The following is a 287479-nucleotide window of genomic DNA, read 5'->3' as shown; positions in this document are numbered from 1 at the left end:
CGGAGCCAACCTTGGGAACTTGCTTCTCCATGGAGTGGGGCTCTGGGGAGTGGGTGGGAAGAAGAGGGCGCCCACATCCATGGGGCCCCTTCTCTGGGCCAGTCGCATCACCAAGGCAGTTATGCTCCCGTTCACAGACAATTACAGATCATTATGAATGAACATCTGAAGAATCACAGTCAGGGTGCAAAGTACTATGGAAACACAGAGGGCCGGGAAGATGCCGAAGTGTGTGTGTGATCAAAGTAAATGTTGGATCCTTTGGCCTGTGAATCCCGACCATCCCTTCCCCCAGGGGAGGCATCCTCCCCAAAGTGGGAGGGTTCTGTGAAAGGGGAAGGAGAGGGGCCCTAGAACCAGGACCTGAGGCTTCTCAGAGAAGAAGTTTTCTAATGCCCCAGCCACGTTTCAAGGTGTCAGTGTGACAAACATCTTCTCCAGCTGCTCGCCCAAAAGAAACAAAAAGTAACGCCTGCTTTGTGGAAAGGAAGTGAAGGACTTCCCTGAGCACCTGCAGAGGGACTTGTGGGAAGCAGAGGAAAAGGGTAACCAAAAGGCCCAGCCTGTGCGGCTCAGTGGTTGTCGCCGACCTCTGAATCAGAAGGTCACAGTTGGATTCCCAGTCAGGGCACATGCCTGGGGTTGAGGCTCGATCTCCAGTGGAGGGTGTGCAGGAGACAGCTGATCAATGGCTCTCTCTCATTTTTGATGTTTCGCTCTCTCGCTTCCTCTCCCTTCATCTCTGAAATCAATTAAAAAATTATGTTAAAAAACAAAAATAACCAAAAGATCCATCCCCGCCCCCCACCCTCAGGACACCACGTCCAGAGGCTGCAGAATCTGGGGAAGCAGCCAGTCTGGCCCAAGGGCCTTCGCTCAGGGCTGCTGAGCTGGCAGTGGGCGAAGGGCCTGGAGGCTCTACTTGGCGCTCACCCTGGCTGCCCAGGACCAGGGGTGGCGAGGGGCTTCCGTCCGCTCTGGTCAGGAGGACGCTGTCTCTGCTGTGGGTTGAAAAGTCAGTGGAGACAGCACAGACTAAACATCTCATAATTGGAACAGCGTGAATCTGGGCGCGGATCCCTGTGAGGGCCTGAGTCTGTTCCATTTTAATATCATCCCTTGGAGTGCTAGCTCCTGGTCACGCTGTCATTCTGCACTTCAGAGGGAGGAGGCCAGCCCTGGTGAAGCAGCAGGAGTCAGGGCTGAGGACAAGAGGGACCTGCATCTTCCGTGGGTCCCTCACCCAGGGCCAGCCCCAGGGCTCAGGGGAATAATAGTCCTGGACGAGCTGCCAGCCCAGCGGGAGAGGCTTAATATTATCTTAAATAACACCGCGTCTGTGCAAAACAGAGCCCTTCGGAGCCTTCGCTGCAGACTCCTGACTGCGGGCAAGTGAGTGGCTCCAGACCTTCGCTGGCTGTGCTCGCTCTCGTGTGAGCATTCCCGGGACTGCCGAGGAGGTCCGCCGAAGGGGCAAGGAAGGCTTCCCCTGGAGATGGTAAGGCTTGTGCAGCATCTCACAGGGTGAATGGGCGTTTATCGGGAACGGAAGGGCAGCAAGAGCATTGCAGTCACGGGGGAGCAGCCTGGTGAAGGACGGACTATTGGAGGGACACTGAGGAACCTGGAGGGGCTGGACTGTTTGCAGGGGGAAGAGGGCTGTGCCTGGAGATGAGGCGGGAAGGGAAGGCCGGGGTCAGTGTGTGAAGTGCTTTGAAGACCATGCTGAGAGTTCATAGTCTATTCCAAGGGCTCCAGAGAGCCTTTGCAGGATCTTGAACAAGGGAGTTCCATGGCCAGATGTGCATTTTGGAGAAACCACTCAGGGCAGGTGGAGGATTTGGCCTGGAGTCAGGAAGACCAGATCTGTAGAACTGAGAGTGCCTTGAATCAGAACAGTGGCTGCAGGAGGAGATGGGATGGGACCCAAAGCCACCCGGATAAAAGAGTTCATTTCCAGACCTAGCTACTTTGATTCAGTGGATAGAGTGTCAGACCACAGAATGAAGGGTCCCAGGTTCGATTCCGGTCAAGGGCACATACCTTGGTTGCAGGCTCGATCCCTGGCCCTGGTTGGGGAGTGTGCAGGAGGCAACCAATTGATGTGTCCTTCTCATATGGATACTTGTTTTTGTTTCTTCTTTTTATATATATTGATATATATATATTATTGATTTTGTACAGAGAGGAAGGGAGAGAGATAGAGAGCTAGAAACGTCGATGAGAGAGAAACATCGACCAGCTGCCTCTTGCACACCCCCTACTGGGAATGTGCCCGCAACCAACGTACATGCCCTTGACTGTAATCGAACCCGGGACCTTTCAGTCCGCAGACCAACCCAAACCGGCTTAGGCCTTATTTGCATTCTTAAGTAGGCCATAGCATGCCTGGATTAACATATCTAGTCCTGCCCCTGCTGACACATGGGCTGATATGAAGGCCAACCTGATTACACTTTCCGCCATCTAGAAAATGTGTATCCTAGATGCGGCTCTGCCAATCGTCTTGGTCTCAATTAAAAGCTGGCAACAATTAAAAGAAATGCCCAGGTGCCTTCCCAGGCTGCCCTCTACGTCTCACCCTTTTTTGTTTTCTCTCTGTGTGTCTCTCCCCCTCCTTTCCACTCTCTCTAAAAAAATCAATGCACCCGGCTGGCATGGCTCAGTGGTTGAGTGTTGACCTATGAACCAAGAGGTTGTGGTTCTATTCCTGGTCAGGGCAGGTGCTAGGGTTGCGGGCTCAATCCCTGGTAGGGGGGCATGCAAGAGGCAGCCAATCAATGATTCCTCATCATGGATGTTTCTATCTCTCTCTGCCCCCCTTCCTCTCTGAGATCAATAAAAGTATAGATTTTATATATATATATATATATATATATATATATATATACACACACACACACACACACACACACACATATATATATGTGTGTGTGTATATATATATATATATATATATATATATATATATATATAAATATTTTTGGGTGAGGAGTAAAAAAAAAAAAAAAAAAGTTTCATTTCCATCATTATTTGAACTGGCTATGGCCTGTGACTAAATTCTGGCCAATCCCTGCCCCTTAGGGATTTTCAGGATTCTGGGTACAGATGGAAGTGGTGGGTTTGACCTCTGGGGAAAAAAAATCTCCCTAAAGGGAGGAGCATGTGACTTCGCTCTCTGCCAAGCTTTTGCCTGAAATTCAAGCATGATGGTAGTCATCTTGGATCATGAGGAAGAATTGCAAGGACACAGATTCTCGTAAACTTTACAGGATTGCCATACCAGCCCTGGCCTGCTTTCACCCAAAATTATTTGATGTGTGGGGGGATATCAACTTCTCTCTTGCTTAAGTCACTGATATTTTGGAGTTTTCTGTTAACCTATGCGTTGTTCCACATGTCACCTTATAAAGGTGAGAACGTGAGTCCCACAGTTCCATAAGCGTTCATTAAAAAAGCAAAACAAAAGAAGCTGCATTCTTCCATGGTTTATCCTGGGCAGTGAGTCATATTGCGTTTCCTGGGAAGAACTGGGGCTCTCCCATCCCCTCTCCGTTCCAGGCTGGACTGAGAGGCCACTGCTAAGGATACAGATGTCGTGGCCCAGCTGGGCTGGACCTGCCTCCCCAGCCGCCTCCCTCCCTTCCCGGCTCCCCTCTTCCCCGGGGGAGCACAGGAAGGAAACCGTGCTGGGGGCGAGGGGCGCAGAGGGAGCCAGATTAGTTTCTCTTATGGGTGGATTCCCAGGGGTGGAGGAGACAGAAAGTCTAGCGGAGCTTCGGCAGACAGACGGCGGACCTCCCGCTGGCCCCTCGGGCCTCGGGCTCTCCTATGAGTCAAAGAGCACTTGGCTGCTTCTCCAGAGATCCTCCTCTGCCTCCAGCTCCCCTCCTTCGGAGAACCGCGGCCTCACGTCTGCAGCCCAGGAGACCCTCCGGGGCAGGACGGGCTCCCGCCTAGGGGGTGAGGGGGTGAGGGAGGCGGGCCTGGGGTGGGATTGGAGGTGCATTCGGGTCTGGAAGCTGACATCTGCAGTTTCACTCTCTCACCTTCCAGCTCTAGCTTTTTTAAATTTTATTTATTTATTTATTTTTTTATCAGGGAAGCTTTGGGAAGTCCAATTGTCCCAAATGGTGAATCAAGTACTCCTGGGCCGTGAAGACATCATGGCTCCTGAGTCCCTTCCATATCTTCCTATCTGTGATGTCCCCAGAGCCTGCATTTACTGCCTGCAAGATCCCCAGGTAACTCTCTTCTCTGTTGTGGCTGAGAACGCTCAGGGGGAGAAGGTCGCAAGGCCTACCCAGGGTCATTCAGCTGGTTTTCCCACGATATGCTGAGCAAGTGCTTGATGGTGCTCTAGAGCCACCCTCAGGTAGGAGGAGGCAACATCCGCTGGTGCAGGAAACCTGTCCTCCATCCCAGCCAGCCCAGGCCCTTGGAGGCAGGTCCTGGAGGAAGGGCTTCGGAGGAGCCACCTGGGAGTCCGGTCCCTTGAGACCGGATTCACCCTCCCCCGGGGGTCCCTCTCTTCCTCATTCCCATGCTCCCACCCCAGCGGTCGCGGTGGGGACTCAGGGGAAGGAAGAACAAAGGAGACACAAGCACCCAGGGAACAGGAACAGACCACTGTCCAGAGCCTGAGACGCCTGCCCTCCAGGATCAAGAGCTTCGTTTCAGGCCCACACCTGCCTCCCCGGAGGCAGCTCAGGTGCCAGCCCCGCTACCGGGCGGCTCCTTTGACATTTTGCAGCCTCTTCCTGGCCCAGGTCCACAGAACACTGCCCCCAAGCCCCGGCCTGGCCAGGCCTTTCAGCGGAAGGACACCCTTTTCAGAACTGGTCTCAGCAGGCCACTCCTTCCAGTTAGACCCGCCTCTGGCATGTGGGGGACGGCCGAGCAGTATAAACCCAGCCACTTCGATTTAATTAGGCAACATACGCCAAAATACAAATTAGCATGAAAAAAAATAAGATAAAAATTGAAAGATGAGACAGGACACAGGCTTTATTGGAGGAGAAGACCCCCGCTGGGCTGCCTTGCAAAGGGAGAAAGTGCGTGTGTGCCAGGGTGAAGGCGCCTTCTGAGGGGAGGGGAGGAAAGGGACAGGGCTTAGGGCACTCAGCACACGCTGATTGGTGGTGTGCTGAGTGCCCTATAAGGCACATAATTAGGCACCTAGGGACTGAGGAATCGGGGGCTTAGGGTGTTTGGCAGGTGCTGATTGGTGGTTCAATGTACAGTCCATATAAGGTGCCTGGTTAGGTGCTCAGGAACATCCGTGCTGCGGGTGTTTACATCATTCTCAGTCCATCAGTTGCGGGAAGGGAGGATCTATCAAAAATCACCCAGTTTTGCCGAAACCACTTTGGCTCAGTGGATAGAGCTTTGGCCTGCAGACTGAAAGGTCCCAGGTTCGATTCTGGTCAAGGGCATGTACCTTGGTTGCGGCACATCCCCAGTGGGGGGTGTGCAGGAGACAGCTGGTCGGTGCTTCTCTCTTATCGATGTTTCTAACTCTATATCCCTCTCCCTTCCTCTCTGTAAAAAGTCAATAAAATATTTTTAAAAATCACCCAGTTTCTGTAGTTATAACGCAGTCACAGGAGTGTAAAATGCAGCATCGGGAACAGAGTCAATAATCTTGTCATAACCCTGGTGCCAGGTGGGGACTGAAAATACCGGGGGAACACTTTGTAAAGTATGTGATTGTCTAAACACTGTGCTGCACGCCTGAAACTAATACAAAATAATACTGAATGTAAACTGTAATTGAAACATTAAAATGGTCACCTTTTATTATCCAGGAAAAGAAAAACTTAATATTTTGTTATCTATCCTTTTAATTTCTTTTTATGCATGCATTTTTTTCCATTAAAAATGGCGTCCTATTGTTTTGTAGCATGCTTTTCTTCATGCTATCATATTTGGGTCATGCCTTGTCATATGAACTCTGGACATTCTACAGCCTTGCTGCTGCAAGTGTGGTCCAGGGACCAGCAGCATCGGCTCCCTGAAAGCTCGTTGGACACTCAACATTTTAGGCCTCACTGACCTGTTGAGTCAAAATCTTCATTTTACCAAGACCCCATCCACCCCACCCCCACCAGGCCCACCCATGGCCCCAGGTCCAGGTGATTCTTATGTGCCTTCCAGTTTGAGGGTGCTGGTATATGGCTCCAGTTTTCATGGCTGTGCTCTTAGGGAATACTGACCTAAATCTGGCTAAATTTAGTGTCTAAATTTTTCTTTTCAAATCCCCCTATCATTGGGCTTTTAGGTTGTAGCTAATGTTTTCTCCATTATTAGCAAGGCTGCGACGAGCACCTTCACACACACGTGTTGCTGTTGTCCCTTAAGTTCCTAGAAGTACGGTTTCTGGGTCAGAGGCTTTTTTATTTTATTTTTTTTTTTTTATTGATTTTTTTACAGAGAGGAAGAGAGAAGGATAGAGAACTAGAAACATCAATGAGAGAGAATCATTGATCAGCTGCCTCTTGCATACCCCCTACGGGGCATGTGCCCGCAACAAAGATACATGCCCTTGACGGGAATCGAATCTGGGACCTTTCAGTCCACAGACCGACGCTCTACCACTGAGCCAAACCGGCTTCGGCTGGGTCAGAGGCTTTTGATGCTCAATGTCAAGTTGCCCTCCAGGAAGGCTGCTTTGGTTTCCACTCCGCCCTGTAACGTCCCCAGGCCTCCGTTAGGTGTCTTTACATCTTCGCTGCTGGAGCTACGACAGTCATATCTCAGGAGCCGCTGGATGTGTCCTTAGCGCCTAGGTAATGGAGCGCACGTTTCTCCACGTTAGTACTGGCCGTTTGCATTTCTGCTGGCTGTGTGTCTGCCGGGGCCTTTTCTGCCCTGAGCCCACCGACACAGTGAGAGATGCCGCCCGAGAGGCCTGCAGAGCGGCAGCCGGAGCCCAGTCCTGATGCAGGAGCCCAGCGTCCTCCACACTCACACCGCCGCCGCCGCCTGCCTGAGGGCACAGTGGGCGGGGGTCCAACTCAGACTCAGCCTGTCAACCTCCTGCTGTGTCCGGTGCGGGCTGGGTGCTGGTGGCCACCCAGGATGGTGTTCTCAGGCCTCGCCAGGCACCCTGCCCATCTCCAGGCAGGCAGGCAGGCCGGCCAGGTGTGCAGAGGGGAGTGGGGGGAGCTGGCGGTGAGGACAATTCAGGGAAGTGACCCTGCCCAGGCGCAGAGCTCCTGCGCCAGCGAGCATTGTGAGCCACCCACTGGCCACCGCGGCCGAGGCCGCTGAGGCCGCTGACGGTGGTGGCAGGAAGCGGTGCTTACTCATCCCAGCCGCACGTGGCTGTGTTTGCTGCCTCCCTCCTCCCAGCCTTCCTCCCAGGCCTGTGTGCCGGCAGCTGGGGGAAGCGGGGCCTGGGGAGGAAGCGGCCGGACCACCCCGCATCCCCTGCGAGGCTGCACCTGTGCCGGCCGGCTCTGCCACCTGTTGCCTGCCCGGGCACGAGGCCCGCGGAGGCCTTGGCAGCAGTCACAGGGAGGTAACATGCTGCTGAGGGACCCTGTCCCAGGCAGACTGGCTCAGAGTGAGGTTGGGGCTGGGACTCGGTGTGGGACTCTGCTTTGACATCTCCTGAAGGCACCGCTCCCTCCCCACAGCCACTGGGGTGTCTATGTCATTATCTCCCTCCAACAAACAAGGAGATCAAAGCTCAAAATAAGAGTGCTTTCAGCCCAACCCAGTGATTTTGCGTTTTCAAAACGCTGTCGAACACTCTGCACATGTTAACTTACTCACATCCCGAGAGCAGTGGGCGCAGCAGTAGATCCATCTTCAGAGGAAACGGAGCCACCGAGGGGCGAGAGCCTCACGCTCCAGCTTGCACAGCCTGTGAGGGCCAGGCTGCCTGTCTGACTTCCAAGCCCACATCTTTTTTTCTTTCTTTTTTCCCCCTAATTAATAAATCTTTATTGTCCTGATTGGTTTGGCTCAGTGGATGGAGTGTCGGCCTGAAGATTCAAGGGTCCCAGGTTTGATTCCCGTCAAGGGCATGTACCTTGGTTGCGGGCACATCCCCAGTGGGAGGTGTGCAAGAGGCAGCTGATCAAAGTTTCTCTCATTGATGTTTCTAACCCTCTCTCCCTCTCCCTTCCTCTCTGTAAAAAATCAATAAGATATATTTAAAAAAATAAATCTTATTGTTCAGATTATTACAATTGTTCCTCTTTCCTTCTCCCCCCCCCCATATCTCCCCTCCACCTGGTTCCCACCCCACCCTCTGCCCTTATCCCCCCAGTTTGTCCTCATCCATAGGTGTACGATTTTTGTCCAGTCTCTTCCCGCATCTCTACCCCCACCCGCCACCCCCGAGAATTGTCACATCTTTCACCCACCTGCCTCGCCGCCCACCAGGGGGCCCTTCCAGAGCCCAGGCCTGACTGCGAGCAGCAGTGGGGAAAGTAGAAGGGCCAGCTCCCTGCCCTCATGGGATTGTCTCCGTGCTGGCCTGTCCCACAGGAGCCCCTAAGCTGTCCCTGATGAGGCCCAGCTCAGGGGGAGTCCTCTGACCTCAGGCCTCTGTCTTGCCATTCTCTTCTGTGTCTCCTGTGCCCCCACCAGGTTTCCTTGGGGACAGTCTCCATGCTGTGTCCTCCGGCTGCCTCGCCTGTCTTTGATGCCCTGACCCTGGGTATCTTTGGCTCTTCCCGCTGGTAGGCTAAGAGAGAATTTGCATGAAACGTGGCAAACCAGTTGGGCACCCAGTTACCATGGGCAGGGAATAGTGTCTGCTGACTGGGAGCTAATGAGTAGAGGACATAGCCGAGGGGAAGGGAGGGAAGAGCTGGTCCAGGGGTTGGGGGTCAGTGGGGCTGGTGTCTGGAGGACGAGAGCTGCCTGTTCCCCAGAACAAGGGGGGTACAGCAGCCCTGAGCCCCACGCTCAGCCTCCTTTCATCTCCTACAGTGGTAGCGGTGGCCTAGGCTGCCTCCAGGGCTGAGCAGCTGTTGCTGCTGATGCAAGCTGCTGGCTTCAGGGAGATGGGAGGGCTGGGAGGTAGGAGGGAGGAGGGAGGAGGGAGCTGTTCTCAGAGCGAGGGTCTCTGGGTAAGCCTGTTGAGGAGCTTTCAAGTCTACAAGAGGTGACCCCAGGTTCTTAACCAGATTAATTTCTCTCTTTTTTTAATAATTAATTTATTTACTGATTACGGTATCACATATTTGTCCTCAATCCCCCATTCCAATCCCTCACCCCCCACCTTCTCATGCCCCCACCCCCCTTATTGTCCTTGACCACTGGTTAGGCTCATATGTGTGCACATAAGTCCTTTGGTTGATCTCTCCCTTTTGTCCCCACCCTCCCTTTGAGGTCCAACAGTCTGACCCCATCGCTCCTTATCTGTTCTTGTTCATCAGTCTATGTTGTTCATCGTTTCCCCTAGATGAGTGAGATCATGTCCTACTGGAAATACTCTTATAAGAATCAAAAGTGAGACAAGGCATATGAATCAGTCTGCAGTGAGCTTCTTTCTGGGACACCAGTTCTTTGGAGACCCGATTTCCACGTCTAACAGCTCCTCGTGTGTACATGTCAGCATCGACCAGATTAATTTCTGTCCCAAGCGAAGCTCCCGGCCAGGCTCCGGGCTTCTGGTCATCAGGGTGGAGCCCAGCTACCAGCTGTGATGGCAACCGGGCCTCCTCGGGGGCCCGCCGAAAGGCTGGGAGCCCGGGCAGGGGCTCAGAAGCGCGGCCATTCGCAAGCCAATGGAGGTTCCGAGGGGAACCCTACAGGGTAGGGCCCAGAAGGGGGCCTGACTTTGGCCCAGTCACTTCCTCCACGTCCTTGCCTCTTCCCAGCAGTGTCTCCTGGGTCTGGCCTAACTAAGTTGGGCTGCAGCCAGGCCTGGCTAGCCTCCAGGTGGATTTGGGACAGACAGCTGGGATGTGGTGTTTCCCGCTCTAGAGAGATGGAGGCTGAGAGGGGGCCAAGGTGGGGCCGGAGCCTGGAGCGCTGAGCCCCTCGGCTGTGGACCTGGGCGGGAGAGCGGGGTCACAGGTGGGTGGGGGCTGTCTTGAAGGCTGGGTCAGGGGATGTGTCGGAGGATCAGAACCTGGTGGTCCCCATTTTTTATCCCGGTGCCCCTGAGACCTGAGTGAATCCCTCTGGAAGGTCTGTTGGCCCCAACACCCCTCTGTCCTCAGCCAGGGCTCTCACCCACTCAGGGGAGCCGTTCCTCTCCTCGCTGGGGTCAGGTCAGCCTGCTTCTGGGAGCAGCAGGCGCTGTTCACTTGCCGTTTTCTGCGTGTCCCAGGAGACTTGGTCATAGCTGCCCGGACTCCTGTTTCCGGCGTAAACACTGTGTTCAGCTCCTCAAGACAACCTGTGCTTGGCTCGATGGCGCACTCCTGAAAATAATACAGCCCACCGAAACCGGTTTGGCTCAGTGGATAGAGCGTCGGCCTGCGGACTGAAAGGTCCCGGGTTCGATTCCAGTCAAGGGCATGTACATTGGTTGCAGGCACATCCCCAGTGGGGGATGTGCAGGAGGCAGCTGATCGATGATCCTCTCTCATCGATGTTTCTAATTCTCTATCCCTCTCTCTTCCTCTGTAAAATAATCAATAAAATATATTTAACAAAAAAAAAAAAGAAAAGAAAGAAAAAGAAAATAACACAGTCCTCTTCCCCCCTCCCCTACCCCCTCCCCACCTGCCAGGTCCTTCTTCCTGCCCTTCCCTGTCTGGGCAGCTCCTGTCCATCCTTCGAGGCCCCCGTCCGAGCGAAGTGTCCCAGGCAGCCTGGCCACTTCCCGCTCTGTGCGCCCTTAGCCCCGAGCACTGAGGTTATGAGCCGCCCGGAGTTCTTCTCCTGCTCAGACGCTGTCCGTGGCTCCCGTTCCAAAAAGGCCTTTCGCGCTTTTCGGCTTCATCCTTCCTGTCCGAGGCTGTGCCCGAGAACCCTCCACCCAGGTCACGTGGCCCCTAGTGTTCCCCCAAGCGTGGCCTGACCGGCCCCTCACAACCTCCCTGCTCAGGCCACCTCCTCTTCCCGGAAACTGCTGCCACACCCTCCCCTACGGGGCCCTCCCACTGTGAAGGCCTGGCTCTCCCGTCCCGTGGAAGGCTGACGCTCCCGAAAGACACGAGAGAATCTCCCCTGGGGACCAGGCTTCCTCTTCACAAGAGCCGTCGGGATTATTACAATTGTGACATTTCTCCGGGGGGGGGGGGGGGGGGGGGGGTGGGGGGGGGTTGAGGGGTGCGGGAAGAGACTGGACAAAAAGCATACACCTATGGATGAGGACACTGTTGCGGGGTGGGGGGGGGAGGTAAGGGCAGAGGGTGAGGTGGGAACAGGGTGGAGAGGAGCTATGGGGGGGGAAAGAAGAACAATTGTAATAATCCGAACAATAAAGATTTATTAATTGGGGGGGGGAGGGAAGAGCCGAAACCGGTTTGGCTCAATGGATAGAGCGTTGGCTTGGGGACTGAAAGGTCCCGGGTTCGATTCCGGTCAAGGGCATGTACCTTTGTTGTGGGCATATCCCCAGTAGAGGGTGTGCAAGAAGCAGCTGATCGATGACTCTCTCTCATCGATGTTTCTAACTATCTTTCCCTTCCTCTCTGTACAAAATCAATAAAATATATATATATTTTTTAAATTGGGGGGGGGGGGGGAAGAAAGATGTGAGCTTGGAAGTCAGCCAGTGGCGTGTGAACAACTCCCATCACATATTCCATTATTTAAACCAGGCCCCAGCTGACCGCCTCCCGCTCATGTCCCTTGTGAGGGCAGACAAAGTGTGTCATGGTGTGCGGATGAACATATATGTGTCCATAGGAAGATACAAACAAGCATGTGCATGGGGAGTTACGTGTGTGTTTGGACCTGTGTGGGGATGCATGAAACTGGGTGTGTGCACGTGTGTGCATGAGCCTGTGCGTGTGAACGTGTGCCTGTGAGCCAAAGCGTGTGCGCAGTGTGAACGTGTATGAGTGCTGGGTGTGTTGAAGGTGTGTGTGTATGAGCAGGTGGGTGGGCGTGTCCTCGTGTGCCTCCTTCTGCCCAGCCAGGGGCAAGGGGGAGGCCAAGTCCAGTCTGCCTCCCACGTACTCCCAGTCTCCGGAGGAGCGAGGAGGGGCTGCATCCAGAGATAAATGAAGCATTGCTGTGAGGTTGCCAGGCCGTGGCCGTGAGCAGCCGTGAGTGGCAGCCATAGTGACCTGCCCCCTGGGCTCCAGCCTTCAGCACCCCCTGCCCCACTGAGCTGGCAGCCAGGACTGGGAGGGCGCAGCAACCACAGCCCCATCCCCTGGGCCTGTGACCTCCTGCATATATTAGGTCTTAACAGCGGGGATGGTGACAGGGCCGGGCGTGCAGGGAATACCAGGGCTGTGGCCTCCTTTCCTCCGGGGAGCGAACTTGGGAGGAACAAAGCGGCAGGTGAATGCTGAGGGAGGCCATCTAGGTGGACTCACTTTAGCTGGAAGAAGGAGGTACCGGTTTCAAGTACAGCAAGCACCTTCAGGCTAGACTTCAGGAGGGAGAGTCCTCATGGACAAAGGCCACCAAATCTCCGTCGGCACGGATCCCAGCCAAGGGCAGGATCCATATCCGCCCGCAGGGCCGGTGGAGGGGCCGCAGCAGCAGGCCGGCCTGGGTGACCGTGAGAAGCCCCCCCACTGTCCTGGCTCCCTGCTCGAGGCCCTGGGAGGGCCCAGCGGGCGGCCGGGGAGGGAGTTAGGCAGGCGCACGTCTGTGCACCCGCCCAGGATCCTGCCCTCCACGCCTCCCTGGGGAAGCCACTTATCCTCCGTTTCCTGCTGCCCTCCTCTCACCTCCGAGCGAGCGGCTGCCCCCGCCTTGCCCCCAGAGTGGCTTCCTCCCTCCCTCCCTGCGGCTCCTGCATTCAGGAAAAAGGCCACAAATCTCCCAGAAGACCAGCCCCAAAGGCCCTGCCCGGCCCCGCCCGGGCCCTGGAGGGCAGCCCCGGCCTCCCACCCACAGGAGAGGTGCTGGAGGCCCAGACAGGAGCGGCGCCCGGGGAGGGCTGGGAACCGCAGGTTCAGGGCCGGTCCCTCACCGGGGTGGTCCTCGGGGAGCTGAGGCTCACCTCATGTGAGGGTGGGCCCTGCCAGGGGGTCCGAGGAGCCCTGGGCCCACCACCTCAGTGCTGCGGTGCCCCTTCGTGAGGGACTTTGGGACCCTGCCTTGCCTTCCCCAGTGGCTTCCTCCTGCTCCCTCGTGAGGGGCCGCGGGGGAGGACATGCAGAGGTGTTTGGGGTGAATCTGCAGAGCGGGTGGCTGCCCCTCCACACCATGGGTTCCCCCTCCTCCTCCTGCAGCTCCTGTGCCTTCCCTGGGAGGTCTGACCCGGGCGAACCCAGGGACGAGAGGAGGCCATTAATCACCGTTATTTATTATTTCTTACGTAACGGGTGTTATGAAACATGGGACCTCGTACCAGGCACGACTGGGAGTATGAGGAGGATGGCCCCTGCCCGTGAGAGCTGCCCACGGGAGGCCCCGCAGACCCACCTGGGAAGGGGTGGGGGGCGCAGGCCAGACTGGGCTCTGGCTGACGTGGGGCTGGTCTGAGGGTAGCTGCCCCCTTCTACCTCTGGGAACCCCCGGTCGGAAGGGAGCTGGGTTTGGGGGCCCCTGGCTCCAGGGTGGCCGGGTCACAGCTGGAGTTGTCACAATATTGACCTAGGAGGAGATAACATCCAAAGCACTAGCAGCCCCGGCGACAAGGAGGGGGATGTCATCGGAAAAGATCCCTGGCCCCCAGGGGGATCAAACTAAATGGGACTTTAATAGGTTTCTTCCAGCTCAGATTTCACGGGTAATTGGAAGCAGGTCCGGAGCTTGAGAGCGGAGGGGGCTGGCCCCAGTGGCCTGCCAGGGCCCGAGGCGTGGCAGGGGGGTGCCGCCTCCATGCCATCCCACACATCCCACGGGGATGGGGACGGCTGGGTTCCCTCACGCTGCTTTGGAAGCGCTGCTGCTTTAACCCCTTCGGGGAAAGAAGGTGAATTAACGAGGGGAGAAAACTCCGGGTCAGAGTTAGCTTACAGGGGAAATGAGAAGCAAGTGCTGAGCCAGTCATGCACTAGGAATTCATTCCTTCATTCATTCATTCATTCAACAGCTCTATATTAACAGTTAAAGCTGGCAACAACCCTTTAAGATAGGACCCTAACTTTTTTTTTTTTTAATTACAAGGAAAGATGCATTCTTACTGAAGTAAAATCCAAGCAATATCAAAGAATAGTAAGTAAAAAGTGACATTATCTTTTTCCACACTCATTACTCTGTTCCTCCCTCACCCATGCCCCAGGGGTAACATCTGTCTCACATTGATTGGCCCTCCTTCCAGCCCATTGCAATGCATTCTGTACTGCATCTACAGTTTTCATTCAGCAATACTTCTTTTTTTTAAAAATTTTCTTTATTGATTAAGGTATCACATATTTGTCCTCATCCCCCCATTCCCATCCCTCACCCCTCCCCATTCATCCCCCCACCCCGCTGTTGTCCTTGACCACTGGTTAGGCTCATATGTATGCACACAAGTCCTTTGGTTGATCTCTCTCAGCAATACTTCTTTAGTATCCTCCCAAGGCAGTGAGCAGAGTGGCTATTCCTCACTTCCATTTTATTTTATTTATTTATTTTTTATATATTTTATTGATTTTAGAGAGGAAGGGAGAGAGAGAGAGATAGAAACATCAATGATGAGAGAGAATCATTGACTGGCTGCCTCCTGCATGCCCCTCACTGGGGATGGAACCCACAACCCAGGAATGTGCCCTTGGCTGGAATCGAACCTGGGACCCTTCAGTCCGCAGGCTGATGCTCTATCCACTGAGCCAAACCAGCTAGGGCTCCTCACTTCCAGTTTAAACATGAAAATAACTGAGATTCAGACAGGTTTGATGGCTGTCCCAGGCCTGTTCCCCCTGACACAGCGGCCCGAGTGGATAAGATGGTGCAGGGGAGGCTGGGAAAATGCTGAGGAAGCGTTGAGATGGGCGAGAGGGGTGAAGAATGAGAAGGAAGCAGCAGGCTGGGGAGGGGGGGCGGGCTCTGCTTGGGGTGCAGCGGTGCCCCTCCTCCAGGGGCCCCGGAACCCACACTGTATTCACGCTCAGGGCCCCCGGCCTGAGCTGCACAGGGCTGGATTTTCAAACCAAGCCCTGTGAGAGGGAGGGAGGGGTTGCATTTCATCTCCCATTGCGCCTGAGGCTCACACATTCCTGTCCTCGGTTGTCCTCCCCCTAGCCTCCAGGGACGTTTTTTGCCTACACCTTTGTGGGTGCTGGCCACTTTCCCTGCCTGATAACGCTGACAAATGCTGACACATGGCCCGTGTTCGCTCTCTCCGGTTATCATCATACACTCCCCGCAGCCTCTAGCTACCTGGCCTGCACCATGTCCACCAGCTGAAAGCGACACCCCTTACGCAGTCAAAGCTCTGAGTAGCCAGGACCAGATCCTACTCCCAGAGGGTTTGGGGAACCCCCCTCGAGGAGGTGATGGAGGGGTCAGGCAGGTGGGGGGCGGCCCAGCCTGTGCCTCAGCCTGCAGTGTAAACAAGACCAGGTTCTGAAAAGGTCATGACCCAGGAGCCTCCCCACCAGACACCTATCCTTCCTCCTCCCTGCCTGGGACCACCAAGGGAGGGGACCCAGGCAACGGAGAGAGCATCGAGGATGGGCAGGGAAGAAAATATCCCACGTCCCTTCTGAGCGGGCACACACATGTGTGCACACATGCTAACGCGGAAAGGGAGAAACCGGCCAAGGGCAGCACTGCTGCCCCTCAGAGGTGGCTTAAGGGATGCCACACACAGGGGCATGGGCGGGGGAGGGCAGGCTTTGCAGAGCTGCCCATTCTTTTTTCTTTCTTTTTTTTAAAATATATTTTTATTGATTTTTTTACAGAGAGGAAGGGAGAGAGATAGAGAGCTAGAAACGTCGATGAGAGAGAAACATCGACCAGCTGCCTCTTGCACACCTCCTACCAGGGATGTGCCCGCAACCAATGCACATGCCCTTGACCGGGATTGAACCCGGGACCTTTCAGTCTGAAGGCCGACGCTCTATCCACTGAGCCAAACCGGTTTCCTGAGCTGCCCATTCTTGAGAGCGTTTGGAAAATCGCTCCCACAAGGACCTTCCATACGGTGAGGGGGATCACAGAGTCTCCCACAGGCACTCGGGCCAATTGGGGAAGAGAAGAACGATCTTTGCCAACTTCCCTGTGCCAGGCACCAGGCTGGGCCTGGGACTACACAGGGCACCTGCAAGGCTCTGCTTGTACCAACCACCGTTGGGCATGTGGGAAGGAGGGTCCCTACCACCAACACATGGACCAGTCCCTGCGCCTGGGGCTGGCTGAGCAGTCCCCGAGGGGCAGCAGGGTGCTCTTTGGCCAAGCTGAGGCCACACCTGGCGAGAAGATCCTCGCTCACCACAGCTAGCGCCCAGCTGACTAGGGGCCTGGGAAGGCCTGGGTCCCCTCCCTGCCCCCACCGCACCCACACAGTCCTAGCCTTGGCTGGGGCCCCAGAGAGGAAACCACTAAGGATGACCGAGTGCCAATTCACAAACTAATCCAATCACCGCAAGCAGTTACAGCACTGGGGTTCCCCAGCGGCCCCCTCTCCTGTTCTTTTTTTTTTTTTTTTTCTTAATATATTTTATTGCTTTTTTACAGAGAGGAAGGGGGAGGGACAGAAAGTTAGAAACATTGACAAAGAGAGAAACATCGATCAGCTGTCTCCTGTACACTCCCTCCCCTACCCGGGATGTGCCCGCAACCAAGGTACATGCCCCTGATCAGAATCGAACCTGGGACCTTTCAGTCCGCAGGCCGGCGCTCTATCCACTGAGCAAAACTGGCTAGGGCCCCCCTCCCCTGTTCTGCAGGCCCTGGTGGCTGCGGTGGGCAGGCTGGGCCCCTGTCTGGCTGTGAGGCCAGTGACAGCGCCTAAAACACCACGGTGGCGGTGACAAACGTCTGCCCATCGGGCTCCTTCCCGGGGAGTCCAGGAGGGACTGACCCCTGACGGCTCTCCTCCGAGAAGCGGGAGAGCGAAACTGGATCCCAGCAGCACGCCGGTGGCCACTGGCCAGGGCAACGCCCGGCTCCTCTTGCTGCCTGCGGGTCTCTGAGCGCTCACCCTGCTCCTCCTGCCCGGGTGGAGGGCCCACCAGACAGGCCCTGGGACCGCGCATCCCCTGAGCCCCGATGCCCTTGCTCCCTCCCCGCCCTCGCTGCTGCCTGCACAGCGAGCCCGGGGAGGCGGTGCTCCCTGGCAGCCAGAATAAATTAGGTGCCCGGACATTGAGGTCTGCTCGGCATTTCCTGTGTTGGCTTTGGCTGGTGAGGCCAGGCCAGTGGGCCGCCCTCTTGACCCCAACAGAGTCAAACAGGCACGTCCCAGACTCTGGAGCCCACTGACTTCTGCTCCCTGCCCCACAGGGAATCCTGTTCTGGAAAAAAAAAGCTCACCCCTCCCTGCCCGGGTTCCCACTGAGCCGCCTTCCTTTGCCTTGTAGGGTGCTCCGACTGCCTGAGGCCTGGCCAGCCCCACTCTCCCCCTCATCCTGGCTTCTCAGTGCCTGTTCCTCACGCTCCGGGATGGAGCCCACGGAATCTGCAGACCTCTGAGCCTCAGGGCCTCCCCATGTGCACCCCTCGGCCTGCAGGCCCTGCAGCTGGGGGTTAGCGGCGGAGCTCCCAACTCCTCTGACCTCCTGCTCCCTTCTGGCTGGGGAATAGCGTCTCCAGCCCAAGGCCTGTCCTTTGCCTGGACCCCAAGGAGGCTGCACTGGGTGGCAGTGCCCGGCTTCAGCCTGGGGACCCACAGGAGCTCCGGTGCCCGACCCTGGAAGGGCCTGCCTCACCTGCAGCTGCAGCATTGCTGGCTCTGCTTCCTCGGCCCGTGTTTTCTTTGGCTTTGGGCCTCTGCGACACCGGATTGTCCAAAACAAAAACGACTTCGTGATACTTAGTTTCCGAAAGAGCGGAGTCTACAACACAATCGGGCTCTTTGTGTGCGGCTGCCCCCTCCCTGGTTGCTTCCAGCCCTGCCCCCGCCGGGCCCCTCTGGGGCACGGAGCACGCCTCATTCCCAGTGGCCAGGGGTCTCTAGCCCAAGGTTCGACAAGAGCCAAATCCCACCCCCACAGACCATCTCTGGTCCACGGGTCTGTCTCTCTTCCCCAGCCTCAGGGCTCCGGCAGAGCCCCTGAGAGAAGCAGCAGGAAATGAGAGTAGCCCACCCACCCGGGCACAGCAGCCTCGGGGCAGGTGAGCCTGGCTGGGTACCCTGATCCGGCTTGTGGAGGTCTCTACCTTTCTCCAGGGAAAGAGAAGGCATCACACAAGCCCCGGGCTCCTCAGGGCCAGGGCGTGGCGAAGGCAGGAAGAGGCTCCATATTGCTTACATGCTCCTGGGCAGAGCAATAGGTATAATTTTTCTAGAAAGTTTGGGGTGATATTGATCGAGACCGAGGAGCATTGATCACCTTGATGAACAGTTCCACTTTAGGTACTCTTCCTTCGGGAATAATCTGAAATGCCAGAGGCCAGGCAGGCCTGCAACAGGGCCCATAAAAATTTCTGTAGTGACATTTATAATTGCAAACAAACAAAATAAGAAAGCACCTTCGTATCTGAAGGCAGGGGACTGGTTACGTGTATTATGCTACATCCACTCACCCACGGAAGTCAAGAGTAAGCTAAAAATTATGTTTAGAAAAAAAAATTTTTTTAATGATATGGAAGCATCCTAGTAAAAAGAAATCACACTATCTAACTGCTGCCATCATATTATTTTAATTATGTGAAAAAATAGTTTATGAATGGATAAACAACATGTGATATATACACAGTATATGTAATGGAATATTACTCGGCCTTCAAAAGGAAAGAATTCTGACATATACTACAATGTGGATGCACTTTGAGGACATTGCACCAAGTGGAATTGTTGTAGTGTACCCCCATCTTACAAAGGACAACTCAGGAAGTCGAATTGTGGAGTCATTTATTAAAAGCCGGAGGCATGCGAGAGGCTAAAGCGCTCCAAGCCTCACAGCCCCGAACAGCTTGGCACATCTGGCTTGTATTGGCAGGATATTACAAAGGTATCGATTACATCTTTGGGTCTGGAATGAGGAACCTGTTTCATGAGCAAGTTAGTTGTCTAAGGAATCTAGGAATCACTGAATCGACAGAAACACATTAGCTAGGACCACGGGGGCAATTTAGAATACTTGTGCTTTGCAGATTCCGGGACCACTGAGTCAACCGAAACTCGTTATCTGTAGATACTGAGGCAATTTAGGGTATGTTCTGATTCTGGGACCACTGAGTCAACCAAAACTCGTTATCTGTAGCTACTGAGACAATTCACGATAACTGAGCTGTCCTGATTCCCACAAGAATGTGTTTCGATGACCAGTGAGATCACAATCAACGGGCTAGTCAAACCATCATCAATGGAGTATTGGGACAGCACACATAAGTTCAGAAAATCAAAATAACTTTCTATTGTTTTAGCAAACAAATAAGTACAGAACCTAAAGAGCGGTTTCTACCTGAGATGACTGCTCCCATACTTCAAAGTAAGCCAGAGAGAAAAGGGCAGATACTGTATGATTCCACTTACATGAAGCCCTGGAATAGTCAAATTCAGAGAGATAGGGGGTAGGACGGTGATTGCCAGGGGCTGGGGGAAACGGTGGGTTAGTGTTTAGTTGGTACAGAATTTTAGTTTAGGAAGATGAATAGGTCAGGAGATGGTGATGGTTGCACACAGTGGGAATGGACTGAAGGCCACTGAACTGTACACTTACAAATGGTTAAAACGGCCCTGGCCAGTGTGGCTCAGAAGGTCGGAGCAGCACCCCAACCACTCAAATGGTGGCAGGTTCCATTCCCAGTCAGGGCACATACCCAGGCTGAGGGTTCCTCTCCAGTCAGGATGCGTGCAGGAGGCAGCCAACCGGTGTTTCTCACATCAACATTTCTCTCTCTCCCTTCCTCTCTCTTTCTAAAAGTCAATAAAAGCATATTTTGAAAAATAAAAGTAAAAGCAAAAAAATGGTTAAAAGGGTAGACTTGTGCTGTGTATATTTTAACTCAAAAAAGAAAGTGATCTGCCAAAACTGGTTTGGCTCAGTGGATAGAGCGTCAGCCTGCAGACGGAAAGGTCCCAGGTTCGATTCCAGCAAGGGCACATACTTTGGTTGCGGGCACATCCCCAGCAGGAGGTGTGCAGGAGGCAGCTGAATTGATGTTTCTCTCTCATCAACGTTTCTAACTCTCTATTCCTCTCCCTTCCTCTCTGTTAAAAAAAAAAAAAAAATCAATAAAATATATTAAAAAAAAAAAAAAAGAAAGAAAAAGAAAACAATCATTGGGAAAAACATCAAAACGTTTGTAATGAATACTCTTGATTAAAAGGGATTACGGATGATCTTTTTCGTTTCCAACGTTTTGCCCCCGGTAAATGAGATTTTCTTTTGTTTTGTTTGCTGTTTGTTTTAAGGAAGCTCGATCCAGAATCTCCCAGATGTGTGCGAGGAGGGGCGGGAGGTTCTGTCCAGCTGCAGTCAGAAACGGAGGAGCTAAGCCTGCTGGGGGAGGGCCGGCTCGGAGAACGCTCGGGGTCTCCCCTGAGCTGTCGCTCTCCTACCCGCTGGCCTCTCTCTCTCCCTTCACTCCCTGCTTCAGGCCTGGCTCGAGGGGCCATCTCCCAGGAACGGGACAGTCACCCGCTTGACGGGGCTGCCTCCGTCCTAGTGGGAATCCGGCTCTGGGCTTTCTCAGACAGTCAGTAGTCAGTGCCCAAGACGCCTTCCTGCTGCTGCTCCGCCCCAGCCCAGCTGCAAAAACAACAGCCCATACCCAGAGCCCTGTGATCGCAGCCGGAGGGGAGCCTCAGTGCGCAGTGGAGTGGAGCTGGGGCCTGCCAGCCCTCACGGAACTGAGAACAGGGGTGCTCTCGAGAGGTTTGAAGGCTGCCTTCTGTTCCCCTGGGGGAACCTGGCTTCAAAGTGTTCCGGAAAGGCCTGGGGGACCGAGGACCGACTTTGCCAGTGGCCTCCCTGACTCCCTGGGGACTTGGGAGTGTGGAGGCGGGAGGGTGCGGGGTAGGGAGGGTGGGAGAGAATCCAAACCACTTGGGAACCTGCTGAGCCAAGCCGTGGGCAGGAGGCGGTACCACCGTGGCTCCCAGGCAGGCCAGAGCCACGGCTTTCCCACGGAGTGTGACTGGTCATCCACCCCAGAGTAGGGCCTGTGAGCCCTGGGAACATTGTGCAGTCTTCCCTTCGGAGGGTAGGGGCTGACAGGAGCGATCCAGAACCCAGCAGGGCTCCTTCCTGTCCACCCCCAGCACCATCAGGTGTGTGTCGGGCGTCCTAGCAAGGCAGGCACAGCTCTCAGAAGCCTGCCACCCTGCTTTCTCAGCACCAGCCGTAGTCTCACCCGGCGCTTCCTTACTCATGTGACAGGGTTCGGCCACAGAGCCAAGATCCTGAATGTCTCAGCCTGGAGGAAGCCTGGCTTCTGTTTGACCTCTGAAGGCCATTCCTCCCATTCTGACATGAAGGGTGTGGACAGTGTGGAACTCAGAGGCACTGTGGACATCTCTGGAGACAGACATACCTGGGCTGGAACCTAAGCACTACCCCACTAGCTATATAGGTGGGCATGTCGCTTAACGTCTCCGATTCAGAGCTTCCTCCACAGTAACAAAGAAGTTAGCATGAGGCCTGTGGAGCATATAAGACCCAAGAAATCATTTGGCCTGGCCCTGCCAAGGCATTGGGGGTGAGTTAATTAAGTGTTTGACCAAATAGAGCAGGCTAATTTTTTTAAAATTTATTTTATTGATTTTATACAGAGAGGAATTGAGAGGGATAGAGAGTTAGAAATGTCAATGAGAGAGAAACATCGACCAGCTGTCTCCTGCACACCCCCCCCCCCACTGGGGATGTGCCCGCAATCAAGGTACGTGCCCTTGACCGGAATCGAACCCGGGACCTTTCAGTCCGCAGACCAACGCTCTACCACTGAGCCAAACCGGTTTCGGCAAGCAGGCTAATTTTTAAGTTGATAATTTTGTAAGGCCCTCGAATGATGTTATAAATATCCAAATGGCCCTTGGCAGAAAAAGCCTCCCACCCCTGGTTTAGATGTGTGTGCCTACTATTGGAGGACGCTATGATTCTTATTACCCAAGCCCCCCAAATTAGCTGAGATTGGAAAGACCTTTCTGATGGCAGGTTTTTTTTGTTTGTTTGTTTGTTTTAAATATATTTTTATTGATTTTGTACAGAGAGGAAGGGAGAGAGATAGAGAGTTAGAAATATCAATGAGAGAGAGTCATCGACCAGCTGCCTCTTGCACACCCCCTACTGGGGATGTGCCCGCAACCAAGGTACATGCCCTTGACCGGAATCGAACCCGGGACCCTGCAGTCCCCAAGCCGACGCTCTATCCATTGAGCCAAACCGGTCTTGGCTCTGATCGCAGTTCTCACCTCCCCTCCACTTGCTACCAGTATATTATGCACCATGCAGAGGGCATGCCGGAGCCTCCTGCCTGCCGCCCCACTCTGGTCAGGAACCAGCTCGTGAAACTACACTCTGAAGTTAGACAGTGACTGTTGTTAGGGATGTTCCTGGCCACAGGCATCAAACCGGAGACAGAAACGATGTCAGCGAAGGAGGAAGCCAGAAGGGAGAGGGGGAGCCGTGGGCTTTGGGAGCCGCCAGCAGCCTCTGTCTGCAGGTTAGTCGCTGTGTCACTTTCCCACCGAGTGGCGCAAAGCCTGTCAGGGCACTAGGCTTCCTTATCTGGCCATCCCATCACACAAGGTCTGGGGCTGTTCTGAATGCTCTCAGGTAGTAACAGTGACTGATTCAGTCTTAAAGGAGAGGAGAGGAGAGGAGAGGAGAGGAGAGGAGAGGAGAGGAGAGGAGAGGAGAGGAGAGGAGAGGAGAGGAGAGGAGAGAGAGAGAGAGAGAGAGAGAGAGAGAGAGAGAGAGAGAGAGAGAGAGAGATGAGAGAGAGGAGTTATGGAAATAAAAGCTGGTGTTATTTTTCTCTGGACCATGTAGTCTTCAAAATTACAACCAGGTCCTTATTAACTACACTCAAATCACCTTTTATGGGGATTTAAATAAATGCTCTCAATTATGTAATGAATCCAGACCTATTGCTTTAAAGATCGCTGGTAGTACAATGTCTCTAACTGTTTGAGAACACTGCTACTCTCAGATGTCACTATTATTATCATCTCCACTCACAGACAAGCATGGAGGGGTAGGGTTGAGATTGGAACTGAGATCCATATGACCTCCAAGCCCAAGCTTCTCAATAGTTTAACTCTCAACTACACGGCTACCATAGCCAAGAGCATAACTGGCCGATGGGCCTTAGTCTCCACTTTTTTTTTTTTTCTTTTCAGAATCACAGGCCATTTGTTTTGTGCTTGGCTAATTCTCACTGAGGGTGGACCTATCAATTGTGGAATGATGGATCACTTAATTGGAACCACTCAACTTCATGAGGCTAATTAGTGACCAAAAGGAATAAGGATAGGAAAGTCTTTAACTAAAAGCAAAATAAAAGCAAAAAAGTATAAGGGATGAGTTTCCCATAGTGCAAGGGCTGTTTTCTTTTCTTTTTAAAGTATGTATGTTTTGACAGCCAACTGGCTTGGAGATGAATGCTTCCCAGCGATACCAACAATAAGCAAGACTTAACAACAAGACTACACACACAGCCCACAAAGGGCTACACCAAGACTGTCCACTGCAGGTAACTGGGAAGGCTGTGCTACTGGGCTCTACCAGAACACCTAGCACACAAAGCTATTCCATCAAATCAGGGAAACAACTAAAATGCAGACAAGAAAAAGGACACAAAGGAAGGAGATGGAGGAAAAGAAAAGATTGGACATTGAGTTCAAAACTACAGTTATAAGGTTATTCAACAATATCCTAAAAAAGGCCAATAAAATAAATGAGACCTATGAGGATATGAAAAGGGAGCAACTAGAAATAATAAGGGATCAACAAGAAATGAAGAAAACATTGTCTGAAATAAAAAATATTATACAAAGTCCTAAAAACAGACTGGAAGATGGTAAGAATCAAGACAAAGATTTAGAACACAAAGAGCCAGAGGACACTCCTCTGCAGAAGGGAGAAGATAAGAGAATCCAGAAAGTTGAAGATAGTGTAAGAAACCTCTGGGACAATTTCAAGCGAACCAACATCAGAATTACGGGGATTCCAGAAGAGAGAGAGCAAGATGCCGAAAGAGTACTAGAAGAAATAGTGACAGAAAACTTCCCCCGCCTGGGGAAAGAAATAGACTTACAAGTCCAGGAAGCCCGAAGAACCCCAAACAAAAGGAATCCAAGGAGGACCACACCAAGACATATCATAATTAAAATTCCAAGAGCAAAAGACAAAGAGAGAATATTAAAAGCAGCAAGAGAAAAGCAGGTAGTGACCTATAAAGGAGCACCCATAAGATTGTCAGCTGATTTCTCAACAGAAACCATGCAGGCCAGATGGGAATGGCAAGAAATATTCAAGGTGATGAATAACAAGAACCTACAGCCAAAAATAATCTACCCAGCAAAGCTATCACTCAGAATCAAAGGACAGATAAAGAGCTTCACAAATAAAAAAAAGCTAAAAGAGTTCATCACCACCAAACCAGAATTATATGAATTGCTGAAGGAGGTTATTTAGGAAGAGGAAGAAGATAAAGATAAAAATTATGATCAACAAATACGTAGCTATCAACAAGTGAATCTAAAAACCAAGGGAATTTAAAATCTGATGAACAATATTAACTGGTGAATATAATAGAATCAGAGGTATGGAAGGGGAGTGGACTGACGATTCTCAGGGAAAAGGGGAGTGGGGGTGCGGGAAGAGACTGAACAAAAACTGTGCACCTATGGATGAGGAAAATGGGGGATGGGGAAAGGACAGAGGGTGGGGTGGGAACCTGGTGAAGGGGAGCAATTGAGGGGGGGAAGAGGATCACATTTGTAATAATCTGAACAATAAAGATTTATTTTAAAAAAATAAATAAAGTATGTATGTTTTTTATTGATTTCAGAGAGGGAAAGGGAGAAACATCAATGATGGAAGAGAATCATTGATTGGCTGTTTCCTGCATGCCCCCCAGCAACCCGGGCATATGCCCTGACCAGGAATTGAACAGTGACTGCCTGGTTCATAGGTCAAGGCTCAACTACTAAGCCATACTAGCTGGGCCAGAAGCTGTTTTCTAATACGTAATATGGTGCTCTAAATAGTTGTTACATATTAAATATGTTTATCTATAAAGAGCATATGTTAATCTGCAATCTTAATAACAAACAATGGGGCAGTATTTTTTTTTTTTAATCACATGCCCTGAACCATTACCTATGTCTGTCATCAGAATTTTCCTCCAAATTCCTAGCAACTATGTTCAAGTGGCAGGGAATCTCAAGAACAGAGGCAGATTCCACAAAAATATAAATCCACGTATAGACCAAGGTTAGCTTGTAGTCTAGCAGCATCAATAAAATAATAATGGACTCCTACCTTGGCTGAAAATAGGGTTGGACTCACAGGAAGACAAAAAATAAGCTTAAGTCAAGGCTCCAGAAACTCAAAAAGTTAAGCCAAAAGAGAATTTGCTGAGAAGTCCGAAGGTAGTTCTATCTTCAGTCCTGGCTTGGATCTAAGGGCTTAGATCAGCTCATTTCAAATAATCAATTTATTTGCTCTTTCTCTCACTCTAAAACTTGGCTCCGCTTGCTTCTGTTTCTCCTAGGGGAGTTGCCTGATTTCCTTCTGCAGACAAACCTTCTCCATGAGGCAGGGAAGCCGGCCACTGAGTCCCAAGTCGGCCTCCTTATAGCAGATAACCTCAAAGAGAGAAACCTGCTTTCTTCTGGGGTTCATATAGCAAATCCCCAGGAAGGACTGAATGGCTTTGCACAGCCAATCAGCTTAGAGGTGGTGTGACTGGCCAAACCTGAGCAGTGTGCCATCCCTGTGGCCAGGGCTACTTGGGCATCGGGAGGCTCTGGGATTGACAGTCCCACCTGAATGTCATGAGATGAGGAGGGGCAGTTCCCAAAGGAAAGGGAGTGATCAAGGCAGACAAAAACAACAGGTGTCCACCACAATAGCACTTGTTCTCAGGTTGCGTAGAGACATGACTTATCCACCAAAACAATCAGAGAAGGATCAAAACAGTCGTGCACTCACATGCCCAAAGTGTTAAGTCAAAGCCCTTCAGGAAAAGGAAGTGATCCGGTGGCCTTAAAGGAGATTCTTTAGAACAGGGGGAGAAAGACACAAATATTTTCATCGGCGTTCCTTCCTCCAGTTGAGATTTATCATCATAATCACCTCATTCTCCTAATTAAGTTTGGAAACTATGATTTGATCATTATGCATTTAGGACACATTGGGAAAATCAACAAAATCATGCTCCAGGTTGAGAGAAGCAAGGACCTGATGCAAAATTTATTTTTCTTCTTTTTCTTACAAATAACTTTATTTTTATTTTTTTCTGATAAAAAATGGGACATGTTGATTGTAGAAATTTCGGAAATCACAGAACAGCACACAAGTAAAAATAACTCTTGTATTTGTTAGGATCCAGTATGAATGCAAGTGATTGAAACCCCAAGGAAACAAGGGCTTAAAGAGGACTTATGTTTATTTTGCTTGCAGCTGCATGAAGTCCAAAGGTCCAGGCTAGTTTGGGAGTTCTGCTCCACGGAGGCCTGAGAAGGACGAGTTCTACTTCCAGCTCCTTACTCTGCTGCCCCTGCAGTGTGGACTGTATGCTCATCAGCTAAGCTGGCAGAGCAAAGAGAAAGGGATAAAAAGGCCAAGAACTCATGCCAGTTCTCAGAATCAGCAACACGCTTCCACCCCATCCCATTGGTAAGAACATAGACATGTGACCACCTCTACCTGCTAGGAAGCCTGGAAAATGTCTTTCTTCTGAGTGGCTATATGCCCAGTTTAAACTCTGTTATTATAGAAGAATTAATTTTGAGGCAATTAGAGATCTCTAAAAACTCTTTAATCACTCTACCTAGAGATAGAAATATATGTAAATACAGTATATAGATATAGTTATGGTATACCATGTCTGTGTGTGTGATATATATGTATAAGCACATGTGAGCATATGTACATATATATTTATATATAAAATATAAATGAAGCTGAAGTTCCACCAAATATATTATTTTTGCATCCTACTTCGAAAAATTGCAGACTTTAAACAGTCTCTTTTATTGCCTATTTTAGCACTGAGTCATTTAACAATTATAGCTAGAGTAATATAATGCAATACTTTATTTTTTAAAATATGTTTTATTGATTTTTTACAGAGAGGAAGGGAGAGGGATAGAGAATTAGAAACATCGATGAGAGAGAAACTTTTATCAGCTGTTTCCTGCACACACACACACACACACACACACACACACACACACCCCTCCCCGGGGATATGCCCGCAACCAAGGCACATGCCTTGACTGTAATCGAACCTGGGACCTTTCAGTCCGCAGGCCGATGCTCTATCCACTGAACCAAACCGGTTAGGGCACTTTATAATTTCTAATAGATGTTTTTATTTTATAAATCCTGGTTTATGATGTTTTTGTTTAGCTATTTATTTTGAAATGATTGTAGATTAACAGGAGGTTGAAAGGAATATACACCAAAGTCCTATGCTCCCTTCCCTCTGCCTCTTTCAATGATAACATCTTACACAACTATAGTACAATATCAAAACCAAAGATAATGACATTGGTACAACTGTACTATCTTTGTGTCACTACTTTATACTGACACCCATCACACGCCACCACAGTCCCTAAACCCTGACAACCACTAATCTATCTTTATCTCTGTAATTATGCTGTTCCATAAATGTCACTTAATGGAATTATGCAGCGTGTATACTTTGAGAGTGGTATTTCTCACTCAGCATAATTGCCTTGATGTTCACCTAAGTTCACAGCTGCAATAACTCTAGGCATCACATCCAAGAAGACCAGAGATAGAAGAGACTAAATAGTCTTCTCTGTTTTTTCTTTGTTCTTTTTTAGCATATATTTTATTGAGAGAGGAAGGGAGAGGGAAAGAGATAGAAACATCAATAAGATATAGATCAACTGCCTCCTGCATGCCCCCTATCAGGAGTCAAGCATGTAACCCAAGCATATGGCCTGACAGTGACCTCTTGGTACATGGGCTGGTGTTCAACCACTGAACCACACCGGCCAGGCTCTGAACAGGAAACTTCTCCAAAAAGTCCCAAATGAACCACAGTCATATCCCACTAACTAGAAAATGAGTGAAAGTATGGAACCAGGATTTACCATAAAGCTAAAACCACTTACCCTCTGAGTAATACACTAAACAAAATCAGTTCTTTTACTAAGGAAGAAAGAAACAGGTATTGGGTGAGCTATAAGAACGTCTACCATATATCACATAAGAAAGATGGGCAAACCATGTATACTAGGAACTCATAAGAGAAGAAATACAAATGGTAACTAAACATGAAAAAATGTTTATCATGATTAATAATTAATGAGAAATGCAAATTAAAACTAAAAAATTTCTCTGTCAATTTGGCAATGATAAAAATAATGATAATCACTTACAATGGCAAAAAGTATATAAGATGCATAGGAATAACTCTTTTTTCTTAATATATATATTTTATTGATTTTTTACAGAGAGGAAGAGAGAGGGATAGAGAGTTAGAAACATCGATGAAAGAGAATCATCAATCAGCTGCCTCTTGCACACCCCCTGCTGGGGATGGGCCCGCAACCAAGGTACATGCCCTTGACCGGAATCAAACCCGGGACCTTTCAGTCCTCAGACTGACGCTCTATCCACTGAGCCAAACCGGTTTCGGCTAGGAATAACTCTTAAACAAGATGTGCAAGATCTACATAAAGGAAATTATAAAAGTTGCTGAGCTACCCTGGCTGGTGTGCTCTGAGATGGTTAGAGTGTCTGCCCTAGCACCAAAGAGTCTTGGGTTCAATTCCCAGTCAAGGGCACATACTTGGGTTACAGGTTTGATCCTTGGCCTCAGTTGGGGCGGGTGCCTGTAGAGGCAATCAATTGATGTGTCTCTCATATTGATTTAGTCAGGGCACATGATAGGGTTGCAGGCTTGATCCTCAGCAAAGGGTATGCTGGAGACAGCCAATCAATAATTCTCTCTCACTCCCTCTCTCTTCCACTCTGAAATATATATAAATCACTGGAGAAAGAATGAAAAAAAGAAAAGACAATTGGATTCCCACCTCTCACCCTACATAGAAAGTAATTCCAAATTATGTGTAAAGGCAAATTTTAAAATATTTAGATTATCTTTATGGTTTTGTATTAGAAAAGGATTTTTTAAAATAAAACACAAAACACATCTTATATACTAAAGAGGTGATATGCAAATTGACCCTCGCATCCTTGCACAAGATGGCCACCCTCACGTGGTCAAAGATAGCCGCCACAAGATGGCCTTCAGCAGAGTGTAGTTGTGGGCAATCAGGTCAGCAGGGGAAGGTAGTTGAGGGGGGGGGGGACTAGGCCGGCAGGAGTGGGCATTTGTGGACAATCGGGCCGGCAGGGGAGCAGTTAGGTGTTGATTAGGCTGGCAGGGGAATGGTTAAGGGGTGATAACACTGGCAGGCAGAAGTAGTTAGGGGCAATCAGGCAGGCAGGCAGGCAAGCAGTTGGGAGCCAGCAGTCCTAGATTATGAGAGGGATGTCCAGCAGTTGGACCGGAATCGAACCTGGACCCTTCAGTCCGCAGGCTGACACTCTATCCACTGAGCTAAACTGGTCAGGGCTCATTGTGATGGAGCCCTGCCATGGTTGCTGGCACATGTCCAGTAGGAAGTGTGCAGGAGGCAACTGATCAATGTTTCTCTTCCATTGATGTTTCTAACTTTATCCCTCTCCCTTCCTCTCTGTAAAAAAAAAAATCAACAAAATATATATATTTTAAAAAGATCACAATGCGACAGTCTTTTATATCCACACTAGCAGCCCTCCACAGGAATCAGAGTGCCAGTAGCTCTTTGCTGCCCTCCTGTAGCTCCCCTCCTGCCCCCATCCCCCCTGTCCCCCTCTCCCCTTCTCCCCTCATAGCTTACTGCCACCGCTCGTCCACCCTCCTGCAGACCCATGATCTGGCTGTTACGCCTATTCCTCTCTTATTATATAGGATGACTCTCCAAAACTAAAATAGTTGATAATACTAAGTGTTGGTAAGGATGTAAATCTGGAACTCTTTAAGTCCTGCCAGAGAGCGAGCATATATTAATTTAACCACTTTGGAAGACTAGCACTATTCGTAAAGGTGAACATTCACATAGTTATGACTCACCTGTTCCACTGGTACATGAGCTTACAGTCACCCATCCCCCAAAAAGATTGGAAACAACCCAAGCATCTGTTGAAGGAAAATGAATACATAAATTGTGGTATAATCACATCACACAACTGAATATTATGCAGCTGTAAAAATGAGAGAACTACAGATACATGTAACAATATGGATAAATTTCAGGAATGTCATAGTGAAAAATTGTAAAAAAAAAAATTACAACTTGTAAAAGACTCAAAACAAGAAAAACGAATGTTATTTATAGATTGTAAATAGATAATAATTTTTTAAAGCAAAAGAACATCAATTAAAATTTAGTTAAGTATTTATCCTTGGGTATGGGAGAAGGCAGGAAAATGAGTTAAAAGAAGAGCACACAGCCGAAACCGGTTTGGCTCAGTAGATAGAGTGTCAGCCTGCGGACTGAAAAGTCCCAGGTTTCATTCCCGTCAAGGGCATGTACCTTGGTTGCAGGCACATCACCAGTAAGGGGTGTGCAGGAGACAGCTGATCATGTTTCTCTCTCATCAGTGTTTCTAACTCCATCTCTTTCCCTTCCTCTATGTAAAAATCAATAAAATATATATTTTTAAAAAAGAGCACACATTGATGTGACGGAATTGGCAGTATTTTTTGGGGGGGGGGGTGTTTTTCACATATATTTTCAGGGATGGAAAAAAGTAGGCTTACAATTGTAATACAAATAAATAATATAATAATTAATAAACCGTTACATGTGCTCACAACTGTAAATCTACTTCTGCCAACCCCTGTATTTACTTAAGTTGTGGTAAAATACACATAACATAAAGCTAACCATTTAAGCTTTTTTAAAGTGTGCAGTTCAGTGGCATTTACATTGTTGTGTGATGTAAGGGCACATCCATTATCCAACATCCACCTCTAGAACTCTTCTCAGCTTGTAAAACTGAAACTTCATGCCCACTAAAAACTAATTCACCCCTCCCTCCAACCCCTGACAACCACCATTCTTTTTTCTGTGTCTAGAAATTTGAGAATTTTAGTTTGTAAGATGAGAGATGGGACATGGGTATTCATTTTATTGTTATGCTTCATAACTTCCATATATATTTCACACACACACACACACACACACACACACACATATAATAGTATGTGTCTTATTTTTTTAATGGCTCTGAAAAAATAAAGAACAATATCCAAAATTGGCCAGAACACGGTAGGTGCTAGCAAGCATGTAAATTGATGCAATTTTTAAGACATTTAAAACTCAACATGCAGTAATATTAACATATATTTTATGGCTTTTGGGGGATGTTGTGTTTTCAATTTCTGTTTCTGATTATTCATTGCTAGTATAGAGAAATATAATTGATTTTTATGTGTTAGCCTTGTATTCTTGCTAAATTCACTTATTAGTTCTAGGAGTTGTTTATTTTTGTTATTGATTCTTCGGGATTTTCTATGTAGGTGATTATGTCTTCTGGGAGCAAGAGTAGTTTTCTTTTTCTTTTTTCCACTCTGTATATTTTTAAATTTTTCCTTTCCTTATTACAATGGCTAGGACTTTAAGAATGCTGTTAAATAGGAATGGTGAGAGTAGACATTCTTGCCTTGTTCCTGATCTTAGGGAGAGAGCAGTCTTTTACATAAATTATGCTGTCAGGTGTAGAATTTTGTATAATAGATGCCTTTTATCAAGTTGAAGATGTTCCGTTCTATTTCAAGTTTTGTGAGAGATCTTTTCTTCTTAAATGGCTGTTTAATTTTGTCAAATATTTTTGCATCAATTGAGATGATCATGTGGCTTAACTTTTTAGATTGTTCATATCGTTTACTAAATGGATTGCTTTTCAAATATTGAAACAGCTTTGCATTCTAGATTTAAATTTTCCTTGGCAATTATGTATTAGTCTTTTCATGTATTGCTGGACTTCATTTGCTAATAATTTGTTGCAGGTTTTGCATCTGCTGTTCATGAGGGATACTCTGGTTTTCTTGATCTATCATCTGATTTCAGTATTGATGTATCTTTTTGGAAGGCAATTTGTCCATTGTAACAAGTCTTAAAAATGCTATGTTCCCAAGGATTCCACTTCTAAGAATTTATCATAAGGAAATAGTCAGATGGCCCTAGATTTAAATATCAATGCATTTCCTTACCAGCTGCTTCGATTCAGTGGCTCTGTTTTCTAACCTGTAAAACAAGAATAAGAGGACATACCTCACAGAGTTGCATTAGATGGGGCAATTCACACACACTTCCCAACATCTGCAAGCTTTTAGTAAATGATGGTTCTTGGCATTCTATTATACTATACTGTCCAGCCTCTGTAGTCTGTCCAAATGGAAGGGTATCATTTTTGCTCCCATATTGGCTCCCACTTTGAATCTCCTTATTTTGGTGGGTATGGATCTCCTCATTTCTGATCCCTGTCTTATATTAGGTGTGCTAGGCGTTAGGAATGCAAAGGCAAAAAAGATACGATCCCTGCCCTGGAAGCTGAATCTATTAGAGAGGCACAGGCGCAAACTCGGCTTTATAAAGGGGGGTCTGCCCATGGGCAGGGGGCCCCGGACGCGCATTCTGAGCATCTGTATCGGAAATTGGGGCAGCCACCGGAGCTGGGGATCAGGAAAGAAGGCCGCAGGCTGTTCCTACAGCAACAGGACAGGCCAAGCTCTGGTGATTCTCGAATCACCTCTGTAGCGTCCGAGGGTCCGGCAAAGGCCAGCGCGCTCCTCTGGTCCAGAGGCTTGCAGAGCCTCTGCGGTGACTAAACTGGAGCTCCGCGCCTCTGATTGGCCCAGACCGCTAGGGGCGTGGCCTGACGTGAACGCCACTGGCGTTTTCCTCGCGGAGCGGAAGCCGACCTGGTGCGTCCCGGAAGTGCAAACTCGGAGGTCGTGCAGGTGGGGATTCCGCCGTCTCGGCGGCGGCTTCTTTCAAGATGCCAGGCGCCGCGGACAAGGCCTCGGAGCTGTCCGAGAGGATTGAGAGTTTCGTGGAGGCCCTGAAGCGGGGCGGCGGGCGGCGCAGCTCTGAGGACATGGCTCGGGAGACGCTGGGGCTGCTGCGCCGGATCATCATGGACCACCGCTGGAGCAACGCAGGTGAGGCAGGCCTAGCGCCACGGCGTCCCTCCCCACTCCCCGTTCCCCATTCCTGGCAGAGAGTCGCCCAGGCCTCCCGGAGCACTCGCTCCGCTCACCCCTTTCTGTCTTGGACTTCAGGAGAGCTGATGGAGCTCATCCGCAGAGAAGGCCGGAGGATGACGGCCGCGCAGCCCTCCGAGACCACCGTGGGCAACATGGTGCGGAGAGTGCTCAGGATCATCCGGGAGGAGTACGGCAGGTCAGGCCCCCGCCCTGGGCTCCGGTTCGGATCCAGTGACGCTGTTGGCACGAGCCCCTCGGAGCCTTTCTTGGAACCGAACAGGTCTAGTTGCACACCACAGCGCCTTCTCACCGCCTCCTGTGGTCTTGTTGCCTCTGTAGACTCCACGGACGCAGCGACGAGAGCGACCAGCAGGAGTCCCTACACAAACTGTTGACATCCGGAGGCCTAAGCGAGGACTTCACCATTCCTTACTCCCAACTCCAGTCCAACATCATTGAGGCAATTAATGAGCTCCTTGTGGAACTGGGTAAGCGTCCTGATCCTTAGGTGGGCGGGACAGGTTGCAGAAAAATGAGGGGACAACAGAAGACCCTCGGGGTTGTTCGTTGGCAGAGATAGGCAATAGCTAGTACTCTGGTTTCCAGGGGTTTCCCCTCCATCCTGATGAGGGAGGGTTGGAACAGGTGGTAGGACATTCCACATTTCCTTACAGACCAAACCTTTGTAGATTGCAAAGCCACTGTGACAGAGACTCCACTAGGACAGGGCTTTCCTTTCTTTCTTTAAAAAAAAAAAAAAAAAAAAAAAAAAGTTTTGTTGTTAATCCTCACCTAAGGATATTTTCCCCATTGATTTTAGACAAAGTGGAAGGGAGAGGGAGAGACAGAGTGAAAAACATCGAGATGAGAGAGAGACATCGATTGGTTGGTTGCCTCCTGCATGGGGCACAAGCCTGCAACTGAGGTGCATGCCCTTCACTGGAATCGAACCCACAACCCTTCAGTCCTCACACCACTGCTCTAACCACTGAGAGAAACCAGCCAGGATGCTTTATTTTCATTTAAAGAAGATGAACTCTCTAAAACTAGTAGATCCTTCTTCATTAAACTTCCTTTTGATTTTAATACCCACTCATACCACCTCCATTCCCCTTGTCTTTGTGAACCAGGAGACAGACCTTTATTGCAATCAGAGTTCTTCAGGGGAGGAAGAAGCTGGGTCTGTCTGTGCACTGAGCTGCTACTTCCAAATTCCTTCCTTATTTTTCTTCTGTGGCTTCCCTCTTAGGTGGAGGTGTGGCCACCTTTGGGATGATTTTTTTTTTTTTTTTTTAAGGGGAAGTACTGTTTACCCCATTCTCAGCACTATAGGGTTTCCCAGAATGGATCATTTCTTGCCTGAAGTCATTGTCTTCAAAATCATTTGTAAGGGAGCTGGTGTCGTGCCAGGGCAGGGCGCTAAGTTGTTGATAGAGGGGGGACTGCTGAAAGGAGGGCAGGCTGAGAACTTGGGAGACGGAAGATCTCAGAGGAGCAGGGTTTTTAAGAAAATGTGACATTTCATATTATTAAGTTTGTAAACCCCGTGTTACCAGCATCAGCTAGGAGGGCAGTCTGTGTGATGAGCACTCGTCCGTCCCCTTTGGTGCTCTGTCATGCCTGTCTATGTTGTGGCATGACGGTTTCCTATTTTCTTGTAAAACTGGCTGTTCTTGCAGAAGGGACAACGGAGAACATCGCAGCCCAGGCTCTGGAGCACATCCACTCTAATGAGGTGATCATGACCATTGGCTACTCCCGAACAGTGGAGGCCTTCCTCCAAGAGGCTGCGCGGAAGAGGAAGTTCCATGTCATTGTGGCCGAGTGTGCTCCTTTCTGTCAGGTAGGGGGACGTCTGGAGGGGCTAAGAAAAATGAAAACTGAGGAGAGAATACCAGAGTGATAGATAGGATCCATGCTAACTTTGAATTGATAAGCAAGACATTGAGAAGATCATAAAAGATTAAGGAAATTTTCAAGTTCATTCTGTGAACATTCTTAAACATTCGTTTAAGAAAGTTGGGTGAACTGCTGGGTCCATCAAAAGATAAACATAGGTTTTTTTAAGAATTAAAATAGGGTAAATTAACTTGAGGATGACTAAGTCTTGATCTAATGTCACTCAATCCCTAGGTAAATAATAGGTTTCAAGAAAGGAAATCTATAAGGAGGCAGAATGTTGTAAAATAATGAGCCAGGAGCTCTCATCAGCAATGCCTGATTATGCAAGCAAGTAGTATTTCCAGTTTTGGCACTGCTGTGGAGCATTAAACATTTATTAGCTTTCTCTGGGCTTCCTTGCAGCTTACCAAAGAATACCTACTACAGGCACAAAAATGAATTAGTTATATGTTGGAAATTGTGTGTTGGATATGCTCAGTATTACAAAACTCCCCAGATCCAGTTTCATTTGAGAGGTCTTTCACTCTCTCTCACTCTGTTTCAGCATCAATCAGCCTCTCTCTCCTTCTGCAGGGTCACGAAATGGCAGTCAATTTGTCTAAAGCAGGTATTGAGACAACTGTCATGACTGATGCCGCCATTTTTGCTGTGATGTCAAGAGTCAATAAGGTGGGTATGTTTGGAGTTATGTTATGTTGAATTTATAAAGATTATACCTCTAAAATACTGATTTTTAATATCCATGGGAAGAGATTTTTAGCACCTTTTAAATAAAAAATATTTTAAAATATTTTTTTAATTGATTTTATTTATTTCAGAGAGGAAGGGAGAGGGAGAGAGAGATAAAAACGTCAGTGATGAGAGAGAATCGTTGACTGGCTGCCTCCTGCACACTCCACATTTGGGACTGAGCCCGCAACTTGGGCACGAGTCCTGACTGGGAATCGAACCGTGATTTTCTGGATCATAAGTCAACACTCCACCACTGAGCCATGGCATTGAAAGTACATACTTCAACTCTATTAACTGAATTATTTTCCCTTTGTCTATATCATTGGTCCTCATTTGGAATAACCTCTTTTTGGTTAAAACATTGAAAGAATGAAGTGAGCCGAAACCGGTTTAGCTCAGTGGATAGAGCGTCGACCTGCAAACTGAAAGATCCCAGGTTCGATTCCGGTCAGGGGCAGCTGATCAATGATTCTCTCTCATCGATCTTTCTAACTCTCTATCCCTCTCCCATTCTGTAAAAAATCAATAAAATATATTTTTTTTTAAAAAGAGAATGAAGTGGGACTACTCTACTCTGAGCAGGTCAGCTACTATGGATCCAGTAGAGGGCTCCCCCCTTATGCTCAGAGAACTTGGCAGTGGTAGATGGAAAATGAGAAAAGCTCCTCACTTCTCAGGAAGTATGGCATATTGGTTTTTAGAGACAAGACTAAAAGATACTGCAGTTTCCCGTTCTGTACTTTGTTCACTTTTCCTTGATAATCCACTTTTAAGCTTAAAACTGTGGTCCAAAGCCTAGAATCCTTTTCTTTCTATTCTATGTGACCCCTCAGGAGGCCAAGACTCAGGCCTGAGCAGTTAGGCTGTTGTGCCCAATGGCCCTGTTAAGGCTTTATCCCTGGGAGGGCTCACATTTTTTATTTTACTTTATTTAATAATTCTTTATTGTTGAAAGTATTACATATGTTTCCCCCCCCACCCCACTGACCTCCTCCAGCCTACCTCCCCCTCCCCAAACCAGGCCCTCACCTCTCCATTGTCTGTGTCCATGGGCCATGTATATATGCATACAAGGTCCTTGGTTGATTACCTCCCACCCACCCACCCTCCCCTTCTGTCTCATTTTTCTTCCTTTTCCTGTCTCAAAGGTGATCATTGGCACGAAGACCATCCTGGCAAATGGTGCCCTGAGAGCGGTAACAGGAACTCATACTCTAGCATTGGCAGCAAAACACCATTCCACCCCACTCATCGTCTGTGCCCCTATGTTCAAGCTTTCCCCACAGGTATGTCTGTCTGCCTTTAACAGAGATAAGGAAGTCAAAGGGTAGGCTTGATCTCTGGGCCTTCAACCTACTCTAGGACTTTTCTTATCTGCATTCGCTCAATGGATTAGATCCAGTGGAGGCTGGAAAAAGCCACACGAGTCTTGATCCAGGAAAAACAGTCGATATTTATAACCTGTCAGCTTTGAGAAGTCAAAATTGGAAGGTCAGGACGATACTTGGTTGGGGAAGGCCCACTGTTTACATTGCCACCACTCCTCATCACCCTGCCCACTTCTCAGAATGCCAAGCAAGTTAAAAGTAGGAACATACAATTTGTTTTATTTGTCATAGTTCCAGGGACTGTCCTCTGAAGCCTGAATATGAGTTACTAACTGAAGAGTCATTTCATTAGTGATAAAACTATTTGCTTTGAAAATGTCAATCTATTTATAGGTCTCTATTTTTAATTGAGGTATAATTCATATAACATGTGATTAACCATTTTAAAATGTTCAGTAGCATTTACTACATTCACAGCATTGTGCATCTACCACTCTGTAGTTTTAAAACAACTTCTACATCCTAGGAAAACACTTTGTACCCATTACTAAGTAATCATTCCCTTTTCTCCCCTGGCCTCATCTCCTAGTAATCACTAATCTGTTTTCTGTCTCTGTGGGGTTGCCTGTTTTGTTTGTATGGTGTTTGTTTGTTTTAAAATGTGTTTTTATTGATTTGAGAGAGAGAGGAACAGAGAGAGATCAGAACATTGATGAGAGAGAAACATCCATTGGCCGCTTCCTGTATAACCCCTACTGGGGATCAAGTCCCAAACCCATTGAACCTGTGACCTTTTGGTTGCATAGGTTGACTCTCAACTACCGAGCCAGGCCTATTTTGGATATTTTATATGAAAGGAATACAATAGGGGCCCTTTTGCTTAGCATAATGTTTTCTAAGTTCATCTGAGTTATAGCACAGTACTTGGTTTCTTTTTATGACTGAATAATATTCCAGTGTATGGATTTACCACAATTTATCTGTTCATCTCTTGATTGGCATTTGGTTATTTCTACCTTTTGGCTTTTGTGAATAAGTTGCTATTAGCATATGTGTACAGGTTTCTGTGTGAACATATGTTTTTTTTATTCCTCTTAGGTACATACCTGGAAATAGAATTGCTGTGTCTTTTAAAAAAAAAAAAAATTATTTTTTCTTTTCCAGTTTCCCAATGAAGAAGATTCATTTCATAAGTTTGTGGCTCCTGAAGAAGTTCTGCCCTTCACAGAAGGTAAAAAAGTGTGTGTGTGTGTGTGTGTGTGTGTGTGTGTGTGTTTATTTGGAATTTTGGTTTTGGTTTCGGTGGTCAGTGGTCAGTGGAATTTAATGCTACCAGGTTGTGCTTTTTATCATACTTATTGTAGGCACTGTTCTCTTCAGCACCTTAGAGTGCCTGGAGACCTGATCTAGTTTAGGTTCCTTTTGTTTTGAAGCTAATCTCTTTTAGGTGAGTTACTGGGGCTATGGTGGGTTGATCACCCAGCATTGACTGGGGTTGGCTTTGCATGTTGTTTTGAGACACAGGCAGCAACCCTTGGGAAATGTACTTGTTTTCAGTTGCTGTCCAAAGTCATTTTGGTGATGTGGCTGCCAAAGGAAGCTGGCTCTGAAATGTTCTGACTTCTACAACCTGCCTATAACTCGGATACCCTTTGTGTTGGTCCTTTATCTGACTTCTGAGGCAGCAGCTGTGTTCAGTGAGCCTCATCAAGTTAACATGGCCTTACACACCCTCTGGGAGCAAAGCATAGTATGTAGGGTGCTAATTCTTAGAAGTTGAATAACTTCATCCATTTATTTAAATATTCATTCTTTCAGAAATATTTACATCTATTGAGCACCAACTATATAGGGACATGACAATGAACAATACAGATAGGCCCTGCTCCCACAGGGCTTACGTTCTCTTACAGCAGATGGACAATGAAATCTCATGTCATGGGATGTTTTCGAGAAAAAAACTAATGATAAGAGATAGAAAGTGGCTAGGAGACTACCTTAGATTGAAGAAGTGTCTTAATGAGATGACATTTCAGCTGAGTTCTAAATGTGTAGAGCCCCACCTGAAGGTCAAGGGGAGAGTTTTCTAGGCATTGGTGCAAAGGGACTGAGTTAGGTACATGTTTAGCCATTTGGGGGAAAAGTGGCCATATGGCTGGAGAGGAATGAACAAGAGGTAGACTGGTATGATTTGTAATTAGTGTAGAGTGGTGGGATCTGGAAGATTGCAATCCTAAGTTTGAATTCTATTCTAAGGGCCAAAGAAAAGCATTGGATAATTTTAAACAGGGATTATGATCTGAAGTCATCTGTTCTGGTTTGCATTTGTCGCAGCTTCCCTTCCTTGAGGTAGCAAGTATGCCTGCATTATTGAGCCTAGAATCTATATGCTACTAAACCACTAGAGCAGGATCCTCAATTTTATCTTTCTAACCTGTGATTGCCTTTCAGGGGACATTCTGGAGAAAGTCAGCGTCCATTGCCCTGTGTTTGACTATGTTCCCCCAGAGCTCATTACCCTCTTTATCTCCAACATTGGTGGGAACGCACCTTCCTACATCTACCGCCTGATGAGTGAACTGTACCATCCTGATGATCATGTCCTATGACACCACCCGTCCTAAGCAGAAACTGCTTAGGCGAACACAATGGAGACTTCAGTGCCACTACTGAAATGTGTTTTCCTTGTAATGGGGGAGTGAGCTGGAGTCAACCTAAAACACCTGGATACCATTGCGTACCTTTTTAGTCACCCCCTAACAGGGATGCATATCCAGGGGTGAGTGAGTGTGTGTGTGTGTGAGTGTGTGTGTGTGTGTGTGTGTGTGTGTGTGTGTGTGTGTTTGCTGGTCTTAACAGAGCAGCAGGGGTTAACCTATTGTTTCTGGAGCTTCTTAGTGACCTGGGGTGTGTGTTTCAGGAACTTAAACTTTCTGGTTCAGTGGTGTGTTAAACATAACACTGAACAGCTTGCTGCTGGGATACAGGTTTTTGCTCAGAATGGCTACCACACCTTTTCGTAGGCTGTGCCAATAAAAGCTGCTTGAAGGTTCCTGGCTCGGTTTATTTATTGTTCTGCTCTGATTGAACTGCCTGAAACAGCAGCAGCAGCAGACAGAGCCTTTTCGTGTTTCCATAGAGGGCTGTAATTAGGAACAGCCTAAAACAGAGAAGTACAAATGAAGTACTTACAGTTTCCTTTATAATTTACTGGAAATGGTCCCAAACAACTTGTTAGTAATCTAAGAGTGTGGTTCCAAAACCTCTCTGATCATTAGAACCATCTGGGAGCTTAAAAAAACAAACATTCTTGGGCTCCGTCCCAGACCCACTACATCTGATCTCCAGGGTGGCACCTGGGAATCTGTTTAAAGCTCCCTGGAAAAGGACACCCTCGTGTACTGTTAATAGGATTGTAAACTGATACAGTCTTTTCTAGGGCAGTTTTGAATCTGTACTTCTGGAATTATTTGTACAAGCGCACAAAGGTATAGACGAGACTGTTTTAGCAGCTGTAGTATCACAGCTTAAGGGTTCAGCAGTAACATTTTGTATTCAGTTAGTTAAAAGCAAGAAAGGTTTTAAAATAATGAGTACCATGGAAGATTATGTATCCACTGCATTAGAGGTTTCAAAGGGTGACTTGCGGGCAGTGTCTGGATTGAAGACATTTTGGCTGTTCACCCAGTATTTAATTTTGAATTAGTTTTCAATACTTAAATACCTGGAGATTGCACATTAAACAAATTTAATTTCTTGCTTCTTTTGAGAACTCAAAAGGTCTGGCGATTCTGAATCCACATTCCCAAGAGGCAGCAGTTGGCTAGAGTTGGGTAGCTTCTCATTTCATTAGATGGAAAACCTCCAGTTTTCTGCAGTTTCCTCCCTGCTCCATTTAACTTATTTATGTTATCTGCCTAACCCCCGTAAGGCATTTGATATATGAGCCTTGTGTTAATGAATGGCATATATTTGTAAGAAAGTCCATTTTATATTGTTAAAAACAAGATGGGAAACAAAGCAAGCTGCAGAGCCACATGCTTAATATGATCCTTCATTAAAACAAAACATGTAGCCCTAACCAGTTTGGTTCAGTGGACAGAACGTTGGCCTGCGGACTGAAGGGTCCCAGGTTCGATTCCGGTCAAGGGCATGTACCTGGGTTGAGGGCACATCCCCAGTAGGGGCTGTGCAGGAGGCAGCTGATGGATGTTTCTCATTTGATGTTTCTAACTCTATACCTCCCTCTTCCTCTGTAAAAAAATCAATAAAATATATTTTTTTAAAAACAAAACATGTATTTGCATAGGATAAAAGTCATAGTAGTAACACCAAACATTGGCAAGCAGGAAGATATCTAGTTTTCTTTAGTATGCTTATATTGTATATTGTTTCCATATTTTATGTGTACTACTTTAGTAATTACATCTTTTTTAAAAGTCCAAGGCAGATTTGAGTGTGCAGGGAAATCCCTGGAACGCTTGTCTCAGAGGCTGGCCTCCTGCCTCTAGGCGGTAGGGTGGAAAGAGCAGCCAGAGTCTGCGTGTTTAACAAGCACCCCATGGGACTGACAGGGGATTTGATAACCACATTTGAGTAAACACTCGCCAGAAGCACTCTACTTTTTTGATATCTACTTAGCTCTTTGCCTTGGGGCACTTGCGTTCCCTGAGGGAGGGGAAAAAAGCAAGACCTGGAGAGTCAGTCTAAAAAACTGACCTAAAAGTGCTATGATTCACAGGAGCCTGACTCACTCAGGCCTCAGTCTATCAATTATTTCTCACAGCATCTAAGACCCCAGCTTTCTCAGTGAAGTGGTTTATAGCTGCCAATTAGGAGCAATCGTGTCCTCTGAAAGCACTAATTCTAACAGCAATTCACTTGGATATAATTGTGTGGTCTAGAGTAAGAGCAGCAGTGAGTCAAGGAACTTAAATGTTTCTGGCTCCAAAAATGCTTTATGATACTTGTTCTTTGTGCATCTTAGTCTCCGGTTAAAATTAGCACCAACATCCTTCTCAGGCATGACTGGGATGGATGAAGGTTACAAGGGTAGATCATAACTGCATAAATGCATATTCTTTAGACTTCAAGTAAATCCCACAAAGCTATTTATATGTCTCATTTTTTTCTCTTTTCCGCTCTCCCTCTTCCTATTTGAGGAAGAATAAATATTAGAAAGGGAGAATCTGATCTGAACAGGAAGAAATGTTTCATATCGACTTACTACCTGTCAGCCCTTGTGCCCACCTTACTCCCCACCTTCGCAGTAAGAACCCAGAAATTCATTAAAAAACAAAAACAAAACTGTTTTAGCTTAGAGAGAAATAATAGAAAAGATGCCAAGCATGTGAAAGGTTTCCTGACTATGCTAAATAAACCAAGTTAGATAACTTACTCAATACAGTTTGTAAAGACACTTTTTCCCACGGTTTGTATCTTCCAATTTGGGCGGAGGGCAGGAAAGGCACAATTCTTGGAACTCAAATAAGGAACAGAAATTCCTAATTTAGCCTCAAAAGAGAAGTCTCTGAAAAAATACTCTACCAAGAAAAACTCAAGTGTAAAGTGATACCTCAAAGAAATAAATGCCAGTACCCATAGGATCATAAGTTTCACAGATGTGCTTCAAACCCATTTCTCAAACAATCTGCTGCATCAATGTGTGGTTAACAAAGGCTGCTAGTCACACCGTTTCGTCGTTGAGCTGTGTGGCTCTATAATACCACATATGTGAAACTCGGTACAGCAGAATTGCATTGCCTTTATAAAGATGGGGCCAGATGGTGGTGTAATTATTGTAAAGGCCCATATTATCCACCTGTCCTCACAAAAACTCCCTCTGCAGACATGCACCTAGTTCACATAAAGGAGCTATTTTGAAATGTGCCTTGGAAGTGTTTTATACCTGGCCTGCTTTACTTTGAATTATTCTTTCATTCACCAAACAGCTGTTCCAGGGTATTGTGTAATGGCTAAGCAATTATTATTAATAAAGAGCTATAGTGTTACACTTGTCTTCACGCCACTCACAGTGCAGGGCAGCATTTGAGCCTAACCACACTTGAAATGATGGTTACTTAATGTTTATTAAACTAAAGGTCCAGTGCATGAAATTCTGGCACTGGAGGGAAGGGGGGGGGTCCCTCAGTCCAGCCTGTGCCCTCTCGCAGTCCAGGAGCCCTCAGGGGATGTCTGACTGATGGCTTAGGCCCACTTCTCTCCCTGCCCCCCCAGTGGGGAGCAGGCCTAAGTTGTCAGTTGGACATGAAGGCAGGAGAGGCTCCCACCACCCCCACCACTGTGCTTGCCAGCTGTGAGCTCAGCTTCTGGCTGAGTGGCGCTCCCTGTGGGAGCGCACTGACCACCAGGGGGCAACTCCTGCATTGAGCATCTGCCCACTGGTGGTCACTGTGCATCATAGCAACTGGTAGTTCTGCAGTTTGATTGATTTGCATATTAGCCTTTTATTATATAGAGGATACTGTATGGAAGAGAAGGATCCTTTCAGTAGTGGTTTTTGTTTTTGTTCAGGCATGTTACATTTCGAATCAAGACCTGCCTAGAAAAAAACTTGATAAGATTCCTGAAATTCATAATCTATGTTAAATTCTGCAGTTTACTACTACAATACAAAAGAAAGGTGATGAGCTACCTTGAATAATGATAAACTAGTAATAGTAGCTAACTCCACACCACTTTTTTGTGGGACTATCATTCCTCGCTTTTGAAGGGAATGAGAGCACTTGTTTAGTCAGGCTAGTTGTGTGGGCAGAGCCAGGCCAAACCCAGCTTCTTCAGACTGCTACGTGAGTCACTAGCTTCCTGCTCCATAGATTCCAAAATGTAAGACACTCAGATTCCCATGGGCTTTGATGGGGTCGCCTGAACTTTATCAAATGTTTCTGAGTGCTCTTTGACAAATGGGCACGCGTTGAAAATGCCCAAGGGTTTGAAAAATACCAAGCCATAGGATCACACCCCCCCCCCCCACTTTCTTTATACCCTCCACAATTTCTGATGCAATATATTTAGGAGGGACTCAGGAGTTCCTGAAAGATGAAGAAAGAAGAGTTTATTTGGTACACATTATCCAGATTTGTGGTTTCCCAGACTTGTGTTCCTCTCTTCTGAGCTCATCTTTTTGCCATCTCACTGTGAATGAGCAGCTTCAGCTCAGGGAGGGTGGAAATAGGACATACAGCGGCAAACATGCCAGTCAGTTCTCATTGCTAACCTGCTTTTGTAAAGAGTTTTGATGGAATGGGGTGGGACTACAGGTGGGAGCAGGGAGAAAGTTCTTTGTGCCAGGAAATGCCATTCCCTTCTCTCAGATGTGCTGTTACCGGTGAAGCGTCCGCTGAGCTTGGCTGTCAGTGCTCTCTAGGAACTGACTGGCTCCATCTGTTCTCATTTGGCATGACTTCCTCAGCCCCCTACACATTGCTAGAACTTGGCCCCCTCCTTGGCCCCGTTCTGGTTGACTGGTTTGTTTCACTCTGTTAGACTCAGATCCCAGCTGTTCTTTGTTCTGACCCTCTGCCTTGCTCGGAAGTCTGATTGCTGAGGCCTCTCTCCATTGCCAACTGCTGGTGGAGTCCCAGATGCTCAGCTACATTCAGGACCTTGCCCTAGCCTTCTCCTCAGCCTCTCCCCTTCCTTTCAGCCTACACACTAAGCTTTCTGAGACCTCTCCTATCGCTCGCTTTAGCCTCAATTCTGACAGATTCTTATCTTAGTAATAAAGATACAGTTGGTAACTCGGTGACCTCTAAACCTAGAAGTTACCATATTCTATCGTCGTTTCCTTGCCTTTCTCCCTGACTACAGTAATAGTTATATATGTTTCTTAGTTATGTACCTTTATTTCTCAATAAAATTTGAGGGTATTACCAAAAAAAGGAACTCTCAAGAACAACTTCACTGCCCATCTCATCTCTCGGTTTTACTCTGAAGTTAATGATGCCTCCACCAACCAGAATCTAATAAAAATGAACTATTAAATTTTAAACTGATAAATCACTAATACATTAAAAATACATAGAGCAGCATATGGAGGTCATAATGGGAAGGAGTGTATAATGTAAAGCCACACAGACCTGGGTCTGAATTCCGGCTCTCTTAGGTAGGTCCTCAGCAAACTAGTTAACATCTCTGAGCCTTAGTAGTCTCCCTGTAAAAAAGATACTCACTTCCTAAGAGGATTGTTGTAAGGACCGAAATAATGTATACATGGTAGCTATTCTTGTTATTGGAGCTAGAAAACTTAGATACCGCTCTCAGCTTTACTTATTAGCTATGTGATCTTAGATAAATCACTTAATATTTTTCAGCTTTACCCTCCTCTGTAAAATGGGGAGAATAATACACCTTATCTCGGGTTTCCAGGAAATTCAAGTAAGATAGGAAAGATATATAAAAGTTATTTTGCAAACACTAAAAATGATGAAAAAGATGTTGCAATGAGAATTTTCATTTTTTGTATTTCCTGACCAGCCTGCTCAAATTGGTCTTTGTATCCATGGAATAATTCCATTGATAAATTGGAAAATTTAAATGTATTATGGCACCTGAGCTAAAAACAAACCAGAACAGAACCCTAATAAGTAATAATCAAAGTAATGTTAGATATTTTTGGCTAATAGGTTGGTTTTATGCTGATGCATGCTACTGAGTTTATAAATTATTAAAATAGGATAATTATCTCTTATATTGATTGATCCAAGCTAGCTAGAAAAATTGGTTACATAATTATGGAGAACTTTTTCAAATCCTCTCTTAATTTCCCATTAACAGTGGTTTGAGATTATAGCAAAACTTTTTGAAATGTATCCCATCATCATTATATAAAAGGTATTGTAACATTTTTTTAAATCCCACACATTGGTCTCATCTGAAAAGATTTTAAAACTCCCAGGACAGTTGGCCTCCGTGTAGCTCTGGAGAGTGGAGACAGAGGTCCAGAGGCCAGGGCACCCCCGCTGGGCCTGGAGGCAGAGCCCCTGACGGCCTTGCAAAGCCCCCTGAAAGCACCCTCCTTCCTGCGGTCCTCTCCCAGCTATGAAACCGTCTATGGTATTTAGAAGAAGAAAGACCATTTCTAGACAGTGGTGCCTATTCTTCGGAGTTCCAACTATGTAATTCTACAAGGATCCCCTTGAAAACCAGCGAAGGCTTTCCATGAGCCTTCTCTGAGGCACACACTAATGAATGCAATACTTCATCGCTCCTGCAAGATTCACTGCAGGGCTATTGGCAAACAGACTTTTCTTCCATGAGCACTAGTTTGTTTCCTGTATTTAAAAAGGAGGAAAATAATTCCACAGATACAAAGGCCAATTTGAGCAGGCTGGTCAGGAAATAAAAAAGTGGAAATTTTCATTGCATCATCTTTTTCATCGTATAACATCCCAGTTGCAATAAACATTGCCAGCTGTTTGCTTTGCCTTTTCCCCTGCTACAGGACGTTAGCCTATTGAGTCTTATTAACCAGAAATCAAGTCATCTAAATAGGTGGGGGAAATACAAGTTAAAAGTGGCTTGACAAGCATTTGCAGAAAAATCCCAAATGAAATTATGAGGCAATTACCGTATTTTTCGGACCATAAGACGCACCGGACCATAAGACGCACCAGTTTTTAGAGAAGGGAAATGAAGAAAAAAAGATTCTGAAACAAATAGTGTCCTAAAATATTTTATGTGCATTAAAACCCAACATCACAGTCATAAACACATGTAATCAACCCTGTAAAGAAAACAGCAGCATTTAGAACCATTTTAGAGCCGGGCAAGCACACAGAGACCACACAGAGCCGGGCAAGTAAAAAAACTTTTTTTTTTTTAAGTATATGTGTAGGCTATATTTGGACCATAAGACGCAGGGACTTTTTCCCCCCACTTCTGGGGGGGAAAAAGTGCGTCTTATGGTCCGAAAAATACGGTAGATACACATATTGTAATAAAACCAAGATATAATTTGAAAGGGACCAAAAGAACCCTGACTCCTGAAAAAATGTAGAGAACACACCTGGTTAGGCTGAAAGAGTAAATGCTGTTTTCTGATATGAAAATTGCTTTCACATAGAGATACTTTATAAAGTACAAAAACTTTTTTAAAAAACAAGCTCATAGTACTTTCATCATTTTACTACTCTGGAATATGAACAACATTACACTGAATTTTTTAAAGTGACAATAAAACAAAAAATGAAGAAAAGAACTTTAATTTCTCTATTCTATCCTTGTTCTTATTTCTCTTATCAATAGTTTTTATCCCTAAAATAATGTAACTATAGGTCTGGTGGAAGACTGCAGAGAGCGGTTTTATTGAGGGTAGAGAAACTCTTTAAGTTCGAGGTTTAGAATGTAAAGCAGCAGCAGAGGGACGTGAAGGGAGGTGAAAGCTACCAGCATGGCCCTGGGCAGTCTAGGGGGGTGGACTTGATTCCTGGGAGTTCAGCATTAGGTAAGTTAACATCAATGCAAATTATGAAGCTGGAAAAAATTGCAAAACAAACTAAAACCCACATCCCAAGAAAACCATAAACCAACCAACCAATCAGAAAATAATTAAATTTTATCCATAAATAAGTTACAAAAAGTAAGTATTATAGGGCATCCTCCTGTGTCCATGGATGCAAACGAATGAAGTGTCTTTAGGCTTGAATTCCATCCGACTACTCAACTAGAGGGATCATTGGCTCAAGGAAGACTGACAGGTTGCTCGGTGCACTGGGCTGCTCTGGTCAAGACTGCTGGTACCTGCTGGTTATGCTCTCTGCTCAGAGGCATATCGTTAGCATCCCTTTTGGATCTTTATAGATCAGTAATTGTGTTCTCATAGTGGCTCACAAGGAGGCATGGATACCTGCAGGCTTTGCCTTGTATCACATCCTTCTTTTCCAAAGAGACGCCAGGCCTGGGCCATTTTGCGAAGTTTGGCAAGATTGGGTTTAATCTATGGAAAGAAAGTAAGTAATTCCAATTACCAGTAGGAAAAGCCAAGTGGCATATAAGTATTTCCTAATTATCACTATTCAAATTTGTTTAGATTCCAATTTCTGGGTTCAGAGAGAGTATAGATTTTCTAAGATAAGTGGGACTGAAAACTTTAAGTCTAGTTCCCCATCTCTTCAAGACAAAACTTTTTTTCTTTTTGTTCACTGTCATGTAAAGCAAAAAGGGTGTGTGTGTTTGTAATAGGTTTTTATTCATTTCCGAGAGGAGAGGAGAGGGAAAGAGAAATAGAAACATCGATGATGAGAGAACCATGGACTGGCTGCCTCCTGCACGCCCCCTCCTGGGGATCAAGCCCACACCTGGGCATGTGCCCTGACCAAGAATCGAATTGTGGCCTCCTGGTTCCATAGGCTGACACTCAGCTACTGAGCCACACTGGCCAGGTACAAAAGAAGTCTTTAACAGAGTAAAATCTGCTGGATTAGAAAACATCAATACCTGAAAACCCCATACAAGAAGTGATTTTATAACCCTTAGGAAAGGGAAGCAAAAGAAAAGATTTAGGCCCTGGATAAGTGGCTCAGTTGGTTGGAGGGTCATCCCCCATATGCCAAAAGGTTTCAAATCCAATTCCCAGTCAGGGCATATACCTAGGTTGTGAATTCGGTAGGGCAGTTAGGGGTGACCAGGCCGGCACCCCTGGTGCATACAGGAGGTAACTGATGGATGTCTCTCTCTCATCAATGTCTCTCTCTCTCTCCCTCTCCATTCCTCTCTCTAAAATCAATAAAAACATATACTCATGTGAGGATTTAAAAACAGTCTATCTAATAAAAGAGTAATATGCTAGTTGAATGTGACACCAACACATAAGATGGCCACCCCCATGGGACACAAGATGTTTGGCAGGGGAGGGCAGTGGTGGGCAATTAGGCCTGCAGGGGAGAGCATTTGGAGGGACCAGGCCTGCAAGAAAAGGCAATTGGGAGGGACCAAGCCTGCAGGGGAGGTCAATTGGGCAGGACCAGCCGAAGCCAGTTTGGCTCAGTGGAGAGCACTGGTTCAATTCCGGGCAAGGGCATGTATGTTGGTTGCGGGCACATCCCCGATAGGGGGTGTGCAAGAGGCAGCTGGTCAATGTTTCTCTCATCGACGTTTCTAGCTCTCTATCTCTCTCCCTTCCTCTCTGTAAAAAATCAATAAAATATATTTAAAAAAAAACACACAAAAAACATTGGGCAGGACCAGGCCTGCAGGGGAGGACAGTTGGGGAACCAGGCCTACAGGAGAGGGCTGTTGGGGGTGACCAGGCTTGCAGGGGAGGGCAGTTGGGGGAAACCAGGCTGGCAAGGTAGGGCAGTTAGGGGTGACCAGGCCGGCAAGGGAAGGCAATTGGGGGCCACCAGGCCAGCAGGGGAGGGCAGTTGGGGGAAACCAGGCTGGCAAGGTAGGGCTATTAGGGGTGACCAGGCCGGCAAGGGAAGGCAATTGGGGGCCACCAGGCCAGCAGGGGAAGGCAGTTAGGGGCGACCAGGCCTGCAGGGGAGGGCAGTTAGGGGTGACCAGGCCGGCTGGGGAAGGCAGTTAGGGGCGACCAGGCCTGCAGGGGAGGGCAGTTAGGGGTGACCAGGCCGGCTGGGGAAGGCAGTTAGGGGTGACCAGGCCTGCAAGGGAGGGCAGTTAGGGGTGACCAGGCCTGCAAGGGAGGGCAGTTAGGGGTGACCAGCCCGCAAGGGAGGGCAGTTAGGGGTGATAAGGCTGGCAGGGGAAGGGAGTTGGGGGGACCAGGCCTGCAGGGGAGGTTAGTGGGTGGGACCAGGCCAGCAGGGGAGGACAGGGGCGACCAGGTTGGCCTAGTCACAGGCAGTCAGATATCCCTCAAGAGGTCCCAGATTAGAGAGGGTGCAGGCTAGGCTAAGGGACAAACCCACACCCACTCCTCGCCCCCCAACCCATGAATTTCATGCACCAGGCCTCCAGTATAAGTAATATTTTGGAAAGCAGCAACATGGATATTACTATTATACTTTCATGTTCTGTTTCATTTAAGATTGTAACAAGAACAGGAAAAGTAATTTAATCACTGTGCCTTTATTGTATTATCGACATCATTGTTCTTGGGCTGCTGAGTAATCAGGGCCGAAGCTTGATGTGGAAATCTCCTAAGCTTGCTTCCCCCGGCCTGATAATGCCCAAATCATAACTCTAGAGGTCTTTGGAGGTAGCTACCATTTCCAGCAAGTGCCACCAAGCAACTGGCTGTTTAGGTTCCATTTGCCAGCAGTGAATTTGCTGTTTCTACCAACTTTCTGTAACCCCAGAATTTCTGCATCCTATCAAATCTAGAGCCAATAGGCAACAGATGTTTAGAATACACCAGTCTGTACATGTGGTAAACTTAAAAAATACAAAGGCATCGTGTGTATAATCTGACAGTTCCGCCTAAGCTCCATTTTGAATTTGAGCTAGAAGCTGAAATTCAAAATAAACTTCCAATGTGTAATTTTCAGAAATCTCCTGTTTTGGGAAGGATTAAGACATTACATTTGGATAATAGCATCTGAAAAAGGAAAAGCAGATAAACTCTGCTTCCTCTTCTGTTAGTCATCACTGTACCTGTTTTTCCTGCTCCAAGTGGTCTATGTCAGCCAACGGCAGCATAGAAGGTCTCCCATGAGCACACTGGAACGGCAGCTGGCACCAGGACAGCGCTTCAATAAGGCGATAGCTCTCCTCTAAGCTCAGGCCATCATTAAACTTAATGGCCCCTAAACGAAAGACAGAAACAAGAAGGTTACGGTGTATATTGTGGGAAACCAACGCTGACCCTGGGTCAGAGCCAAGTCTCTGGGGAAAGTAAAATGTTTGAGGCTCTCTCATGGGGCTTTAATGCTGCTTGAAACTCAGGCTTCAGGACTGGCCTCCCTCTCAGCTTTTCCTATGAAGCCTTTGTCTTTCTAAGCCCTGTAGGAGGCATTCCTTAACAGGTTAAGGTTTTGCTTTCAGAGTTTTTCTCAAAGAGGCAAGAGCAATATTTTTGCCTACTTCTTATATGTTTATGAAGTCAAGGTCATCCTTTGTCCATAGCCAGTGTAGCACCAAGATCTCTGATTGTTTTCTACAATGTCCATTTCATTTGCTTATTTTTTTTTCTATTTCCATAATAATCTTAATCTAAATGCATATTGTCAGAACTGCCTTTACGCATACATTAACTTAATCAATGAATACTTGTAAGCATATACTTTGTATTAGGAGCTATGCTAGGCAGTGAATGCGAAAAGGATCTTCACCCTCATAAAGTTTATGATTTAATGGGTCTAAAAGGTGAGATAAACATTAAATAAGTAATCACACAATAACTTAAATGATAAAATACATATTTATATATAAATATATAAAATACATTTTACATTATAGACTTAAATTATAAGTTTTGTAAAATGTAGAGTATGAAAGAAATGTAATAGGAAAACCCAGTTTAGGAGATCAGGGAAGGCTTCCCTGGCAAATGACACTTAATCTGAGACCTTAGGTTTAGAAAGACAAGAAGGAACTGAAAGGCATTTCAGACGGAGGAAAGGGCAAATGCAGAGGTGCAGAAACATAAGAATGAGGCCAAGGAAGAGGCTAGAATGTAAAGGGCAAGATGGAAAGTGAGAGGAAACAAGAGGCAGAGGCCCGATCGTGAAGCCCCCAGCAAGCCTGGGTGAGGAGTAAAATGTTTATCCTAACAGCAATGAATAATCTTAACAGCTTTTAGTTAGAAGAATGACATGCTCACAGGGACGTTTCAAAAAGATTCCTCTGGGTGCTGAGGGAAAAGTAGCTTGAAGCAGAGACAGAATGGATGTGGGGAGACTAAGTAAGAGGATTCAAGTGGCAAGAATGAGGGAGGTAGCAGTGGAGACAGATGATATCAGACAGTTTTAAGATACATTCTGAAGGCAGAGATGGTGAAATTTGGTGATGGTGCACATTTGTGGAGTAAAGACAGGATAAAAGGAGGTTAGGATATTTATAGGAGACAAATTCCTGAGTGACTAGTTACTTAGCGAAAAAAGACAGGAAGTGAAGAGAAGGTTGATGGGAGAGAGATCAGAGGAGGGTGTCAGTTAACTGGAGATCCCTTTGTGGTCAATGACAGTTGCAGGGGATTCTGTAGCTGTCAGGACCCCTAAGGTAAGTTCCTCCGAATCTACCTTCTATATCTATATGTATATATAAAAGGCTAATATGCAAAGTGTCCTCTCAGGAGTTTGCCTGGGAGTTTGATCGCTTGCTATGCTGTGCACTAGGGGCGGTACGGAACGAAGGAAGGCCCAAGCGGGCAGCCGGGGAAGGCAGGCCCTGGTCAACAGATGGAAGGCCCTGAACGGCCCTGATCGCCAGCCAGGCCTGGGGACCCTACCCATGCATGAATTTTGTGCACCAGGCCTCTAGTTTTATCATATTTCCCTACATATGATATTATTATCATAGAACCCTTGATTATTCTAATGCCTTCTGTATAAAATCTAAAGGTTTTGTTGTGACCTTCTAGACTTCTTTCTTACCAGTTTAATTTATTGGTACTCTTTGCTGTGCCTCTGGTCTGCATAGACTGTTTCCTCCCCCTGCAGTAAACTTTCCCTTCTATCCTGTGAATCCATGTCCCTCAGTTCATTCAAAACTTGACTCAAAATATATCTTCTCTAGGAGTTACTCTTCCACTCATATAATTCAATCTGCATTACGGTAAAATCTATGTGTTGGTATTTCCCTTTGCAAACATAGTTTTCTAGTGTTCAGTTTGAGTGTGTTCAGTTTCTTAACCTGAATTGTGCCCACCCAGAGGGGTAGTAAATGTACCTTCCAATTCTTTCATACGTGTTGTACCCCCACCAGTGCTCAGCATGCAGAGGTGCTGTCGCTGTTTGTTGAGTCTTACCATGGCAGGCTTGAGATGCCAACACCTTCTGGACCGTCAGTGGCAGTGTCCCTTGGATGCCTCCTGTGGTCTGGATTAGCTAATGCATAAACACAGGCTTTATTAATGGGAAAGGAAATGGGACAGTGGTGTCTTTTGTGTGGTGCCCTTGTGTGAAACCCCAAAGAAGAGAAAAGTTTACCTCCACTTGTTCTCGAATAAATTCCTACAAAGCAACAAGGAAAACAGGCATTAATCTACTGTTACATTATACTTGCCCTTGGATAGTTTATAAAACATTCCAATTTTCTTCTTTAAAATATGCTTCCTGAAGGAGAGTTCCAGCAATACAGCACGTAGGTGCAAACAATTTATTTATTGTAAGGCATTTTAAATATGAAATAAAAGACAACTGACTAGAACTCTTATTAAATAAAGAATATATTAGCTACTGAAAGTTCCTCCAGAGACAGCTCATCGACTCATGAGATTATGTAACTGGTGAGAGTAGCCTTGATGATTCAACTGTTTCTGCATAGTAGGGAGGCATCTCACTAAGAGGCTGTCTGTTTGTATTCATAATCTCAACCAGAACAAGTGTAATATTACACAGGAACTGAATAAATATACAAGAATTATCAACACAACTGTGCACTCAGTATATATAACACTTGCTTAGATATTGTAAACATAAGTAGTCATGTTCGTTCCCATGGGCTTTTTTTTTCTTTCTTTTTTTTACAATTCCCCTCAGATCAAAAAGCATATTTTCTGAGGAATCTTGTTGAGAAGTTTCTCCTCACTAATATATCTCTGCCCAAGGGCAGCCTTTTTTAACAGTTATATCCCTGAAGATGTTAATATTTATAAAAGGTCTTTAAAGAAATTTAAATCAGACACTAGTTCACCCTACCACTTTGTTTAACTTCTGGAAGTAACTGTTTTGAGATTGGTACATATAATTATTTCATTATAAGAAAACACGGGATTTCTTTACTCCTAGAAATGGCAATGTATAAATTAGCTTCCTAAGATTACAACATGGTAGATTTTCTTTTTAGACCAGACTCAGAAAATTCTCTCCCCATTCCATATACACTCTAGTCTAAAATGCTTATAAATGAGCAAAGATATAAACAGCTAGGTTGTGTATACTATACATTTTTTTTAAAAGCCACCCATTTTTCCAAACAAATCTGAACAGAAAGATATCTCATAATATCTGACCCGCTAACAAGGCTTAGTGTGGATACAGATAAAACCTAACTTTTTTGCTATTCTCTCTTGTGCCTGTATATCTGGGGCTTGTAAAACAACAATTTGTAAGCCTGGTGAGGGGAAGATAGATCTTACTGTCTGTTTATTTCATATTTTAATCATTCAATTAATGCTAGATAATTTAAATATTAAAATGGCTCATTCATCAGGCTAGAGGATAGAACGTATACGAAGATGTATTGGTGATCGTTCAACTGCTAGGGTCCAAGTAGCTACCTTTTCTTTAAGATACCAAAACGATTCCAGCTTCTTCCAGCATCAACAGAATCTCTCCTGATCAGCCTGACTTAACATAATCAAGATTTTCTGAAACCATAAGGTTTGTTTCAATCAGAAATAAACTCCTTACCCAATAGTCTTTGAAGTCACTTTATGAAAAGTTTTTATTGTAATTTTCTGGTTAAATACTTAGAGATTGAATAACAAAAGATTCTAACAGATCCTATCTTTTGGATTTAAGACAATTTGGAGGAGGAGCCTTGGAAAAATAAGCTATGTTGGGAGAAAAGAGCAATGCTGAAAACAAAGCAAAAGTTGTCTGATCAAAGGGCGGTTTTGGAAAGGGTAAAATCAACATAATCCAAAAGCTCTCTTCTGTATGCTGCCAAAGTTCCTGAAAGAGTAGTATAGTTAGTTCCACTCCCCCTCCTTCACTCCCTCACCCATAGCAATCTGTCTTCGGTCTCACCCAACTCCCAGGAAATGATTCCACAAGGTAACCAATGTCCTCATGACTGCCAAATCCAACTTGCTATTGTTAACCATTTCCTTCTTGCTTAAAACTTTCCTTGGCTTTTTCCCAATTTTCCTCCTCCCTGGCTGACCAAATACATTTGATGATCCTTTACAGTTTCTTCTTTTGGGCAGCAGCTTTCCAGACCTTTGCTAAAACATTTGCTGAATGTTCAGCTCTTTGCTCTTTTCTTCATACTTCCTCTGGACAATCTCACTTCCTTTAGACCCTTTACCAGCTTCTGATATTATATAATAAAAGGCTAATATGCAAATTGTCCCCTTGACCAGGAGTTCGACCAGCAGGCAGACCAGCCAACCACCCATGTCCCCTCCCCTTGGCCAGCCTGGCCAGATCCCACCCATGCACAAATTCATTATATCTGTACACACACACACACACACACACACACACACACACACATACTGAGTGGCCAGATCAGATTATTATACATTCAGAGATCATAATAATCTGGCCACTCAGTATATATATACTGTTAACTTCCAAATAGGAATGGGTAGCCAGATTTCTTTTCCAAGTGCTAGGTCTGCAGGTCTGCCTATCTACTGGACATCCCCATTTGAAGACATTCAGTGTATCTACTAGTAAACCTACCCTTAGACCACACATGTCAAACACAAGGCCTGCAGGCCAAATCCGGCCCGCCAGGCCTTGCAATGTGGCCCGCACCGCGCTGTCATCACTGCACTCCACTGCGTTCCATCACAATGACGCGCGGTGACATAGGAGGCTTGTGATCTCTCCAGCCGCCTCGCTGGCCGCTGTACTTGCTATCTATTACGCATGCACATAGATAACAAGTCACGCAAGATTCAGGAGGCGTGACCTATAGTCTGGCATCCGATGTGGTTGTGAGGGTGGCAGAGCAGAGGAGAGAGTGAGTGTGCGGGCATAAAAAATACACAGCAGAAGCTGCCAGTTCCTGGCATAAAGTGCAGGCATAAAAATCGCAACAGAATCTGCTATCTGTACCCAGCCAGGCATTTATTGACTGACTTTTTTTTTCTCCACTCCATCTGCCAAATCAAGCTATCCCTGTGCAGTTTTCAACTTTTTCCTTCTAACACAGATTTCCAATAAACTACATCTTTTACTGCCAATATTGATCCCAAAATGTCCAGGAAAAGAAAAGTTGACGGTGAAGGCAGACAATTTAATGACAAATGGGAAAATGAATACATGTTTGTGCTTAGAGAGGGCAAACCAGTGTGTATATTGTGTTATGAGACAGTGTCGGTGATGAAAGAGTACAATATACGTCGTCATTTTGACACCAAACATAATGTTAAGTATGGCAAATATACTTTGGAAGAAAAGCATAAAATTGTTAAAGAACTAAAAGGCAAACTACAATCACAGCAGCAAATGTTTACAAAGGCTACAGCGAAAAATGATGCTACAGTGAAAGCAAGCTTTATAGTGGCTGAAGAAATTGCCCGTACTTCAAGGTGTTTTTCAGAGGGTGCCTTTTTGAAGCAATGCATGCTAAAAGTGTGTGAGCAAGTATGCCCAGACCAGATACAGAGTTTTCAAAATGTCAGTTTGTCAAGAAACACCATTGCAGATAGAGTTCAAGAACTTTCAGGAAATCTATCATCACAGCTGGCCGAACAGGCATGCAGTTATCTCGCTTTTTCACTTGCTATTGATGAAAGCACAGACAACACTGATACAGCGCAGCTGTCCATCTTTATACGTGCTACGAAGACCGACCTCTCTGTCACTGAGGAACTTTTGGATGTAGCTGCCATGCATGGGACGACGACTGGTAGAGATATATTTGAGGCTGTGGAGAAATCTATAAATAATTTTAAATTACCCTGGGAAAAGTTGGTGGGGCTAACTACCGATGGCGCACCTTCAATGTGCGGAGAAAAGAAAGGCTTGGTTGGACTAATGAAGGAAAGAATGCAAAAAAGTCACTGTCACACACCCTTGATTACTTATCATTGCATTATCCACCAAGAGGCTATGTGTGGAAAAGTTCTGGACATGAATGACATAATGACCACAGTCATTAAAACTATTAACTTTATACGGGCACGTGGCCTGAATCATCGCCAGTTCCAGCAGTTTTTACAGGAGGTGGGTGCAGAGCATGGAGACGTGCCATACCACACAGAAGTAAGATGGCTGAGCAAGAGTGCAGTCCTCAAAAGATTTTTTGAGCTCAGAGAACAAATTGCTCTTTTCATGGAAAGTAAAGGAAAGCCCTTGCCTGAACTGTCGGATCCCGCCTGGCTATGTGATTTTGCTATGATGTGTGACATATGCGAGCATCTCGCCCAACTGAATCTGAAGCTGCAGGGACGCAAACAAGTCATCACGAAGATGTCTGACATGATCACAGCATTCCAGCGTAAACTTCAACTATGGAAATCCCAACTGGAACAGGACAATCTTGCCCACTCTCCCGTTTGTTTGAGTATCTCAACCACTATTTCTGATACTTTTCCTTGCAGTCGGCTGGCTACCAAAGTTAGCCGTTTACTAAGTGAATTTGAGCGGCGCTTCTCTGACTTTAGAACACAGCACTCAGGCTTTGACATCTTTGCCAATCCTTTTACAGTTGATGTCAACAATGTGCCCCATCACCTTCAGATGGAGATAATCGAGCTTCAGTCTGACAGTGGCCTGAAATCAAGGTTTCAGGATGTTGAAATTGAGGACTTCTACCCTCTACTGCCCCCTGACTCAATGCCAGAGCTCCGACTTCATGCTGCCCGTATTCTATCCATGTTCGGGAGCACCTATCTTTGTGAACAGATGTTTTCAATAATGAATCTGAACAAAAACAAGCACAGATCACGCATTACCGATGACAACCTCCATGCTGTTTTGCGGGTTGCTACAGCCCAAGAAATAAAACCGAACATTGACTCATTGATCCGGGGAAAACGGTGTCAGACATCTAGCCAGAAAACAAAACAATGAGCATTTTAGGTACATTCCAATATTACTGTTTTGCTTGATACCAATATTACTGTTTTGCTTGATAGCATGTGAGTTGGTTAACAGCACTGTTAAGGAAAAGATTGTTCCACTCATTTTAAATTCACATTTCTGGTTAACATTGTCAGTTTATGACTGTTCAGTAAACTATTCAGCCCGCGATTTAGGCTGGATTTTAGATTTTGGCCCCTTCTCTGATTGAGTTCGACACCCCTACCTTAGACTCTAACTCCCTAGGTGCACTAGTATTCCTCCTCCTCTATTTCCTTTTTCTGGCAATGGCACCACCCTCCTTCCAGTCATCTGAGTTAGAACCCTCAGAATCATTACTTATCTGTTCTTTTCTATTCTACTAGAGGCCTGGTGCACAGCATTCAGGCTCCGAAGGGGTCCCTAGCCCAGCGTGCACCCTCTCGCAGTCCGGGAGCCCTTGGGGGATGTCCTTAGCACTGTCTGAAGGCGGGAGATGCTCCTATCCCCACTGCTGTGCTCACCAGCCGTGAGCCTGGCTTCTGGCTGAGCGGCACTCCCCGCTGTGGGAGTGCACTGACCACCAGGGAACAGCTCCTGCATTGAGCATCTACCCCTGGTGGTCAGTGCGCATCATAGTGACTGGTCATTCTGCTGTTTGGTTGATTTGCATATTAGGGTTTTATTATATAGGATTGCTTACTAGGTCCTCTGGATTCTACCTTCCAAATTATGTTCCTCCTCTGAATTATCACTGATTAATGCAATCCTCATCCTCTCCTATTTGAACCAGTGCAATAACTTCTCAGCTGCTCTGCCTACCTCAAATCTTTTCAATATCAACCTATCTCACAATTTATCCACTAAGTATATCTTCTAATTTTTATTTTTATATATTTAATAAAGTAATTCAGATGTCTAGAAAAAAAATGGTACACTAAGTTAATGTGGATTTGCATGCACTCCAAATAGAAAGCGCTAGAGATAAAGGAGTAAAAAACCATAATGAGCTGAAACTGGTTTGGCTTAGTGGATAGAGCATCAGTCTGCGGACTAAAGGTTCCCAAGTTCGATTCCGGTCAAGGGCATGTACCTTGGTTGCAGGCACATCCCCAGAAGGAGGCATGCAAGAGGCAGCTGATGGATGTTTCTCTCTCATCAATGCTTCTAACTCTCCCTTACTCTCTGTAAAAAGTCAATAAAATATATTTTTTTAAGAAGAAAGAAAGAGCTGAAACCGGTTTGGCTCAGTGGTAGAGCATTGGTCTGTGGACTGAAAGGTCCCAGGTTCGATTCTGGTCAAGGGCATGTACATTGGTTGCTGGCACATCCCCGGTAGGGGGTGTGCAAGAGGCAGCTGGTCGATGTTTCGCTCTCATTGATGTTTCTAGCTCTCTGTCTCTCTCCCTTCCTCTCTGTAAAAAGTCAATAAAATATATTTTTTTAAAAAGAAAGAAAGAAACCATAATGAATAAAATGGGATACCATGAAAAAAAACCCTGATAGATTTAAGAACCAAAATTTTGGAAATAAGAAAGTGATTGAAATTTTAAAAAACTCAGTGGACAAGTTAAACATCTAATTAGATAGTAGGTGAAAAGAAAATTTAGTTCACTAGAAGATGAGGAAATTTCCCAGAATACATCAAAGAAAAATAAAACAATGGTAAGTATGAAAGAAAAGTTAAAAGACATGAAAAAGAGAAAGATAAGGTCAAGTAGACATCTCACAGGACTTCTCAGAGACAAGAAATGAGGGAGAAGCAGTGTTTGAAATGATAATAAGTGTACATTTTCCATAGTGAAGAAGTATGATGAATTTCAAGAAGGAAATGAAAATAAATTCATACAAAGATAAATCATAGGGAAAGTGCAGAATACCAAAAACAAAATCTTAAAGTAAACCAGAGAGAAAATCAAATTACCTACAAAATAATAATTAGATTGACAATGGTCTTTAATAGCAAAATAGAATGTCAAAAGTAATTGAATATTGTATTTATTTGAATTTGGAGCTAAGACTGGTTTTTGTTTTTTGTTTTTGTTTTGTTTTAAATATATTTTATTGATTTTTTACAAAGAGGAAGGGAGAGGGTGAGAGAGTTAGAAACGTCAATGAGAGAGAAACATCGACCAGCTGCCTCTTGCACACCCCTACTGGGGATGTGCCCGCAACCAATGTACATGCCCTTGACCAGAATCGAACCTGGGACCTTTCAGGCAGACTGACGCTCTACCACTGAGCCAAACCGGTTTCGGCTGGTTTTTGTTTTTAATTAAGTATTTTATTTCTTTAATATTTAATGTTGAGATTAGTGGCCTCTGTGTAAATTATGCTCCTGAAGGAATAAATCATTCCCTCAGTAATCTAGACATTAATCTCCTTGTCATCACACAAAAAAAGTAATGGAATATTTTCAAAATGCTGAAGGATAACTGACAATATGGAATTCTGTTTTTAGCTAGACGATCATACAAGTGTGAAGGCAAAATAAAGTTGTTTTCAAAGACAGATTATCATTAATGGACTCTTAAAAGAACTTTTAAGAGATTTACTTCAGTAAAAAAAAAATTAACACAAAGTAGGATGCAAAAAGTAACAGTGACCAAAGACTGTTAAGCATTTTGGTTAGTCTGAATCTGTGGTCAACAAACTGCGGCTCGCCAGCCACATGCGGCTCTTTGGCCCCTTGAGTGTGGCTCTTCCACAAAATACCACGGCCTGGGCGAGTCTGTTTTGAAGAGGTGGCGTTAGAAGAAGTTTAAGTTTAAAAATTTTGGCTCTCAGAAGATATTTGGCTCTGTTGACTAATGAGTTTGCCAACCACACTGATCTAAATAAATATTGACTTTAAAATTAATGACTACCAGGGAGATTAAAAATAAGGTAAAATTAAAATAGGCAACAACAACATGGAAAATGGGAGAGGAGTGATGGTTGATTTTTTGTGTGGTTTAGGAAGAAAAAGGAGAAAAAAATTTCATCTAAACCTTATTCAATATGCAAATCTAACTTCTAAGCCAATGGGAGAGGAGGGGAAGAAATGAAGAAAATGCTAATAGAAAACAGAAAAGGAGGAAAAAAAGGCAATAAAGTCAAAGTAAATTATGCTTTTTTAAAAGAGATAAAGAAACATAAGTAAGAAGTAATGGTCCTCTTCAACCCCCACAATGCTACATCCCAGCAGCAGCTTTCCAGACCTTTACCAAACATATACGTGTAGCCATATTAAAATGCTGTGATAACGTATCTCACTCTTCTTCTTGGCTGTCCATAGCATAAAGTGCAAATTACTGAGCAGAATATGCTATCCCTTTATGATTTGGTCTATCTAGTCTCATTTGGTCCACCACTACCCCATATATATCTTAACTGAACCATTTATATTGGTAGTTCCCTGTACACAGAATCTGCATCACATCTCTAATATCTGTTCCTTTGTTCAGAGTGCCCTTCTCCCCTCTTCCGTATTTGGCAAGCTCCTGCTGTTTTGCAAGACATTTCCTTTTTATTTTATTTTTACTTATACATTTTTTATTTATTGACGCTAGAGAGAAGGTGGCGGGGGGGCGGGGGGGGAGAGACAAATGAGAAACATCCACTTGTTCAATTTATTTATGCATTCATTCTTGTATGTACCCTGACAGGGGATCAAATCTGCAACCTTGGCATATGAGATGACACTCTAATCAACTGAACTACCTGAGCAGGGCCCATAGCACTTATAAAGATATTTTTTAAAATTGATTTTTAGAGAGACAGGAAGGGAGGGGAGGGAGAGAAACATTGATATGATAGAGAAATATTGATCATCTGCCTCCCATATGTCCTCCCCATCCACATTGGGAATCGAGTTGCAACCTGGACATGTGCCCTGAATAGGAATAGAACCGGCAACCTTTTGGTGCACAGGATGATACTCAACTAAGTGAGCCACATCAGCCAGGGCCATACTTTGGAACATACTTCTGCCCAAATGTCATTGTTATAATTACTTAAATGTCCTTCTTCCTCACCTTGAGCTAATTCGTCTTTCGCTCTCTAGTACCTGGCACTCAGCAGCATTTCATAAATGCTTACTGAATAACACATGAAAATCGTTTCTAAACAAAATAGGTTACTATCACTTTAGCAATTTAACATCTGCAACTCTGCCTTACCTCCACAATACTCTTGGTCACCGTAGATCTTCCTCTTCGAAGTTCATTGGCTTCTCTTTCTACAAAACAGAGTGGTACTTTTCCTACAAGGACCAGAGAATCACTGGTGTCTGGAAATATAATTCCAAGGCCCAGATCTTCCAGATTTTTGTGGTAACACCTAAAGAGACAATCTCAACTGTAAAATCATTCATATTTCACTACTGGTTCCAAATACCTGATATTTTCTCAAACTTTTTAAGTTCTACTGTTTTCTCACATTTATGAGTATTTGTTTAGAATTTTATTATTTCATTTTTGAATTACAGTAACTTTCTTTTTTCACCCTCTTTTCTATTGAGAGAATCAACTTAGTACTAAGTCTTGTTCCTAAGTTTTTATTCTTCACTGAGCAATCGCTAACTTCTCACGCTGGCACTTGAAGGAGTTTGGCACAAATAAAAGGGCTGAGAGTGTTTGGAATCAGCATTAAAGCAGAGAGGTTATGAATAGCCCCAGGAGCTGAGAAGTCTTGACTAACGGGAGGTAAATAAATGGATCTGTCTCTAATATAAATTATGACCCAGGGGAAAAGATTTTATGGCAGTGGCATATTCGCAAAGCTGAAATAAATTCAGAGACAATTCTCTTTCATTTCCAATAATCGGTGCCACCCCAAAAGTGGGAAAACTTCCTATCTTTTGATTCACTTTATGATTTGCCCCTTCTTTGTAGCCCAGTGTTTTACTTTCTTCCCAGTATGATTATAATGAAAACTAAGACTCTAGAATGCACCAAAGCAAAGCAGAATGGAAGCAATTACTGCAGTAACTTTGCTTTCAGAAACAGCACAGCATAAACACTGACTGTTCCAAGAAATGGTAAGATTATTCTAGGCCAACTGCTGGAAAAATTTATCAGGAAATTCTATCCTATACTCAACAGCTGGGATATAGTGGAAAGAACAGCATTTGGAGTCAGAAAACCTGCATCTGAGAGCCTACTCTCCAGGAATATTGCATTGTTCATTTGAATGTAAGATTTAAGTCTTATAGTTCTTATTTTTTAATCATTGCTATGACCTTGAATACGTCATGTAACCTCTCTTAGTTTCAGGTGACTCATGTGAAAAAATGAACAATAGCTATGCTTACACCAGAATTGTTGTGAATATTTACACTATCAACATCCTATCCTCATGGTGGTACTAACCATAAGAGTCTCCTTTGTTCCTCTGTCACTGTTATCTCTAGTGGAGGACTTACAGTGGAAGACAGTAATTTTTTCCGACCAGAGCCTTGTGGATGTTGCTTCTCATAGGAATCTATTGGGAGAAAGATGAACAGGTTAAGAATACAAAGTGAAGTCTTCTAGATTCAGATAAAAATGAACATGGTAAGGTACATCCATGTAATTACTACCATGCATAGAACTAAGTTCAATGTAGTTTTAGGCTTTGAATTTCCATTATTAAAATAAAACTAGTAAATACTCAGCTGTTATTTCATCTTAGCAGTATTTTAAAAAATAAGAACTATAAGACTTAAATCTTACATTCAAATGAACAATGCAGTATTCCTGGAGATAGTCAATCCACAGAGGTGAATAATGTGGTTACTGAGGAAATAAAATGGGTTTACTACACAGTATGGCTCAAGAAGGCGTCCCCATTTATTCAGAAGGGTTTCCCAGTCTCTGAAGAGACAGTCAACAGTACTGTTCTCAAATGGTCCAGGGCCTATAGCAAGTAAATTTTTCCAACAATTGGTTCTTTATAAGAAAAACCAAACATGGAATAAAATATCTCCCTAGTTCTCACTTAACTCTTTGACATTAGGTTTTTTATTGACCACAGGAGTAAAGATTTCCTGATATTTTACCTGTTGGGGAACACACTACTTCATGATGAGAAAAAATGGGAGGAAAGATTTAAAAGCACATACTGCTTTTGGAAGGACACATAACAAATGAATGGTACTAGAAGCCTCTGGGGGGAGAAACTAGGTGGGATGAGGGACAAAGGTAGAAAGAAGACTTTAGTAGATTCCCGGCTGTGCCTTTCAGACTGGAACCTATTTGTTTATACTTCCTATTCAAACACAAAATTTAAAATGAAAACGACTGGGCCTTCTGAGGTAGTGGTGGTCTCTGCCTGGTGACCTGTAAAGAAGGTTTATCATGGTCATATGGGCATGTGGAGGGACATATATCTGTGCTGGATGACATGAAGTAGTAGCCTAATCCTTAGACACCCAATCATTAAGGATGATGATAAATATATAGCAAATGTATCTTTAACGAACAAAAAAATTTTAAATATTTTTATTGATTTCAGAGAGGAAGGGAGAGGAAGAAATAGAAACATCAGTGATGACAGAGAACCATTGATTGGCTGCCTCCTACATGCTCCACACTAGGGATTGAGCCCACAACCCAGGCATGTGCCCCAACGGAATCAAACTGTGACCTCCTGCTTGATAGGTTGATGCTCAACTACTGAGTCACGTTGGCTGGGCAGCAAATGTATCTGACAGTGTAAGATCTACATGTTTGAATTAGTAAAGTGAACTATTACATCCTTTCAGTAATAAAAGAAGACAAACTAGAAGACTTCAGCTAAATTTTGTTTTTGTTAATGCTCATCTGAATATATTTTTCTTTTCTTTTTTTCTGAGAGAGAGAGAGAGAGAGAGACAGAGAGAGAGAGAGGAACACATTATGTGAGAGACATACATTAATTGAGTGGTTGCCTCCTGCACATGTCCCCCTCCTCGCCCGGGATTGAACCTGCAAAGGAGGTACATGCCCTTGACCAGAATTGAACCTTGAGCCTTGAGTTCACAGGCTGATGCTCGGGCTCAGCTTAACTTTTTAAACATACAATTCATTTTCCTTACAACAATCACAGTTTGAAAAACTCCTTCAGTCATACTAATTTTGCTGGAGTCTCAAACCTGTTCTAATCCCAAACATATTCTTACCAATAATAAGCTGCTCCAGACGGACACGCTCATGGGCAGCATGCTGATCCACCAAGACTAGCAAATTTCCACCTAGAAGATTATCAAGGATTACTGAAGCTTCAAATTATCAGATCAACGTTAAAATAATCATGTTGTGTTGAGGGAGAAAAAAAATTCACACTACTTAACAGATGAGCATAATAGAAACATACTTTGTAGTAACACCTTATTTCCTAAAAATAAATGAAATTATGGGGAATAACTACAACAAAAATTTTTTAAAATATATATTTAAAAAAATTATTTCAGAGAGGAAAGAAGAGGGTGAGAGAGATAGAAACATCAATGATGAGAGAGAATCATTGATCGGCTGGTTCCTTCACGCCCCACACTGGGGATCAAGCCTGCAACCTGGGCATGTGCCCTGACCAGGAATCAAACCGAGACCTCCTGGTTCACAGGTCAATGCTCAACCACTGAACCACATAGCCATGCTAACCCTATATTTTAAGCTTTAAATAAGTGATTTTGCTTTATTAATTCAAATTTGATAAATGAAGGATCATTAAACAATAAATTATTATGATCAGCTGACCTTAATTTGCAAGCTACCCTGGAACCCATGAAGAATATAATTCTAGCCGAAACTGGTTTGGCTCAATGGATAGAGCGTCGGCTTGGGGACTGAAGGGTCCCGGGTTCGATTCCGGTCAAGGGCATGTACCTTGGTTGCGGGCATATCCCAGTAAGGGGTGTGCAAGAGGCAGCTGATCGATGACTCTCTCATCGATGTTTCTGGCTCTCTATCTCTCTCCCTTCCTCTCTGTACAAAATCAATAAAATATATTTTAAAAAATTAAAAAAAAACCCAACTTTCTAAAAAAAAAAAAAAAAGAATATAATTCTACTACACTTTAGATCAAAGGTCAGAAATTTTTTCTATGAAGGACCAGGGAGTAAATATTTTAGGCTTTTGGGACATTTTAGGCTTTTCTGTCACAACTACTCAAATTTTCATTTGAACCAAAGCAGCCATAGATAATACGTGAATATTGTAGCTGTGTTCCCATAAAACTTTGTTGGCCAACACTCTATCTACTCAGCCAAACCAGTTTGGGCTGTATAATTTTTATGTATCAAGAAATATTCTTGGCCGAAACCGGTTTGGCTCAGTGGATAGAGCATCGGCCTGCAGACTGAAAGGTCCCAGGTTCAATTCCAGGTAAGGGCATGTACGTTGGTTGCAAGCACATCCCTGGTAGGGGGTGTGCAAGAGGCAGCTGATGGATGATTCTCTCTCATTGATGTTTCTAACTCTCTATCCCTCTCTCTTCCTCTCTGTAAAAAAATCAATAAAATATATATTTTTTTAAAGAAAAGAAATATTGTCTTTTTTCCAACTACTTAATAATCTAAAAACCATTCTTAACGACCTGGCTGTACAAAAACAGGTGATGGCTAGATCTGGTCCACCAGCCACAGTTTGTCCTGATTTAGAATCAGGCTTCTCAAATTTTGATGGGCATATGAATCACCTAGGGATCTTATTAAAATACAGATTCTGATTCAGTAAGTTAGGGGGGCGGGCACAAGCTTCTGCAATTCTAATGAACTCCCAGGTGATGACGGTATTTACAGACTTGGAGTAGCAAGGCTTTCAGGCGTCTTCAAACTACGGCCCGCGGGCCACATGCAGCCCGCAGAGGAGTCTGATCCGGCCCGCCAGGTTTTTTGGGCAGTGAGCGCAGCCGAGGTGTTACAGTAGGAATTAGTAGTTCATATAGTCCGGCCCTCCAGCTCTCTGAGGGACCGTGATCTGGCCCCCACTTTAAAAAGTTTGAGGACCCCTGCTAGGCGCTCAAGTGCAAGAGAGGAGGCAGAATGTCCTGACCTCAAAGCCAAAACTAATCTTTTTCTCATTGATAAGACCACTGATTTTCACTTACTAGTATAAAACTATACTAGTAGCCCTGAGCATGAATCCATGTGCTAGTAGCTCTCTGCAGGGCCTGCCCAGAGGCTCTCCGTGGCTCAGAGGCCCATCCATGGCTGGACATGGAACACTTGCCTCGTTGCCACAGCAACAACACAAGTGTTTTGCACCCAGGCCTGGCCAGAATGCTTGCCTCGTTGCCACAGCGACAAAGCAAGCATTCCACCAGGCTGCTCATGCTGCCCGTACCCCTGAGACTGGGGGACTCTGGTAGGGTTGAGAGGACTGGGTGCCTCCATCTTGTGGCTATGCGCACCACCATCTTTGTGATGGAGTGATAGTTAATTTGCATATTACCCTTTTATTAGATAGGATCTTTTTTAGCTTGTAATTTTTTTTCATAATCCTCACCTGAGGATATTCTTCCGTTGATTTTTAGAGAGAGGGAAAGGCAGAGAGAAATATCAATGTGAGAGAAACACATCAATTGGTTGCCTCCTGCACACACCCCAACCAAGACCTGGGCCAGGGAGGAGCCTGCAACTGAGGTACATGCCCTTGACCAGAATCAAACTTAGGATCCTTCAGTCCACAGGCTGATGCTCTATCCATTGAGCCAAACTGGCTAGGGCTTAGCTTATGTTTTAAAACTTTTGGCCAAAGGGTTGAGGTTTATTGTTATGTATTATATTGAAATAAAAGTTCTCTTGAATTTGATCAAAACAGATAATGCTTCTTCCCCCTGATTTAGTTCCTAGATTGAACTAAAGATTTAAAAATTGTTTCTATGATGCTATTAAATTCATGGCATGAGAACTTAAAACATAAAGAAAAAAAAATTTTTTTTCTGACAGCATGTTCAAACACGGGAACAGGCCCCAAAAAGTTTAATTGTAAATTCCTTTGAGGATAGGAGGAGTTGCAGCTGGTTGTGATGAATACTGAACATCCTGTATTAGGCAAGACAATGGAAAAAATAAATTGTGAGGGAGTGCCCTCAAATTTTAAAACTAGAGCCAATGTGAATTACCAAGAGCCAGTGACCCCAAAAAATCAATCCTGTACCTGACTCTGGGTGAATGGTTTATAGTCTATTCCAGAGGCCCAATGCATGAATGTTCGTGCAAGAAAGGGCCTTCCTTCCCTTGGCTGCTGGCACCACCTTCACTCCAGCCAGAGTCGCTTTTCCACCTTCCCATGCTGCCCAGAGGGCCGGAGCGGCTCGGACAGTGGGAACGCCCTGCGTATGCAAATTAACTTGCCATCTTTTTTGTTAATTTGCATACTCACTCCTGATTGGCTGGTGGGCTTGCAAAGATATAGTCAATTTGCATCTTACTCTTTTATTAGTGTAAATAGCGTTCACAACCATTTTTATTCCTTGAATGAAGCAGAATATATGAAGGTAATTTACTAATGCTGGAAGCTGTATTTTTAATATTCCAACACAATAAAATACAAGTTGCATATGGGCAAGGATTTCTGTCTGTATATATTTCCAGCAGGTGTAACAGCAGTCAGGTACATAATAGGCACTCAATATTTATTTACAGAATAAATGAATGAATCTTTATTCTTTAGGGTATCATAACTGAAAAACTACTGTAGATGGAAATGTTCAATTAAAATGGCAATATATGACAATTTCACTATAATTTAAAACAATAACATATTTTTTCATTACAAAAATATGGGCAGATATTAAAATATCAGTTATAGGAGTATGTACTTTCAGTATTCATGAGCAACAGTAAACACGTTTTAAAAATATATATTTTTATTAATTTCAGAGAGGAAGAGAGGGAGAGATAGAAATATCAGTAATGAGAAAGAATCATTGATTGGCTGCCTCCTGCATGCCCCCTATTGGGGATTGAGCCCACAACCCAGGAATGTGCCCTTAACTGGAATTGAACCCAGAACCCTTCAGTCCACAAGCCAATGCTCTACCAATGAGCCAAACCAGCTAGGACAAAACATTTTGATTTAGGAAAATATATTATGTAGCCCAGCCAGTGTAGCTCAGTGGTTGAACATTGACCTTTGAACCAGGAGATCATGGTTCAATTCCCTGGGCTGTAGGCTCAATCCACAGTAGGGGCGTGCAGGAGGCAGCTGATCAATGATTTTTTTTTTCTCTCATCATTGATGTTTCTATTTCTATCTCCCTCTCCCTTCCTCTCTGAAATCAATAAAAATATTAAAAAAGAAAAGAGAAAAAAGCCGCCTGGCATGGCTCAGTGGTTGGGTGTTGAACCAGGAAGTCACGATTTGATTCCTGGTCAGGGCACATGCCTGGGTTGCAGGCTTGATCCCCAGTGTGAGATGTGCAGCCAATCAATGATTCTCTCTTATCATTGATGTTTCTATCTCTCTCTCCCCTTCCTCTCTGAAATCAATAAAAATATATTTAAGGAAAAAGCATTTTCTCATCCTTACCCCCTTCAGTCCCTTTTCCATGTCACAGATAGCACTGGCCACAAACCCACCTCCTAGCCCCCACCGCCGCCACCAGCTCTGTGAGCCCAGTCGCGGTGGTGGTGGTGGTGGGGGACACTGGGTGGCCTGAAGGTTTCCAGAGAAGGCAGCAGGGAGTGAGGAGGAGGAGCCTGCGGCAAGGAGACGATGACTGCTGCCCAGTTCTTGCCCATCCTCCTGGGGTTCACAGTGGGAGCAACAGCTCATCTTGGTCAGTGGAGCAGCTCTCCCATTGTGATAGCACACTGACCACCAAGGGAAGCTCCTGCACTGAGCATCTACCTCCCGGTGGCCAGTGCACATCATAGCATGACCGGTCATTCTGGTCATTCCGTTCAGTCCCTGGGCTTTTATTATATAGGATTTCTGTATTATCTGCTTCTTCTGCATGTTTCCCCCCACAATGTATCCCTAGGGCCTAATACGGTTCTGGACATACAAAAGCACTCAATATTTTTGAATGAGTTACTAGGACTTACAAACTATTATTGTTTTATTAAAGCAGGTCACCAGGAGATTGTATTTAACTTTTTATAAACCTAGTATAGTTCATTATATAAACTTTCTTTTTTAAAAAAACAAAAACGTTTATGTTGATTTTTAGAGAGATAGAAATATCAGTGAGAAAGAAACATTTGCCAAAACCGGTTTGGCTCAGTGGATAGAGCGTCGGCCTGCGGACTGGAAGGTCCCGGGTTCAATTCCAGTCAAGGGCATGTACCTTGGCTGCGAGCACATCCCCGGTAGGGGATGTGCAAGAGGCAGCTGGTTGATGTTTCTCTCTCATCGATGTTTCTGGCTCTGTATCCCTCTTCCTTCCTCTCTGTAAAAATCAATAATATATATATATATATATATATATTTTTTTTTTTTTAAAAGAGAGATAGAGAGAGAGAAAGAGACATTAATCCGCTGCCTCCTACTAGGGATCAAGCCCACAACTCAGGTGTGTGCTCTTAATGCATGAGTTAACGCCCAACCACTGAACCACACAGATCAGGCTAAATTTTCCATTATTATAACGGGAATACATTAAAACATTATTTAGTCTAGCTGGTTTGGCTCAGTGGATAGAGCATAGGCCTGCAAACCAAAGGTTCAATTCTGGTCAAGGGCACGTACTTTGGTTGCAGACTCCTCCCTGGCCCAGGCATTGGTCAGGACGTGTGCAGAAGGTAACCAATCGATGTGTTTCTCTCATATCGATATTTCTGTCTTTCTCTCTTCCACTCTTACAAAAAATCAATGGAAAAATAGCCTCGGGTGAGGATTGAAAAAACAAAAATCATTATTTGAAAGTCAAACAATACAAAATATTTTAAAGAGTAAAACATGAAATTCCCCCTTTCCCCACTCCCATTCTCACTCCCAAAGTAACTACTGTTTAATAATTTAACATATAGTTTATATATGTATGTCTTATATATGGATGTGTGTGTTTATAAAACTAAATGGGTTTTAAAACTATCAGAGGGAAAAAAATATCATTCAACAATATTAATTTAGATTTGTTTTCCCTAATCTTTCCAAGTCATTGCAATGATATTGTGTGTGTGTGTGTGTGTGTTATACAAATAAACTAACCATAAAAGGCTAACCTCCATTCTTACCTGCCTCACCCATCTCATCAGTCTTAGTGCTCATTAAACAGGCAATAAATTTGTTATCCACTTGCTGAAGAACCTGCCATACATTGAAATAAATGGTACAACGATAAATAAAAATAAAGGCTTCTTTGTATAGAAAGAGACAAAACTGTACTTAGAGTAGTTTGCATTATAACTTTCATATCTAAGACTGAGCTAGGTGCTGATGAACCTGAGGGAGTGACCAGGAAGGATAATAGAATGGGAAGTAGAGTGATCAGAACACAGAAGGGAACCCAGACTGAGGCATCTAAGAGGGATACGCTACAAAACTCTTTAGCATTCGACCTGAAATGTTCCCAACAGAATGACTCTTCTTAGTGGGTAATATAACCAGAGAATCATTAATATGACCAGAGACTGCTAACAAATAGAGCTATAATAAATTTAAAAATAAATATACAAAAGCAAAGAAAAGCATTTTAAAAGAGCTAGTCTATTAAAGCAGTAAGTGAAAAAGCCACTTGTGGCTTTAGGCCTCGATGGCTCCTTTCTGTCTAGGTACTGACAAGGCTCCCCGCACAATGCCTAATCTATACCCCTACCCCAGGGCTGATTTCTGGATCAAGTGTTTGCTCTGGTACCAGGTCAAACATGCCAGATTAGGAGTTTACCTAGATTTGTCTACCTCCTAATTTGTTCCCTGAAAACAAGGAGACAGAGAGTAGTGTAGAGGGAGGGCAATCTAGAGATGAGACAAGAGGCTCCTCTTATTAATGGAACTCCTCATACTATGGAGGGTTGTTTAAAAAGGGACATTGTTGCACATTTAAGGATAATGTCTCTGCAGTACTTAGTTGACTTATAAATTATTGTCAAAACATAAAGTCTATATAAACCATGACACTGTGAAGCTGAAATCATCATTCTTCCCTCCAAACTTGCTCACACTACTAAGGACATCTTTTTCTTTGTAATTAATTTTAGTCCTTTTCTTTTTCTTCTAATGATAAAGTTCCAGGACTAGTAAGATTAAAAAACAACAACACATGTGCTTTGACCCGGGTGGTCTACATCATTAAATATATCCAATTTCACAAGAGTTCGTCTCACTTAGAGCTTATATACTAGTAAAAATAATGAGATTTCAAAGTCAACCTTTTACCTGCATGGAATGAATCATGTCTTTGGTGAAACGGTAAGGAAACAAGATGTTGTGAATTTTAACTGCTAGGCTTTCAGCCTGACCACTGCTTACATCGACAGCGACCTAGAAGGACACAGCACAATGTTATTTAAATTTAAATATTTTTATGTCTGTAGAACTGTTTGACCAAAGATCTCAAAGTGCCTTAAAAACATTCATTTTTCATAGAGTTTACTAGAGGTGGGTTGAATTCAGAGAACTTATAGGAATTCAAAGGACTCTATGATCAAAATTACTGACAAAAAGCAACATTTCAGAATAATAATTTGCCTAGGCTCCATAATCAAGTCCTTAATGATATTTTCATTGAAGAATCAATAGTTAAGTGCTCATGTATTCCACACCCTCATTATACACACAAAGTACATTCTGTGATAACACACTGAAGGGAGAACATACATGATGAACTGTTCCTCCAGTAAAAGAGTCACTACTTTATTTAATGATAAATAAATTATCACCATCCTAAATACTCTGCCATAGCTACAAGGCAGGGTTTTTAAGAGTGGTAAACACTTTCACTACTCCCACACTGATCATATATATTTAATCCAAGCTTAAAGCTGAGTCCCCCAAATGTTATTAATTCTGATTCCTCCTTTTACTTTAATTTCCAAATATGTTACTTGGACGCATACCCACTTTCCAGTCATAATTTCAAGTTAGTACTGTCAGTCATAACCATACTCAACTTAAATAAAATTCTAAGGGGTTCACTGGGGAGAGCGGCTGGACATCTGTAATGCTTTTAACAATAAAGATAATTTTAAAAAAATGAAATTCTAATTTTAAAATAACAAGCAGAGAAAAACTGCGCAGACCCACCTCTGGATAACGGGCAAATACTGGATTGTCCCATTCTGAGAACAAAGACTGAAGCGATCCGCTACCTACAGCATCATCCACAGTATCTACTGCAAAGGGGACAGGAACACTTGGTGTCAAGAGCCTCAGGGGAAAAGGTGAAGGACATCTCATATATGGTGTGATGCAGTCTCAAGACCAAAGATCAGACACATTGCTCCAACATGCTATCGTACAACGGTTCAGTGTTTGCTGTACCTCTAAATTGTTTTTGAACAATTACTTTTTAAACTACTGTTGATGACTGTATCTTCTGGCATTATAGCTTTTTCTCCAAAATATTTTCAAGAGCTATTTCAGAATACAAGTCCAGAAGAAACTGGTTCAAATTAGTAGCCTCGCTCTCTTTAGTAAAAGAAATATATAGCCGAAACCGGTTTGGCTCAGTGGACAGAGCGTCAGTCTGAGGACTGGAAGGTCCCAGGTTCGATTCCGGTCAAGGGCATGTACATTGGCTGTGGGCACATCCCTGGTAGAGGGCGTACAGGAGGCAGCTGGTCGATGTTTCTCTCTCATCGATGTTTCTAGCTCTCTATCCCTCTCACTTCCTCTCTGTGAAAAATCAATAAAATATATTAAAAAAAGAAAAAGAAATATATACCTTATCTATTTTTAGAAACAAAGAAAATAATAAATGTCTGTAGCTTTTTTACAAAAATACACTGATGGCCAGATTATTATGATCTTTGAACACATAATAATCTGGCCACTCAGTGGATATTCTATATAATAAAAGGCTAATATGCAAATTGTCCCTTCGACCAGGAGTTTGTCCAGCAGGAAGGCCGACCAATAGCCCATGTCCCCTCCTCCTGGCCAGACTGGATTCTGAATTCATGCACCGGGCCTCTAATACACACACACACACACACACACACACACACACACACACACACTGAGTGGCCAGTCATTATGTGTTCAGAGATTATAATACTCTGGCCACGTAGTGTAACAGTTTTGCTTATATAAAACTATCACAATATGGAGCACAACTTCAATAATAAATGTCTGTAGCTTTTCCTGTATCCAATATTTAAAAATAAACAATTTCTCAGTCACAAGATACCATAGATTGCATTATTATCCAGTATTGACCTCAAGTCTGGAAAAGTAATTTCTGATCTACATGCATGCACCGAATTACTTAGTTTTGCTGTTAAATGGGACCATGGGACATTCCTGGTTTCAGTAAGGCACAGCTGACACTGATTATAACACAACCCTGCTTTTTTTTTTAAAGTTAGGTGGTACATTATATACTAGGTGTTCCAGCAATCTTTTCTTGCCCCTACCTCTGTTATTCTGTCTCATCACAGTCCTCTCTTCCCGAGCTCTAGGAAGGAAGGGAAGAACAAGGTCGCTTCTAAAAGGATGACACCTGTACTGAGATCCTAAATGTAAAAAAGAAACACCTAGACATTTGAACTCAAAGAATAAACTATTAAAAATTAAGATACATAGAATCTCTTTCTGCGCAAACTAAATCAAGACATAAAGAGGCAGACTACTAAACACCAGATTGAGAGTCAAAAGTTCCTTAATGAATTTAGTAATCTACCTGACTGCTTAGAACCATTATCCATCTATACTAGACAGAATGAGGGCCTAAAATAAATGACTGATTCTCAGTGGGGGCAGTTTTGCATGGGGACAAGGGCAATATCTTAAGACAGTTTTGGTTGTCACTCCTTGGGTGAGGGGTACCACTGGCATCTAGCAGATAGAGGCTAGGAATGTTGCTAATATCCTATACAATATGTCAGACGAAGAATTATCTAGTCCAAAATGTCAACAGTGCCACAGTTGAGAAACACTGTATTAAACATATAGTGGTACTTAGCCGAGACCGGTTTGGCTCAATGGATAGGGCGTCAGCTTGGGGACTGAAGAGACCCGGGTTCGATTCCGGTCAAGGGCATGTACCTTGGTTGCTGGCACATGTTTCTAGCTTTCTATCTCTCTCCCTTCCTCTCTGTACAAAATCAATAAAATATATTTTTTTTAAAAATAAACATATAGTGGTACTTAATTATCATCCTTCACTACTGAGTACAATCTTCACAAGTCCCCAATTTATGTCTCTTATCCCAAAACATGTATCTATTATAACATTTATCTCATCTAATTATATTTAGACAGCTATCTTCTCTAATAGACTGTGAATTCCTAGAAGCAAAGTCGGTTAATCTACAATGTGGCAGGGCCTTGCACTGTGTGAATAATCAATAAATGAATGGATAAATTAATGAAAATTTCTTAATTTTATCTCCAAAGCCCAGTAAAATCTGGCTCCAAATCTACCTTCCTTTCTAAAGGATGATCAGATTTGTGTTTTAGAAACAATGCTGAATTTGACAGTTTTGGCTCAGTGGATAGAGCGTCGACCTGCAGACTGAAAGGTCCTGGGTTCGATTCGGGACAAGGGCATGTACCTTGGTTGAGGGCACATCCCCAGTAGGGAGTGTGCAAGAGGCAGCTGATGGATGATTCTCTCTCATCGATGTTTCTAACTCTCTATCCCTCTCTCTTCCTCTCTGTAAAAAATCAGTAAAATACGTTTAGAAAAAAACTATTATTTCAAAAAGATAAATCTGTTGGACAAATATGGGAGAGAGATAAATTAAGAATGATAAAAATTAAAGTGGGAACTGAAAGTTGCAGAGTTAAAAAAACATTAAAGAGAAATACTGCCAGGGCTTGGAGAGTTAACATAACTTCTTTAAATTACTTTTATATATCCTCTCTTCTGTACTATTAAATTTACCTCTTAACAATTCATCTTATGTTTTTATGTATGGTTCGACAATGTTCTAATCTCCTTATATATATCTCAGCCATTTCCAGAAATGGAGAGTACTTTGGAGCTATCTTTTAATGGAACTCATTTCTGTATCCAAAATACTTTAATTTTCATTATGAAATTCTGGGTCAACATGACCCTCAAAAGTTCATTACGAGACTTGCTAATCCAGAAAGTTAATAGGCTGAAATGTTTTTTTAAACATCTAGATTTATTTAACAGGAGCAGATGCTTATGTTGAGTATGGCCGCCTACCAAGATTTCTGCCTTTGTTTAGCAACAGGCATCTCAGTTTAATGTAATCCAGTTATTTTTTTATTACTATATCAGAAGCAGTTATATTTCAGGAAGATGAGGTGCCAGTTCCTTAGATTTACCTCTGATAAACACTCAGTATAAATCGGGACATAAAACTACATAGATTGAAAAACACATGTGTCTTTAAGAGCAACCTGATAGTCTCAGGAGAATATTGAAAGAAAGGAGTTTTCTCCTATTTAATACTTTGAAAGTTACTACAGTGGTTATTTTTTTCACAATTTAAAAAAAAAAACCATTGAAAAATAAAGGTCTAACTTAATCTTAAATCAGAGCCACCTGTTAGAGTTATTAATCCTAAAGATAAATTATAATTTGCAATTGCATTCATATAATTACGTTCTTTTACAACATTCAATACTTTTAATTTGGATGCACACTTAATGTTTATCCCCCTGATGCAAAACCAAGAGTATCGCCAGATGGGAATCAGCTTTACTATCTCCCAACATCTGGCTCTAAACACACTGTTAAAACGACATCACTTTTAATGTTGACTTAGACCCGAGAACTCAGAGTCCTAGTCTAGGCGCTGATGTAGCCCTGTGGTATGATCTAAAGCCTGATAATAGCTACTTACACAATAAACAGGTCAAGCGGATTAACACATGCATTATAATGGAGTACATTTGAAAAGTATATTTATGAAAGTACATATTTAACCTAGATTTCAGAAAATTTATGGTCAAGTCCTATTTTCTAAAACAAAAAACAAACAAACAAAAAACTCCACCAAAACCAGTAACAAAAACATGTATACTACTGTACTGAACCATAATTTTACTTGAAAACCTAGGATGATTACAGGATCATTCTGGCTGTTTACCTGGGAGCTGCAGAGAGCAGCACTGGCATTGCAGGTGCCTTTAAATTTCTAGAAAGTTGAGTTTGGAAGAGAAGGGAAAGCAAACTAGAGAAGCACAGTGGACCTTCTCTACTAATAATACCATTTAATTAAAAACTGTCTCACAGCCGGGACCGGTTTGGCTCAGTGGATAGAGCGTCGGCCTGCGAACTGAAAGGTCCCAGGTTCGATTCCGGTCAAGGGCATGTACCTTGGTTTCGGGCACATCCCCAGTGGGGAGTGTGCAGGAGGCAGCTGGTCGGTGTTTCTTTCTCATCGACGTTTCTAACTCTCTGTCCCTCTCAATTCCTCTCTGTAAAAAAATCAATAAAATATACATATTTTAAAACTGTCTCACCCTCTTACACATATACATACCCATAGATACATATATGTACACTTCCATTCTATAAGGCTTTCATTGTATTTCTAGGTTTAAATAGTATTGGACCAAGAGAATCTTCATATACCATAAAACATGTTTTATAATTAAAGTTTAAAATGTTCCATCTGCTGAGACAACCTTCAAAAGCATTTCATGCCATGAACACTATATTATACTTACCATTCTCAAGTATGACATCCACAGCCACAGTTGTCAGGTCCTTAGTACAGGCAGCCCGAATGTCCTCAGTAGGAGCAATGAATGTGCTAAGTCCAGTTATTTTGTTTATGTAAACCATTCTTCCCAGGGCTACATCAAAATGCTGTTGCCAATCCAAAGAACGTGTGTTTGACTCTTCATTTTCAGAACAAGACGCTATAGATTCCTCACTCTGAAAACAAGTTCCATTTGGGTTGGCTGTGGAATCGTCTTTGTGACTCATTAACATTCTACTGGGAGAGTTAGGACTTCCCATCTGTTGTGGTGAAACTGTAAGAACATCTAAATCTTTACTAAGTGCAGAGCTATTAGACTGTATTACCAAGCTTGTTACTGGTATCACCGAGCTCTCTGTTGTATCGTTAGAATATGCTTCACTGTCTTTATTGAAGGAATTATCCTGTGTGATAGAGTCTGGCATTGGGATGATGATACTCTCTGTGTTTTTATACTCATTTTTAAATAACATACAAGAATCTAGGGCTAACCCACTGCATAAGTCACTGTCTTTTCTACTGGAATCTGATTGTGGATGTTCAAAAAAATTACTCATCTCCATTATTTGAGTCTCTCTTTCAGAACCTTTCATTTTGGATAATTTAGAGGCTAGTGATTCAGGTGATTTCTCAATATCCAAAGGTTTCCTGTTCAAATGACATAGATCCTTTAGGGTTACAGGACTTTCTCTTGAGCAAGGCATCTGTTGTTCTAAACAGTCTTCTTCCTTAGAAAATGGAAAGTTTTCCGAATAAAGGATGTGACTTATAGGTTGACAACTACTATTTGAATCATGAGGTTTCATAGTAGTGATTTTACACATATCAGAGTTGTCTCCATGGTTTTTGTCTCTACATGAAATGTCAGGTTCAACTTGAGGACTGAGATTGGTAGTGATTTCAAAATTATTATTTGCCTCCACTTCTGTATTCAGAGGATTTGTAACCTTCCCATACTGTCTTTTAAACTTCTCTAAAGATCCTAGTTGTGAATTTAAGCTTAGCTTCTTAGGAGCTACGGGTCTGGATAAACCAATCAACTTATCTTTTTTCTTACTATCATTTGAAACATGCCTACACCAAGAGAAAGAAGATGTGTCAAGTAATAAGCCACCTGTGTGTGACTTTCTATTACCATCCTGCAAAATAGCAAAATTTTTGTAAGTTGGTAAAGGTTTGTTCTCTAGCCTAGAACTTATATTTGTTCTGCACAATTTTTTGTTGGACAATTGAGCAAATTCTGTACTTAAAGTGCTAGTTAAATCTGGAGTCTCAACTGAATGGTGTGTTCTACTTCCAAGTGTTTCTTTGGCACTCACAGGACCAGGTCGAACACAATTTTTAAATAAATGTTCTGTTTCAGTTTGCTCATTTTGTACCACATGAGTTATAAAGCCAGTGGAACATAATTTAATTTGTCCATAACTAAAAACATTTCTTCCACAATTACTAGGTTCTTTTTTTCTTTTCTCTTCCTCCCCCTGAGCACCACGTGCTCTCAGTAATGTTGTCTCAGAAGGCAGAGGTTGGCAGCCCGTCTCAGTAGCACCTTTAAATGTCTCTAGTTGAGTCTGAATTCTATTATTTTTCAGAATGTCAGCAGCCATGTCATTAACAGTAGCACTTGCTTTCTGTATTTCTAGATCTCCGCTCTCCTCAAAGTGATCTAATGTCTGAAAAGGGCTTGCAGGCATTTCTGAACTGGTTCCACATGGATTTTCTAAAGAGTTAAGTTCCAGGCAAGATTTTTTATGTTTCTCATTTTCTCCTGATTCTGATGCTTCAGGTCTCTCTTGTTCTAAGACCCTTGATTCTGAGCAAGAGCTATCTTTGTTTTGTAAAGTTGACTCTGTCATTTTGCTAGAACCTGGACCATCAGATTCATAAGTATACAGAAATGAATCATTTGTCTTTTTTCGGATAGCTTCTGAATTCCTAGAATTTGGTATATTTATGCTTTCTGTAGCTTTTCTTTTTACAGCTTTTGATTGCAAATTAAACATTTCATAGGAATCCAAAATATTATTACATGCTTCTTGGAAACTGACTTTGTCACACTTCTCATCAGAAGACACATGCTTCTGAAAAGTAGCACTAAATAAAGTAAAATCATTATCTTCACTAAATTCCTTGATGTCTTCACCTGACAATTCCACAAATAATTTTTCTTTCTTTAAGAACATCTTCATTCCTTCTTGAATGCAAACCAAAACAGTATCCCAGTTCTGAAACTCAATCAGAGTTTTTGCTGGCTCCATACACACATCATATTCACAGAATTGGCACTGTATATTGATTACATATATCCCATGGAGCTCTGGGTGAGACCGGTGCCGAGGACTTGAATTCATTTGCCTACTGGCAGAGCCACTCTTTGGCTTGCATATAATACTTTCTTTCCTTAATAAAAAGTCAATGAGTTTATGCAACTTCGTCCTTAAAACTAGCCTTTTGTTCACAAACAAAAACTGCATATTCTTATTGTAATGGGCGTCAGAGCTGATATAGCCACTAAGTTCAAACTCCTTATATTTAAAATTTATTTCTCTTAACTTTTGGGACTTACCTAGTCCATAAATTTGACAAAATCGGGAACATATGTCTTTGGTTTTAGGGAGCTGAAGCACCATAGAACCAGAAACATCATTTCTCAAAGAGAAAGAAATGGAAGGGTGCATGAGTGAGAGAGCTTCTATCCTCTGCCTAACCTGCCCAAACTCCAGTCTAGGATCCATGCATTTCCTCCTTACAGGTAACTGATAAAATAGGTTATATACCGTCACTGTGGTCCCAGCACTTGGTCTGGTCAAGTCAGCTTCTAAGGCACTCAGGGCTTTTCCATTCTGAAACAGTTTCACAAAGGTTTTCATTGCCCCGCTTTTCTTGGATGAGATTTCCACAGCACTGGCCATGTCAGCTATACTGGCCAAGGCCTCCCCTCGGAAACCATAAAACCTTGGGTTCTCCAAGTCCCGTACGGAGCTGCATTTACTAGTGAAATAACGGTTTCCTACCTTGTCCACGTCATCCCTCCCCATCCCAAACCCGTTGTCGATCACTTGGATTTGGAAGGTTTCCATGTTCAGCCTCGTAGCCACACATTTTGCTTCAGCGTCAATACTGTTGAGGGCAAGCTCCTCCACACACTGGCCCAAGGAGCAGACAGCCAAACCAGAACGCAATTTGGCTTGCACTTCCGCTGACAAGCACTTGATCATGGCAGGTAGAAAGCTGGTGAGAATGCCAGACAAGGGTTTCCTTTTGTGACTGTAAATAAATTGCCTTTGGGAGAAAAATAAAAACAAAAACATACACAGATGAAAGCTTCAGGGTTACGCGGCATTACCCATTTTCCTGAGGCATTATAAAAAATGCCATTTGATGTAAATGAAATTTCTTATTAAACCACATTATAAAACAAAACAAAACAAAACAAATGACAGCTCTGACCTCTAGGCAGATCACACAGCTCAGGTTTGATGCAATGGACTTAAATTAACATCCAAAGCAGCTCTGATAATTTCATAATTTTCACTGACCCCGTCTAAATCCCACATGCCCCAAAGTGAAATCATAATCACATTTGAAGTTGACCTATGAAGATAGTGTTCAAAATTCTAATCACTTTACCAAAAACAGATGCCCAAATTCCACTAACATTAGCTAGAAATTATTCACACACAAAAGTCCAAGCAAGTTTCATAACATTTATACATTACACAATAACCATGACTTTTAGAAAAAACTCATAATAAAGTACTAACGACACTGTAATAAGAAGGTGAAAGAACAGGAGGAAATAAAGACAAATTACTGTATGAAGAAAAGATGGGATTAAGATATTATTATTAATAATAATTACTATTTTATTATTATTATTATTATTATTATTATAGTTAAGTATAGGTGACCTCAAGGGAAAGAGACTGGAAATGGGAAAGGATAAGGCAGGAAAATTCTTTTTCATTATAAGCCTTTACAATGGCTACAAACTACCTCGGAAATAACAATGATGGTAGGGGGCTGTCTAACCTGGGTTTTTTAAATTTCTCCCAGTAAAAAAAGAAAAATTTAAGATTATGGTGCAATTAAAGGTCCTGGTTCTTCTCTATAGGTAAGAGCGCAGCATAGTCTAGACCTCTCTCAGGTGGAAGGGCTGGATTTTCAAACCCAGGGAAAATCCGACCTGGAAGTGCAGCTCTGATTATTTCTATGGCAACGCAAAGCTCTGAGGGGCGGGACCGCGGCCGCAGGCCCCTCCCTCCAGGCTCAGCCTCCGCCCGGCCCCTCCCTCCAGGCTCAGCCTCCGCCCGGCCCCGCCCCGACCCCGCCCCTGACTAAGCTCAGGCGGCCCCGGTGTGCGCGCTGCGGCGAAGGGGGGCCGGAGGCAGGGGCCTCCGGAAGCCCCGGCGCAGCCGGCTCCGAGCGCTTGCCCGCGGGGACGTCACGGCCCTCCTGGTGCTAGAAGAGCTCCCGGAACCATCCTTTCGTCGCGTGCTTTCCCCAAGTCATCTCAAATCACCCTTTACCAACTCGAGATACCAACCGCCTCGGATGCCGGCTGTGCGCGCATTGGCTCGCGAGGCTCGTGCACGTGCGAGCCGGGAGCATGCGCTTCGGAGATTCGCCGAGAAGTCCCTGCCTCCAGACACTTCAGTGCGCACGCGCACGCTTTGAGTCTTCCCCCTCCTCTCCTCCCCGCACCAGGCCTTTTCACACTGGTGCTCCCGAATTCCCAATCCTTATCCCCTTTTAGCATGGCATGAAACACCGTTTCTAGTCATTTTTACTTTTGTTCTTGTTTCCTCTTTCCCGTTTCTCCTTTGCACGCCCTACCATTTGATTCAATGTATTATTTGCTCACTGTCTTCTCTCCCTAGAATGAAAGCCATGTGAAGGTAAGGATTTTGTCTGTTTACTGCTGTATCCCCATGGCCAAGAACAGTGTCTGACCTATGTTAGGGACTCAATGAAGGAATAAATCCACAGCCTTGAGTCTTTTCAAATGAAAGCGTTTAAGAGCTGGGGAGACTGAGAAACTAACTCAGTTCTCTTAATTTACGGACCAGAACACCTAGACTCCCTGCATTGCCTTTTTTGGGTGTTTTCCTAATACACCACAGCTTCAGAATGAGAGCGGAACTCTTAAGAACACGGTGAAAATAGGTGTTTTGGGCATCATTACCAGTATTTACTCTCATTTTCACTGAAACCTTATACATTTAAAAAATATATTTTATTGTTTTTTTTAGAGAGAGAAAGGTAAAGGGAGTGAAACTTTAATGAAGAGAATCACAGATAGGCTGCCTGCTGTAAGCCCCCTACTGAGGATCAAGCCTAGGACTGGGCATGTGCCCTGACAGGGAATCAAACCGGTGACTTCATGGGTTGATGCTCCACCACTGAGCCACTCTGGCTGGATAAAACCTTATATTTTTAAAACTTGTAATTTGTGACAAATTTGTCAAGCCCAGGAAGCATTCTATGTATACCAAACCAATCAGGAGATTTTCCAGGGCTAATGAAGCAAAATCCTGAGTATTGCTTATATCAGTTTGTCACAATAAACCACCACAGACTGGGTGGCTTAAACTACAGATATTTATTTTGTCACAGTTCTGGAGGCTAGAAGTCTGTGATCAAACTGTGAGACATGTTGATTTCTTCTGTGGACTCTATATTTGTCTTTTTTTAAAAAATATATTTTATTGATTTTGTACAGAGAGGAAGGGAGAGAGATAGTTAGAAACATCGATGAGAGAGAGTCATCGATCAGCTGCCTCTTGCACACCCTGTACTGGGGATATGCCCGCAACCAAGGTACATGCCCTTGACCGGAATCGAACCCGGGACCCTTCACTCCTCAAGCCGACGCCCTATCCATTGAGCCAAACCGGTCCCGGCATATATTTGTCTTGTTGATGGCTGATTTCTCCCTCTGTCTTCACATGTCCTTTATTCTGTGCATGCACATGTCTGTGTCCAAATTTCCTCTTATAAGGATAGTAGAGGCCTAGTGCATGAAATTCGTGCATGAGGAGGGTGTGTCCCTCAGCCCAGCCTGCACCCTCTCTAATCTGGGACCCTGTGAAGGATGTCCAACTACAGGAATTGGGCCTAAACAGGCAATTGGACATCCCTCTCACAGTGTAGGACTGCTGGCTCCCAACTGCTCGCCTGCCTGCCTTCCTGATTGCCCCTAACTGCTTCTGCCTGCCAGCCTGATAACACTGTAACCACTCCCCTGCCAGCCTGTTTGCCCCTAACTGCCCTCCCCTGCAGGCCTGGTCAACCAAAAATGCCCTCCCTTGTAGGCCTGGTCCCTCCCAATTGCCCTCCCTGCTGGCCATCTTGTGTCCACATGGGGGCAGGATTTTTGACCACATGGGACAGCCATCTTGTGTGTTGGAATGATGGTCAATCTGCATACCACTCTTTTATTAGATAGGATAGAGGTCTGGTGCATGGGTGGGGGCCAGCTGGTTTTCCCTGAAGGGTGTCCTGGATCAGGGTGGGGTTCCCTTGGGTCATGGGGTGGCCTGGGCGAGAGGCCTAAGGTGGTTTGCAGGCCGGCCATGCCCCCTGGAAACTCAAGCAGAAACCCTGGTATCTGGGTTTATCTTCTACAATTGAAACTTTGTAGCCTGGAGCAGAGCCAAGCCTCCTGCTTGTTCAGTGGCTGCTGCCATTTCTGTTGGAATTTATCTTTCATAATTGAAACTTTGTATCCTTGAATGGAGGCCTGGGCCTGCCAGGGTGTGTGGAAAGCTTGGCTTCCTCCATCACCAGGGAAACCCAAGCCTCACTACTGCTCCCTCCATAGCTGTAGCCATCTTGGTTGGGTTAATTTGCATACTTGCTCTGATTGGCTGTGGGTATAGTGGAGTGATGGTTAATTTGCATATTGTTCTTTTATTAGATAGGATAATAGATTAGGGCCCACCCTAATGACTTCATTTAATCTTAATTACCTCTGAAAAAACCCTATCTCCAAATACATTCACATTCTGAGGTACTAGGTGTTAACACTTCAACATAAGAATTGGGAGGAGGCACATAATTTAGCCTCCTGATTTTTGTGAATTCCTTACCCAGGGAAAAGGAATAACAGAAACTTGAGAAAATTAAAAGTAATTAGTCCAAAACATCATTTGAGCAGCTAACAAGATGAACTTGTGGGATTTGTTCTTATTAGGTGTGCAACTTCCTGAAGAAAACTTCATGGAAACCATTCAAAGAAATGATTCAAAGTAACTGCTTTTTCTTTCAGACCTCTTTAAATTACCTCAAAATATCTTTCCACAGATGTTTACTGAGTAAATACCTTATTTTGCCCAAAATAAATTTTGCCCTACAGATGGTTCTAATGTGTTTTTATTAGAATTGTGTACAGTTGTAATCATTCCTTCCATCATACATATTATATACAGTCACATTCAGGTATCTGAAACTAAAATAACTTACAAATTCTAATATTACTCAGAATAATTTTATCTCTATTAACAATAAAAGCAAAACCTCTGAGTTTCTCGTGGAAAATTTGAATTCAGGGCATTATTTTATAATTTGGAAATCTGAGTAATCCAACTTTAAGATGACTTTCTCATTATGGAAGTTTACTCTGTCGATGTGCGATTTGGGACTTCCTTCTGTCTCAAGCCATTCCTGCATACGACGTACTTTAGAGATGGGACCTTGCAGTTGTCCTTGCACTGTGCCCTGGTCTGTGTTCTTGACCCAGCCTACCAATCCCAGCCTTTTACTCTCAGCCTAAGGGGAAGAAAAAAACAAGAAAGAGAAATCCAGTGAGATTAAACAAAACAAAGTAAGACTACAATCTTTGCCAGAATCTTGGTCTAAAATCAAGCCACTGAAACTAATTTGATATTGTCCAGAACAGTCAAAACAGATCAAGAAGAAGAATCTCATTGCTGATTTTAATATGAAATGTTGGCCACTTCATTTCTTTCTTCTACCCTATAAAACCAAGCCAGCAGAATTTTTCACTATGTAATAAATGACGTAAGATAAAATCAGATGCTTCCAAAATGACTCCCTAAGGCTAATTATTGTTAGGATGCTGGGCTGTATTTATCTTATACATTTTCCCTTCTAATCAAGAATCTATTTGGTATATTAAACAGAAAAAGCATAAAGTTGCCTAAACCAGTTTGGCTCAGTGGTAGAGCGTCAGTCTGCGGACTGAAGGGTCCCAGGTTCGATTCCGGTCAAGGGCATATACATTGGTTGCGGGCACATCCCTGGTAGGGGGTGTGCGGGAGGCAGCTGGTCGATGTATCTCTCTCATCGATGTTTCTAGCTCTCTGTCCCTCTCCCTTCCTCTCTGTGAAAAATCAATAAAATATATTAAAAAAAAAAAAAAAAGAAAGAAAAAGCATAAAGTTATCTGATCCTTCTCTTTGTCTTTAATCAGGACCACATCTAAACAAATCCAGATGAGTAAGTGTCCATTATATCTTTAAAGATCACTAGAGAGCATTTCACAATTTCCTGGGCAACTCATTCCATTGTTCTCCCTGTAGAGAAACTGTCTAACCCACTTTTTAAAATATATATATATATATATATAAAATTGATTTTTTACATAGAGGAAGCAGGAGGAATGAGAGAGAAACATCGATTAGCTGCCTCCTGCATACTCCCTACTGGGGATGTGCCCTCAACCAAGGTACATGCCCTTGACCGGAATTGAACCTGGGCTTCTTTCAGTCCGCAGACCGACACTCTATCCACTGAGCCAAACCAGTTCCAGCTAACCCACTGTCTTTATGTTGCATCCAAAGCCCACCTTCTATCATCCTCCTAGAGAAGAAAAGGCAACTGGTTATCAGCCTCTGAAAACCAAAGTTTCATGAGATTATATAACTATTAGGTTTTGCACTTTCTTTTCTTCTTTCTAAATTGAATAAGCTTATGAAGACCATCTAATCATTATACAATAGTTGCTCTTTTCTTACCCTTTCTAGTGTTTTTCCCTTAAAGTCATTAAACTGTAGAGTCGTTGACTATTTGGAAAGGTGCCAGTGCTTAGAGGTAGATTTATTTTAGTAAAATTTCCAAGCTAAGGATATTATAAAAGTTATTGTTAAAGTAATACATCTAAATAGAAGGAATTGGATTACAAAAGAAAATGGAGTTAATATGATTGTATGCCCAAATGCCAGAGTAATGACCTAGTAAATGTGGGAAATTGCTGGAGTTAGCCAAAGATAATGTTATGCACAGCAAAACCATGTTTGATGAGGAACTGAAGTAGCCAATAAATCATATGTTCAAAGTAAAGATATAATGCATAATGAACAAAATAGATTGCAGTCAAATAAATAGCAATTTAAGGGATATAGAAGAATGTGACACTTGGAATGTGACACTTGGAAAGTTCTACAGTCTTTTTTTTTTAAATATATTTTATTGATTTTTTTACAGAGAGGAAGGGAGAGGGATAAAGAGCTAGAAACATCGATGAGAGAGAAACATGGACCAGCTGCCTCCTGCACACCCCCTACCAAGAATGTGCCTGCAACCAAGGTACATGCCCTTGACCGGAATCGAACCTGGGACCCCTTGGCTGCAGACTGACACTCTATCCACTGAGCCAAACTGGTCTCAGCAGTTCTACAGTCTTAACTCATTATCTTTGGGGCTGGAGATACCCTGGGTAGGCAATAGCCTGATAACCCCTACAGAAGACAGAAGGGAAATTGAGATTGCATTTCTGTCTGCATGTTAAGGGAAGATTAATGACCGTAAGGCAGAGGTAGAAGCTGTCAGTAGTTTGCTCATCCCTTCAATTACTCCCTAGTACTCCAGTAGGAATACCAGACTCCATGTTCAGGGTTACTGTTACTTACCCTGGAATGGATTAAGTATTTTCATTAGAAAAGCTTCAGCTAGAAAAGGTGATTCTTCTTTAAAGACAAAATGAGTACAATTGAGAGAATGGGGAAAGGTTGAAGGAGTAAGAGAGGTCTAAAGAAAATGCAGCAGCTACAGAAGATGCTATTACACCTATAATAATATGCAAATTGACCAAATGGCCAAACAGTGGCTCTTGCAAGAATTCTGTGCATAGGGCCTCTAGTAAATTACATAAATCTCATGCGTTCATCTAAATGCCATCTCCTTTATTAACGTTAGCTTTCCTATAAGAATTGTGATTGGTTTGATGATGCTGAAACAGAACTGGGGAAGCCTTCTAACCCCCTTTGGAAGAGAGCAGCTCGTTAATATGTGCCTAGTTAGAAAGTACCACTGTTAGAAAAATTAGAATAACAGCAGATTGCCCTAGCCGGAAAACTGCGACTTGCAAGCCACATGCGGCTCTTTGGCCCCTAGACTATGCTCTGCCACAAAATACCACTATTTTTGAAGAAGTGGATTAGAAGAAGTTTAAAAAATTTGGCTCTCAAAAAAAATTTCAGTTGTCGTACTGTTGATATTTGACTCGGTTGACTAATGAGTTTGCCAACCACTGGCCTAGCTGGTTTGGCTGTGGGCCTGCAGACCCAAGGGTCCCGGGTTCAATTCTGGTCAAGGGCAGGTACCTGGGTGGGTTGCAGGCTCCTGGTTGGGGTGCATACAGGAGACAACCATAGATGTGCTTCTCTCACATTGATATTTCTCTCTGTCCCTCTCTCTCCCATTCTGTCTAAAAATCAGTGGGGAAATGTCCTCGGTTGAGGATTAAAAAATAACAACAGCAGATAAATCTGCCATCTGTATTGTATTATATTTTGCCCACTGCAAAGCATGCTCATCCCTCGGCTCTACAAACCCCCTTTGACGTGGGGCTGCTAAACAGCCGGCTGCTCCCACCGCACTTGGCCAGGAACGCACCCAGGCACATCCCGGATCCCGCGGACCACCTACCTGAGTGTACTTGCGGAAGAACACCCCTTGCACCTTCCCAAAAACCTCATAATCCATTGATATCAGTGTGTCCCCTTCTGCCATGTTCATGCTCAACCCTGTGGGGCATCAGAAGAACAGAGAAGCAGACAGGGCTCAATATCCTATACCAGAACCCCCAATCCGGGGCGGCGACCCTCCCGGACCTAAGGTCCCCCAGCTTCAGGGTATGTAAGAGGATACGCGAAAGCGAGGGCGAGCGAAGGAACAGGAAGGCACCTGGGCAAGGGAGTTGGGGTCGCAGCTGCCCACGGAGGCCTCTCGGGGGACAATTACCTTCGTGTCCCATTCCCTCCCCACACCGTCCCGCTCCCTCCCCATCCCTCCTCCCCATCCCGCCCGCTTCCCACGGACCTCGCTTCCACACGCCGCAGAATCCTCTTCCACTAACATCTAAGGCTAACGGGGCTGAGGGGCACCCCCGGCCTGGGCTCACCCCCTCGGCCCTCCCGCCCGGAGGCCGGCCCGGTATCGGCAACCACCGACCACCACGCCAACGGCTCCCCGCGCCGCTAACCGCCGCTCCGGAAGCTCAGAACGCAGCTCTTCCTTCGCATCCCGTCACGTCTGATGACCAATCAGGGACGGCGCGCTCGGCCCAGAGCCCGCCCAGAGGGTGGGACTTGGGGACCGGTTGTCAGGGACAGCTCTGTAGCCTTGGGCTGGGAGGATTTGTCCTGAGGGGGGCCTTTTTTTTTTTTTTTTTTTAATATATTTTATTATTTTTTACAGAGAGGAAGAGAGAGGGATAGAGAGTTAGAAACATCGATGAGAGAGAATCATTGATCAGCCGCCTCTTGCACATCCCCTACCGGGGATGTGCCCGCAACCAAGACACATGCCCTTGACTGGAATCCAACCCGGGACCTTTCAGTCCGCAGGCCGATGCTCTCTCCACTGAGCCAAACCGGTTTCGGCAGGAGTGACATTTTAATGTAATTCTCCCGGCTTTTCAGAAAACGGCTACTGTCAACACTAGGTATTAAAGATTATGTAAATTATAATAAAGTTCCCAACAGCAATGGTTGCTTCAAAAGGAGCGCTCTCCAGGGTGTCCAGCTCAGATTCCGTAGACCTCACCTTCACCCTTTCTCTTTTTTAAAAAAATTATTTTTAAAATCTTTATTGTTGAAAGTATTACATATGTCCCCCACCCCCGCCATTGACTCCTTCTAGCCCTCCCCCACCCCACCCAAAAACCTCATAATCCCCCACCCCAGGCCTTCACCACCCTATGTCTGTGCCCATGGATTGTGCATACATGCAGACAAGTTCTTTGGTTGATCTCTTCCCACCTGCATCCGTTTTCTCGTGGGGAGAAATACGAAGAAACACAAGATAAATTCATTCATTAAACATTTACTGAGAGCCTCTGTGTGTCAGGCACAGTCTTAGGCAGTGGTTGACATACTCCAGTGAACAAAAAGGATTCCTGGAGGAGCTTACGTTCTGGAGATGGAGACGGACGATCAACATTAAACATCACGAATAAATTGAAGAGGACACTTGCAACCTTTCTGCCTGGACTTTTTCTTTCAGTTCTCAGTGTTAAGTTCTGCCTAAGCCTGGATCCGGGAGGAGGGGAGATAAATGTATGGAGGTCCTATGGTGGTTATGTCATACTGAAAACTGCTGACCAGAGTCTGTCTTTGGGTTGTTTGTGTACATAACATCTCGTCATGACACGAAACTCCATGTGTGAGTATGCGGTGTTGGCAGATTTGGCAAGGAGAGACAGACTTGCCTTGGAAGTCGTGGGTATCAATCATTTCATTAGTTCCCCACTACAAAGTGAGGCTCTGAATCCTGGAGGGTCACATAACCTCAGTGCTAGCATTGGGGAGGGAAATGGAATTGAATGTTATGCTTGGTAATATTTGAAAATAATGCTAAAGAGTACCTGGCTGATGTTTCTTTAAGACTCATTTAAAAGGCTAGTTTCTCTAGAATTAAAAACCAATTGAGTGTCTGCTATGTATAGGACACTGTTGAATATACCAAGATAAATGATATAGCCCTGGCTGGTTTGGCTCAGTGGATACAGCATAAGCCTATGGAATGAAGGGTCCTGGGTTCCATTCCGGTCAGAGGCGCATGCCTGGGTTTTGGGCTCGATCCTCAGTGGTGGGGTGTGCAGGAGGCAACCGATCAATGATTCTCTTTCATCATTGATGTTTCTATCTCTTCCTCTCCCTTCTTCTCTGAAATCAATAAAAATATATTTTAAAAAAGATAAATGATATAAAATCATTGTCCTCAAAGAATTTTGAAATTCAGTGTAAGGAACAAATATGCATACAAATAATGACAATGCAGTGCACAACATGCTAATTCAGTTCCATGGACATCCATCAAGAGCTTGTCAGGAGCCCGCCCTGTGCTAGAACAAGAACAAAAAAAATATCACGAGAGCACAAAGGAGCAAAGAGATTCGTTCTGACAAAGAGGAGTGGGAAAACATTCTTGGAGGAAACAGCATATTATCCAACCACAACCAGTAAGTGGTGGAGCTGGGATTTACTTCTAAGGAGTCTAAGTATACTCCCATACATGCTATGCTTTACTGCTTCCCAGGATGTGGAGTGGAGGCTAGGAAGTACCACTGAGGTAAGATAGTGCAGGTAGTCAGGTGTGACTATGCTAGGGTTTCTCAGTCCTAGCTGCACATTAAGCCTTCAGGAGAAGACTCAGCGGGTGGGAGTGTTGTCCCATACACCAAAATGGTTGTGGGTTCAGTTCTTGATCAGGGCAAATAACTAGGTTGTGGGTTCGGCCCCGTGTGGGAGGCAACCTTTCAATGTTTCTCTTACATCAATGTTTCTCTCTCTCTAAAAATCAATAAACATATCCTCAAATGAGGACTTAAAAAAAAAAAACAACTTTAGCTGAAACCGGTTTGGCTCAGTGGATAGAGCTTCAGACTGCAGACTGAAAAGTCCCTGGTTCAATTCCGGTCAAGGGCATGTACCTTGGTTGCAGGCACATCCCCAGTAGGAGGTGTGCAAGAGGCAGCTGATGGATGATTTTCTCTCATCAATGTTTCTAGCTCTCTATCCCTCTCTCTTCCTCTCTGTAGAAAATCTTTAAAATATATATTTTTAAAAGTTTTAGGGAGAGCTTTTTAAAATGCTAATACCCCGGTCTCCTTCCCAGAAATTGCTTCCCAGGTAGTACGAAAGCACAGCCAGCGTGGAAACCCATGGGACTATCCTCTGGGGAGGCAGGGCTTGAAAGGCAGGCTGGAGGTTGAAATGCCAGGTTAAAATTACGCATCCCAACTTTATTCCATAGGCAAAGCAGAAGCCTCTGGGTAGGAAAATGATAGGATCAGGCATATTTAGGATAATATTCTGACAGCAGCACGAATGATGGGCTTGAAGATAAGAATTGCAGTTAGGACATGATGCTTACCGCCCCAAAAAGAAGTGAGGGAGAACTGGTCACGGGCAGTAGAAATGTAAGGAAGAGTCATGTGGGAGACATTGCAAGCAAATTCAGCAGAGCCTCCTGTCCAGTTAGAGGGAAGGGATGACAAGGAGGGAAGAGGAGAAGGTGACTGATGCTCTCCATATGAGAGGGAACACCGGAGGAGTGGGTTGAGGGAGTGAGGAGATGACCATGAGTTTGTTTTCTGTCATCTTCAGTTCGAGATTTCTGAGGCACTAAATGGGGAGTTGGAAATTTGAGTCTGTAACTAAGGAGAGAGATCATTTAACAGAGGTGATACCTGAAATTTCAGCATCTGGTTGAAACCACGAAGGAAGAGAATGTCTGGACCTGCATTTATGTCTGAGAAATAAGAGGGCTTTGGAGAACATCTAAACTTGGGGGGCAGGGGAGGAAAAGACAAATGCCAGAAGAAGGCAGGCGGAAGAAGACAGAGCAAGAACATGAAAGAAGAAAACAAGAAGGCACAGGAGCAAGTGAGAAGAGAGTCCCAGGGAGTGAAAAGTCAATAATATCAAGTAAGTAGGCTGAAGAAGTAGCAGCTTTTGTCTTTGGTCATTGGATGGTCACTGGTAGCCTAGCAGTTAAATAAAGTGGAAAAAGTGGAAGCCACACCACAACAGACTGGACCATGAGGGGGAGATGAGAGAGAAGGGGCAGCAAATGTAAAGTTTTCTACGAAGAAGTTGTGGAGAAGAGGAGAAATGAGCGGGGCCGTACATAAAAGGCAGCAGGTCAAGGGAAATAAGGTTTGTTTTGCAGGGGAAATAAAGCATACAGGGATGGGCAAAAGTAGGCTTACAGTTGTAATACAAAGTAATAGTACAATATTTAATAAATAATAATACAAGAACAAACTGTTTCGTGTACTTGCCACTGTAAACCTTGGCAAGGTTTTGTTATTTTGAAACCAAATTGAAAGAGTATGTGGCTAGATACCACTTGAAGTTAACACGATGGACTCCATTCCTAAAGGGACTAATTCAAGAAAACTCATGGAAAGAGAAAGGTTCTTCACCCCCAGGAACAAGAAAGAAAGATGTCAAGTTGGAGAGAGGCACGCTAGGAAGTGGTGCCAGACTGGAAGGGAGCTACTTGAGCTGATGACAGGCAGGCCTGTGTGCTCAGATAATTGGAACCTTAAGAAGAGTGGAAAGTATCTGGGACTGCATATAGAGAAGGCAGGAGAGTCAGCGAGGGAAGAAAACAAAGAATTAAAAAAAAAAAAATGTCCTTGTAATCTGTAAAAGCTGTAAGATGACCTGTTAAAGGAGTAACACCGCGGGCTGCTGTCTGTGCTATTTTCCATGTACGTGAATCTTTTAAGCCGTCACAGAAAAAAAGCTGCCTGTTGCCAAGCAGCTCACACAGATGACCTGAAGCAAATAAAGTCTCCTGAGGCAAATAAACTCTCCTGATGTTAACAAGTCTCCGAGTATCACCGAGTGTTGAAACCAGGTTTAGACGGATGCTTTTTGATCTGGTAGTTAACTTTATGATCATTACGTGTGGTTGAGTCATTCTTGGGCCCTAAGAAGAGACTGCCAGAGGTACCACGGGAGAGTAAAACACTACATCAAAATAATGAGATCGGAGGGGAAAAAAGGAGGGCTCCGCTTCATCCCCACCCGCAGCCTCCGCCGCAACCCCAGCCTGGACCGCAGCAGCCCGGCCGCCGGGGGGCAGCTGGATAAAAAACAGGCCAAAAAGGCAGTGGGAGCTCTGTGGACACATTCCAAGTCCAGGAAAAACGCGAATGGATTGCTTTTAAATGAGAATGAAAATTTCTTTTTAATGGTGGTACTGTGGAAAACCCCAAGTAAAGAACTGAGGGTCAGATTGTCCTTGCCTCATGGTATTCGGTCAGATTTAGCAGATGTCTTGTTTATTTACTAAGGACGAACCCAAGGTAACTCCTGAAAAGACGGAACGATTTTATAAGAAGCTTCTAAAAAAGCATGGAATAAAAACCATTTCTCAGATTATCCCCCTCCGAACTTTAAAAAACGGAGTATAAAGTCTATGAGGCCAAGCTCCGCCTCCTGGGTAGTTTCAACTTGTTCCTTTCTGATGCAAGAATCCGACGGCTCTTACCCTCACACCTTGGAAGACATTTCTATAAGAGAAAGTTCCAATACCTGTAATTCTTAAAGCCAAGAATCTTTCCAAAGAGATCAACACATCAATAGGTGGGACTGTCTTAAACATCTCTAAAAGTGGTTCTTGCAGCACTATCCGCGTTGGTCACACTGGAATGCAGGTTCAGCACCTCATCGAAAACATTGTTGCTGTCATGGAAAAGCTTTCACAGAAATTGCCAGAGAAGTGGGAGAGTGTGACACTCTTGTACGTGAAAACTGAGAGATCAGTTGCCCTTCCTATCTTTTCTTCATTTGTCAGCAGTTGGGATGAAGCTAAAGGAGTGAACATTTCTAGTCTGAAGAAACAAGAAGCAAAGAAATTACAAAAACAAAAAGAACATAAAAAGAAACAAAAGGAAAAGAAACAGAAAGCCTTCGAAACAGGGCAGAAAGTCTACATCAGCCCTACCTACAGAGGATATGGCCCCAAAAACTTGTGGTTCTCCAGTGAAGGGCCTTGGACCCCAGAAGAAAGAGACCCCTCAGCCTGAGAAGAAAGAGACCTGCAAAACAAAAGCCCAAAATACAGTGCCAGTTGAATCTGAAGAAAAAATTCCATTCCTGGTCCCAATAGGAGAAACTCCTGCCAAAGGAAAAGTAGAGGTGCAAAAACAGGCCACAGGAGAGAAGTCTCCAGTAAAGAGTCCGGGTTCCAACCCACCTCGTGGGAAGAAGAGAAAGGCCTGTCCAGCTTTGGAGATGCCGAAAGCACCAGAGCCCAGGACCCCAGGTAAAGGCCCAGGGAAGAAGCCCCGAGTCAAAGAGGAAGTGGAAAAGCAAAGAAACTCTCCTTTGGGGGAAAAAGACCCAAAACAGATGCCCAAAAAGCCAGAGGCCAAATTCTTCACTACAGCTAATAAATCTGCAAAAAAAGCTTCTCGTACCCCCCCAAAATTGGGCCAAAAACGCAAAGTGCCCCAGTCAACCTAAAGTCAGTGACTTGCCCAGGAGGAAACATCGGAGCTGCCTGGAAAGCTTTTGAAAAATACCCAGGTCCTGACCCCTGTCACAGCCTTCTCCAAGAGTGAGACCTGGCCTTAAAACCTTCTGAGTGACTCTGATGTATCGTGTGTGTAAGAACCAGTAGTTTAAATCCATTAAAATTTTTTTTATGTATTACCTAATATAATAGAAATTACAGTGCTTTTATTAAAGTGTAACACTTGAAAAAAAAAAATAATGAGATTGGCCGGAGAAAACTACCCCAGAGAGACACTGCGTAGCGAAGCCAAACTGCTAAAATCTGATCGCAAAGTCTAACCTGTGGCCCGGGAAAAGCACAGAGACGGTGCCAGCCTCACCTGGGCCGGACCCCGCAGCCGCTGGGGGCTCCCGGCAGCCGCTCCGCTAAGGGGCGGACCTCGGGCCGCGGCGCAGGGTGGAGGGCAGAGCTGGGGGCTCCCGCTTCGGCCGGGGAAGGGCCCGCCCCGGGTCTGGCGTCACTGCTCTCAGACAAATACCAGTTTGTGTGTGTGTTTTGCGAAGTCCCAGAAAAAGCCTCTCCCGTCCCTCCCCTATCCCCCAAGGGCACGGAGGAGCAGAGTTGGCGGGACACTGGGTTCAAGGGACAGTCAAACCGACCAGCAACACCTCCCAGGCCGCTCCCCGTCGTGTTGACTGCGCCTGTGCGCGATCCCCCTCCCTTTTCCCCTCCCCCTCCTCCTCCCCCTTCCTCTTCCCCTGCCCCGTCCCCTCCCCACGGCGGCCGCGGCCGGAGGCGGGGCTGCACGCGCACGCGCTGCGTCTCCAGGCAACGGGGTCACAGCGGCGGGCGGAGGGCGCCTGCGCGGGGCGGTGAGTGGGGGCTGGCGCCGGGAGTGCTCCGGAGCGGAGTGGTCTCCGAGCGCCTCAGGTAGGCGGGAGGGCGGGGAGGCCCGGGGTCAGCGCCTCGCCCTCCCCAGGGCCGGATGGACACACTGAAGGCTGGTCTCCAAAGCGGGGTCCCCAATGGGACGCCCCGGCTGACCCCCAAGGACAGAATGGGACTTCCGTCACAGACCTAAAACCCGCGGCGGTCGGGTCAGGTGCCCCCCCGCCCCCCTTTTCAGGTTACTCACCTCCCTCCGCTGGGGCTCGCTGGGGAGGGGTGACAGCCGGGCACCTGCCGCCGCCCCGAGCGGCTGCCCTGCAGGAGGGAAGCCCTGTGTGCCAGCCTCCTACCTCCGGGCCTTCTCACCTGTAAAGTGATGGGGCTGGACCTGTAGTCTTTTTTATTTATTTATTTTTTAATTTATTGAGTTTTTACAGAGGAATAGAGAGTTAGAAACATCGATAAGCCGCCTCCTGCACCCCCCCTCCCCCCCGGGGATGTGCCCACAACCAAGGTACATGCCCTTGACCGGAATCGAACCTGGGACCTTTCTGAGCCAAACCGGTTTTGGCTGCACTTGTAGTCTTAAGGTCCCTAAATGACAGTCATGGAACTGAGCCAACTCCTCAGTTTATGGCGGAAAAATTGGAGCTCGCAAGGGGAAGTGGCTTGTCCCGTGTTACAGAGCTAAAACCCGACTTCCAATCCAATGGCTTTGTACCCATACGGAGAACACTGTGTGTGCCAGGAGCATCCCTGTGCACAGCAGAGGCTGGTACTGGGATAGGGGAAGGGTAGGCGGCAGGAACATCTGTATCACATTCATTTTCCTACCTCGAGGACCTAGTAAGCATTCCCAGGACAAAATAAGTCCTCACCAATGCTTACTAAAGGAAAACTCTAGCAGACCCAGCACCATTGTCCCTAAAAAGCTTAAAGGAAAACGTGGGAAGGATACAAATAGAAATAGTTTGCTTCAATGACCAAGGTGAACCTCAGAAAGAAGCTTCTCACCTGTGTCTGCTTTAAATCTCCTCTAGGCTTCAATCCAGACCCCGAATGGCTGATCTCCACTTGCCACCACCTCTGCCTGTGGGTGTGATGCTCCCGCACAATAAAAGGAAAGCTCCCGGGCTCCGCTCCAGTAAGCAAGACCCCTACGAGAAAGGCGACTCTCCCCAGCTGACCTCAGCGGGGCACCTGAGGGATAATTCCCAGGAGAAGCTCTTGAGCAACCAAGAGCTGACGCTGAGTCATCTCTATACGCACAACACACGGAACCCCGGTGAGAAAGCTGGCAGCTCCTTCTATCCCCACCGTGCTGGACTCAGCCAGCAAGACCCAAAAAGCCACCTCCAGAGCCAGGCAAAGGATTTGTTTTACTCCTCAGGCCCTCAGGCCCGGTATCCCAAAGCGAGCAACCACGAGTTCATCCCCTTTACGAAGAAGCGAGTCGGAGTGGACCGGGCGTACCCCCTGAAACCCGTGTTCCACCGGAAGTCTCATAGCACAGGCGAGACCGGCCTGGATGGGGACCAACACGTCTCGCCGAGACCCCCCGTGCCCAGGGAGTTCCCGTACAGCGGCTTTGGTTTGAGGAACTGGGCCAGTTCATCTGTGGTTGGTACTGTGGTTGCCGGGCAGGAGGAGAGGCCTGTGGCAAACCCCACCCGGACTGAGTGGATGCAGATCCAAAGACTAGAAGCTGCGGGGGAGAATTGGGAGGAGGAGATCCGAAGGAAAGAGACCCTCCTGCGGGAAAAGCTGAAGAAGACAGAGGAAGAGCTCAGGAGGATCCAGAAGGAAAAAGAACAGTCTGAGGACAATGAAAGAAGAGAGTTCCAGAGACTGGCCCTCTCCAGGAGGAGACTGAAAGGTTATAGCAGCACCCCCTACAGACCCGTCTTCTCCCCCGAGTATGGCTCTCAGGAGGTCTTCAGTGGAGAGGATGAAACGTGGGGAGGGTCCCAAGAAAACTGTAGTCCGTTCCACTTCTCTGGTTATGGGCTACAGAAGCTCAAAAGGGAAAGGCTAGTGGCAAGCAATCACAAAACCCGAGGCCAAGCCTCAGGGCAGGTGAAGGAGAAGTTTTCTCAGCCTACGGAAGCGCCAGGCGGTGTTTGGCCTGTGTCCACCAGCAATGCTAACCTGTCGAGGGCACCACACTCCGCAGGGTCCAGCCGTTCCACTGAAGAGCCAGAGCTGGGCAAATGCAGCCACTGTGGACGCAAGTTCCTCTTGCTCCGGCTGGAGAGACACTCCAACGTCTGCAGCAGGATGCAGGGTTCCAAGAGGAAAGTGTTTGACTCCTCTAGGGCCCGGGCCAAGGGCACAGAGCTGGAGCAGTACTTGAACTGGAAGGGACCAGCCTCAGTCAAGGTAACAAGGACCTTATGGATTTGACCTTGAGTGGGGAATCATTGTAAGGGCCCGTTATATCCCCATATGGTCTGTGTTTGTTTTTTTTAAGAAAAAATTTAATTGTTATAAAGGGAGAAAATGAGAGCTAACATTTATGGGTTATTACTGTGAACAGGAGTTTCATACGACCCTCACCACAAACGTGAGGACTTAATCTCTTATCGATTCAAAAATCAAGTCTCAGAGAGGTCACCTTGCCTGAGATCACAAACAGCTTTAAGTGGCAGAGTCAGAATATAAAACTCGGTTGGAATGACTCCAAAATCTAGTCATTTGTTGTTGTTAATCCTCACCCCCGGATATCTAGAGAAAATTTATCACTTTCATGTAATTTATCACTCTTTTATTATAAAATGTGGTAAACATTTACTTTTAGAAAATTTAAAAGAAAAAAAAAAACCTATTCTGCATTTCACTACCTTGAGAGAATTCCTTTCACTTTGCAATATTGCCACCTTCCAAGATTAGAATCTGTTACTACTCCTGTACTTTTTCAAGTCTAGCTCAGTTTTTACATACCTTCTAAGATACATGAAACACAATTACGTTTGGAATTCTTCTCTCCATTTAGAGTATAAACACTTTAAAAAGTAAATGAGTATTTTTGGCTAACATTTCTAGCTGCAGAAAACCTAGGCTGTAAAAAGTGAGGATTGGGACATTCCATGACAAGCTTAGGGCCACTTCAGTGGCACATTTGGGCCATTAGATCTGGAGGGGATTGCCCCGTGAATGAATACCACCCTGTCAAGGTGATGCCATTCATTTTGTAAATGAGTGTTTCTCAGAGTCTGGCATGCTGTCAGACGTTTTTTATTTTAGTAGTTTTAGTATTTGTTAAAAATTACAACATTATTATGCCCTTGATTTCTAAGAATCTTGAATTTAAAGAAAAATGTTAATAGGGGGATAAAGTGAATGTGGTATGCATCACTTTATAATCAACGTTTGTGAAAGTCTAGACCACATGATCTCAAAGCCTCTTCCAGCTCTAATATTCTAGCAGCACGTGAGAATCATTCTGTTTTCATTTTTTAAATTAATTTCTTTTAGAGAGAAAGAGGAAGGGATGAAGGGAGGAAAGGAGGGAAGAAGAGAGAGACACAGAGAGAGAGACATTGATTTGTTGTTCCATTTATTTATGCATCCATTGGTTGATTCTTGTATGTGTCCTGACCCAAGATCAAACCTGCAGTCTTGGTGTATAGAGACAGTGCTCTAACCAACTGCCAGGGCATTACTACAGTATAGTGGTTTATTTCTGGCCAGAACGTAAAAGAATCTCGTGTTTCTTAAGTTCCTAAATACAGTAGCAGTGAAGCAAAAGATTTGGGTGTCTGAGATCAGATACCCTTGCATTGTGGAAACTAGTTTGGGGGAATATGTTGCATTGAGGACAACAAGGCAGAAGCGATCTGTTTTAAGATGCATCCCCTCCTTGGAATATCCTGTCTTATTCCCAAAGTTTGTGCCCTTAGAAGCTGAGTAGTTTCTCTCTCTCTCTTTCTCTCTCTCAACATATTTTATTGATTTTTTACAGAGAGGAAGGGAGAGGGATAGAGAGCCAGAAACATCAATGAGAGAGAAACATCGACCAGCTGCCTCCTGCACACCCCCTACAGTGGATGGGCCCGCAACCAATGTACATGCCCTTGACCGGATTTGAACGCAGGACCCTTCAGTCCACAGACTGACTCCCTATCCACTGAGCCAAACCGGTTTTGGTGGCTGTGTCTCCCTCTCATTCTTCTAGTGCAGTGGTCGGCAAACTCATTAGTCAACAGAGTCAAGTATCAACAGTACAATGATTGAATTTCTTTTGAGAGCCAAGTTTTTTAAACTTAAACTTCTTTTAATGTCACTTCAAAATAGAATCACCCAGGCTGTAGTATTTTGTGGAAGAGCCACACTCAAGGGGCCAAAGAGCCGCATGTGGCTCGGAGAGCCTCAGTTTGCCAACCACGGTTCTAGTGTATTCAGAAGAACAAGTGATTTTTCGTATATCATTTAATATTCATGTAACTTTCAGTATACTCATACCTCTTTTTTTGAAAAAATATATATTTTATTGATTTTTCACAGAGAGGAAGAGAGGGAGAGAGTTAGAAACATAGATGAGAGAGAATCATCGATCAGCTGCCTCTTGCACACCCCCTACTGGGGATGTGCCCGCAACCAAGGTACATGCCCTTGACCGGAATCGAACCCGGGCCTTTCAGTCCGCAGGCCAATGCTCTATCCACTGAACTAAACCGGTTTTGGCACTCATACCTCTTGTCTCCCCACTGGACCATAAGCATTTGAGCATAGAATGCCACATTTTGGTACTTTGTGATTGTGCTAATTGAATAAAATGTCAAAACAACGAAGAATATAAGTATCATATAGTGACAAACTTTTCTAATTCAGTTCCTGGACACCACCTCCAACACAGGTTCTCTTGCCTTCTTGACTATTTCAATAAGACTCTCCTGATGAAGCCTTCCTTTTCCTTTGATAACAACTCTTCCTAGTATTCATCATTAATGATGTTCATCACTTGCCTTCTTTTTAAGAGTGGTTTTATTTTAGTCTAAATATTTGAATACATTTTTATAACCATGAGTACTGCCATTGTGGTGAAATTACAATTTTGTGTTAAACCAGTGGTCAGCTTTCACATTATAATAACCACATATATTTTGTTCACTGATGAGTGAACAAATTCTGTCCTGCCCACATGCACCTGGTGTTAATAATTGACTCATGCTGAAACCGGTTTGGCTCCGTGGATGGAGCGTCAGCCTTCGGACTGAAAGGTCCCTGGTTTGATTCCAGTCAAGAGCATGTACCTTGGTTGCGGCTGATTGATGTTTCTCTCTCATCGATGTTTCTGGCTCTCTATCCTTCTCCCTTCCTCTCTGTAAAAAAATTAATAAAATATATTAAAAAATAATTGACTCATGTTTTCAAATGTACTTTATCTCTCTATATTTTTTTTTAAATGATTCAAATACAAGCAAATACACACACTCCAGAAGCAGCAACAAAGCAGATACCAGGAAAACATTTTTTTAATGAAAAACTATAGTATCAACAAAGGAGTATTAGAAGAAATTGTGTCCATAAAACAGAAGAATATATACACTGTGAAAAAGGAACAAAGAGCCAGAAAGGCCTGGCAGGTGTGGCTCAGTTGGCTGCTTCTGGAGTGTGTGTATTTGCTTGTATTTACTTTTTTTGGTCTCGTGTTCAAGCTTACTCAAATATCTGGTAATACTTGTCTGTCCATTCATATTTAAGCTTAATTGGGCTTGTTGAGTAAGGACCTTCATATTAGGGCTATCAAATAGCCTTTTAATTGCCGTCTCCCAGAGCCAGCGTCTGTGGCTTTTCTCTCGCCTTCTTGGCGCAGCCAGAGACCCCTTCAGTCTCCTAAGAAGGTGCCGTGGTTTGGCACCCTGGGAGCCACGTGAGGGAAGGAGCTGACAGTTCTGCAGTCCATCATGTGCACTTGTACTTGCTCCCTGTTTTCAGCCACAAGATTAACCCTTTCCCCCCTGTGTCTGGATTTCGTGAATCTGACACCTGTCGGGTTCAATTTCTCCGGAGAATAAACTCCTGTTCTCCTGTGAGGGTGTGGATGTCCCGGGTGGGATAGCAGCCCTGGGTCCTGGCACTTTCCAGCCCTGAGGCTCTCCAGGTCTCTGCTGGGGATCATGGCTTGCTTCTCCGTACTCATCCCCCTTTGTAGGCCCTCCGGATAAGTGCCTGCAAGTCAGGATTAACACCCTGTTTCCTTATGGTCATTCTGGTAGAGACTTAGGAGATGAGATAAATGCCAAGTTGAATGACCGGTCTGCCTTCTACTTATAGGCTGAAGCTCCACGGAAGAGCAACTGGAGACAGAAGCATGAATCTTTCATCCGCACCCTACGCCAGGCTCGCGAGGTCCAGCGGGTAATTGCCAAAGGTGGAAACCCCTCCGACCTGCCTCCCATCCTGCCTGCAGAAAATCCCGACTATATCCAGTGTCCGCACTGCAGCCGTCACTTTGCTCCTAAGGTGGCTGAGCGGCACATTCCCAAGTGTAAGACCATCAAGAACCGTCCTCTGCCTCCGAGGAAGCATTCCAGTTGAGGACACCTCCTCAATAGTTCCAGAAAGCTCTGTTTCTCTTGAGCGGTACGTCGGAGTAGAATGATTTGATGCAAAGCAGGAAGAACTAGAATTTTTACACCTCCCAGATCTGCCTGCAGAGCTGAAACCAGGGAGGAGAAACCCACTGCTAAGCAGCAGGAGACAGAAGGAAGCCTCAGCCTCCCACCGATTACCACCTCAGGCTGGTGTGCCTTATGTTATTGCCCTAAGAACTGGTGGGTGAAGACAGTTAAGAGTAGCAAGCAGCCTACATTAAAGCTGTCTTCTCACAAGCTGCCTTGTGGTTTGTGCTAGCTAAGTGCCTGCCTCTGTCTCTGGCGCCCGCTAACTCTTCTCGTTCTTGCGAGAAGTTGGCTCATTCGGATGAGTTTGGTGTCAGAGGATCAAGGTCGCCCAGATGATATCTCATAAAAAGTGATACGATTTCGCTGTAAGGCAAATGGAAGTCTATCCTGGACCTCCCTGGTGCATGGTCCTGGCTAAAAACCAATACAGAGTATGTAAGGTTAGAGTGCCAACACATCCTAAACCCTCCCTTTGGTGTTCTGTGTCATAAAGGGAACCTCATCTTCATCTCTCACAGGTAGGGATGGGGGAAAACACACTATATGTCCCTGTCATCGTTCTTTTCTAATGTCAAGGGGAAGAAACTTCAGTGTCAGCTATTGCCTGCTTTCAAACCAGGTTGGTAAATTGGATGGATGGCATTTCAAATGAAACAGCAAAATGTACCATCAAAGCAAGCTGTATATTGCTATGCACATGTCCTCGCTGACTATACCACAGGTAACTTCTTCTTTAGAAAGCAAACTTTGAAGGGTACCAGATCTCTTTCATTTTCTCTGTGCAGAGTCATGCCTACTGCAAGTAACCTTTATAATTAGACCCCCCAATAAATGGGTTTGTGGGATTTAACATCAAACAAATAATTAGTCCTCAACTTGCCAAGTGGGAGCAGTGATGAGATATATCTGACAGGGTAGGGTCAGACCTGGAATAATACCAGTAGCATCATTGTCCTGAGAGCATTTACTCAAATTATTAGTTTAAAACACTGGGAAAAAGTCACCCAACCTGACCCGGGCACAGAGGACAGGCACACCACAAAACCGTATTTTACTCAGCAACCAATGCCACTCACTCCTGTGTCATTTCCACTGCAGCTTCTGAGTGGCTGGGCTATCAGATCAAACCCCTTTGAAATGTGAGTTTAAGACTCTAGCTGTGAAGCTATAGGACACTAGGCTGAAAAAAAAAATTACATATTTTAAAAACAGCATATATTGATTTGATTTATGCTTTTTAACTGTTGCAAAGAAAAAAGTATCACATAACAGGGCTTTCAGTTGGCCACTTACAGAAGCCTCACATACTCACTGGGTATTTAATCCAACACAGACATTCCCCAGGCAAGTTTAACGAGGTCCACTTTGTTTCATACTTGATGGTAAAAACAATAGATGGCAAAAATGAGCTGTGGCCAACATTACTAAGAGGTGGCCTGTGGACTGCTTTGCCCCCCAGTTTATTTGGCAGGCACAGCACTGAAAACATAGCCTAGCACTGAAAAACTGGGATGTGGAGCATCTCTTACGTAACGAGGTTCTGGAAACACCAGGCCAGCCACCCTGCATCGCACTAACTGAATGAAGTTCAGAACCAGTTGCTCCTTGAGAGGGGGAGAGCATTCAGATCACCACAGCCCGTTATGTGCTTCATCTGCCTGGCCCCAAGGCACTGGGCTGGGGATCCCTGCGTGATGTTATTAAGGTCACAGATCAGGGCCCTCCGGGAGAATAAATGTCTGTGTGTGTAGGGGGCAGGGTGCTTTCTAAGACACAGGAAGCAGTTATTCACTATGTTGCCAGAGAAATAAAACAATAGTCAATGTCTTAATGTTCCCTTCAATTGCAACATGCTTAGGCCTTGATTATAGCAGTCTTTTAAATTTCGCCTGATCTGATCTTTGGGATGAGGTTGGAAACCTTTCTCTAAGTCTCTTCCTGGGTAGCAGAGGATGATGCGTGGAGAAATAAATGCTGCTTGTTAGTCTATGCATTATACTACTTCGTCCAAGAACCTTGAGTCCATGTGTTATAAAGTCCAAAAGGCTAAGCAGTGGGAAAAATCACAGTAACTCGCTGTGGGCAGACATGCTAACGTAGTGCTTAACAGCTGTGTATTTAAGGCAGCACAGTACCTTTTGGCCGGCATTTTCTTTTTGTCATCAACTTGTCACTCTTCACAGCTGCACAGGAGGTAGCTGAGATGTGATACAGTGTTCTTCTCTCTAATGTTATGATTCTGTGAGGTTTAGTGATCAGTATGTTTATTTCCAGTTAGTTATCGAAGCAATAAATGATTTTTGGCTTTGCAGCATGAAGGAATATATTTTGTAGCCCTGACTACAGCCCACTCTGCCCTGACACTATCATGAATAATACTTCTTTATAGGCCCAGGGATACTTTTTTGAAAAAAATTATTTACATCTTTGCTCCAGAGTTGGTCTATTATGAATGTTTCCAAATATATGGCAAACCAAATGAAGTGTAAGTTTAAGGTTGCTTTCACTCTAGGGAAATGCTCAGCCAAGAGAAGTTGTAACTTGGCTGTGCTATGCCAAGGCGACCAAAATACAGTACACCCTCTTATGTTTTATAAACACGAACTGGCATTATCACTTGAAAAAGCCCACTGTGATCGGGGAGGCAAGTACAAGAAGTGATCCCTCCTCTTCTAATAGCTTGTTTTATTCTCCCTCTGCACTTTAAGCACTGTATTTCATAAGTTTGTTTTTTTTGGGGGGGGTAGGGGGAGAAAGGAGCTGTAGCAGCAGAAATGATTCTGTTAGCGAGAAAAAGAAATTGGAAAGAGATTATTTCGGTGCAAATGTCCCTTGCATTGTTTGTTACAGACCACTGAATTAAAAAATTCACAAAGGTCTGGAACCTGAGTGTTTTATCCCCAGTGACAAGGTCCATGCACAGACTTACTAAGACATAGCACTGATTGAGAGTTTAAATGTTTATTCAAAATAGAAATGCCAAACCACTCCACCCTCAACCTTTCAAACATCTGGCCAACAATAAGCAAGTTCTTCAGCAACAATGTCGGAGCAGAGGAATAACTCAGGTTATACTGTAACTCAAAAGCAATACTACGGAAAACTTAAAACACCTAGCACTGTATAGAAAGCAAAGTAGAGAATTACAGAAAACCATTCAAAGACATTTCCGCTACCTCACTTCACTTTTTATCTAAGCATGGCTGCCACCTTTGAACTGGTTTCTGTTTGCATAGCTGCTTGGTGGGGAAAATAACACGGCTGTCCCAGGCACCATTTTGGAAAAGTGCAAATTGTTTCTAAGGCACAGAATTTAGATTCTCAGCCAGATTCATAGCAAACCTAGGTTTCCCAAGGGAACATGCTAGAGAAAATGACCACAGCATTCCACTGCTAGAGGGTAACTCCCCTCCGGAACAAGGACAGGGTCTCACCCTTCCTTCAGTGCTCACATCCATCACCCAGTCTCAGCAACGTCCCATGTTCCTCAGATCCACAGCAGAAGCAACACTCATGATCAACACCCAAACTGACCCGCCTCTCAGGCCTGCTGAGATGGTAAGCATGAGGGACACAAGAATGTGAAAGGCCAGTCAGTCCTTTAAAAAAATCGAAATTGCATTTACATGATGAACCAAAACCCATTATTAGGGTGTATAGGAAACCCCCAAGTCCCTAGAATTTGTAGCTTAATCCAGGGTTGGCCCCTTCCCTTATTTTAAGAAAAGGCTTCAGTGATTACATTAGTACCATTGTACTAGGCTTCCCAGAATTGAGAAAACAATGGGAACATCAAACCAAAGGAGATCCCATTGGACAGAGTCGCCCATCCCCAGCTATGGAGTTCTCCCCGGAACATCAGCCTTTACATCAGTTTCAGGGAAATGACAACATTTCCATTGCACAGATCCTTCCAAAATATTAAAAACATCAGACATTTATGATTTGGTCTAGGGAAAGGGAAATAAAACTGGAGCCGTTTCTAGGAAGGTAGGATGTGAAACTCAAGGCAGCTCCGGAACCTTCCACAAGGCTGGGTGAGATACCACGCTCACTCTCTTAAGTAAAACCATCGAAGGCTCTAGGACACTTTCTTTGGGAAAGCCAGCTTGCTCCGGTCTAATAGAATAGGGCATGACTACGGGATTAGAAGGGAGCTCAGCCACATTCCTTTCCCTTGGCAGGTTCTACCTGTTCTGTTAGGCTTCAGGGACTACCAGGTTCGGGGCTGGCTTTGGGCCACTCTAGCAGAAAAACTGATACAGATTCACTGATATGGCGTCATAAACACCAAAGGGGGAAAATACTGACATACAGAAAGGGAGTGGATGGGACTGCTGATGTCAAGATCAGAACCATAAGAGCCATGAAGGCAGAGGCGTGAGAGGCCGCCTGGGCAGAAGCCTGTCACTGTAGGCCCTCTCAAACATGCAAGCAGAGGCAGCTAAAGGACTTCCTCTCCCTCACGGTTTTCTCTTAAGGCCATTCCTGCTGCCCGACTGGCTTAATTCTCTACAAGCCACCTCATCTCTCAGAGGCTTCTTCCAAAGCTAGGAAAGCCCACCCTGCACTGGCCACAGCTGGACACTCCAGCTGTGTGATGAGGAGGGACCGGCACTTCTTTTTCTACTCCTCACCAATCTCAGAGGAAAAGCAATTGAAGCCCATTTTTCCTCCTAAAGCACTGAGCTGCACGATGTAACTGAACTTTCTAAAAACTGGCCCTAGAGACTGACTCCACCAGTCTTTCCTGGACGCAGAACTCCTGAGAGGGCTCAGAGCACACCACTTCTCTCCAGAGGACCCCGGGAGGGCCCACCTGGTTCCAGCCCACTCCAGCTTCACACTTTTCCCTCCTCCACCCAGAGGTGCAATGCCTGGTGTTGAATTCCCAAGGCAGCTTCCAATTTATGGTGAAAATGATAAGTGGGATATAAGCTGCTACCAGCAAATTAAGGTGAGCATTGTGTCTCCTCTTCAAAGGTGGGATCACCAGATGAGGTACAGAGCTGCTGTTGCTATGGCAGTCACTGAGGACCAAGCCAGGGCATGGGGCCCTTCCATTCTCCAAAACAAAACCACTCCTAGATCCTATCTATAGGCAATGCCACTCTCCAAGTGTACGTGGAAAGTGCTTCAGAGCCTCCGCCTTGCACTCCTTGTCTGCAAGTGAACAAAGCCAGGAAAGCGCGCTCTGCATTCAGTAAGTGTGCTGTGAAGTTCTTTGGATCCCAGTTTCCTGGAGGTTATATAGGTTCAGGAGACTAGAGGCTGGGTCGACAGGAATCTGTTCCCAGGAGGCACCAGGAATCTGAATCTAAGTCAGGCTTTGGATCCATTTCCATCTCTTCTTTTGCTGTCTGAGTTCCTTTGGATTGCATCCCCATCTGTCCAGATAAAACACAGTTCCACATTAACACTACTGCTACCTAACATGGCAGTTCAGGGCTAGATTTTCAATGTCAAACTCTAGGGATTTGTGGCCATTAAAAAAAAAATGCATGCAGCATTACCTGTGAGGGATTTTTATTAAAAATGTTTAACTTAAGCTCTGGTTGGTGTGGCTCAGTTGGTTAAGCATCGTCTTGCATACTGAAAGGTTGTGGATTTGAGGAGGCAACCAATGAATATTCTCTCTCACACTCAATGTTTCTCTCTCTCTCTATCAGTAAGCATATCCTCGGGTGAGGATTTTAAAAAAATGTTTAACAAATTTAACTGAGCCTTGCATCTAACTTTCAGTTTACAGAAATGACAGAATGAAAAAAAGAACAAGTTAAGCAATGCCCCCACAAAAAACAAACAAAAACAAAACAAAAAAAACAAAAAGACAAATCCAGAAATGTGGTGCATTCTGTTAACAGCTGACCCTGTTCTTCAAGTCAATGCCATGGGGGGAAAAGTGATGGTGGTGAAAGGAATTCTCTAGATTAAGAGAAATAAGAGACATAACAATGTGATATGGGGGTTTTGTCTGGATTCTGATCTGATAAAAACAGTTAAGGATATTTCTGTGGGAAAACTGGGAAAATCCAAGTATCAACTGGATACTGGATAAGAACTGAGATTATTAGTGTTAATTTTGTTAAGTGTGATAATGGTATTGTGGTTATCCAGGAGAATGAATGTCTTTATTTTTGGATACATGTAAGAAAGAATTTAGGCTATGTCATAACTTTTATAATTTACTTAAAAATGATTTATCAAAATAAAAATAAATACATACACTTTAAATACACACAGATATATACCCACACATATTATAAATACACACACACACAAAACACACACACACACACACACACACACACACACACACACAAAACCCAAAAAACTAATATGGCAACATGTTAACTATTGTTGGATCTAGATGGCAGATGTATGGGTGTTCATTGAACTGTTATATTTAACATTTTCATAATAAGGAGGAAAACAAAAAACAAAGACCAACAAAAAACATTGGAAGTTAGGTAATAAAAAAATCATTCAATCCAGGTGCTTGAACCAGGCCCAGGGCTTCTGGAATTAGTTCAAAAAGTTACATCATTAAAAGGAAAGCATTTATAAAAGAGTAAGTACATGTTGGTCCTTGGAATTTTGTTTCTGTGATTCTTCAAAAACAGAATCTGAAATTGAATTATTCTTTTAATGCTTTCACCTGCTGCCCTCCTTCCAATTTCTTGTTCAGCTTCTGTAGTTGGGTAAAAATCTGGCGGTTTTCTTGCTGGAGCTTCTGTTGTTCAGCCAGACACTTTAACACCAGACCCTGCAGTCTCTCCACCTCTACCTGCAGAGTGCTGCAGGCACAGGGAGGAGGAATCAGCGGTGTTCCCTTCCCAGCACATGTTCCTGCAGGATTCAGCCGAGGTGGCTAAAGAGTGGAGAGAGAGAGGTCACAGTAGGTTCTGCCTACATGCCACAGTTCCCCAATCGAAATTTCCTCTAAGTGCTACCAGATTTTACTTTTAAAATAAAAAGATAAGGCCTGGCTGGTGTGGCTCAGTGACTGAACATCGACCCGTGAACCAGGAGGTCACAGTTCGATTCCTGCTGGGGCACATGCCCATGTTTCTGGCTCGATCACCAGAGGGGGGTGTGAAAGAAGCAGCTGACCAATGATTCTCATCATTGGTGTTTTTATCTTTCTCTCCCCCTCTTCTCTTTCTCTCTCTAAAATCAAAAGATATTTAAAAATATATATAATAAAACACATACACATGAAGTCCATGCAAGAGAAACAGAAAATAGCCAGGATAACAAGAGCACCTGGCCCTAACATAATAGGGCAAGAAAACTCTGCCTCGGTCTCCATTATGCTAAGGTAAAAAACCAATCTATTTTGGATGACTTCATGAAAACATTTCAAATTGTACTGATATCTTCCCATTCAAAATGCTGAAATGGGGCCCAGGTCAGTGTGGCTCAGTGGTTGGAGCATCGTGCCACACAGAAAAGGGTGCTGTTTTGATTCCCATTCAGGGACATACCCAGGTTGTGGGTTCAATCTCTAGTCAGGGTGAATATGGGAGGCAACCAATCTATATTTCTCTTTCACATTTTCTTTTTCTAAAATATCCTTGGGTGAGGATAAAAAATAAACAAAATGCTGAGGTGGGGAAGCATAATTTACTTTGAAACAAGTCTTTCCAATCGCTGAGGAAACTATGACCCAAAGGGTCAATATGCATGAAATGTAGCGGATCACACATTGGAAGAGATGTGAGAGGTGTTCAGTAAAAGGATTCCTAAAACAACTAACGGAGGAATTTAAAGGTTTACCTTGAAGTTTCAAAGGTTGCATTATTTCTTCTGGGGAGCTTTTCAATTTTGCTAGTCTGAACTTTTTTTCCTTCTTCTATTATATACTGTTTATAGCAGGGGTTAGCAGAAGACAGTCCATAGGCCAAAGCAGGACTACTGCCTGTTTTTGTAAAGTTTTATTGGGATACAAGCATACTCATTCATTGTGTATTATCTATGGCTGCTAATGTCAGAGTGGCAGAGCTGCTAAAGAGACTGTATGGCCACAAAGCTTTAAATAATTACAATGCGGCCCAAAATGTTTGATGACCCCTGGTTTACAGTTTTATTTAGGTATTTACCACAATTTGATATACATGACATGTGTTGGACCTAAGCATTATTTCTTACTTATATAGGGTTGGGCAAAAATAGGCTTACAGTTGTTTGTACAAAAAATAATACAATAATTACTAAATAATACAAGAACATACTCTGTGCTTCACGTACTCACAACAAAAAATCTACTTTTGCCCCACCTTGTATTTAGAGCCTCCAACCCACCCTGCCAGTATTGTGAAAAACTGGATTTGAATTGTGTAATTTCAACGTTGGTACTTTTGAGGTAGAAAGAGAGTTCTCTGCTATAGAAAAGTGTTTGCCTGTCAGCGATGTGCAAGAGTGAATATTTTTCCAAGACAATTCAGTTTACTCTTTAGTAGAGGCGTTAAGCACTACCAAATAGACAGCATAATGAATTGATACAGAGCAGCCAGAGACCAAAGAAACCAGAGGAGGAGACAGCGAGGCCAAGAGAACTGGGCAGAGCTTGCAGCCACCGTATCTAGTTGAGATTGAAAGGCAAAAAGCTCCGTTACCCAGGCACCTACTGGGGGCTTGTGTTCTGAAGGCGCCTCAGAGGCCACTTTGAGTCCTTGCAGCTCTTCATAAGGCAGGGTATCTTTCTCAGATTCTGGAAAAACTGCACTTAGGGGAGATGGGCTTTCAGGCATGGGGATGAATTCTGCATTTTCCAGCTCCTATGGATAGAGAGAGAATCTCATCAGTTGTGTTTGAGCCATTTACTTCAAATTTCCTTCTTGCTATAAGCTTTACTCTATTGTGACATCAGCACCCTCTAGTGGGTCAGGACACTTGTGGTTATGACATAGCTCTCCCTACCTGTCCACAACCTGTCAGCCCTTCCTCAGAGGAGTTCCAGTGATAGGAATTTAACTTCGTGAACAGAGTCTTCAGTGCCAGACATGCTTCCCCAACACACTTATTCTATGTAGGCGAGTCAGTGACTTGGGAAGCTCTAAGGTGATGTTAGCGAGGCCAACTGCCAGGCTTCTAAAGGCTGAGGCAGATGCCTCAGGTAGTACAGTGTACTCTTCCTCCATTTAGACTCCTTGTACAGCTATCAAGTTTGGTTATCAAGTTATTATACAGGGAGCTATAAATATATAGATTTGATCTTTTTGGTAAAAAAATTTAAAATTTCACAAACTATAAATGTTCACTGTAGAAAATGAGAAAATATATATGGGCAAAGGGGGATGATAAAAATCACCAGCAATTCCATCACTCGTAGATAACCTCTGTTAAAATAATTAGTATAGTCTTCACAGTAGACATTCTTCTATACATTACATATTTGCTAAAAGAATGGGATCATACTGCATAGGTGTTATTCTATCCTCTTTTGCATAGCTATACGCTATAACCAACTTTCCAAATAAATAAATTTACTTCAACATTTTTACTGTCTGTACTTCAACTTTCATAATCCATTTCTCTATTGTAAGCATTCCAATTGCCCCAAACCACAGTACAAAATCATAAGCTTAATCTTTGCACATATGGATTACAAAAACTACCTGTATTAATTTACATTCATTTAAGTAATACAGGTATGAGAACATTTGCATTTGTTCTTGTCAGGAAGAAAAAAAGGATTTAAGATTTGGTGATTCTGTTCCAGGTGGAAATGAGGAACCCAGGTGCCTGCTGCAAAACACTCGAATAAGACATGGGAAACTGAAAGATTCTGACAACGTCTTTTCAGTCCCTGCAAAGGATCTGATATTTTATTTAAGGTACCTCTACCACAGGAATTACCTTTCGAAGCCAGCCAGGACAGGAGCTGCTGGCCCCACTACTGATCCCCATGGCCTCCGTGGGACTGACTAAACCTTCCATTCCTCGGTCTGCTTCCATTGTTCCTCGGAAGCCTCCACTTGGATCGGGAGTTTCAGATTCCTGCTGACTGTCCTCCTCTTCTCCCCCACCGCCGCCGCCTCCTCCTCCCGGGCTACAGCTCTGAGCCACTGACAGACACACAGCACAGAAATAGACAACTTTGCTAAGCAGCAAGAAAGATTCACCACCTTATAGTCCCACTGACTTAGGAGGAGGTTACTAGACTTGCATGAAGTAGACTAGTAACAGTGTAGGTAAAGTATTTGGGACTAAATTTTTTAGTTTTTACACAAGGTATTGTATATCAGTATCTTCATAACGATAATTTATTTCTTTCCAAACTTTCTTACTCCTAGTTCATAGCAGATGATCAATGTTCTAAACCATAACTGAACAATCACCCCAAGCACAGCTCATCAAATCTAGCATCCACGCTTTAAAAAGATACATCCAGACTCCAGCATCCTCCACAAAGGTTCATCTTATATACAAAGCTCTTTCACATTTGAGCCAAAAACATCTTAAAGTTGCCAGATAAACTCACCACCAACTCCCTTTTTGGAGAAATATCTGAATGAAGAAGTCTTCAACCATTACAGTCATTAAATTCTTTGATAACTATTTGTAAAAATTTAAAAAAGATGATGGCTGGTTCTTTCATATCATGAAGCATATTCCAAGTTAACTTAATGAAGCCCAGCTGATGTGTGTCAAGAAATGAAACTGAATTTTACTATGGGCCAAAGAAAAATATAATTGAAAAAGTAAATTTTGCCAAAACTAAAAAAAGATAATTTGCATGGTCTATTCCAAAGTTAAATGTAAAGGACTGTTTGACTATAACTATATTGACCAGTGCAGTCCTACTAAACTAGTAGAACTATAGATGCCAAAATAATTCTGAAGCTTGTTTTTTGTTTTAAATTGTTTTTAAAAGTTACATTACATGCCAAAACCGGTTTGGCTCAGTGGTAGAGCGTCGGTCTGTGGACTGAAAGGTCCCAGCTTCAATTCCGGTCAAGGGCATGTACATTGGTTGCGGGCACATCCCCGGTAGGGGGTGTGCAAGAGTCAGCTGGTCGATTTTTCTCTCTCATCGACGTTTCTAGCTCTCTATCTCTTTCCCTTCCTCTCTGTAAAAAATCAATAAAATATATTAAAAAATAATAAAAAAATAAAATAAAAGTTACGTTACATCTGAGATATACAGAAGATGATTTTTAAATTATAAGTTTTGATGCCTAATAAAAAACACATGAATCTACTACTTGAAGAACTAGAATTATACTTTACAATATGGTAGCCAAATAATATGGATATTTAAACAGAATTAAATATTCAGTTCCTCATTCAGTCTCCATTTTCCAAGGGCCCAATAGCCACACGTGGCTAGTGGCTGTTACACTGGCAGCAACATACAGAACACAGTTACTGCTGCAGAAAGAGCCAGTGCTGAATCAGAACATTACCTACATCACTGGGCCTGGTTGTGAAGGCCTTCCTTCTCTCGCCTCTTATCCAGATGTAAGCACTTTTTAATTTTGTATTTATCATTTCTTCTTTGAAAAACAACTTTATCACGTATGTATGTATCCTTAAGCAGTAAGTTATTTATTTTGCTGGTTTTTGAACTTTATATAAGACAAGTAGTCTGCTGTAACTTGCTTTTTACATTATGGAAATATTTGTAGATGTTCACTTTCACTCTTATATAAAATGCTGCCGAAACTGGTTTAGCTCAGTGGATAGAGCGTTGGCCTGAGGACTGAAAGGTCCCGGGTTTGATTCTGGTTAAGGGCATGTACCTTGGTTGCTGGCACATACCCAGTAGGGGGTGTGCAAGAGGCAGCTGATATTTCTCTCTCATAGAAGCTTCTAACTCTCTATCCCTCTCTCTTCTTCTCTGTAAAAATCAATAAAATATATTTTAAAAAATAAATTAAAAAAATAAAATGCTATTGGATGACAACAACACATTCAACTAACAACTATTTACTGGGCACTTTCCATTTGCCAGGCATTCTTCTAGGCAATGTAGATACAATTAATGAATAAAAATAGAGAAAAATCCCTAGCCGGTTTAGTTCAGGGAATAGAGTGTCAGCCTGGGGACTGAAGGGTCCCAGGATTGATTCTGGTCAAGGGCACATGCCCGGATTGTGGCTCGATCCCTAGTAGGGGGCACGCATAAGGCAGCCAATCAATGATTCTCTCTCATCACTGATATTTCTCTCTCTTCCTCTCTGGGAAAAAAGACAAAACCCCCCGCCATTATGTAGTTTACATTTTCTAGTCAATGGACTTGTGCTTTTAATCAAGTTTTTCCTTTAAATACTGTTCCAGCAAACAAAACTCCAACAAAACAGCTGTGCTCTGCAAAAAGATATTGTGACAAGTAGTAATATGCACAAATAGATGTTGAGCCATGAATTACTAAAGGAGTCTAATAAGAGGTATAATGTATGTGTGTGTGTGTGTGTGTGTGTGTGTGTGTGTGTATGTGTGTCTGTAAACTAAAGTGCAACAATTCTAGATCAGATTTTCAACTACTACTTTTTTAAAGGATTATCTACTTCTATTCTGGATTTTTTACCTGTTTGATTCACAAAATATCAGAACTCAGATTCTGAGATATCCAAGACTACAGGTACACTAGCAAATGGAAAACCAGAAAGAAACAGATCCAGTTTCCTGGCATGATCCCAAATAACACAGCACTAAGAACAAAGAAGCCAAAGGAAAACGACAGAGCTTTAAGCTAGTTTTCCTAACCACCTGGAAATCTAGCCAACTTTTCATTTTGAGGGCCTGTTTTGAAGAACTATTTCTATAGAGTAGAATACCCCTAGAAATACCAGGAAATGCAGGGTAGACAGAATCTGTTGCCCCTAAGCATCGTCAGGAAAAAGACAATACATAAGTCACATTACAATATTGGGCAAGCCACATAATTACTTCCATATGTGTGGGGGCCTCTTCCTCTGACCACAATGTAAAAGTCGTAACTTACTGTGAAACCCACCAAAATATAATCCTCCCTCTTGATCACTGTATTCCCGTTTCCAAAAGATCATTTCCTTTTCTGGGAGAGAATGTATGGATTCCAACCCAAAGTTCCACCTCTCACAAAACTACTGGTACCTAAGACATTGCTACTTACCAGTTCCAATGGATAAACCACTGCTATTGGAACGGATGGTCTTAGAATTCAATACTTTCTCTGAGGAGAAAAATTCAGTAGTTAAGCATTATATACAGCTATAGGCAGGAAAAAGTGAGAAGGACTAGGATAGGGAGTTGATCTAGGAGATAACTGCTATCCCTCACTCCAGATAAAATTAATTACTGTTTTAGATATTAATAATATAAACAAAGCACCACTAGCTACTCTAACTATATTCACTATATAAAGTAGCAATTCTCCTTAACGTTCTTTGGAATCATCTGGGAAGCTTTAGAGGTTCGGTTTAATTGGACAGGGATTTCTAAAAGCTCCTCAGGAGACTCTGATGTGCAGCCAAGGTAGTGAACCACTGATCTGAAAGAATGAACTTGTAAATCTCATGGCAGGCCTTCATATAATTTGGTTCATAACAAAGTACTCTTTCTGCAGAAAGCAGTGATGATTTAGTTTCTTTTTAAAGGTGCACTAAATGTTTCTCACAATAGCATTAATACACAACAAATGCATTAGTAGAGAACTAGAATAACAAATTCAATTAACAAATTCAATGGCAAGGGAGGCAGAGGACAAAGTTAAAAAGCGCCCGGCTAGTGTGGCTCAGAGGCTGAGTGCCAACCTATGAATCAGGAGGTGAGGGCTCAATTTTCGGTCAGGGCACACGCACGGTTACGGGCTTTATCCCCAGTGCAGGGCGTATAGGAGGCAGCTGATCGATGATTCTCTCTCATCAATGATGTTTCTCTCTCTCCCTCTTCCTCTCTGAAAGCAATAAAAAAAATTATTTTTAAAATAGTCAAGAGGTGGCAAATGTTAAAGCTCAGGAAGTGACAATGTTCTGTTTCTACCACTAGGCATGGCATCACTGACATTGTAAGACGTATGGAAGTAGCCTCTTTTCTTCAGGACACTTCTGTTTCCAAGAATGTAGCCACCGCCGAAACTGGTGTGGCTCAATGGATAGAGTGTTGGCTTGGGGACTGAAAGGTCCCGTGTTCAATTCCAGTCAAGGGCATGTACCTTGGTTGCGGGCATATCCCCAGTAGGGGGTGTGCAAGAGGCTGCTGATCAATGATTCTCTCTCATCAATGTTTCTAACTCTCTATCTCTCTCCCTTCCTCTCTGTACAAAATCAATAAAATATATTTTTAAAAAAAATGTAGCCACCAGTATGTTAGGTGTAGATCTATCCCCTGTCAAAGCCACCTCAACCCTCACATGTGAAACCCTTACCAACAATGAGAATGGTGTGCCAGCCACGGCAAGATAGATCTGGGACATGATGCAGAGATCCAAAAATAGGCCGAGGCCAGGAGGTACAGATATCAGAGCCATGAGGTCTCTCTGTAGGGGTCATTGCCAGGCGACCATTTCCACCATTGCCCCAGGCAAAAATGTGATTATCTAGAAAAAAAACATACATTAAACATCAGATAGCTTACTAGAATGCTGGCGTCCCAAATCTGGGTTTCCCACCTCTATGCCCTAGAGCTAGAAAGTTTCCCACTCTGTACAAAATAAGGGAAAGCTGTTTACCCCCTATATAAGCCTAAACAATTCCTATATTCCCCAGGTGAAAATGACTACCATTCTTACATACTGCCATCCAGTCATTTATTCATTCTACTCATTCAACAACTGTTTTTGATCATTCAAATATTTACTGGGCATCTACTTCATGAAAGGCACTGCTTGAGGTGCTGGGGACAGAGCAGTGAATAAAACAGTCGCTGCCCTCTGCAAGTGACAGACTAGTGGGGGAAGACTGAAAAATAGTAAAATAGTGGAAATAAAAAAGGGAGGTATTATTACTTTGGACTAAATGCCCAGTGCACGGGTTCATGAACCAGTGGGGTCCCTTGGCCTGGCCTGCGGGGACTGGGCTAAAACTGGCTCTCTGACATCCCCCAAGGGGTCCCAGATTGTGAGAGGGCGGTTCTCGGGTGATGCATCCCAGAATCGGGCTCCCTCCTCTCTGGTTCCAGGGCATCAGCTGCCAAATCACCACAGCTCAGTAGCTCCTGTGTAGCTCCTGTGTTGAATGTCTGGCCCCTGCTGGTCAGTGCACGTCATAGCTACAGTCGGAGTGTCTGGCCCCTGGTGGTCACTGTGCACCATAGCTATTGGTCAGATGGTCATTTAGGCATATATATATATAAGAGAGAGAGAGAGAGAGAGAGAGAGAGAGAGAGAGAGAGGGAGGGAGAGACTGACTGACTAGAGGTCCAGTGCACGTAATTTGTGCACTTGTGGGGGTCCCCTCAGCCCTGCTTGCACTTGGGTGATGTCCGACTGACAAGGAGTGGGCCTAAGCCTTCAGTCAAACATTCTTAGAGGCTCCTGCGATGGCTGCTGTGCTTGCCAGCTATGAGCCTGGCTTCTGGCACACTGACCACCAGGGGGCAGCTCCTGCATTAAGCATCTGCCCCCTGGTAGTCAGTGCGTATCACAGCGACCAGTTTTTCCACAGTTAGGTCGATTTGCATATTAGCCTTTTATTATATAGGATAGGATAGTCAGAGAAATACTTGTTGATCTTTGGCAGAGACCTGATTGAAGAAAGAGAGAGCCATGTGGCTATCTAGGGGAAGAGCTTTCCAGGTAGGAAACAGTAAGGGCAAAAGTCCTGTAAGCAACATGAGCACCTCAAACAAGAAACAAGAAAGACCCTGCAGCTGGAACAAAGTAAGAGGGGAAGGTAAGTCAGAGAAGAGATCAGACGATGGCTGGGGTCCTGGACATGTAGGACCTATGTAGGCCATTGTAATGACTTTAATTTTTATTAATCAAGATAGGAAACTATTAGAGCTTCTGAATAGTAGGTATTTGAAAAAATCCCTCAGGCTACCATAAGAAGAAACAACTATAAGGGACCAAGGATGGAAGCAGGGAGACCAGTTGTAGTGAAGCTGCTGAGAAGTGGTTGGACATAATCAGAAGATAATTAGTAGGTTTGCTGATGATGAGATATGGGGTGTAGGGTGGAGCTGCCATTTACTGAGACAGGAAGGCTGCAGGTGAAACAGGTTTGTACAGAAAATAAGAAGTTTGATTTTGAATATAGTAAGTTTGTTTGAGATGCCTGTAACTTCTTATCCAAATCAGGACAGTTTTGAATTAAAAGGGGGTATGATTAATGATTAAGCCAGGACAATGAATCAGGACTGACAAAGGAAAACTAGGCTATAAAGCCCCCCTATCTTTAAATATCTAAGAGGCTGTTGAGTGAGTGTGGAGAGAAGGGGTGTTCATAAAAAGCTATTGGCATATAGGGAGGATTTAAGATAATGAGCTCACTTAGGGAGTAAAGGAAGGCAGTGGGGAGACAGAAGGACTGAGCCCCAGGCACTCCAGGGCTTAGGAGTTGGATACTGCCACGCCACCTGACCTACCTGCCTGAACTACTCTGTTTATATGGGTATCTCTCCTCCCTTCCTCGAATGTGAGTTCCTAAAGGACAGGGCCTTCCTGAGACACACTTCTCTATTCCAGAGCCTAAAAGAGGACTTGGAGCATAGCAGGCACTGAGTTTGTTTGCTGTGTGAATGAGGCAAGCAATACATTTTAGAATAGTACAGGGACTTTGGTCAAGAGGTAATATGCCTAGCCACAGAATCCAATTTATTCCCTCATTCTGAAGTTTAACTCATGAAATACACAGATCTACTGAAGAAACATTGAGGCCCTGTGTACTTGCTGCACTAAATTTAATCCTGAGAGACATCCTGACTGTCATTTAGTTTGACTAAACTGTTTGTTTCCTAAAATCCCTTGTTTTAGGACAAGCAGAGAAGGTTCATATGCCACTATGATAGCTGGTTCACTTAATATGGTGATAACAGATAACTAATCTGACACTATCCCTGGATCCTTTATGTATATACACCAGGTAGTCTAGAAGAAAACAAAGACACCGCAGAGCATGAACAACACACACACACACACACACACACACAGCTGAAATGAGCGAAAAAACAAAAAGATGCAATGTGACTTATTTACCAATCTCCAGAAAGAAGTAGCTACAGAAATTAAAAAAGTTCAAAAGGTACTACAGGAAGTCAGAAAAAAGAGAAGAAAAAGAAAGCAGAAGAAAACGGGAAGGAAATGAAGACTAGCAGAAGTGGCAGTACGAAAGAGAAGTAGTGATAACAGCAAGAGTATGCTGCAGAGAAGAAACAGCTATGAGAGGAAGGAAGAAAATTCAGAGAGACTAGCTCAGAAAACTGAGACACACAGTATACAGTCCTTCAGGACATCACTGCAGTGGCAGCTGACCCCAATGTTAAGGAGTTAGGTCAAATTATGTGGTTCTCTTCTCCAGTCCCCTAGCCAACATTTATTGAAACCCATATGGTGCTGAACAGGAATATATAACTATTTAATAATTCTTGAAACATTCTATCAAATTTGTTAAAGTAAAAAAAGCAGGTGCTTAGAATATTAACCTGACATTATCTAGAAATCTGATCTTTTAAAACAATCACTATGTTGAATACATGAAAACTTAATGACGCTCCACATGCACAACAACTGGCCACTAATTCAACACAAATTAAAAGGTTAACATATGATCCAATTTCACAAATAATTAGTTCACCTCTTTCCCAACCAAAAACTGAAGCCTTGCATGGAAGGATGTGTCCAGACTCACCGTCAGTGGCAGCAATGGTAAACTCATCACCGCAGGAGACCCTGATCACCTGCTTCCCACCGAGGGGTCCCCCCAACAGGTTGATTCCTAGACGCTTTTTATAATTCCCAACACCCAGCTGTCCACACTTGTTGCAGCCAAAGGTCAGCAGCCGGCCTCGCTCTGGGAGAGAAGCAAAAATAAATAACCAGGCACAAATAGGCCAATGGAACAGAGGGAAAAAGCAGCCAATACAGAGTTCCACAGACTAGCGTCTGGCTGTTCAGAGTGCATACACAAATCCAAAGCTAGCCACACGATCCTGGACCTGGGGAGCTATGGTATATAGAACTATGACCAAGTAGAGCCAGGAAGTGACTCAATATTCTATTTTCTCTCTAATATTGTATTTAAAATGTAGAAAAAGAGTAATACCTAACTTAGAAAATTTACAGAGGGTAGTTGTCTACAGTATAAGTGTGACATTTTCATTAAGGTATGTATTGATTATGCACTTATAATTACCAAAAAATATCTACTTGAAGGCCTTAGTTTATTAATGAGAATATACTGGGTGCGAGTGGAAAATCAGGAGAATGTATATATTGTTTATAAAAGCTTACACTTGATAGCCTGAGTAAGGCCTATGTGTAGTTGTAAATCAACTCACCATCAATAGCAGCTGTGTGAGTCTTGCCTGGGGCAATTGTTCGGATCTTATAAAAGGACAACTGTTTGGCCAATGTAAAGGAGGTTGTGTAGGGAACTTCATGGTATGCCTGAAACAAGATAAAACAAAAGTGGAGACTCATGAGGTAAAAAATGGAAGGGTAACAGGTTGAAAATGTCAGGATGACCAAAAGGCCTTTCAGGCAAATTGTGGGAAAACGCACAATTTCATCATACTACTCAGAACAGTGGACAATTTAAAATTTATGAATTACTTATTTCTGGAATTTTCCACTTAATATTTTTGGACTGTGGCGGACTGTGGGTAACTAAAACCTGAGAAAGCAAAACAGTGGATAAAGGGGAACTACTGTAATGGTAATTTTGAATATGCCTTTTCAAACCACAGAGACATCCTCCCTAGACTTGCCCTGAATTTGAGAATCACTACTTCAGAGACTGCTTTAAAAATTCTTATCTTTTCCATTGAGTCAGAAAACTTTTGTCTTATATTTGATTCTTCAGAAAAATGGTAAAAATTCATCATACTAACACAAAGAGGAGACTACAACTTAGCATCAGTGGTGAATTTCATGACATCCTTGAAGGAGGTGAACGGTAATTATATGTAATAAGCCTGTACAGGATCGGTGATTTGGGAGCAATAAATCTAAAAACTCAAGATGTGGCACATGGAAATATGATTCTTTTCATAATGTTAATTTTCTTATGCCTATTTCAGTGATAAGACAGAACCTGAATTCCATCACTTGATTCTTTGTAATCAATTGATTTATTGAGATGTAACAAACTATAAAATGTTACACAGCTGTATATGTTTTCCTGTATGCATACAAATGTAAAACTATCATCCTGATCAAGATATAGACCATTCCTATCACCTTATAGTCTCTCTTCCATCCTTTCTGTTAATACCCATTATCCTCCTCCAAGAAGTAACCACTATTTTAGCTTCTGCCATCATAAGTTAATTTACCTGTTCTTAAACTTCATATAATTGGAATTATATAGTATGCACTCTTTTGTGGCTGGCTTCTTTTGCCAAACATGTCTGTGAGATCCTCACGTTATTCCTAAGTCAAATTCCATGGTCACTAACCAATAATAGCATTCCCAAAGAGATTCTGACAATGTGGCTAGGACACTAACGGAGATACTCACTTCATGGTTGATAATACCAGACATACACTGATTCAGACCCAATTTATTGAATTCATTGAGTCCACAGGCCAGCACTTTGCCTGACTGGGTCAGAAGAAATGTCCCATCACAGCCACATTGAACAGCAACAATAATCAAGGCCTTCGGAACCTCCACCTGCAATGAAAAAAAAAAAAAAATCCCTCAAATGTAACTTGTATTAGGAAAAAATCCCTGAGATCCTTTCAAAACAATGTCCTACATTTAACAGAATGACTATAGGAAAGTAGACTGCTCTAAGCTCTTCAGATCTGCACAGCAGCTTAGAGACTACTGTTTTCAGGTTTTTTAATAAAGTAAAAGGCAGTTCCAGGTCAGCTAAACAGACAGCCCCTGTCAAAGCTGGTTTTCAGAACAGTCCTACTTAGGAAAACTTCTCAGAAAAGTTGGGAAAGGAGCAGCTTCACTCATTGCTGATGGTGCCCGCTGAGACAGAAGGCTCAGGACAGTCATAAAAGAAACTCAGCAGCCCTGTGGGGTCCCAGGCTGGTCATGGTTTAAGTGAGGAGATAGAGTACTGAGGTACCAGCCAGGACTTCCGAATGCTCACATCCCTCTGCAGCTAACCAGACAGAGGTAGGGGAGACTCATGACGGATGTCTTTGAAACCTGAAAACTCAAACCTCAAAGTTCCGACTACAGCCTTTTCAGAAGAGGAACAACTGATAACCCCACTGAGAACGGCCCCACAAATACATGTTAAATTTTTACATGTAAATAAACACATGCAGTGAATGGGATAGTGGATTACAGCCAACCTTTTCGAGTGGGCAAGCCTGTGCCTTAGGGTGGGTGTGAGAGGTGACTATGCTCTTCCCTTAGCTGGTTTCAGCTCCTGTGCCAGCTCTTAAAAGTGCCAGCTCTTGCAGTGATGGGAGTAATTAGATACTATGTTTTATACAATGTGACCCCTAAATACAAAAACTATTTCAACTGGTGTTCAACTGGGGAAATAAATAGGAGGGAGAAGGACTGTGTTGGACTAAAAGATAGTATGTTGTTTTCCAATATCTTTCCAAGGAATTTTCCAAGGTGTATTTAGCTCGATGTGACTTTTTCACTGTACAAGCTAATTTTAGCTCTCATCCTGAGTAAGATGTGACTCCACAGTGTCTACAGAGGCTGTATCCTCTTTGTTAATTTTTTATGATTTAGTCAGATGACAAGACCACATAGTGCTAAATCTGGAATCCTGGATTGTCAGTGTCCTAGATAGGAAATATTTCAGAAATGAACACCTTGATATGAGGAGTCAGAGAAAGAGGACACATTCCTGCAGTCTGTGTGACCTAAATAGGCTTTAGGAAGCAGCTGCTTCTGATTTTACCTTTTGTGGTGTATAATAATCCTCTTCTGAATCCAAACCCAGTCGTCCTGAGACACACGTAAAAAAGAAAATCATTAAAATGAGGGCCTCCTCCAATGGACAAAGACAAGGGGGTGGTGAGGGCCTGGGGCGGGCTAAAGGGGTCAATGGGGGAAAAAGGGGACATCTATAATACTTTCAACAATAAAGAATTATTTTAAAAAATGAGGACCTCCTTCCCAATGAATATATTCCGTAAGATTTTCCTTTACTGAATTAACACTTCTCAAGTAGAGGCTACAAGATGTGTTTAGATGCACACAAGCCTGAAAGCAGGTTGTGTGACTGGGAATAAGTGGACAGAGACAGGGCTACACCTACCATATTCACCACAGCCCCAAGAATAGACTTCTTTGTTTCGTGTCAAAACCACCACATGATTATCTCCACAGGAGACCTGCTCCACTGGATTGTTCAGGAAGAAGTCCAGCGGTATGGGCTCTAGTACTTCGGGGCCAAAAACCTTATCCATTCCCATGCAGCCATAATAATCAGATCCAAAGGCATAGAGCTGACCCTCATCTGTAAAAGGAAGGAAAGCACAACCTATCAAAAGAATGACTTATTTTGTCCAATCAGAAAGCTGGGCAGGACTGAAATGAAGACTATCCCAGCCAATGAGCTCACATGAGATGATTACATCAGAGAAGTCTGAAGGCTAGGCTATGTAAGTCTAAAGTTGTTTGTATTTATAGGATCACTTGTGCTGTTACAATAACAGTTTTAACAAGTGGTAGTATCCTCATGTTAAAGACTGACATTTTTTACTGGAATCATCTCTATTTTATAGAGAAAAAGAGAGGTACTAACAAATCATAAAGTGAGTATTGACAAGACCAAAATTTAATTTTAGCTCTTAATTCTTGATTTAGTGTTATCCACACCTGACTAGGTGGTGAAGTTATTTTTCTTCATACCTGGGACATTCCATATCCTACCTCTTCTCTGTTACCCACCTGCCTTCTCCTGGCTCATCAACCCTCTAATATTATAGTAAATTGAGCACGTTGTTATTAATGTGTATATCTGCTCACTGTCTTTGGTTTTGTGAATATTGTCTTTTGTTATAAAATCTCAACTGAAACTGCACAGTATAATACCCCATATTAAATACACCCGGTTGCTTTCTGCTGGTGGCTTACCTGTCACACAGACAGTGAAATCATCACCACATGACACCTGATGAATAGCTTTGCCTTGCAACTTTTCCACATGCTTGGGCTGTCGGTAGGAAGCTTTGTCTCCATGGCCAAGCTGACCGTGGAGTTTAGTGCCCCCTTGCATGTTCTGTTAAATAAAGAGGTCTTGTGAAGTTTTAACCTTTTATGCCAAAAAGCTAATCTTCAATATAACTTTTTGTAAAGAAAAACAACAGGGAAAATATCAACTGGAAATTTAGAAAAAAAAAAAAAAAAAAAAAAAGGATAAGGAGATTAAACTGTTATTTATTTACTTATGAGATTAAAACTTTTAATCGTAGGTAGTAAAAAACCCCTGCCAGCAGGTAAAGACTTAAAAGTATTCAAACAGCCAAAACCAGTTTGGCTCAGTGGATAGAGCGTCAGCCTGCAGACTCAAAGGTCCCAGGTTCGATTCCAGTCAAGGGCATGTACCTTGGTTGCAGGCTCATCCCCAGTAGGGGGGTGTGCAAGAAGCAGCTGATCAATGACTCTCTCTCATCGATGTTTCTAACTCCCTCCCTTCCTCTCTGTAAAAAATCAATAAACTATATTAAAAAAAAAAAAAAGTATTCAAACTGATATCCACCAGGTCTTAAAAGGACACAGTTCCAATTTTGCCTTTTTCTTTTAATTCTAAGGTGAACTATATATTTAACTAGAGGCCCAGTGCATGACATTTGTGCACTGGGAGGACAGTGGAGTGCCACTCAGCCCAGCCTGCACCCTCTTGCAGTCTGGGACCCCTCAGGGGATATCTCCCTGTGGGCCAAAGCTGGCAGTCGGACATCCCCTGAAGGGTCCTAAGCACTGCCATGGAGGCAGGAGTCCAGCTTCTGGCTGAGTGGTGCTTCCCCTGTGGGAGAGCACTAACCATTAGGGGCTGTTCCTGTGTTGAGCATCTGCCCCCTGGTGGCCAGTGCGCATCACAGCAATCAGTCGTTCCACTGTTCAGTGGATTTGCATATTAGGGTTTTATTATATAGAATTATGGGTGATGATAAAAATTATTTTATATAGTCTAATTTACTTTCTACTGGAATACATCCTCTTAGATATTCTCACTAGAAGTTTTACAAATTTTGGTCACAGTTTCCTTGAAATATATAGAGTTCTAAAGAATTTGACTACATCAAAGAGGCTGCTATACAGCACAGAGAATAGTCCTAAATGACTTTCCAATATTTTAATAGAGATAAGTAATTCTTTTCATCAATAACTCAACTCAATTCTTATATACATTTTAAAAAATATATATATATATTTTATTTTGTGGAGAGAGGAAGGAAGAGAGACAGAGAGAAACATCGAGGAGAGAGAGTCATCTATCAGCTGCCTCTTGCACACCCCCTACTGGGGATATGTCCACAACCAAGGTACATGCCTTTGACCGGAATCGAACCCCGGACCCTTCAGTCCCCAAGCCTACACTCTATCCATTGAGCCAAACCGGTTTTGGCTCTTATATAATTTTTTAATTTTTATATTTTTAGAGAGAAAGGGAGAGGGAGAGAGAGAAAAAGCAATGTGAGAGTTAAACACTGATCAGCTGCCTCCTGCATGCTCCCTACCAGGGATTGAGCCTGCAACCCAGGCATGTGCTGTGATGGAGAATTGAACTGGCAACCTTTTGCTGCCCAACCAACAAGCTAGGGAAAGTCTTTATATAACTGTTTTTTAAGGCACTAATTTCACTCTACTTTTGGCAGCGCACACAGGGTCTAGTTCTTTCAGGGATAGTGTTTTATGAAATAACAAGTTACCACTCAAAAAGAGATGCCATATCATTCATTCTATCAATCAACAGTTGAGTTTCTCTACTATTTCACCCACTTAAAGCCTGTCCTCCTAAAGACTACAAAAAATTACTAGAAAAAAATGACTTCCCTCAGGAAAAGGAGAAAGAGTGAAAACCAAGGACCTAAGACAAGATCAGGTAAAGAAAGAGCAGTCTAAAACAAACCTGAGAAGGCATAGCTGAAGAGACAGGAGGAAAGCTAAGGGGACATGCTCTCATGGGAGCCAAGGGAAGAGAAAGCTTCAAGAATAGAGTGGTCAACTTCACTATCACATCCTGCTGGAGATCAAGCAAGATAAGGACTTGCTTATAAAAAGCATCTGTTTTATTTTCACAATTTATAAGTCACTTTGTTAAGAGTAGTTTCAATCAAATGACAGAGATGAAAGTTGCATTGTTGGTGAATGAGGAACAAGTGGGAGATAAAGAAATAGCAATACATGTGATCTGATCAAGAAGGTGAGAGCCAAAACCGGTTTGGCTCAGTGGATAGAGCGTCAGCCTGCGGACTGAAAGGTCCTGGGTTCGATTCCGGTCAAGGGCATGTACCTTGGTTGCGGGTACATCCCCAGTAGGGGGTGTGCAAGAGGCAGGTGATCGATGATTCTCTCTCATCAATGTTTCTAGCTCTCTGTCCCTCTCACTTCCTCTCTGTAAAAAATCAATAAAATATATTTAAAAAAAAAAAAAAAGGTAATAGAGAGGATGGAACCTAGAGGGGAACAAAGGAAAATCCTACTCTAGATATACCTAGCCATCTTCAATCACTGATGGAAGTCTTGGGATTTTCCTGCCATGGCACACTGCTGCATTTGTTTACAAAGCTATTTCACAGATATTAGTTGCTCTGAATCTCATCGTAATAGAACAGGGTAATTAAGTGATTTTCTTAAACTAGAGTCCAGTTTCCTAAGTCCAAACCTAGAGCTCTTAAAAAAACAATTTACTAGAGACCTAATATGTACTAGGCTTTGGACATACATCAGTGAATTTTAAAAATACAAAATCGATGTTCTTTATATTCCATCAGCCCATGCTACTACTCCTGCAGCGCATGTTCAACTTAGACATCTGGGTCTGGTAAACAATTATGCTTACATCACTGTTTTAAAGTACTTAGCGTTCACTTACCACCCAGGTGTACAGTTCCTTCTCCACTGTGACCACAGCAAAGTGGGTGTTCCCTGCACACACCTGCCGAGCACTACAGCCACTCCTGATGACATCCAGTTTTTGGGGAGAGGATTTTCCACCACCCCAAACATAGACTTCACTGGTTCGAGATGTTACCACAGCAATGGGTGCTTCAGACACAGTGCTTGACCTGCCAACAACCCCCAGAACAAAGACACATTTAACATAAAAACTGTATCATAGAAAAATGCTTCCAGTCTGTTCCCTGAGAAGAACTGCCAATTATGGTATGAGAAAGTATGTTCTTTCTTGACAACCCATTTTAACCTTCAGTCATTGCAGGCTTTGCAATTCCTGCCTCAGGGCTTCAGCACAGCTCAGCCAGATCAGATTCCAGTCTGATCCAGAACACCTACACTTTTCAACTTTTCAACATTCATCATGGTAATGATGTCCACTTTAGCATGAGGGTGAAATTATAGCTTTCCTCTTCTCAGAAAGAACTATCTGACATTTAAGCAGATGTTGGCTTCTGAAAGGAGGCCAAAGGCTAATTACCGGGATCAAACAATGCACAGACCCAACAAAGAAAGACACCCTGGTGATAATTCAAGATATATTACTTTTCAAGAGTCTCTTGAACATTTACCTTGGTCTTTTTGTAGGTGCATTAAGCAGTGTGACTTTTTCTTCCATCTCTCTACCAAAAGAAAGGAAAATATACATGAGCAAAATAATATAATCCTATGTTGTACCAGTGTCTCTTTAATATATTTCACAGATTTGATTCTCTATAAACTGTATGTGTCCTATAACATTACAGTACTTTTAGGAAAGAGCCCGAAACAACTCAGTTATATAGGCGTGGCTTTAGACAATTCATTAAATACAAGGGGCCGGCAGTTTGTTTTCTATCTCTGAGAAATGTTCCAGGCTGGAAGAGAGAACCTTGAGCCTATGATGCACATTTTTAAGTACCTACCAACATCTCCATCTAGTCTGCCTACTGACTCCCCAAGTTCAACATCGCTAAATCTCAGCTCATTACCTCTCTCCCATACAACTTTTCTTTCTGACTTTCCTATTTCTAAAACTTCCAACCCCATTCTCCTAATCAACAAGTTCTATAGATTCTACCTATACAATGTCCTCTATACTCACCCCTTTGTCCCAGTCTCACCACCTTAATTCTAGGCATCTTTACTTCCCACCTGGACTATGATTGCACTTTCTGATTGGTCTCACCATAGTTCCAATCCACTTTACCCAGCCCTATACTTATGTAACACTGACATCACTATTGTTAAGCAACTCTTAGGCTGCCTCTCATCACATGAACTGTCCTCTCATACACATCCAATACTTCTGTTCTATATCTTGAATTAAGCACAAATTCCTTTGTCTGGCACTCAAAATTTTTTACCTACCTTTCCAGCCCTCCTTCCCTCTATTTACTGCCCATGTTTTAGCCCAGGGTTTTCATTCTGCCTAAATTGATTATAACTGAATTCTTGGGATGGTCTTAGGCATCAATATTTTTTGAAAGCTTCTGCAATGTTGCTCTTGAGAACCCTGTGACTATAACCAGCACTAATCTAGCCAGATAGGACTTGAGGTTTCCTGAATACTTCCCACAACTTTCTGTGGGTGTGCTTCATCTGGAAAGCTCTTTGTCTTACATTTTTCCATCAAAGTACAAAGTTTTATAGAATATATGTATGTAAATCTACAATTATCTCAATAAAAATTGCAATTAAAAATTATAAATAGAAATATTTAAATAAGAGATTACAATAGTGATTATACTATTGAGAAATAAATCAGATAAAAAAAATTAAATGTCAATCAGCCCCAAAGAGTGACATCCCTGAATATATACAGAACATAAATGTCAGGCCACACTGCTGTACCTAGAGTATCACATATAATTCTAGGCACGAAAACACTGCTTTGGAAAAGAAGCAGAAAAGATTAATTAAAGAACCTAACAGAAATAAAGGTACTAACCAAACAGAAAAGCTTGTGGAATTAGGTATATACTTAATGTATCTAAAGGGTAAGCTTAAAAAAGAGCATGGTAAATGCCTGGATATTGGGAAGATATAGAAACAAAGAACTGGTAGGGGAGAAAAAGGGGTAGTAAGGCAAAATAGTATAATAGGATGAAATACAGACTAGAACATTTAAGGAGGATAAAGAACACCTTTTCCTTTAGGTAAGGGTTTGAAGCCTCCCTGTAGGAGGTGAGGGATAAAGGCCCTCTTTCCTACCTCAAGAGCCCTCTAATAGAATAAATCTCAGCAAACAACCTGTTAGGAATCAATCAAGCTGGACTTTTAGGAAATGGGAACAAGGTATCCTCCAACTCTAACCTACTATCTAAAGGAATGTACTTAAAAAAACACACACAAAAAAAACGGACTGGTCCAAATCCACGCTCCTATCCAACAATTATTGAGCACCTGTGCCAGGCCTTCTTTTAATCCTTACCCTACCTAAAACTAAGGAACAGAAATGTTAAATAACTTGACAAATATAATGACAGAACTCAGATACAAACCTAAGGATGTCTTCCCTTAATTACTAAAACTCTAATGCCTAACTCTAGATTAAAACTCATAGATGAGGGTGGGAGGTCTTAGGGTCTATCAGTATAAATTTAAAAGAAAATAGCACAGGCTTAGGAGGTAAAGTCAGGAGCTACCCCCAAACAATGAAGGCAGAGATGTTAGTAAAAACTAGCACCAGAGCGGCTAAGTCAGGAAACACCTCCCCTTTGTGGTACTCTGATCAGATCGATAACAGTCAACCACCTACGGAAGACAACAGAGGGACTTTTTTGTACTTTACCTCCTACGTTTCCTGAGAAGGGGGCGATCTAGCAGTTCATCTGCAGTGGGTCTCTGCTCAGGATCCTAAAAAATACAAATGGAGCTAGTTTCAATATAAAGGCAATGGGCAAAATGGGATCTAAAGAGGCTTTTCATTTCCTTTTAGAAGGCTATTGGTTAATTATTCAAAGACCACAGTATATTATTCTTTGGTTTTAAAAAACATAATTTCCTATGTCACACTCCATGCTTAATGTTTATTTTATTAACATCAACACTGGTACATGAGTGAAAATGTAACTTTCTCACTTAAATTTCAATATATACAGAATGTAAGACTCTTGTGGAGTGCTTGTTACAAATAAAGATTTCTGGGCTTTATCCATAGAGATTCTGATCCAGTTGGTCTGGGGTGGGGCCCATGAATCTTCATAATTTGCTTGTAAATGCTCCCAACCATGTCTGTGGTTCATGAACAATACTTGGAATAATACTGACTCAGAGGATCACTGAAAGACAAACTGTGAGATTCTAGAACTATATATATTCTGTACATTAGAAGCTCTAAATTACCTCTGACTATACTTTTTAAAAAAATATATTTTATTGATTTTTTACAGAGAGGAAGAGAGAGGGATAGAGAGTTAGAAATATCGATGAGAATCACCGATCAGCTGCCTCTTGCACACCCCCTACTGGGGATGTGCCCGCAACCAAGGTACATGCAATTGACTGGAATCAAACCTGGGACCTTTTAGTCAAACCGGTTTCAGCCTGACTATACTTTTATAAAATCAAGTTACAAAAATCTTGATCATAAAAAATGGATCACTACCTTGGCCATGTTGCTCAGTTGGTTAGAGCATTGTTCCATACACCAAAAGGTTGTGGGTTCAATCCCTGGTTGGGGCACGTATAAGCAACTAACTGATCGGTGTTCCTCTCTCACATTGATGTTCCCCTCTTCCCTCCCCCCCTTCTCAAAAACATATCCTCAGGTGAGGATTAAAAAAAATAAAAGAAGCATAAGGAAATCCCTTTTTTAAAAAAAGGAGGAGTACAAGTTTACAAAGTAATAAAGAACAAAGCAGAACAAAATATGAATTTGTTGGCTGAAGCACACAACTATCAGTAATCTCCCATGCTTATCCTTCTGGGCCTATCTACAAATACATCTTACTGGGAAAGAAGATGTGGTTTTGTGCAGGTTCACCTATGTCTGTGGGTAGCAAACTGTGGCTCGAGAGCCACATGCAGCTCTCAAGCCATGCTTTGCCGCTCTGTTGACTAATGAGTTTGCTGACCACTGCATAAGGCATTACCCTTACCCAGAAGTTTTGACTTCATGTTAAAGACGTTAGTACATTACTAAAATGTTTTTTAAGTGTTTTTCCCTAAGGCAGTGGTCGGCAAACTCATTAGTCAACAGAGTAGAAAACCGAGGCTTGCGAGCCGCATGTGCCTCGCAAGCCGCAGTTTGCCGACCACTGACCTATGTCACATCTCAAACACTAAAGCTGGACAATACTGGGCCCTCAAAAATTCTATGGAGGGTGGGCAAAAGAGAAAATGGGGAGACATCTGTAATACTATCAAACACTAAAGCTGGGAGGAAAAACACTAAGCTGAAATCATTATGTAAGTCCCACTTACCTGGTCAAGGCATGCATGGACCATTTGGATCAGTTCCAAAGAGTACTGACTAGAATCAACTTCCATGGCCCGGATTCCTTGTACAATCTTCACACACAAGTTGAGTGGATTCTATAAGAAAATGATAACTGCATTGTTCTTGGTTTTATAAAGATGGCATTATAAAATACCATTAGGGACTCTGTGATGTCTGTGCTATTATTTAATAGTTTTGCATTAGGTCTGACTTATTTTTTTTAATTTTTAAAAAAAATATATTTTATTGATTTTGTACAGAGAGGAAAGGAGAGAGACAGAGAGTTAGAAACATCAATGAGAGAGAGTCATCGATCAGCTGCCTCTTGCACACCCCCTACTGGGGATATGCCCGCAACCAAGGTACATGCCCTTGACCGGAATCGAACCTGGGACCCTTCAGTCCCCAAGCCGACGCTCTATCCATTGAGCCAAACCGGTCTCGGCGGGTCTGACTTATTTTTATAACTATTACTATGCATCAACAAGAAATGGTTAGGGATGCACTACTGCTATCAGATGGAATGAAGCCAACTGCCTGACATGGAGATATGACTATGTGGCCAATAGCATTAATATTCAGACTGTATTATAATCTGACCCTTCAACTGAACCCCCTCAAAAAGCTAAGCAAGGCTAGCTATGCTTTTTGGCTTTAAATTCTTTTGGCAATTAATTTGTCTCCTAATTTATATGTCCTAATAATGGATATACAGATAATAATAGTATGCTCCAACAGAAAAGGTAGTAAATTATAATAACAAGCTGATAATTATAATATTACTATTATACAATAATATCATCACATTTATAGAGACCAGTATGTCCTAGTAAGCATGTTATGTATTTGATTTTTTTTAATATTTTGTTATTTTTATTTATTTATTTATTTATTTATTTATTTATTTATTTTAATTGATTTTTCACAGAGAAGAAAGGAGAGGGATAGAGAGTTAGAAACATCAATGAGAGAGAATCATCGATCAGCTGCCTCTTGCACACCCCCTACTGGGGATGTGCCCGCAACCAAGGTACATGCCCTTAACCGGAATCGAACCCGGGACCTTTCAGTCTGCAGGCCGATGCTCTATCCACTGAGCCAAACCGGTCCTGGTTGTATTTGATTTTTTTTTTAACTCTTGCAAACACTACACAAGGAGGTTATTATCCTTACCAATTCAGACATGTAACTTTCCCAAGACTACAGATAGTATAAAATAAAGCCATAATTCCACACAAAGTCTATGACTCCAAAACTCATTTTCCTTCCACTATAATATTTAGGAGAATTAGATGATACACCAGAATAAGCTTCAGAATTTAGAAAAATAAATAGGTCTCATGAAAAGTCAATGAATTTGCATCAACTAACACTTGCAATTTTCATATACACTAATCAGAGCATTTCTGAGAGGAATACTTATTTTTTATTTGTTATAGATAATAAAACAGAGGATCAAAGAGATGAAGTGATTTTCCCAAGTTCTCACACCTGGTTTGGAAAGGTGATTGGATGTGAACTCACTTTTGTTACTCAAATTGTGGTCCATAGACAAGTAGCATCAGTATCATCTGGAAGCTATCAGCCCTGTCCCAGACTTACTCAAACAGTCTGCATTTTAACATGATACCCTGCTGATTTCCTATGTTCTCATGTGTATTAAACATTTGAGAAGCAATGCTTTACTTAAGAAAAAAAGGAGAAAAAAAAAAACAACTTAGAGAATTCTTACCCATAAGACGATAACAATCTTTAATAAGAGTAAATTTTTCATAAAAAAGATCAAAACACTTTCATGAGTATTATATAATTTGCCTTAGCTTTTTAAAAAAATGATGTAGCTGAAGCATAAGAAATAAAATGGCTTATCTAAATTATAGCATCACACAGTCGATCCTAGAGCCAGTTTTAAAATTATAGTTAACAAATTCAAGCACAGTGCTCGAACTACTTGATGATTATTCAATGGGGAATTCAAATTGGAGATAAATCTGGACTACAGTATTCTAACAATACACTACTAAGCCAGTGCCAGGATACTAGTTGTTTTTTTTTGCCTTCAGTTGATTTCTGTTCTAGAAATCAGAAGCTCAGCCCTAACCAGTTTAGCTCAGTTGACAGACTGTCAGCCTGTGGACTGAAGGTCCAAGGACTTGATTTTGGTCAAGGGCATGTAACTTGGTTGCAGGTTCAATCTCTGGCCCCACGTGGGGGGGTAAGTGGGAGGCAACCAATCGATGTGGCTCTTTCACACCGATGTTTCTCTTGCTCTGTCTCCTCCCCTCCCTTCCACTCTCCCTAAAAAAATAAAAAATAAAAAATCAATGGAAGAATATCCTCAAGTGAGGATTAACAAAAAAAGCTCAGGGATAAATGAAGTTGATATCTCAATCAAGTGGTACCATTTACAAGGACAATGTGGAGATAACACATCAACTTACTGTAGCATCAAATGTTCTCTTTAGCGTAAGCAGTTCAAAGATGACGCAGCCTACTGCCCAGATATCAGACTTGAAATTGTATTTTACTCCTTGGCAGAGCTCTGGAGACATGTAATATGGAGTTCCAACAAGCTAAACAACAAAGAAAAAAATCAAATAATAATTTATTTTCTGGGGTAACCATATTAATATTTCAACAACTAAATTAAATTTCCTAGGAACTAGAGATAACAACCATAAAACATTCATCAGCATATCCCATTATGGTTTTTGTGAGATAATGTCACTATGGGGAGAAATCTTATTCACTTATAAAGCCAATTAAAAGGAACTAGAGGGCTGGTGCATGAAAATTCATGCATTGGAGGGGGGATTCCTCAGCCTGGTCTGCCCCCTCTTAGTCCAGGAGCCCTCAGGGGTGGGAGGCAACCCAGCAATTAGGGGAAGGCGATGCCTCATCACACCTCTGCTGCTGCCACTGCCGGCAGTGTAAGCCTTGGCTGGCGCTGAGCCTCAGGCGGACCTGGGCAGCTGGGGGGCTGAAGGGACTCTGGAGGCAGGTGTGTGAAGTAGCCGGGGAGGGGGCCCGCCTGGGGGCGGGTCTGACTTTGCCACATGCCTGTCACCCCAGTGAGGCTGAGAGGACTGGGCACCGCCATCTTTGAGGGCGGGCAGTCAATTAGCATATTCCCTCTTTATTAGATAGGATAATCTTTGTGGTAAAGACACTGTGGTAATTTGGGAGCCACAAAAGCTCTGTGATTTCTGGATCATGGAGGCTTGTAGGCATTCGAGGCCCACTAAAATTTCATACAGATAAAAACATACAGATAGACTTAGTAAAAACTCACAAGCGGGAAGGAAGCTGGCAGTGGGGAGAAGGTAAATGAATAAAGGGTTAAAAGTTATAACTAAAATGCATAGCAATGAAGTTTTTTAAATGGCTCAATTTGACATTTGTAATACTAATATAGTCAGTGAGTTTCTTTTAAATTTGAAAAAGACTTCTTGAATTAAGAATGAATTTGGAAATAAAAATGTCCTAAAGGTCATGTCTTTCCCAAGATGAGAAATAATGAGTACCCCATCTTTAATCAGCAAAGCAATTTTCAGATGGCGTACACAACATTTATAATGTTCTTATCATTCCTTCTTTGCATTAACTGGCTAAGAAAAATCAAATCTTGGTTTTATCAGATTATTCTTGATAAAAAAAAAAAATCTACTTAAGACATGATTGCTTCCAGAAGCTCCATATGGCCCCACCATACAAGCAGACTGAATCCCTGAAGCAGAGAATCTCAACCCTGGCTATCAGTATTCTAGAATGTCTCTATATTGCTTGCAGGCATATTGCAACATTGTCAAAAAATACCATCAGGACAAAATTAATTTTTATTAAACTTACATTTTCAAGTTATTTTTAGGACAGAGCATTGTGAAACCAGTAGAATAATAACCGGGTTTTAAATTCCTTAAAGGATGAGATTACTGTCCTTAAAGGTCAACTTATGTCTATGCTTTATTAATGAATGGTCTTTCTTAGAATCAGGTGAGAAGGGAACCCTGCAGTTTTTTGTTTTGTTTTTTTAATATATTTTATTGATTTTTTTACAGAGAGGAACGGAGAGAGCGAGCTAGAAATGTCGATGAGAGAGAATCATCGACCAGCTGCCTCTTGTACATCCCCTACCGGGGATGTGCCTGCAACCGACGTACAAGCCCCTGACCGGAATTGAACCTGGGACCTTTCAGTCCGCAGGCTGATGCTCTATCTACTGAGCCAAACCGGTTTCGGCAAACCCTGCAGTTTAGACTATGTACAATATTAAAGACCAAATTGTTCTCTGGGCATCAGCCTTTATTTGTAATATATGGCTTCTGAACCAGAAAATTTCGAAGGAAATACAAAAAGAGATGTATAACATCATAAGCTCAAATATTAAGAGATAACATGAAATCTATTAAAGATCTTAGTTGGAAAAATGGTAAAGTATTTTGTGGCTTTTAAGAAAAGTCTCTAATAAGTGTTAGAAAGGAATTTGAGGTCATACAGATAATGTAGACAATGACTCTTGAAAGAACATCTGAGCATGTAAATGCCTGTTAGTGAGCCCAGGAAAAAGACTCCTGTAGATTTGTTTTAAAAGTATGGAGAGCTGAAACAGGTTTGGCTCAATGGATAGAGCATTGGCTTGGGGACTGCAAGGTCCCGGGTTCGATTCCGGGCAAGGGCATGTACCTTGGTTGCGGGCACATCCCCAGTGGGGGGTGTGCAAGAGGCAGCTGATTGATGACTCTCTCTCATCGATGTTTCTAACTATCTCTCTCTTTTCCTCTCTGTACAAAATCAATAAAAAAATATATTAAAAGTATGGAGAATCTGCAAGAATACTGAGAAAAGGATGCAAGGTCTAAGGAGAACAGCTGTATCTCCTGGTGCTAGAAAGGAAAAGGAAAAAAATAAGACAAGGGCAACATATACTTACTGTCTCAGCCATGGAATATTCAGAATTAAGTTTCTTTGCTAGGCCATAATCTCCAAGTTTTATCAGGTTTGCCTTGGTCAGAAAAATATTTAATGTCTTTATATCTCTGAAAAGAAAAAAAGAAAATGCTGGTTAGCAAGGCCATATAGCCAATTTAAAAAAAATATATTTTATTGATTTTTTTTTACAGAGAGAAAGGGAGAGGGATAGCTAGAAACATTGATGAGGGGGAAACATCCATCAGCTGCCTCCTACATGCCTCCTACTGGGGATATGCCTGCAACCAAGGTACATGTCCTTGACCAGAATCGAACCTGGGACCCTTAAGTTCGTAGGCCTATGCTCTATCCACTGAGCCAAACCGGGAAGGGCAATATAGTCGATTGTTTTCATCTCATCTACATACCGAGGATTAGAGAAAAAGAGTATGTCACCATTGCTCAGACTGTTATGAATCCAAAACACAATGGTCATCACTTTCACACTGAAAAGGGGATTTGGGAGAGTGAAGTAGAAAATTAAACTTCATCCTCCAGGGCTTCATGACACAGGCATGCCTCCCATACCACTAAAGCCAATAAGAAAAGCTAAGAGGGTAAGACAAAAAAATAATTGCCGTATTTTTCGGACCATAAGACTCACTTTTCCCCCCCCAGAAGTGGGGGGAAAAAGTCCCTGCGTCTTATGGTCCAAATATAGCCTACACATATACTTTAAAAAAAAAGTTTTTTTACTTGCCTGGCTCTGTGTGGTCTCTGTGTGCTTGCCCGGCTCTAAAATGGTTCTAAATGCTGCTGTTTACAGGGTTGATTACATGTGTTTATGACTGTGATGTTGGGTTTTAATGCACATAAAATATTTTAGGACACTATTTGTTTCAGAATCTTTTTTTCTTCATTTCTCTTCTCTAAAAACTGGTGCATCTTATGGTCCGGTGCGTCTTATGGTCCGAAAAATATGGTACCTGTCCCCCCAGATCATTATAATTGCCATAAGGTACACTACTTCTTCAATTACCAAGTATGCTTTGAATGAAGTAACATAAAGGCAATCTTAACATTTGGTTGGTTCCAAAGTGTCAAATCTGTTAAGGCAAGAGAAGAGGCTGCCTATTCCCGAAGCAAGATGATCAGGCTGTGTAGATCACATAATAAATCACTTGCTATTTTTCTTTTTCTTTTTTTTAATATATATTTTGTTGATTTTTTTACAGAGAGAAAAGGAGGGAGATAGAGAGTCAGAAACATTGATGAGAGAGAAACATTGATCAGCTGCCTCCTGCACACTCCCTACCAGGGATGTGCCAACAACCAAAGTACATGCCCTTGACTGGAATCAAACCCGGAACCCTTCAGTCCGCAGTCTGACGCTCTATACACTGAGCCAAACCGGTTTCGGCACTGGTTATTTTTCTAAGGATGAATTGACCACATGTTAAACAAACTGTGCCTGGTTTACTCTTTAACTTCCTTTACTGAAAAATGCAAAATAAGTAGAACAATATTCTTTGCAACTTTTGAAAAGAAAATACTATGCAATAGTAATCATTCAATAGCTATCAAGAAATGTAAGTCAACATTAATAAACCAACCAAAAAGAAATACTGATGTAGACACACTAATCTCTGGCAATGGTTAATGATTCAAGGAGGATATAATGACTTTTGACAATGAAGATAAATTTTAAAAAACAGGATATAATGATGCAGCAATGTTCACTATGGCTCTCTCTCCTACAGCTAGAAATGAACAAAAAACTGTTCCTCCACCCAAAGGCCTAGTACAACTGTATAATTAATTACACAAAATAAGTGGGCTGTTTATTCAAATTAAAAGAATTATAGAATTAAAAACAATGGCCAATTATTGTTCAGAGAAAACATTTACATGAATTCCAAATAATCTAATACCACTTCTCATAGTGGCTTCTAGGCTTTACTGATGAATTAATGAAATGAACTCTAAAATCTCTCTTAAAAAATGACTGAGCAGTACTTAGCTATTAAGGAAATTGTTCTTACATCACAAACATGGTTTAATTTCAGGAAGAAAATATAACACCCTTCATTATTCACTTTCCTTTCTAAAATATATCAATATGACCTGGCTGGGTAGTTCAGTTGGTTAAAGTGTCATTCTGAAACATCAAGGTTGAGGGTTCGATTCCCAGTCAGGGCACATACAAGAATCAACCAAGGAATGCATAAATAAGTGGAATAGCAAATCGATGTCTCTGTCTCTGTTTCTCTCCCTCATATCCCTCTAAAATCAATAAATAAAAATTTAGAAATATATAAATGTAAAAGCCCTGCCTGCTTAATGAAGAAAATATTAGTACTGATGGGAGGCACCTAAGGTAGGGGTTGGATTGGTGGGGAGGAATCAATCCCATATTCTTTCACTCATTACCTATGAAGGATTCCGGCTTTATGGATACAGCTCACTGCTGAAACAATCTGAAATAGGTACCACACCACCATCTGCAGAGAAAAAAATAAATTATATTTGGCCTGGAAACAAACAAAAATTCGATTTAAATACTCTTTCTCAAACAAATAAAATTAAAAAAGCTGCAACCAGAAGTTACAATTCAACAGGACTTGACCTCTCTTGCTTGTAGGTTGAACAGGCAAAGGAAAGTGGTAGGGGTAAAAAGAAAAAGCAGGTCAGCATAAAATAGTTCCAATGGCATTATAAAGTATAGTATGGTGAAGCAGACTTGTGGAAAGAAATCTGGGAAGAATGCAAAGGTATAGAAAACTGGGCATACCAGTATGCAGTAACAGAACCGGAAAAGAAAGCCCATAGAGAGTCATGATGTGGTAAACCATTTAGGAAGCAGCTATAGACAGCTTCCTTGTTAGAGGTTTCCTTTCTCATGAATATCAACCAGAGCCTGGAAGAAGTGTGAACAAAAGGAAAAAACCTCTTCATTGTTGGAAGAGTTAATACAGAATCAGAATACAACAAATTACAATTCTAGCTTCCTACCATAGAAATATGAATTACCTCTTCCTCAAACAACTTGTCCTTCTGACGAAGGATTTTGTCATACAGGTTCCCTCCTGCAATGAAACAAGAGACAGGTTTGAATTGCTTAACAGAGATTAAAGCTTGGCTCCTGTATCTACTAGGATTTTAACAGTTAACACAAATGAAGCATTCTGCTTCCTCTCAAAGGAAATCCCTCTTCCCTCTTGACTTTTCCATCTTTCAAGTACTACCCTGTTCCCCCAAAAATAAGACAGTGTCTTATATTAATTTTTTCTCCCAAAGTTGCGCTAGGTCTTATTTTCAGGGGATGTCTTATCTTTCCATGCGCTAGGTCTTATTTTCGGAGGATGTCTTATTTTCGGGGAAACACGGGTATATGAAAAATATTCTTTAGAGATTCCCCTCCCTAATGGTAGAAGCTCAATACAAAAACAGGAAGTAAGACATTTTGAAAAGAGGAGAGTAAAACCATTTCTATAGTACCCTAATTAGTGAAAATATATTGAAGGTCTTCAAAATCAGATTTTCTTTTCTAGAACTTCTTTTAAAAGAATCTGCAACATTTTTATAACATCTCTCTCACTGTGACTATTAGATATTAGAACAACAGTGAAAACATGTTTTGTATTTGCAGGTATATATAAACTTCTTTTTCTTTCCACTAAAATATTTCCCAAAGTTTAAGGAACACCTTAAACCAGCAATTTTCAACCAGTGTGCAGCAGTACACGGATGTGCCACAGAAGCACAATGGTGTGCTGCAAGAACTTTTAAAACATGCAATTACCTGACTATTTAGTCAGGGCACTAACCTCTTTTCCCTCAGGTTGTCAAATAAAAAAATGACAACAACCAACACAACAGTATCTGGTGTGTGTGAATCAAAATTATACTTTTTTTTTGTCAGATCTGAAAAAAAACATATTTTTTGATGTGCCACAGAATTCTGTAATTAATTGATTTGTGCCATGAGATAAAAAAGATTGAAAATCGTTTCCCAAGACTGTTTCTAATTATTACTCTCTTTACTAATTCAATACTGCAGAATAAGTCTGAATTTGCTTCTCCCTTTCCTTTATCAAGTAATCCCATATAATATGAGCTAAAATGGTAATTAACTGGATCGTGGACTGACCTTCCAGAACGACTTTCCAGAACAACCTTCTGGAACAACCAGTGGGTGGGGCTGCGAGGCAGCTGGGGCTGCGAGGGCTGAGCCCCTTGCATGAATTTTATGCATTGGGCCTCTATCACAGACTATAATTGATCATGGGCTATTTTACTTCCTACTCGCAAATATAACTTACACTTTAGCCCTGGCTAAGTTTCACAACTTTCTACCCCTTTATACCTCCCCCTAATTTAGTAACTAGAAGTTTCAATAAAGGTACCATTTGTTCTAGATCTCCTAACCACAAAGGAAGTTAACTACTTGAGGCTTCTGCTACTTCAGAAATCTCTATTATAACCTTATGCATGTAGGGTTGATCAGAACCAGGACAACCATGATATAAAAGAGTCTAGACAAAAAAGTTAGAATCTAGGCCCGGAGCAGCGGCTGCCAGGCTGGGAGCGGCCAGGCCCGGAGCAGCCGGGTCTGGTGCGGCCAGGCCCGGAGGAGCAGCGGCTGCCAGGCTGGGAGCAGCCAGGCCCGGAGCAGCCAGGTTGGGTGCGGCCAGGCCCGGAGCAGCGGCTGCCAGGCTGGGAGCGGCCAGGCCCGGAGCAGCTGGGTTGGGTGCGGCCAGGCCTGGAGCAGCAGCTGCCGGGCTGGGAGCGGCCAGGCCTGGAGCAGCCGGGCCTGAAGCAGCCGGGCCCAGAGCAGCCGGGTCGGGTGCGGCCAGGCCTGGAGCAGCAGCAGCCAAGTCCAGAGCAACTAGGTCAGGAGTGGCAGTGACCAGACCCGGAGCAGCTCGCTCCTCGCCTGCCCCTGCCCCACGCTTTCTCTCAGACATGGCTGGAAACTTTTGTGGGAACTTGAGGGTCTGCTGAATCAAGTCATGAAGGCTTAGATCTGGATGTGTTGAGTTAGTATAGCGCTGGGGTGTTGATCTGTGAGTGCCTTGGGTGGGGCCTGGATGAGGCTGGTTGACCTATTTGGAAATGTCTTTTGTGTGAAGTGTATCATTGGGCATGTGGAGGTATTATTGATATGAGAAAATGCTGAGTAACTGATTTACTATCTGAAAAGGGATTTACTATCGGGGAAAGGGAGGGAGGATGAGACTGAACATAAACTGTGCACCTATGGATGAGGACAATGAGGGATGGAGAGGGGGTGGAGGGTGGGGTGGGAACCTGGTGGAGGGGGGAAGAAATGAGGAACCTTTGTAATAATATGAACAATAAAGATTGACTAAAAAAAAAAAAAGTTAGAATCTAGGAGCTTTCTCTTAGAGATTTAGAATTATGAATATGGTGAGACCACTATAGCATGCAGCTCAAGAAAGGACTGAGGAGATTCTCTTACATAACAGGAAGGATAATATTTAGTACAGTATATATCAAACATCTTTCATATACCAAGTACAATGCTAGGGTCTTTACACAGTTATTTAATACAATAACCCTAGGATGTATGTTATGAACTGTTATCAACAAACTTATAAGCTGAGACACAGAAAAGTTAAGTTTCTTGTGCAAGGTTACAGAGCTAAAGTCATGAAACTTGGGGTATGAGTTTCAGTCTATTTTTTTTAATAATTAGACCATACTACTATCTTACAAGCAAAATGGTCCCAAGAAATCAGAGACCACATAAATAAGGCCATGCTTTACTATATTATCATTTTCATTCAGTTATGACCTTTGGACCACTTTTTAATAGGATAGCTTTCACTGAAGTCAATATAAATCAGTATCACTTATAAGATTTCATTATGCCTTAGCTGGTTTGGGTCAGTGGCTAGAGCATCAGCCTGCAGACTGAAGGGTCCCAGGTTTGATTCTGGTCAGGGGCACATGCCTAGGTTGTGGGCTTGATCCCCAGTAGGGGACCTGTAGGAGGCAGCCAATCAATGATTCTCTCTCATCATTGATGTTTCTATCTCTCTTTCCCTCTCCCTTCCTCTCTGAAATCAATGAAGAAATATGGAAAAAAAAAATTCATTAAATATTTTATCAAGCCACAGTATGTCTCTAATGCCTAACTCATGTCATTTCATGAGGGGAAAAAACCTTTAATCACAAGGCAGAATTTGAGAATGTAGGGAAAAACCCCTCCCTTTATTTTGTGCATCACTTCAAAACTTTTCAGGGCCTGTATTAATTCTCTACACTCAAGAAATCCACTTAAACTTCTTATCACTGTATTTCTTTTCTTTTTTAATCCACTTCAAGGTAAGTACGAACAGTCTGTCTTGCTAAAGGAAGTCCCACTGACTACCTTACCATTGCAATATTCCAGCTCAATCAGCAGGGTGGTATTGTCCATGAAGTGATTGTAGTAGGCGATAATGTTGTCATGCTGCAGCAGTGCCAGAATAACAATCTCATTCAAGGCATCCCGTCGTTCCTTCTCTGACAGTCGGGTCAAATCAACTTCCTTCCACACAACCAATGAATCATCCTGCAACACAGCAACAGAGTTATAGTGTTTCCTCTGGCCCAGTAGCAAATGAATCCACACATGGATCTGTAAACCTAGAAAAACACCTTCCTAGAGGGAAAGCGACTGACTGCTTCTATTTTTTTCCTTTAAACAAAAATCATGAACAGACTTTCAAGGTTCCGCATACAATTAAGCATCATAATTTGCTGCAGAACCTTACTGCTACACTTAATTTGCATCATGTCAATTCCATGTAAAAATAAGGGAAGGAAGTAATCTTAAAGATTCTGTTGAGTGACTGAGTGACATTATGACAGTTAGTTATGGTGAGCATTGTAGTAGGGCTAGAATATTGGAGAAATAGAAAACTGGAGAGTAGTTATCTATGGGTGACCAGTTTCTTGTAAAATGGAAATTAAACTTGCCTCTAATAATATCAATGTAGATTTCTCTAGTGATTTTTGTTTACCCTTTCTGGATTAAGAAGTCATAGCTAAGCACTTTGAGTTCATTTAACTCATGCTGCCCATTTTGCAACTCTAACTCCTGCCACTTTTATGTATTACATGTTTTTCTCTATTCATGAAAACTTACCTGTGGCTCCCAAAATCCTCTCTTATAATATCTCTAATTCCTGACACTCCTCCCCAGCCAACATCTCTGCCCAAACAACCCTCCCCAGACTTTAACATGGCTCTCATAGGCCATTCAACCTTTTTGGGAAGGTCCTAATGAACCTTCTGCTGTACATTCTATTCAATGCAACCATTCCCTTAATTTTCAGAGGTCATACACTGAAATGATTTGTCCATTCTTTTCATAGATACATACAACTTAAATGTTATTTGTTTACTAACTTGTCTTTCCATTGAAATAGAAGCTTCCCGAAGGAAAGAGCTGCTTCTAATTGAATCTTTGTAAATACACAGATCTAAAAAATATTTGGTGATATGGATAATGTTACATAGTTTTTGGAAAGTGTCATCAAATTTAGCTTAAAATGGTAATTAAGTTCAACATGATAATAATGGAAAGGCATGGGGAAAGAGGTATAGAAGTTTGTTTAGCCAAGGATTTAATTCTAATTTAAGTGAGCAAACCATTTAAATATACTTTGTTTCTTTAACTATAAATAGGTACACTAATGCTCATGTCCTCTTTCTCATATTATGAGTACAAATAAGAAAACAGAATACTGCCAGGCTGATATGGTTCAGTGGTTGAGCATTCACCTATAAGCCAGGAAGGTCAAGGTAGGATTCTTGTCAGGGCACAGGTCCCCTTCGGGCTCCATCCCCAGTAGGGGGCGTGCAAGAGGCAGCCGATCAATGATTCTCATTGATGTTTCTATCTCTCTCCCTGAATCAATAAAAACATATCTTAAAAACAACAACAAAAAACTACAATACTAACAGTAACTTAACATCATACATTAATGTGAATTAGGATAAAAAAAAAAAGAACATAAAAATACTCTCTCAACCACCTCTCCCCCGCATCTTTCAGCCTTAAAACTAGGTTAGCTTGGAACACAAACAACTACAGATGTATCACTGATGGATGAATCGGCTTCAGCAACCAGCAAGTTCTCACTAAATGCTTACCTATTCTAAAGCTTCCGTTTTGAGGCTTTATTGATCAAAATCAGTTTATGGTTAGTTTTTGTTAAGTGGAATCACCACTTGGGGGTTTTAGTTAGTACACATTGTGACCCACGGATCTCTTCCAAGAATATGTAGGGGTGCAAATGTGGACGGGACGATTATGTTCACATTAGAATATTAGATTCTCAAAGGAGTCCTTGTCTCCCCCCCCCCCCCCCCCAAGTGAAGACTTTCTGGCTTAGAACATAACAAAAAAGTATTATCCAGGCATAAAGCTGCCGGATACACACTGATGAAGAAACCAACACACCACGACCTCCCCAACGATCTTTAAGAAAACTCTCCAATTGAGGGTTCCCCTCGGAGCTTACAGATAAAGGCAAAGACATCGGGGCTGCCTTTGCCGTGGGAATTTTGTAACTACGCCGATCCTCCCCACCCTGACCTTGGAGCGCAGAGCTCTGCAGCACGAGAGGAAGTGAAGTTCTGACACCTCTCATTCTCGTAACTCTTTAATTTTACCCTTTGTAAAGCATCGTCACTTCATCTTCCAAATAACCTCTCCAGTGTATTCTAAAAGTCGTTGTGACTAACCCCAACTGATAGACGGGGAAACTAAGGCTACCGGAAGGTGCAATGACTTTGCTCCGTCCCCCGGGTTACACAGAAACAACTGGCCAGGAAAGTGCAGCGATGGCAGCGCGGGGAGGACCCCGCGACAGACCCCCGCGAGGCCCGGCGCGGGGCGCGGGGCCGGGCCGCTACCTCGGTGCGGCGGTACAGCGTGGCCTCCCCGAAGGCGCCGCGGCCCAGGACGCGGATGGGGATGTAGTGCAGCTCCTCCTGCTCCGCCGCGCCGCCCGCTCGCGGCCCCGGGCCGGCGCTGGGCCCCGGGCCCGAGTCCCCGCCACCCCCGGACTCGCTCCCAAAGTCCGAGTTGATGGAGTCGCAGTGTCGCTCGTACTCGCCCAGCACCGACATGGCGGCGGCGGCGGCCGCGGGGCCGGCCTGCGTGTCACCGGGGGCGCTGGCCGCGCGGCGCTCCGGTCGCTTCAAAAGGAAGCCCGCGGCTCCGTCCGCCTCGCCGCCCCGCGAGGTTCCATGGGGGCCCCCAGCCTCCTGACCCGGAAGCAGTGGCGGGTGCTTCCGGCCCGGCGGGGTTTCCTCCGCCCTCGCTGGCCTACGGCTCAGGCCGGGGCCAGGGCTTCCCTTCCTCCCGCCAGGGAGGGGACCGCGTGGAGCCCTCGGGCCTCGGCAGGTAGTGACGGGTCTGTAGACTACTCCCCCGACCCCTGGCCAGGTCCCGAGACAGCTTCCAAGTCCGGTGTCCGTCCAGGCTCCTCTGGGCGCCTGGCCTATCTCTGGGCAGTGATTGGGGGAAGCAGGCCCTTCCAAAGGGAGATACTGTAGTAAGCGGACATACTGTCTCCTATCTTAAGAGTCCGTGGGTGCACCTTTCTACCTGGACCACCTTAGAATAGGGTGACCAGATGTCCGATTGACGTGGGACAAATTGTTAAAAATCAGGACCTTTGGTCACCTTACCTTGTTATGGAATGAAAAATTCCCAAGGCCAGCGCAGCAGCTGTGCACCCTAAATTCCACAAGGCCAGCAGGGCAGCCGCTGCACAGCTCCTTAAAACAAGCTCATTAAAAGTGAAATATGGTAGCAATCATACTTAGGTAAAAACTACTGTTTGAATTTTAACCCTACTATTCTGACTTCGACCTTCACTTACTTGATTTTTTTCATCGGCGATGGGCTTAGGGAGGATGAGTTCAAGTTCTGGGCAAGATTACAGGCAGAACTTTCTTTTTCATTAAAGAGCCAGCCCTAGGTACACTTAGTGGTTATCTCGATGCTGGCCTCGAAAACAATGCTTTTCTATCCAATTAAAAAAAAAAAATGCACCTGGCATGGTATTGAGATTGTGGGCGTATCTGGTCTCTGGCCTACAAGGTCAGATAGCTAAGTTTATCTTCATCATTCTTCAAATGGGCTAAAGCAAACTAGAAAGCAACATTTTATCTAGAAAGAACAGCAGAAAATTCCAAACAACGATTTGTTGCAGAATGGGGGTTTTCCTTCTCAGAACCTTTAAAAATAACTACCTGCCTCTAAAGCAATGCAGTCGTTTGGAGTCCGCCTGTGTGTGGTGCTTTTGAGGCTGCCCTGGCCAGATATTTCAATAAATTCTTGCCTGCTTTTTTTTTCTTTTTCTTTTTTTTTTTTTTTTAATAAATCATCAGCCTCCAGTGGTCTTATTTTGAACCCAGGGTTTGACCCACAACAAAAAGCAGGATGTGCTGACCACTATCTGATACAAGAGGGGTAAGGCCAGGTGGTGGGAGGAGGAAGGGAGAACTGACATGTTAAATGTAAAAAATTAATTAGGAATGGCTGATGGCTAAAGGCAGATATCTGCTTCTGTACACGTAGCTTGCTTGCTTGATAAAGATGAGAAGCCTATATAAGCAAAAGGCTTCTAGAGCTTGGGGCTGCAGTCCGGTCCCATCTTTCCTGCATGAGCCGGCTGCAGACCCTGTAAAGGAAATAAACGGGCTTTTCTAAATATTTTTGATCTGTGTCCGAGTGAGGTGTCTCTCCTGGGTGAGGTGTCTCACCTTAGGTCCCTCCCTCATATACAACTCCAAAAAATTGTTAAACCAATTCTCCTGACATGCCATCTTATCTTTTTTTTCTTTTTTCTTTCATATTTAGCATCCTTTTGTCTTTGACCATCTGAACTCATGCAACAACATTCTTGGAGAAGTAGGTGTCACCGGGTTTGGGGGTGGGGGATCTCCCTGGCCTCAGGCTTCTAAGAGAATCGCAATACCTGTGGATAATCGTGTTCCATCAGTTACGTGACCTTGGCAACTTCACACCTCCAAGCTTATTTTTTGATCTGTACAGTTGGTAATATAATCTGCATCAGAGAGATAACAGCTACCATTTATAGAGTGTTATGTTTTCTAAGTTGTTTTTTCTTGTGTCATCATCCCCCTTAATCCTATTATTCCCTTTCTCCAGAAGGAACTGAGATACCGGGAGGTTTAGTAGCCTGCTCAATATTACAGTAAGGGGAGCTGGGAGTCAGACCCAGCAATGTGGCTTCAGGTCTCTTCACAGAGCAGGATGTGTTGGGGCAAAGAGAAAGGTTACCTGGCCGGAGGACAGAGTGCATGTGAGGTAGAAGAAAGAGATAGGCCTCAGGTTTTATAGTTTGGCTTTTCCTGTGGGCAATGGAAAATTAGGAGATTTTAAAGGAAGTATATGATGAGTACGACTCTATGTCCCTAGTTGCTGGGAAAGTCCCAATTCATACCTTTCCCCTTGTCCCAGCATAAAAGAGCCTTCTTCTGCTCAAGTGCCCAGCTCAGACAATAAACAATATGATCACCTTACATAAGATCCAAGTTATATTTTACAAAGAACTCTGATGACAATGAGGAAAACAAAGACTGGAGGCAGGAAGACCAGCTAAGAGGCAATTTATCTTCTAAGAAAAGAAGCAGCACTAAGGTGCTATCAGTGTGGAGTGGAGGTGAAGAGAGGTCCAGGTTGAAGAAATCCATTCAAGGAACATTTAAACTTTGTGATCAGTCAGGAGGGATATGGTTATAGAGGTAAATGTGAGAGTCCAGGAAGCACTTCCAGGTTTTTAAGTAGGTGATAGTGACAGCAAATTAGAAGAAAGTTGGTATAATGGGGTGAGGGCTAACTAATCCTTTCACATTCCTCACCTCTTTACAGTTCGTCAACATTCCTTATAAAGTACCCTACACTCCACATAACATTGGGTCTGACTAGGAGAGTAAAGGAGTCTTCTGTCTCTTTTAACCTAGATCCAATGTTTCTGTTCTATTAGTGTACCAGCCTTTTTAATGATGGTCTGCTCACACTGTGCTTGCACTTAACTAAACCTTTTTCACATCCAGTCAATCTAAAATAATAACAGCTCCATGGTTAGACCGTTGGCCCGTGGACTGAAGGGTCTCAGTTTGATTCTAGTCAAGGGCATGTCCCTCAGTTGCAGGCTCAATCCCTGGCCAGGGTTGGGATGCCTGCCAGAGGCAACCAATTGGTGTGTTTCTCACATGGATGTTTCTCTCTGTCTCTTTCCCTCCCACTCTCTCTAAAAATCAAGGGAGAAAAAAAATATCCTCAGGTGAGGGTTAACAACAATAAAAAAAATACATAAAAGTACCACAGCCCTCCCACCAGATCACATTATTCCTTATTTTCTTCACAATGCTTATCTATAAAATACTGATGTCTTGCTTACTTTATTGGCTATCTTCATTCATTAGAATATAAGCTCCATGAGAGAATTATGTGCTCTTGTCACAGCTGTATACCATCAGTGCCTTGAAAAGTGCTTGATAATATAGGCTTAAAAATTATTTGTTGAGTATCATGTTGCTATTATCTTGTATGCATATAACATTTTTTAACCTAAATGCAAGACTGACTGATAACCCATTACATTTTATTTTGTTGGTTCCATTCCAGAGTTCTATATTGTACATATGTTTTTGAATTTTCAATTTATTCATTCAACAAACACTGAGTACCAACTTTGTGCCAGATGGTGGGTTACAAGAGAGAATAAAATAAACATGGTCCTACTCTCATGGAGCTCACAGTCCATATAACAGACAGATAATGAAGTAATTATAAGGATAACTGTATATAAGTTATAGTGTTATAAGATTTCTAAAGAGGCATTTAATGGGTTAGTGAAGGCTTCCTGTTCAAAATGTAAAGTCAGTAATGGCTAAACAAAGTAGGAAAGTAATTCTGGATAGAGATCATTCCATTTACCTCCTCCTATTAATTAGAAGGCACTTTGAGGATGGGTATTACTTATTTACTGGGTGTACTCCAGAGTTTAATTCAACACACTAAAAAGGATATTCAATAAATGTCTTCTTGAATAAAAAGGATGGAAAAAATAATCACTTAAAACCAGAAATGTGCCAAAACTGGTTTGGCTCAGCGGTAGAGTGTCGTCTGCGGACTGAAAGGTCCCAGGTTTGATTCCGGTCAAGGGCATGTACATTGGTTGCGGGCATATCCTAGTAGGAGGTGTGCAAGAGGCAGCTGGTCGATGTTTCTCTCTCATTGACATTTCTAGCTCTCTATCTCTCTCCCATCCTCTCTGTAAGAAAAATCAATAAAAATATTAAAACAAAAACATAAAACAAACCAACAAACAAAAAAAACAGAAATGTTTTGCTTTCATTTTAGAGACATTGAATGGGGTTCAGCCAAAGCTTAAAGCTTAATTTTTCTGGCATCTCTGCAATGATAATTTCTATAATTTGGTTAGCCTGATATTGTGCATTGTTCTACTTATAATGCATTGATATAAGCTTAACAGACAAATGTTTCATTCCATCTTAAGAGGAAACAGAACAGAAACACTCATGCTCATTTCTTCTTCAAAATGGGTATAAATAACACTAAATTATCTGACCTTTGAATATTCTTAAGTCCAGAAAGACTCAACATTCTAAAGATATAACTGATTTTAAAGTGCCTTTGGTCAAAACCAGGTATTTCCATGTTATATTTTAACAAGTGAACAGGTAAGTTGCTAGATAGCAAAAGTTCTCTCTTATGAATGCAGATACCCAGGGGCCACAGAATTAAAGATTAAAGAAAAGAAAAAAAAGATTGAAGAATCTACCAAAGTACCAAGTAAAATCTATACCTCCATGGTATGATATGACAGCCACTAGCTACATGCAGCTATTGAACACATGAATTAGGGCTAGTCTGAATGGAGTAGTGCTGTAGCTATCAAATGCATACTGGATTTCAAAGATTTTATATGAAAAAATAATATATCATTTATTATTTTAATATTGACTACACATTAAAATGCTGTTTTGAATATATGAAACTAAATATATTAATTTTATGTTTTTAATGGGAAAAGTACTATCATTTAATAAGTATCTACTGTTGAAACTATTAATATTAAATTTAAATTCGTTGATAAGTTCTGCTGTATTATGTTCTCTGAAAGGAGAACTTCAATGAGAAATAAGACATTTAAAAAAATATATATATTTTTTACATCGATCAGCTGCCTCCTGCACATCTCCCACTGGGGATGTGCCCACAACCAAGGTACATGCCCTTGACCGGAATCGAACCCAGGACCTTTTGGTCTGCAGGCTGACACTCTATCCACTGAGCCAAACTGGTTTTGGCAGAAACAAGACATTTCTGATGTTAAATTATTTTTACTCAGGTATTGGGAACCATTACTTTGTATAAATTCACTGGCAAATTACCCATTTTTCTGAGTACTGGAAGTGGAGGGTCAGCCAGTGAGTGTGCAAAGCACTTCAGGTTGCTCTTGGAAAGAAGCTTTATGAAAAAGTAGAAGCCTGATGCACGAAATTCTTGCAAGGGACTCAGCCCTTGCAGCCCCAGCTTTGTCTGGAAGGTCATCCCAAAGGTCATTCTGCTGTTCGGCCTTCTGGTCTAATTAGCATACTATACTTTTATTATTAGACTAGTGGCCCTGGGCACGATGCACATTAAAAGAGAATTAGAGGAAATATTTTAACATTGCTATTTGCCTTTTCTCTATAATAGAAATGTCAGAGATGAAAGAAAATTAGTAAAATGTGTATGAAAATCTCCCTCCCATCAGAGTCTGGAACCAGAGTCAAGTCCCCACCAGCCCTTGTGTGGCTCAAAATCGCAGGAGACCCAGACCCAGCTGCCCCCAACTCTGTCAAGCCCTATGGGGCAGGGGGCACAGCCTCAGATCTCCAGGCCTGGTGCCAGGTGCGGGGCACAGCCTCAGGTCCCCCATTAAATCCCACCTGTCAGGGGGTGCAACATCAGGTCCCCTTTTAACCCCCACAGGGTGGGGGACACAACCTCAGGTCCCCGGGCCCAGTGCAGAGGTGGGGGGGGGGCACAGCCTCAGGTCTCCTGGGGCCAGAGGGAGGGATAACTATTTGCATAATAGCTCTTTATTATATAGGATGTTCAACTGCAAATAAAATGGCCTTGATGGAGTGAGGTTTTGCATAGATGTGATGAGCCAAAAAAAGCAACTTCTGAGGGGTTCTAAATTGGGAGAGGTATTTTAAGAAAGGAGGGCAAGGGCGAAGGTTCTCTCTAGCAGGGATGGGAACATCTGGCCCATGGGCTATATAAGGCCTGTGAAATCACTTATTTTGGCCCTCCCAAGGCATTAGGGGTGAGTTAATTAAATATTTGATCAAATATATCGGGCTAGTTTTTACATTGATAATTTCGTATGGCCCTCAAATGATGTTATATTCAAATGGGCCCAGTCAGTGTAAGCTCAGTGGTTATGTGTCAACCTATGAACCAGGAGGTCAGTTTGATTTCTGGTCAGGGCACATGCTGGTTTGCAGGAGGCAGCTGATCAATGACTCTTTCTCATCATTGATGTTTCTCTTTTTTCCTTTTCCTTCCTCTCTAAAATCAAGAAAAATATATTTTTAAAAATCCAAATGGCCCTTGGCAGAATAAAGGTTCCACACTCCTGCTCTAAAGGAATAATTCCAGTAGCAGTTTCTAAAAGAGAGAAACTACGGAAGAATGCCTGGCTTTCAGAACCCTATTTGGTCTTTCTGAAGGTGTATAATTATTTTCAGATACATTTACAATTTATATATAAAATATAATAAACTTTTGCTAGCTCACATAAACTTTATCTATCTGGAGTAAATTATGGATAATTATCTTTTTTTCTTTATTACATATAATTTGCCATATGTTAAAACTAAGGAATGTGGAGGAATTACTGCCAATCAAAACAAAGAGGTACTCAAGAGTAACAACATAAAAATACACCTACAATGGTTTCTGCTAGCCTTTATTTGAGAAAATTTTCACAAAAATCCCCATCCAACACAAGTGAATCTGTATAAATCCCACATGCTTCTTTCCATTAAACAAACAGAAAAATGGCTTATGACAATGGTATAACAAAGCTGACTTAAACGAATCACTCTCATCTATATTTTATATACCCTGCTGAAAAATAGGCTCAAGAACAGAGGAAACCAGATAACATTTTAAAATCATTTTAAAATCTAATTTGCTCTTGCACTAGCCTTTTGTGGAAGGCAAATAAATTTACTTTTTTGATAACATCAAGGTGTAATACCAATAAACTTTACACCAAAAACACAAATGTTCTCGTTGATAGTTTTGGCATGAATAAAAGAAAGACATGAAAGAATTCTAGTTTCATAAATCACTTTTGGGAACAAAAACATCAGCAAAATAAAATATTTGCCTATTCTATTTTCTTCTTTGACATTTTGACAGAGCTGAGTACTATTACCAACTAAGTAGCTTTCATTGCTTGTAAAAAGAGGAAAGGCACCAGTCAGAAATATGAAAGCGAATCTTATTAGACCAATGGTACAAAACTTCACCTTTAAACGTCTAAGGAAATTTTAACCCACAAATTTGGTCATTCTCCTCACTTGGATGTATATTCTGTCATTTAGTAATGTAATATCACAGATAGATTTCCACTACATTTGCTGCCTTTATGACAAGGATTTCGCTGCGAGGTCCTCTAAAGTAGTTCTTATCAATTCTTAACAGCAGATGGCGATGTTGCACAAATTAATGAACCACTTTTATGCCACACCAGAGAAATGCATACATGGAGTCAAAAGGGGGAAAGGCTTTTGGGTTCGCAATACCTGGAACATTAACAGCACTGCCTGAGATTTTAACAACATAACTCACTCCCGCTTCCACTTTTGGACTTTATCCAGGTCATTACAGCAGTGTTCTGTTAATTCCAACATGCTGTTGCTTAACTGCAGGCTGCACGGCCCTAAGTCCTATAGTTCTCGCCATTGTGATTAGACAAGCCCTGTAACAAGTTAGCAGGGTTTTAGAAAGATAGTACAGAAAGGATGAATTCCTAGCTCCTTTCCTGGGAGAAGTGGAAAAAGTTTCAAGTGATAGTATTTTTAACTGTTTACAAACATGGTCATTTGTATCCACATTCTCTATTTATACCAGTATTGGCCTTTAGGTACCTCATACTCATAGTGATTCTTGGATTTGCTTTCACAACATGTATTCTCAAGTATTTACTGTATTCATGATGATCCTTCCAGTGTTTTTTTAAATATATGTCTCGGGACATATAAGGGTCAGGAATTAACTCAGTGGCTGGCAATATAAGACTTGGTAAATTTTCTAATTTTTTTCTTTGGTACCTGTTATGTTAAAAACTCAAGCAACCACATATCTGACAAAGAGGCCGTATGTAGGATATATAAGAATGCTCAAAATTCATTAGTATAAAGAATAATCTAATTAGAAAATGGGCAAAGAACATGAACAGATATTTCACTGAGGAAGCTATATATGGCAAATAAGCTCATAAAAAGATGTTCAACATCATTAGCCATTAGAAAAATGAAAGTAAAAATCAAAATGAGGTCTCATTATAGACAACTATCAGAATGACTAAAATAAAATTAACAGCAAATACTGGTGAGGATGTGAATTGGTCATACATTGGTGGGAACATAAATAAAATGGCACTCACTCTAGAAAAAGAGTAGAGCGGTTTCTTAAAAAAAATTAAATATGCTTACCATACAACCCAGCAATTGCCCTCTTGAGAGCATTTATCCAAGAGAAATGAAAATTTATGTACACATAAAAACCTGTACACGAACGTTCACAGAAGATTAGTAATGGCCCAAAACTGAAAATGACCCAATGTCCTTCAATGGGTAAATGGATAGACAAACTGTGGTACATCAATACCATGAAATATAAGCAATAAAAAGGAACCAACTATTTTCAAGAGCATTATGCTGCGTGAAAAAATGTAATCTCGCCCTAGCCGGTATTGCTCAATGTTTAGAATGTCAGTCCTTGCACCAAAGGGTCAAGGGTTTGATTCCTGGTCAAGGGCACGAGCTGGGTTGCAGGTTTGATCACTGGCCCCAATTGGGGCACATGTGGGAGGCAACCAATAGATGTGTCTCTCTCACATTGATGTTTCTCTCTCTCTCCATCCCTTCCGCGCTAATAATTAATGGAAAAAATATCCTCAGGTGAGGATTAAAAAAAAAAAAAGTTAATTTTGAAAGGTTACGTACTATATAATTCCATTTATATCAGCGGTTGCCAACTGGTAGTCCAAAAGGTTGGTGACCACTGATTTATATAACATTCTTGAAATGACAAAATTAGAGAGATGGAGAACGGATTAGTGGTTGCCTGAGGTTGGGGCTTGGGAGTAAGGAAGGGAGGTGGCTGTAGCTATAAAAGGGTAGCAAGGAATCCCTGTGGGGGAACTGTTCTGCATTTTGTGGTGGTGATCACATGAATTTACATATGTAATAAAACGGCATAGTACTAAATACACATAAATACACAAAAAGAAAATTCAAGCAGTTGAGCACAAATGTTTTAATTCTCTAAAATGAAAAATTTTTTTAAAGAGTTATCTATAGTTCAAAACTCATTTCTATGAGGTGTCACATCCATTACCCTTTTACAAGACATAAAATTAAGAAAGGACACCTCCAGGAGCTACCGAAACATTTCAGCTAATGGTTAAGATAAACTTAAGGGTGTTTTCACACAGAAATCCAAAGAGGACAATGAGAATGAAACAAGTTTCACATGGTCATTCAAATCTTGGTAAAGGAATTAGAGTGGAAGCCCAAGCTGGTGAGCAAATGGGAGAAGGAAAGAAAGCATGGTTCAAACAGATCACATGAGGAAACCCAGTACAAATGCTGGCTTTGGCATTATCTAGGTAACCCCTATTTTTTGTCCCAGGTGACTCTATTAAGTCCTATTGTTGCAAAACCAGTCCAAATCCTGTCAAGTTAAAAAGAAGTCCCTCAATGACTTGTTGGGTGTAGGTGGTAACCCATGTCCTCCCACACCAAGAGACATCAGTTCTGGCAAGTAAGTTCCAACGTGCCTTTGTGGTGCTGTTGATAGGAAGCCTTAGGCCAGGCGCGTCCCAGTGATGTTCTGCTGGCTGAGATACAAGGTGGGAGGAGAGTAGGCCTGATTACTCAATCAACTTCTTGGCCTTGAAGAAGCGGCGAAGGTAGAAGACCTGCCAAGTGGCTAGTCCAATGAGACAGAACATTGAAAAGATGCTGAAGTATAGGACCCGAGTGTTTGTTGACTCTAAAAAACAAAAACAAAAACATTGTAAATGAAATAATGAAATAAAGTGCAACAGGCTAAACGATGGCCAGGGAGGAAAGGCAATAAATTAACTTCACTCTGTCCTAACAGTAGGATTTCAGTTAGCTTTTTCTTAAAATTTTCATTATTCTATATATTATATATAAATGTTAAAAATTGCGAAGATTAGCCCTAACCGGTTTTGCTCCGTGGATAGAGCATCGACCTGTGGACTCAAGGGTCCCAGGTTCAACCCCAGACAAGGGCATGTACCTTGGTTGCGGGCACATCCCCAACAGGGAGTGTGCAAGAGGCAGCTGATTGATGTTTCTCTCTCATCAGTGTTTCTAACTCTCTATCCCTCTCCCTTCCTCTCTGTAAAAAAATCAGTAAAATATATTTAAGGAAAAAAATTGCAAAGATTAGTCCTATCAATTTGATACACAGTAAGCTAACTGAGAATATGGTCAACTACATATCATGGAAGCAATTTCTATTTCCTTGAAAATCAAACAAGGCTCATTTACCTGTAGCAGCAACACTGAAGTTAATTATCTTTCCACACACCACCCCGCCCCCCACCCATGGCAAAACTGAGAAAAGGGTACACAGAATTTAAAGTTTGGTGATCTGGCCGAAACCGGTTTGGCTCAGTGATACGAGCGTCGGTCTGCGGACTGAAAGGTCCCAGGTTCGATTCCGGCCAAGGGCATGTACCTGGGTTGCGAGCACATCCCCAGTAGGGGGTGTGCAAGAGGCAGCTGGTCGATGTTTCTCTCTCATGGACGTTTCTAGCTCTCTATCTCTCTCCCTTCCTCTCTGTGAAAAATCAATAAAATATATATATAAAAAAATAAAGTCTGGTGATCTGATTCCTTTATGGTTCTCTTGTTGAGAAATAAGAGCTGCCCAGCCCTCACCATTGGTATCGCGCATCTCCTCCTCTCGTTTCTTCATGTAGGCAAAATCATTAACGATAGATTCCGACAGGTCTTCCAGGCGTCGTAGCTCTACCTCTAAGGGTTTGAGCTTCTCAACTTTTGCAATCTGGAAAAGAAAGGAATCATGAACCCACTCCCTGAAAAAAAAATAGCTCTGGTCAAGAACATAAGACAAGTCTTTTAAAATATTTTACCAAACTTTAAAACTTTTCGATCATTCTAAAGTTAGCACCTCTTCTCTTCCCTACAAATGTTTATTTCCATCTCAGACTTTCTTTCTTTTTAAAAAAATATATATTTTATTGATTTTTTACAGAGGGGAAGGGAGAGAGAGATAGCTAGAAACATCGATGAGAGAGAAACATCGACCAGCTGCCTCTTGCACACCTCCTACCGGGGATGTGCCTGCAACCTATGTACATGCCCTTGACCTGAATCGAACCTGGGACCTTTCAGTCTACCGCTGAGCCAAACCGGTTTTGGCTGATCTGCTTTTTTTTGTGTGTGTTTTTTTTTGTTTTAAGGAGGGGGAGGGGTTTGACGTTGCCAAAGAAAGTGGTGGGTGGAGTTTTTTTGGTTAAGAAACAGTAATTTAGAGCTATGTTGTAACCATGTGCGTAAAGAAATGCTTAGGACGTGCCAGACTTCCACACCAGGAAACGGCGCAAAGGAAGAGCTGTGGTTTGCTTTCTGCTAGGGAATCCCCTCTTGGGTTAAGCAAAAGGTCAGCAAAGATAATGGCTCTTTCCCAGGGTCAACAAAGTCCAAGGATAATGGAAATTCCACATAGTAGGAATTCAATGAATGCTTGTTTACAGAATGGTCTGGAGTTGAGGATACAGCAGCAGTACTCAAAACCTGAAAATCATTTTACCTATTCTTCCACCTCATAATAACTAAACTTTTTACTAGTGTTTTATACCTTACAACAGCACTCTAATATATGTTATCTTATTTAAATATAAATAAGATTCTTCTAAATCGTGAAAGTTTAAAAGGATTTTTCACTTTATTTATTTTTTGGTATGGTTCTTTTCAGTTTATTGCATGGATGAGTTACATTAGTCCAAGTTAAAAGCAGACCCCAAATGGTTACATTATATAAGCTATGAGGTTTTTAACTTGTGACAAGGCAGAGAAGGGAAATTCTATTCATTGCAAGGAAATCCTCATTTTAGTTTCAGTGAGCCAAAAGCACTTAAAACCCATGAACCTTCTACTAGGAATTGATGTATGTTCTTGCGCTTGTCATCCAGTAGCTGAATTACTTCTCCATATTCTGGATGCTCAATTAAAGTACAATTGCAGACAAATTTCTCCTTAAACACCTTCACTAGTTTCTTTTGATTGCAATCATCAGAGATCCCTTGGACAGTAGAAAGGGACTTCCTGCTACTTCTCTGTTAAATTTTATATGGATATAATCCTCAGTGCCAGCAGAAAGCAGATCAGCACCTTTACTTGCATCAGCAAAGGAATTGAAAGAATGTAGGTTCTGGTTAGCGAACATTCGCTATTACCATAGGATGAATCCTTTACCTCTGGCACACAGAAAGGTGGGTGGGTGGAGGCAGAGCTTCAGGAAGTGAGGTGAGGCTCAAAGGGAGTTCTTGCTGGCGGAGGCACAGTGACTGAGGTCTCATTTTACTCTAAGTTCATCAAACAGAGTCTCTTGCTTTGTTTCTTTTAACTAAACTAGCTTGGAGACAGAAACAAGCAAATTAAAGTGTCAGGAATCGTCTTCCCTTCACTACTGCATACTTGCTCCTGTTCACTGCCTACAAATAACCCTATCTAGTTTTGTTCAGTTGAACGCTTAAACTAAGGGAAAAAAGGCCTGAAGTCCTGCAACTGTTGTACTACTTCCTATTGCAGAATCAGTCACTTGCAATCTTCTTCCATTTTAGGATATTCTGTTTGAAATCCTGACAAAAGCTAGAGCAATTTTCTGGTTCTGTTCCTCCTAGAAAATTCTCTTAAATCACTTAGAGCAACTGAGCCTGTTTATTTTTGTTTACATTCTTCAAAAGCTATTTACATTTCCTGTACCCCACCTCTTCTTCATGCCCACAGATACTGTATGTAAAGACTCTGATCTGGGTAAAAATACTCTTATCTTACTGTAAAGATCAATCCTCTGGTCTTAAATAGTTCTTGTGGCTTTTCAAAGGTGCTCTTGATTTGAAGAACCATTTTGTGCCGCCCCCAAAGTCTTGTAATAGAGGTGAAAAGAGCTCAGCCCCCTTCCCCTTGTTTTATCCACGCCTCTACTTCCCCACTACCCAAATGAATGTCAGATTTTATTCTCTATAACAATTCCTACCAGTAAAAATTTCTCATGATCACTATTCCTAGTCCCTCGCAGTTTTTCTTCCATCTTTCTCTCTTCCTTAGTCTGAAATCATTTTACCTAAAAGCTACTTAGAACTATTGTTGATTCTCAAATGTAGCACAGTTGCTCAAGTCTAAACAGTGCTGAAACCATGCCCTAGATATATATAAGGCGGGACAAAAGAAGGTTTACAGTAGTTTGTATGGAAAATATAGTAATCAATAAATAATGGAGGGAGGGATGGGGGCAGAGTGGAGGGGACAGTGGAGGAAAAAGGAGACGTCTATAATATTTTCAACAATAAATATAAATTAGAAATAAATGATAATAAAGAGGAAACTGTTTCCTGTACTCAAAACTACTTTTGTCCCACCCTGTATAGAGTTGTCAGTCTGGGAATAAAAGTCTTAGATTTTAAAAACAAATCACTTTTCTTAACTTTGGACATTAACATTTAAATGAATTCCAGCTTTTAAAAATTATAAATATATAGATCTATGTGCTGTCTCAAGAGTGCTAAGGGCATATGCTTGAGTGTTCTATCACACCAACATTGCTATAGGACAGATGGTTTAGTCAGTCATTTGGCTGACAACACAGCTAGAGTTATTGTTTAGGGCTGTTAATACAACTTTTTTTTTAAATCAGTAAAATTGTAGCTGGCTGTCACATGACTGCTGAGAAAACCATAGCCTCTGGCCAAAGCACAGCCAGTTGACCTGAGTAGGTCACAGAAACCTCTCGGCCCAGCACATGACAGCCTCCTCTGGCTGTTACAGTAGGACATACCTCTTCATAATTTTTCGCCTCCACTCCATGCTTCATGTCTAGGATCACGAGTTGGTCAGGTAACCGCCCTGTTCCTGAGAAAGAAATCAAAGGATTCATTGTGCGGAATATTTAAAATTCCGGGAAATCACCCACCCAGCCTCCCTCTCCCTAAACCTCCCCCCTCAATAGAGGGAAACAGATGCAAACTCCTCCCTCTACTCAGCTGCAGAAAATTCCTGGCTCTGGCTAAAATCACAAGCATTCCAGACAAAGCCTCTGTCTGTGCAGCAGCAAAGAGAACATGCTGCTGCCAAACATCTCTAAGCAGGCAGGACAGAAACTGCCACTGGAACTACAGGGGAATAGAAAGAAGGAGAGAAAACACGCAGGCTTATTGGACTAGGAAATAAAACTCAAAAGTCAAAATAGTATAAAACGGAGTGGCATATATAGACCAACAAGCAGTGGGGACCAACTTAGGTTGAAAAGATACATTTCCACACCTGAATAGGTTGTCCTGTCAAATTTTGAGAAAAGTGTTATTGGGCATGTACTAAGCTTAGATTTACTTAATATAAACTAGTACTGAAAAGAACACAGGATTTATCTAAGATTTCAGTTTAATTCAAACATTTTGGTAAATGTAAGGCCATTTCAATAAATAAGCAAAATGTTATAGAATTATTCCCACAGAGCCAAGAAAAAACTTGATAATAAGACTACAATTCTCAGGGATGCTTCTTAGAAAGAGAAATGTCTATTTGGTATAGTAGGGCCAACAGAACCATGTTCATATTTAAAAAGGTAATCTGATACAGCTCGATCAGAAAGGAATTCTAATCTTATATCATCAAGTAAGAGAAATGAAGACTCCAAGAGCCACAGAAAATTGCTCAGTCCTTTGGAATTCAATCCCTTGGAATTCACCTGATTATTTATAAAATAAAAACAGCCTGCATGAAATTAGGACTTTGGGGAAACAGCGCCACATAAGCATTGGGACTCCTGAGACCAAAGCCACAGAGAAAGGTTCTGTACTTTTTGTAGCCTGAGAGGCACTGGAGATTTTCTGAAACAGGCTGAAGTGAATGCAATAACTATTCATTGAGAGCTCACTGGGTGCTAGAACTGTCCTGGAGATTATAATCTTTGCTTTCTTATAATTTGATATGAACACAAGTAACAGTTACAGTGAAAATGCAGTGTCTGGACCGTTTGAAAACAGGCACTGACAAAAAAAAACTTCTTTCGGTAGATTCTTTTATATTTTGAAAATGAACTGTATGTTAAACACTGACTTTACAATCATTCAAAGTGCGTATAAATTTTTTTGGGCACCCTGTATATATTTTTAAATACTTAAATTTTACAAATATATCTTCAAATGTCTAAATAATTAATAAGTGATATACTATTAAGAGAAGCCACATTAACCTCTTTGCTATTTCTGAGACATGCTCAGCATCTCAAAGTGCTTGCTTTTTCTCCAAAGCCCTCATTACCATCTGACTTATATTGTTTATTGTCTGTTTGCTTCAATGAAAATGTAATGTCCAAGAGAGAAGAGACTTCCGTTTTATTCATTGCTAATATCCCTAACACCTAGAACAGTACTTAATATATAGGGCACTTAATAATTATTTGCTAAATGAACTGACCGAGAAATTAAGAAGGCTAGAATGTTGAGGAAAGTACTCTAAAAGAACTAAAGGTAAACTCATGTTTAAATGGGAAAAGAGCATTCCAGTAAATGAGTAAATGTGACATGTTTAGAGAGCAGAGCAAACCAGACTGGCTGGGGATCTAATGAGTAGTGGAAGATAAGGCTGGAGTGAGAGGAGAAGGACTATTAAATAGCATCACACCTAAAGTCCCGTCCAGTTCAAAAATTGTATGATTTAGCCGAAACCGGTTTGGCTTAGTGGTAGAGGTCCCAGGTTCGATTCCGGTCAAGGGCATGTACATTGGTTGCAGGCACATTCCTGGTAGGGGGTGTGCAAGAGGCAGCTGGTCGATGTTTCTCTCTCATCGACGTTTCTAGCTCTCTATCTCTCTCCCTTCCTCTCTGTAAAAAAATCAATAAAATATATATTTTTAAAAATTGTATGATTTAGGTTTCATTCTATAGATCAGGAATAGCACTGCTACCACCAAAAAGGCAGGCACCATTTTGGGGCTCAGCCCATCTGGTTTCCAGTTGATCTAATAAATTTACAATTCTTTACCAAAAAAAGAAAAAGAAAAGGGAAAGCTCTTGAAAAAGGACTAACATAATGAAAGATATGTTTAGGAGATAAATCTGGAACCAGTATTAAAAACAGGGGTATTAGTTACAAGGCTAATGACCTAATTCATGATTTAAAAGATTAGAGTTCAGATTTGTGTGGTGACAGATACAGAAGCTCTTTTGTAAGAAGTATCAACATAACTTGATGATAGATTGGAAAAGACAAAAATAATTTCAAAAATATGAGCCCAAGTCACTGGAAGGATGGTGGTAATACTGATGAGAGAGGGGAACTAGTTTGAAAGAAGTTCATGACATCTTAGTTTTGAAGTAAGAGTGGCTCAACCATGTCAAAATGTCTAGACTACTATTGAGACATTTTGGAACTAATAGGGGTGGGGGCAGGGAAAAGGTTATCAGTCACGAAATTGCTATTAAAGTATTTAATTTTCTATTCTTAATCTATTATTCCATTTACTTCAGGCAAACACCCTTAGCTTTTAGGCTCAACTGACCCAGTCTAGATCAAAGGAGTCAATTCTTGGTTAACTGTCAAAAGTACCAAGTTGATCTGCTATTCCTGGGACTCTACCAGAGTCATTGGTCAAAGTGCTTGCTTTTCTTCTATGATCAGATACTCTGAACATTCTACAAATGTGAAATTGCCAGGAGTCCTTTTGGTACCATACAGAGAAAGCCTGAGAATAAAATCAAATGGAAGAAAGGATAGGAAGTGCTAAATGATAGCTGGAGTTCCAACAATCCTGTTAAAACCCCAATATATAGGCTAGCCTGAGGTCAGCATCACCATTAAGACTTCCCAGTTTAGAGTCAAATGGTCTTCCTCTTCTTTATCTCTCTCTCTCTCTCTCTCTCTCTCTCTCTCTCTCTCTCTCTCTCTCTCTCTAATATTTTTATTAACTTCAGAGAGGAAGGGAGAGGGTGAGAGAGATAGAAACATCAATGATGAGAGAGAACCACTGATCTGCTGCCTCCTGCACGCCCCACACTGGGGATCGAGCCCGCAAGCTGGGCATGTGCCCTGACCAGGAATCAAACAGAGACCTCTTGTTCATAGGTGGCACTCAACCACTGAGCCATGCCAGCTGAGCCTTTTCTTTCTCTTTAAGCCAATTTGAATTATGTTTTTTGTATCTTGTAGTCCAAAAGAGTTCCAAATAATATAACAAGTATAAATACAGACAGCTTTTAGAATCTAGTGTCCTTAGAGTGAAAGAATAGGAAGTGAAGGGGAATGTGCCTTTTCACCCACCACTGATAATCAGAAACCGCCAGGTAATCAGCCTAAAAGTTACTATGGGATCTTGGTCTTGAGATACATAGAAGATTCCCATAGCAAGATATTAGGACTAAAAAATAGTAAGTGCTCTGAAGACCAAAACTTCTTCGGACTTTGAAGGATACCGAATAACATTTCACTCAATGTTATCCTATATCCTATATAATAAATGGCTAATATGCAGATCAAATGGCAGAATGACAGGGGGAGCGCTGCTCAGTCAGAAGCCGGGGTTCATGGCTGGCGAAAGCAGCAGTGGTGGTGAGAGTCTCTCCCACCTCTGTGGCAGTCAAACATCTCCCAAGGGCTCCTGGACTGTGAGAGGGTGCGGGCTGGGCTGAGGGACCCTCCCAACCACCCCCGAGTGCATGAATTTCATGCACCAGGCCTCTAGTTTTGTGATAATGTTGATGAGATGCCATAGGACCTCAACTCTTGTTTATATCAATTAGCCCATGGTAAAACTGGTTTCATTATATGCCGTTTTGCTTAAAGTTGCAGAACCTATTAATAACATTAGCCCTAGCTGGTTTGGCTCAGTTGGTAAAGTGTTGGCCTGAGGACTGAAGGTTGTGAGCCCATGCCCAGGTTGTAAGCTCGATCTCCAGTAAGGGACTAGCAGGAGGCAGCCTACCAATGGTTCTCTCTCACTGTTGATGTTTCTGTCTCTCTCTCTCCCTCTCTGAAATATTTAAAAAACAACCAACCAACATTAAGTGATGACTTACTATATTTTCTAGCACCTATCACAAATTAAACTCTTTTCATTCAAGCCCAGTATATCACAGCATTTAGAAAAAGCCTCTCCTGCACCTGAAGAATGATACTTTCACTTACCGTATTTTTCGGACCATAAGACGCTCTGGACCATAAGACGCACCAGTTTTTAAAGAAGGGAAATGAAGAAAAAAAGATTCTGAAACAAATAGTGTCCTAAAATATTTTATGTGCATTAAAACCCAACATCACAGTCATAAACACATGTAATCAACCCTGTAAAGTAAACAGCAGCATTTAGAACCATTTTAGAGCCGGGCAAGCACACAGAGACCACACAGAGCCGGGCAAGTAAAAAAACTTTTTTTTTAAAGTATATGTGTAGGCTATATTTGGACCATAAGACGCAGGGACTTTTCCCCCCCACTTCTGGGGGGAAAAAAGTGCGTCTTATGGTCCGAAAAATACGGTATATGTGAGTGCACTCCAGCAAGTGTAGTTTTCATTTCCTCTTCCTGCTGGCCTAAGAGAGAAAGTTCATGCTCTTTCTTACTTGAGAGAAGATGCTTAATTCAAGGACAGACAACACTCTGATTACTTACCCTTGCTCTCAAAACACACTTCGAACATGTCATAATCTTCAGTGGTAAAGGCAAATTTTCCCTTGGTTGCATCCTCCTTGGAGTATAGAATATGGCCAGCAGAATCTGTGATCTAAAATAAAAAAGTAAGTAAGAGCAGGCAGCAAATAACACTCAGGAAGAAAACTGATAGAAACTGGAGAAATAGAAAGAAACACTGTCTATAAAAGACATTTATCATAATGATGACCATGTTCCAACCATTCCCAAAGACAGGAATAGGATTGGAGGATGAAGCCCAAATATAGCAAATTTCATTCATTCAAGCAGCCTATCCACACTGTAAGTTAAAATCTGTTGCCACTTTAGAATGACAGGTGAGATATAAATTGGGTTTAGTAGTAGCAAAGGTTCACTTTATAGAATGTAGAACAGTATTTCCCAGAAAAGGATATGTCACAAAAATTGAAATGGATGACTACCAAAAGAATATACTACAAAAGGGATAAAGATACATAAGAACACGTCTCTTCTGTAAAATAATTCTTGATAGGGTTGAGGTGGGGCTGGAGAGTGGAATGGGATATCTGATATAAGAAGAGAAGGAAAGGAAGGCATACACAAAAAAGAAAATCTGGTAGCTATATTCCTCCAAATGTCATGTTAATTTGTCAGTTGCTTCCTGGGATGGGAAAGAAGCCCAGGGATAAACAAAAAGTTCTCCTAAAGAAGGCATCCTTGGCTTCCACAAATGGTAATGCCTTTCTTATAGGTTGTTAGCTTTACGTCTCCAAACTTAAACTGCTCCATTCCTGGAGAATGGCCTGTAAAGAAGGGAATTACATGGTAACTTGACAGATTGGATCTCAAGCTTCTTTTCTAGAGCACATGGCTATCTCAGCAGAAGGCAATTTCATTATCTAAGGCAGAAACTACTTGCAACGTGAACCACAAAAGTAGTGACTTCATTATATTAAACTGGATGTTCTAGTGCTGTTTTTAAAACAAGATTCATCTAGAAGGTGAGATTTTAAATTTAACAACTGAGTAGCACACATATAAAGCACTTCACTAGTTATTTCTTTTTTTTTTAATCTTTTTGTTAAAATATATATTTTATTGATTTTTAAAAATATTTTATTGATTTTGTACAGAGAGGAAGAGAGATAGTTAGAAACATCGATGAGAGAGAGTCATCGATCAGCTGCCTCTTGCACACCCCCTACAGGGGATATGCCCGCAACCAAGGTACATGCCCTTGACCGGAATCGAACCTGGGACCTTTCAGTCCCCAAGCCGACGCTCTATCCATTGAGCCAAACCAGTTTCGGCTATTTTATTGATTTTTTTACAGAGAGGAAAAGAGAGGGAAAGAGAGTTAGAAACATCGATGAGAGACATTGACCAGCTGCCTCTGCAGGATGTGCCTGCAACCAAGGTACATGCCCTTGACCAGAATCGAACCTGGGACCTTTCAGTCCACAGGCCGATGCTCTATCCCACATGTGTCAAACACAAGGCCCGAGGGCCAAATCCGTCCCGCCAGGCCTTGCAATGTGGCCCGCACCGCGCTGTCATCACTGCACTCCACTGCGTTTCCATCACAATGACAGTTTATGCCTGTTCAGTAAACCATTCGGCCCGCTATTTAGGCTGGATTTTAGATTTTGGCCCCTTCTCTGATTGAGTTCGACACCCCTACTCTATCCACTGAGCCAAACCGGTTTCGCCACTAGTTATTTCTGAGTAGTGAGTTTTCTTTATACTTTTAGTTTTCTTTCAATTTTTCTACAAAGGCACATATCACTTATGCTCAGAAACAAAGTTATTTCATTTTTTTGCGGAAAACATATAACTAAAGAGTAGTTATCACAGATAGACAAATTTTAAATGATGGATTAATAAAAAAGGTTTTATGACATCTTCCAAATTCCCTAAAAATAACAGTAGTAATAGTAGGAGCAGCCAGACCTGGGGCAGTGGCAGCCAGGCCTGAGGCAGAGGCGGCCAAGCCCAGGGTGGCCAGTCCAGGAACACCCAGACCCGGAGTGGCCGGGCCCGGAGAAGCCGGGCCCAGAGAAGCCGGGTTGGGAGCAGCCAGGCCCAGAACAGCAGAAGCCAAGCCCAAAGCATCCAGCCCGGGTGCGGCCAGGCTCGGAGCAGCCGGGCCCGGGGCAACCGGGCCCAGAGCAGCCGGGTCTGGTGCGGCCAGGCCCGGAGCAGCGACTGCCAGGCTGGGAGCGGCCAGGCCCGGAGCAGCAGCTGCCAGGCTGGGAGCGGCCAGGCCCGGAGCAACCGGGTCTGATGCGGCCAGGCCCGGAGCAGCGGCTGACAGGCTGGGAGCAGCCAGGCCCGGAACGGCCGGGCCCGAAACAACCGGGCCCAGAGCAGCCGGGTCAGGTGTGGCCAGGCCTGTAGCAGCAACAGCCAAGTCCAGAGCAACTAGGTCGGGAGCGGCAGTGACCAGACCTGGAGCAGCGACTGCCAGGCTGGGAGCGGCCAGGCCCGTAGCAGCCGGGTATGGTGCGGCCAGGCCCGGAGCAGTGGCTGCCAGGCTGGGAGCGGCCAGGCCCAGAGCGGCCGGGCCCGGAACAACCGGGCCCAGAGCAGCCGGGTCGGGTGTGGCCAGGCCTGTAGCAGCAACAGCCAAGTCCAGAGCAACTAGGTCGGGAGTGGCAGTGACCAGACCTGGAGCAGCAACTGCCAGGCTGGGAGTGGCCAGGCCCGGAGCAGCCAGGTCTGGTGTGGCCAGGCCTGGAGCAGTGGCTGCCAGGCTGGAAGCGGCCAGGCTTGGAGCAGCGGCTGCCAAGCTGGGAGCGGCCAGGCCCGAAGCAGCCGGGTCTGGTGCGGCCAGGCCTGGAGCAGTGGCTGCCAGGCTGGGTGCGGCCAGGCCCGAAGCAGCGGCTGCCAGGCTGGGAGCGGCCAGGCCCGGAGCAGCCGGGTCTTGTGCGGCCAGGCCTGGAGCAGTGGCTGTCAGGCTGGGAGCAGCCAGGCCCGGAGCGGCCGGGCCCGGAGCAATTGGGCCCAGAGCAGCCGAGTCGGGTGTGGCCAGGCCTGTAGCAGCAACAGCCAAGTCCAGAGCAACTGGGTCGGGAGCGGCAGTGACCAGACACGGAGCAGCTGGTTGTGGAACGAACCAGAGCAACAGAGGCCAGGCCCGGAGCAGCCTGGCCCGAAACAGTTTGCTTCTCACCTGCCCCTGCCCCACGGCTGCCTCTCAGACATGGCTGGAAACTTTTGCGGGAACTTGAGGGTCTGCTGAATCAAGTGATGAAGGCTTATATCTGGATGTGTTGAGTTAGTATAGTGCTGGGGTGTTGATCTGTGAGTGCCTTGGGTGGGGCCTGGATGAGGCTGGTTGTCCTATTTGGAAATGTCTTTTGTGTGAAGTGTATCATTGGGCATGTGGAGGTATTATTGATATGAGAAAATGCTAAGTAACAGATTTGCTATCTGAAAAGGGATTTACTATTGGGGAAAGGGAGGGAGGAAGAGACTGAACATAAACTGTGCACCAATGGATGAGGATGAGGGGGCAGAGGGTGGGGTGGGAACCTGGTGGAGGGGGGAAGAAACGAGGAACCTTTGTAATAATTTGAACAATAAAGATTGATTTAAAAAAAAATAACAGTAGTAATAGTAATCAAGTATCTTCTGTCATAAATGATGCTGATCATTCATGACTGTCAAGCATTTAAGATGCCTCAATCTTCATTGGTCATTGGGGATACAAGGATGTGTAAGATAGTTCCTATCTAAATGAGGAGAGGAATAAGAAAGGAGACCACTACGCCGTGAAAAATGCATTACTAAATTACCAGTATAAGTCCATAGGGTGTGGTTGACAATATGGAAAACTGGATGGGTCTGTCTTAAGGAAGAAAACAGTGACAGCCATGACATGCCAGGTTTTCAAATCATCCAATTTTTCAAAAGAAGTTGTGGACATTTTAACTTTTATTTAAAATCTAATTTTTAAATCCTTACAACCAATCCCAACATTTGAAAAACTATCTCAGGGCCAAAAAAAGATGTCTATAGAACCAAGTTCTTCTGAGCAACCAATTTCTGATCTTTGTATAACAGCAGGAAATAAACATCAAGGGTATAAGTACTGAAGAGTCATCACAGAAGTCATCATCTTCAGTCAGGCAAGGGAAGAGCCTGGGTCACTGGCCTACAACAAACAGCCCAACTTAATCGGGCTTACAAGATTTGGCACACATTTTTGCAATCTTATGTCCTAGAGCAGTGGTTCTCAACCTTTCTAATGTTGAAATCTTACAAGATTTGGCACACATTTTTGCCATCTTATGTCTCTATAGCAGCAGTTCGCAACCTGTGGCTCGCAATCCACAGGTTGAGAACCGCTAGCAGGGTCACCTAAGACCATAGAAAACACAGATGTTTACATTACGATTCATAACAGTAGCAAAATTACAGTTATGAAGTAGCAACGAAAATAATTTTATGGTTGGGGGTCACCACAACATGAGGAACTGTATTAAAGGGCTGAGGCATTATTATAGAAAGGTTGAGAACCACTGGCCTAGAGTAATAGCTTATGATCTCTTTGTATTCTCCTAAGATATTAAAGGGATTCTAAAGGTATTGGCAAAAATCCTTTATTGAGTAACTTGCAAAATGAATCAAGAAGTCTGTCATGTTTTTCTGAAAGGCCTGATACAACCCACTCCTCTAACTGGTACTTGAAGGGATAAAAACTGTTTAAATTATCCTCCACTTTGTACTGAGGAACTATAATCATGGTAAAACCTCTTGCTTTGTTGTTTCTTTCTATAATATCTGAAAATGTAAAAGTTCATTTTAGGGCAAAAACTCAAATGCTTTACAAGAGGCTGAAGATAAAGGACCCATCACTGCATGTATCTTCTTCAACATGAAATTTATCTCCCAGAATGGTGTGTGAGAATGATCACAATTCCCTTGGGGCCTCCACATTTCTATATTCCTTATGATATGAGGGTATTTGTCTTGAAACTTGGAAATCCATTCAGATAGCTTGACAACTTAACCTTCGGGTCAGGTATAACAGATCCTAGAGTTTTTCTGAAAATCAGTTGATTTTCCATGTAGTTCATAACTGTGCAGCTATTTTAGGAGCCAAGTCACTGATCTTAAGGATAAAAAAAATCACATGACCCCAATGTAATTACATAAATCAGCAGGTAGCTAAAATTAGGGAATAGAAAACTGGGCCAAGCTAAGTGACTAGCCAGAACTGGCAAAGCCTATTAGGCCAAAATGATGGTTTCAAATATCTTTTAATTAAGATGTTCTAATTATAGGTCACCTTAAAAGATCACCTGGTTTCTCAAGAATTGAGACCTTATTTTTTCTTCTTAAATTTTACTAAAGAACCATCTAGATGGTGTTAAATAACTGCCACTTTCACTTACTGGAACAGCAAGGCCTTAAAGAAATCCTTTCTTCACTTTTAACAATAAAAACATGTCTAATACACATTGTAAAGTTCTTAATTAAACAAGGGTAATATCAAGCTATAAAATTTGCCCATATAACATCAAAGGATAGGAAGTAATAAAGATTTGTTTCCAGATAACACCTTCTGAAGAAAAGCAAACCAAAGGTCACAACTTAAAAAATACTGGAAAGCTGTTAATTGTATGTACAGAGTAGCTGATGTCAAGAATATGTGAATATTCTCACACTGAAACTGTCAATATGTGAGAATACAGGCCATTGGGAATATAAACTCATTTAGAACTAAATTTCCTTGGACCATTCTATGCAGTGGTTGGAAAAGAGGTTCTTGAGCAGATTCAGCTTCTATTCCTTTACCAAACAGTCAGGATAATAAATACCGGCTTCCTTCAAAAGAATTTTAAAGTAGCTTAGGCCCAGCCGAAACCAGCTTGGCTCAGTGGATAGAGCGTCGGCCTCTAGACTGAAAGGTCCCAGGTTCAATTCCGGTCAAGGGCATGTACCTTGGTTGTGGGTACATCCCCGGTGGGGGGGTGCAAGAGGCAGCTGATCGATATTTCTCTCTCATCAATGTTTCTAACTCTCTTTTCCTCTCTATAAAAAAATCAATAAAAAATATTAAAAAAAAATAAAAAATAAAGTAGCTTAGGCCCAAACACTAGGCAAACAAAGCAATTAGGAATAAAAAAGAATAGAGTTCTCCTGGAAGAAGAAAACAAATAGGCACCATCAAGAACCTGAACTGAGCAAAATGAAATCTGCACTATAAATCTGACTCAAGTTTTCTGGAAGCAAAGATGAAAAGATTAAGAGAAACACAAGTTGGGTTACATATAATTTATTGTCTGATGAAATCTCACAAATTTATCTTCAGAGATAATTTTCCTGGAACTAAACAGCAAGAACAACTTATCAGGAAGGTCCTTGCAAAAGGACTGTGACCAATAGACTCTCCATTTTCAACCATGGCCTTCCCACAGTTCAAATGGGTGTGTTTAGTAATCTTTCACATGATCTGGCTGACCTAATGTGGAGGAGGGACCTAAAGGAACTGGATGAATGCTCCTGTGCTCTGGTTCTCTGTCCTTCGAGCACTTCTCTCCTTATTCTAGCTCCTCTAGTGGCTCATAGAATTCCCAGCCTCACTCTAAAGTTGCAAGAAAGCTAAGACTACTTTTGGCCACTCACTGTTACCACAGTCTGTTAAAAAAAAAAAAAAAAAAAATGCAAGGATAATACTATTCACCTAGATCTCATGTCTTAATGTCATTTTTTTTTTTTTTTTTTTTTTTCAAGAACCAGGTCTCCTTGGAGAAATGGCTGATCCTGAGATTGAGGCAGGGAATATATAACATGAGCCTGGAGCTTATAGTACCAAAAAGTAAGGAAGTGCTCAAAAACAAAACAGAAAAACAAGAATGGAGATATGTCAAAGGGATACAGAAGCCACATGAAAGTATTCCCAATAGTCAAAGCTGAAATAATTTGAGTGCCCGGCCAGCATGGCTCTGTGGTTGAACACTGACCTATGAACCAGGCCACCTTTTGATTCCAGGTCAGGACATACCTATGCCCAGGCTGCAAGCTCGATCCTACTGTGGAGCGTGCAGGAGGCAGCCAATCACTGATTCCCTCTCATAACTGATGTTTCTCTCTCTCTCCTTCTCTGAAATCAATAAAAATACATTTTCTTTAAAATGAAATAATTTGAGCAACAAAAAAGAAGCATTTGGATTATAACCCAAAGTATAAAATAAATATCCATGAATCCATACTATTATAAATTAAACAAACAAACAAACAAGGGAGAAGAGACAGATTTCCTGTGCAGAAGACTAAATAATTTATGTAGAAACAGCACCCTCAGAGAAGTTAAGAATAACCCCCCACTGCCCATAGTGACTTCCCTGCAAGAGCAGTATGGAAAGGGGAAAGGAGTGATCTGACAATGGAGAAACCTGACAAACACAACCTTCACCAGGTGATCATGGTCAATATCAACAGTGATTAATAATGTTGATGGCAAGCTCCCTTGATGTGTGATGTGATGAAAATGACATTTTACCTCTGCAATCTTCCTCCCCCAGATCCATAATCCCAACAGAGGGGCATCCTATAAAATACTTGAGGAATACACCTCGAAACTCACAAGGTAGCTGTAACCAGTTTGGCTCAGTGGATAGAGCGTCGGCCTGTGAACTGAAAGGTCCCAGATTCGATTCCGGTCAAGGGCATGTACCTTGGTTGGGGGCACATCCCCATTAGGGGATGAGCAAGAGGCAGCTGATCGATGTTTCTCTCTCATCAATGTTTCTAACTCTCTATCTCTCTCTCTTCCTCTCTGTAAAAAATCAATAAATATATATTTAAAAAAAAAACGAAACACTCACAAGGTAGTCAAAAACAAGAAAATTCTGAGAAACTGTTATAATCTAGAGGAGCCCAAAGAGATATGACTAAATGTAATATATTCAGGATAGGATCTTGGAACAGAAAAAAATGACATTAGGCACAAACTAAGGAAATAGGAATTAAGTATGGACTTTAGATAATAATAATGTGTCAATACTGGTTCACTTGGTGTGATTAATGTACATACCAATGTAAGATGTTAACATGGGGTATATGGGAACTTTACTATCTGCACTGTTTTTCTGTAAATCTAAAACTGTCCTAAAATAAAAAGTTTATTTAAAAAAATAGTGTAATATTCAAAAGAATAAAGGCAAGAACACATATATATACACACACACACACATATCTTCAGATTCTCAAAATATTCTTAGTCTACTCAGAGTCAAACAAGCAAACATTTTCACATATTTTTTATGAGGTACATTACAAACAAGTCTAAACCTACTCCTGGAAAAATGACATGTGATCCATGGAGGAGGTGGCAAGGACGTGTCTTCCTACTGGTATAGGTCACACAGTATTTTCATTTGTTGAATCAGCTTCATATCCTACCAGTCCAAGAACATGGTAGTGTGTGTGTGTTTAAAAAAAAACACCTTTTCTTGGAGTGCTACCATAGCAGCAGAGGTCAATCAGCTTGTGGCTTTGCTGTAGTTGGTGAAAATCTGATGGTGTCATCTCCTTCAAATAGGCTCCTACCTGTACTCCATCAGGTTTATGATCAGTCTGTAGTTTAATATTGAATATACAATGTATACATATTATTTTAAGGAAAACCATCAACTTTGTAGCTCCTTAATGACAAACTTGGGAATTTAGAAACAGCAAGTCCCTTGTAGAGCTCTATACATTGAATAAAAATGAACTGAAACAGAGATACCTACCTTTTCCTCCCTTTGAGACAGTAACGCATAGCAGTTAGACTAAAGGTTTTAGAGTTAGACCTCAGGTGTGTGTTCAACTAAGAATTGTGCCACTTATTAGCTGTAAGGCCTTGGATTTGTTCCTTAACCTCTCTGTGCCTCATATGTAAAATAAGGACAATGGTATGAACTTTATGAGGCTATTGTGCGGATTAAATTTAATACAAAGAGCCTAGAATAGATTTTGGCACATGGCAAGCACTCAATAATGTTATCATTGTCATTGTTCGAATTACTATTATAACTGTTAGAGATAACTAAAAACTACATAAACATTTAGAACACCAACCACACTTCCAACCTAACGGTGCTAAAGAATGGCAAACTAAATAAAGTTTGCTACGTTGACTAAATCCAGGGATGGTTAGGTACCTAATGGGTATTACATGAAAACAGAAGAAGACAGACAGGTAAACTCATAAGGAAGTAGCAGTAAGATTTAGAACCTGAAGAGTTACCAAAATGCCTAACAGAGCAGGTATTCAACAAAACCTTTAGCTTACAGGGATAGCAAGAAATACAAGATGACTCCAGCATTTCCTGCACGTATTTTTAACCTGAAGAGTAATAAACTGCCTGGGGGAGGGAAGAGAGGATGGTGTGTGCTAATATAATGATCAGAGGTTGTGGGTCTATACTCTTCATTTACTCTAAGATATAATAAAAGGAGAAATAACTCCCAATCATTGAATATGTTATCATTTTAGAGTAGAAAAGTAGTATTAGAAATACCTTCAAAAGACTACCACAAGTCCCCACCGTTCTCTAACATGAAGTACATGGACAACTCTAACAGCCTAGAAGCTATTATTTAATGGCATAAAATGAATTTATCCTGATCATTCAAACAAGAGCAAATACCAGCTCCACGTCTGAATCCCTGAAATCAAAGGATCACATAAAGAGCTCACCCAGAACAAAGTCAAACTTAAACCACAAACAGCATTTAGCAACACTAAATTCTTTAGAATTTCCAACACAATTCAGCGATGGCATAGCACAGCAGAGAAGTATTGCTTAAGGAGGCTTGTCGCAGTGCTGAAAACTAGAAATGGAAAATTTCCAGGCACTGGTATGATTATGGATAGATGGTCTCTTCCTGCTTCTATCACCATTTGCTACTAACTCAACATATGCAATACGTCATGCTTGACTGAGGAGAGGGCGGGACGGTTGGGGGACAAGAATAAAGGAGAAAGAGGAAGGGAGAAGGAAAAACCAGTTACTGCCCTAACAATACTACTGCGGGGGTGAAGCCAGATCAAATGTTTTTTTTCATACTGTTCCAAAGTTATTTACGGTAAAAACCTCCAGTGTGTCCCTTTTAGGCACAAAGCAAGCCTTGTTCTTTCTTAACAGCTAGTCCCTTGACTTCCCACACGTTATGTAGAACAATGAGGTCTAGCACAGGATAAAGCAGATGACATCAACCTCCCTCAAGTCAGATATTTGTTTGGAAGCCCAAATTCTGGTTTGTGGCCAGCTGGCTCTTTTTACAGAGGGCTCTACTGTCCAAGCTGCTAGGCTGCGTAAGCGTATGGGGGCAATGGCTTAGGATCAACCACCAGTCAGCAATTCACTTAAGACACAGCATAGAAGTGTCTTCTATGTCACATAAGACACCGCCCCCAACTAGATTACCTCTATAAATCTGTTCCATTTCCCTAGAAACTCGATTCAGTCTTCAGATGTCATAAAAAAAAGATATGGCATATAATTTCAAATTCTAAGCCGCTCCCTTTCTCTAGATTAGTTCAAAACAGATATGACTGTGGATAACTGTTCACTGAACAAGAGAGATTTAAATGATGTATATTACCTTGTAGTTTTTATGGAGAAGAAAACACAAAGTCAGATTTTAATTTAAAACTAGAAATTTTGGATGCAGTACTAGATTTTAATACTATTGAATACTATAGAATACTATTTGAATTCTATAGAAAGAAACTAGATTTTAATACTATTGAATGCTAATGTACCAATCACCCTTCTGTACTAAGCCACCTATTTATTGACCTGTTTCTAACCCACTGGACAACAGTCACAGCAAATATAAATTTGAAAGAGACATAGCTTTCACAACAAAAAAAAAAAGATCAGCCCTCAGTACAGACACTGGTAGTAATATGCTGAAATATAACTGTTCTAAATAAAATCATCTCAAAACTATAGTGCATGCATATCTTTTATCTTTTCATACAGATTTTAGTGGAGGGATGAGCTTATAAGCAAATGGTTTCTCAACTGCGAAGAAACTTCTTGATAATTTTTAGTCTTAAATTGTGAGAGGCCTGTGACTCCCTAGTTCAATCACTCCCTAGTTCTATCACTTGATTTTTCAGTATAGTATTTAATCACTACCTGAAATTATGTGTATTTGTTAGTAATTTTTTCTCTGTTCTCCATCAGAGTTCAAGGCTGAACTCTTCAGATGATCTATTTAGCTTTCTCATCCAAAAGCTAGTTAGGAAAGATAGGGACCATAATTGAGTAAATATTCAAATTTAAAAATCTCATTCAGCAAAATGAATTGTTAATTTTCTCTCTTGAAAAATGACAATAAAAAATGTAGACCAATTAGATTATTTGGAAGAGGCTGAACAAGTATAAATGACTTAAATTATTATCATTGGGCTTTTTTTTCCTTTCTGGTGATCATTATGACAACTCCTCATAGTTGTTTTTTCTTTCTGTAATTTATTTCCAAAATATAAAGCACCCTTAGATAACAACTCATCTCATCCCCTAAAATTAATTCATCCTCCAATTTCCACTATTAACAAGCACACTAAATAATAAATGGTATTGGAGCCGATTAAACTATGATGGTATCATCTAGACTTACTGAAATGTGATTTTCAATTCAAAATCAAAAGAGTTGAGATTCTCCGCCGAAACTGGTTTGGCTCAGTGGATAGAGCATTGGCCTGCGGACTGAGGGGTCCCAGGTTCGATTCTGGTCAGGGGCATGTACCTTGGTTGCGGGCATATCCCCAGTGGGGGGTGTGCAGGAAACAGCTGATCAAAGTTTCTCTCTCATCAATGTTTCTATCTCTCTATCTCTCTCCCTTCCTCTCTGTGAAAAATCAATAAAATATATTATATTAAAAAAAAAGAGTTGAGATTCTGACCACACAAATACTTTTTATGCCATCAATCACTCCCTAGTTCTATCACTTGATTTTTCAGTATAGCATTTAATCCCTACCTGAAATTATGTGTATTTGTTAGGAGTTTTTTCTCTGTTCTCCATCAGAGTTCAAGGACCTTCTTTGCTGTTCATTTCCTTATCCCCAGATAGGTCTGGAATATACTAAATATTAAATATTGGGTCTAGTAATAATTAATGTCGTTTTAAAACATTCGTTTAAAATCTTGCTTGGCGTTGACTTGTATTGACATAACCTTCAAACACGTGGTATCTACAGAACGTGTGAAGTGCAATTAACAAGTTTTGCTTGAAAAAGTTTGTGTTTGGTTTGGTTTTTGTTGCAAAACTAGGGCTAAGAAGATGGCGGATGAAGAGCATATTCGGCACTGCATGCTTTACGAGTTCCAATTAGGAAGAAAAGCAAGTGAGGCTGCAAAAAACATCTGTAGTGCTCTTGGTCAAGATGCAGTTAGCGCCAGAAAATGCCAGCATTGGTTTGAGAAATTTCGCGAGGGACATTTTTCGTTAGATGACAAGAGTGGTCGAGGCCGTGTGTCCAATTTTGATCAAGAAGCTCTTCAAGCTCTTTTGGTGCAAAATCCTCAAATTACCCAACAAGAGCTTGCGACAACTTTAAATTGTTCACAAAAAACAATTTCCAATCAATTGCGTGCACTTGGCAAAGTCCAAAAGTTTGGAAAATGGGTTCCTCACGAGTTGACCGACAACAACCGTAGTCAAAGAGTCACAATTTGCAGTTCGCTCCTCTCTCATCAAAACCGTTTGCCGTTTTTAGAGCAAATTGTTACCAGAGATGAAGAATGGGTGCTGTATGTTAATTTGAAAAGGCGGCCTCAATGGTTGGACAAAAATGAGGCTCCGCAGCCCACGCCAAAACCTGACTTGCATGCGAAAAAAGTGATGTTGTGTGTTTGGTGGAATTTTAAAGGAATTCTTCATTATGAACTTTTACCATCTAACCAAACCATTACAAGTGCAGTGTATAGTGCCCAGTTGGAAAGGTTAGCCCAAGCTTTAAGAGAAAAAGAACCCGCGCTGATTAATCGGAAGGGCGTAATTCTTCACCACTATGACGCACGACCGCATACTGCAAGAATCACTGCTGAAAAATTGCGCCAGTTGGAATGGGAAGTTCTCCCTCAACCTGCATATTCTCCTGATATTGCCCCTTCCGATTACCATTTGTTTCGTTCTTTGCAAAACTTTCTTCTTGGAAAAAAATTTAATAATGAAGAATGCCTCAAAAATGCATTGACCGAATTTTTTGCATCAAAATCACAAGAATTTTACAACAGAGGGATTAAAATGCTTCCTGAGCGTTGGGCACAAGTAGTAGAAAACAACAGCAACTATATTGTTGATTAAATTTTGTTGTATTGTTTAAATCAATTCGATTTTAAAAAGTATTAGAAAACATTAATACTAGACCTAATAAATATTTACTGAATGAATGGAAGAATCACCAACAAAATACTCAGAATTCCTCTCATTAAACTATTCTTTTTTTTAAAATATATTTTATTGATTTTGTACAGAGAGGAAGAGAGAGGGATAGAGAGCCAGAAACATCAATGAGAGAGAGTCACTGATCAGCTGCTTCTTGCACCCCCGCAACTGGGGATATGCCCACAACCAAGGTACATGCCCTTGACCGGAATCGAACCCGGGACCTTTCAGTCCCCAAACCGACACTCTATCCATTGAGCCGAACTGGTCTCGGCTCATTAAACTATTCTTAACTGGTCGCTACAATGATATATGACCGGGAAGTCAGATTAGCAAGTCAATTGTCATTCAAGAGAGAAGAAAGAGTACTAATATCTATGGCCTACCAAAAGGAGCCCTGTGCAATAAAGAATACATTCCAATAAGTCCTTCTAACAATTCTTAGAGATCTATTATATCATCCTCATTTTATAGATAAGGGCCCAAGGAAGAGTTAAGTCATTCCCCCAAGACCATGCACCCTATAAATGGTGGAACTGCTGGGATTTAAACCCGAAACTGTCTGATTCTAGGTCCAGTCTCTTTCCACTGCTTCTCAGTAACATTAAGATATTTAACTTAGTTGTACAATAATACTTATATAGTACATTAAACTGAGGACTCAAAGGTATATAAGACATTAAGGAGTTCACAAAATTAAGCACCATATTCCATGAAAAGTGCCTGGTCGAACAGGATGTAATGGGAGCAAACAGGAGGGCAGTACGGGCAAAGACTGGTCCAAGTTAAGGGAAGACTGTATTTAAAGAACTGCAAGGTGTTCAGTACAGTGAGAGTTGGGAGTGGGAGGAGGAAGTGAAGAGGAAGGGAGAAGGAAAGATCAGAGGTGAGGCTAGGCCAATGGCTATTCATTTATCCCTTATACTGAAGCCGTACTATATGCCAGGCACTGTATTAGACACAAGCATTTCAATGATGAATGAGATAGTCTCTGCTCAGGGAGCTTTTAGTCTATCTGAGGAGATGGGTAGACACACAGTACAACATAGAGTGACATGATGATACTGATGTATTTATTGGACATTAAGGTACTCTTTGACAAGAAGAAAGTGAATTAGACAGCTCAATCAAGGCACTACATTCTTCTGAGAGAGACTGCTTCATTCAGGGCAACAGCAAAATGCCAACCCCAGTTGACCAGATTTTGCACTACACAAAGTCTCTTGTTCTCCTAACTTCAACCCAAACTATTGCTGCTTGAACCAGAGACGGACATATGACCAAAGAGAAGATCCAGAATGTGGCCTGGCTTAAAAGGAGCCGAATCAATCAAATTTTTACGCTCAGGAGCTGCATTTCAGAAGTTGAATCATTGAGGCAGAGTCTGGCCCACAAGTGGTCAAAATTTAAGAGAAAGCACAACTGAGTGAACAGAAACTATGAAAAAGGTTGCAAACTGTGATAAAGAGCTGGATCAAACCCACAAATGTATTCCGTGGCCTACACAGTATATTAAAAATTTTAAGATAATACCTAGCTGTGGTCTCTAAAATACCACTCCTCACAGAAAGGAACCAGAACTCCTTGGAGGAGTTGCTTCCAGATCAGGGGTTGGACATACAAAAGATGTGGCTAGGACACCTTACTGTCCTACAAAACAGAGAAGCTATCAAAACCTAATGGGATGGTGTCAAAAGGATAACAGAGCCAGAGACATGTGAGCATAAGGAACGAATGCAACTGACTAAACCAACAACAAAACTGAAACAAACAACAAAAAATAATTTCAGAATAATAGTTAACCCTCTGGACTACAATGGAAATGACAAGGGCAAAATGCTTTACTCTGAAAATTGTCATTAAAAAAAAACTGAATTCTGCCCTGTGGTTAGAGCATCCAGCCAGTGGACTGAAAGATCTTGGGTTCAATTCCTCAGTTGCAGGTTAGATCCCTAGGCCTGGTGGGGGGGGAGGGGGAGCAAGTGAGAGGCAACCAATTGATGTGTCTCTCTCACATCAATGTTTTTCTCTCTTTTTCTCCCCACCCCCCTTCCATTCTCTCTAAAAAAGAAATATCCTTGGGTGAGGATTTAAAAAAAAGAAAAAAGAAATGAAGCCTGCATTTGCCTGCCTTTCCTATATGAATTATAAATTTTAGGGTAACCAAGTGGTCTTAAATTCTGTAAGATTAATTCCAGCCAATAAATATGGAAGGAATAACAGAATTAGAAAATAATTTCATAACCTTAATGAAACAATAAATTCATATAAGTCATCAATAGATTTATAAGAGAAAAATTAATGGGAAGCTTTATAATGGAGGCTTCAGGGCACTACCATCTCAGTAGGCAGAATAATGGCATCCCCTGCCCTCCCACACCATCCAAAATGTCCACATCGGCCCAGCCAGTGTAGTTAAGTGGCTGAGCGTCAACCTATGAACCAGCAGGTCATACAGTTCCATCCCCAGTCAGGACACATGCCTGTGTTTCCAGCTCAATCCCCAGTAGGAAGCATACAAGAGGCAGCTGTTCAATGATTCTCTCTCATCATTGATGGTTTCTATCTCTCTCCCTCTCCCTTCCTCTCTGAAATCAATAAAAATGTATTTTTAAAAATCGTGTGAGGTGTGATTATAGCTGCATAACATTGTGACTTTGTTCATAGTTTTAAGAAATTCATGCAGCAGTATGTAGGACTGAAATCCATGATATCTGGGATTTATTTTAAAATAATTCAGCATAAAATGAGAAAGGGGAAGCAATTACAATGAAAAAAGTGAGACAAGATCCTATTGATTGGTAAATCTAGTTATGGGGTATATGGCCAACTGACTGTGCCCTTTTCCATAAAACTGAAAACAAATAATGCCGAAACCAAGGTGAATTAATTGGTGACATTTAAAAATCAAAAGCTTTCATATAAAAATCTGAATTTCTGACTTCATTTGAAAAATCAGATATGGCAACAAGGCCCATATCAAGAAATGATCATTGACTACTCCAAATTAAATTTGGATAGAGCGTCGGCCTGCGTAAAAAATAAATGAAATGTATTTTTTTAAAAAAAATTAAGTTTCCAATACTCCCAATTACCCCCATTTATCATCACTGCTGTCCTTTTTCTTATACTTGGCTTAGTTCATTCATTTATGCTACTTACTTGACAGCTAGGTTTAGGACCCCAGGAGTGATGTGATTATGCTGGTGAGAAGCAAGAGAACAGATCAGGCATGGGGAGATAAACTGAACAATGGCAAAGTGCTAGCATATAGATATACAAACTCCAACTGCTGATGGTCCTTCAGCAGCTTTGGACATAGATATAATCCCCATAAGGCCATGTTACACCATGCTTCTTATATTTATTAAGTGCTTACTAGAAACAAGGCGGTATGCTTGACATTCTGGAAAATAAAATACAAACATGAAAATAATTCCTGCCCTCAGGATACTAACAATCTAATAAGGGAGACAAGGTATAAACGTAAGTGGTTACAATGTAAGATGAAAATAAGTGAGTTTAGGATACTGTTCAGGGTGCCTCATATGTAAAATGCAAAGCATGGAGTGACAAAGTATATAGGGCATGTTGGAAAATTGAAACTTCATCAGACTAGCACAAGTAAGCTGCTGAAGGGTTTAAAAAATATAATTACAAATCAGATGGGGCAGCACTGCAAACCACAGTAAAGTCTCTTTCACTGTTCAAATCCTCTGATTCTGTGCACAACATCTGTTGAAGAGCCAGAAGCATGACCCTCAAAATGTCATACCCTCGTGGCTTTCCTGGCTAGACATTAGTTTGGTACCTGAAGAGACTAATGAAAGGATGGGTCACTGAGCAGTAGCCCTGAAAACAGTTTCTCTCTCTAATACCACTACTGGGTTCGAAAACCCTACACAGAAACGATGGTCTTCTTATACCTAAGTGCTATTATTACAAAGTAAAAATGTTTCTTACTACTCAGTCTGAGACCCATTCTGTTAAAAATAAGACCATGTGCTTATTGTGAGTGAACAAAATTACCTCCAACGCAATCAACCTTGACTAAACCAAAAGATAGGAGCGTTTCAAAGATCACTCTAATGACAAAAATGGGACCAAACTAGCATTCTGGCAGTAGCTGTCACCACTAGTGTATGGCTGAAATTTACATAGAACTTGGCCAAGTCCAGATTCTGGGGTACCAGGAAGGAAAAGCACTAGAGACTGAGACCACTTGATGGATGGTCTCGGTTTTAATTGACTACATTTTAGTCAATTACAGGAATTACAAATACAAAGCAAGGCGATAACAAAATTCCAGCACTTTCACTTAACTTCCCAACTAAGACTCAATTACAGCTCTGGCATCAGTTTATTCTACTACCTCGTTGAGCCTCAGTTTCCTTATGTGTATAATGAAGCTAATAGTACCTACTTCATAGAGGAATGCACGAACTAAATGGCGATGTATGTACTAAGATCTGACACAGCTAATGCTCAATGAATAACAGGTTTCCTTATTCACAGTGAGCTCCAATGCCTCCATTATCTTGCCTATCAAGGGTGGCATCTAATTATATCTCCACGATCAAGCAGGTTTTGCAGGTCTCAACGTGTCTTTGCGTCAACCCCCACAAGTATGCACCATCTGAGGACGTCTTTGGAGAATCAAGTTCCAGCTCAAGGCACCTAAGACCAAAACAGACACGGGTCCCGCCAACGACCAAAGCGGAGGTCGCCCCAGCTCGGCTGTCACCACATCCGCCAACAAGGCCTCGCGCCCTTCTCCGGGTTCCCCCTGCACGGGCGCCCAGCCCTCCGCCAACGCCAACCCTCAGGGCGAGGGGGCGGTCTCCTCCGCCCGCCCTCGGCGCCCCGGGGAGGCCGGGCCCGACACCCCCCTCCCCACCCCCATCCGCGGCCTCTCCGCGCCCACGCTTGAGGTCCTCCGTCCTTTCCCGTCCCGCCCCGCCCCGGGCCGCACCTTGAGGTGGGTGCGCAGGCCGCCCGCGCCCCCAGATTGGTCGGTGATCTCGTAGGCGCCGGTCACCAGCAGGTCCTTGTGGATCTCCTCGCGGAGGCACTTGCGGGAGTTGATGGGCAGGTGGAAGGAGATGGCGAGAACCGAACTGGGGCCGAGCAGGAGAGGTAACAGCAGCAACGCGAACTGGCAAGGGCCACGCGGGACGTGTAGGCCAGACAAACGAGACATGGTGCCGGAGTCTGTGAACACCCGGGCCTCGGCCGCGGCGGAACCGGAGGGCCCACGTGACTCACCTTTGGCCTACCGGCGGCGCAGGCGCCATTTTGGAGACTGGCAAGTAGACAAAAAACACATAGTAAATCTTATACAAGGAGGGGAAAAAGATACGATACCACGCCGCACCAGCAAGTTAGAGTGATTAAATAAAAATTTCTAGAAAATTTCCGGGAAACTTATTTTTGTGGAGTTCAGCGACTGGTCAGTCAGCCATACCAAGTAAGGGCAGACCCGGAAGTAATTCTCCTTCGCCTTGCGGAAGCAGTGCCTCAAGGTTTAGGGCGGGTGTGATACCATAGCAACCAAGCCCCAATAGGAAACGGCCACAAGGCCCTTCGCTGTGCCGGTCGGGCTGCCAGCGGGGCGCGCGGGGCGGAGGCGGAGCATGCGCAGCCTCAGTGCAAAGCCGCCGGAATGACAGCGGGGACCTTGACGGCCGGAGAGGAAAACTCCGGAGGCTGAGCGGGGGCCGGTGCTCAGAGAAGGTCTGGAGGTCACCTGGTAGATGCGAACTGGACAGGGGGCCAGTTCAGGCTCCTCCTGAGTGGGATCGTTGGGCTGCAGTATCTGCTTTCTGAATGTGCATCTTGTTTAGCAAACATTGAGCGCCTACTAGATAGATTAGGTAGTGTTCAAACTAACTTTGGGTTTTGCATTTCAATAGAATAAAACACTCTTTTCATCCAGTCTCAGAGAAGGACCCAATTCGGTTTCCCAGAGGAGCATTGCCAAGAGAAGGCAAGTATGTGTGTGTTTTAAATGCACAAACATTTTTAGGGATCCAATTGGCTAGTCTTTAGTAAGCAAACTGACACAGTAGTCATGCTTTTGCTTAACAAATACTTACTGAGCACCAATATGTGTTTTGATTGAACAAAAACCACTGTTGGGATGCTATCAGATATTCGGGACTGAAGAAAATATAAAGATGGAAAAGGAATACACACCAGCCTATTTTGAAATCATCTACTTTGTTTAATGTCTACGGAGCCTCTACAGAAATACTCAGAGTATGGACTATCTGCTCTTGGTGATTTAAATGATTGCTCTTTGTTTATAACTGCTTGCAATCCATATAATTCTTTTCCTGGAACTTAAGTCCCACAAACAAAACAAGAACAAACATAAAGGAGCAATAAAGCATTTAAAAATTTGACAAATAACATACTACAACTATTTTATGAGGTGTCCACTTAGGAACATTTAGTTTATTTTATTCCTGATCGAAGATAAGATTGCTAGTCTACTGGTATGTCCTGATAATTTTTGTTGGCCTTTTCCCTGCAGTGTACGGAATCTGTACCAAGCAGTTTATGTAATTCGTTGTTTATAATCAGTCCTGAGACTCTGCTGACCATCAGCAAGAGATTTGCAGTCCATAAACTAGCTGTGTGGTTTTTTTTCTTTAAATTTCTATCTTACATTTAGATAACATCTATATTTTTAGCTGTTTTCACAGATCTCATTTGATATTTTCGAAAACCATGTGACATAGACTGGACAAGTCTGTTCATGTCAGAGATAAGAAAACAGGTTCAGAGAAGCCAAAGAAATTCTGAGAGGCTCAAAGTTTGAAAGTGATGAAGTCAGTCTAAGGGCCTGAGCCTTCCTCAGGAAGGCACTATTATTTATTATTTAACAGATGAAGGAATTGAGACTTGGAGAAACTGTTACTTTCCTAAATCACAGGACTCAAATCCCTTTTTTGTCTCATATTCTCACTTATCTCAGTCCCTAACTCTTTCCTACCCTTTCCCCTCATTTATATTTTTCTTCTTAGCACTCACCATAATATAATATAATATAATATAATATAATATAATATAATATAATATACATTTTACATATCATGTTTATGAATCTGTTTCCTAGCTAGATTATCTGTTTTGTGATGGGCAGGGATTTTTATTTATTTTGTTCATTGCTTTACCTTCTGAGTCTAAAACAGTGATTGGCATTTAGAAGACAAATTAAACAGTAGTTCAATGAATGCAAGGTTGATTCCTTAGCTCCTAGCAGAAGGCCTAATAGCAAATTCGTTACGTTATTCCTTAGCTGTTTTCACACAAATCCATAATGTATATAAAGTGAGGTTTCAGTTTCATCAACAACACGCATATCTTGTATTTGAATTGAAAAATGTGTTCTTGTTTTCATATAAAGATAGAAGAAAAAAAATCTCCCTTCTATGCTGTGGAACTACAAGGCTAAGTAGATACTCCTAGGGAACCCAAGTTTTAGCATGAAAAATGTACCATTTTAGCCGAGACCGATTTGGCTCAATGGATAGAGCATCGGCTTGGGGACTGAAGGGTCTCGGGTTCGATTCCAGTCAAGGGCATGTACCTTGGTTGTGGGCACATCCCCAGTGGGAGGTGTGCAAGAGGCAGCTGATCGATGTTTCTGTCTCATCGATGTTTCTAACTATCTCTCTCCATTCCTCTCTGTACAAAATCAATAAAATATATTAAAAGAAGTAAAAAAAAGAAAAATGTACCATTTTACATCACTGTGGAGAAACGGCCTCATTCTGAATTGTAGAGCAAATGGAAAGTGTCCCAACACATTTCTTCCTGGCCTAGGAGTTTTCTGCCATCCCCTTATCCTGAAACTTCCCCAGCCAGACCCATCTAAGATTCCTGAAGCTGTGAGTCTCTGGGAGTAAGGAAACGTCATGAAGACACACCCTCCACCCAATCTATCCCTAATCCACCCATTTCTCAACCTTCTGTTTGTATGAGAGGGAGCATTTTTAAAACACACCTCACCCCAGAATTCAAAGCTCTTATTAAAAATCTGCATTTGTAATAAGCTTGCTGGGTGCTTCTGTGGTTTTGAATCCTTGGAAGCGCTTCCTCCCTCTCAACACCTCCTTTAACCAGCCTAATCCTCCACTGTGGCTTGATGCTCACCAGCTCCAAGGCAAAAATGGTCAAGGATTCCTAATTCTGGTGTCCCTGCTCATCCGTGTGTACAGTCCCACTCACAGCATGTATTTAAGTAGCTTATACAAGATGGGCAGCATTTGGGCAGTTTTGTCATGTGTCATACTTTTGACCCAGAGAGTGATTCCAAGGACCTCTTTTATGGGTCCTTAAATTCCAGAACCCCCTTGGCACGGCACTCTGGGTGATCTCATCCATTCCCATGACTTAAAAAAAAATAAAAAAATGTATTTTTATTGATTTCAGAGAGGAAGGGATAGGAAGAGAGACAGAAACATCAATGATGAGAGAGAATTGTTGATTGGCTGCTTCCTGCACACAGGATTGAGCCTGAAACCTAAGTATGTGCCCTGACCAGGAATCAAACCGTAACCCCCTGGTTCATAGGTCAGCGCTCAACCATTAAGCCGCACCTGCTAGGCCAGTCCCATGACTTTAAATTCATCCATAGGCGATAACTCCCAAATGTGAATCTCCATCTTTGCCCTCTTCCCTAAACTCCAGAGTCCGTATCAGGCTCCATATTTGACAACTCCACTTGGATGACTAATTGGCAACTCATACATAACCCTTAATTTCCCCTCCCCCCCATCCCAAATCTGCTTCTTCCTCATCTCAGTAAATTACACCACCTTCTACTTCTTCACTGAGGCCATCCTTGTTTCCTCTTTCTCTTACCCCTTCCCCACACAGGGCCAGTTCATCAGCACATCCTACACATTCTGTGTCCTAAATTTATGGCAATGAGTTCTGCTTTTCTCTGAACTAGGGGTCGGCAAACTACTGCCCAGAGAGGCAGACCAAACCCAGCATGCAGCCACCTGTTTTTATATCGCCCAAGAACTAAGAAGGATTTTTACATTTTTAAAGGGTTAAAAAGAAGGAGGAGGAGGTGCCAGACAGAGGAGAGGAGAAGGATGTACCTTAGAGAGTTTATGTGGCCCACCAAACCTGAGATATTTATCTGATCCTTTCCCAAAAAGTTTGCTTCTCTCTCCTAGGCAACTTCCCTGTAATCATGTTCCTTAATATACCTTGGCTGTATATGTTTTTTATTTTTGTTATTTTATTTTTTAAAATATATTTTATCGATTTTTTACAGAGAGGAAAGGAGAGGGAACATTGATGAGAGAGAAACATCGGTTGGCTGCCTCCTGCACACCCCCTACTGGGGATGTGCCTGCAAACAAGGTACATGCCCTTCACCAGAATTGAACCTTGGACCCTTCAGTTCGCAGGCCATCGCTCTATCCACTGAGCCAAACCAGTTAGGGCTGTATATATTTTTTAAGTAGGCCCTAGCAGTTTTGGCTCAGTGGTTAGAGTGTTGACTTGTGGACTGAAGGTCCCGGGTTTGATTCCAGTTGGGCACATACCTCAGTTGCAGGTTCAATCCTGGCCCTGGTCAGGGAGTGTGTGAGAGGCAACCAATCAATGTGTCTCTCATGTTGATGTTTCTATCTCTTTCTCTCCCCCTCCCTCCCACTCTCTCTAAAAATCAATGGAAAAGGATCCTCAGGTGAGGATTAACAAAACAAAAAAAGGATATCAGAACAATTAAAATTAAGCCCAAATACCTTACCACAGTCCAAAAGGCAACAGTGGTCTGGCTCCTGCCCTAATCTCAGTGACCACTTCCTCCCAGCACACCCACACGTTCAATCTCCAGGCTTCCCAAGCAGATTAAATGTCTACATGCATCAGCGCCTTTGCACTTACTGTCTACTTGGAGTTCTCTTGCCCAGATCTTGTCCCATGGACTCTGGACTCTGCAGGCTGCTCTTCCTCGTTCTGGCTCCAACTCCCAACATTGCCTCTGCGAGAGCCCACCCTGTGTAAGTAAGCCTGTCCTCAGGTTACCTTCTATCTCATGATCCGGTTTTATTATCTAAATAGCACTGGTCACTATTTGAGAGTATCTTGTTATTTATTTTCTTGTTTATTACCACCCAGCCCCACTGGAATTTAATCTCCAAGGGAGCAAGGTCTTTGTTTTGTGCCTGATAGATCCCTGAAACCAGACACAATCTGTAGTGGACATTCAAAAAATATTTGCCGAGTGAATAAATGAAATGATACAACTTAGTACATCAACAGAGAGCAGTTGATCAATAAATGCTAGTTCCTTTATCTAGTATTTTAATTGCCATTTTTCACGTGGAGAAGCTGAGATCCAAAGCTGTCAAGTGACTTAGCTCAATCCATACTATGAGTCAGGGTTAGAGCTCAGCATAGAAATGAGAGCTCTTAACTGCAGACTAGTTTTCAGACATAATTGTCATTACATTTGATAAAACATGATACTTATTATTTAGTTCCTACTCTACTAAGAACTTTGATATTTCAGGGCAATGTTTTCTACCCTCATTCACATTTATAATTCAGCTTTTTTTGGATTTTAGTGAATATAAGTCTTTTAGAACATTTATGAAGTTGTTGATAATATAAAACTTGTAGCATCTACCAATATCTCCCCTGAATTCACTTTCTTTGAAAAAAACAAGATTTATCATTCTCTCCAGATTTCCATAGTGCTAAATTTTTGTCTTCCTGGGTGGGAAACATGAACCCCAGTACTAACTCTCCATGACAATTAATGTCCTTCATCAGTGTCGCCAAGATAAACTATCAAGACCCGGCCTTATATTCTATAGCCTGTAAATCCTGACTGCCAGCACCCAAGTTATTCTCATGATGTATGTGAGCTGAGGAATCTGGATTTAACAAAAATTTCACTAGGAACAACTTTAGAGATGATGCAAGCAAAAGATACAAAATGGGTCCCAGAAGAATCAGTTTGGGAAAACATCTGAATCATCACCAATACCCACAGGCTTTGAGAGCAAAACCAAGTTGGAAAGGACAGGATGAGAAGGGAGGCATCTCTTCTGCCTCATAAGCAGGGTTTGCTTGTGGAGAACACCAGCCCCAGAGCCCAGTGCAGAGAGAGCAAGTTCAGGAAGGCAAAATTCCAAGGCAGAAATGAGATGGGGGGAGGAATCCCCTGGACTAATTGAAGTGGAGGAACCACAGGACAAAAAAGAAGAGTTGCAAAGATGGGACTCCAGGGGAGAAGGGAGAAGGGTCGGGTAGGGAAGAAATGGGAAAATTGTCTAGTACTTTGTGAAGTAGCCCCTGAGTTGAGGCCTTCCAAAGGAGAGTTAATAGAGAGTCAAATGGCACCTACCCTCAAGCATGTATTGCACTTCACACCTGGACTCAGCCATGCCTGAAGAGTATACACATATAGATCCTCATAGAGTTTGAAATTCTTTCAAAAGTGCTTGGAGACTCTAAAGTTTGCTATAGCAGAAAACTATACTCTTGTCAGCCTTTGCTCCTAGTTCTAAGAAAGTTTTGGGTTTCCTTTCCAATGCTTTTATTCCTTGATAGACCATTAAGCAGTATCTGAGATTCACCAAAACCCATTCTCCTTCAACAAAAGCTCTGTCTTGTGGGAGATATGGACTATGCAGATGGAAAGAGCACTAGCTGCAGACACCTTGATGATGCTGTATGTTTTTCCCTTTATTAGCTACATGGATCACCTCTGCACACTAGAATCCTCTGAGCAGCCTTTAAAAATTGCCCATGCTTTAGGATCCAACCCAGAGCACTGAAAATAGCATATCTGGATATGGCCCATGGGAATATCATATTTCAGTGGTTCCCTAACTTTGCTGCACATTGGAATCATCTGGGGATCATTAAAAAAAGTACAGGTGTCCCCGAGACTTTCTGATAAAAATGGTATGGGGTACAACCATAGCATCAGGGTTTTTTAAATATTTCCTGTGATCCAATATGCGTCTAGGATTAAACATGAATACTCCAACCTAACCCTTGCCCACTCCTGTTTTAGCACTGAGCCCTTCAATGCATTTTAAGTGGCATGTGCTCAATAGATTGTTCTCAGTTTGATTTACATTCCTGTTTCTCCTGCTGAAACTCTGTTGCCCTTTCTTCTAGAACCTGACATGAAATTAGTCCTCTGGTAACTAAAGCACTTGGAACAGCAGCTTAGGGACAAGGTTTATTCCTCTGCTGGCTGTGTTCTCGGCTCCAGTGTTAGCCAAGAGGGAGGAATGGGAAGCAAGGGCTTCAGATGAGGAGGGCGCTCTCTCCGCAGGCACATGAGGGAGCCTTTTCTTGTCCTTTGCAGAAAGTCATTGTGGCACATGGACAGAGGAAGTATTAATAAGCTTTCTAAAGAGGTACTTCTCTAAGATTTTGGTGTTTCATAGACCACAAGCAGTGCTGTCAGTTCTACAGATGGCCAACTTCTGCATTTTGGAGAGCAGCTTCCGAAGATAGATCAACTTGCATCCCTAAAGCAGAAGACACAGCTTATGGGGAAGGGAATCATCAGAAACTCTAAGCCAGATGTCAAAAGCCACTACCCACACATGTTGGCCAGGGACCAGAAATACTGGCCCACCAAGCAGTCATTAGAGACAATCGACTCTTTGGAATGAAATTATAGTGACAGCATTATAAATATTATAATAGCCAGGGCTTCATGGCAAACCCACACTGAGAGCCATGGACTGGCATTCCAATGCTCTAGACAGCGGTCCTGGCTCTGCCCTGCTGCCAACTTACTGGGTCACTTTGAGCTGGAAATTATACTTTCTAGGTATTGACATCTTCTTTGTAAAATACAAACCCAACAACTAAAGACAGCCTTTCTTTGACTTCTTACAAGCCTACATCCAAAGAGAAGTCGCAAGCTTGCAAAGGTGATGCCACTACATCATTACCAGCTGTGCTCCGCCTCCGCCTTTAAGGTCTGCTGTCCTGGCCGGGGACTTGGCAGTCATAGCTGAGCTGTCTGCAGACTGACCCCCACAACTCTGTGTCTAATTGCAAAGACCTTCCCAGGACAAACAGTGTGACTAGGACGAAAGCCTCTGTATTAATTTCGTAGTGCTGCCTTTATAAGCTAGCATGAACTTAGTAGCTTAAAACAACAGATATATTTTGCCAGTCTGGAAGCCAGAATTCTAAAATCAAGGTGCCAGCAGGGACGTGCTTTATCCAAAGCTCTAGAGGAGAAGATATCCTTGCCTCTTCCAGATTCTGTTGGCTACAGGTACTCCTTGGCTTGTGGCTGCATAGCACCAAATTTTGCCTCTGTCCTTAAGTAGACTTCTGTTCTCTCTGTCTCTCATTTTCTCTTGTAAGGACACTTGTCTTTGGATTTAGGTTCCATCCAGATAATCTAGGATGATCTCATCACAAAACCCTTAATTTACATTTTTCCCCCCAAATAAGGTCACATTCACAGGTTCCAAGGGTTAGGATTTCTACCAATCTTCTGTGAAGACACAGTTCAACCCAATACAACCTCCAAATAGAGAAGGGTAGAGGGATGTATCCAAAATTCTATCCATCCTTAAACCCCAAGTCAAATGCCACCCATTATCTAAGAAACTTCACATTGCCTAGATATCTCCACTGGGCCATCTAGTTATTCCTGAACTTTCCATATGCCACCCCCGCCTCCCTTACTTCTAGATCACCTATATCAGAATCCCCTAAAGATCTTGTTAAAAATATAAACTTCTGAGGCCCTTCTGGAGCCATGGGCTTCAGTGCAGACATGGCCAAGTCCAAAAACCACACCACATACACCCAGTCCTGAAAATGATGCAGGAAGAGCAACAAGAAACCCCAGTCACAAAGATATGAATCTCTTAAGGGAATGGACCTCATCATTACAGATATTATAATAGCTAGGGCTTCATGGCAAACCCACAAGAAGCAAACAAGAAGGGCCTGAAGAAGGAGCAGGCCAACAATGCCAAGGCCATGAGTGCATGTGCCGAGGCTATCAAGGCCCTAGTCAAGCCCAAGGAGGTCAAGCCCGGGATCCCAAAGAACAGCAGTCACAAGTTCAATCAAGTTGCTCACATCTCTCACCCCACGCTTGGGAAAAGTGTTTGTGCCCACATCAAAGGGTCTCAGGCTCTGCCAGCCAAAGTCCAAGGCTCAAACCAGATCCAGACTGCAGCTGTGGCTGTATCTACAGCTCTGACTCCAGCTCAGGATCAGGCTCCCAAAGGTGCCCAGACCCCTTCGAAGGCTCCAGAAGAGAGGCCTCTGTCTGATGATGTGAGGACAGAACTGGTGTGAACCCTGGGCTGGTGTCCTTCTGTGCTGTTTGTACAAATAAACCTGAGGCACCATCAGTCAAAGAAAAAGAAAGAAAGAAACAGACAACCAATTTCTGTCCTTGCTGCAGCCCCTACTGCTGTCACTGCTGCCAGGATCAGGCTTCCTGGGAGAGGGGCCTTAGAGCATGCATTTTATTTATTTATTTATTTATTTATTTATTTATTTATTATTTTTTAAAATATATTTTATTGATTTTTTTATAGGTAGGGAGTAGGATAGAGAGTTAGAAATATCGATGAAAGAAAAACATCAATTAGCTGCCTCCTGCATACTCCCTACTGGGAATGTGCCCATAACCAAGGTACATGCCCTTGACCGGAATCAAACCAGGGACCCTTCAGTCCGCAGACCAACGCTCTGTCCACTGAGGAAAACCAGTCAGGGCTGGAGCATGCATTTTAGATCATCTCCCTGGGACATTCTGATGCACCAGAGGTTTGGGAAACCCCGTGCCATGCTGTGAGCCCAGTTCTCTGATGTACCTCAAGATGTCTTGTGTGTATTTAACGGATGAGAGGCAGCATGTAGTAAGTATGTGGCCCTGGAGTCAGAATGCCTGAGTAACTGTGACTCCAGGCTATCATATACACTCTCTGTGCCTCTGTGTTCTTGTGTAAATGAGAATAATTATAGTGCCTGCCTCATGAAGTTATAGTTAGAATTAAAAGAAATAAAACATAAAACTCTGAGAATAGGATCTGGCAGGAGAAATAGGAATGCAAATCAGTACATTTAAGCTGAACTTATGAAATAGAACAGATTGGCAGTTGCTTATTTTTTTCTCTATATTCCTGGAAACTTCCCTCCCAGGAACATATCTTGATCTTTCCATCATCATCAGTTGTTACTATGTCTGACTACTGTGCTAAGTATGTGCTTTATCTCATTTGCCCTCATAACAATTATATAAGGCAGATGATATTATGATCTCCCGCTTTATGAACAAGGAAACTGAGGGTCAGACAGGTTAAGTAACTTGCCCCAAGTCCTTCAGGCAGTGAAAGGTGAGGTGGGGGGCCCTAACAGGTTTGGCTCAGTGGATAGAGCATCGGCCTGCAGACTAAAAGGACCCAGGTTCGATTCCAGTCAAGCACATGTACCTTGGTTGCGGGCACATCCCCAGTAGAAGGTATGCAGGAGGCAGCTAATCAATGGTTCTCTCTCATTGATGTTTCTAACTATCCTTCTCCCTTTCTCTCTGTAAAAAAATCAATTAAAAAAAATTTTTTTTTAAAGGTAAGGTGGAGGATGTGAAGTATCGGTTTGGGTCCCTGCTATCTCTGCTACCCTGTACTTCCACTCTCACCCCCCGAAGGCATTCCATGTACCCTTATCAGGCTAAGCCATCCCTGAACCAACTTTCTAAACCTCCCTGCACAGCTTCCCATGTCAAGTTCCATCTTTCCTGAACCTTTCAAACCATGCTTCCCTGTGCTTTGCCTTCTTAGTCTGGGGCCCTCCAAGGAGATGTCCTTTTTTTTCTTTAGAGATGTTGAATCAAAACTTCATTTCTCTTCCATCTTCCTTGGGAGCGCCTTCAAATCCTACACCTGCCCCCAGGGTCTCCCAAAACTAATCTCCGCCTCTCGCACAGCCACTCTGGTGGCTCTCTCCTACAACCCAGGTGACCCTTGTGTCCATGGAGAACCTGCCTTCCTCTCCCTTCAGGTCTGTAGCTCTTTCAGGCAGGGACCCCTGTCAGCCTGGAGGCCAGAGAAGCCAACAACCAGTCAACCCTTAGATGCTGTCCCCATCCTCCCTAAATCCCAGGTCTCTGGCCACTCCTACCCTTCCCTCAGCCCGTGTCAGGGTGGGACCTCTCACCCTGTGCCATTCTGCTGTCCACCCTCCCGTCCTGGCCCAGAGCATGGGACCACCACCACGCACACAAGCCTTATCACTGCACAAACACTTCCTCTTTTCCCCAGTACTAGTTCTCACACAATAGGTAATCAGGGTAAACTTCCTCTGACAATTTACTGAGCTAACACTCACTGTGCCCCTGCCAGAGACTAAGACCCATGGGGAACCCAAAGCTGGCTCCACCTTGAGGAACCTTGACCCTGGTGGAGCTGAAGCACAGAAATGTGTCAGATGTCCTGATGCTTCGTGGCCCTGCACACCTGCTCCTTACTAACTGTCTGTGTCTTGGAGCAAGTTACCTTCTCTGATCCTGAGTTTCAGTAGCTATAAAATGAGAATAATGCTGCCTCGCTTGTTGTGAGAATTAGATAAGATCCTAAGAGGGTCTGATAGAGCAGGTGAGTTCTTGGGGGAGAGGAGGGAGGACAGAGAAGGAAGCTGGAAGAGGCTTCCTTCAGGTGGAAGAGTAATGTGGTTACAGGAGTGGCTTCCTCCAGGGACTGAATTTTGCCTTGAAAGCAAAATGCCATAAAGAATGGCTTATTCTCTATTCCCTACTCTTTTGGAGTCTAGAAGTAGGTGTGGTGCCACCTTTCAAATAAAAATTGAGTGGTCCCTGAGTATGACAGGGTCAGCAAGTCAGGGTGTTGAGGAACACAAATGTGGGGTGGTGACCATGGTAAGTCATGACAAGTCCACATGCCACAGCAAGAGACTGTTACATGATACGTTGATTTCCTAGACAAGTGCTAATTCTGTAGACACAGCCTAAAAAAGAGAGATCACTGGAGGCCTGGAGTAGTTGGAAATTCTCGCTCTTGAGGAGTCAGTATGCAAAATCACAGCAACCCAGGCAAAGTAAAATCAGCAGGGGTAAAAACAGTTCCCTCCCTACACCCCTTCATCAAAATATGTGAGTAATGCCCGGTTGCTGTGGCTCGGTTGGTTGGTTGGTTGGTTGGTTGGTTTGGTGTTGTCCTGTGCACTGAAAGATTTGTGGTTTGATTCCCAGTCAGGACCCCGATCAATGTTTCTCTTTCCCTTCCCCTTTCTCTAAAAGCAATAAAAACATTATTTAAAGACAAAACGTGCAAGTAAAAAGGACAACCTTTCAACCTCCATGTTTGATTTTTTCTTAACACTTTAGGGCTGCTTTGTGCTCTGGCTTGGGATTGTAGGAAACATGGGGGAGGAAGAGGAGAGAGGAGCCAGAAGGGCTGGACACTGGGAGAGGGCACTTGGGGGCATGAGGGAGACAAAACGATGCGTAAGGAGTAGCGAAAATTCAAGAACTGGCTCAGGTACCCTCCTGACCTCAAATGAGGTGACAAGAGTTAAGTGAGGTGCTGACCATCCCTCCACTGAAGGAAGATTCTAGGAAAGTATACCAAGAGGACACAGCTTTAGTGCGAGGACAACACAGTCTTCATGGGGCCTCAGCAGGACCTCGGTTAAGTTACTTTACCTCTTTGAAACTCAGTTGCCTAATCCCTCAATGAAAATAACATTTGTTTTTTGGAGCTTTTGTGAGGACTGCAAATTAAAGAACACGGAGCCTGCCAGAAAGTGGGTGGTAAGTTCTCTTACCCGCTCTCAAGCTTCTAGGAATACCTTAGAAATACAAGATTGACTATATTTAGGGCTGGCTCCCTCCCCTGCCAACCCATGGTTAAATTAGAATTAAACTACTTATGCTAAAGCTTCTTCCAGTTTTCGAATTCTCCGTGTGGAATGGGTGGGGGAGGACAGTCATCCGTCAGTTCATCTCCTGGGAACTTCTTGCCGACTCTGAGCAGCACATGCATTGCCCCTGGGTGCCAGAGCCTTTTAGATGGCAACCACAGGAGAGCGGGGGAGAGGGGGGATTCCCAGAAGCCTGACCATTCCTTTCCTATCCAGGGTTCCTATTTCTGGGTTCCTTCACTCCTCTTTATTGGGATTTGCCTTGGGAGTGGTGATGGAGTAAAGGGAGGGTAACGTTAGCAGGAAAAAGAGAGCTGCTGGTTGGCTCCTTTAAGTAGGTGTCCAGGAAAGCTAACCAGAGGCTGATTTCAGCTCACCTTGAAAAAGGGCGCTATAATAACAGGATGTCGGACCCGGGAACGGTGTCTGGGGCAGCAGTGAGAGCTTGGGCCCTGGAGAGTTTACCCAGACACATTGATTCTCAATTCTGAATTCATATACAGGATCTTGGGGAGTTTTGTAAAAAATCCCATTAGCCTGGCCCCCATCTATGAGATTCTGATTCTCTTGGCCTGTTGTGGTGGCTGTGGATCCTTGGAATTTTGTTAACAGTGCCCCCAGGTGATTGCACTGGGCAGGTGGGATGAGGACCTGGGTTCCCAGGCTCCTCTGTGCTTTCTAACATCTGGTAGGATGGGTGTGGCCATCTCAGAGACTCGCTTCCACCCTGGCTCCTTGCAATCCATTCTGTGACACAGCAGCCAGAGCAATGCTTTTAAAACATAAATCAGGGGCCTGGCTGTCTGGGTAGCTCACTTGGTTAGAGCATTGACCTGATATAACAAGGTTTCAGGTTCTATCCCTGGTCAGGGCATATAGAGGACTCAACCAATGAATGCATAATTAAATGGAACAACAAATGGATGTTTCTCTCTCTCTTTTTGTTTCTCTCTCCCCCTTCCTCTTTCTCTCTAAAGTCAATAAGTAAAAAACAATAAGAGAAAACCAACCATAAATTAGGTCCCATCCCTTTCTCACTTTAGCATCTCCAGTGTGTCCTATTTCAGCCCCAGCTCCTCACCACGGCCGACAGGGGCCTACCATCTCCTCTCACTCTCACCCCTCTTGGCACTAGACCCTTTCTGTTCCTCAAACACACCACGCTATTCCTGCCCTGGGGCTTTGCCCTTGCTGTGCCCTCTGCCTAGGGTGCTCTTCCCCAGCCTGGTTGGTGGCTGGCTCCTCCTCATCCTCTGGGTCCCACAGGCCCCTATTCAGAAAAGCTTCCCTCACATGCCTAGTCCATGTGGCACTCCTCCCAGACCTGGTGCCTCCTTATCACATCGCCAGGAATACTCCCCTACTAGAAAGTAAGATCCTTGAGAACAGGGAACCTGTCTAACTGGTTTATCACAGTGCCAACACAAATGGATCCTCAATAACTGTTTGTTGAACAAATGAGTGAATGTGTACATAGTATATGTTTATATATTAAAATTGTATGCTCTGTGTATAGACCTGTATATAATATGATTCGAAGTCTGCAGTGGAAATGAACAGATGGTATTAGGGAAGAGGGCATCAGAGCAGAAGGGAAATGAACGTGTTTTGAGCACTGACCATTCCAGGGCTTTGCAGACATTTTATCCTCACAACAAGCCATTGTTAACAAAATTCCAACGACCTACAGCCACCATGGTCCAACAGGATGAGAATCTTGGAGATGGGCACCAGCGTTATTATCCCCATTCTACAGATAAAGAAACTGAGACCTAGAGAGGGGAAATAATTTGCTTGAAGTTAAACTATAAACAAGTGCCAGAGCAGGATATAAACCCCAAGTTTATTGGACTCCAAGGCTGCCTTGTTCATTGAATCACCCTTGAAGGAGGAATTACCTTAATCATTACCTCCTCCACTATCAGGGAATAAAACAATCTCTGGTGAATGGGGCCCCAGATAGCAACGGCTAGTTGTGACTAGAGCTAGTAACAGAGGAAGCAGGACAGATAAGGAAGGGACAGAGAGTTTACTAATAGTCTTATTGCCAGATCAATTTTAAATCAATCTTGTTTCTTAATTTTATTTGTGATCAGTTAAGAACGTGCACTCCTCTACTTATTTAAGTTCCCAGAACTCAATACTTATAAGTAAGATTTCCTGAGTAATCAGGATGTCCTGAGGGTACAAATAATCTTTCTGGACACTAACATGCTTAACCCAGAGGGTTATATAGCATAATGAACACATAGGAGTTTGGCTTCATTGAACATCAGTGGGCTAGTTCTACTGGGCCACCTATCTTAAACTTTGAGATCTGATTTCTAGCCAAATAATAGAGCATACCCTTAATAATATAATTTAAGAATATCCCACAACTTGCTTTCACCCCCAGATTCTTCTAATCTCTGGGAAGCATTTCTGCTCTGAGCCACAGAATGCCTTTTCTTTTAAAGGGTAGAGCTGGTTCTTAATTAAATCTGGTCAGAATACTAGTATATCAAGCCGTCTAGCATGGGGCAGAGATGAGTTAGACACCCTCCTTGCCCCCAAACATGCAAATAGTCTAATAACTGGCTCTCATGGGATTGTTACATGAGGACTGCAGTTTAGGGAAGGGCCATTCAGTGAGATATAAACACAATGTGGAAAATCTGTACAACAGGATGAGAAGTTTGTATCCTTCATTCTGTAGACAGTGGGGAGCTGTATCAGTTAGGGCTCCTTGATTTTAGAAAACAGGAACCAATTCTGAGTTAACAAAAGAAAAAGGGGGCAATCTGTTAGGAGGATATCGGGGAGTTTACAGAATTGAAGGAAGAACTGACCAGGCAAGAGGGGATCTCCAGAGGATGAACTCATGACTCAACTTCAAAACTCTCATAAAAAACACACACTAAAACCCAGAATAATTAATAAACTAGTTTTAAAATTTAAAAGCAAATAAACCTTCAAACCTCTCATCCGGGATCCCCACTCAACATTCAAATTCCCAGGAAAGAATCTGATTGGCTTAGCTTAGGTCATGTGCCTACCTCAGAGTATCTGTAATTGGTTGTCCATCAGAATCTTGCAGAACAGAGAAAGGGAAACAGTTTCCAAAGGAAGAGATGCTGTCTAGACAGACTAGACATGTCTGTTCTAGTAGCCCGATATGCTTCAGGGCATAGGCATGATGTGATTAACTTAGACCATATGTCATCGGTGCTTGAATCAAATAGTTTTGTTTGATCCTTTGAACAATCTAGTAATGTGGGCACATTTATTAATCCCTATATTTAAAAATGAGGAAAACTGCAGTTTTAAGAAGTTACATGACTTTTCCCCCAAGAGATAAAGCTCTTTTTGGACAAGATGTGATTTTCCTGTTCTTTAGAGTCATTGGTTTGGCTCTAAAGTGTTTAAAGAAGGAAAGAGGCATGAGATGGATTAGCAAGCTGTGAGAGTTAACCACCATGGAAGGAATGAGCTGGGTGGGGCCAATGGGGAATGGGAGGAGGCAACTAGATTCGAGGCACAAGGGCTCAAAAAGTAGTTTGCAAACTAGACTATTATAACTATCGTGCTAGCTTGTTGAAAACACCTATCCTGAAAGTCTATCGTTGATCTGAACCAGAATTTTCTCTGGGTGGTGACTGGGAATCTATCATTTTAAAACACACTCCCTCCCTATAGTTGTAGTCATTTTGCAATATATAAGCATATCAAGTCAACATATTGTACACCTTAAGTTTACACACTGTTATATGTCAATTATATCTCAGTAAAGTTGGAAATAAATTAACACACACACAGACACACACCCAACTCCCAGATTATTCTGCAGCCAGCTGGACACTGATCTGTAGATGGGCATTTGGAAATATTGACCTATTAGATCTTTTTTTTTTTCTTCTTTTTCTAAATGTCCTCTAGTCCAGTTTCTTGTCTTATCTCTCTGCTGCTGCAGTTAAGCATTATCAAGGTATATATTTTGAGTAGTTGCAATTTGTACTCATTACATTTAGAGTCATATATCTGCAGTATCTCTTCTGAGGTCTGAGGGATGAAGACAAGGACAGAAAGGTCGGGTGGCTCCTAGCTGTCCCCTGATTTTGTTAGTGTGTCTGGGGCTAGTGGCCTTTGATAGGGATTCTGGGGAGATGACTTTGCCAGCTTTCCCTTTGAGGGGAATAATCCTGGATTCGTATCCTCCCTCTCGCTATATTTAAGTCTCCATAACAAACACACCCAAGTCTGGTATTTCTGAACTTATGGCTCTGTGCTGAACACACGCTGTTCCTACAGCCAGACTCATTTCGCAGCTTCTCCTCCCTACCCCACCCTTTGGTCCTGCTGATGAGCTGATCCAGCCTTGGCGCCTGATAACTCCCAGGTTCTGGGTATTCTCTCCACAGCATTGCAGAGCAGTGTGGACTTTCAGGACTATCAGGAGTCAAAAAGAACGGTGATCTTTGGGAATGGGGTGCAGGTTGGAGAACAGAATTTATGGTTTCAAATTCCTCTCCTCCATTTGTACTGGGAGGGGACTCAGAAGAATGAGTAACTAGAAAAAGGGTTTCCCTAACCTCAGCCATTTAAATACCATGCTCATGTTTCTTTTGCCAGATCTGTGTGCCATCTACCTATTATTTACTTAACATTAGATTAATTAACATGTTTTGCTGTGGTACTCACCGCCCACTCTAGTTTTGCCATAAAAAAAAACATTTATGAAGTCAATGATTCATGAATTCAGGTCTGATATGCTGCCTGTAAGTTTTCTTCTAGAACACATTAAAATAAACACCCACCTATTAAAATTATGTAAATGTCCACCTGCCTACTATCTAAAATCCTCCCATAGAGGGAGGGATACATTATCATTAGATAAACATATTTGTATCTCTATGGAACATAAAGTATCATTTGGAAACATTATCTTGGAATCCAGACCCTCAATTCATCACAGTTTGGATATCTACCTTAACTTTTTTTTTTTTTTTGAGAGTCTATTTTGTGAAAAACTAATTTTAAAAAATATATATATTTTATTGATTTTTTACAGAGAGGAAGAGAGAGACAGAGAGTTAGAAACATGGATGAGAGAGAATCATCGATCAGCTGCCTCTTGCACACCCCCTACTGGGGATGTGCCCGCAACTAAGGTACATGCCCTTGACCAGAATCGAACCCAGGACCTTTCAGTCTGCAGGCCAACGCTCTATCCATTGAGCCAAACCGGTTTCAGTGAAAAACTAAATTTTTTATAACCTTTTGCTGTAGAAGTTAAAGTTCAGAGTTGGAAACCAAAGCCACCCAAGATCTCTTAACCAAGAAGGAAATCAACGATTTTGCAATCATCAGAAAGGCTGGAAGACTTAGCACCTTCTTGGAATGAATATCACAACATTGCAAAAACGGATCTGCCAAGGGAACTGCAACTCCTCCATAATTAGGAGGCTACGAATGAGACTGCTCAGTTTAAGAATTCACCATCACTGTTGTAATCCAAGGATCAGGCACCACCACCCCCTCCTCTGCCTCCAGTTCCACTTGACACTCATGGATCTGGAAGTTGAACACTCACTACTGCTGTAGATGTCCACATGGCCTTGACATTGCCTATCAGCAGAACATTGCCAAAGCATCAGGAAGGTGATCCCTCACTCTCTTCTGTCTTTTACCTCTCGTAACTGCATCTAATTGATGGACCCTACTTTGCATCACCCAGAACCTAGAGGCAAGGGAGTCTGAAAAAACATAGTGTATTACTTTCTAGCTTTTCAGAAAGCCCAGTAATAGTGGGACTGGATGCTAAGAGGCAATTTATTGTATTCAACACATTGCTTGTCAAGGGCAGTTCTGCTGCTGATTCCCATGTGAACTAAGGCAACACTAAGCCAAATGAAGAAAACAAGATCAATGCAGGCTGTTATACTACCCACCAGTTGCTCTTTTGTGAATGGAGGGGTGTGTGTGTGTGTAAAGGTAGGTTTTGTGTATACTGAAGGTATATATTTGCAAACTTCACTGCCTGCAGAAGGGAAGTCCAGCAGTAGCCTTGTGATCTATGCCTTTTAGAAGCGGGCCTTAACACCCAGCATGCTCTGCAGTGGCCCTCCACTCCAGTCAAAGAGGTCTAGTAATGGATAAGAAGCAGCCAAATAGTCCTCCTCCCTGCCTTTCCTGTCAATAGGGCCCTGAAAAGCTGTTTCCTCTTCTCCTCCTACTTGAACATTAAGTTTCCTTTAAGGTCCAATTCTGTGCTCCTTCCTCACATCCTGAAGCCGGCTTTGGCTCTCATGCTCGGCTCCCTCTGTCAGTAAAACCTATTCTGTTCAGTTGGGACCTGGCTTCCATCCTCCTAGTCACCCTTTCAGGCCTTCGCTTCCCTGTGCTTCTGTTTTGACTCTTGCATGCACAGCATGTGAGATGGGAAGAGGGAAACCACCTTCACCCTTAATGCCCGGGAAAGACAAAGACTTGGCAGGAGGGTTGTCTTGACATGGGACTGAATCTGGCAGTAGTGATGGCAAAGTTTTAGCCAAATCATCAGCTGTGCAATGGAAGGTCTGGAGCTGGGGCAATGGGCTTGTTCTGCATGTGAGAAAGGGAGAAATGGGGTTGGCTTCTGAGAGTCAGGAAGAGGTCAAGAAGTGTGAGAAAAGTTGGAGAGGGAGAGATGAGTGAGAAATACACACAGTATAGACCTCTAAGGAGAGGATGCTTGGTGTTATAGGGGTAGAGAGAATAATAGGGTGCATATCCCCAAACTTAGTAAGGTCTGCTGCTCCCACCAAGGCAGACTGGGAGTGAGTCCCAGATCCAGGCTGCTGTGGGACACAACAGGGTTTCTTCGTAGCGATGGTGAGAAGATTCACAGACTTATCTAAATTAGGGGAAGGAGGAACTTGACCCCAGAAATAACTGTGATCATCAGAATCTCCCAAGAGATCAGGTAAATTGTGGAATGGATATGAGATCTTCTTTGAGTGCAATCATAATAGTGCAAAGGCACACCTCCTAGGAAGCCATCAGAATGTAGACCCTGCTTAAGTCTCATGTGGAACTTTGGCTGCTGACCAAAGCAGGCCAGTTAGGATTCCAAATCTCCCTTTTGACCCCTAGTTCGAGTAGTAGACAGAATTTCTAAAGTGGTGTCCCACTGCCATCCCCAAAGATGTCCTAATCCCCGGAACCTCTCAATATATCACTCCTGTGGTTGTGTTATGTTATTGGCACAGTTGACCTTAAGTTAGGGAGATTATCCAGGCATGTGTAATCTAATCATATGGGCCCTTAGGAGCTGAGAGCTTTCTCTGGCTGACAGCAGAAGAGAAAGTTGGAGATTCAGAGCATGAGAGGGATTCAATGCACCGTGGTGGGCGTTGATGGTGGAAGAAGTCACTTGAGGAATGTGGGCAGCATCCAGGAGCAGAGAACAGATGCTGGCTGGCAGCCAGGAAGAAAACAGGCACTACAGTCCTACAGCCACATGGAACTGGATTTTGCCAATATCTGAATGAATTTGGAAGTGAGTTCTTCCACAGGGCCTCCAGATAAATCCCAACCTGGTTGATAATATACCTTGACTTCAGCTTTGTGAGACCCTACTAGTAAGTAGAGAGCCCAACTAAATCTGCTGGACTTCTGACTTATAGAACTGTCTGCTAACATGGTGGCTTTCTAAGCTACTAAATTTGTGGTGATTTGTTATGCAGCAATAGAAAACTATACTTCCTATGCCCTGCACACTGTTAACCTTAGCATCACCTCTGGTTCTATGGAACTCATGTACCCTTTCATTACAGGATGCTTTATCTAGGACCCTTTTCCTTTGCCTCTCAATATTTGTCACACTCTATTAACCTTATCTGAACCCAGGCCTGACCTCCCTTGGATTGTTCCATCTGAGGGTTCCATCTGTGACATTTATTATTCATATCCCCAACACTTAGCATAGTGCCTAGCATATAGTTGGTGCTCAATAATATGTGCTGATGATGCTGATGAAGAAAATCTCTGGATAATCCCCAATGTTGGCATTTAACGTTCTAGCCATGTTGCACTATAAACAGTTCCCAGGAGACAATATGGTCTCTGAGTTCCTTCACTTATAACCTGCTTTTCCTCCACCTTCATCCCTTGTACCTTCCTCACTTTCAATTGGCTAAATCTTATTCAGGTCTCAGCTCAAATATGACATTCTCTGAAGAGTCTTCTCTGGTCCCTCAGTTGAAGCTTAGGCTCTTTTTTTATTCTCTGGCAGGACCCCATCACCACAACTGCATTTTTATTTGGATGATATTGGTTAAGAAGCTTATATAAATTTCAAGTATACAATTCTATAATACATCATCCTTTTATTGCAATTGTGTGTTCATCACCCAAACTTTAGTCTCCTTCTATCATCATATATTTACCCCCTTTACCCTCTTTAACTTCTCACTACTTTTCCCTCTGGTAACCACCATACTATTGTGTATGCTCATGCATTCTTCATATATATATATATCACATATATATTTCACATATATATTTCACATATATATTTCACATATATATATTTCAGATATATATATATTTCAGATATATATATTTCACATATATATATTTCAAAGAGGAAGGGAGAGAGAGATAGAAACATTTATGATGAGAGAGAATCATTGATTGGCTGCCTCCTGCACACCCCCTACTGGGAATCAAGCCCACAATCAGAGCATGTGCCCTTGACTGGAATAAAACCTGTGACCCTCAGTCCTCAGGCCGATGCTCTATCCATTGAGCCAAACCTAGGGCATGAGTTCGTTCTTTCTCTCTCTCTCTCTTCCTTCCTTCCTTCCTTCCTTCCTTCCTTCCTTCCTTCCTTCCTTCCTTCCTTCCTTCCTTCCTTCCTTTCTTCTCTCTCTCTCTCTCTCTCTCTCTCTCTCTCTCTCTCTCTCTCTCTTTCTTTCTTTCTTTCTTTCTTTTGTTTTATATCCCATATGTAAGTGAAAGTAATATGGTTCTTGTCTTTTTCTGTCAGACTTATTTCGTTTAGCATGATATCCTCAAGACCCACCAATGTCACAAATGACAGTCTTTCATCTTTTCTTATGGCTGAACAGTATTCTACTGTGTATATGTATCACATCCTCACAACTGCCTTTGTAATTGTATTGTCATTTTGCTTATCTAGAATCCCTACTAGACAGATGGCATACTCTATGATGGCAAGATGTGAATTTTTTTTTCTTTTGGAACTCCAGCATTCCACACAGGATAGGTTTCAATAAACTTTGAATGAATGGTCATGCTTTTTAATCACTTAGATTCTGATTCTTAAACCTGGGCGGGGTGGGAGGAGAGTAGGAGGGGGGAAGCAGGCACACCTGTGATTCTGCATTTCTAACAGGATCCAAATGATGCTGATGTTTCTGGTCTATGAACTATATCTGAGTATCCAGGTAATAGGATAGGCACTCCTACCATTATCCCATTGTGGCAAAGTTTGCATTGAAGGAAAGCTGTACAGGGTTTAGGGTGCAAATAATGGCCACAGGACAAAATTTCCTCTGTCATTGCTAAGCTAGCTGACTTAATTATAGAGATGAAACGAATAACCTTGGCCTTATTGCCAACTGAGCTTACTGCCACAAACCAATAAATGACAACATTTGGCTAATTTGCATTTCAAAATTGTTTCCTTCCCTTGCTTACACTCTAGAGCAGGTACTAATGAACCATGAAATGTCTAAAGCTTTGGCAGGAAGGAGGAAAAGAGAGTTGACTCAGGTCTAAAGAAAAACACCCTTAAAAATCAAGAGTTATGCCCTAACTGGTTTGGCTCAGTAGATAGAGCATCGGCCTGCGGACTGGAAAATCCCAAGTTCGATTCCGGTCAAGGGCATGTACCTTGGTTGCGGGCACATCCCCAGTAAGGGATGTGCAGAAGGCAGCTGATCAATGTGTTTCTCTCCTTGATGTTTCTAACTCTCTATCCCTTTCCCTTTCTCTCTGTAAAAAAATAAATAAAATGTATTTTTTTTAAAAAATCAAGAGTTACAAAATGCAATGTGGCATCCTAGATTGGGTCTTAGAATAGAAAAAGGACATTAGTAGAAGTGGTGAGATCAGAATAAAGTAGGGAGTTTAATTAATAGAAAGCAATGTTGCTTTCTTAGTTTTGACAAATGTACTATTAGGATAAACTGAATTAGGATAATATAGGAATTCTCTGCATTATTCTTTGCAACTTTTCTGTAAATCTAAGATTTTCCCCCAATAAAAAGTTTACTAAAAGAATCCAGAGCTAGACTGTATAGGTTTTTTTTTTTTTTTTTTTTTTTTTTTTTTTTTTTACTTTGTGTAATATTATCACATTTGTTGAAAATGTAAAACAACTGTCATTGACCTAATAAAAAAAATGATAATGTGTGTTCATGGGGGAAAATGTCCAAATAAAACTCAGTAGCAATGGAGGAAGGCATTAGATTTTCTCCATAGCGCAGGGAAGGTGGCTGACAGTTGCCCTGGCAACACATTCGCCCAATGCCACACTCTCAAATGGCATATTGAGAGTCCAATGCTGGTCCAATGGCATACCGGCAAGGTAGCATTCTCTGAAGTGCTTTGCCATACATCATGAATTTGCTCCTGACCCCTAACTTTATTTATTCAGCATATCAATAATTTCTTCCATTCTTGAAAATCTTTTGATTGTATATTCAAGATTCAATGTGTCTTATGTTTGTGTAACAATACTGTAAAGACTTCATCCTGGTATCACATTTTGCCTTGACTGTGTTTCCTTATATTTTAGAGACTCTAAATCTGGTGAGACCATTAACTTGATCTTATCCGTCACAGTATGTGCAGTACCCGACTGCAAACTGGACACATTACAGATTCTTAAGAATTATTTGTTAGATGGATAGGAGGTACTTCAGCATCTGAAGTAAATTCCTGCCTGAAAAATATGAATTTCCCAATAATATTTTATTATGTAAATATATCACTTTGATGGAACTTAAAAGATATTCAGGTCTTACAAAAATTTAACAATTTCCAACTCTGGTGAATTTATGGCAAGTCATGAAGATCCTAGTAAGTCTCATGGAAACCATAGCTTCGGTGCATAGTGACTGTGCTCTGGTTTCAGGAGGCTGCTCCCCCGATGTGCACTGAGGCCCAGGGTCTGGGCTGGCCTCAGAGGTATGGTCAGAGGTGGCGTGGTGAGAAATTTGTGTATTTAGTGCTTTGGCTGCCTTTTTGGTAGAAGTGTGACCTCTGCCAGGCCAACCAGACCTTTTCTGTAGTTTTTAAAGCTCGGAGCTAGAGGAGAAGGGGCCTTTTCTTTAGAGTGTGGCATTGGGAGGATGTGATGCAAGGGCAACTGTCAGCCACCTTCACTGCCCTATGGAGGAAAATCTGCAGGAGGGGAGAGAGCCTGAGTCAAGATACGAAAACGAGAGACCTAGCATCCATGTTTAAGTGTCTGGACCCAACTGTACTTTAGGCCACCTCATCCCCTGAACTTCTGTGTTATGATAGTCAATAAATGCCCCCCCTTTTTTTTCTTAAGTGGATTTGGGTTCCTGTCATTTGCCATAGAGTGTTCTTCCATGGAAAGTTCTATAATCCTGGAGAGAGATGTGCAATTTTCTACCCACACTGAATGGAGACTAGTATCAGCTCAGCATGGAACCGACTGTATAGGTTTCTGCTTGGATGGGTGCTGTGGCAGAGATAGCCAGCTGTCCTCCCCAAACTCAGCCTCTCTCATCCATTGCATAATACTGTCCTGGAAATGGCACCTTACCTCCAGACTACATTTCCCATCTCCTCTGACATTGAGGTGGGAACACATGGTTAATTCTCACCAAGGGAATGTGAATGGAAGTATGTGTATCATTTCCAGGCTGGACGGCAGTTAGGAAGTAGGGGTTTCCTTTGCCATTTTCTCCTTTTAAGCCACCCACTAGCTGGACAAAGAGGATTCCGAGGCTCTCAAGGATTGTGGAGCCATAGCTGGAAGGAGTCTGGGTCCTGCCTTCAGGCCAAGAATAATCCCATTTGAGTCTTATGTGAATGAGAAATAAATACTTATTATGTTAAGCCACTGAAATGTTGGGGATTTGTTTTAGCAGCTAGCATTATTCTGACTAATACATTTCCAAGAGTTGGAACTGGATTGAGTTGAAGATCTTGTAAGTAGGAAAAGTCTCAAGCAAAGCTCAAGAGAGAGAAGCCCAGAGTTCAAACAAGAGCTGAGCTCTATAGTCAAGTCCAAGGGATGATTTCAAGGATGAAAACAGGGGACCAAGTTGAAGAATCGGCAACCAGGTGGGCCTTGGAAGAAGTGGCAAGTGGGGAATAAGAGCACAGACAGATACAAAGTGAGAGAAACCAAGTGGGATGCCTGTGGCTTGGTTTTATGGCTGCTAACATGGGGTGGGTCTGGAACATGGGGTGGGTCTCCCTGGTTTATAGGGGCAGGGACAGGAAGCACAGGTAACCCAGGGGAATGATGCCAGATGTTTCACCAAGGGGATGAGTAGTATCCACAAACAGGAAATCAATAGTGACATCAGAACCTCCAAGACTTGGGAACATGTTGTGATGTGGAACAGGAAACAGGTCAAGGCAAGCGGTGTAGAGCTAATGACTGAGGTACTTGGGAGCTTCATTCTCTGTGGAGTCTTGGGATGGGCCTAGCAGGAAAAGGAAGGAAGCAGGTCAGTGGAAATGGGGTTATAGGGAAGGGCACAGGCCTGGTCCAAAGAAGGCAGCAGCTGCTCAGCTCCTGTGGATTATTGCCATCTGTACACCCGGCCCCAATGTCCCTGGATCTTCCAGTTTTTCAAGAAAAGCAGGAAATCTGGATTTTTTTTTAAATTTTTTTTATTTTTTGAAAAATGTCCTGTTTTTTAAATGCTGGCAACAAATTCAAATTTTTTAAAAACACCCTGGAAGCCAAACAAAACACTTTCACAGGCTGAGTTGGCCCACTGGCTGCCAGCTTCTGGCCTCCAGCTTAAAGGAAATGGGCAGAACCAGAGCATGTAAAAAACAAAACCAAAAAACATGAAAATTATTCACAGTTTCCTCTGATTTCCAAGCATCGAAAGATACGCCTGGAAAAAAAGAGCTTTGCAACATCGCTCACAAAAACACAATACCTTTGGTTTTCAGAAAAGCTATGGGCTTTTGGAAGTTTGTCAGGGATTCACAACCTTGTAGTTCCCCAATTCAGTTCGTTTGCTCAAAATTGAATCTGTAGCTTTGATAGAGTGAACTAATTTTCTTTAATCTTTCTATCAGTTGCATCGGTTTTTTAGGCATACTTACTTTTCTGAAAGGCCAGCAACTCTATCTTGACAGTTGAGTTTCCAGTAAAATCAATCACTTGAGTGGAGACAGTTCAGAGAAGCAGCACTTGAGCCAAATAAGAGTTTGGCTAACTAAATTTTATGATAGGAAATGCTTGCAGGCCAAAAACCTCAAAAAGTGATCAAAGGGTTTCAAAGACTGTTTCCAACGAGTTCAGTTTATTAACCTTGGCCTGTGTCTGAGCCAGGGCCATGCTCAAAGGATGTGGCAAACGCCGAATCTGATTTTTTTAAAATGTGGTCTCTTACAAGGTATGTATTGACATGACTGGCTGCTGAACTATTCATTTTGGGTGCCCCAACTTAGTGGCTAGCTCAAGGCTTTGTGCATCCCAAGTGTCCTGTTTGCCCAGGACTGAAATGTTCCTGGGATGTGGGACGTTCAGTATTAAAACCAGGACAGCCTTGGGGTCACCCTATATCCCAGGGTCCTTTTCTCAGGGTTCATGCTATGCATCTTGGACATTTTTTGATTGTTCCTTAAAAAAACAAACAAACAAAAAATACTCTCCCCTCTCAACTGCAAAAGTGCTGTGCTCTCTTGGTTTTCTTCCTGTTTCTCTAATTGTTCTTAGTCATCTTCTTTGCTGCATTCTCTTCCTCCTCCTACCCCTCAACTATGAATTGCACCTCAAGATCCAGCCTTTGGGCTTCTGTCCTATTTTCTGCCTATCTCAACGGGCTCATTGTTACGTGGGGGATTTCCATAATTAGATCTCGAGCTCATGTTCCTACCTGAGCTTCAACCTTCCAAGTCCAACAACTTCATGATAATCTCCCACTGGGATGTCCTTGATCATCTTGTGTCCTGAGTCATTGTCTTCCAGCCCAATCCAGCTCCCACTCACTCACCTTGTATCTCTTCCATCAGAAGCAACACTTTCTTTTCAAGCTTTCAGTCTCAAAATTCTAGACTTGTCCCAATTAGCATCTATGCACCGTGCATATATCCACAGCAGCTACCATACTGTTGGGCCCTTTGGGAGGACACAGTAAATGCTTGTGGAATAACATTAGAACTTGGGAAAGGAATCCAAGGAGGAGAACACATAGCAGCATCCGACCAGAGGCTCACAATATCCAAGTAAGTAACAAAGATTTGTAGAGAGAAGCAAAGCGAGGATGTGGCAGGTATGATCATTCCAGACATAGTTAGTTCAAACCTTCACTGAGGCAACTTCAACCGCAGACATTTGACCACCTATTAGTTAACTCAGGGTTATTATATTTCTAGTTCAGTTTATGTTGTGCTGGTACACATTCAGGCATGGTCAAACTCATGTCCAAGATTCCAGACAATTATAAAGATTAACAAGACAACAAACTATTTCACTATTTTGCTTTATTTGCTGGGTTCCTGACAAAAGCATCTGTCTTTAATCATCAAATACCCAGAATCAGAGCAAAGCTAGTGGCTAGAATCCAAGCCTTTTTTTCTTCCTGTCCTCTACCTTTTCCCATATTCTTTTTTTTTTTTTTTAAGTACTTATAAGGCAATCACTTAAAAAATACTTTTGAACCTGGCCAGTATGGCTCCGTGGCTGAGCATTGATCTATGACCCAGGAGGTCATGGTTCAATTCCCGATCAGGGCATATGCTGGGGGTTGTGAGTTTGATCCCCAGTAGGGGGTATGCAAGAGGCAGCAATCAATGATTCTCTCTCATTATTGATGTTTCTATCTCTCTCTCCCTCTCCCTTCATCTCTCTGAAGTCAATAAAAACCTATTTTTATTTTATTTTTTAAATATATTTTTATTGATTCCAGAAAGGAAGAGAGAGAAACATCAATGATGAGAGGTATTCATTGATTGGCTGCCTCCTGCATGCCCCCTATTGGGGATGGAGCCGGCAACCCAGGCATGTGCCCTTGACCTGAATCAAACCTGGGACCCTTTAGTTTGCAGGCTGATGCTCTATCCACTGAGCCAATCGGGCTAGGACAAAAGCATATTTTTTTTTAAATGCTTTTGAAATAGTTATACTATTTTTTGGTGGGGGCTGGCAGCTTGGAAACCTTCCTCTTACCTTTAGGAAGATCCTCTTCCCAGTGGGTCTTCCCTTGCGGATATCCCCACACCTGGGGATTTCCCCAGGTCCCCTTTCTTTGCATCTATAAAGCTTAGCACACACCTTAGAGCCCAGTTTCACAACCTCCAGCACTATTGACATTTGGGGCTGGATGATTCTTTGACAAGGGAGGGTGCTATCCTGTGTAGTGTGGGATGTTTCCTATCACCTTAGGCCTCTACTCCCTGCATGCCAGCAACACACAAAACGCCCTCCAATTGTGACCGCCCAAAATATCACCAGACATTGTCAAATGTTTCCCATTCCGACACATTGCCCATAGTCAGGAATCACTGCACATGATTCTTTTACCCAGAAACTAAAATGGGGCCTGTTTGCCTGCATTCCTGAAATTTCTTGGTTCTTTGAGTCCCTTCAGGCCATTCCAGTCTGTTCTGTGTTTTGTTTTGTTTATAAAATATATTGATTTCAGAGAGAAAGGGAGAGGGAGAGAGATACAGAAACATCAATGATGACAGAGAATTATTGATTAGCTGCCTCCTGCAAGCCCCCCACTGGGGATTGAGCCTGCAACCTGGACATGTGCCCTGTCCGAGAATTGAACCATGACCTCCTGGTTCATAGGTCAATGCTCAACCACTGGGCAACACTGGCTGGAGGCATGTTGTCTGTTCTTATTGTTGTTTTCAGAGCCTGGCAGGGGAGAATTATCTCCAGGCAAGACCCAAGGCTGAACTTGACAGGCCATCAATCAAGGAGGCCATAATTGGACCTATTACCTTATCTGAGCAAATTCTCCTTTGAAAGGTCCCTGCCCCTAATGGCTCTGGAATCATTTGCCTTTCCTTAGGGAAGGACAGCTGGCATCTAAGGCACCATCGGAATGGGTGGCCTGAGTCAGCAGAGCTGGGGGATTTCCAGGGGGAACTGTGAGGACAGAATTCCCCCTGGATGATGGTCTAGACAGGCTCACCCTTCCCTCTGCTCACCAGGGGCTTCTGCTTCCGCTTTAGGAAGAGGAAACACCCCGGGTGTTTATTTTGGGGCTAAGGATCTGTTGTGAATAAGCCCCAGGATGGGCAGCAGGATGAGTCTTCCTGCTGTTGCACCAGCAGCATCCTTCCTCATAGAGCTTTAAGGGGTGTTAGATCAATTAGGAAAATGAAGAACGGTCAATGCTAGAGATAATTCCAGTAAGCAAGCAGATTTGAGCCCTAACTGGTTTGCCTCCATGGAGAGAGCATTGGCCTGCGGACTGAAGGGTCCCAGGTTCGATTCTGGTCAAGGGCATGTGCCCTGGTTACCTGTGCATCCCCAGTGGGGGGTGTGCAGGAGGCATCTGGTTGATGTTTCTCTCTATTCCTTTCCCTTCCTCTCTGTAAAATATCAATAAGATATATTTAAAAAAAATTTAAAAGCAGATATGAATTCTTGCAAATGTTCCCAATCTTAAAAAATATCTATCACTAAATATATATATATGTGTGTATATATATATGTATGTGTATATATATGTATATATATTATTAAAAAATAAATAATCCCATAGCCATTGACAGCCATTGCTGATATGCCTTCCATGTGCAAATTAACAAAGAGTTGGACTCATATTATGCATACTATTCCGTATTTTTTTCACTTAAAATATGACTTCTAAACACTATTTCATGTTAATAATTACATATGCTCTTTCTCATTTTAAGGGCCAAAAGATTTTTTGTGGTCCAAATATGCCATAATTATTTTTATTTTATATATATTTTTTATTGATTTTACACAGAGAGAAATTGAGAGGGATAGTGAGTTTGAAACGTCGATGAGAGAGAAACATCGACTAGCTGCCTCTTGCCCACCCCCGACTGGGGATGTGCCCGCAACCAATGTACATGCCCTTGACCGGAATCGAACCCGGGACTTTCCGGTCCGCAGGCCGACGCTCTATTCACTGAGCCAAACCGGTTTCGGCAAATATGCCATAATTATTTTAACTAAAATCTAGACCTCAACATTTTAGATGTTCCCATTTTGCCATTATAAACTATGCCTGAAAGCAAACATATTTGTACTATGCTCTTCCCAACTGTGTTCTCTAAAACCTTTTGTTTTCTTTCTTCTTTCGCCAACTTCCTTCTTTATTTTATCTTATTTTTTGCAGCTTTCCCCACCCACACAAATGTTGACAGCATGGCATATGTTTTCTATACCTTTCTCTATGCCCAAGCAGTGAGATTACCTACATACCCACAAAGGGCTGGTTTATTTATTTGATCATTTGTTTATAAATAACAGAATGCTGCTCCATATTTCTAGCGACTCGGTTTCCTCCATTCATGAGAAACCCTCTACCTCTAGCCACAGGTTCTTTCCCAGGTGTGAGCACCCTGGGGGTCAGGGGATCTGAGAACTTTCTCATTCTCTGTCTCCCATTGTTACTTGGAGGCCTTGGACAGAAGTCATTGTCCCCTCAGACTTTTACTGTCCTCACCTGTGAAATGGCAGCATGCTTCTGCCCCATCTACTTTACTGGATTACTCTGAGCAAATTCTTGAGTGAGTGTATACATATTTATACATAATAAACCTTGTAGCCATGGCAGCCAAGAGACAGTCTTTTATTTGCTTTTTTCCATGCATTCCTGGTATTTCCCTGCCTCTGTGCCATTCACGTTGTCTAGAATACCTTTCCACTTGCTCCATTTATCCAAGTCTGACCCAGTTCAAACACCGTTTCTTGCATGTAATCACCCACTATGCCTCCAGCTGGAAGCCATCTCATCCTCCTCAGGACTCTTCATTTTTTTCGGTACTCATTTATCTCCTTGTAGTATTCTGCTTTATTTTTTTAAAAATCAGAATTTAAAAATTTGTGGACAGGAACTGTATCTTATGTGTCTTGTACTACCATAGAGTCTGGCAATAATACCCATTATGCACTCAAATATTTGCCAGTGAATGAGATAAGTGAATGAATAAATGCATGCTCTCTGTTATTCAGGAACTTTCTCAGGCGTGTCCCGAGGAAGAGTGTTTCAGGAACAGATTAGAATCATGGAAGATTGTGTGCACTTAGGAAACACTGCATTGTGGAAAACACAGGAAAGCACAAAGATAAAGGGAAACCTCTCCTAGGTTAGCCACCCAGAGAAAATTCACCTTTAACATTTTAGTGTGTATGTCTCTTTTGCCTTTCTATGCATATACATACTTATGAAATGTGACATACGTGTGTGCATATACAAGCATGTGTGTATGTAGACACATACATAGGTAACTTGAAAAGTAGGAAGGGAAAGTAGGAGGAGCAGATCTTGGATGCCCTGGCCCCTGCTCATGGGTTCTGGTTCTGGTTGAAGGAGATCCAGATGCATTTCCCTAAGGGCTGGTCAAGGAGAGTTCCTAGGGCCCTTTGTGCTCACTGAGTCATTGAGGGGGGGAGAGGAACCCTGAGCAGAGAGCAGCAGGTCCCTAGGGGGTCCTATGTCCCTGGGCCCCACATGGGACTAAGGGGCAGTGCCTAGTTTCTCTCTCTTCCGGCCCCCTCTCATTCCTGCCCCTCTAAGGGGAAGTCCAAGTCCCCCAGGAATTCTGAATCTCACTTATCCAAGGGAACCTAGCCCTGGGGAAACAATTTCCCTTGTCGTCCCAGCCCTTCTTATCGGAAGCACCCAAAGTACAAGAATTACCCAACAGTGAGTGGGTGATTCGGTTCTCCCCAGGAATTGTAACACTTCCAGAGAAGGACGGAAGTACACCCACTCCCCGGGGTGAATCCTCAGGCGGACAAAGGCTGATGGATTGAGGGGAGTGTTTGGGGTGGGACAGTAGATAAGAACTCATATTTCTTGTATGTTTACTCTGTGCCAGACACTGCCCACCCTTTGCACACTTTCTCATGTAACCTTCAAAATAAACCCTCAAGATGGTATCACCATGCCCAATGAGAAGAAGGGGAAACTGAGGCTGGTGTTGAAGCCTCTAATATAAAACTATGTGAACGTAGTTGATTCCACCTGGTGTCACGTGTGGCCACCCTGCTGTTCACTCGCAGGCACTTCCTGATCACGTTCTCCCCTGCCGGATGCTTAGTGACCTTCTTCCTCCCAGGAATCCTCCCCTCACCTCCACTGATCCAGCTCCTCAGCGAGATCGGTCGACTCTGATTCCAAAACACCTGAGTCTTCCACATCTGTCCACTGTCACTGCTTCTAAACTGCCCTAAAGCAACCCTCATTCTCTCTCCTAAGCTGTTGCAATTGTGGTTTGTTATTCACACCAAAGCCAAAAATAACTTTTACACAGATCTTATCACTCCCCAGCTTAACAAACCTTCAACAAAAGCCAAACTCCTTGCCTTGGCTTACAAAGCCCTATAGGATGTGGCCTGCCTGCTCCTCAGCCCCAGCTCCTGTCACTCCCCCAGCCTCTGGTCCACGCACTGCCCTGCAGTCTGTGTCTCCAACACTCAAGCTGGGCCCTCCTCTTTTTACACTGCAATTGCTGTTCATTATGTCTGCACTGCTCTCTCCCTCAGTTCCCATTCTGGTTCCTTCTTGCCATTAAGCACTCAGCGTAAAAGTCACCTCCTCAGAGAGGGTCTCCCTAACCACCTGATCTAAGTAGCCATTTAATCACTTTTGTCACATTATCCAGTTTAATGACCTGCATAGAACTTACCACTATGGGGTACTTCTTAAATGTTATTCATTCATTGATTCATTCACTCATTTATTCACTGTGTCCTCGCACTAGAAATCTATCCCCAATGTCAACAATGTCTGGCATATACTGGCTGCTCAGTAAGTCTTTGTCAAATGGATTTGTGAATGAATGAATGAATGAATATTTGAATAAATGACGCTTTCTCTAATTTATTCATAAACATGTATTAACTATTAGGGGCCAGATGTTAAGCTAAGAGTTGTAGGAAAAGTAAAGATGAACAAGGTACATCAACCTTTAAGAAGTGTTTACAGCCAAAACCTGTTTGGCTCAGTGGTAGAGCGTCGTCGGTCTGCGGACTGAAAGGTCCCGGGTTTGATTTCGGTCAAGGGCATATACATTGGTTGCAGGCACATCCCCAGTAGGGGGTGTGCAAGAGGCAGCTGGTCGATGTTTCTCTCTCATCAACGTTTCTAGTTCTCTATATCTCTCCCTTCCTCTCTGTAAAAAATCAATAAAATATAAAATAAAATAAAAAGAAGTGTTTATGATGCTGAGATGTGCTTTAAAATAATCTAGGGGGGAAAGGGAGAACAGGTGAGGAGAAAGAAGGCTGGCTAACTTGATGACTGTCGAGGCAGTATGATGAGAAAGGCCCAATGCAAGAAAATTAGTGCAAAAATAGGCCTTCATTCCCCAGGCTGCCAGCACTGGCATCCCCCCGGCACCTGGAACCCAGGCTGCCTTCCCTCAGGCCACCCACAGGTACCTGGGACCCGGGTTAGCTTCCCTTGGGCCCCGGCTTCATCAGGAAGGACATCCGAAATGACGTCCTGTCTAATTTAGCATATTACCCTTTTATTATTATAGATTACTAGAGGCCTCGTGCACCGATTCGTGCACTGGTGGGGTCCCTTGGTCTGGCCTGCAGGGTTTGGGCCAAAACTGGCTCACTGACATCCTCTGAGGGGTCCTGGATTGCAGACTGCAAGAGGGCGCAGGCCAGGCCAAGGGACTCCACTGGTGCACGATTGGGGCCGGGAAGGGACCGTAGGAGGGCTCCAGAGTGTGTCTGGCCCATCTCGCCCAATCCCCATTGGCTGGACCCCAGCAGCAAGCTAACCTACTGGTCAGAGCATCTTCCCTCTGGTGGTCAGTGTGTGTCATAGTGACTGGTCAAATGGTTGAACGAACGATCGGACACTTAGCATATTAGGCTTTTATTATATAGGATTATATAGGATTCTCTTGACTTTTGTGTATCTTTGAAAATGTCCAAAATAAAAAGGTGTATTTTTTTTTTCTGTTTATGAGCCAGATGGGGAGAAATATACAAAAATAACTACTTTGCTGTAGACTGCTTAGAATGCTATAAATGAGGGAGCTTGTTCGTGAATAAACCTTTATTACATTGATTGAACATCTAGTGTGAGCCAGGCACTGGACACGGCCAGGGGTATAATGATAAATGAGACCCACATAAGGCCTGCTTACATGCAGTGTATAATCTAGCCTATAGACACAGGGACAGTTGCTGAGTAAAAGGACAAGACAGGGTGCTAGGAGAGTGTGTAACCGAGAACCCACTTGGTCTGGGGTTCAGGAACGTGAGGGGGATAAGTGAGGCAGGAACGACCTCCCTGGCAGAGGGAACAGCTTGTGCCATGGCTCAGCAGGGTGAAAGAGCATGGCACATCCCAGGAACTGGCGTGGCCAGCATTCCAGGGCAGACAGAGCCGGGAGGAAAGTGGAGAGAGATAAGGCTGGACCAGTGAGCAGGGGCCAGACGCCACAGGGATGTGAAAGTCCTGTTGACCACTTGGACTTTATCTTTTATCAATAAAGGAGGATGCAGGAAGGTTTCTTGAAGCAGACGACCTATGAACTAGGCTTTGAAGGTTGGGGAGAATTGCAGCAGGCAAAGGAAGCCCCAGAAGGGAACAGGGTGAACTCTGGCCCGGAGGGAAAGAGTCCAAGGCATTGAGGAACTTGTGGGTGGCTCGTCGTGGGAGGGGCTCATGGTACATGCAGGGTTGTAGAGGGCAATAAGCCGCGATAGGAAGGTCAGAGACAAGCGCCAGACATGGTATGCTCAGGAGTTTGGACTTCGTTCCTCAGACAATGGGGAGCCACTGAAGATTTTTTTGATCCCTGGACAGACATGATCAGAGCTGCCCTTAGGAAGGATGGACTTGACGGGGAAAGCAGGTGGGGGACATTATTTGCATGAGAGGCAATGTGGGTCTAACTTTGACATTAAACAATTTATTGAGCACATACTATGTGCCAGGCATCGTGCTGGGAGCTGGGGACACAAAGAGGACAAAGGGATTGCTCTGTCCTGCCCCATGCAGCTCAGAGATGGTGAAAATGACAATAACAACACAGTGTGATGAACTGACCAGGATGTTAGGAGAACTCTTAAGAAAGAGAGCCACTGAGCTCTGCCTGCAGTGGGGGCTGTGGTCAGGAAAGCCTTTCTGAATGATACGAAGCCTCACTGAGCCTTTCTTTTTCAAAATATATTTTTATTGATTTTTTTACAGAGAGGAAGAGAGAAAGATAGAGAGTTAGAAACATCGATGAGAGAGAAACATCGATTAGCTGCCTCTTGCACACACCCCACTGGGGATGTGCCGGCAACCAAGGTACATGCCCTTGACCGAAATCGAACCTGGGACCCTTCAGTCCACAGGCCGACGCTCTATCCACTGAGCCAAACCGGTTTCGACTCAATGAGCCTTTCTTGAGGGATGAGTTAGCGGGGAAAGACGGAGAGCAGCATTTCAGATGCTCAGTACAGGGAGAGAAGCTTGGAGGATTGAAAGCAGAAGGACTGCAGACTGGAGCTGGGGCTGGGGAAGCTGGGGCTGTGTTTGCAGAGAAGACGGGGAAATAAGCAGGAGACAGCGAGGGCTCTGCACGTCAAACTAGTTTGTTTCCTTATCGTGAAGGTAATGGGAATTAATTATCCCAAGCTCTTCCCTGTATGCCCTGGGGGACAGGGGTGGGTGGTACAGCCTTTCTATAGTTGCTATGTCAGCGATACCTTAGCATTCTCTTTGTCTTTTCACTTTCCTAGTTGACAACTGTAGACTTAGTAAATAATTGATCTGACATCAACCTTAACTCCCAAATGGGCTCTGTTAGAATAACTGGTGTGATTCTAGCTCTCCGGCTGGAGATAGATAGAAAGGGTTTGGGGGATTTTAAGAGGAGATATACATTTTATTTATTTATTTAAAAAAATTTAAATCTGTATTATTGGAAGTATTACATATGTCCCCCATTTTCTCCCATTGACCCCTTCTATCCCATCCCCACCCCACACCCTAGACTTTCACAACCCTATTGTCTGTGTCCATGGGTTAACCATAAAGCGTACAAATCCTTTGGCTGATATCTTCCCACCTACCCATCTACTTCCCCTGCCTTCCTTTGGGATTTTACAGTCTGTTCTATGTTTATATGAGGAGACTTACATTTTAGAAAGCTCTCCCTAGGGGCAATTATGGAGAATGAAGCAGAGTCTGGGAGTCCATTTGGTCAGGGGTTACAAGATTCCAAGGGAGATAAGATGATGGCCTGCATGTAGACTGTGGACGGAGGTGGAAAGGAGGGGATACAGTCAAGAGAGACTAAGGAAGATTGAGACCAATTGGGAATTTTGCATGGTGATGTTGTTGAGGAGATCGAGTCTGAGGGGCTGCGGAACCACTGGGTAGAAATGTTCTGGAGGCAGCTGTATAAACAAACCTGTGGTCAGGTGTGTGAATTGGACAGATGGATTAGCAAGTCAACAGAGAATGGCTGTGGCTGAAGTTCTGGATGATCTCTGTGGAGGAGGATGAGAGAAGAAGACTCAGTGTGGAACTTGGAATTCCAACGCTTAGGAGATGGGCTAAGGAAGAGAAACCCATAGAGCATCGTGAAGAGAATCCTGGGAACCACAAAAATGGTGGAGGAAAGACTAGGCAGGGCATTCATAAGGAAGATGGAGCCAGGACACCCTAAAGAGGTCAACTTGTCAAGGGGTGTGTGTTATAGGCTCAGAGATACTAGTATGACTGCATTTTTAAAAATATATATTTTATTGATTTTTTTTTTTTTTTTTTTTTTTTTTTACAGAGATGAAGGGAGAGGGATACAGAGTTAGAAACATCAATCAGCTGCTTCCTGCACACCCCTTTTGGGATGTGCCCCCAACCAAGGTACATGGCCTTGACTTGAAATTGAACCTGGGACCCTTCAGTCCACAGGCCAATGCGCTATCCACTGAGCCAAGCCGGTTAGGGCTACGTCTGCATTTTTAAAGTAATTTCTTCCCATAGGTTTGGAATATTAAGCAGAAGCTTTTTCATATCAACCCTGGTGCCACCAGGTGACCTGGCCCAACCCTTCATCATTGTCTAAGTGCGTCAAGAGAAACCGCCTGGCAGGAAGGAGCCAGATAGAGGAGAGAGCAGCCGGTCTTACAGTCAATAACCAGTGATAAGGCCAGATATGTGGCAATATCAAATAATCAAGAACCAGCGTCATCTCAGACATCATAGTCAACTGTCTTCAGCCGGGAGACAAGGAAGGGGTGGGCGGGTGTCCCAGACACCTGGGAGGGGAAGTGGGAAGGGCGCACATTTATGGAGTGGGCCAGGTGCTGTGCTAGGTTCTTTGCATGTTATTCCAATTAACCCTCCCAACAACCCTACCCCTTCCAAAGATAAGGAAGCTGAGGCTCAGAAACGTTGAATAATCTACCCAAGGTTGCATAACAACTGGGTGACAGCAAACTTGAACCCAGAAGGCCAAAGCCTGTGCTATCTCACATGAGCCCTTGGTCCCCAACTCAATCTATTTCCCTGGTGGCCTGAAGGGCAACATTCTTCAATTTGGGGGCCCTGGTACAAACCTTCTCATTGAAGCTTGAGCTGCGTGATGGCTCAGCCCCCAATCAGCAGCCTGACTCAGGTGTTCTACATGAGTGGTTTTCTGCTGGTGCTTGCTTCCAAACCAAACTTCCTGTTTTATTCACCCCTATTGTCTCACTCCTGGGTTTCTTGCCAAATGCCTTCCTTGCCACTCCCTGGAAGGGACTGGGGTGAGGTGACTGGGGAACAGGCTGTCATGAGGAGTCTGTCAGACTTACTTACCTTCCAGAGACCCTAAGACTGATGAGCCACCAGCAACTCTGAGGGCGGGCCCGTATCCACTCAATTTCTCAGACCCTAAAAGACCCCCTTTGAACCTGATTACAGGTCAAATAATGGTAATAGCTAACGGGCACTGAGTGGCTTTTTGTATGCCAAGCTCTGAGCTGTCTGCCTTGCTTGCGTACATTGTTTTATATAATCCTTAAAACAACCTCATGATGTCAGTTGGTTATTACCCCATTTTGCATGCAAGGGAATAGGCTCAGAGAAAGGTGTCTGCACCCAGTAAGCACCAGGAATGTCTGAATCAAAGGCACAGAGAGCTGCCTGTCATGCACCCTCACTTCCTCTTCTGTCCCTGCTCCCAAGGCCCTTGGCATAGATTCCCTGATCCATGAGAAATCTCTCCTCCTTTTAAGGCCATAGGGAAATTCTGAGCAGTGTTGCAAAATGGTGGCAAAGAAATGTGTGCCATTCGAGAGCTATAATTCTGTATTTATTTTTTTACACAGAGAGAAATAAAATGCTCTGTCCCCTGCTAGAGGTGTTTATATTGTCTGTGGAGCCAATGAAGAAGGTGTGTGTGTGTGTGTGTGTGTGTGTGTGTGTGTGCAGCCTGTACCTATGTATGTGCACACACGTGTTTATGAAGGTGGGGGGAAAATTAGGTAAACCAACCTCATAGAGTTATCCCCTATTTTTAGGGTCATATGTAGCTTTAGTGACTATTTTCTAAACCAAAAGTCAGGTCTCATGGACGGGCCATTACAATTGTCTTTGAGGAGACAATATAACAATAGTGAAACTGGTACCACCATATGAGGTACATAAGGTATTGGCTAACAGTTCAGCAGAGATGTTCTGGTGTGCTCTGAGGGATGTCCTAGAGGCCTCTCGGAGAGACAATATTTGGCTAAGAGTGAAGGCCTTCATATGGAAGCATAGATTTGCCAACTGCCCATAGCCTACTAAGGATCAGCATTATTATGTGTGATTTTAAAGATGCTGTTGTAGAAGATTTGATATTCCTGGAACATCCAAGAGAAATGTTATAGCCTAAAGCTAGAGGAGAGATCTGAAACAATATCTTGTTTTAGGGGCTATTATGGGATATATTATATTAATAATTGAATCTATTCATATATGTACAAAATGTCACGGAGAAGTCAGCACCCTGCCCACATATGAAGTCAAAAGGATGACCTCTGCTTAAAATTTCTAGCAAGTAAAGATTAAAGTGATTTTTGTTTTTGTGTGACATGAATTCAACAAATATGTGTTACTTCTGACTGTTAGTACCTACTAACTTCCAGATACTGGGGGCCAGGCCCAAAGAAGACTGAGACTAGGATTGCAATGATGATGGGGATGACAGATGTGCAGGGAATAATTATGACATGATGTGATATTGGCAAGTATAATATGCTGTGGAGTCCAGAGGATGATAAATTAATTCTTGGAAGGGGGTTGGTGGGAGTTTTCTATTGCTACATAATGAATTACCACACTTAGTGGCTTAAAACAATACACATTTATTATCTCATAGTTTTGTGTGTCAGGAGACCAGGCACGGCTCAGGCTCTCATGAGGCTGTAATCCAGATGCCTATTCTGCTGCATTCCCTTCTAGAGTTCAGGTCCTCTTCCAAGCTCACATGACTAGTTCCTTGAGCCTGTACAACTGATGTTCCTATTTTCCTTCCAGCTGCCAATGGGAACCATTCTCAAAACCTCTGCTGCTATCAAGTCCTTGTTACATGACCTTTCCATGGGCCCCCTCACAACTTGCACCTTACTTCTTCAAGGCCAGCAGGAGAATCTAATTTCAGGAGTGTGTGTGTGTGTGTGTGTGTGTGTGTGTGGTGTGTGTGTGTGTGTGTATGTGTGTGTGTGTGTGTGGTGTGTGTTGTGTGTGTCCCAATTTCTCTTTTGAAGGGCTTAACTGATTAGCTCAGACCTACCGAAGATAATATTTCTTTTAATTAACTCAAAATCAATAGATCAGGAGCCTTAGTTACATCAGCAAAATCCCTTTTGCCATGATCAAAGGAGTGATATATCATATTCACAGATCCTACCCACACTCAAAGGTATACCATACAAGGATACATGTACACCGGAGGGCAGGGATCTTGGGTTCCATTTTACCCTGCCTACTAAAGGTGGGATAGGGTAGGGTAGGGAAGGGTAGGGAGAAGGAAGAGGAAGGCAACCTTTGAGATGAGTGTTGAAAAGTGAATTTAAGTGCTCTAGGTTGCCAGGGAAGGGAGGTGGTTGCGTAGAGAAGATGGAAGTACAGAAAGGACATTCTGGAAAGACAGAAGACCATAAATAAAGGCACAAGAGCATGAGGAGACCTGTTCAATGGCCATGGAGTTGCCCAGCGGAACATAGGTTGGGATGGGACTTAGAAAAGAAAGTCATGAACAGCATGTTCTTTGACTGAGTTCTTGGCCTGGTGACGGTACAGGATAAGCTAGAGACAAAAACTGTCAAACAATAATAATTTCACTTTGAAACTCCCTCCTCTTGCCTTTATTAATTCTTCCATCCCTTTAAAAAGGTAATTTCCTAAAAAGTCTCTCTCAAGGGATCCCTGACCTTACCCATCAAGTGCATCACAGCTCTGCTGGTCTAACAAGATGAATATCCACACTCTTCCTGAGCCTTTATGCCCAGGCTTCTATTAAGAAGGAACAGATTTTTGCTTCTGAGTCATCTTCTGGATGCTCTTTGTGTATGTGAGCGGAGAAGCCAAACAGTGGGAAGGTTGGAGAGGACCAGAAGAAGTCAGAGAGCTAGTCCATCTACACAAAAAGAGAGAAGAAGTTGAGGGAGAGAGAGAAAATAGTCACAAAGGCTGGGTGTTTGGGAAGCTTTAGGGGCTCAGAGCAGCTGTAAGGTTTAGAGACGAGAGGAAAGGGGAGGTTCAGAATGTGGCTGTGTTTACTGATTAGATCCTTCTTTTTAATTTTATTTTTGCTCTTCTCAATACTTAAATAAGAATGGGAACAAAAATTTCACTAAGTTTTTAGTTTAGATTATTTGGGCTGTATATGTTGATTTTACTTTTTGGAAGATGAAACTGTGCAGATCCTGTGCCATCTGGGAGCTCCAGGATTTATTTGGGTTACCTTAAAAGGAAAAGGATTTGATAAATCACTAATCTCTCCATTTGAAATAGTTTAATATGTTACCTACTGTTCTCTGAAGTATTTCCTTAAAAGAGAACTCCAAGGACAGAAACACCCCCAGATACTGAGGGCCTGTATTTTCTAAACCAAAAAATGATTGTGTACTAGTAGAATTTCAGAAGTAATAGCATAGGATGATGAATCTTTCTTAGAAATAAACAAACCTACACAGCCCAGTTTCATTCTATCTTGTCTGTGCTATTCATGTAATTTCTCTGGTCTCTGTTTCCTCCCTTGGAATTTATATGTGATGCCCAGTGATCAAGATAACAAACATTTAACTACATATTTTTTAAAGGTGGAGGGAGAATATTTTGCCCTACCCACATTTAAGCAGCAAGCAGAGAAAGAAGAGATTACTCCCCTGCCTCACTTGGACAGCATTTCCACCCATGACACTTGTGAGCAGTGATCTTGGCTCCAGACAAGGTCAAGGTCCAGAGACCTACAAAACAGTCAGCTAAATTCACCCAGCCTAGTCCCTCCTCTTGATGTCTTGGAACAATCTATAATAATAAAAGCGTAATGTGCTAATTAGACCAGACAGCCAAACAACCTTCCCGACATCCTTCCAGAAGTCCTTCCAGGCGGCCTTCTCAGAGGAGCCGTGGCTGCGAGGGCTAAGCCCCTTGCATGAATTTCACGTATCGGGCTCTAGTCTAATAAAATACCAGACTGTGTTTGTTTGATCAGACTGAAGTAAACCTAGTAGGATTTTGATTCTGTTTTTGTGGTTTGCTTGTTTGTTTTGCAGAATGGAATCCTAAAGCGGGGGACATCCCAGCCAAATTTGACCCCCTATGAGCCAGAGAGAAGTGATGTTGAGGGCAGTGAAGAAGAACTCAACATCCCTTTCACAGCCCCAAACAGCCAAGCTCCTTATACCATCTCCAGGTCATTCCTTTGAAATGTTCTCCTCAGAGCAGGGCTCCACATGGTACACACGTACAGCCCGTGTGAATGCTCACACACACACACACACACACACACACACACGTATGCACACATCTCTGTCTGGTGACAGATTGGGCCCGAAGAGTCTGGCAGTCTGCATGGCCGATGGCAGCATGTCGAGCCTGTTCTGTCTCCCTGGAGTCCCATTGCCGACGCAGGTGCGCGTCAGTGCCTGCTCTAATTTTATCCCTGCTTGATGGAGGAGACTAACTGAGCAGCAGGGAGGCTGCTATTTTGGGTCTCTCCGTGGTTCTGGGTTATATAAAGCCTATTGCCGTGACCTGCATTGCTTTGTGGCTGTGCCTCACTCTTGCGCGTTCTGTCACAATATGTCATCAGTGCAGACATTCACACACACACACCCTGGGGGCTCTTAGGGACCGGCGAGGGAGGCGTGCGCCGGAGGACTGTGTGTGCGTGCACACGTGTGTACACCTCTGCCAGCTCGCTGAGGGAGGAGGCCTGCACATACTACTGGGGTGGGGAATTGTACGGGAAAGGAGGTTTGTTTTTGAAGGAAATGGAAAGATCTTCCCGATGGAGGAACGTGAGCGTATGTGCCTTGGGCTGTAGGACAGAGTGTGTTTGTGAGATGATGTTGTGGATCTGCTTGTTGGCATGGCGATGAGAATAACTTCTATTTCAGTAGCTCTTTTTGTTGGGAAGGAACCCAAGAGTTTCATAAATTAGAGACAAACAGCTCTGCCTCTGAGTAGCAGGAATTTTTCACCTGGAATTAGGAGCGGCAGCTAGACAAACAAACACGAAAGCGTGAATGTAGGGCTGGACCGATGACAAGAAGATGGCATTTCCTACATCATTGGGGACAAATCTCACTTGGAAAATTTTTCTCCCAGATACAAAAGCCCTGTGGGGCTGGTTTTATAACTATTGTGTAAAGATAGGGGCTTGCTACAATTAGTCATGTCTGATATCTAGTTTATCTTTGTCTCTCCCGGCATTAAATCTTAATAAATATTTTTAGACATGTACATTTTGATGGATGAACACACAGCAGAATCCTAATATAATACAGCTCATTGGTTTATGAATTTTAAGGAACCAGGCTTCCCATAACATACATTGTTCATGCAGAGCGAGCCTAAAGGAGCTTGATGAGCTGACGGAACAGGCATTTGCCTTGGCCCCCGACACACGCAGGGGAGAGACGTTCTGTGCTCAGCGGGCCACGTGTCTCCCACGTAGAATCGCCCAGGGTATGTTCTGGCTGGCATGATGAAGGCCATAAGGCATCACCCAGGGGAGGGAAGACTTGGCATGCACACACAGTTTGGCTCTCTCATCCTGACAGAATGTGAGGCCTGAGGCTGGCACGGCCGTTTCTCATTCGGGTTTTCTGTCACTGGGGCTCTCATTCCTTGGCTTAGGCGCTATTTTTTAGCTGCTCTTCTAAAGGCATTGAAGACCCTTCTTCTCTTCCACTGGTCAAAGCACTTCTAAGGGATTTTAGGGAGAAAAATCCGGAGCTTTCCAAGAAGAAAACCAGGGGAATCTGGCAGCCTGCTACTAGAGCTGAAGGGAACTGGACGGGATTCAAAGATGGGATTCAAAGCTTGTAGGGGCTGGATGGGGAAACGAAGCTAGGAATGGGGAAGGTATAAATGAATCACTGTGTCTGGATTATTACTAACTGACCAACAGAATTTCACTACTCATGCTCTTCCCCTCTGGCCCTGGCTGGGGGCAGGCACTGGCCACTCTGGCTCCCTGGTGGTCTCCTCCTAGTTCCCCTGAGTCCTTCCCTCTTTCCCGACAGAGTGACCTTTCTGAAACAAAAAACCGGTCACCCCGTTGTATAAATTTCTTCAAAGGGTCTTCTTGTCTCTCTCCAGAGAAAACCCAAATGTTTTGGCAGGCACACAAGGTTCTCTATGATCTGGGGCCTGCTTCTCTCTCTGGCATGGCTGACATAATAACTCTCTCAACTCTCCCCAAAACCAGCTACCTCCCTCTCCCACCTCATTTCACTCCCAGATACCTTAAAGCTTGCTGAACCACTTGCAATTCCCTGAATGCGATAAACTCTCTTTCTTGTCCTCTGTGTGCTAGCATGGATCCTTCTATCTATCCGGAATGCCTTCCTTTTTCCTCCCTAAAGGATTAGGCCTCAACTCAAACATCACCTTCTCTAGGAAGTTGTGCGAATGCCTCCAGGCCTGGATCAGGTGTAGAAGAAATTGAAGAGGCAAGGTCAGGTCCTGAGAAATTTGACCTTGAATAATACCCATGGGCCCATAATGTCTGTCTCCAAGGCCTAAGGCAGAGGGATCTGCCCTGCCCCCCTCTCCTGGCACTGCAGGCAGGACTGCTGCTTGGGGTGTATAGTGAGTGGGATGTCCATTTCACCACAACGATCAACTATCACTGAATAGCAGCCTCTTTCCCACAGTCTACACAGGGTCCACCTTTTTTGCACCCACTCTCCCATCCATCTGTATGGAATGAGGAGGAGGACTTGCGTATGGACTTCAATGTCCTTCTTGGAGGACCACAGACCTCCATCCATGTTGTCCCCGTGGCACCATCAAGGAAGTGCCAAGCAGCTGTGAATCTGCCACCACCACCAGAACCTGCCATCTCCATCTCACTGGGCTGGCTGCTGCCTCTGCCCTGCCACATGGGGAGAGGCTGGCCACAGGCGCAGGAGACAAACCCATGTGCTGAGCACTTCATACTGAGCAACTCAGATTAGGCTCTTTGGGTCTGGGTGTCAGCTGATACTCATATTTTTTTGAGAAAATGAAGAGAAGATTAGAGGAGGCCCTGTACTATAAATCTGATTTCAAATGTACTGAGAAGCCGAAACCGGTTTGGCTCAATGGATAGAGCGTCGGCTTGGGGACTGAAGGGTCCCGGGTTCGATTCTGGTCAAGGGCATGTACCTTGGTTGCGGGCACATCCCCGGTAGGGGGTGTGCAAGAGGCAGCTGATCGATGACTCTCTCTCATCGATGTTTCTAACTCTCTATCTCTCTCCCTTCCTCTCTGTACAAAATCAATAAAATATATTTAAAAAACAAACAAACAAACAACAACATCAAATATACTGAGAAAGGCTCTTGAACTAAACCCCCGATACAGCCTTCGTAAAAGATGGTTAATCACCACTTAATTCATATGTTTTAATATTCGCACTTCCATGTATTGGGCTTTATTAAAGGAGGGCCTATCTTTTCAACACTCTCAAGACATCGCTGCCCCAAACATTTTCACTGGATTCTGTGCTGGAAGCTGCCTCCCGATCTTCCAAAGACAGATCTGTGTGCCTGTGCACGCAACATATGTTGTCTTCCGTCCTTTGTCCCTGATCTCAGAGCTGACTCCTGATAACAGAATAATAATGATATCCACCCAGGAGTAAACTGGCCATGGGGGAGGTGGGGACATAGCTGGCATTTCCTGGGAAATTTCCAGAAGCGAACGAGTGCCCGTTTTAGGCTCATAAATCCTGACAGCTATTCACCCTGCTGTGGCAGAGAGGGAACCAGAGAGAGCCCCGGGGGAGCCGAGAGGGGAGGAGGACGGATGCTGGCATGCTCACAGTTTTAGAACAGCTGCAGTGGTTAGAGGAGCTCCCCCTGCACGAGATGACGCTGGGCCACTTGCGGGAAAGGGAGAGAAGATCCTGCATCCCGTGACCGTGACAAGGAGGGAAGGGGCCTCGGTTCACACAGTGGGTGGGTATCACAGGAACCATGCGTGTTAGGCACTGCTGCCATCACCTAGAAAAATTCATGCGTTACTGCCAAGAAACTAATAATGAATTCGAGCAGCTTCCAAGGATGAGAACAAGTTAAAACAATATACTCTGTGCTCAGCATGTAAGATGTTTCAAATGCAGTAGCACATTTGTCTCTCCTGTTTGTCATTTATTTTGGTTTCTTTCTCACATGAATGGGTTCTCAGTATGGAGGGTCCTAACTAATGTTGGTTGACTACTAACTGCACGCTGTCCTTCTAAACATTCTACATCCGGCAGCTCAGGCAATCCTCACTTTAGAGGTGGGTGCCCTGAATATCCACATTTCACAGATGGGAGAATGAAGCCACAGGGAGATAAAGTAACATGCCAGAGACCACACCTGGGGAGTGGAAGAGCAGGCAGTCTGGCTCCAGATCCCATACTTGGAACCACTATTCTAAACCACTTTGTAGTAGCCCCATCGGCCTTTTAAATCTGTCTGCTGGTGGTATGCAAGGTGTGTGTTTCAGCTCATTGCATAAGAATTAGAGAAGCAATGTGGAAATCCTGTATAAACGTCAGCATGACGTCATCGTTAAAAAAAAAAAATACTCCTGAATCCAAGTCAGTGATGCCACCTTTAGAACTTAGCAGTAACTCCACAGAGGACTCCGGGTAAGTCTCATTTCTAGATCCCCTACCCCTGAAGACTCAACAAAGGATCCCTTCACCTAAGTCACTCCATGTTTATTGAGCACTTACTCTGTGCCAGCAGGCCAGGCACGCTGTACTGGGCTCTGGAAATAAAACGGGCTACGGCACAGTCCTGGCCCTCAAGAAGCTAGTAGCACATGGACAGGTCATAGTCAATAGGGGGAAAGCACACCCGCTGCACTCATTTGTTTTACCTGCCTGCCCCTGGAGCACTTGAGCTACCAGGCTTCTGCTCTGTGTATCTAAAAGACAGCCAAAGCTTTGTGACTGCACCAAATCAAAGACATGTGTCCACTTAAAGGGGCAGCTGCCACCCACTATCACCAGTCCCTTCCCCCAAGGGAGGCCATAAATCTATAGTGAGTGTGTGCGCGCAAATGTGCAAAATCTTGGTTTTTAAACATTGGCAACGAAGCAAATTTTTAAATACATTATGTAGCCCTCATTGGTTAGTAGAGCGTCAACCCAGGCACCAAAGGGTCTCTGGTTTGATTCCCCATCAAGGGCACATATCTGGGTTGCAAGTTCAATCCCTGGCTCCCATCTGGGTGCGGGTGGTAACCAATGGATGTGTCTCTCTCACATTGATTTTTTTTTTTCTCTTCTCTCGCTCTCCCCCCCTAAAAATCAATGGAAAAATATCTTCAGGTGAGGATTAACAAAGAAACAAAATACATTATGTAAGCTGGAACAAAAAACACCTGTCTGTGGGTCAGAATCTGCCTGTGGACCCCACAGTTTGATGGAGCCACATTGTCCTACAGCAAATGAAAGTCCCTTCTCCGTTTGTGCAATAGCAAATCCGTGTTACTCTATGCCCAAACCAGCAAATACCCAATGACAGCCCGCTGCCCAGAGTTCAGCCCTTTCACCTGCACTATCTAACTAAAATCTGAAAAACACCGTGTGGGTCACAAAGGAGAGGGAACATCACTGTGAGAACTGTACTTTCATTTCCGGCCGGGGGTGTGGTTAAATTCACAACTTTGGTGTGACACTAACCGTGGGAGGGTTTTTACATTCGATTTCCTGTTTCCTTTTCTTAATAAAGAAAGGAAAAGCAGGCCCCCGCAGCAACGGTGTGCTGAGTTCCATAGGAAGACACCATGGGGGTTCCGACCGAGCCACAGACTTGGCCACAAGCAAAAACAAAACGTAATCCTGAAACCTGGTAAACAGCACCCAGCATAAGCCTGTGGCTCCTCTGGTTGCTCAGGCTTGTTTTGTTCACCTCGGATAGCAATTGCCCACCTCTCTAGTGGCCCAAGTTCTCTGTTTTTGAGTTGCTGGAATTATTTCCCACGAAAGACCTAGAAAGTAATAATGGTGAGAATGAGGATGAAGGTAGCTCTCATGTGCTAAGGACTCTGGGAGGAGACAACTTGCATGTCTCTAAGCTCATATAAACTCTCTAAGAATAATTCCCACTTTACAGAGAAGGAAACTGAGACTTGGAGTTCAGCTAATGTGACCAGGTCACTCATAAGTGATGGAGAGGGAATTTCATTCTTTCTTTCATTCCTCAGATATTTATTTGCCACCTAGGTATTGGACCAGGCACTACAGAAAATTTACAGTTCAAAGGAGCTGAGTTCAAAACTTTTCTCACTTGTTGAAACTGCCCTTTGTGCAGAGGCTGCATTGGAAAGATCTATCTTGAGTTTTCTTTCATTTGTTTGGACACTTAGGGAGCATCCACAATCCCAGGCTGAGTGCTGGGGGAATACACTGAGCCTGATTTCGGGAGCTTGTAGTTTATGCAATAAAACATTTGAATAAAAATACAACCGAAACCGGTTTGGCTCAGTGGATAGAGCATTGGAGAGGGAACTGCAGACTGAAAGGTCCCAGGTTCGATTCTGGTCAAGGGCATGTATCTTGGTTGCGGGCACATCCCCAGGAGAGGATATGCAGGGGGCAGCTGATCAATGGTTCTCTCTCATCGACGTTTCTAACTCTCTATCCCTCTCCCTTCCTCTCTGTAAAAAAAAATCAATAAGATTATATATATATATATATATATATATATATATATATATATATATATATATATATTAAAAAATACAAGATGATGCATAATTAAGTGCCAAAAATAAATGGTCCCAATGAAAACGTTCGGAGGAGTGAGAGATTACTTTGCAGTAGAATGGTAGGGACAGTAGAACAGAGAAGGCCTTTGAAGGGTGGATAGGGTGGAGACGACGTTCCCAATAGGGGAGCAGGAGAAAAGGGCAAAGCACAGCCAAGGCAAAGGTGTGGAAGGAGGAAAGAGTACAGTGATGGTGTGTAACCTAGTGCATAAGCGCTCGTTTTGGCAGTTGCCTGGCATGGTCCCGGGTGTGAATTCAGAATCAACACCTTTCTATTTGTGTGATTTTGGATAAGTTACTTTATTTGTATGAAGCCTCAGTTTCCTAACCTATGAAGTAGGCATTTTATGAATGACACACAGGCCCTGGCCGGGTAGCTCACTTGTTTAGAGCATAGTCCTGATATGCCAAGGTTGAGAATTCGATCCTGGATCAGGACAAGTATCAACCACAGAATGCTATAAACAAGTGGAACAACAAATTGATATCTCTCTCTCTCTCTCTCTCTCTCTCTCTCTCTCTCTCTCTTTCCACCCCAACCCCCTTCTCTAAATTCTATCAATATGAAAGAAAGAAAGAAGACACAGCAATGCCTGACAATTGGCAACAGCTCAGTGGCAGTTACTATTATTATTATTAATATGGTCTCTCTGGGAGGTACCTGGCAGCTGTTCCATCTGAATAGTGGAGAGATGTGTGGCCAACCTGAAACCATAACGTAAGCGCTTAGAGGAGGACTGGAAACTCTATCGCCATGAACTAAGCGCAGCATGTCTAAGCCCCAGAATCGGGTAACACAACCAAACCACAAAGGAGCTGTTCAGGCCTTTCAGGTTCCACGGCAGGGCAAGACCCACTGCACTTACTTTGGGTGATAGAGTCAAACCACATCTTTTTTTTTCTTCTCACCAGACTTCACAGGAAATATACTCCTTTGTTCAGATTTGAGATAAGGTACCTCTTCATCTTGACTCTCCTTTGCAGTACTAACTCACCCATTTAGTTGCTCACTTTCTTTTTTTCTTTTCTTTTCTTTTTTTAATATATATATATATATATATATATATATATTTTTTTTTTAAATATATTTTATTTATTTTAAAATATATATATTCTATTGATTTTTTACAGAGAAGAGGAGAGAGAGATAGAGAGCTAGAAACGTGAATGAGAGAGAAACATCAACCAGCTGCCTCCTGCACACCCCATACCCGGGATATGCCCACAACCAATGTACATGCCCTTGACTGGAATCGAACCTGGGACCTTTCAGTCGGCAGACCGACACTCTATCACTGAGCCAAACCGGTTTCAGCTAGTTGCTCACTTGCTATCCTAGGCCCGTATCATCATCAGCTTATATTTAGTAGGCACAAGGGTTTGTATGGCCCTTATGTTAGATGTCAAAAAGAAATTAAAATTTACTCAGGCATGGTTTGTAGTCAGACTGAGAGGATAATCTAAGAAAAGAAGGTGAGCTCTGTAGGGGAACCCAGCCAAGGGTGGGGCTGGTGGATTATTAATTTATTTTTTACAGGTTGTTTATTTTGCCATCAGTAATCCCTTACATGGCTGTTGCTCAATAATTATTTCAGGTTTCATGACTTTCAACCTAACCTCTATGAGGTGTTGACAACAATTTCTCAGCAGCTGTTATGAATTAACAGCTGCCTGCCCAAGTTGACCTATTAAAAATTTCAGGAAAATTATCTTATCTTTTTTAAAAATATATCTTATTGATTTTTCGCAGAGAGGAAGAGAGAGGGATAGAGAGTTAGAAACATCAATGATAGAGTCATCGATCAGCTGCCTCTTGCACACTCCCCTACTGAGGATGCGCCCGCAACCAAGGAACATGCCCTTGACCAGAATCGAACCCGGGACCTTTCAGTCCGCAGGCCGATGCTCTATCCACTGAGCCAAACTGGTTTCAGATATCTTTTTATCTTAAAGGAATTTCCCAAAGACCCCTAAAGGATTTCTTCCCCATTTTAAGAGTACCAATCCTGGATCTCTTCAGAAAGGACTCTGTAAGGGTTGACAGTATCAGAACATGGGAGAAGTATGAACAATAGCCCAGAAAATGATAGCTTAGAGCCAAATTTCTACACACTTATCTCAGATCCAGAGAAAGAAGGATGCAAAGAAATAATAAACTACCAACCACAAAAATGCCTAACATTTGTTGAGCACTTGCCATATACATACATCATTTCACTGTCCTCCCAGCAACGCTCTAAGGAAGGTACTATTGTTAGTCCCATTTTACAGATAAGAAAACTGAGGCACAGATATCGTAATTAATTGGGGAGATTAATACTTTGCAAATGAGTGGCATAGCTAGGATTAAAAACCAGGGAGTCTGATTCCAGGATGGGTGATGTTAAATACTACCAAGGTGTGTGTGTGTGTGTGTGTGTGTGTGTTTTATTGAGAACAGGTAGAGAGAGAGGATGTGCTGTAAAAGGGCCAGGAATAGAAGGGTGCCTTGGGGATTTTGACTTTGGCCTTGCATGATGCGATCCCAGCCTCAGAGCAGAATCCAAATGCAGAGCGACAGGGCATATCCAGACAAAGAGCCCCATTTCATTTATTTATTTATTTATTTTTAAATATGATTTTTTACAGAGAGGAAGGGAGAGAGATAGAGAGCTAGAAACATCGATGAGAGAACATTGACCAGCTGCCTCTTGCACACCCCCTACTGGGGATGTGCCCACAACCTACGTACATGCCCTTGACTGGAATCGAACCTGGGACCTTTCAGTCCACAGGCCGACGCTCTACCACTGAGCCAAACCTGTTTCTGCCAAAGAGCCCCATTTTAGACTTTAGTATGGGATCTAGTTAGCCTGAGGGCATTGCTGAAGCCATCTTCGGCTCATGGATCTCCAAAGTGGCCCGTGAGAGCCTGAGAACCAGATGGCACTCCGGAGACATGGATCCAGTGGTCCTAAGGATCTCCAAAAAACTGGGCTTTGGAGCCTTGTTCTTCCCACCCCCACCCTGCCACCAGTTCAATATGGCAATGCCTCAAGACTCCTCCCCGGTCCCGTCTCCACCGACCCTGAGGGAAAGGCCTCCCCTTTGCTTTGGATAGTTAAGATCACGGTCTCAGAAGTCAGCCAGTCCTGGGTTTGAATTCCACTTATTGCCTGCGCAGACTCGGGTAAGTCAACGTCTCTGCCTCCATGTTTTTTAAATGTCAAATGAGGATAATCACGGAACCCATGTCATAGTGTTGTTTTAAGGATTAAATACACGAACCCGTATCAACCACATAAAGCATGTCAAGCACTCAGTAAACGTGGGCGATGGTAATTATCTACACCTTGCCTCCATTTAAGAAGTAATCCTAACTGTCTCAAGCCCACAGTGTACATTGTCACATCCGGTAGGGAGCGGCCGGCTGAACAAGCCTGTGGCCTTGCCAGGCCCTGTGAGCCTCTCTGCAAGCGGAAATGGTTTCATCACCTGGCTGTCTAGGTCAGGGCCACTTTCTTCAGGGAAGGGCTCTGTGCCCTGGCCTGCTGGGCATGCATGGTGACTCCCTGCACCCCAGCCTGGTGCTGCCAGCCCCTAGAATGTGAAGGAACATGGAGAGGCACACACTGCCCTGCCCAGTAGAATGCTTTCTCAAGGCAGGCCCCAATAGCGTCCGGGCAAGGCTTTGTTCCCGTTCCTGCGGCAGGTGAGGGTCCCATGGAAGCCAATTGTTCTGAAGCTCATTGTTTTAGGACCTGGCCGGATGCCCATGGTGTTACCCTCACCTTGTCCTGGGAATTGCCTGAATTCACAAAAGGCCATCCCAGGGTCCAGGGCAAGGGCAAGTGTCTAGGCTAGATAGGAAGGCTCTTTCCAAGTTGACTGGGGAGCCTCAGAAGTCAAGTGTGGGGAAAGCAGGGTGGGGATTGGGGACTCTCTCTACGTCTGCTCTCCAGGGCCCCGGTACTGTGTGAGCTCTCTAGGAACGGCACTTCCACACGGTGGGGAAGCACACGGATTCCAGAGCCAGATGACCTGCAGTGGAATCCTGGCCCTGTCTTAGCTGGGTGGCCTTTGGTAATCGCCTTCACCTCTCTGGGCCTCTGTTTCTCATCTGTAAAAAGGGGGTGGTAATAATATTACTCACCACCTCACCTCTGAAGGTTGTTTGGAAACTGAAAGGAATTTTCATAAAAATGCTCAGAACAAAGCCAGGAATGTGGCATAAGTGTTAGCTGTTATTTCCCACGTGCCAGAGACTCTCGTTCTAGATAGGGGATCCGATAAATAGGGGGCAAATCCAGAGTTCTAGACTAAGCCTGTTTGACCCTGAAGTCTGCTGTCTTTGAATGCCTTGTATAAAAAGAAGTCCTATTTTGGATGCTTTAGGAAAGTCTAGATTTCAGCTTTGGGAACGCGAGTTCCTGGAAGTAAAACACAATTGTCAGCTTGGATGTTTGCTTTGAATCTAAAAGTTAAGGTGCCCACAGGTAGTAGGGACTTCGTGTCATCCAGCCCCAACGGACATGATCAACAGTCCCCGGGTCCTGGGTCCCAGGGTGACTGGAGGTCTCTCCTGCGCCTGCCCTTTGACCTGGATCTGGGTGAAGTCAGTAATACAGGAATAGGTGAAATGCCAGCCACACCTGGCCGGCCCACGCAAAGGAAATACTTCCCACACCTTGCTTCTGCACTCAGAGGGCTCCCAGGTGAAGGCATCCCGGTGCAAGCCTCAGGCTTTAATGCCTGGGTGTGGCTGCGGGAACCGCCCAGTACAAACCAGAGTGAACCTGCTGCCCTTTCCCGTCCCCGCTGCCAAGTCAAACAGAACACAGGGAACACAAATAGAATCATCACAATAAACCGGTTGTTGGAGCCAGACACAGGCGAACCCACTCCCTGGCACGGCCACCCCCTCCACGGGTCCAGACACGATGGGGTGCTTGGAAGGCTGGGGAAGGTGTGGCCCTGTGGGCATTCCTGCCCAGCAAGAAAGCCTCCCGCTTGTCTGTACTCACTGCCACCCACACGGATCTCTCCAGAAGCTGCTTGCCAAGCCTGGAATGGAGGAGGGTCTCCCCTTCACCGGGAAATGCCCTTCCCACCCACCCTACCTGACTAATGCTGCGTGTCGAGGAGGGGACTCTTTAGACACATTAACATTGTAAAGGCAGTTGAGGTTTGGAGGAATTCGTGCTGGACGTGCTTCTCTGCAGGGTCTGGCAGGGGGAGGAGGGAGGGGGAGGAGGAGCCAGGCCCCAGTACAGGCCCAGAGAAATCTGGGCAGAGTTCCCCAGGTAGCCTGCGAACTCAGCGAGAGCCTCCCTGGCCTGGGGCGGGTCAGACTCTCCCAGAACTCGCCCAGGCCTTTCTGCTGCATGTGCTCAGGGGCATGTCTCTCTCTGCCTCTGGGATCTGGGGCCAATAGGTAAATATAGGTTAGTTCCAGGAGGCAGGGAATGGATCTATGTTTTTTTACTTTGAGTGTCAGCACCTTTTCGTGACGATCTAGCACATTTCACAAAAGATCTTCCATCTCTCCCCTCCACCTTTTCTTTGTAACGAACTTGGCAAAAGCCACTCCGTGGATGGGAAGAGAGTAACCAAAGAACATATATGCACATGTGCATAGCCCATGGACACAGCCAATTAGGGTGTGAAAAACTGCGGTGGGGCGGGGACTGGCAGTAGAGGGGGGGGCAAAGAGGGGAAATGGACATCTGTAGTACTGTTAACAATGAAAAGATAAAAAATAAAAGAAAGGTAACCTTGTGAAGCGATCCAAGTAGAGGTTTTTGTTTTTTTCCCTGCATTCCACCTAATCATAGGGACATAGGAAGAGCAGAAGCTCTGAAAATTGATATCTGGGTTGGAAACCTGGGCAAGTTACCTAACTCCTCAGTTTCTTTGGTTGTCAGAAGACCTAGTTCATCCCAGCTCGCATGGCTCAGTGGTTGAGCACTGACCTATGAACTAGAAGGTTGTGGTTCATTTCCAGTCAGGGCATATGCCCAGGTTGTGGGCTCGATCCACACAATCCCTGATAGGAAGGGAGGATCTATCAATCCCCAGTGTAGGGTGTGCAGAAGGTATCCAATCAATGATTCTCATCATTGATGTTTCTATCTCTGTCTCTCTCTCCCTTCCTCTCTGAAATCAATTAAAAAATATGTTTTTTAAAAAGTAGACCTAGTTCACAGAAGTGCTGGGAGGATCTGAAAGCATAAATGAGAGCACTTTATACAGTCCAGGCACATTAAAGAGTAGATAAATTTTGTCTTCAGTTTTTCCTTCCCCCACACTCTGCCAGTTGCTTGCTGGGTCCCTGATTGGCCTGATAACTAGAAAATCTTGTCTAGTCAAGATGAAATTAAGAGAGAGAGAAATAATCTTACAGTAAACAAAACTGCCTTATTCTAACTTATGTCTGGGTTTAAAGTAGGGAAGATAAGAAGGACTGTGGCTCCACTTTTTTTTTTTTTTTTTCCTAGATGGCAAAATAGGTTATTTATGTATCTGGGGGTAAACCAAATAAATAACTTACTTTCCCATCTGAAACAAAACACAAACCACTTCATTCCCATGCCAAAAATGATGCCATCTAATCTACCCTTCCAATTCATTTGAACTTGAGGTTTCTCTCTTTTCAATCAGCCTTATGGGACTGGGGGAAGTGAAACTGACACTTCTGTGGGGTCTAACATGATCATCAGTTGATAGAAAAAGTAGAAATTATCACTACTTCCCTGAAAATGTCAGCATTAGTATTTCGCTGCCTTGCCTGTGGTCCTGTAAAAAGCAGAATCCCATAGTGCTTGGTTAGGTGGCATGGATCACAAACCATTTTCTGAGTGTTTTTTGTTTTTTGTTTTTTAATTCAGATGACTTGGTTCCGCTTCCTCCTGTGTTTAGTCAACATTTACGAAGACTTCAGCTTTATTAAGTAAGAACCAGACAGGAAAAACACTATGGTGGGGATGGGTGGATGAGGCAAGGGTTGGGGGAGAGCTAGTCTAGTGGGTAGAAGCCTGGGGAGTGGCCGCACAGTGGGAAGCGAGTGAAGGGAGAACTGTTTAAAGAAGGGTGTCAGGGAAGTGAGTAATAGGTAGGTCAGAGGATGGAGCAAGGGAATGTTGAAAGGAACGGATATGCTCTGGGGGCAGGTGATAAAACACCTCCACCGGAGCCCAGGGAGGGCTAGCATGGAGTAACAGGAAGGGAACCTCAGGTTCTGATCTGTCAAAGATGGACAAATGGGATTGGGTATGCGTTGCTGGAGTAAATGCGGAATCCCAACCAATCCCTGGCGCCATTCATTTTAACAAAATCCTTCTTTATACAATCCTGCCATCAGAAAAACACGACATACTCACCTCAACAGCTTATTTTTTTTTTTTAAATCTCAGCAAATAATGGCCTCTCTGCTGTCCTTCCAAAATAACTTTTAAGTTGGGTTTAAATTCAGCCAGGCTGGAAGATTATATCTGGAGAAAATTCAGAGTCCTGGGTGCCTTAGCTGTGCCTTATCACTCAAGCATTACATTTCGTTCAGGGTGGTTGCTTTCATATAGTCATCTCAATCCTTGCTTCGGTCCTCTGTTACCTGATCTGGTTTTGTTTACACTTTGTTGCTGCAACTTTCCTATAACGGTTTCCAGAGCTGTGCGAAGAGAAAGGAGGCTGGCACACAGAGGTTTCTCACACCCTCCACCCCCTGGCTTGTCTAGTCAAGATGAAATTAAGAGTGTACAAATCAAAGCTTCACCTCTTATTGGCCTAGGGTTTCCAGACCTTCCCATTTCCCAGCATTACAGGCCTCAGGGGTGTTACTAAATGTCCTGTCCTTTGGAGAACTGTTTTTGAATGGGGTTATTAGGCACCCCTCCCTCCAGCCTTCAGCAAAGGACTAGGGAATAAATGTCCAGCATCCTGCTGCCTTTAAAACGTGTATGAAAGACAAACATGAACTTTCCAATGCCTCCTGACTCTGGAACTCCCTCCTCCAGTGGGAAAGTTTTCAGCGCTGGGTTTTTGTTCCTGTCTCCTGGGAAAGGCAGTTTAGTCAGTGGCTCTTCTGTGGGCTGCTGTCTGGAGGACACCCTGACAATCATGGCCAGCTAAGGGGTGGAGGGAGTGGTCTGGGCTGGCCCTCAGTCTGGAGTCTCAGGCTGCACAGCGATCTTGGCTCAGGACCTGGGCTGAGTGAGGCGTGTCGGGACAGCCTCGGGGTGTCCTGGATTTCCAGGGGCTGGGGAACCCTCTCTGGCCCGGGGGCGGGAGACGCTGTCCCAGAATCGGTTTTTGGCTCCACCGCCGCCTCAGCACTTTCTAATTCCAGCACCAAAACAACAACAGCCACGGCCGCAGCCATGGCGACAGGCCCCGCCCCCCCGGCCTGGCTCCGGCCTGGCCGCACGTGACCTGACGAGAGCAACGCCTGCGTCGCTCCCCCCGCCCCTGGCGTGCGGCGGCGGGAAGGCGGGATGACGTTTACTCCGCCGTCTCCAAGGACACAATGCATAGACCTCGACGTCGCCCCGTGTTTAGTGTGTTACGTTCCCCTGTCTCCATGGCAACGTCAGGCGACCAAACATCGGACCCCAGCAACAGGCTTCTGATTGGCTCAGGGCTTCCAAAAGGCGGTGCTTCGTCTCTCTCCGCGCCACTCCGCCGCCGCGTTGCTGTTTTGGTTGTTTGTCTCCCGCTTGTTTGTATCTCAAACCGATCGCGGAGCCTGAGGTCTCGTTTGGTCGCCAAGGACGGGAATCCTGGAGAAAAACGTGCAGAACGTGCAGCTTGCGCCTGCCGATCGCAGTCCAACAGATGACATATTCCCATGGTGGCCCAGTCCCTTGTGGGAGCCAGGTCCCCAGGCCGGGCGACCCTCAAGGCCCAATAGGTGGTGTTATGCCCCCGACCCCACCCCACATCACTCCTCAAAAATGCTCGTACCCTCCAAGCCTTATCTCTGAGGCGGCGTTGCCTTCGCACTTGCACCTGTTTGCGCCCGCAAGCGCAGTCGGGGGCCTTTGGTACCTGGCACTGCCACGAGTCAGAGCTACCCCCTGCAGAATTCTAATTCTCATGCTACACTTCCCTGTCTGGTTCTAATTCGGTTGAATGACACCATTTATCCATATTGCCACCCAGAGATACCCGGATTTTTTTGTGTTCTGAGCAGATACCAAAGAACATAGGTTGGTATTTTTACTTGTGCCCTCATGGACTCTTCTGCTCTTCTGCCTATTTTAATTCAGAAGAGGGGCCATTTGCCTTTTCCAAAAGATACAGAAATAAATTGAGGACAGAGATGTGGGTGGAATTGTGGAGAATTCTGGTCGTAAATCCCCAGATTTCTTCATATATAATAGTAATATATTGATGGAGTTAAACATTCCAAGGCACAAATGATATTTACAGAAAGTTTTGACCTTATCCTGGGCTCCCATCAGTGAAACCAAGTTAACATCTGGCAAGAGATAGTGATCTGGCAGCCTAAGGGGATTCAGACAAGCTGTGCTTAAAAGAATGCCTTAAAATCTTGGTGTCAAATATAATAAATCTCCACTAGCTCATGCACAAACAAGTCTGAAATGTATCATAAAAGATTTAGATAAACTGATAATATGTTTTCAAAACCCAGAGAGAGATAGGCACTGATGAAAACCTCAAGTTAAAAACTTACTTTCATAGATTGGAGTTGATAAGGAAGGGTACCTGTTCTCTCTGCTCTAATCTTACCCACTATCTCCTTTCCCCTTTATCTGCCCTGCTGGATATCCTAACTAACTAACTAACTAACTAACTGTCCTTCCCCCACCCGGTGGCCAACCCCATAGCTTACAGTTTCCTTAGATGTGAGTGATGATAAATGAAATTGGGAGCCTGCTTAATGCAAATAGGACCAAAGGGCATAGCTCTTTATCGAAATTAGCTTCATTCTGATTAAGTCACAGTAAATATATTAAATTGCCAGGCTAGTCTCCCTCCCATCTTTACACTGCCAGGGAATATTTGAAAGTGTGATATAGGGTCATTTTCAGACCATCAAACAAACCTTTCTAATTCTATCATCTCTCTTTACATTTCCAGGAATACAGAGTGTCGTGGTCTCTGAGAGCCAATATATCTGGGTTACACCGAAACAGGAATAATGAGGCAATACTGACCTTGTACATTGAGGATGACCTGAGAAGCTGGAAGAGGGGACTGAGGGAATTTTCTCAGTGTGGATGAGGAAGATGGAAGATGACAGCATCTCTAAGTGCCTAGATTTGACTGCAGCACATGACCTGGATTTTATGATTCTGTCCAACGACATCATTAAGACCTTCAAAGCTTTCTGTCTTCTCCATTTCTCAGATTTCTTTCTTAATTTCTTTTTTCTGGTTGTTCTTTTGACCATGGCCCAAACATGGTCCTGGGCCATGTGTGTGGCCCAAGGAGTTCTTAATTTAGAAAATACTAAATAGATTATAGTTCTGATGGTGCTAAAAACAGTTAGTTTTATATGTGTTTGCATACACACACACACACACACACACACACACACACACACACACACACGTACAGACCCCTTTCTGCCCTGTGGTTTGCCTGAGCCACTCATTTAGCTGACCACGTTCAACCTAAGATACCTTAATATCCTGCTATGCGACTGATTTCCTCAAACCACAAGGCGATTAATCTACCCAGCCTATTTCCCCAGCTATAAAATGGTGTCTGGAGAACTCAATGACCCCACATGTTTGCTAAGAGGATTGTAATAATCATTAGTTGATACTGTGGAAATACCATCTGGTATATAAATGCTTGATTATTATTAATGGGTTCAATTTCCCCCAACACCTCCTTGACTTAGTATGACATGGAGCCTTCTCCCATCGGGTTTTCACAGTAAAGAGGCCTTGGTCCAGGCCAGAAGGTGTAGGAGCAGTGACTTACCTGACTTACTAAGGGGGAAGTGCATACCATACCTTTTCCACATCCCAGCTATAACTGAGTTCAGCTCTTTAAAAAAAATTAGGGTATAGTTGACATAAAGTATTGTATTTGTCTCAGGCATATAGGAAAGTGATTGGACTTTTATATACCTTATATTGTGATCACCATGATAGGTCTAGTAACCATCTGTCACTGTACAAAGTTATTACATTATTGTATATTGACTATATTCCCTGTGCTATGCATTATATCCCCATGACCTACTTAATGTATAACAGGAAGTTTGTATCTCTTATTTCCTGTCCCTTTACCACCATTCCCTCTGGCAAGCATCAGTTTGTGCTCTGTATCTGAGTCTGTTTCTGTTTGTCTGTTTTTTAAAGTCTGTTTCTGTTTTGTTTGTCCATTTGTTTTTTTAAATTCAACATGTAAGTGAAATTATGATATTGTTTTTCTTCCTTTGTCTGACTTCATTTCAATTAACATACTATCTTCTAGTTTCATCCATGTTGTTGCAAATCGCAAAATTTCATTCCTTTTAAAAAAATATATTTTTATTGATTTCAGAGAGGAAGGGAGAAGGAGAGAGAGAAAGAAACATTAGTGATGAGTGAGAATCATTGATTGGCTGCCTCCTGCACGCCCCACACTGGGGATCGACCCAGCAACCTGGGCATGTGCCCTTGACCAGAATTGAACCCAGGTCCTTTCAGTCCTCAGGCCAATGCTCTATCCACTGAGCCAAGTTGCTAGGGCTCATTCTTTTTCTTGATGATATTCTACCTATATACCACATCTTAATATCCATTTATCTTTTGGTGGATGACTATGTTGTTTCCACATCTTGGCAATCATAAATAATGTTGCAGTGAACATAGGGGTACATATATCTTTTTAAATCTGTATATTGAATTTCTTCAGGTAAATACCCAGAAGTAGAACTGCTGGGTTCTACAGCAGTTCTATTTTTAAATTTTCAAGGAACTTCTGTTTTTCTTAGAGGCTGAACCAATTTACATTTACAATCCTGCCAACAGTGCATCAAGTTTCCCTTTTCTTCACATCCTCACCAGTACTTTTTATTTGTTGACTGATTTCAGCCCAGCAACTCACACTCCTCAACTCTGGCTTTCCTGTTATATAAGCAAAGGCATTGCTATCTGCCCTACTTACCCCTCAGGACAGTTATGAGGGTCATGCTAAGTAATGCTTATGAAAGGGCTTTGAAAACCATAAAGCAGAAGGCATTTTCAAGTTAAAAAATGTTTTATAAGAAGAGGTGACCTGACCTGCCGAAACCAGTTTGGCTCAATGGATAGAGCGTCAGCCTGTGGACTGAAAGGTCTTGGGTTCGATTCTAGTCAAGGGCACATGCTTGGGTTGTGGGCTCCATCCTCAGTAGGGGGTGTGCAAGAGGCAGCTGATCGATGATTCTCTCTCATCGATGTTTCTAACTCTCTATCCCTCTCCCTCTCTGTAAAAAATCAATAAAAAATATATTTTAAAAAATTCTCTTAAAAAAATTTAAAAAAGAGGTGACCTGTAAATGAGACTATGTGTAGGTAGACTTGAGGGTTGTTACTTCTTTTTTTAAATCTTCACTTGAGGATATGTGTTGTTGTTTTTAAAAAATATGTTTTTATTGACTTTGGGAGAGCAAGAAAAGGAGAGGGATAGAGAGATAGAAAGATAGAAACATTGATGAGAGAGAAACATCAATTGGCTGCCTCTTGCATGCCCCTCACTGGAGATCAAGCCTGCAATCTGTGCATGTGCCCTGACTGGGAATTGAACCTATGACTTCTTGGTTCATGAGTTAACACTTAACCACTGAGCAATACTGTACTGGCTGGGCAAGGATATGTTTTTCAAAACTGATTTTGAGAGAGAGAGAGAAAGAGAGAGAGGAGAGAGGAGAGAGGAGAGAGGAGAGAGGAGAGAGGAGAGAGGAGAGAGGAAAGAGAGAGAGAGAGAGAGAGAGAGAGAGAGAGAGAGAGAGAGAGAGAGAGAGAGAGAAACATCCATCAGTTGCCTCTTGTATGTGCCCCAACCAAACATAAAACCCACAACCTAGGTATGTGCCCTGACTGAAATTGAACCTCAGTCTTTTTCAGTATATGGTATGATGCTTTAACCAACTGAGTCACCCCGCCACGAGGGGCGTAATTTATAGACAGGCTAAATGAATGCCCACCTAGGATTCGATACATTCTATATCTTGGTGTGCTTCCTCACTGTCCCTAAAATTCTGTTGTCAGCAATATATGCCTTTGGAGTAAGCATTTGCCACTCTTTTCAGGTCTTTTTTTTTTTTTAATATATATTATTAACGATGAGAGAGAATTATTCCTGGTCAGGGCACATGCCTGGATTGTGGGCTCAATCCCCAGTGTGGGGCATGCAGGAGGCAGCCAATCAATGATTCTCTCTCATCATTAATGTTTCTATCTCTTTATCCCTCTCCCTTCTTCTCTGAAATAAATTAAAAAATATACAATATATATAAATTTAAAAAAATACAATATATATATATATATATATATATATATATATATATATATATAAATGAGAAGGTATTTTTAAAAAGTTAAGAGGATATGATCTAAGACGAAAGGATAGGCTTTTAAAATTGAATATATGTAGTTTTGTGAAAACTCCATTTTGTTTTGATTTTTCCTATCTTCCTTTGACTGTTCTATAACTTCTTCATTCCCCGTGTATAGTGTTGACAATGGTGAAGAGCACACGGAGAGCTTAGCTGGCATGGCTCAGGGTTGAGCATTGACCTATGAACCAGGAGGTCACAGTTTGACTCCCAGTCAGGACACATGCCTGGATAATGGGCTCGATCCCCAGTGTGGGGCATGCAGGAGGTAGCCGATCAGTGATTCTCTCTCATCTTTGATGTTTCTGTCTCTCTTTCCCTCTTGCTTCCTCTCTGAAATCAATAAAAATATGTATATTTTAAAAGGCACATGGAGAAATCAAGAAGAGATCCAAGTCTAACAAAAATTAATACGTGCTCGATGCACACACACGTACAGGCCCTTTCTGCCTTAATCAAACTGATCACTTGTTAAACTTAGCACTTCGGGTCAATTTATTTGGTAAAGGAAATAACATAATCTCACCAGGATGGGTTCCTGGTGGTGGAAATATAATATTTTGAGTAATTCCCTTGGAACTGTTTCCCATTGGTCTAATTCTTGCTTGGAGCATGCGCCGCCTGCTCAAACACTTCCAGTTTTACCTGGGAAAGTGAGATTATTGGCTGCTCTATGCCTGGTTCAGCCAGATCAGATGGGGCTGAACAGGGGAGACTGGAACGGTTCCCAGAGGAGGGAACTAACTTGCCTTCAACTGGTGTCCCAGGCAGGTGCAAGAGACACAGGCAGAGCCAGTTTAACCAGCATCTTGGGCAAGAACTGGCTGATATGTCTTTTCCTGCTTCCAGTTCCCTCTGATAGAACTGGAAATGCTCAATATGTTTTGTATATGAACCCAATGCAACCAGTATAACATTCATGTCTATCTATCTATCTATTTATCTACCTACCTACCTACCTACCTATCAATCATCTCATATATATTTTTGCTCTCCAAACTAAGGCTATAATTTAATTCTAAGCAATATAAGCATATTTAAGACCCATGAGACTGAGCTTCTCTCTCATCAGTCACTCTCTAGTGAAAACCTAGGGAAATAAATTCATTTATTTATTTCAGGAAAGTCACCAGGGTACTACCTACTACCTGGAAAGAAAATTTAGCTCACTAGTCCACTGTAGATTAGAGCGTTATAGGATTTTTATTTTAATTTTTATTGAACCTATTCAACCACAATGGCATAATACTATACCCATATCATTGAATATTAAATAACTGAACAATATCTCTAAAGCACTCAGCATAAGCCTTGAGCCAGCACTCAATAAATATTAGCTGTTGTATTTCCATTCATTTAAGAAATATTTCTGAGTAGATAGCATGTGACCAGATACTATATTAGAGGCTAGAAAATCTAGGATGAGTGAAATAGGCAAGGTTTCTGCCTTTCTGGCATGAAGAGATAGACACCAAACAAATTCCATCAACAATTAACAGCTACTCATATCAGGCCTTCTCTAGGTGCTGGGGGGAGAGGAGGGGTCCAAGAATGAACAAAACAAAGATTCCTATCCTTGGGGAACTTATCTTTTGGATGCTAGCCCGATTATTTTCTAAATAAATACTAGTACAGACAGTGGGTGCTTATGTGCCATAAATGCAAAGCTAGGGTGGAAGGAGGACTTCCTAATTCGGCTCAGAGAAGTCCTCTAGGACATTTTAAGCTTGAGACCTGGGTAAGAGTAGGCTTCGCTGAGGAGGTGGGAGTAGAGACCATATGTGCAATACTACTCACATATTGAATTCGTCTTTCCATGTTACAGCGCCTTTCCTCAAAGGCTGCAGAGGCTGGAACTGCCAAAGATGGGAGAGAGTTCCTGCATCAGACTGGATTTTGCAACCAGACTGAATTTAGTCCTCGGCTCCAGAACGCATGACAGCGGTTGCCTCTAGTTTGTTCTTCCCCAGGAATTAACTGACAGTTGCCAGTCACGGCCTCAGCCTCCCTTGGTCTTCATTGCTTGGAACAATTAGTATCAAATATGATGAGAATGACCTCTGGGAACTGAACTCAGCTTCTTTCACTTGCTGTAATGAAAGTCACCCTCGTGCCCCCAGGAATGTGTCAGCATACATTTGCTGCTGGATTTCAATAAGCGAGCCTGGGCTGAATAATCAATTTCTGAGGGTAGTTCTTTCCCCCAACACACCCATCCATAATCCTTTAGCCACTTTTCCCTTGACTGCTGCATTTTACTCTCTTTTAAGCTTTAATGGTCTTATGTAAGACCTATTAGCAAGTTTTTCACAACCTGGTTCATAGTCCAGCCATGAAATAATTCACATAGTTCTGTGAAGACATCATGTTTACAGAAACTGAAGATGGGCGGATTCTAATGATGGATTGTGAAGTAGTCTCCCTACAGTCAAAATAACAAAGAATCCAAGAAACAAATACTTGGAGAGTTTAGTTCCCCATAAACTTCCCAAGTATACGTGCTGAAACCCTGTGTCAGGATGAGCAGCACCCAGGGGAGTGGTGGCTGGGTGAGAAAGCGTTGCTTGTTCTGTGTTCTGCTGTTTTACTGCACAGATTCTAAGCTGAGCCGTTTGTTGTCAATAGCTCTCTAACAAAAGGCAAAATGGAATGCGCTTGTTTTCCAATTCCTTTGAAAAGGGCCCTGGAAGGTCTCAAAGCGTGGTTTAGGGCAATTTACATATATTTGTCAGTGCTTTCATTTAAGACTCTTAAGAGAGATCTTATTAACCATTGATTTTAGTGGGAAGCCCTCCATAGGATCCATAGGGGTGGTTTTGGGGTGAGAATGAAATAGAATCCATCCATGTCCTATTTGAAGTGTAGTGGCAGCTAAGAAAGAAACTAAACTGGGAAGAGCTGGGACATTTCCCAGTTTAGTAGCACTGATCACAAAGTCCGTTATGGTCTGGAGGAGGGAGAGATGGTTTGTTGATAACTTAGACAGTAGGGCTTGTGGTGCACCTTACAAAGACAGAAGATTTGCTGGGTTCAGAGGTAGGGAAAAATAAGTTGTTTCTCAGTATTTAACTTCACACTTTCTCTGCTCAGAATGCTTTGCTCCCCATCCTTCCACGGTGGGTTCCTTCTTGTCATTCAATTCTCTTGACAAATGTCACCTCCTTTCCCTCAATTCAAAGTAGCAACACAGCCACTCACAACATATGCCTCCATTTTAATTACTCGTTGTGAGCCTCATGTCTGCAGGAAGCTTGTCTGTTTACTACTGAGTCCAGTGGCACATAGTAGGTGCTCAATAAAGGCATTGAATGCAGAAAAAAAGAACAAAGTAATTGATTGTATAATTTGAGTTGAGAAAGAATTAACTTTGTAGAGCCCATGCCCTAGTCACTAGGGCCTAGTGCATGTAGGTAACTGTTTTTCCTCGCTCTTATGCAAGGTAATAATAACTTGAAGCATGTGACACCTCTTTCTTCCCCGGAGGGAATTCTGACACCAAATGGAAAAATGAAAGCAAGATGTCTGATAAGAACACAACAAAATTAATCTCACACCAGATGTGTGACTTAACCACTGCAGGGCTGCTCTTATCCGCACATGCGATCTAAAACCATTTAATTTGAAGCTCTTTGGTTTTCTCCATTATTATTCTTTATGCACTTATCTTGGTCATTTTGCCATACAGGCCAGAAATAGGTAGGGAGTGTCAAAATGCTCCCCGTGGCTGGAAGGTGTTGTTTGGTGAGCCTGTTGTTTTGGCAGGCCAAGGAGAGAAGTGCTGTTTGAAGATCAGATTTTTCTCTATTTTCCCAGCCTGTTTCACAACCCCTTGCTTCACTCTTTTCCAAGTTCCAAGCTCAGACAGACACCAGCTGGATGGAGCCCCAGGTTCGAATAAACCTGCCTCCGATGGCAAAAGACCAACTCCCCAATCTCCACCTGCTGGGACGGTTCCTCTTCACGGCCAGCAGAGACTAGGGGAAGCAGATTCTCCACGCTCAGGTAGCCCAAGACTTAAATATCCCAAACCACTTGATTAACCTGGAGAAAGGAATAGAACGGTTCTGCCAAATGATTCCAATGAAGAATCCTATGGACTGATCCTCTCCCTCCCTCCGTGCTAAGCAATCTGACCTGGGCACATAAGGCTGATGCAGCCAATGCATCGAGGTGTCAGGTGATCCTGTGATGCCCCAGTCCAATGGTCGGCAAACTCATTAGTCAGCAGAGCCAAATAACAGTACAATGGTTGACATTTCTTTTGAGAGCCAAATTTTTAAACTTAAACTTCTTCTAATGCCATTTCTTTAAAATAGACTCTCCCAGACTGTGGTATTTTGTGCAAGAGCCACACTCAAGAAGCCTAAGAACCTCACGTGGCTCCTGAGCCACAGTTTGCAGACCAGTCCTTCTGTTCTGTGTAAATCAAACAATCAATGAATGCCAACCTGGCCCCATCCATATGAACAATCATGGCTGGTTTGCCCAAGAAGCCAAGCAAGCACGTGCTGGGGAGGGGATGGGATAGTCAAAGAAGCATTCAGGGCAGAGTTAGAAAAGCTGTGTCCATTTCCCCCTTTACTGAGTGCTTGCTGCTGAGCCAGGCCCTGTTTTTGGCACTGGGGAAACAGCAATTTCCCTCTCCCGCCTGGAATTTACATCCTGGCATCATTTCATCATACTTGTAAGTTTTAGTTTTTTTAAATAAATATTTATTTTACAATTTAATATTGAGAATTGCTTGGGAGGGTACCATCATCATTTTAGGATTGGGGCCATGGAAGTTTTATTATGGCCCGACTCTCGGCACTTTTAAACTTGGTTGAAAAAAGTTGGTTAGCTTTTTATTTTTACGCCCAAATCTTTTCTAAAAAGTCACTATGGGATCAGGCTGCTTGTGGAAAAGAAAGGATCTGGGATATAACCGCTCGAGATGAAATTTCTTTCTTTCTTTTTTTTTTTTTAATATATTTTATTGATTTTTTTACAGAGAGGAAGGGAGAGAGATAGAGAGCTAGAAACGTCGATGAGAGAGAAACATCGACCAGTTGCCTCTTGCACGCCCCCTACCGGGGATGTGCCCGCAACCAATGTACATGCCCTTGACCGGAATCAAACCTAGGACCTTTCAGTCTGCAGACCGACGCTCTACCACTGAGCCAAACCGGTTTCAGCGAGATGAAATTTCTTATTGGGCTATTAGCTTCTGATCAGAGTGATTGCAGATTTAAAACTTCAGCACTCAGCCCTGTCTGGGTAACTCTGATACACCAAGGTTGTGGGTTCGATCCTGGTCAGAGCACACACAAGAGTCAATCAATGAATGAACGCATAAATAAGTGGAAAAACAAATTGTGTTGTTGTTGTTGTTGTTTTCTCTCTCTCTACCTTACTGTCTCTTTAAAAATAAAATTTAAAAATCTATTATTTAAACTAAGCACTGATATCCTCTTGGTGCAGATATGATGGATCTAGATAGAATGGATCTAGAGTTCTAAGGATGGGTGCAGTCCTTGGTTTATAAGCATCTAAATTATCCTGTCTGATTTAAAAAGAGAGAGAAAGGTTCTGATCAGGATTTTTGTTCCTTTCCCCTGAGGAGGGTACAGGTAAGAAGTCACCCATCAAGTCCCTTTATCGAGAAAGGGAATCCATGCTGCCTTCTCAGCCTGGACAAGAGCTGAGGAGCTTTCTGTTTAACATCTCTTCATTCCACACATACTTATGGGATGCTTACTAGTGTCCAGAAACGAGGCACCAAGGATAGATGCCTGCTGAATCTTCAGGTAAGATCCCTACCTTTGTGGAGCTTAAGGTTTAGAAGAGGAAGACAATACAGTAGGAAGTCTCTACATTAACAAACAGGGTAACATAGTGATAAGCACTAGACAGAAAATAAGACCAGGTAGTGTGACTGAAAGTGACTGAGGGGCAAGGAGAAGGGATGCAACATTGGAGAAGGAGGGACAGCACAGGCTTCTGGGAAAAGGCGCTATTTGAGCAGATATTGGTCATGAAGAAGAATCAACATGTCAAGATCTGGGGGAAAGAGGAAACAGTGGGTACAAGGGCTCAGCTACAGAGCCAACTTGGCATATTTGAGGGACAGACAGAAGGCCAGTGTGGGTGAAGTAGAGTGAAAAAGGAGAAAGTGGAGTGGTTCAGGATGAGATTGGAGGTCTAGGCAGGACCTGGGGTCACCCAGACTTGGTAGACCTCATAAGAAAGACAGATTACCTCCCCCCCCCTCACCATAATTCTGTGTATTAGCCACTAAAAGGTTTGGAGGCATTTATGATTTAGTGTTTAGTTTTATGATTTAATTCAGAACCCCACTAAGTGGAAGAGGAGACTGTCAATGTTCGATCTGTCCCTGTATTAACTGATTACTTCACCATCTCCTTGGGTCCAAGTCTGAATTCTTCATGAAGTCATTTTGGGGATTTTCACAAGTGACCTGCAACTCATTGACACTCCAGGTAAAACGTCAGTGGAGGAAACCAAACCTCAGCAGGGAGTTGCAATGGAAGTTCGCTTGTAGAACACAATCAAGTGGTGAACCGAGACAAAAAGTGCTCACATCTCAGGATGAAACTATGCTCTGTAGGTCAGAAGGCAGCCTAACTGACTGGTCGGGATTTTCCCTGCTTAGGAAAGGAGGTGTGTGTGTGTGTGTGTGTGTGTGTGTGTGTGTGTGTGTGTGTGTTGGGTGTTACAATAACTAATGCCTCTTTGAAAGACCTTTCTTGTTGAGTAAGGCAGTGGATAAACTGGTATAAACTATGCTTGAGGTGTCCTAACACTCTGGTGCACGTCATGAGCCAGGCCATCTTCGTCGTCACCCCCATTCCCGCCCCACCCTTGCTGACTGTGGATGGGAGCCTGCAGGTGAGGTTTCTAGTCGGGGTGTGCTGTCCTATAGGTTTGGTGACGTAGAGAGAGTTCCTTTGGGATTCCAGCAGCTAAGTCCACCAAAGCCTTGGAAGTGCAGCTCGGGACACCTGAGTTGCTGACAGCCTGGAGAAAACTTTGGCTGTCAACGGGGAGCTCTGGTTTCTGTAGCCAAGTTCGGCATGGCCAGCAGAGTGAGGGTCCCGTGCTGCTGGTGGAGGTGAAGGGTGCCCCAGTTAGGGTTGAACTGTGTCCTTCTTAGACACCATAGCTGTTCTCCGGTCTCATCAGCTCCAGATGGAGCGTGTCCTGGGGACCACACAGAGCTTTGTTTGAATGCTGGCATCAGCAGCAGGACGGGGATCCCATTGAATCATCATCTCCTGTCACAAAGCCAGGAGTTGTTCCGAATGAAAACAGTTTTTCTCAAAGAGGCTAAATCCCTAGTACTAATTAGTAGCGCTGATGGTAGTGGGGGCTGTGTGTGTGGTGATGGTGCTGTTCATCCTGCCTCCGCTCTTTTAAAACAGAGGCAGTCTTTTTATTTGCTGTCTGAGCCATAGGGTGAGTAACCTTGACCCCCAAGACCCTTAATTGGGCTCACATGTGTGTGAGTCCTACAGAAATTGTGGAATGCTTCTCCCCCTTTTGGGCCAGACATTTAGAATGAAAAGATCAGAGGGTGGTGGTAACAAGGTCATTATCACTGCAGACAATGTAGCATTTATGTGCGGGGCTAACTCACAAGGGCAAGTTGGATGTTCTATCACGGATCACTGGGGGTGTTCTTTATACACAAAGGTTGCAACAGCTAAAAATAGCCCTAGCATCTTGTTAATTTCTCTTTTTCCAATTTTTGCCTATTCATACTCAAAAACAACAGACTCAGCTTGTTCAGACTTCCCAAAGATTAAAGAACATTATCTATTTGATTTCTAAATACGCATAAAGGACAGTAATATATATTCCACCTGCTTGGATGATGGCATTCATCCATCAGCAGATACTTAAGGAACACCTGTTTTGGGCCAGGCCCTGTGCTAGGTGCTAAGGGACTGTCGATACATGAAAAAGACAAGGGCAAGAGCATGGAGATGCTAAACTAAGAAGCAACCCCCTCCCCACCAAGTCCCTGAAGGAGTTGCCTTTGCTACATGCATCTTCCTGGCTTCTGGTCCCGTGCTCTGACCACAACCCTTCACCACTAGACCGCACTTCCCCAAATAAATAACTACTTCTGCATGCCGGGGATGGGTTGTGTGTGGCAGCATTTACGTAGGCGGCACAGACGGCAGCCTTTCACTTAATGTTGCAATAAGGCCAAGCTGAACCATGCGCACTGAATTCCAGAGGTGCTGAATACATGGTCAATGTGGGTCAGGTCTCTTAGTTCAGGTGCCAGAGACTGCAAAGTTGGGCAAGTCCCTATCTGATAAGGAACCACTGCTGAGGAGAAAGAAAATTGCTTGCAGCTTGGGCTGGAAATCAGATCTGCGGTTCTACCCTCCTTTCCACTCTTGGATGTCCAAAGAGGAGGAAGGAACTCAGCACCCAGATCACAAACTACGTGAGTGTGGGTTTTGTACGCTCAGCCTTGAACAGAACGTGGAACCGCTGCCCTGCTGGACGGCAGCACTGTGCTCACAGAGGCACATGCGCATCTGTCTCAAAGTCACCCCTGACCTTTGCAGATGGCCAAGATAATTCCACACGTTGGTTCTGATTTCTCTTTATTTTAAGGCTACATCATGTGAGCTCCGCATGAAAGATGTGATTTTACAGTCCTGAAATAGATACCAGGAGTAGATTGTGACGTGTGAGAGTATGTCAGAGTGATGGTAGAGGAAGCTTGTGATGGAATCATCTGATACGACTGGCACTGAGCACTTGTTTCCCTAGGTAGGTGCTCCGGCGTGTCAGTCTTTATCGTGCTGTTTCGCAGAGGACAGAGGTCCCAGCTCCCATCTCTGTACTGCAGTCACTTCCCAGATACCTGTCTTCACTCCCCCTTCTGTGCTCCGCAGCACCCTGTTCTCCACTCTGTCAAACCATGTACCGCTGCCCTGCCATTCTTTACAGACCTGTTGGCCTTCTCCAGGAGGCTGGGATCTCTCTGAGGGCAGGAATAGGTCCACCTTGTTCATTTCAGCGAGTGCCAGCCCTGGCACCGGGCCCCGCCACAGGTGGCTCTCAATAGGTCTGTGTTCAATAAATAAATGAATGAATATATTCATGGATGGATTCATGATCCAGTTTCCAGAGGATGATTTATTGTCTCTGACTCTCTGGTCATAACGGTGCCAGGAAGGAAAAAGTTAAGCTATCCAGAGGCGACATGTTTATCCAAGGACCCTTTTCCCTTTTTTATTGGCACAGGCAGGATAAGTCACGTATGAGATAAATCCTGGATATAAAATTTTGACGCATCCTTTTGGTGTTGGCCTGAGAGGATTCAAGAGTCTGGAGGGGAAGTAAATGAAATCATTCTAGGCTTTCCCTGAAAAGGCCCCACGAGATCCAGTTATGAGTGGAATGCAAGGCCAGACCCAGGAATCCAAAGCTTGACCTACTTTGTCCAACGCTAATGAGAGAGAGACATGGAGCTGCCTTCATCAACTTTTCGGGAAATTAAGTAATCCAAGATAGTGATCCAGCCTGACTAGATGATTTAGGAGAACCGAAGGCCCGCAGAATTACTTTAGGATTCAGAGCAGCTTGCTCCAAGAAGTCTGTCTGTTTTATGTGTTGTTGTTGTTGTTTTTCCCCCCTCTTTTCTCTCCCAGTTTTGAAGGGAGAAGAAATAAAGCGCCTAAATTCCCACCAACACAAACCAGTGACATAGAATGATGAAATTCTGTTCTCACCTCCGCCGGTGACAGGGAATGCAAAAAATAGCAAGTGGCCCAGTTCCACGGATCCCCGCCTCCCCGCTGCCCTCCCTGATCCCGCCGGGCTGGCATCTCTAAGAACGGAGGTTAGCGCACCGCCGCGCTCGAGCCGCGCTCAGCCCACGGGCCGGGCCGGGAGGGTGATGTCAGGCGGCGGCGGGAGCGGCGGCGGCGGCGGCGGGGCCGGGCAGGCCGAGGCCCCGGGCGGGGGAGCGAGCAGGGAGGGCGGCCCCGCCTGGACGGCGGCGCACCCGGCCGGCCGCGCGGCGTCGCCTGGAGACGGCCCTGGCGGCGCAGTGTTGCTGTAAACAGCAGCTTCCCTGTTACTATCTATAGCAGGATCGCCCGGCTCCGGGTGCGGCGGCGGGAGGCCGGCCGGCCGCCCCACTCCCAGTTCGCCCTGCAGGATCCGCCCCTGCCAGCCCCGCCCGCCACCTCTCAGGTGCCCACCGTGACCTCCTGGCCCCAAGAAGGTGGGGGCGGATGGGGAGGGAGGGGGCAGACAAAGGGCTTCCCCCCTGGAGGTGGCCGGTCCTGGGAACCAGCCGGGGCAGTGTGACCCCGCTGTCCTTTGCAGCGGCACCGGGAGGCTGGGGGCATCCCGGGGCGCTAGGCGCTCTGGAGCACCTTGCAGCTCCCGAGCCCCGGAGCCGCACCTGGGGTCCCAGCGCCGGAGCGCTGCTGGGCGGAGAGGTCCTTTCGCCGATCCCAGTCCTCCCCGCTCCAAGCCTCGATGGAAAATCACCCGCTGCGTGAAAATCACCGAGTTTCCTGGGGGACTGAATCACCTCCACTCTTTCCCCGCCTCCGCCCCCCCCCTCCCGTTCAGACTGTCGATCCCCCAATAGCAAACTGACGACCTTGTCTACAAACCCTCCCCCCCCCCCCCCCATCCCCATCCTACGGCCCAGGCCTCTTCTCAGTACCGGGCAGTGGAACCCTCCAGACATCCTTGCGTGGAGATTCTGCCTAATGTTTAATGTCTCAGGGGTCTGACAGTAACAGGAACATACCCATACAGGACTGAGAAGAAAAAAAAAAGCGCCTTTCCCCTTAAAAACAGCAAAATAATAATACAACTAAAATCCTTAGCTTCGAAGACGAAGTCGGCTATCCTTTTATTTCGGATTCCCCTACTTTTTGCTTCCCAACGCAGTAACAGCCCCAGTATTTTGCTGGAGCTTGGGGGCTTGAGACAAGGGGGAGGGAGGGGTGTACCGTTTGCACAGAATTTGCTAGAATTGGGAATGGGGGTAGATTGAGGCGCCTGACTTCCCGGGCGGAGGCTTGCATACCCTCCCTGGGGCGGTATACCTGTTTCTCCTATACCTTTCCCCTAGCTCAGAACTGCTCCTGGGTTACAGTATACCGGTAAGAAGGCGTCCCCGCCCCATCCCCCTGCGGCGGGAACAAGGGTTCCCATAGAACCGGGACGAGAATGTTCTTCGCCGGTATTGTGCCTTTCCCGCCTCCCCTCCCTTCCCCCGGCTGCAGCTCCCGCCTCCCTCCCCCCGCGCTGCACCCCAGTTGTTGGCTGCAGCCGCGAGCAGTTCCCGTCAGTCCCTCCCTCCTCCCCTTTCACAGGATGTCCATATTAGGACATCTGCGTCAGCAGGTTTCCACGGCCGGTCCCTGCGGCCGCGGGGGGAGCCGTCCCTGCAAGCCCCCCATCCTAGGGGGTGCTCTCAGGGACCCCAACGCCCAGATGGCTAAACAATAATAAAATAAGGAGACGCAACGAGGCCGGGGACCGGAAAGGGAGCTGCGCAAGCGGCAGGGGCACCGGGGAGGCGGCGGGGCCGGTCGGGCTCTGGCGCCACCCCTCCGGCGCGGCGGTGGTTGCGCCGTGACGTCATCGACTCATTCATAAAATCTCATAAATGCTGCGGCTCCTCGTACTCCAACCGCATCTGCAGCGAGCAGCCGAGGAGTGGACACAGAGTCAGCGGCGGCGGCGCAGCAAGAGAGCAAGTGACCGCGCTCCCCACCCAGCTCTGCCCCCAAAAGCTGCTGCCTGCCTCTGCCTTTGCCCCCCCAGCCCTTCGCTTTGACCCACCGCGACCATGATGTTCTCAGGCTTCAATGCGGACTACGAGGCGTCCTCGTCCCGCTGTAGCAGCGCCTCCCCGGCCGGGGACAGCCTCTCTTACTACCACTCGCCGGCCGACTCCTTCTCCAGCATGGGCTCTCCTGTCAACGCGCAGGTAAGGCTGGCCCCGCGCCGCCGCGGGGACGGGGACGGGGACGGGGATGGGGATTCGGGGTCACCGGAGAGGAGACACCGGACGGGAAGCTGAGTAAGATGAGTAGGGGACTCCTTTTTTAATCGGGGACTCCTTTTTGGGCCGGGAAAGGGAGGCTGCCCCGGGCTGGAGCAGCCCTGTGTGGGGAGCCCCAGACTTGTTGGGAGCGCACACGCGCTTTTCAAAGTTGGAACTGGCTCTGCTTTCCCGCGGCGGGCTCCTCCTGATCCGCCCCCTGCCCGCGCTCGCTGCCGGGTCTCTGATACCAGCTGGGGCACACTTGTCCCAAGCAAGGACAGGCTAGCCAGAGCCTGACTCCTCCAGGGAGGCGGCCAAAAGCGGCACCCCCACCCCCTTCCCTCCGCTCCCAGCCTGAAGCAGCGGCGGGAAGGAGGGCGCAGCAGGCGGGTGTGTAAGGCAGTTTCATTGATAAAAAGCGAGTTCATTCAGGAGACTCCGGCGCGGCGCCTGCGTCAGCGCAGACGTCAGGGATATTTATAACAAACCCCCTTTCAAGCGAGTGATGCTGACGGGATAACGGGAACGCAGCAGCGGGATGTCGGAGGAAGACACTGCGCTGCTGCCCCAGGATTCTTGGAGGAAAGGGAAAGACCTTTCATCCAGGATGAGGGGAATATAAAAAGACAGGCGCAGTCCCCGGCAGGACCATCCCCCCCCCCCCCCCCCCCCCAGCTGCATGCGGCACTGGGACACTCACCTCACCTGCGTTCCCAACCTGCTCACTCGCTCACCGCAGCTTCTCCTCTCTGCTTTGTTCTAGGACTTTTGCACGGATCTGGGGTCCTCCAGTGCCAACTTCATCCCGACTGTGACTGCCATCTCCACCAGCCCGGACCTGCAGTGGCTGGTGCAGCCCGCTCTCGTCTCCTCGGTGGCTCCATCCCAGACCAGAGCCCACCACCCCTACGGGGTCCCCGCCCCCTCGGCCGGGGCTTACTCCAGGGCCGGGGTCATGAAGGCTGTGACAGGAGGCAGAGCTCAGAGCATTGGCAGGAGGGGCAAGGTGGAACAGGTGAGTCCTTCCGCACCTTCTCTGTGTTTTAGGGGTATGGGGTGGGGGAGGGTCCCCCCCCCACCCCCCCGCACTGGTGTAGACGGAGAGCACAGTGGGTAGGGTGAAGTCGATGAAGGAACTGACTACACATCCTGAACGGGGAACTCTGGCTCCAAGCCCACTCCATCTGGAGCCAGGCTCTGATAGACCCTACTAGTTCCTTCCCTAAGAGGTCCCCGTCACTGGGCTCTTCTTCACGCTCTTGCCCAGCGTCTTATTTGAAATGCAAGTCACAGCCAGCCTGAAAGCGCAGGTTAGAAAGAAGTGGCTTCACAGACGAGGTGTCAGGAAGGAGGGAAAAGCTGCGGGAGCCAGCTTCACTGGGGCAGGCGAATGGAGCTCCTGGCAGACGCTGTTACTGACTGTGGGTCCTTTTTCCTTCCAGTTGTCCCCAGAAGAAGAAGAGAAAAGGCGCATCCGAAGGGAAAGGAATAAGATGGCTGCAGCCAAATGCCGGAATCGCAGGAGGGAGCTGACTGACACACTCCAAGCGGTAGGTAGACAGCAATGGGCTGCTCCTTTTCAAAACTTTAAAGGGGAAAGTTGGGAGAACTGGGCATCAAGGGGGCAGTGTCCTTGAGCAAGACAGTGGTCTCATGCGTTGACTTTATTCCTCTGTGTGCAGGAGACAGACCAACTAGAGGACGAGAAGTCTGCTTTGCAGACCGAGATTGCCAATCTGCTGAAGGAGAAGGAGAAACTAGAGTTCATCCTGGCAGCTCACCGGCCTGCCTGCAAGATCCCCCATGACCTGAGCTTCCCGGAAGAGATGCCTGGGGCTCCCCTGGATCTGAATGGAGGCCTGCCTGAGGCCACCACCCCTGAGTCTGAGGAGGCCTTCGCCTTGCCCCTCCTCAATGACCCTGAGCCCAAGCCTGCAGTGGAGCCCGTCAAAAACATGCAAAACATGAGCAGCGTGGAGCTGAAGGCTGAGCCTTTTGATGACTTCCTGTTCCCGGCATCGTCCAGGCCCAGCGGCTCGGAGACCTCCCGCTCTGTGCCAGACATGGACCTGTCTGGCTCCTTCTATGCAGCAGACTGGGAGCCCCTGCACGGTGGCTCCCTGGGGATGGGGCCCTTGGCCGCAGAGCTGGAGCCCCTGTGCACCCCGGTGGTCACCTGCACTCCCAGCTGCACTACCTACACGTCTTCCTTTGTCTTCAACTACCCCGAGGCTGACTCCTTCCCCAGCTGTGCAGCTGCCCACCGCAAGGGCAGCAGCAGCAACGAGCCCTCCTCTGATTCGCTCAGCTCGCCCACGCTGCTGGCCCTGTGAGCAGGCGAGGAAGGGGAGGCAGTGGGCACACGCCAGTGCCCACTGTCCTGAGCTGGTGCGTTGCAGAGAGGAGAAACATCTTCCCTCGAGGGTTCCCGTAGACCTAGGGAGGACCTTTTCTGTGCGTGACACACACCGGGCTGTGGGCCTCAAAGGACTTGAAAGCATCCGCGGGTGGACTCAAAGTCTTTACCTCTTTCGGAGATGTAGCAAAAACGCATGGAGTGTGTATTGTTCCCAGCGACACATCTGAGAGCTGGTAGTTAGTAGCATGTGGAGCCAGGCCTGGGTCTGCGCCTCTTTTTTCTCTTTAGTCTTCTCATAGCATTAACTAATCTATTGGGTTCGTTATTGGAATTAACCTGGTGCTGGATATTCTCAAATTGTATCTAGTGCAGCTGATTTTAACAATAACTACTGTGTTCCTGGCAATAGTGTGTTCTGAGTAGCAATGACCAATATTAAACTAAGAAAAAGATATGACTTTATTTTCTGGTAGATAGAAGTAACTAGCTTATATCCATGTACTGTAGTTTTTCTTCAACATCAATGTTCATTGTAATGTTACTGATCATGCATTGTTGAGGTGGAATGATTGTTCTGACATTAACAGTTTTCCATGAAAACGTTTTATTGTGTTTTTAATTTATTTATTAAGATGGATTCTCAGATATTTATATTTTTATTTTATTTTTTTCTACCTTGAAGTCTTTTGACATGTGGAAAGTGAAATTTGAATGAAAAATTTAAGCATTGTTTGCTTATTGTTCAAAGACATTGTCAATAAAAGCATTTAAGTTGAATGCGACCAACCTTGTGCTCTTTTCATTTTGGGAGTTTGGTGAGATTCTGAAAGGTATCGAAGACCAGTTTGTCAAGAAGGGTAGCTTCTGGAGGGGGACACACCCCTTTGTTTGATCTCTTATCAAAGAGGAGAAGGAAACTGCAGAGCTGCTGCTGGAATATGTTATAAATATGAGGAGTCTTCACAGTGCACTACTACGATTCTCTACCTGTAATTCTGAGGGTGGGAACCCGCTCTGAGATAGCTTTTGTGAGTACATGTCTTCCTCCTTTTTCTGTTTTGAAAGTCAAAGGGATGAATATTTAAATCTAGTTATGCCAATATTAAATGTAAATGTCTTGATCTTAAAGGAACCCTTTTCACAAATAAAATTCAGCTGTGCACAAACTATGTTGACTTTTTAACACAACATCATGTGAAGGGTTACCTCCACTTTTAAGGTGAGCAAATTGAAGAATGGTTAGAATGTATGACTTTCTCAATGTCTCACTATTGGGATTGGAATCTTCCTCACTCATTATCCTATCGACCAGGCTGAACTACCTCTTAATTTAAAAAAATTTTTTTAAAAAATTAATTTCAGAGAGAGGAAGAGTGGGAGAAAAGGATAGAAACATCAATGATGAGAATCACCTGCCTCCTGCATGCCCCCTACTGGATATTGAGCCTTGCAATTGGGGCATGAGCCCTGATTGGGAATAAAACTGTGGCCTCCTGGTTCATGGGTCTATGCTCAACCACTGAGACACACAGGTCGGACTGAACTCTCTCTTAATACTTGGTTAAAAAAAAAAAAAGTTTTCATTTGGCTAGGACCTCCCTCCCTTCCCTTCCCCCCGATCTTTTCCATCCTTAACTCTAACATACTTTTATTAGTTGGATTATTTTTCTTCTCAGAGAGAAAGGAGGTAGTAATAAATACATTGTACTTTAAAAATTTCTTTAACATCATACGCCTGCCATTTGGTTTGCACTGGGGGGAGAAAAGTTGGCTCTGAGAATTTGAAAGCGACCTCAAACTGTACAAATAATGGTTGATCATTTGGTAAATAAAAAATTACATAACAGCTTAATGAGAAGTCAGCATGACTCTGAACAAGCTTTACCCTAGTCGTTTATCGTCTTAAAGAAGAACATGACCTTTGTCTGGGACACCCCTGGTAATGGGGCCCTGACACGCACAGGCACACATCACAGAGAAGGCAGGTGGTGCCCTCCCTCCCTTGGGCTCCGGTGTCCTGGCGGCACCGGCTTGGAAGCCAGAGGCCGTGTTTGCACACACGCTGGGTGCAGCGCAGCTTTGGTGCCAGCCTTCTAATGCTTTGGTGATAATGAAAATCACTGGGTGGTTACAGGTGTCACCCTCTGTCAAACTGAAAGTTTTAATTTAAAATGACAGTTCCATTGAGGCTGTCATCTCCCTGCTTTTTACATTATAATTGGCATTTTAAAGCAACTTACTTTAGGCTCTTAAGAGCACTGATATATCTATCACACACCACTTGCATAATATGATTTCCTGTCTGGTAGTAATAAAGACTCCCTGTTTGCTGTTCAGAGGGTAGATTTTCTGTAGCCTTTAAATATGACCTAATCTAAATACAGGATCGCTATATTATAACTAACACCCAGTTCTGGAATAACAAGGTGATATAACCTGTAAGGACACCAGCTGGCTCCCTCACATGTACAATAATAACAACCCATGGAAGATTTCCCAGGTGGATAAAGGAGGCTGGACCTCTAGCGCTGCACACTGAACTGCTCCTGGGGACCTGACTAATGGCTTCTGGAAGCCTCTTGCTGACTATAAAGCGAGACCGTTGCTTTCCATTTGACAGCCTTGACCTAGGCCTGGACACAGACCCTTCCTTTGGTTACTATAGCCCAGCTGAGACCAGGTTGCTGCATCAACAAGACTGCATTAAAAGTTCAGGGAGGCCAAAACCAGTTTGGCTCAGTGGATAGAGCATCGGTCTGCGGACTGAAAAGTCCCAGGTTCGATTCTGGTCAAGGGCATGTACCTTGGTTGCGGGCATATCCCCAGTAGGGGGTATGCAGGAGGCAGCTGGTCGATGTTTCTCTCTCATCAACGTTTCTAGCTCTCTATCACTCTTCCTTTCTTTCTGTAGAAAATCAATAAAATATATTAAAAAAAAAAAAAGTCCAGGGAGATCACCTGCACACAGACTCTGTTACAGGCTTCTCAGAGGCCTATTACAGGATCTCCCATAGGGCTGACATTCCACCAAGCTCCCTGCCAACCCTCCTCATGGGATCAAAAGAAAGGAATACCCTCTTTCCAGCCAAAGGGCTCCTTCCAAATCTTCCTTTCCTGAGACACGATTCAACCACTTCCATGGGTGATAAGACATTGGGATGTCAACTTCCTTTTGGGAAAGACTCTGCTCTCTACCCACAAGATATGGCCTTACACCAATCTAAGAAATACAACTATCCCAGGGACCATCATTCAACGCTGATACAAAATAGATAAGTACATTAGCAGGGACAGGAATAAGGATTGGAAGGGGTCATTTCCTTATAGGGAGAAGGTCTAGTTTAGCTCACCAATGCATCCCCAGACTTGGTCCAGTGCCTGGCACAAAATACAGGATTAATGACTATCTGCCAGGTGGAGGAATGTATAAATTCTGCACTATTTCTACAAACAAATATATTCCTCAGATCGTCTCTAAATTCTCCTATTCCAGGCCCTATAATGATATTAAGCTATGGGGATTTCACATCTTTTATGTCTGGCTTCAGACACAAATTGACTTCTATCTTGACTCCTGAAATTCCTTAACTGCCTCCCCTGGATTATTTCTGCCAGTTCACCTCAAAGGGAATGCACAGCCATTGTGCTTCCAGCTCCAAATTAATTTTAGATGGAAAAAGGAAAGAAGAAACAAAACATTTATCTCTATATAGTAGCAGATGACAGTGTTTACATCGTTTTGCATATCTCTGCATCTTATATAATTATCAAAATTAAAGGGTAGCGTTTAACAATTTGTTTTAATAACAGCAATTTTGTATCAACAGCAACTTTCCATGTGTGAGTGAAAGTAAACCAACTAGGCTATCTTTAATTAGTAGATAAAGAAGAGACAGAGGCTAAGGAAAAGTTTTCAGATGATTACTCTAAGGAAATGACTTGAAGTTTCAATGTATTTCAAACCAAAATAAATCTAAAGCAAAACAAAACAAAAAATAAATCCTTAACTGTTTGAGACGTCCCCAAACACAGAATAATCAAATTCCTAAAACAACAACAACAACAACAAAAAACACAAAAAAACAAAAAACCCACAAAGGAGATATAAACATCACTTGAATGCTAAATATCAGAGCACTTTAAGCTGTGAAATTTTGCCATAAACATTAAAGAGCCAATTCTTTGTTTTTTAAAGATATTTTTATTGATTTCAGAGAGAAAGGGAGAGGAAGAGAGATATAAAAACAACAACGATGAGAGAAAATCATTGTCAGCTGCCTCTTGCATACCCCACACAGGGGATCAAGTCTCAAGTCCATAGCCACGGGCATGTGCCCTGACCAGGAATCAAACTATGACCTCCTGGTTCACAGGTCGATGCTCAACTACTGAGCCACACCAGCTGGGCAAGAAGCCAATTCTTGACTCCTCTCTAACTCCATCTCCTATCATTCTCCCCTATAAGCACTCTGCTCACGGCTTTCCTTCCATCCCTGACACATACTTGTTCCTGTTGCAGGGCCTTTGCACTTTCTGTCCCTCTGCCTGGGCCTCTTTTTCTGGGGTTAGCTCCTTTCTATCATCCAGGACTCAGCTCAAAGGACATCCCTTCCAAGAGGGCTACCCAAGTCACTCTACCTAGAGTAACTTCCCAGGTCATTCTATCCAGAGTAACTGGAGAACACACCCAGTCTCTGTGACACTCTATCCCACTATCCTGCTTTGTTTTTTCACAGCCCATATCAGATCTATAACACTTCATTTTATGTTTTCTTTTTCTTTCGAAACAAATTTTAAATGAAGAATGGATGTGTATTTAAATATAGGTATGTTCATCTTCAAGAAACAAACAAACAAGTTTTTCACTCTTACTGATATAAAATTTTCAGACCACACTCATTTGGGTTCACTAACTTTTAGCAACTGGTGTGTGAGATTATAAAACTTACAATGTAGTGTGCAAGACAATAGAATGATAAGGGTTAGCTGCTATCAGTATCAGTATCAGTATCAATATCATCACTACCATAATCATCCTTTACCAAGAATATGCCCTGACCTGAAGAAAAGCAGGTGGAAATAAGGTGCATTGACTCCTGATGAGTGAGTTCAAAGTCCCTCAGGGGTGCTGGCCAGATAGAGTCCCACTTCCTTTGCACAAAGGAGAAAGCCCCAGAAGCTTAGTTGCAATGCAAGTCATTTCAATGGTTCCCCAACCCCACTCATGGACTAAACTAAGCTGCCCCTCCTTTGCCCGGGAAGCATTGTTCTGCTGCCTAAGAGTACAAAAGGGCAGAAAGGGCCCTGGCCATTGTTCCAAGGAGGCTGCCTGGCCCAGTGGCCATCAGCTCTTCTGAATTTATAAGCCTTTTTTTTTTTTTTTTTTTTTTTTTTTTTTTTTTAACTTTCAGCTCATGCCAACATGATGCGTTGATTTGGATAAGAATGCAGAGGGGCTTGATTATTGGTTATATTGGAAGCAGACTCCTAGGAAGGGAGCCTGTTTAAGGATGGAGCAAAAGTATCATACAGGTAGATGGTACAGGCCTCAGTTGCTGCCATATTTACATTGGGGAGCAAGCAATTTGTGGTCAGATCTACAGAAGCAATGATTACTCTTCAGTCTTTTTAGTCAATCATGAAACTGTCATCACAGCTAATTCTACCTACCTTTTGGGGCTGTTGTGAGCATTAAAGAAGCTACTGGTACAGAGTGCTACATTACAGTGCCTGGGCATACAAAGGCATTATAAACGTGTTAGCTCGTATGTATTATCTTTATAATTTAGGGGGGGTGTGGGTTTCAGGGGAGAAAATATTTACCCTCTGGAACAAGCATTGGCTTCATTTCATTCAGTGAAAGTTTCTGGATGTCTACTCTATATCAGGTGCCAACTTCAGATCGAGGAAGGCACTGCCCTGTCCTCAAAGAGTTCATGGTCTATGAGGGAGAAAGTCACATAAACATATCCATTATAATCCACTGTGACAATAAAATTAACACGAGGTGCAGGTTTCACAGAAGGAGGGAGCGGATGCACTCTATTTTAGGGAGCCTCTGAGAAGGGACCTCTGAGCTGGCCTTCAAAGGTGAGTGGAGTTTGCTAGAATGAGCAGTGAGAGGTGAAGGGATTCCAAAAAGCAGAGGGAAAGCACTCTAAAGACACAGATGCATGCACTTGGTTCTGCTGGACTATAAACTGTGAGGGTCGGGGAGCAGAAGGTGGGAGATGTCAATTAAAGAGCACCCCATAAGTACATCTGACTTCATTTGCATCAGTGTTGCAGCATCCAAGTGGAAGGGGCTGGAGATAGGTCAAGAAGAGCTAGCTGTGGCCAGGTCATGAAATGCCTAGTATTTACTCGGTACAGTTGTGTGTAGGCTGAACCGAGGCAGTGGTGGTGGGAATGCAGAGGGAACAAGCGGTAATTAGGGGGTAGCACTGTCTGGACTCGGTGATTGAGTAGATGTAGGAGGTGAGGGTGAGGGAGGAATTTAAGCTCACTCCCAGGTTTACCATGCGTGACACACACGGAGGCTTGTGGTTTCACCAATGACTTTGCGACTATAGGGAGAAGAGCAGGTTTGGGAGATAAGATGGTAAGTTCTGGGTTGACATGTGGAGTTAGTGATACTTATGGAATTTCTCGGGGGTGCGGGAGAGGGGATGTAGGCCGTTGGAATTATACAACAGAGGTTCTATGCTGTGAATTTATAGTTTGTCTGGAGGCATGTGATGGGAATAGAACCTGGAGCCCTAGACTATGATATTGATAATGGCTAACATTTTATGTGTGTGCTTGCTCTGAGCAAGACTGCACTATGCACTTCACAGGGGATGCTAAATCAGGGACCGTAGTCTCTGCTAACCATTTCGCTTCTGGCAACTGGCACATAATTTGTGTGCAATACTTTTTGATGAATGGATGCTCTCATTTAGTCCTCACAACAATCCTGTGAAGCAGATATTATTAAGATCCTCATTTTTTAGATAGGAAAATGATCTAGGAAAGGTTAAATAAATTAACCAATGTCACACAATTGATAAATAGAAGATTTGAAGTTTGAAATCAGCTCTTTGAGACTCTAAAGTCCAGCGTGCTTAACTGCTCTGCTAGAATGTTCAATCTGCCCCCAAATATGTTCTTATGTGACGTAGGATAAGACTCTAAGCCTTCTGCCAAAACCGGTTTGGCTCAATGGCTAGAGCGTCGGCCTGCGGACTGAAAGGTCCCAGGTTCGATTCCGGTCAAGGGCATGTACCTTGGTTACGGGCATATCCCCAGTAGGGGGTGTGCAAGAGGCAGCTGATCGATGACTCTCATCGATGTTTCTATCTCCCTCCTCTCTGTACAAAATCAATAAAATATATTTAAAAAAAAAGACTCTAAACCTTCTGAGACTGTTTCCTCAGTCTACCAAGTCAGGAGTGGGGCCCAGCTGGTGTGACTCAGTGGTTAAGCGTGGATCTATGAACCAGGAAGTCACAGTTTGATTCCTGGTCAGGGCACATGCCCAGGTTGCATGCTCGATCCCCACAGTGTGGGGTGTACAGAGGGCAGCCAATCAATGATTCTCATCATTTGTTTCTATGTCTCTCCCCCTCTCCCTTCCTCTTTGAAATCAATAAAAATATATATTTTTAAAAAAATCAGGAATGTGTTGCAAAAATCTCAAAACTCCCTTTCCAGCTTTAAAACTCTGACAATCTCTGATGACTTAGGAGGAAAGATACTGAAGGGCCCACAGCCTATCACTCAGGGTGGCAGGCCTGAGCAGTGTATGGGGTGCCGCAGTGGTATGCCAAGTGCCAGGAGATGGGAGCCGTCTGTCCCAGGTGCAAGCAAAGAGGATGGATTCATGTTGTATTTCTGTTTAACAAATCACCACACACTGAGCAGCTTCATTGTCTCACAGTCCCTGTGGGTCAATCCTCTGTACAAGGTCTCACAAGGCTGCTATCAGGCGCTAGCCAAACTGCCTTCTCAGCGAGATGCTTGAACGGGACAGAGTCTGCTTCTGAGCTCATTCTGGTTGTTGACAGACTTTATTTCCTTGTATAACGAAGGGCCTGACTCTTTTTTATTTCTTAGAAATTTTTTTGTGTGTGTTCTCACTCAAGGATTTTTTTTATTGTTTTTTTTAGAGAGAATGGGAGAAATTCCTGGGAGGAATGCAGAGGGGAGGAGAGAGGAAGATTGAGAGATATTGAATGACTCCCACTCGTGTCCCAACCAAGACAAGGGATGGAATCTGCAACCCAGGTCCGTGCTCCTGCCTGGAAATTGAACCCAAGGCTCTGAGGTGCTCAGGCTGATTGATGATTCAACCACTGAGCCACACAAAGGCATGGACACCAGGAGGCAGGAATTATTGGAGGTCACCCTAGGGTTGGTCATCCACAAGGGATCACAACACCTGCTGAGAGTTTAAACATAGTAAAACACCATAAACTGGCAATTCTAGATGTTGTCCATGACAAAATCCTTCTGAAAAAATCTTGTTTTCCGTTCTAAACAGTTGCTGGGATTACTGGTGAACTTTCATGATGTATAAGTAAGCTTCATTTAAAAATTACTTACCATTTAAAGCAATGTATTCTACATGCAACTAAACTCCCAGTTACACGAACAGCTGGTTCCCAGCACACGGACTTCACTATATGCCTTCACTTTAAAAGTCTGTAATGGTGCGGCAGAGACCGGTTTGGCTCAATGGATAGAGCATCAGCTTGGGGACTGAAGGGTCCCAGGTTCAATTCCGGTCAAGGGCATGTACCTTGGTTGCGGGCATATCCCCAGTAGGGGGTGTGCAAGAGGCAGCTGATCGATGACTCTTTCTCATCAATGTTTCTAACTCTCTATCTCTCTCCCTTCTTCTCTGTACAAAAATCAATAAAATATATTAAAAAAAAAATAAAAGTCTGTAATGGTGCGGAATTCCTGTGATCACTTTGAGCGCAGGATCTGACGCTGGTAGCACACAACACTGTGCTTAAACAGCAGACCTGAAGTGAAGACAGCACAGTGACCTGAAAGACAAAGAAATGGAAGTTGAGGTACTTAAGTTCTGTTAGTCTATATACCATTTGGAGTTTTTGTGCTTCAAATTTAAAACCGCGAAGCAGTGCAAACTGAGCCAAGCAATGTTTTATTTGGTAAGAGCTCATTTCAGTTAATGCATGAAACATTTTACTTAATTGTAATACTAACTTCAGAATGGGAAGTTCTTTTAAAATTGTTCATTGCGAGACTAAAAAATATGCTAGACAGCCGAAATCGGTTTGGCTCAGTGGATAGAGCGTCGGCCTGCGGACTGAAAGGTCCCAGGTTCGATTCCGGTCAAGGGCATGTACATTGGTTGCGGGCACATCCCCAGTAGCGGGTGTGCAAGAGGCAGCTGGTAGATGTTTCTCTCTCATTGACATTTCTAGCTCTCTGTCTCCCTTCCTCTCTAAAAAAATCAATAATATATATATATTTTTAAAATGTGCTAGACAGTTACACACGCATCTTACATTAATGCATCAATTTAACGCTAGCAGGTAAGTTCTGCTATTCTCCTTATTGTCCAGATAAACAAGTTTGGGGGCACAGGATTGCCATCTGCTCAAGATCATCCAACTAGAGTGGCGGAGCTAGAGCTGAAGTCCGGGTACTGTGGCTCCAAAGCCGGACTTCATAGCCACTAGTAAGGAAAACAAAAACAAAAAGCAAAAAACAAAACCAAGGCAAAACCAATATCCCCAACAACCTTGGAGGCCAACGGAAACTCTTCAAAAACAAAACAAAACAAAACAAAAACAAGAACACAAAACAACAACCAGGCAGGCTTTCCATCCAGGAGCGCTCCTTTCTATCCCTGACCTGTCCCAGCCGGATCCCAGGCTGAGGGCGCGCTGACTCGCCAGGACCTCCCAGAAGGGGTGCTTCCCCGGCGCCCCCTTCCCCACCCTCTCAGCACCCTAGTCTGCCGGCCCGGGTTACTCCTGGCCCTTTGCTCCAGAGGCCGGGTCGCCCGGTCAGGTAGCGTCAGGAGCTCCCTGATCCTCTGTTGACTGTTTGGTTTCCATGGTGACACGTCGGCGCCGTCAGCGCGCCTCCCGTCACCGCCCCCCCCCCCCCCCCCCGGCGCCGTGACGTCTGCCCGCCGCTTCCGCTCTGCCCTTATTTGGCGCCGCCGCCGTGCCGCCCCCCGGGTGCGGACTGGGAACCCGCCCCGCCCACCCCGCCCCGCCCCCGGCCGGACACGCCCCCGGGAGCGCGGAGGTGGGCTCGGTGCCACGTGCCCCCTCTTCCTGCCGGGGACCCCGAGGTCGCGGGGGGGCCCGGGAGAGGGAGCGGGTGGCGGGGGCCTCTGACCGTCCTTGACCTGCGGGGCCGCGCGCGGTCAGGAGCTGGGACTGTCTCGAATGATCCGGTGGGTGCGCCGGGATCACGATTTTCTCGCTCGGTCGCCCAGAAATCGTGGAAGCAGCCGCCCCTCGCCGAAACCCTGTTTTGCATTTTGTGGGCTTGGACTTCAGACTCTCACCCAGGGGCGCAGTGGAGAGCTTTGAAGACCGGGGTTTGGGGATCACTGTTGCCCCTCGAGGGATAAGTGACCTTGGAAAGGTCGTTTCCCTCTCCCCGGCTTGGTAAAGTGGACCGTGGGGTGGGGAGGGGTGGGGTGCGGTGGGACCTTACTGGTTACTGCAGGATGGATGGTCTGACCTGTCAGGGGAGATCATCTGTCACCTTCTAACTACACCCCCCGCCCCCCGTGACATACTTGGAATGTCAGTGAAGTTCCTTGGGGACCCCTGCATTTCTGACCCCATCGTAACCGGTTTTGTGTGTGTGTGTCTCTGCGTCTTGCCCCTTTTGGGCGCTTAACTAATTTTAGTTAACTGATTATTGAATGAACCACAGTCAAGTTACCTTCGGATTTCACCTTCATCAATCTTCGCAATTCCTTTTAGAGGCGGAAGGAGGAATATTGCGATGATTAATAATCGTGCTGCAAGGTTGCTGATGCAAAGCGATCTGCAGGGCTAAAGGGCACTAAGCATTCCTGGGAGGAGTCCAGCGAGATTCCAGAAGCGTCTGAGGGACGTGGGCGTGCGCCGCGGGCCCGCGGGCCCGGGAGGGCGGGGGAGGGCGGGAAGTGTCGCAGTGGCCGTGGCAGGAGCTCTTTCCCCCCCCCCCCCCCCCCAGCTGGGGAGCCCGCTTCGGGGTTAGGATGAACTCTTCAAGCTACTCAGTCATGTGCCCCCCTCTCCTCTCCCCTCAGTTCTTATGGCCAAAGGAATGTGTGTTTTTTCAGAAGTTCAGAGCTGACAGCCCCATCAGAGGTTATTCTCTAGCTCAGCCTTTCTGCTTCCCAAATGGGGAGATTAAGGATCAGAGAAGTTGGTTCACCCCTCCAAACACGCATGGTTGAAAAGACAGATAAAAGCCAGGAGTGTTTGTTTATTTAGTCATTAAAAGCTGGGGACAGTGAAACAAGGTAGGGCTTAGGATAGAAGAAGAATCAGGGGAGAGCTGGGATGGGGCTGCTTGGGCTCCAGAAATGTTACAGGAAAGAAATGTTTTGGGTGGGACTGCTGTCAGCTCCCTGGAGGGTCAGAGAAAAGGGAGACAGATTCGGGGCTTAGCCCAGGACAGCTCCCACTGTCCATTGCCCCCCTGGTTGCAAATCTCCTGGTGCCCTTAGAATTTAGGAGATACTTGCCTTGAGGTGGGGGGGGGAGGGGGACGGGGACACACATGACTGCGGGCAGGGGAGGGGGAGGTGGAGAGGGGGAAGGCATAGACATGGGCATGCTTTCTGGAGGGAGAATGCAAGAAAAGCCAGGATTTCTGACTTCAAACTAGTGTCCCACCTCACGGAGGTGCTTCTTACCTCTGTGTTTCGGTGGCTTCAGGACCCTACTGCCTGGCTGAGCAGGTGGGGTGTGTAGTAAAAATACGTATTGACTTCAGGGCTCCTTTAGGCACTTTTGCTGCCCTACACAGCCCACAGCGTACCACCAGGACTTGGGGTGACGGCCAGGAGGTGGATACTACCAAAGTTACAAGCATTCCTCCTTACAGTGGCTGAGATGGGCCACCTTTATCCAGAGACTCTTAGCTGTCCCATCAGTCTTAGACAGCAGCTGGTCATTTTTCACAGTTACCCAAGTCTGGCATTAAGTTTTTCTCAGCCACATCAGCAGAGGGCATGTGTAGTCTGAACCCATGGAAATCCCTTTTCTGATCTTTGGAAGGTTTTATTTTATTTTATTTTTTTATGGTACATAATGGTTAGAGCCTTTGGGGCAATGCCTCTATTGTCTCTCTCTTCCTTTTCTGTCTCACATAACTTCCTCTTACAGTCTATATTCTATTTCTTGCCTAACTTTTAGGCTGAATTATGAAGACAGCTCAGACTGAGAAGACTGGTGTCTGCTGCTGCCTCGGGCCATCCCACCGGGCTGTTTTGACAGGGGTCTGGGATCCTCCCTCCACCTTCCTCTCGGATTCTATCTTGAAGCTAAAACAGCAGAAGCAGCAGCTCTGCCCTCTGGTGGACATATGAGGAAGAGCGCCTCGAATTTCAGAAGCCACATCTTGGAGATGCAGGGGAGCGGGTGTGTGTGTGTGTGTGTGGGGGGGGGTGGGGGGGGGTGGGGGGGGGGGAGATTTTCTTTGTTTACTCTTTTGGAAACAGCAAAACTTTGCAGAAAATAATTTCTTCCTCTCTCTCCCTCCTTCCCCCCTCCCTCTCTCATTTCTTATGATCTGGTCGATTTCAATGCAGAAAACACTTCTGTTTTTTCCCCTCCTTGTCTGGACTGCTTTTTTCCTTCCTGCTAGCCAAACCCCGCCCCCGCCCCCCACCTCAAATTCTGTTTCAAATTCCAGCTCCTTTACTTTTCTTGTCTTTCCTCTCCTATGTATCTTTTGAAATCCAGTTGTACACAGACCCAGCATACAACTCACTCTTAAATGCTGTTTCTACTGTTATTTCCCGGAAGCCTGGGGCCATGTCTTGTGTATTTTTTGTGTTCACAGTGCTCAGCATGGGGCTGGGGACTAAAACCTGCTCTCAATAAGCTGATTAATTGCTTAATTAATGGGCTAATTTCTACAAAAGCAGCTCTAGGCCCTGGCTCCAGTAAACATTCCAGAACTCTAAGTTCTTTGGGGGAATCTAGATAGTGATCTAATCAAGGGTAGCCTTGCACAATCTGTAGTTTCACAAGGGAACACCAACCACCACCACCACCCAGGGCGGTAAGAGGAAGTTGAAAGTGGACTCTCAGAAGAATGAGGAGGAAAGTGGCGACATGGGAAAGTCACAGGATGAAAAAACGAGGAGAGGGAGCCACTGCTCCAGGGATCAGAGAGGCAGTACAGACTCTGGAGCCAGTTTTATATCCAGATGCCACCACATGCTGTGTGGACTTGGACAAGTTTCCTCTCCTGTGCCTCAGTCTTCTCATCTGGAAACACAAATACCCATCACATAGTGATATGATGAGGGAAAATTGGATTGATATTTGCAACGTGCCAGAATAGTGCCTGGCACATAGTAAGTGCCACATAACAGTTTGTAAATGAATTTTTCGGCTTAGCTGTCATGTAAATGGAATAGGGGGACGTTATATGATCTCTCAGTTCTCTTCTGCACCCACCTTGCAAGGCAGTGCATGAGCTTTGGGGCCAGTCCAGTCTGGGTTGGCTCTTGTCTCTGTTAGCAGTTATGTGACCTTGGGCAGATCACTCTGCTTCTTGGAACCTCAGTTTTCTTATCTGAGAAATGGGGATAATTGTGTCTCCCTAAAAAGACTGTTTGTGCATTACATTGCTTGAAAATTCCTGGTATAGAAGGAGCTTAAAAACGGCAGCTATAGCCAAACTGGCATGGCTTAGTGTTTGAACATCCACATATGAAACAGGAGGTCACAGTTCGATTCACATACTCAGGTTGCAGGCTCGATTCCCAGTGTGAAGTGTGCAGGAGGCAGCCCATCAATGATTCTCTCTCATCACTGATGTTTCTATCTCTCCCTTGGAAATCAGTAAAAATATATTTTAAAAAATAAATAGAAGCTCTAGTTATCAATGAGAAGAGCACATAAAAAGCAGAATAGGATCTTTAAAATCTTTCATGTTTCAAGAAAGATTGAACATATTGAATAACAATGAGCCCAATTCTAGTCACAAAGCTTCAGAGTAAGAGGGCAGGCCCTGGGTCTGGGCTTTGACGAGATATCAGGGCATCTGAAGAAACCAGAAATGGTTTGACTTGCACATTAGTTCTAGGAACATTTTCTGCTCAAGGGCTCCACTGAGGGTGTGGACCCAGTGGGGCCAGTGCCAGCAGCTATAGGTTCTTCCTGCTCTCTTTCCCAGGATGGGGGATGTTAGTAGAAGAGGGTGTGGGCAGGGTGGGCCTTGAAAACCTGTTGTTGAGTGTGCGTGCGTGCATGCGTGCTTGCGTGCGTGTGTGTATAAATGGCCCTGAGACATCCTTCCCTGGGAGTTGGACTCTCAGGACTTGTGTGGTCTCCTTCATAGCAGAACCTGCCTGCAAGGCTTCTCAGAGCTGCCATTACCAGGCCTGATGGAGGGCACCTTAGCTTGATTGCCAGTGATTATCCATTGGGTGAGGGGAAGGTGGGTATGACAATCTTAAAGCCAAATTAATTGCCTTCAGCGGCATGTGTGGAAAAGTACTAAATGGGATATGCAAATGCTCTGTGGAGTTCTTTGAGTTCTTTGTGAAGTGGAAGGAGGGTTGCAAAATTCAAGAACAGAGTGTTGCAATCCCAAGCATGTTGTGAATCACGTTTATGGTCCTTCCACTTGACAGCTCTTGTCCCCTGTGACCCACAAGGAGGTCAGGATCTGCACTAAGTTGTTGGTCAGGGATTCCAAAACCTGGACTCATCCACCTGAGGAGCTGTTTGGGGACCACAGAAGAATCTAGAGCCCTCATTCTAAACAGGTGTTTTCAGCACCTAGGACCGAACTCAAGGGTAGAATCAGTCATGAAGGTGCTAACATTGGTTGTCCCTGTGGAGGAGGGAATGTGTTTTTATTTTCTCTTTGTTTGTTGTACTTTCTGATTTTATTTTTTTGGGCAAATGCATCTTGCTTTTTTAATAAGAAAAAATACTTTTAAAATGTTCCCAGCAGAGTAGTACAGTGTGCAGTCCCTGGTACCAATGGGAAGGTAGCATTGGTTCAACCAGTTTCTAGCTGTGTAATCTTGCCGAAACTGCTCTCTCTACACAATTTCCTCACCTGTAAAACTGGAATGATAGTTAGTCTAATAAGACTGTTGTATTGGATGAAAAAAATGTGTCAAGTGGTGTCTGACACAGCACATGATAAGCTCTTAGTAAACAGTGCTTGTTTCTGATTTATGGATAGTCTTTTTCCAGGGAAGATGTCTTGAGATTGAGGTCTGGTTGTCTGGGAAAGTTGGGGGGAAGGAGGTACCTGGAGCAGGTTTAGATGGTGAATGGGAAAGACTAGCTGGAGAGTTTCAGGGAGAAGTGGACAAGTAACAAAGAAGGGGTTGATGGTGGGTAGGGTGAGGCAAGGTTAGCAAAGGAGAGAGTAGTGGGCTGTGGGGGAGAATGGTAACTCAGTGGACAGGGGCTAGGTGTTCATGGGGGCCATTTGGAGCAGGGACCCCAGGAAACAGCATGTCCCGATTGCTTTGTAAGATCTGAGGTGGAGCTGTGTCCTCTGGTCCCTGGCCCTCTCCAGACTGCGTTCTGCCTTCCTCTAAGCCTCATGTTGCATCACTCGATGCCAGACTTCTTTCAGTTCCTTGAGCGTGCCATGTTTCTCCCTGCTGCCTGACCTTTGTGCGTACTGTTTTCCCTGCCGGAACTTCTGCTCTTTTTCTGGCTAACTCCTAGTCATCCTTCAGGTCTCAGGCTTAACACTCAATTCTTTACACAGAGGCCTTCCCTGACCATTCAGTATAATCCGCCCCCTGCATCCTGTTCCTCTCTCATGGCCCCATATCAGTGCCAGGTTGGTGGTTGTGTATGTTTGTGATTATGCACCCTTTGGTGTCCCTCCTAGGCTGAAAGCTCCATGGCAGCGCCTTTTAGTTTGCTCAACATTGTATCCTTGATGGCCAGCACATAGTGGACACTCAATAAACATTTATTGAAGTGGCAGAAGAATAAGCCACTTCATTTGTGACCTGTAAAATGCATTTACACCTCTCCTCTGGCTTACTTTCACCTTGGCTGATGCTGGCTGATTGGCTGAAGGAACAGGAGGTTTCGGGACTCTGAGGGATGCCTTAGCCAGCTCCTCTCCCATCCCCCCTTTTCTCCTGAGGAAGCAGGCTTCCCTTTCCAAAGCTAAACACTTTAAATCAGTGTTTCTCAAAAAATAATAATAATAAAAATATAAATAAATAAATAAATAAATAAATAAATAAATTACTTGGGGTATATTCTTAACATGAAAATTCTGATTCTGGAGGTCTAGAGCAGTGGTTGGCAAACTCATTAGTCAACAGAGCCAAATATCAACAGTACAACGATTGACATTTCTTTTGAGAGCCAAATTTTTTAAACTTTAAACTTATTCTAATGCCACTTCTTCAAAATAGACTCACCCAGGCTGTGGTATTTTGTGGAAGAGCCACACTCAAGGGGCCAAAGAGCCGCATGTGGCTCGAGAGCCGCAGTTTGCCGACCTTGGGTCTAGTGTATGGGCCAAGATTCTGCATTTCTAACAAGCACCGGGCGATTCCCATGCTGTTGGACCGTTCTGAGCGCCAAGATGATCAAACTACAGCCTGTTCCTCACCTACAGGCCACTGTGATCCCCACGCTTAAGGCTGAGTCGCTGTGCCCTCTGTCGGCCACTGAAGGGCATGACAACCGACCAAGTAGATCAAAGAGCACACATAACTTTTAAATTAAAACACACAATTTTGGGGAATAAGATCTGCTAAAAGATTATGATAGCTTTAGAAAATGTACCCTAGCTGAAACCAGTTTGGCTCAGTGGTAGAGTGTTGGTCTGCGAACTGGAAGGTCCCAGGTTCGATTCCGGTCAAGGGCATGTACATTGGTTGCGGGCACATCCCCGGTGGGGGATGTGCAGGAGGCAGCTGGTCGATGTTTCTCTCTCATCGACATTTCTAGCTCTCTACCGCTCTCCCTTCCTCTCTGTAAAAAATCAATAAAATATATTAAAAAGAAAAGAAAAGAAAAGAAAATGTACCCTTAACTCTGTCAGGGATCCTGGCCATACTGAGACAAAAGGAACTCCCCAAACTGAAGGATGTTAGGGATGGGAGGAGCCTTACACACATCTAATCAGTCATTTCCTTGTTCTTTTGCTGCTGTTAGCCCACCTTCCCTCCCTCTTTTTTATTTTATTTTCCCCCCCTTTTTATTTTTATTTTTTTTAAATTTTTTAAAACAAATGTTCTCCAGTTCTGTCATTTAAAAAAAATATATTTTATTGATTTTCTACAGAGAGGAAGGGAGAGAGATAGAAACGTCGATGAGAGAGAAACATCGACCAGCTGCCTCTTGCACACCCCCCACTGGGGATGTGCTCGCAACCAGCGTACATGCCCCTGACGGGAATCGAACCTGGGACCTTTCAGGCCGCAGGCCGACGCTCTACCATTGAGCCAAACCGGTCCCGGCTCTTTTTATTTTTTAAATAGCAGAGGGCTTTCTTCATTATTATAACTTCCATGGACTGTAAGCACTTTGACCTTGTGTGCTCCTTCCTCTATAAAAATCATATTTTATTGTTGCATTGGCATAAAGGTGAGTATATTAAAATCTACATAAAGTAATTTTTGACATAAAATATATTTTCTTGTAATTTAAAAAAGAAATTAAAACATGTCCATAGGTTCCTAAAAATACTGTGGATACTCTTTAGGCCCCTTGCCTCCTGTATCAGCCCTGTTTTCCACCTGGTGGCCAGGTTATATCTCCCTACACACACCTAAGGCTGTACGAGAGGCCTCGAGGGCTGTACTGCTTTTTTTTTTTAAAACAAACAAACAAACAAACAAACCCTAATATATATTTATTTTCATTGATTTCAGAGAGAGAGAGAGAGAGAGAGAGAGAGAGAGAGAGAGAGAGAGGGAGAGAAACATCAATGATGAGAGAGAACCATTGATTAGCTGCCTCCTGCACACCCCTCTGGGGATTGAGCCTGCAACCAGGCATGTGCCCTGACCAGGAATCGGACCATGACCTCCTGGTCCATAGGTTGAGGCTCAACCACTGAGCCACGTTGGCTGGGCCTGTATTGCTTTTTAAGCAAGAGACTAAATTGAACATGTTAAACAATGTAGACATATAAGGTGCTGAGGGCTTACTCTGTGCCAAGTGCTTTAAACATCTTCTCAGTTTCAGAACAGCCTCTTTAGGTAGGAATTACTACAATGTTGTCTCCATGAGGAAATCAGACTTGAGGGGACATCACTTTCCTCCCATCACAGGATTAAGGGTTCAGTCTGATCTCCTCGGAGGGCCATGTCCCTGATGTGACAGGATATACAATGAAGTCTGCCTGGCTATAGGTCCCCAAATGCATGTGAGGGGATCTGGGCTGCCAGAGGGCAAGATGTCAGGGAGAGCTGGAGGGCCTCAGGGAAGAGGGAGACCAGAGGCGGGCTTTGAAAGAACAGTGACTGCATAGATGACTTGGCAGGAAGGGCATTTGGGGCCACAAACGTGTGGAGGTGGGTTCTGTGGCTTAGGGGACCATGGAAAGACTTCCCAAACTGGAGGGAACTTAAGGTTAGGAAAGAGATGGCGATGAGGCAGGGGTGGCTATGGGGGATGAGAAATTTGGGCCCAAATTTAATGTTTGATGAGAGGTTCTTTGTTTCCTTGAGTCCTAAGACCCAGTCCTGAATGATCAATAATAGCAACATTTTATCCAAGTCTCTGTTTCTTATCTATCCAAGGGGAGTTATACTAGTAAAGCTGGCTCTTCACTCTCAGAGATGTCAGGAAGTTCAAGGGGCTGTCAGCCCCTTAGGGGTAGGGAGCCTGTGTCGAGGGCAGGCTGCATCCCCAGGGCCTGTGTACTCACTACACACACATTTGATGAAGGTATGGACAACATATTCTACAATACAAATCCCTTTAAAAGCTGCAGCATGGCTGGAGAACGCACCCCAGGCCAAAAGAGGGCGCTCTTCAGCGACACAAGATTTTGTGCGAGGAACCATGGGGATCTCTGCAACACTGTGGATGGAGAATTTGCATCCCAGGACTCTCCTTTAAGCTTTAGGATTTAGGAGGCCAAGACATTTAATCCCAAATTCTTATATCTAAATCTACCTTAACTCTTGTCTCCTAACTAGAAATATAGTTCATTCCTTCTATTTCATGTTATCTTAATGTCTTAGATACTTAATACAGATGTAATTAATTTTATTTTTTTGGAGTGTGTGTGTGTAAGACAGCAACCAACTTATCATATCTCATGATTTTGTGGGTCAGGAATTAAGACAGGAACTGGCTGGGGAATTCTGCCCAATTTGGGTGGGCTGGTCCCAAGGGCTTCCCTCGGGTGACACAGACACTCTTTTACATTTTGTGTGATTATTTGACTAATTATGTCTCCCTCACTATTCCACAAGCCGCCAAAGGGCAGGCAGGGTGTCTGTTTCATCTATTGTTTTATCCTTAGGGCTAGCACAGTGCCCGGCCCATTGAGACTCAATAAATAGTTGTTAAATGAATCAATGATGTAATCCTTATAAAGAGTGGCAGGATCCCCTTAGCCGGTTATTCTCAGTGGATAGAGCATTGGCCTGTGCACTGAAGGGTCCCAGGTTGATTCCAGTCAAAGGCACATACCAAGGTTATGGGGTCAATCCCCAGTAGAGGGCGTTCAGGATGCAGCCAATCAATGATTCTCTCTCATCCTCGATGTTTCTATCTCTCCCTCTCCCTTTCTTGAATCAATAAACACACACACACACACACACACACACACACACACACACACACAAGTGTCAGGATCCCCAGAGAAAAAGCGCCGGTGGGAGTCAACAATGATGAGGGCAACTCAGTAAGTCCAGGCCTGAGCTACGTTGGCAATATTTGTCTCCTCTCCCCTCCCCCCATTTGACAGATGAAGAGCTGAGGTTGTCCTGACACAGCTCCGAAGGACAATGAAGAGAAGCACCTTTTACATCACAAATCAGAGGATCTGGGGTAAATCCAGCAGCCCTGGCAGCCAAGCAGTTATTAGGGAGATAAAAGCCTGATGAAATGACAAAAGGGCTAGAAGGTCTCTTTTCCAGTTAGTCACAATGTTCCAGATTCCTGCTTCGACAGTTATCCAAATAATAGGAGCAAAACCTCCCCGAGTGCTGAGCTGAAAATTCATTTGGATGTCTATCGCCACATTAGCTTAAACTTCCTCAAAACCCACGTAGTTTCCTTCTTCTTCCTGGGTTTATTTATTTTGGATATTTCTGCGCAGCTGCACTGTTCTGTCAACATCTATTGTTTCATCAAACAACGGGCTGGCCTCTTGCCCTGAGAGTGGCATCACGAATCCAACTCGGGTTTGTGACCTGTGATCGTGCCCTTGATTGAGATCGCCTGTAGGGTCAGAGCATTACCGGAAGCCCCTGTTTCTTGCCGGCTCTGCTTTGCCTGACGGGCTCTTCCAGCTCTTGTTACAGTGAGATGGGGAAATACCCCAGAGTGCCAGGAAATTCCTGTCCGGGCAGGGAGCTGACTTCCTGGTATCCAGGGACTCCAAGCCCAGCCCCTGCAGCCAATCAGCCACAAAGCTGCTTCCAACTGACAAGCAACAAAAGCCGCTGGAACCCAAACAAACAGACTTGGGTGAGGCAGGGGAGGGAGTCAGTCCTGGCGTCATCCAGGCCCTGGGCCAGGCTGTTGTCATGGTGACAACCAGGCCAGTTTACCAGCAGGCAGAAGAGCCAGTTCTCTGAGGGGGAAGCCCAAGAGAGGGGGCTGGGGAGCCCCAGGGCCTGAGCTTCTCCAAGAAATAGAGACGCACAGAGAAGGCAGGGCCACTTGTACAGACAGCAGTGCCTTCTCCCAGGAGCTGGGCAGGCGGCCTGGCGGGCAGTGGCTCAGAGGCCTGAGAGGGAGGGTGGGGGCTACTGAACCGGCAAAGAGGACTCTGGAAAGGCTGGAAGGCTTTCCGGGCAGAAAGGCTTTGCAGCTGTGTTAGCTTTCTGGGCAAAACATGAATTGAAGTGGATCACAGAGCTCTTTAAAACAAGAAAACAACACACACACACACACACACACACACACACACACACACACGCATGCAGGCCAGTAGAGGAGACAGGGACCTTTGGGAACTTGAGAGGTGGGAATATTGTATGTCCTTCTCCAGGAGCTTTCCTTTCTTCCTTTCTTGCTCATGAACACATTCAAACTATTAGTTGGAGAAGAGGAATGGCCGGCATTTAGTGGAAAAGCGTTAGAAAACACCTGCTTTGCAGGGCAGGGTCCCCACCGTGGTCATGTCCATGGGGCGAGGTACTTTAGGGTTAGAATAGACATCCTTTCTGGCTGATGTGCTAAACCTGCCAAACAAACACAGCGGAGGGACACATCGTGGAGCCGTCCTCCAGAAATTTTGGTGCCAAAGTGTCTGTCCCATGAAAGGACACTCACTGTATGATCCCTCTTATATGAGGTTCCTGGAGTAGTCACAATCTTAAGGCAGAAAGTGGAAGGGTGCTTGCCAGGGGCTGGGGTGGGGGTGGGGTGATGTCTAATGGCCACTGAGTTTCAGTTGGAAAGATGAAAAGAGTTCTGGAGATGGAAGGTGGTGATGATTGCACAGCATCGGGAATGCACTGAATGCCACTGAACTGTATACTTAAGAATGATTTAAATGGTAAATTCTGTTATGTATATTTTATCACAATCTGTATAATAAAAGCCCAGCGACTGTTACAGTGGAACGACCAGAATGACTGGTCGCTATGATGCGCAGTGACCACCAGGGGGCAGATGCCCAATGCAGGAACTTCCCCGGGGTGGTCAGTGCACTCCCACAGCCACAGCGGGAGCGCTGCTTGGCCAGAAGCTGGCGAGTGCAGTGGCAGTGGCAGTGGCAGTGGCAGTGGCAGTGGCAGTGGCAGTGGCAGGAGCCTCTCCTGCCTCCATGCAGCACTAAGGAATGTAGAGCCAAGAGGTAAGGAGCAAGCAGGTGGGAGGTTAGGAGCGAGGGGTCCCAGATTGCGAGAGGGTGCAGACTGGTCTGAGGGACACCCCACCCATGCACAAACTTCATGCACTAGACCTCTAGTTTTTTATAAAAGTGTCTGTCAGCTAAAGACTTTCTTCTTGTACCAGGAGACAGTGGCATTTGCTTGAAGGCTGACATCTGGGTTTGGCTCACCATTTGAACCTCAGCTGTGTCACCCATAACGTGGACTATATCTTCCTTCAGTCAGACAGAAGAACAGAAGTGAATGCTCCCTCCGAGACCGGTTTGGCTCAATGGATAGAGCGTCGGCTTGGGGACTGAAGGTCCCGGGTTCGATTCCGGTCAAGGGCATGTACCTTGGTTGCGGGCATATCCCCAGTAGGGGGTGTGCAAGAGGCAGCTGATCGATGACTCTCTCTCATCGATGTTTCTAACTCTCTATCTCTCTCCATTCCTCTCTGTACAAAATCAATAAAATATATTAAAAAAAAAAAAAAAAAAAGAAGTGAATGCTCCCTAAGAATGTGAGATGTGATTACAATGTGCTTTGAAAAGTTAATGTTAAAGTGCCCAAATGCCAAGGGGGGAGTGAAAGGAGAAAGGGGCATCTGTGGAGGAAGCGAAGGAAGGGATTATATGATATGTGGCCCTTAGAGGAACTGGGCCAGCCCCAAAACCTTAGGAGACTGTAAGAGAATTGTGGGCCCACTCTCAGGGGCCAGAAGGTAAGCCCGACCTGGACTATCACCACAACTCAAAACACTTCTCCCTTTTGCTCTGCCTAAATTGAGAAATGAGTTAAGCCCACCCATCAGGAGGAAATGAAATGAAATGAAACAATGTCAAAATATCACCTCTCAAATTTCATGAAGGGAAATGGTGCAGTTACAACACAATTTGGGTGGAAGTTTATGGGATCTGGAGCCCAAAAGTGTGAGTGGAACGTAAGTCACCATCAGAGCCCAAAAGTGTGAGTGGAACGTAAGTCACCATCAGAGAGTCCCACTAACTGTCAACAATTTATTCAAAGCAACCCCCCCCCCACTCCATCATCACCACTACCACTTACCCAACATATGTTACATTGGCATATGCTACTAGTATGTGCCAAGTACTAATCTAAATGTGGTCCATACCTACCTTATCTTTTCATTCCTAAGAACCACGAGGCTCATGTTTACCAGATAGTTCTTTTGGTCCTCATGCATAAACTGAGAACGATGCTACAGCCAGAGAACTTTAGCAGCTTGCCCCCAAGTCACAGAGCCCGTTAAGTTGTGATGTCAGGATTCGAACCTGTGTCCTTCTGACTCCAAAGCTCTGCACTGGAACACCACACTGTGGTGAAGAAGTCCCTATGGCTAAGAAGCTTAGGGGACAAAATGGGTGGCGAATATTCTGCTCTGAGAGCAATTAGAATGCGCGGTTGGTAAATTGCTTTATTATGACATTGCATGATGTTACAATGACATGCAATGGGGAAGAGCAATGAGCATCATGAGTGTGTGTGAGCAGGGATTTGGTTTTAAAATGGGCTGAAACCACCATCTACAGAGCATGAAACAATACTTGGTTGTGTGCCTTGGTATATTTTATTCTGTGCTGTTGCATGTTGCATGATGCATGTGTTGTGGATGTTGGGTGTATTTACCCTGTTTTCCCGAAAATAAGACAGTGTCTTACATTAATTTTTGCTCCCAAAGATGTGCTAGGTCTTATTTTCAGGGGATGTCTTATTTTGCCATGAAGAAGAATACGGTACACATTTATTGTTAAATGAAAATAAAGGAAATGTATTACCTGTATACTGTAAGGTAGTACGGTAGTTGTCAACACAAACCAGACAAACTGTGAATCCTACAGTATCAAGAATTTACTCATTTATTCAATGACAATCATGTCATCATCTTCTGGAACATCATCATAACAATCCAATTCCTGAATTTCCTGGTGAATCTCTTGTGACTCCATTTCTTTCAGAATCAGTGGACCAAATCTCTCATGTTTAGCCTGGTGGTGGTGGGGGTGCTTATTTTCGGGGGATGCCTTATATTTCACTCAGAAGGAAACCTGTAAGTAGGTCTTATTTTCGAAAGATGTCTTATTTTCGGGGAAAGACGGTAGTTGTGTGCTGTGTGTATGTGTATATTATGTGTATGTGAGTGGGTTGTGTAAATGAGGGAAGTTTGCATGATGACTAATTTCTGCAACATTGAAGAGCAGACATTCCAGCAGCCAGCACTTGGCGCTGACTATGAGCCAGGCACTCCTCTCAGGCCTTACATGTAACAACTCATTCATCTTCACAGCAACCCTGTGCAGTAGGTAGTAACAATCTCCTCATTTACGCATGAAAAAATGGAGGCACAGGTAGATCAATCAACTTGTCCTGGACCCCCAGACAGTTAAAGGTGAAGTTGGGATATGAACCCAGGCAAATGGGCTTCACCACTATGGTCTTTTATCCTTTTCTGAATTGATGCCTGAAGATCACCATGTGAGAAGTGATAGAATTTTTCTCTTCATTCTGTCGGTGGAGAGCCTGTGGACGTGAACACGTGTCAACCAAGAAAATCCACACCTTTTATATATCTTTATTTTTATTTAAAAATATGTTTTATTGATTTTTTACAGAGAGGAAGGGAGAGGGATATAGAGTTAGAAGCATCAATCAGCTGTCTCCTGCACATCTCCTACTGGGGATATGCCCGCAACCAAGGTACATGCCCTTGACCGGAATTGAACCTGAGACCTTTCAGTCCACAGGCTGATGCTCTGTCCACTGAGCCAAATCAGTTAGGGCTTATATATCTTTATTGATTTCAGAGAGGAAGGGAGAAATAGAAACATCAATGATGAGAATCACTGATCATCTGCCTCCAGCACATCCCCTACTGGGGATTAAGCCTGCAATCCAGACATGTGCCCTTGACCAGAATTGAACTTGGGACCCTTCAGTCTGCAGGCTGATGTTCTATTCATTGAGTCAAACCAGCTAGGGCCAGCACCTCTTTAAAATATTTTTTATTTTATTTTAATTGCTTTCAGAGAGGAAGGGAGAGGGAGAGATAGAAACATCAATGATGAGAGAGGACCATTGATTGGCTGCCTCCTGTATGCCCCCTACTGGGGATTGAGCCTGCAACCCAGGCATGTGCCCTTGACTGGAATCGAACCTGGGACTCTTCAGTCTGCAGGCTGACCCTCTGTCCACTGAGCCAAACTGGCCAGGGCAGGGCCAGCACCTCTAAAACAAACATGAGCCAAGGTGAGCCGGCCTTTGCTGGTGTTGTGGTGCACGTGCAAATCCTATCAACTTAATGACCAGTAAGAATTAAGAAGGATTGCTGTACCTAGGAAGAGTCAGATGCCAGTGGCATGTGTTGGGAGGCAGTTGCTGGCCAGGAGAACATCGGGCCTGGTTTGGGCAGTAATGTAGCTAACGCTTCTTTCTTCTCCGTAGCTCTGTACACTCCGAAGGCTGCTTCCCAAGGTCTAATATGCAGCCATCACCTTGGCTTCTGTCTTATGGAGTCTATGTTCTCTGAAGACCAGCCTTGTCTTGAAGGAAAAGGGACTGGCACAGCATCTCCAAGAGGGAAGTCTCACTGAGCCAGGCTGGGGGTGGGCAGGGTGGGGAGAGGTACATTGCTGAAGGCTCTTCCTCAGCAAGAACACCTCATAAAAAGCTCAGCACCAGATCTAGGCTAGCTGCAGAGGGCCGATTAATGCCGGAGTTGTACAGACCGAGCTGGCTCCATGTGAGGCTACCTGATCTCTAAGTAACACAGAGATTTGAAACCTCTGGCTTGCATCCAAGGCCCGTGGCCACCTGGTCAGCAGCAGGCTGAAGATTCTTGGCCTCAGACCAAGCCAGCTTCCATGCAATGATTCTTCTTCAGTGCAGAGGTTTTGACTGTCAAAACTTGAAAGGTAGTGGTTCTCTCTCACTCTCTCTCTCTCTCTCTCTCTCTCTCTCTCTCTCTCTCTCTCTCTTTCTTTTTTTTTTGTAGTGGTTCTTAAGCTCTGGCATGCAAAAACATTACCCAGAGTGCTTTGTAGAAGGGCAGTTTTCTGGGTTCCACCAGCAGAGGTTTGGATTCACTGGGTCAAGGGTTGGGGAGAGAAATTGGAATTTTATTTAAAAAAAATTAAGTTTATTGGGGGTGGCACTAGTTAATAAAATTATGTAGGTTTCAAGTGTACAATTCTATAATACATCATCTGCATATTGCACTGTGTATTTATCACCCAAAGTCAAGTCTCCTTCTGTCACCATATACTAGTATTTGATCCTTTTTAGCCTTTTCTACCTCCCTCATATCCCCCTT

General features: G+C 43.9%; 8 protein-coding genes, 3 long non-coding RNA genes and 1 pseudogene across 29 annotated transcripts; 5 read left to right on the top strand and 7 right to left on the bottom strand.

Moving 5' to 3' along the window:
• Positions 1-26730: 26730 nt before the first annotated feature.
• LOC123651975 lies at positions 26731-33293 on the bottom strand. The gene is made up of 3 exons (XR_006741004.1): positions 32608-33293; positions 30463-30528; positions 26731-26894 (listed from the first exon to the last, which is right to left on the bottom strand). It is a non-coding gene; the product is annotated as an uncharacterized LOC123651975 (long non-coding RNA).
• Positions 33294-33299: 6 nt separating this feature from the next.
• EIF2B2 (eukaryotic translation initiation factor 2B subunit beta) lies at positions 33300-40617 on the top strand. The gene is made up of 8 exons (XM_036431137.2): positions 33300-33558; positions 33679-33799; positions 33943-34091; positions 35283-35446; positions 36079-36174; positions 37386-37523; positions 38730-38796; positions 40017-40617. Exons 1-8 carry the CDS (start codon positions 33396-33398, stop codon positions 40172-40174), a joined length of 1056 nt encoding a protein of 351 aa, XP_036287030.1. The 5' UTR covers positions 33300-33395; the 3' UTR covers positions 40175-40617.
• A 7500-nt stretch (positions 40618-48117) lies between these two features.
• Positions 48118-82754, bottom strand: MLH3 (mutL homolog 3). 10 transcript variants are annotated; one of them, XM_045578543.1, is made up of 13 exons: positions 82666-82754; positions 78085-81401; positions 74850-74948; positions 73519-73604; positions 72652-72756; positions 71511-71583; positions 65508-65579; positions 63739-63850; positions 62548-62707; positions 53636-53659; positions 53455-53533; positions 51141-51292; positions 48118-48522 (listed from the first exon to the last, which is right to left on the bottom strand). In XM_045578543.1, the coding sequence occupies exons 1-13, from the start codon at positions 82728-82730 to the stop codon at positions 48403-48405; spliced, it is 4464 nt and encodes a 1487-aa protein (XP_045434499.1). In that variant the 5' UTR covers positions 82731-82754; the 3' UTR covers positions 48118-48402. The 10 variants fall into 10 exon arrangements, 8 of the variants coding, with proteins under 8 accessions (XP_045434499.1, XP_036286876.2, XP_036286917.2 ...); XM_036430983.2 differs by having other exon boundaries at positions 82642-82741; XM_036431024.2 differs by lacking the exon at positions 63739-63850 and having other exon boundaries at positions 62548-62606; positions 82642-82742.
• A 2723-nt stretch (positions 82755-85477) lies between these two features.
• ACYP1 (acylphosphatase 1) lies at positions 85478-96802 on the bottom strand. Of its 3 annotated transcripts, none has more exons than XM_036431166.2 (3): positions 96797-96802; positions 89010-89107; positions 85478-85889 (listed from the first exon to the last, which is right to left on the bottom strand). In XM_036431166.2, the coding sequence occupies exons 2-3, from the start codon at positions 89097-89099 to the stop codon at positions 85674-85676; spliced, it is 306 nt and encodes a 101-aa protein (XP_036287059.1). In that variant the 5' UTR covers positions 89100-89107; positions 96797-96802; the 3' UTR covers positions 85478-85673. The 3 variants fall into 3 exon arrangements, with proteins under 3 accessions (XP_036287059.1, XP_036287042.1, XP_036287051.1); XM_036431149.2 differs by lacking the exon at positions 96797-96802 and adding an exon at positions 89403-89574; XM_036431158.2 differs by lacking the exon at positions 96797-96802 and adding an exon at positions 89485-89562.
• LOC118709271 lies at positions 94080-95810 on the top strand (annotated as a pseudogene).
• Positions 96079-103279, top strand: ZC2HC1C (zinc finger C2HC-type containing 1C). Of its 3 annotated transcripts, none has more exons than XM_045578607.1 (3): positions 96079-96488; positions 97487-98322; positions 102723-102846. In XM_045578607.1, the coding sequence occupies exons 2-3, from the start codon at positions 97506-97508 to the stop codon at positions 102725-102727; spliced, it is 822 nt and encodes a 273-aa protein (XP_045434563.1). In that variant the 5' UTR covers positions 96079-96488; positions 97487-97505; the 3' UTR covers positions 102728-102846. The 3 variants fall into 3 exon arrangements, with proteins under 3 accessions (XP_045434563.1, XP_036287011.1, XP_045434553.1); XM_036431118.2 differs by having other exon boundaries at positions 96336-96430; positions 97487-98825; positions 102723-103279; XM_045578597.1 differs by having other exon boundaries at positions 96336-96488; positions 97487-98825; positions 102723-103279.
• A 2533-nt stretch (positions 103280-105812) lies between these two features.
• On the bottom strand, positions 105813-146908 carry NEK9 (NIMA related kinase 9). 4 transcript variants are annotated; one of them, XM_036431072.2, is made up of 22 exons: positions 146534-146907; positions 144005-144182; positions 140633-140688; positions 140033-140103; positions 137625-137730; positions 135136-135267; positions 132679-132789; positions 131045-131109; positions 128844-128894; positions 128192-128384; positions 125227-125371; positions 124406-124606; positions 124046-124092; positions 122680-122835; positions 121499-121607; positions 120850-121011; positions 117429-117599; positions 116175-116234; positions 112934-113142; positions 111691-111852; positions 109731-109943; positions 105813-108459 (listed from the first exon to the last, which is right to left on the bottom strand). In XM_036431072.2, exons 1-22 carry the CDS (start codon positions 146747-146749, stop codon positions 108337-108339), a joined length of 2937 nt encoding a protein of 978 aa, XP_036286965.1. In that variant the 5' UTR covers positions 146750-146907; the 3' UTR covers positions 105813-108336. The 4 variants fall into 4 exon arrangements, 3 of the variants coding, with proteins under 3 accessions (XP_036286965.1, XP_036286974.1, XP_036286985.1); XM_036431081.2 differs by having other exon boundaries at positions 111703-111852; XM_036431092.2 differs by lacking the exon at positions 105813-108459 and adding an exon at positions 110852-110937 and having other exon boundaries at positions 109778-109943; positions 146534-146908.
• A 9304-nt stretch (positions 146909-156212) lies between these two features.
• On the bottom strand, positions 156213-184538 carry TMED10 (transmembrane p24 trafficking protein 10). Of its 3 annotated transcripts, none has more exons than XM_045578536.1 (6): positions 182547-182614; positions 165856-165967; positions 161229-161361; positions 161028-161101; positions 157886-158012; positions 156213-156965 (listed from the first exon to the last, which is right to left on the bottom strand). In XM_045578536.1, exons 1-6 carry the CDS (start codon positions 182597-182599, stop codon positions 156844-156846), a joined length of 621 nt encoding a protein of 206 aa, XP_045434492.1. In that variant the 5' UTR covers positions 182600-182614; the 3' UTR covers positions 156213-156843. The 3 variants fall into 3 exon arrangements, with proteins under 3 accessions (XP_045434492.1, XP_045434493.1, XP_036286862.1); XM_045578537.1 differs by lacking the exon at positions 182547-182614 and adding an exon at positions 174161-174201; XM_036430969.2 differs by lacking the exons at positions 161229-161361; positions 182547-182614 and adding an exon at positions 184229-184538.
• An 8656-nt stretch (positions 184539-193194) lies between these two features.
• Positions 193195-193584, top strand: LOC118709265 (60S ribosomal protein L29). The gene has a single exon (XM_036421209.1). The coding sequence runs from the start codon at positions 193195-193197 to the stop codon at positions 193582-193584; it is 390 nt and encodes a 129-aa protein (XP_036277102.1).
• A 64631-nt stretch (positions 193585-258215) lies between these two features.
• Positions 258216-262111, top strand: FOS (Fos proto-oncogene, AP-1 transcription factor subunit). Its single transcript, XM_036430951.1, has 4 exons — positions 258216-258529; positions 259350-259601; positions 260029-260136; positions 260269-262111. Exons 1-4 carry the CDS (start codon positions 258389-258391, stop codon positions 260917-260919), a joined length of 1152 nt encoding a protein of 383 aa, XP_036286844.1. The 5' UTR covers positions 258216-258388; the 3' UTR covers positions 260920-262111.
• A 4592-nt stretch (positions 262112-266703) lies between these two features.
• On the bottom strand, positions 266704-269641 carry LOC123651968. Its single transcript, XR_006740997.1, has 2 exons — positions 269529-269641; positions 266704-266886 (listed from the first exon to the last, which is right to left on the bottom strand). It is a non-coding gene; the product is annotated as an uncharacterized LOC123651968 (long non-coding RNA).
• LOC123651969 lies at positions 267866-268464 on the bottom strand. Its single transcript, XR_006740998.1, has 2 exons — positions 268340-268464; positions 267866-268120 (listed from the first exon to the last, which is right to left on the bottom strand). It is a non-coding gene; the product is annotated as an uncharacterized LOC123651969 (long non-coding RNA).
• Positions 269642-287479: the final 17838 nt, after the last annotated feature.

This window comes from Pipistrellus kuhlii, unplaced genomic scaffold (genome assembly GCF_014108245.1).
Source record: "Pipistrellus kuhlii isolate mPipKuh1 unplaced genomic scaffold, mPipKuh1.p scaffold_m20_p_1, whole genome shotgun sequence".
In the NCBI taxonomy this organism is placed as follows: domain Eukaryota; kingdom Metazoa; phylum Chordata; class Mammalia; order Chiroptera; family Vespertilionidae; genus Pipistrellus; species Pipistrellus kuhlii.
The sequence above is the reverse complement of the archived record's forward strand: the minus strand, read 5'-3'. Positions and strand labels throughout refer to the sequence as shown.

Coding starts and splice junctions, on each gene's coding strand:
- EIF2B2 (XM_036431137.2), top strand. CDS start 33,396: ATGCCAGGCGCCGCGGACAAGGCCTCGGAGCTGTCCGAGAGGATTGAG. Junction 33,800..33,942: donor ATCCGGGAGGAGTACGGCAG/GTCAGGCCCCCG, acceptor TTGCCTCTGTAG/ACTCCACGGACGCAGCGACG. Junction 34,092..35,282: donor TGAGCTCCTTGTGGAACTGG/GTAAGCGTCCTG, acceptor CTGTTCTTGCAG/AAGGGACAACGGAGAACATC.
- MLH3 (XM_036430983.2), bottom strand. CDS start 82,730: ATGCTCCCGGCTCGCACGTGCACGAGCCTCGCGAGCCAATGCGCGCAC. Junction 65,580..71,510: donor TGATGAGATGGGTGAGGCAG/GTAAGAATGGAG, acceptor ATAATCTTCTAG/GTGGAAATTTGCTAGTCTTG. Junction 48,523..51,140: donor ACTTGGAGCAGGAAAAACAG/GTACAGTGATGA, acceptor TTCTTTCCATAG/ATTAAACCCAATCTTGCCAA.
- ACYP1 (XM_036431166.2), bottom strand. CDS start 89,099: ATGAACATGGCAGAAGGGGACACACTGATATCAATGGATTATGAGGTT. Junction 85,890..89,009: donor TCTTCCGCAAGTACACTCAG/GTAGGTGGTCCG, acceptor TCTTCCCCTTAG/GCTGAGAGTAAAAGGCTGGG.
- ZC2HC1C (XM_036431118.2), top strand. CDS start 97,506: ATGGCTGATCTCCACTTGCCACCACCTCTGCCTGTGGGTGTGATGCTC. Junction 98,826..102,722: donor AGGGACCAGCCTCAGTCAAG/GTAACAAGGACC, acceptor TTCTACTTATAG/GCTGAAGCTCCACGGAAGAG.
- NEK9 (XM_036431072.2), bottom strand. CDS start 146,749: ATGTCGGTGCTGGGCGAGTACGAGCGACACTGCGACTCCATCAACTCG. Junction 137,731..140,032: donor AAAGCCGGAATCCTTCATAG/GTAATGAGTGAA, acceptor TTTTCTTTTCAG/AGATATAAAGACATTAAATA. Junction 113,143..116,174: donor TGGTTTATCCATTGGAACTG/GTAAGTAGCAAT, acceptor TGTGTCTGTCAG/TGGCTCAGAGCTGTAGCCCG.
- TMED10 (XM_036430969.2), bottom strand. CDS start 184,456: ATGTCTCGTTTGTCTGGCCTACACGTCCCGCGTGGCCCTTGCCAGTTC. Junction 161,102..165,855: donor AGTGTGTTTTGAGAGCAAGG/GTAAGTAATCAG, acceptor TTTCTTTCTCAG/GAACAGGGCGGTTACCTGAC. Junction 156,966..157,885: donor GGAGATGCGCGATACCAATG/GTGAGGGCTGGG, acceptor TTTGTTTTTTAG/AGTCAACAAACACTCGGGTC.
- LOC118709265 (XM_036421209.1), top strand. CDS start 193,195: ATGGCAAACCCACAAGAAGCAAACAAGAAGGGCCTGAAGAAGGAGCAG.
- FOS (XM_036430951.1), top strand. CDS start 258,389: ATGATGTTCTCAGGCTTCAATGCGGACTACGAGGCGTCCTCGTCCCGC. Junction 259,602..260,028: donor GGAGGGGCAAGGTGGAACAG/GTGAGTCCTTCC, acceptor TTTTCCTTCCAG/TTGTCCCCAGAAGAAGAAGA. Junction 260,137..260,268: donor TGACTGACACACTCCAAGCG/GTAGGTAGACAG, acceptor CTCTGTGTGCAG/GAGACAGACCAACTAGAGGA.